Source organism: Dendropsophus ebraccatus, chromosome 3 (assembly GCF_027789765.1).
Source record: "Dendropsophus ebraccatus isolate aDenEbr1 chromosome 3, aDenEbr1.pat, whole genome shotgun sequence".
In the NCBI taxonomy this organism is placed as follows: Eukaryota; Metazoa; Chordata; class Amphibia; order Anura; family Hylidae; genus Dendropsophus; species Dendropsophus ebraccatus.
In genome coordinates, this window is record NC_091456.1 from 196,673,092 (window position 1) to 196,954,067 (window position 280,976).

The 280,976-nt window shown below is 45.0% G+C and overlaps 7 protein-coding genes and 3 long non-coding RNA genes across 12 annotated transcripts; 6 read left to right on the plus strand and 4 right to left on the minus strand.

Moving 5' to 3' along the window:
- The first annotated feature begins 14,569 nt into the window (after positions 1–14,569).
- LOC138786669 (oocyte zinc finger protein XlCOF22-like) lies at positions 14,570–17,431 on the plus strand. The gene is made up of 2 exons (XM_069963646.1): positions 14,570–14,684; positions 16,362–17,431. The coding sequence occupies exons 1-2, from the start codon at positions 14,570–14,572 to the stop codon at positions 17,357–17,359; spliced, it is 1,113 nt and encodes a 370-aa protein (XP_069819747.1). The 3' UTR covers positions 17,360–17,431.
- Positions 17,432–18,404: 973 nt separating this feature from the next.
- On the minus strand, positions 18,405–21,074 carry LOC138786893 (uncharacterized). The gene is made up of 3 exons (XR_011362247.1): positions 20,670–21,074; positions 19,510–19,638; positions 18,405–18,596 (listed from the first exon to the last, which is right to left on the minus strand). It is a non-coding gene; the product is annotated as an uncharacterized lncRNA (long non-coding RNA).
- Positions 21,075–22,430: 1,356 nt separating this feature from the next.
- Positions 22,431–52,412, plus strand: LOC138786670 (uncharacterized). The gene is given in 12 exon segments (XM_069963647.1): positions 22,431–22,551; positions 23,022–23,981; positions 27,417–27,631; positions 27,730–27,782; positions 28,428–28,497; positions 36,319–36,382; positions 37,692–37,870; positions 40,019–40,810; positions 41,220–42,490; positions 42,803–43,223; positions 44,602–45,334; positions 49,590–52,412. Coding segments are annotated over 12 exon segments (6,654 nt in total). The 5' UTR covers positions 22,431–22,445; the 3' UTR covers positions 51,380–52,412.
- Positions 52,413–63,974: 11,562 nt separating this feature from the next.
- Positions 63,975–65,239, plus strand: LOC138786891 (uncharacterized). Its single transcript, XR_011362245.1, has 3 exons — positions 63,975–64,009; positions 64,245–64,367; positions 64,947–65,239. It is a non-coding gene; the product is annotated as an uncharacterized lncRNA (long non-coding RNA).
- A 339-nt stretch (positions 65,240–65,578) lies between these two features.
- Positions 65,579–104,415, plus strand: LOC138786671 (uncharacterized). Its single transcript, XM_069963649.1, has 14 exons — positions 65,579–65,993; positions 68,384–70,840; positions 73,308–73,693; positions 73,772–73,847; positions 73,912–74,166; positions 74,224–74,403; positions 74,579–74,642; positions 85,045–85,199; positions 85,978–85,988; positions 86,786–86,848; positions 87,447–87,508; positions 88,081–88,096; positions 98,265–98,766; positions 102,673–104,415. The coding sequence occupies exons 1-14, from the start codon at positions 65,579–65,581 to the stop codon at positions 104,223–104,225; spliced, it is 6,195 nt and encodes a 2,064-aa protein (XP_069819750.1). The 3' UTR covers positions 104,226–104,415.
- A 1,660-nt stretch (positions 104,416–106,075) lies between these two features.
- On the plus strand, positions 106,076–195,222 carry LOC138786672 (uncharacterized). The gene is made up of 20 exons (XM_069963650.1): positions 106,076–106,177; positions 109,780–111,636; positions 119,923–120,601; positions 132,220–132,918; positions 134,034–134,151; positions 137,867–137,935; positions 138,294–138,369; positions 147,112–147,694; positions 150,500–151,867; positions 160,655–160,733; positions 164,743–164,811; positions 165,014–165,115; positions 165,198–165,315; positions 174,676–175,288; positions 180,254–181,789; positions 186,392–186,479; positions 187,822–187,902; positions 188,101–188,284; positions 191,232–191,400; positions 193,469–195,222. Exons 1-20 carry the CDS (start codon positions 106,076–106,078, stop codon positions 194,341–194,343), a joined length of 9,465 nt encoding a protein of 3,154 aa, XP_069819751.1. The 3' UTR covers positions 194,344–195,222.
- A 5,598-nt stretch (positions 195,223–200,820) lies between these two features.
- LOC138786673 (zinc finger protein 850-like) lies at positions 200,821–236,010 on the minus strand. The gene is made up of 17 exons (XM_069963651.1): positions 235,740–236,010; positions 235,143–235,310; positions 234,926–235,049; positions 234,772–234,839; positions 234,264–234,675; positions 231,676–232,956; positions 226,379–226,636; positions 225,768–226,241; positions 224,571–224,925; positions 224,394–224,512; positions 219,394–219,488; positions 218,647–218,814; positions 218,430–218,553; positions 218,276–218,343; positions 217,801–218,179; positions 206,020–207,042; positions 200,821–201,646 (listed from the first exon to the last, which is right to left on the minus strand). Exons 1-17 carry the CDS (start codon positions 235,815–235,817, stop codon positions 200,904–200,906), a joined length of 5,937 nt encoding a protein of 1,978 aa, XP_069819752.1. The 5' UTR covers positions 235,818–236,010; the 3' UTR covers positions 200,821–200,903.
- A 1,967-nt stretch (positions 236,011–237,977) lies between these two features.
- LOC138786883 (uncharacterized) lies at positions 237,978–239,515 on the minus strand. The gene is made up of 3 exons (XR_011362238.1): positions 239,386–239,515; positions 238,554–238,715; positions 237,978–238,468 (listed from the first exon to the last, which is right to left on the minus strand). It is a non-coding gene; the product is annotated as an uncharacterized lncRNA (long non-coding RNA).
- Positions 239,516–246,553: 7,038 nt separating this feature from the next.
- Positions 246,554–254,347, minus strand: LOC138786748 (oocyte zinc finger protein XlCOF22-like). Of its 2 annotated transcripts, none has more exons than XM_069963770.1 (5): positions 254,152–254,347; positions 253,935–254,058; positions 253,781–253,848; positions 253,390–253,684; positions 246,554–247,715 (listed from the first exon to the last, which is right to left on the minus strand). In XM_069963770.1, the coding sequence occupies exons 1-5, from the start codon at positions 254,209–254,211 to the stop codon at positions 246,673–246,675; spliced, it is 1,590 nt and encodes a 529-aa protein (XP_069819871.1). In that variant the 5' UTR covers positions 254,212–254,347; the 3' UTR covers positions 246,554–246,672. The 2 variants fall into 2 exon arrangements, with proteins under 2 accessions (XP_069819871.1, XP_069819870.1); XM_069963769.1 differs by having other exon boundaries at positions 253,378–253,684.
- Positions 254,348–265,239: 10,892 nt separating this feature from the next.
- Positions 265,240–269,098, plus strand: LOC138786750 (oocyte zinc finger protein XlCOF6-like). 2 transcript variants are annotated; one of them, XM_069963773.1, is made up of 3 exons: positions 265,240–265,403; positions 265,871–266,093; positions 267,640–269,098. In XM_069963773.1, exons 1-3 carry the CDS (start codon positions 265,344–265,346, stop codon positions 268,953–268,955), a joined length of 1,599 nt encoding a protein of 532 aa, XP_069819874.1. In that variant the 5' UTR covers positions 265,240–265,343; the 3' UTR covers positions 268,956–269,098. The 2 variants fall into 2 exon arrangements, with proteins under 2 accessions (XP_069819874.1, XP_069819875.1); XM_069963774.1 differs by having other exon boundaries at positions 265,871–266,081.
- Positions 269,099–280,976: the final 11,878 nt, after the last annotated feature.

Here is a 280,976-nt window from a genome sequence, read left to right on the forward strand (position 1 = left end):
CATAAACCTCAAACCACTAAACCGGGTAATTGTGTAAAAAAGATTCAAAATGGAGACACTCAAATCAGCCATCCCTCTCATTTCCAGAGATGCCTGGTTAGCCACAATAGACCTCAAGGACGCTTATTTTCATATACCCATATACAGGGCCGGCTCCAGCTTTTTGTGGGCCCTTGGGCGACAGAGCCTCGGCGGGCCCCTTTGAGGAGCAAATCATGGAGAGACAGGCGAGGAAAGATTTGCAGCAGAAGAAACATGCGGCTGCTGCATATCTTTCTCCTCCTGTATCTCCTGATCTCTGCAGTAGTCAGGACTCTGGAGGAGTCAGACCCAGTCACAGGATTATATATATATATATATATATATATATATATATATATATATATATATATATATAATGCTGGTGCTGCTAGTTTTCTAGTATACAGCTCCTTCTGTGTGTGTGTGTGTGTATATACATACACACACACAGAGCAGGAGCTGTATACTAGAGAACTAGCAGCACCAGCATTATATATATATATATATATTTATAATAGGAGATAGGGAAATAGATAGATAGATAGGAGATAGATAGATAGGAGATAGATAGATAGATAGATAGATAGATACAGATATCTAGTTGTTTTGTGTATAGAGGTCCTGCTGTAATATATACAAATATATATATATCTATATCCTGCTGTAATAGATATATATATATTACAGCAGGACCTCTATACACAAAACAAGTAGAAGAACCAGCACATACAGGACACTTAGTTTGCAGAGCCTACCTGCTGCCCTCTATCAGGTCATGTGTCCGATCACATGACCCGTGACATCATCAAAGGTCCTTCAGACTCAAAGGTCCTCTTTCCTACTCGGCTGTAGGGAAGATTTGTGATGGAAGACAGGTGCTCGGGGGCCCCAGTATGGATCGGCGTGGCCCCTAACTGTCACATGCGGCCTCTAGGGGCCCAGTCCCCTTTGTTACTACACTTTTTTTTCTTTTTTACTAACAAAAAAAATGTAGTAACAAACGGGAGTGGGCCCCTAGAGGAGCTGGGGGCCCCGGCATTTGCCCTACTTAGCCGGGTGCTGACGCCGGCCCTGCCCATATACGAAAAAAGTACCTGAGATTTGCAATAGTTCACCACAACTTCACTCACCATTTCCAATTCAAAGCCCTTCCATTCGGAATAGCCTCGGCACCGCGCACATTCACGAAGGTTATGGTGGAAGTAGTGGCCTATCTCAGACTACAAAACGTAACTATTATTCCATATCTAGACGACCTATTACTGGTAGCCCAGTCAAAAAAAACTTCTAGAGACAAACATTGCAGTAACCATCTCTTGCCTCCAAAAATTAGGATGGATGGTGAACCTGCAAAAATCAGACTTACATCCTTCCAGGAACTAATTTCTTGGTATGTTTCTGGATACAGAACTCCAGACAACATTCCTTCCTCAAGAAAAGGTCAACACTCTTCTAGGAAAATTCAGGAAGTCCACTAAGAAAAAAACCACAACCATACGAGAGGCAATGTCTGTCCTGGGATCAAGGACATTATGTATCCCGGCAGTACCCTGGTGCCGAAGTCACTCTCAAACATTGCAGTCCCAAATCCTAAAATCATGGAATTGGCTTCAGTCCTCCCTGGATACGAAGATGATCTTATCCAGTCAAGTAAAGGCATCACTAAAATGGTGGGTAAACTGAAAAAAATTAACCAAGGGCCTTCTCTGGTCCCCCCCCCCCACTCCGGTGACAGTGTTAACCACGGATGCCAGTCAACAGGGCTGGGGCGCCCATGTAGGAGGGTTATACCTTCAGGGGCGATGGTCAGAGAGGATAAGTCTCCGTTCCTCCAATTTTCGAGAACTAAGAGCAGTATATGAAGCTTTAGGTCAAGCAGAACATTTACTTTGTCGACAACATGTTAAAGTGTGTTTGGACAATGCGACGACGGTGGCCTTTTTTAAATCATCAGGGAGAAACACGCCACTCCCTTCTACAAAGATTATCAGAAAGGATCTTCATCTAGGCAGGATTGCAGCTATAATCTCTGACAGCAGTCCACCTAAAAGGGTCAAGCAACACTGTGGCGGATTACCTCAGTCGCCAAAATCTACTTCCAGGGGAACGGAGCCCCAGTCAAGCAATATTCCTCAGTCTCACAGGGAAATGTGTCCCAGATATAGATCTATTTGCAACAAAGAAAAACAGAAAGGTAAAACGATTTTTTTCCTTGAATCCACAGGACAAGCCCGACGGAGTAGATGCCCTAGTTCAAGTATGGGGTTTTCACTAGCCTACGCATTTCCCCCTTTTCCTCTGCTGGGGAAAGCTATAACCAAAATTTTAACAAGCCGGACTCATCTTCATAGCCCCAGTATGGCCAAAAAGGAGCTGGTTTTGCCTCCTAAGGCGTCTAGCGGTAGAGGATCCCATCATTATTCCCCAGACACATGACCTTCTGACCCAAGGTCCATCCACCTCAGCCCAGGCTCCCAGCGCCGATCACATTCCTGCTATCTGCATACTGTGGCAATGAGCAGCATACTTTCCTGGGCTCCTGATCGGCTGTCAGCTGAGCGGCACGGGAGGGGGCGGACTAGGCAGCAGGGGAGGGGGTTGCTTTGGGCGGGCTGAGGGGTTGCTCTGTGCTTAGGGTGATGCCCCAAATGCTCCTAAACCCCTCATTAGCATAGGGGCAATTAGGAGCTATCATTCATATGTGGGCCAAAAGAAAAGATTTAGTACCAGCCCTGCTCTTATCAGGTAATGATCTATTGCAATCTACATACGGCTGAACCTGCTGATGGTGACGCTTTAAGTAATGTATAACAGATGTGAGCAGACCAAAATACAGTCATGGCCAAAAGTTTTGAGCATGACACAATTATTCTATTTTCCCATGATCCCCTGCCCTCTAGCTTTTCTGTGTGTTTGTCAGATGTTTTTATCACATACAGAAATATAATTGCAATCATATTATGAGTAACAGAAGCTTCTACTGACAGGTAGACTGAGTTACTGCAGCAAGTCAATATTTGCAGTGTTGCGCCTTCTTCTTCAGAACCTCTGCAATTCTCCCCGGCTGCTCTCAATCAACTTCTGGACCAAATCCTGACTGATAGCCGTCCGTCTTGCACAATCAATGCTTGCATTTTGTCAGAATTTGTTGGTTTTTGTTTGTCCACCCGTCTCTTGATGATTGACCACAAGTTCTCAATGGGATTAAAATCTGGGGAGTTTCCAGGCCATGGACCCAAAATCTCTGTTTTTTTTTCCCTGAGTCATTTACTTATCACCTTTGCTTTATGGCCAGGGGCTCCATCATGCTGGAAAAGGCATTGTTGGTGGCCAAACTGCTCTTGGACGGTTGGGAGAAGTTGCTCTTGGAGGACATTCTGGTTCCATTCTTTATTCATGACTGTGTTTTTAGGTAAGACTGTGAGAGAGCCGATTCCCTTGGCTGAGAAGCAACCCCACACATGAATGGTTTCAGGATGCCGGTTACAGTTGGCATGAGACAAGAGTGGTGGTAGCGCTCACCTCGTCTTCTCCCAATAAGCTGTTTTCCAGATGTCCCAAACAATCGGAAAGGGGATTCATCAGAGACAATGACTTTCCCCGAGTCCTCAGCAGTCCACTCCCTGCACCTTTCCCCAAGTCCTCAGCAGTCCACTCCCTGTACCTTTCCCCCAGTCCTCAGCAGTCCTCTCCCTGGACCTTTCCCCCAGTCCTCAGCAGTCCGCTCCCTGGACCTTTCCCCCAGTCCTCAGCAGTCCACTCCCTGGACCTTTCCCCCAGTCCTCAGCAGTCCTCTCCCTGGACCTTTCCCCCAGTCCTCAGCAGTCCGCTCCCTGGACCTTTCCCCCAGTCCTCAGCAGTCCGCTCCCTGGACCTTTCCCCCAGTCCTCAGCAGTCCGCTCCCTGGACCTTTCCCCCAGTCCTCAGCAGTCCACTCCCTGTACCTTTCCCCCAGTCCTCAGCAGTCCACTCCCTGGACCTTTCCCCCAGTCCTCAGCAGTCCGCTCCCTGTACCTTTCCCCCAGTCCTCAGCAGTCCTCTCCCTGGACCTTTCCCCCAGTCCTCAGCAGTCCGCTCCCTAGACCTTTCCCCCAGTCCTCAGCAGTCCTCTCCCTGGACCTTTCCCCCAGTCCTCAGCAGTCCACTCCCTGTGCCTTCTGCAGAATATCAGTCTGTCCCTGATATTTTTTCTGGAGAGAAGTGGCTTCTTTGCTCCCCTCCTTGAGACCAGGCCTTGGTCCAAGAGTCTCCGCAGTCTCACAGTGCAGATGCCCTCACACAGGGGGTGGGTCGGCCCGCCTCCAGTGCTTCAGCCCGAGCCTGATGGTACATTCCCTTTAACCCTTAAGGACAGAGCCAATTTCGATTTTTGTGTTTTCAGTTTTTACTCCTTGTGCTTAAAAGGCCATAGCACTTGCATTTTTCCACCTAGAGACCCACATGAGCCCTTATCCTTATTTTTTGCGCCACTAATTGTACTTTGCAATGACGGCTGAATTTTTGCATAAAGTACACTGTGAATCCAGAAAAAAATTCAAAGTGTGGTGAAATTGAAAAAAAAAACGCATTTTGCTTATTTGGGGGAAATGTGTTTTTACGCCATTCGCCCTGGGGTAAAACTGACTTGTTATATATGTTCCTCAAGTCGTTACGATTACAGCGATATGTAACATGTATAACTTATATTGTATCTGATGGCCTGTAAAAAATTTAAACCATTGTCAACAAATATACGTCACTTAAAATCCCTCCATTCCCAGGCTTATAGCGCTTTTATCCTTTGGTCTATGGGGCTGTGTGAGGTGTCAGTTTTTGCGCCATGATATGTTCTTTCTATCGGTACCTTGATTGCGCATATACGACTTTTTGATCGCTTTTTATTACAATTTTTCTGGATTTGATGCGACCAAAAATGCGCAATTTTGCACTTTGGGATTTTTTTGCGCTGACGTCGTTTACCGTGCGAGATCAGGAATGTGATTAATTAATAGTTCGGGCGATTACGCACGCGGCGATACCAAACATGTTTATTTATTTATTTACTTTTATTTATACCATGGGAAAAGGGGGGTGATTCAGACTTTTATTAGGGGAGGGGGCTTTTACTAATAATGACACTTTTTTTTTTTACTTTTACACTTATACTAGAAGCCCCCCTGGGGTTAGGGTTATTCCCCCCTGGGGTTAGGGTTATTCTCCCCTGGGGTTAGGGTTATTCCCCCCCGGGGTTAGGGTTATTCCCCCCCGGGGTTAGGGTTATTCCCCCTGGGGTTAGGGTTATTCCCCCTAGGGGACTTCTAGTATAAGTGCTTTGATCTCTCATTGAGATCTCTGCAGCATAGATATGCTGCAGAGATCCATGAGATCGGCACTCGTTTGCTTTCGGCTGCTGCAGCCGGAAACAAACGAGTGCCGAGCCGGGGACGGCGCCATCTTGGAGCGGTCCCCGGCTGGCCGATCTCCCCACTAGACACCAGGGATGACGCTGCGTCCGGTAATCGGATGCAGCTGTCATGTTTGACAGCTGCATCTGATTATTGTATTAGCGGGCACGGTGATCCGACCGTGCCCGCTAATACCAGCGGTCCCGGGCTACAAGTGGCACCCGGGACCGCCGCGGTTCAGAGCGCGGCCCTGCTCTGAACTCCCTTACTGGCATCAGAGCGTAAATTTACACCCGATGTCGTTAAGGGGTTAATCGTGACAGATTGATCTCCAGCCCTGTCCTCATCAGCACCCACACCTGTGTTAATGGAGAAATCACTGAAACAATGTTAGCTGGTCCTTGTAATGGTGCGTTTACACAGACAGATTTATCTGACAGATCTTTGAAGCCAAAACAAGGAGCAGACTATAAACAGGGATCAGGTAATAAAGGAAAGACTGGGATCTATCCCCTTTTTGAATCCATTCCTGGCTTTGGCTTCCAAAATCTGTCTGATAAATCTTTCTGTGTAAACGCACCCTTAAGGCAGGGCTGCAATAATGTTGAAATGTGTTTTGGGGATAAAGTTTATTTTCTAGGCAAATATTGACTTTGCAAGTAATTGCTGTTAAGCTGATCACTCTTTATAACATTCTGGAGTATATGCAAATTGCCATTTTAAAAACTGAAGCAGTAGACTTTGTAAAAATTAATATTTGTATAATTCTCAAAACTTTTGCCCATGACTGTACATTACACACATACAGCTCAACTACATGTACATTACACATATACAGCTCAGCTACATGTACATTACACACATATACAGCTCAGCTACATGTACATTACACACACATACAGCTCAGCTACATGTACATTACACATATATACAGCTCAGCTACATGTACATTACACATATATACAGCTCAGCTACATGTACATTACACACATATACAGCTCAGCTACATGTACATTACACACATACAGCTCAGCTACATGTACATTACACACACATACAGCTCAGCTACATGTACATTACACACATACAGCTCAGCTACATGTACATTACACACATATACAGCTCAGCTACATGTACATTACACATATACAGCTCAGCTACATGTACATTACACACATACAGCTCAGCTACATGTACATTACACACATATACAGCTCAGCTACATGTACATTACATATATACAGCTCAGCTACATGTACATTACATATATACAGCTCAGCTACATGTACATTACACACATACAGCTCAGCTACATGTACATTACACACACATACAGCTCAGCTACATGTACATTACACATATACAGCTCAGCTACATGTACATTACACATATATACAGCTCAGCTACATGTACATTACACACATACAGCTCAGCTACATGTACATTACACACATACAGCTCAGCTACATGTACATTACACACATATATACAGCTCAGCTACATGTACATTACACACATATACAGCTCAGCTACATGTACATTACACATATACAGCTCAGCTACATGTACATTACACACATACAGCTCAGCTACATGTACATTACACATATACAGCTCAGCTACATGTACATTACACACATACAGCTCAGCTACATGTACATTACACACACATACAGCTCAGCTACATGTACATTACACACATACAGCTCAGCTACATGTACATTACACACATACAGCTCAGCTACATGTACATTACACATATATACAGCTCAGCTACATGTACATTACACATATATACAGCTCAGCTACATGTACATTACACATATACAGCTCAGCTACATGTACATTACACATATACAGCTCAGCTACATGTACATTACATATATACAGCTCAACTACATGTACATTACACACATACAGCTCAGCTACATGTACATTACACAGATACAGCTCAGCTACATGTACATTACACATATACAGCTCAGCTACATGTACATTACACACATATACAGCTCAGCTACATGTACATTACACACATATACAGCTCAGCTACATGTACATTACACACATACAGCTCAGCTACATGTACATTACACATATACAGCTCAGCTACATGTACATTACACACATATACAGCTCAGCTACATGTACATTACACACATATACAGCTCAGCTACATGTACATTACACACATACAGCTCAGCTACATGTACATTACACATATACAGCTCAGCTACATGTACATTACACACATACAGCTCAGCTACATGTACATTACACACATACAGCTCAGCTACATGTACATTACACACATACAGCTCAGCTACATGTACATTACACACATACAGCTCAGCTACATGTACATTACACACATATACAGCTCAGCTACATGTACATTACACATATACAGCTCAGCTACATGTACATTACATATATACAGCTCAGCTACATGTACATTACACATATACAGCTCAGCTACATGTACATTACACACATATACAGCTCAGCTACATGTACATTACATATATACAGCTCAGCTACATGTACATTACACATATACAGCTCAGCTACATGTACATTACACACATATACAGCTCAGCTACATGTACATTACACATATACAGCTCAGCTACATGTACATTACACATATACAGCTCAGCTACATGTACATTACACACATACAGCTCAGCTACATGTACATTACACATATACAGCTCAGCTACATGTACATTACACACATACAGCTCAGCTACATGTACATTACACATATACAGCTCAGCTACATGTACATTACACACATACAGCTCAGCTACATGTACATTACACACATACAGCTCAGCTACATGTACATTACACATATACAGCTCAGCTACATGTACATTACACACATACAGCTCAGCTACATGTACATTACACATATACAGCTCAGCTACATGTACATTACACACACATACAGCTCAGCTACATTACACATATACAGCTCAGCTACATGTACATTACACACACATACAGCTCAGCTACATGTACATTACATATATACAGCTCAACTACATGTACATTACACACATACAGCTCAGCTACATGTACATTACACACATATACAGCTCAGCTACATGTACATTACACATATACAGCTCAGCTACATGTACATTACATACATACAGCTCAGCTACATGTACATTACACATATACAGCTCAGCTACATGTACATTACACACATACAGCTCAGCTACATGTACATTACACATATACAGCTCAGCTACATTACACATATACAGCTCAGCTACATGTACATTACACACATACAGCTCAGCTACATGTACATTACACACATACAGCTCAGCTACATGTACATTACATACACATATACAGCTCATCTACATGTACATTACACATATATACAGCTCAGCTACATGTACATTACACACATACAGCTCAGCTACATGTACATTACACACATATACAGCTCAGCTACATGTACATTACACACATACAGCTCAGCTACATGTACATTACACACATATACAGCTCAGCTACATGTACATTACACATATACAGCTCAGCTACATGTACATTACACACATACAGCACAGCTACATGTACATTACACACATACAGCTCAGCTACATGTACATTACACACATACAGCACAGCTACATGTACATTACACACATACAGCTCAGCTACATGTACATTACACACATATACAGCTCAGCTACATGTACATTACACATATACAGCTCAGCTACATGTACATTACACACATACAGCACAGCTACATGTACATTACACATATACAGCTCAGCTACATGTACATTACACACATACAGCTCAGCTACATGTACATTACACATATACAGCTCAGCTACATGTACATTACACACATATACAGCTCAGCTACATGTACATTACACATATACAGCTCAGCTACATGTACATTACACACATACAGCTCAGCTACATGTACATTACACACATATACAGCTCAGCTACATGTACATAACACACATACAGCTCAGCTACATGTACATTACACACATATACAGCTACATGTACATTACACACATACAGCTCAGCTACATGTACATTACACACATACAGCTCAGCTACATGTACATTACACATATACAGCTCAGCTACATGCACATTACACACATACAGCTCAGCTACATGTACATTACACATATACAGCTCAGCTACATGTACATTACACATATACAGCTGAGCTACATGTACATTACACACACATACAGCTCAGCTACATGTACATTACACACATACAGCTCAGCTACATGTACATTACACACATATACAGCTCAGCTACATGTACATTACACATATACAGCTCAGCTACATGTACATTACACATATATACAGCTCAGCTACATGTACATTACACATATACAGCTCAGCTACATGTACATTACACACATACAGCTCAGCTACATGTACATTACATATATATACAGCTCAGCTACATGTACATTACACACATACAGCTCAGCTACATGTACATTACACACATATACAGCTCAGCTACATGTACATTACATATATACAGCTCAGCTACATGTACATTACACACATATACAGCTCAGCTACATGTACATTACACACATATACAGCTCAGCTACATGTACATTACACACATACAGCTCAGCTACATGTACATTACACATATACAGCTCAGCTACATGTACATTACACACATAGAGCTCAGCTACATGTACATTACACACACATACAGCTCAGCTACATGTACATTACACACATACAGCTCAGCTACATGTACATTACACACATATACATCTCAGCTACATGTACATTACACATATACAGCTCAGCTACATGTACATTACACACATACAGCTCAGCTACATGTACATTACACACATATACAGCTCAGCTACATGTACATTACACATATACAGCTCAGCTACATGTACATTACACACATACAGCTCAGCTACATGTACATTACACATATATACAGCTCAGCTACATGTACATTACACACATACAGCTCAGCTACATGTACATTACACATATATACAGCTCAGCTACATGTACATTACATATATACAGCTCAGCTACATGTACATTACACATATATACAGCTCAGCTACATGTACATTACACACACATATACAGCTCAGCTACATGTACATTACACACATACAGCTCAGCTACATGTACATTACACACACATACAGCTCAGCTACATGTACATTACATATATACAGCTCAGCTACATGTACATTACACATATATACAGCTCAGCTACATGTACATTACACACATATACAGCTCAGCTACATGTACATTACACACATATATACAGCTCAGCTACATGTACATTACACACATATACAGCTCAGCTACATGTACATTACACATATACAGCTCAGCTACATGTACATTACACACATACAGCTCAGCTACATGTACATTACACATATATACAGCTCAGCTACATGTACATTACACACATACAGCTCAGCTACATGTACATTACACATATATACAGCTCAGCTACATGTACATTACATATATACAGCTCAGCTACATGTACATTACACATATACAGCTCAGCTACATGTACATTACACATATATACAGCTCAGCTACATGTACATTACACATATACAGCTCAGCTACATGTACATTACACACATATACAGCTCAGCTACATGTACATTACACATATACAGCTCAGCTACATGTACATTACACATATACAGCTCAGCTACATGTACATTACACATATATACAGCTCAGCTACATGTACATTACACACATATACAGCTCAGCTACATGTACATTACACATATATACAGCTCAGCTACATGTACATTACACATATACAGCTCAGCTACATGTACATTACACACACATACAGCTCAGCTACATGTACATTACACACATACAGCTCAGCTACATGTACATTACATATATACAGCTCAGCTACATGTACATTACACACACATATACAGCTCAGCTACATGTACATTACACATATACAGCTCAGCTACATGTACATTACACACATATACAGCTCAGCTACATGTACATTACACATATACAGCTCAGCTACATGTACATTACACACATACAGCTCAGCTACATGTACATTACACACAGGGCTCTGCTGCAGGCATATATAACACACACATACACAGCTCTGCTCCACACACATCACACACACACAGCTCTGCTCCACACACATCACACACACACAGCTCTGCTGCATACACATCACTTCAGCTCATCCAGCACAGCAGAGTCCTGCATACACTGAGCAGCAGCCCCTGATCATGTGACTCCTCCTCCTCCATGTGACTGATCACATGACTGTGACAACATGGCAGGTCCTGGAAGCACACGGCTCCTGTAGAGCAGGTGGAGGTAAGTATCAGTAGAGCTGTGCTTCTTGTGGTTCTGTTCCTGGGTGTTGAGGTAATTCTTAAGCTATAGATCCATCTTGTTCCATTAAATCAGTGAGGCCGGTAAATGTTCTGATCTCTCTTTCCTCTCATTGTAAATAACTCAAGTGAATGATAAAAAACTTTCTTCTACTTTTTGGATGAGCCAAGATGCTGTTGTCATACAGTTATACAGTGTAAGCTCTGTGTGAGTGTGTATATATATATATATATATATAATATATATATATATATATATATATATATATATCCTATAGCCAAAATCTCCTCCTAGTATTTTTACACTGGGGCAGCACTATAGTGATAGTTTATTTCTGGAGAAAAAAACAAAAAAACTCCCATTGATTGAATCCAGGTGGATAAGAAGTGAAGCCGCCTCGGCCGCTCATTGTGTTTCTAATTTCAGCCCTTTACAGTGATAAAATCCACATGGAACCTGTCACCAATGTCATCTAATCTACCCCCATCATGTTATAGAGCGGGAAGTGCTGAGCCGACTGATGTGTAACTTTATGGGAAAACATTCAGTCTGACACAGTGCTCTCTGGTGCCACCTCTGTCCATGTCAGGAACTGTCCAGAGCAGCAGCAAATCACCACAGAAAACCTCTCCTGCTCTGGACAGTTCCCGACATGGACAGAGGTGGCAGCAGAGAGCACTGTGTCAGACTGGAAAGAATACACCACTTCCTGCAGAACATACAGCAGCTGACAAGTACTGGAAGACTGGAGAGCTTTATATAGAAGTAATTTACAAATCTATATAATTTTCTGACAACAGTTGATGTGAAAGGAAAACATTTTCGCCAGAATACCCCTTTTAATATCCCTGCTCGTTGTGTGTTAAGGAGTCCAGTGGGCGGAGTCACTCAATGGACTGGACTCTTTATCATGGAGATTTTGATGAACAATTTAAAAGTTATACTGAATGTTTTCCTATAAAGTTACATATCATTCTGCTCAGCTCTTCCCGCTCTATAAAATGATGTTAGATAGTATTGGTGATGGTGACAGGATCCCTGTGTTATTTCTGCATATTTGTGACTTATCTCCCTATGTGTGGAATCATCCGGATAGGAAGTATAAGGTCAGAGAGCCCTGAGTATTTGATTATTATACAGGGATCATATGCTGGTTGTTCTCTACTATGTGCAGCGCCACCCCTGTCCTCAGGTCATGTGATGTATTACAGCTATATTACCGCACTCTATAGATTTCTCTCTTACTCCTTTCCCAACACACAACGTATATGGAATAAAAGTCCAATCGAGTCCTCACAGCACTCTGTAATATAAGAGCTAAAGGGTGCGACTACAGAATACTGATACCGTACAGCACTGGGACCAACATACTACTGACAGCCGTGTAATGTCTCCTCCCATGTTCCCCCATATCCCCTCCTGTCCATGTATATTTCTATCTCCAGGAATCTAGAGCCGCATTACATTGTCTCCTCCTCTTCCCTCCAGGATCCTCTGCTGATATCTTCTATATAAGAGACCGACCCATCAACCATGGAGAGAGACAGAGACAAGATGGCCGACAGGATAATAACCCTCACCCTACACATACTCTTCCTGCTTACTGGGGAGGTGAGGGATTCTGGGAGTGATGTCATCATGACATCATTCTTATCTATGGAATAACAGATGGGTAGGACTGGGGAGGTGAGGGATTCTGGGAGTGATGTCATCATGACATCATTCTTATCTATGGAATAACAGATGGATAGGACTGGAGAGGTGAGGGATTCTGGGAGTGATGTCATCATGACATCATTCTTATCTATGGAATAACAGATGGATAGGACTGGAGAGGTGAGGGATTCTGGGAGTGATGTCATCATGACATCATTCTTATCTATGGAATAACAGATGGATAGGACTGGAGAGGTGAGGGATTCTGGGAGTGATGTCATCATGACATCATTCTTATCTATGGAATAACAGATGGATAGGACTGGAGAAGTGAGGGATTCTGGGAGTGATGTCATCATGACATCATTCTTATCTATGGAATAACAGATGGATAGGACTGGGGAGGTGAGGGATTCTGGGAATGGATGGAGTGATAGTAATGTGTCTCTCCATACACAGGATTACACAGTAGTGAAGAAGTCCTCTAGTGGGCGCTGTGGGGCCCCTGGGTGTGAAGGATGGGGAAGAACCCTGAGCCCAATCCCGGGGCCCCAGATACATGAGGAAATGGAGGAAGAGAAGATCCTAGAAGTCACCAACAAGATGGTGGAGCTGCTGAGTGGAGAGGTGAGACTGTGGCTGCTGAGAATGCTGGGACATTATACAGTAACACCACTGGAGGGGTGGGGGGGATGACTGTGTGATCATTGTGTGTGTCAGGTTCCTATAAGGTGTCAGGACGTGGCGGTCTATTTCTCCATGGAGGAGTGGGAGTATGTAGAAGGACACAAGGATCAGTACAAGGATGTGATGCTGGAGGATCAGCAGCCCCTCCCATCAGCAGGTAATAGACAGGACTATATACACACCTCCTCTCTGTATTATCTGGATGGAAAGAATGAATTCAGTCTCTGTATGTGTTCCCTCCAGTCAGATCCAGTAAGAGAACAGCACCAGAGAGATGTCCCCGTCCTCTTCTCCCACAGGATCAGGATCAGGTAGATGGAGATGTTCCCTATGATCTGTACATCCCACCTGACTTCTCCTCCTGTCTGATGACTTTTACAATATTTCTCCCACATCTTATGAATCAGGGAGAAGATCTGGACTATATTGTTGCTAAAGACATAATAGTTAAAGAGGAAAAAGAAGAGACAGATGTGAGCAGTGATCAGCAGTATAAGGAGGACATCACTACAGGTAACCGTCCGGATGGAATATTATATACGGGTCCTAAGTGCCCACAAGATAGCTGAACACCTCTTAATATCTGTAAAAAAAAATAAAAATCTATGAGATACTTCCTTGGGCTCTGCTGATCTATCACTTGGGTGATGGCAGCTTTTCTGTTCGAATACATCACTATATACCAGCAGTGACTATATTATATACATAACTATATACCAGCAGTGACTATATTATATACATAACTATATACCAGCAGTGACTATTGTATACATAACTATATACCAGCAGTGACTATATTATATACATAACTATATACCAGCAGTGACTATATTATATACATAACTACATACCAGCAGTGACTATATTATATACAGAACTATATACCAGCAGTGACTATATTGTATACAGAACTATATACCAGCAGTGACTATATTGTATACAGAACAATATACTACAAGTGTATACACTACTTACATATAAGTGCCTACCTTAGCGTCCTATTAGGCCCGATCAATAATGTAAATGTAATACGTTACCTCTCCACACTCCCATTGTTCTCCTGCCATCTGCTCGGTTCCCGGCAGTCCCGGTCACTGAAGCGAGCAGAGGGCAGGAGAAGACCGGGAGTGCGGAGAGGTAATTACACAAAGCAATAATCGGTCTGATTCGGCTGATCAGGGCGATAGGGCCCTCAGACTCGGTGGTATAGAGAGACCTCCTAATACTGCCACCCTCAGTGACCCTCTAATAGTGCCAGCGTCAGAGTCACAGACCAGAGACCGACCAGTCGCACTGCTGCTTCCTGTGTCACTCTTCGCCTGGCTGACTATGTACAGTGTTGGATGGAGGAGCCAGAGAGCCCGGCAGAGTTCAGCAGCCGCTGTGGCCTTCAGTTTGATTTAGGACCTGTGTGTGTGACACTTTCATCGCTGTGATGGCGGCATCCAGGAAAGAGCTACGGCTGGTGCAGCAATGGCGTCTACACACTGGCCAGAGATAGGTGTCCCTGCTCCTTGTAATGCATGCTACACTGATAGTGTAAGGGGGATAAGGAGACTGGGAAGTTGCCTCTATACACAGCGAGGGAAAAGATGGTGGATTCCTGGAGACGCTGCACATTACTTGTAACAGAGAGCGGAATGGATTAGTTGTATAGTGTTGGGAATATACTGGTATCACCATAAGTGTTGTTGGTAGTGATGTAGTATGATGGGAGGGTTCCATGATGGAGGGGGACGGGGGGTTCCAGGATGGAGGAGGACGGGAGGGCTCCACGATGGAGGAGGACGGGAGGGCTCCACGATGCAGGACGACGGGAGGGTTCCAGGATGGAGGAGGACGGGAGGGCTCCGCGATGGAGGAGGACGGGAGGGTTCCAGGATGGAGGAGGACAGGAGGGTTCCAGGATGGAGGAGGAAGGGAGGGTTCCACGATGGAGGAGGACGGGAGGGCTCCACGATGGAGGAGGACGGGAGGGTTCCAGGATGGAAGAGGACGGGAGGGTTCCAGGATGGAGGACGGGGGGGGGTTCCAGGATGGAGGAGGACGGGAGGGTTCCAGGATGGAGGAGGACGGGAGGGTTCCATGATCTCACATTCTGAACAAGATGTTGCACTAAAAACCCAAAGTATAAATCTATTAAACATCTCTAAGGTTATTACTCAGAAATCCTCTCTTCTCTATTGTCAGGTGGCTGTACCCGGAGATCAGAGGGAAATCTGATATATTCAGGTTATAAAGCAGAGAATCCTATCACACAAGATACATATGAAGAATATTCTATTACCCCAGATCTACCCTCAGCCCCTCACAGCAACGATCTGTCATCTGATCCTTATATACCAGTCCCCTCTACTGCTTCATCACAGCTTACAAAGCAAAATAATGAGAAGCCATTTTCATGTTCAGAATGTGGGAAATGTTTTACTCGGAAATCAGATTTCATTATACATGAAAGAACTCACACAGGAGAAAGACCATTTTCATGTTCAGAATGTGGAAAATGTTTCACTGTGAATTCAAAGCTCCTTAGACATAAGAGAACGCATACAGGAGAGAAGCCATTTTCGTGCTCAGAATGTGAGAAATGTTTTGCTGTAAAAGCTCACCTCACTATACATAAAAGGACTCACACAGGGGAGAAGCCATTTTCCTGTATACAATGTGAAAAACGTTTCAGTCAAAAATCACAGCTCACCTTACATAAAAGAACTCATACTGGAGAGAAGCCATTTTCATGTTCAGAATGTGGAAAATGTTTTTCTCGGAAAGCAGATTTACTGATACACCAAAGATTTCACACAGGAGAGAAGCCATTTTCATGTTCAGAATGTGGGAAATGTTTTACTGTGAAATCTCAGCTCACTATACATAAGAGAACTCATACGGGAGAGAAGCCGTTTTCATGTTCAGAATGTAAAAAATGTTTTACTTATCCATCAGATCTTGTTAGGCATCAAAGAAGTCACACAGGGGAAAGGCCATTTTCTTGTTTAGAATGTGACAAATGTTTTATTGTGAAATCAAAGCTCATTAGACATAATAGAACTCATACAGGAGAGAAGCCATTTGCATGTTTTGAATGTGACAAATGTTTTACACGAAAATCACATCTAGCTATGCATGAAAGAACTCACAGAGGAGAGAAGCTGTTTCCATACCAAGAATGTGAAAGATGTTATATATAAAATTTCAACTCACTGCTCATCCAAAAATACCGCAGCTCCAAACTTCTCACCAATTGTTAATAAAATGTTTCTTCTAAATCTTAGTCTCCTCTCCCTCCATCTCATGTGGATATATATATATATATATGTTATAATGATGTGACAGATGACACAGGTCCTGAGTGGGCGGCAGCGGCTTCCTCTGCATAGTTAGTGGCCATGCATACACAGTACAGGAGCAGGGAGGCCAGGGAGGATCTGGAGTCCTTGCCTATTTGGCCAATTATAGTGGGCTGCAAATGGAAGAGAAATGGGGGGTAACAACAGGGTAAGCTCTCTGTTAACAATAATAACCTGAGTGTTGCCAGAGTTAGGGTCCCATTAGACGGCCCGATCAATAATGTAAACGAGCGCCTATATATGTATATCGTTAGCGATGTCCATGCAGCCATTGCCTTAAACTTTATCCATACCTCTCCACGTTTCCAATGTTCCTCCGCCCTCAGAGCTGAGCAGCCTGTCAGTTCATAGGGCACTCTAAAGCTACAGCGGCAGCTCCGGGAAGAGAGGAGAGGAGCAGGGACTGCGGAGAGGTAATGTATATGTTTTTTTTACACAATCGTTGGCCGTGCATCACTATTACAAATAGCCATGCACGGTCGGTGATCAGCTGATGATCGTTGTCTCTATTAGGGTCCATTTACACAGAAAGATTATCTGCCAAAGATTTGAAGCCAAAGCCAGAAACAGACTATAAACAGAGATCAGGTCATAATGGAAAGCCTGAGATTTCTCCTCTTTTCAAATCCATTCCTGGCTTTGGCTTCAAATCTTTGGCAGATAATCTTTCTGTGTAAATGGACCCTTACTCAGAGCGATTATTGGCCTGATTCAACTGATTATCACTCCGTCTAATAACGGCCTTACCCACACACAGGGCTCTCACCAAGTGGTGACCCTCCTCCTCCGCTGGTGAACCAAAAATAAATGTTTACACAAAAATAAAAGAATTTTAAATTAAATTTGAAAATTTATTTTTTTAATTGAAATTAAAACCTGTTGGGGTTAAGCAGGCCATAAAGGCGGGACGCAAGAAATTTTAAGTGACAAATCTCAACGTAGTCCTTGGTAGGCTTAGTCTCCAGGCCTTCAGGGGCCCAGAAAGGGAGAGGGGCCCGGTGTTCTGATGTTTAGCCCGCCTACTGTAATGCAGGGTGAGCGCTGGACATCAGAAGACACAGCAGGAACTGGGAGCCTCCTGCAGAGAGAGAGAGATGTAGGACCTGATCACATGACATGCTGGTCCTCAATACAAATGTGGAGAGCAGCCCGACAGAGAGGGAGAAGACTGAGCTGTATGTGTGTGTGTCAGTCAGTAATCTCTGTCAGTCAGTTATGTGTGTGTATGTAAGTGGTGTCTCAAGTGATTATGCATAGTGGATGGATAAGGGGCGTGCTGAGGCTCTGTTGCCCAAGAGCCCACAAAAACCTGGAGGCGGCCCTGATGAGGGGTGCGTCCAGTGGCTGATTATAATAGGTCCATTTAGAGCAGCAGCCCGGGGCCCTGAGCTCTTGGGGGGCCTGTGGCCACCCAAAAAGACATACTTTGAGTGGTGTATTGTCTCCTGGCTACAGTTCTGCCATGATTTGCAGAAAAAAATGCTGCTTTTTTACCGCAATTTGCACAAATCAGGGCATCATAACATTATCTTTCCTGTACTATGAACACCAGGGGCGTAACTAGAAATGGCTGGGCCCCATAGCAAACTGACCAAATCCAGTATATAAGATCAAGAGACAAATAATACCCTCATATACTGACTAATGTCACCACTGCTACTGAATAAAATCCATTGTACAAATATAAATATCATCTCATCTCTATATAACAGGCTCTGTGCACCATAAGGCCATATTCCACGAACGTGGAATACTTGTAACGAAGCTTCCCCCCGCAGGAGCATCTTGATAAGATGCTGGGAGTAGGGGAACTGTATGAATATGCACCCTGCTGTAATGACACAGCCGCATGGCTCCCAGCATCATATCAGGATGCTGCCCATACGAGGGGGAGGCTCCGTTACAGGCATTCCACGTCCGTGTTCCCCAGGAACACAGAACATGGGAATAAGGCCTGGGTGACTACACTGCAGTTACAGCCAATGACTCACAGGAGATGTCTTCTCTGAGGGAATCACAGGGGGCTTCTTCTTCAATTGCAGTTGCTCACTTTTTTTCTTCTCCATCCAGCTTGGGCCATCATGAGGATTTCTCTCAGCCACAAGTCATCCCCATAGAATCTGCCAGAAAAACATTTTAGGCTCCTCATTCATTCACCATCGTCCTCCGCCATCTCTATATTGCCCCCTCTGTGCCCTCATATAGTGGTTAGTCCTCTCTGTATCCATATAGTAGTTAGACCCTTTTGTGCCCCAATATAGTAGTCAGGCCCTTCTGGTCACTTCGCAGTGCAGGTGTTGTGAGCGGGCAGGAACCAGGGCAGCTGCAGGCTATAGGATTGGCACAGTATAGGGCCTGAGGATGGCACAGCTGAGGGACCGGTCTGCAGATACTGCGGTATAATTGCTACTGGGCATGCGATTCTTCGCTGTACCTAGTCAGGGCACCAGTAAACGGACACCAATGCCAGGGTTCAGTAACAGCGGTGGTTACACTTTTATTGTAACTGAGGTAACTGGAAGCAACCGGGTATATAGCAGACTTATATAGACAGAGCTAAGGTGGTGCTGCATAGGCTGAGGTGAAGCGTGCCGGATGATGGGGGTAGTAGTGATAGAGGAATAGTGAGGCTGGGTGGATTAGAGTACTTGCGGTATGAATCTTGACTTGATGAGGAGATGAATAACAGGAACGTCACCCATATGAGAGGGTACTCCAGGCACTTGGGCAGACGGACAGCCAGGATCTGTTACAGCAGAGCACCAGCCTCTCCTCTGAAGGTGAAGAGAGACACAAACACACGACCTCCTTGCTTGGGAGCAGGGGCCAGAACTAACTAGCAAGGGGAAGTCACATGGTACTCCTGACCAAAGCTCGACAGCCATTGGAGGAACCATGGTTACAGGGCTTGGTCACGTGATCCTCAGCCTTTGCATACCACTGCACAGATAATAGCCCTAACTATACTAACTACAGGCCCGATGTTCATCCTAGTTTGGTGTGCAGGCTTATATGAGATGGTGAAACAACCAGAGAGATGTAACTGTATATAATAATATGTATGACATTCTGTATTTAGCCACAAGATGTCGCTGTTTTGCAGCAGACGGCCTGTGTTGCTAAGGCTGTGCTGTTGCCAAGGGAGACGAACCTGACAGTTGGAGGATGTGACCTGAGGGAAGCAGCAGATGAGGGAAGTCTGAGCGGCCATTTTGATGAGACAGCTGGCTATAGCAGACTGAGAGACCTGATGCCGTCCACATGAAGTATCCTTCTTCTAGGACCCCATAACTGCTGTGGAGAGCAGCTATACTGGTCTGTGACTGAGGCCCATCGAGAGATTTGCTGAGACAGCATAGGAGCTGTGTAACATCCAGTTGTGGAGAGAAACGACCGCCATCTTTGTTACAAGACTTTGGCAAGAGGGACTCCCTCATACAGTAACCGCCATCAGCTACACGCCAGCGCCTAGTTGAACTGCTGCTTTCAGCTCATCCAGCACAGCAGAGTCCTGCACACACTGAGCAGCAGCCCCTGATCATGTGACTCCTCCTCCTCCTCCTCCATATGACTGATCACATGACTGTGACATCATGGCAGGTCCTGGAAGCACACGGCTCCTGTATCTGCAGGTGGAGGGATATATTTATATATCAGGCATTGTATATGAGGTGTTGTTGTTCCTTGTGCCCTTCCTGATCCCAGGAGGCCGATCTCTGCTGTTTCCTCTTCTCTCCTCTCATCTGGATGACGTCATGTTGGGGGAGATGAGAATCTTTCCTCACATTTTCTTCTCTCTTTCCTGGGACATCATGTGACTGTTCACTGTGCCTGATCAATAAAGTTATATTATACTGGAGACCCCGATATATTACATTGTCTCCTCCTCTTCCCTCCAGGATCCTCTGCTGATATCTTCTATATAAGAGACCAACCCATCAACCATGGAGAGAGACAGAGACAAGATGGCCGAGAGGATAATAACCCTCACCCTACACATACTCTTCCTGCTTACTGGGGAGGTGAGGGATTCTGGGAGTGATGTCATCATGACATCATTCTTATCTATGGAATAACAGATGGATAGGACTGGAGAGGTGAGGGATTCTGGGAGTGATGTCATCATGACATCATTCTTATCTATGGAATAACAGATGGATAGGACTGGAGAGGTGAGGGATTCTGGGAGTGATGTCATCATGACATCATTCTTATCTATGGAATAACAGATGGATAGGACTGGAGAGGTGAGGGATTCTGGGAATGGATGGAGTGATAGTAATGTGTCTCTCCATACACAGGATTACACAGTAGTGAAGAAGTCCTCTAGTGGGCGCTGTGGGGCCCCTGGGTGTGAAGGATGGGGAAGAACCCTGAGCGCAATCCCGGGGCCCCTGATACATGAGGAAATGGAGGAAGAGAAGATCCTAGAAGTCACCAACAAGATGGTGGAGCTGCTGAGTGGAGAGGTGAGACTGTGGCTGCTGGGAATGCTGGGACATTATACAGTAACACCACTGGAGGGGTGGGGGGGATGACTGTGTGATCATTGTGTGTGTCAGGTTCCTATAAGGTGTCAGGACGTGGCGGTCTATTTCTCCATGGAGGAGTGGGAGTATGTAGAAGGACACAAGGATCAGTACAAGGATGTGATGCTGGAGGATCAGCAGCCCCTCCCATCAGCAGGTAATAGACAGGACTATATACACACCTCCTCTCTGTATTATCTGGATGGAAAGAATGAATTCAGTCTCTGTATGTGTTCCCTCCAGTCAGATCCAGTAAGAGAACAGCACCAGAGAGATGTCCCCGTCCTCTTCTCCCACAGGATCAGGATCAGGTAGATGGAGATGTTCCCTATGATCTGTACATCCCACCTGACTTCTCCTCCTGTCTGATGACTATTACAATATTTCTCTCACATCTTATGGATCAGGGGGAAGATCTGGACTATATTGATGCTACAGACATAATAGTAAAAGAAGAGACAGATGACAGCAGTGATGAGCAGTATAAGGAGGAGGTCACTATAGGTAAGCATCCAGGTAGAATATTATAAGCTCTGTGTCCTGTCAGTCTTCTGTAGTAGAGAAGAGGCCATTGACTACACACCAGCTAGAGGTATAACCAGTAGGAAGAAGAAGATTGTGATCCCGCTGTATAAAGCTTTAGTGACATCACATGTGAAATACTGGGGGAGATTTATCAAACATGGTGTAAAGTGAAACTGTCTCAGTTGCCCCTAGCAACCAATCAGATTCCACCTTTCATTTTCCAAAGAGTCTGTGAGAAATGAAAGGTGGAATCTGATTGGTTGCTAGGGGTGACTGAGCCATCTTCTGTTGTATTAATTTGGTATCATTGTAATTGTACTGATGTAAGAAACATTGATAACATGTCAGTTTTACAAGATAGTGAACGGCATAACAATGCCCCCCCAAGTATAAATATATTGAATATTTTAAATACTATTACTAAAAATCAATCTCTTCTATATTGTCAGGTGACTGTACCCGGAGATCAGAGGGAAATCTGATATATTCAGGTTATAAAGCAGAGAATCCTATCACACAGGATACGTATGAAGAACCTTCCATTACCCCAGATCTACCCTCAGCCCCTCACAGCGAAGATCTGTCATCTGATCCTTATATACCAGTCCCCTCTACTGATTCATCACAGATTACTAAGCAACATAAGAAGCCATTTTCATGTTTAGAATGTGGGAAATGTTTTACTCGCAAATCAGCTGTTGGTAGACATCAAATAATTCACACAGGGCAAAAGCCATTTTCATGTTCAGAATGTGGAAAGTGTTTTACTGAGAAATCAAAGCTTATTACACATCTCAGAATCCACACTGGTGAGAAGCCATTTTCATGCTTAGAATGTGGAAAATCTTTTACCCAGAAATCAAAGCTCATTATACATGAAAGGACTCATACAGGGGAGAAGCCATTTTCATGTTTAGAATGTGGAAAATGCTTTACTCAGAAATCAAAGCTCACTTTACATGAAAGACTTCATACAGGAGAGAAGCTGTTTTCGTGTTCAGAATGTGGGAAATGTTTTACTCAGAAATCAGATCTTGTTAACCATCAAAGAACTCATACTGGGGAGAAGCCATTTTTATGTTCAGAATGCGGGAAATGTTTTACCTTGAAATCCGATTTTGTAAAACATCAAAGAATTCACACAGGGGAGAAGCCATTTTCATGTTTAGAATGTGGAAAATGTTTTACTCTGAAAAAACAGCTCGCTGCACATGAAAGAACTCATATAATAGTGGGACAGTTTTCATGTTCCGAATGTGGGAAGTGTTTTACTTTGAAATCACAGCTCACTACACATAAAAGAACTCACACAGGAGAGAAACCATTTTGATGTTCAAAATGTGGAAAATGTTATACGCGGAAATATAAATTTATAAAACATCTAATCAGTCACTCAGGGGAGAAGCCAAGTCTGATCGCTCAGTGATCAGTCAGACGTCTGTTCTTCAGAAAGCAGATAGAAGCCGGATACCACAGCTATGTATTCCCCATGTACAGAGGAGATTTGGCGGTAATACAGATATCATATACCGCAGCTCCAAACTTCTCACCAATTGGTAATAAAATGTTTCTTCTAAACCTTAGTCTTCTCTCCCTCCATCTCATGTGGATCTATATATATATGTATACAAAGGGATACACCAGCAGCACTCGGTTCAATGAAGTTCAAAGACGTGAATTTATTCCATAACAAAAGGGTGCGACGTTTCAACCGCCTCTCGCGGTCTTTTTCAAGCATAAAACATGTGACACATGACGCAAATATATACACACTTTCACAGGTGCTCACAAAATTAAGGGGTGTAACCACCCAACACACGTGATCAAAATAGATTTGAAGTATAAACAAATTCTTAGTGATGGTGGTAGCATTAACTCAGATACATTTCATTCATTGCAAAAAAATAGGGTCCGTTATTTCTCCAAAGAGATTGCGTGTTAGTGCTCAGTATAAAATAAAGTTCAAAAAAAGTCCATTACAAAACAAATGTCCACTTTGAAAAAAACTTTAGCGGGTAGGCATATTAGTACAAAAGAATTTTTTTCATGTAAGTAGATGACTGGATCCTTTCACCATGATCCGCGGTACACCTTCCACGGACCAAAGGAGCAACCATTGTATACAGTCGTATCCTGGGGAGTAAGGGCACATATAGGAGGAAATCACATACAGAGCGCCGACTTCTCCTTTTTGGTTCGTCAGCTTGAATAATCCGTCCCACCATCAGACGTCTCGGTGTGAATACTGCCCAAGTTCTGGGACCCACTCCAAACAGGAGTCGACTATGCAGACCCGGTGAGTGATCATGCAACTCCGCTCCTTCCGTCCCGGTGGCGAGTCCATTCTGGTACTCTTAATCGCGCTCTGCTGACATACCTGGAGAGTCTTTCTGTAGTGGCCTCCATGATAGAAAATCGGATGTTAGAGAAAAAATTATTTAAAAAAAACCTCCCATAACGACAGTAGTAAATCCTCAGGTGACTTGCGGATCATGGTTAGAATCCCGGCATCCGTCTGCATGAGATCTACAAGAATATAAAATGAAAAATTAATTTATATACAGTATTATTGTTATTTTAGCATCATGATCACAACATATGTTCCGGATACTGTTTTGAGAGCACTCAGTTTTGCATTACAGCAAGTCACCTCCTATACATTCCACTAGTTACCTGGTATTCCACATTTAAACCATAGGGCCCCAATGCATCTAAATTATAGATCCACTCTAATTCTTTTCTTTTGAGGAGAGTGAGTCTGTCCCCTCCCCTCTTTGGCTGTTGTATTTGGTCCACTACCATGAATTTAAGATCCTTTTCTGTATGTTTGGCATCCATAAAATGTTTCGGTACAGGTAAATCAATTTTTCTTTTTCGAATAGAGTACCTGTGTTGAGTGAATCTAGTCTTTAAATCATGGGTCGTCTCACCCACATAGATCTTGTTACATGTGCACCACAATACATAGATAATCCAACTAGAATTACAAGTCAGGTAATATTTAATTGGATATTCCTTCAGTGTATGTGGATGAATGAATTTCTCGCCTTTTTTCATATACTTACAATTTACACAAGATAAGCAAGGATATGAGCCCTTTTTACGTGGGGCTAAGTACCTTTGTGTATCCTCCTTGGGTACCGTGATATCAGTTTTCACAAGTCTGTCTCGTAAATTATTTGTTCTGCGGTAAGATAGTAATGGTGGAGTTTGGAAGTCCTGTATATTTTTGGAACTTTCCTTGATTATATGCCAATGTTTTTGAATGATTCGGCCTATTTGGGGGGATAAGTGTGTATACGTAGTGACAAAGGGTATCCTGTTCAGATCTTTTCTGTCTGTAAGTAGTGTTTGTCTGTCAAGTTGTTTAACCCTGTCCTTACTCTGTTCCACAAGTGCTGTCGGATAACCCCTCTCTCTAAAGTCACTGGACATTCTTTCTAAAGCACTATTAACATCCATTTCAGGATCCGTGATCCTTTTGGCCCTGATCATCTGACTGTAGGGCAAAGATCTAATCATCCGTCGAGGATGACAGCTGTCAAACCTCAACATATTATTACAGTCTGTGTCTTTGTGATAGATTTTACTAATTAGTCTGTCCCCAATCAAGGTCACTTCTACGTCCAGATAATGAATTTTAAAAAAATGAGTGGGAAGCTGTAAATTTAATGGTTTCATCCACACTGTTAAGGTATGTTAGGAATTCCTGAAATTGTGTGACGTCCCCAGTCCATAGGAGGAACACGTCGTCGATGAAACGCCACCACCCCATGACATGCTGGAAGTGGTGGGTCCCATAGACGACGCGCTCCTCCAACTCTGCCACAACTGTGTTGGCATAGGTGGGTGCCACGTTAGCACCCATCGCCACGCCCCTGCATTGCATGAATAACTTTCCTTCAAAGGAAAAATAGTTGTTACTCAATACCAAGTCCAAAAGTTGCAATAAGAATTCATTTTCCTGTGGAAGCAACTGTAATTGTGATAACATGTTCATCATAGCTTGCATACCTCTACTATTTTCAATGGACGTATACAAACTTCATATGTCCAACGTGACTAGCAAGGTATTATGTGGAATAGTGAGTGTCTTAATGATGTTGAGGAAATGTGTTGAATCCCTTAAAAAGATATATATATGTATAGGGTTATGATGATGTGACAGATGACACAGGTCCTGAGTGGGAGGCAGCGGCTTCCTCTGCATAGTTAGTGGCCATGCATACACAGTACAGGAGCAGGGAGGCCGGGGAGGATCTGGAGTCCCTGCTGCTCTATGTACAGTGTATTAGTGCAGCCGCCACAGGATGGACGGACAGGAGAAGAGAATCCTGTCTATCACCAGACTCTCACTGGGGGGAGGACGGGACGCAGCCATGCTGAGTGGGATCAGTTCTGCATCTCTTTGTTTCCCACTGAGATCACAGGGACAATCCACAGCCACGTGAGAGGAAGACATAGAAGGGATAGAAATATACTTACCGGCCCCCGAGGACATCAGCAGCCCGGCCACCGCTCACAGGACAGAGGGTGGTGGTCGGTAAATGTTCCCATAATGTAATCACACGTTGGCAGACTTGTTTCTTTTTGCATTACCTGACGAAAAAAAGTTTATGAGATGAGAGTCCCCCTTTACTGCAGGATTGGGGGGAGAATAAGGTCTCATAATATTGGAAGAAATGAAGGGGGGAGGATTATTACACCACTCAACAAAAGAAAAAAAAGCTTTCTTCTGCTACTGGTCAAAAACTATCCATCCTATACTAAATGGAGTGTGCGGATTTCCAATCCGGAGTCAGAATTGTTGTAAAACATCAGGAAATGTTGCTATGTGTCAGTAGGCCTAAGTGAACGAAGCACTAAGGAAGCATTGGGTAATTGTGAACTGAACGAGTTTTACTCCAACAATTACCTGATCAACATTAAAGTTCTCGCAGTAATGAAAGTAGGAAAATGTGATGGAATAACAGCGTCTCATAAAGTCTTGTTTTTAGTTTATAAGTCTTACTGGAGCGAGGCCGAGTACTGGTTAAAGTGCTCCACCATCTGCTTTTGTGTTTGTGAACGGTCATATTTTCCCAATGCAAAAAACAGCAGTAGTTTCTCCCGTCATGTTGGGATTCCAGCGGCCTTAATATCTGTTCTCCATCGTAGAAACATCTACGATGTTTCTACAAGCTCCTGGGACGAAGGAATATATTAGAAAAGTAATTAACAAAGAGTTTAATCCCCTCCTACAGGAAGTATATATGGAGCCCGCCTCCCAACCTCCACAGTCTAATACACAAGAAAAACACAGAACTCAAGGAGGGAGACCTATGATGCCAATGGAAAACAAATTAACTTAATTTTAGCTTTCCTTACGTCCATTGGCATTACAACATATGGGGAATTAGCAAGTATTGTCTCCATTGGGAGGGCTATTCTGCACAGCAACATTTAGAAGGGACCTAGCAACAGCCGTCCTAGCACACTGTAATGTCAGGAGGGGTAGAGGGTGAGTGCAGCCCTGGAAATAACCCCCGAAATAACCAGGAGAACACGCCAGGAACAAAATCACAAAACACAAAATCGACACAAAGTCAGATATCAAGCCAAGGTCAGAAAGTCCAGGAGAAGAACGTCAAAAATCAAATCACAGAGACACAGGAAAATCCAAGGTACAGGCAGAGGTCAGTAGAACAACAGGTATCAGCAGGTAGATAAATGCTAGTGAGGCTTTGAAACCAATTCACAGGCAACTCCCATAAGCAGCTGAAGCCTTATATAGAGCTTCTCAGGGAGACCAGATCAAGGAGATCTGGAAGACGGGGACCGGATTTGACTAACCCGGCGCCTCAATCTCCTGACAGCATGTGGATAAATGGACCGGCGTCCCCCTATGCCGGCTACCCTCGCAACCTGGTGAAGCCACGGGCGAAGGCAAGTTTGTTACACAGACAGAATGGAGTCCAGTCTATAATGTTTAACAAACGTAGACAGGGACGACCAGGTAGCGGACTGACAAATCCTCTCCGAAGTACGTTCAGTCCAACTAGTAGCAGTGGTCCTTGTAGAATGTGCCCATGTAAATTCAGAAGAATATAAGTATAATGGAGAATGGGAGGTTGAGTGGGGTGGTCGGGTGGCTGCGTCCCTACTGTGCTCGGGGGCCGGGGGGGGTTCCCAGAACTGCTTAATGTGATGATAAGTGGAGCGCCATGAGGACGGCAGTGAGAGGGCCGTATATCAAGGCACTCGATTGGTAATTAAAAGAGAAGTTATTGTACGGATGGGATGTTGGAAGTGGGAGGAGACCGACCGTCTGGAAGTGGCTGCTGTCCATTATATATGGGCAATGGGGGCTTTTGGACTGGTGGGGCCAGTTGCTCATGGGACTGGGTCCGTGGGCGGCTGGGATGACTGAAATATGGCTTGATCTTCCTGGTGAAGCCCTTGATAGGGGTAGAACTGGTGGAAGAAGAAAGCTAGAAGTGTGGATGAGGTCAACTTGTTGAAATGGTAACTGTGCAAAGATGAACTTTTCTTTATTTATGTATTTATTTATGTAAAACTGTTGCATTGGGTGGGTATGGGTATGGGTCCGGGCCCTGGCCCCAGCCGTCCCGGCTCTCCGCTGCTCGGCGCTGGGGGGGGGGCGCGGTCGATCGGCTACCTGGAGGTATGAATGAAATATAAGTATTAGTGTAGAATATAGAGGGTGGAGGGTAGGATATAGACGAAAGGAGGAGGAGATAAAGTAAAAGAGCGGCGCCCTGCAGGTTTAACCTAACAGGAAAAAAGTGATATTTTGAGTGAAAATCAGAAGGCGAAAGTTCAGCAGAAGTGTAACAGAGACCTATAGCATCGGAGATCCATCTAAAAATTGATGGTTTGGAGGCCTTCTTCCCTTTGTTCTTCCCACAAAAAAAAACAAAACAGAAGATTCTCTTCTTTACGAAAGGCTCTCACTCTGTCCAAATATATTCTAATAGTTCTGGAAAATCCAATAAGGAAAGATTTACTTAATCTTGACCTGGATCTGAAGGAGCAAAAACTAGAAGCACCACAGGCTAATTTATGTTTTTGAATGAAGCTACTATGGGAAGAAATCCAGGAAGAAACCTGGGGATGACTTTATCTTCAGAAAATACAACATAAGGGGGGCTGACCCAAGAGCTTGATGCTCCCCCACCCTCATGGCAGAGCTAATGGCCAACAGTAGCGCAGATTTAGACGTTAAAAACGTAAAGTTCGTCTCTTCTAAGGGTTCGGAGGGAGGAAGACAAACGCTTAAGGACAAAAGACAGGTCCCAGGTGTCTAAAGGCTTGATGAGTCTTGGTCTTAATCGTGTTACAGCTTTGACAAGATTCTTAACCTCTACTATCTGTAGAATTGAATTAAGACAAGCCAAGATAGCCACAATCTGGACTTTAATTGAATTAGGCGCAAGACCCTTATCAAAGCCTTCTTGGAGGAACACCAGAAGCTGAGGAGTTGAAGCTTTCATAAAGTCAATTTGTTTAGCGACACACCAATTCCAAGATCTATTAGTTGCATCACTTAAGGCATGAGAAAGCGTGTGGGCACCCCTTCAGAGAACTCTTCTGAGTTTAATGAGACCCCCTCAGCCTCCAAGCCGTCCGATTAAGGCTGGATAGATCCTGAGACAGATGGCTTCCCTGCGATATCAGATACGGGCATACTAGAAGCTTCCAGAATTCCCCCTTGCTCATATTCATGAGAAGGGTGAACCAGGATCTCTTGGGTCAAAATGGAGTTATGATTATCATAGATGTTCAGTCCTGCCTGATCTTCATGACCCTTGGATTTATCGATATAGGGGGAAATATGTATGCCAGATAGAACGTCCATGGAATAGTCATCGCATCTACCACTTTCGAGTTGTCAGATGTGTAGAAAAAAAAAAAATTCTCAGTTTGCCATTGCTTGCTGTAGCCTTGAAGTCTATCCGAGGAAGGCGCCATCTGCGAGTTAGCTGAATTAATATTCTCTCTGAAAGAGACCATTCCCCCGAAACCGTCAAACCTTGACTCAAACGATCTGCAAGCGTGTTGTGGATGCCTCTGATGTGAATGGCAGATAGTCTGGTTATACTGGGTTCTGCCCATCTGAAGATGCTCTATACTTCCCTGAGAAGTAAAGGTGATCTGGTACCTCCTTGCTTGTTGACATAAGCCACACAAGCCATATTGTCTGTCCTGATTCTTGCTCTCAGCTCTCTTACATTGGAGGGAAGAGCTGTTTCCTGACTGGTCCATGTCTCCGATTTTGTCCTATACTCTAGATGAGCACCCCAACCTATTCCCAAAGCAACTGTGGTGATGGTGACCCATTAAAGTTCGGCTGTAGATACTCCGTGCTTTACTTGTCTCCACCAGGTTAGGGACCATCTTGTTTGTGTGGACAGGACATGAAGTGTTTTCATGTCTTCTACTCTGCGACTCCACACTGTTAAGACTTCTCTCTGGAGGTACCGCATGTGCTATAGTGCCCATGGAATGGCGTCTTCAGAAGAAAGGAGCCCCAGGAATCTCAACAGAACTCGAACAGACACCTGCCGAGGAGAAATGAGAAACTTGGCCCCTATCTGAATTTGAGTCAGCCTGGGTGGCGAGAGAAACTGTTTCATCTGGACAGAGTCTGTGATGAAATCCAAATATGTCTTCATTGTAGCAGGAGCTAGATCTGACTTTTCTTGGTTAACTAGCCACCCTCATTGCTGCAGGATGTCCAGGACATAATTTATCTGAGTGATCAGAGTCTGAGCTATAATCAACCAGTCGTCTTCGTAAGGGATGATCTTTATCCGCTGTAACCTGAAGAGAACCATCACCATTTGTGAACTGGCTCTACATAAATCTCCACAGCGCCGGAGATTTGGGGACATTTATAAGTCCGACGTAAAAAACATCCGACTTAATAAATGTCCCCCATAGGGTGCTGAGGTTATACCAAAGGGAAGGACCTTGAACTAAAGGTGTCCCACTCTTCCCTGGATCTGGATGGCGATTCTCAGGTATTCTCTGTGTGATGGCATAATAGGAATGTGGAGGTACGCATCCTGTAGATCCAGAGATGCCATAAAATCTCCTTCCCGGAGGATAGCTTTTACGGACCTTATGTTCTCCATATGAAATTTTTTTTTCATCATGAATCTGTTGAGATGTCGCAGATCTATAATAAGCCTCCACTTTCCTGACGGCTTCGGCATGAGAAAAACAGGAGAGTAAACCCCCTGACCCTGAGTTCTGCTTTAGGAACGTCTTCCATAGCTTCTATTGATAGAAGATGGAGGATCTCTTCTTCTAAGACTGGATGTTTTTCTGGACCTAGACTGTGAGATTTGAAAAATCTTGGGGGAGGAAGAGGCCACAAAGAAAGAGCGTAGCCATTGCCGATAATGCTTAAAGTGACACTGTCACCTCCTTTATGCATTCTGACATCTCTACACAGGTGCAATGGGTAAATTTAGCAGTTTTCATACCTTATTTTATATCATACGTCATGGTGCTTGTTCAAGTAAAAAGTGATCTTTTATCAACTGCAGATTGCGTTAAGATGCTGGGGCCTCGCGGCATTAGCGCTACTTAGCCCTGCCCACAACAGCACTGTTGGCCCCGCCCCCTCACTGTCTACTGGAACAGGCTGGCCGAAAGGTCTAGGCACCACCCCCTCTAGGTCGGCCCTCCAATGGGCGTCAAGGGGGCAAGGCCAACGGAGGCGTTGTGGGTGGGGCTAATGCCGCAGGGCCAGCCCCCTTATCACAATCTGCAGTTGATAAAAGATCACTTTTTACTTGAACAAGTAGCATGATGTATGATATAAAATAAGGTATGAAAACCCCTAAATTTACCCTTTACACCTGTGTAGAAATGTCAGAATGCACAAAGGGGGCGACAGTGTCACTTTAATTATTATTCTTTCCCAAGCTAGAAGAAACAACATAAGACACGCCCACTGGAATACTTCTGGAGTCAGAAATCTGGCTGTTTGGTGGAGTCCTTGGACTGCTGTTTTCCAGCTAGTCTTCTGTTAAAGTTTCTTCCTCTGGTCTGGTAACGTCTTTTTCCTCTTTGAGGCGATCTACCTCTACGAAGGGAGCCACGAAATCTAGATGCTAAAGGCAACGACTTTCCATTCTTATCAGACAGGTCCTCCATTAATGTATCTAGTTCTGTGCCAAACAGTCTGCTAGGCTGAAATTCCAAATTACATTATTGGAACTTTGAGGTGGCATCACTATCCCAAGGTGTTAGCCATAGGGCACAACGCTCAGCAGGTGACAAGGCTATAGTTTTAGCCGCCAGCCTAGATTCCTGTGAGGCAGCATCACAAAGGAAATCTATTGCCATGTTTACTTTTTTCAATGAACGAAGGATCTTGTCCCTGTTCACCCCTGATTCAAGGTCCTCCTGGACCCTATCCAGCCATCTCCTGAGGCTCCTAGCGACCGCTCCTTGGGTAGACGCTGCGGTGTAAGATCTTTTAAAGGCCACCTTTAATTCTCCTATCCATAGGTTCTTTAAGGTTTTCGGCTTGGACAGCCTTACAAAGTTTGTTTATGATGTTCATGGGAAAGTACCATTTCTTTTTCATCCTCGGAAGAAGAGGAAGATCCCACCTAATCGATAACTTTAAATTCTGACCCCTAGGGTAGAAGAAAATTAAATAACTAGCTAAGGAAAGAAACTCCCAACTGAACAAAAGGAGAAACTATACTCACAGGCTGAGAAAGAGAAGGAGAAAGACCGCGTTTAGTCGCCTTCTTCTGGCAGCAATGACGACACTCCCTATTAGCAAGAGATTTTCTAACAAAATCTTTCACCCAAATAATGACGTCATTGACATCAGGTTCTTCATTACTTTTAGGGCGACAAAGTACACCGAACTGCAATACACATAGTATACACATAGTATACAAACATATGGCATTATTTTGATGAAAGTGCTGAAGACAGTTTGTCTTTTGCAAACTGTGCTGTGTGAAGATCAGCAGGGAAGCTACCACTAACAGGCTGACCACCACCAGCACGCACAGGCACATGTCAGCGAAGCACCCAAATAGGTGGGATGAAGGCTGTGCTTCTCAGTGAGTGATAATTATAAGGTCGGTCACCACTAGGATCTTACCCACAATTATAAGAAGCACAGAGGGAGGGGGTGTCTTCTGCCGAAGAAATTGCCGAAGACAAACAATTTTTCTTCTGCAAACTGTGCCCTGCAAAGATCAGCAGGGAAGCCACCACTATCAGGCTGATCATGACCAGCATACAGATGTCAGGTAACTGGTGTGTAGTCACCGGCTTCTTCTCTACTACAGATGTCAGGTAACTGGTCTGTAGTCACTGGCCTCTTCTCTACTACAGATGTCAGGTAACTGGTGTGTAGTCACCGGCCTCTTCTCTACTACAGATGTCAGGTAACTGGTCTGCAGTCACCGGCTTCTTCTCTACTACAGATGTCAGGTTACTAGTCTGTAGTCACCGGCCTCTCCTCTACTACAGATGTCAGGTAACTGGTCTGTACTCACCGGCCTCTTCTCTACTACAGATGTCAGGTAACTGGTCTGTAGTCACCGGCCTCTTCTCTACTACAGATGTCAGGTAACTGGTGTGGTGACACCGGCATCTTTTCTACTACAGATGTCAGGTAACTGGTCTGTAGTCACCAGCCTCTTCTTACTACAGATGTCAGGTAACTGGTCTGTAGTCACCGGCATCTTTTCTACTACAGATGTCAGGTAACTGGTCTGTAGTCACCAGCCTCTTCTTACTACAGATGTCAGGTAACTGGTCTGTAGTCACCGGACTCTTCTGTACTACAGATGTCAGGTAACTGGTCTGTAGTCACCGGCCTCTTCGCTACTACATATGTCAGGTAACTGGTGTGTAGTCACCGGCCTCTTCTCTACTATAGATGTCAGGTAGGTGTGTAGTCACCGGCCTCTTCTCTACTACACATCAGGTAACTGGTCTGTAGTCACCGGCCTCTTCTCTACTATAGATGTCAGGTAGGTGTGTAGTCACCGGCCTCTTCTCTACTACACATCAGGTAACTGGTCTGTAGTCACCGGCCTCTTCTCCACTACAGATGTCAGGTAACTGGTCTGTAGTCACCGGACTCTTCTCTACTACAGATGTCAGGTAACTGGTCTGTAGTCACCGGCCTCTTCGCTACTACATATGTCAGGTAACTGGTGTGTAGTCACTGGCCTCTTCTCTACTATAGATGTCAGGTAGGTGTGTAGTCACCGGCCTCTTCTCTACTATACATCAGGTAACTGGTCTGTAGTCACCGGCCTCTTTTCTACTACCTCTAGACTCACTGTAAACTGGTTATCTGTTGGGGTGGTCTTAAAGAGAGTAGTCTTTATGATTAATGTGTGGGGGGGCTGAAAATCTGTTACACTGCGGCATCTACCAACCTACTGGGAGAACAAACACAAACACAGCCCTGCTATTTAGTCCTGCACACAATAAGCAGCAGCCCTTGATCATTTGACTCCTCCTCCTCCTCCTCCATGTGACTGATCACATGACTGTGACATCATGGCAGGTCCTGGAAGCACAGGGGAAGCACACGGCTGCTGTACAGATCTGCAGCTCGAGGTACAGTATATATATATATGTGTGTAGGGGCAGCAGGACCATTAACCCCTTCAGGACTGGGCGGTATTAGGTATGAGGTGTTGTTGTTCCTTGTGTCATTGCTGATCCCAGGAGGCCGATCTGTGCTGTTTCCTCTTCTCTCCTCTCATCTGGATGACGTCATGTTGGGGGAGATGAGAATCTTTCCTCACATTTTCTTCTCTCTTTCATGGGACATCATGTGACTGTTCACTGTGCCTGATCAATAAAGGTATATTATACTGGAGACCCCGATATATTACATTGTCTCCTCCTCTTCCCTCCAGGATCCTCTGCTGATATCTTCTATATAAGAGACCGACCCATCAACCATGGAGAGAGACAGAGACAAGATGGCCGACAGGATAATAACCCTCACCCTACACGTACTCTTCCTGCTTACTGGGGAGGTGAGGGATTCTGGGAGTGATGTCATCATGACATCATTCTTATCTATGGAATAACAGATGGATAGGACTGGGGAGGTGAGGGATTCTGGGAGTGATGTCATCATGACATCATTCTTATCTATGGAATAACAGATGGATAGGACTGGAGAGGTGAGGGATTCTGGGAGTGATGTCATCATGACATCATTCTTATCTATGGAATAACAGATGGATAGGACTGGAGAGGTGAGGGATTCTGGGAGTGATGTCATCATGACATCATTCTTATCTATGGAATAACAGATGGATAGGACTGGAGAGGTGAGGGATTCTGGGAGTGATGTCATCATGACATCATTCTTATCTATGGAATAACAGATGGATAGGACTGGAGAGGTGAGGGATTCTGGGAGTGATGTCATCATGACATCATTCTTATCTATGGAATAACAGATGGATAGGACTGGAGAGGTGAGGGATTCTGGGAGTGATGTCATCATGACATCATTCTTATCCATGGAATAACAGATGGATAGGACTGGAGAGGTGAGGGATTCTGGGAGTGATCCAATATATACAATGAATGTGAAGGAAAAAGTGATTGGCTCACCACGCAGCTGCAAACTTCGGGTAATGAAACCCACTGCACTACAATTATATGGAGCAATATACTCACAGAGTCGATATGACTTCAGAATTCTTTAAAATTTTCTTCTATGAATAGATGCAGCATACACAAAAGAGTTACATGCTCACAGCTGATGTGACTCTCAAACCCGGACGCCCAAGTACGTCCTCCTCGTGGACGTTTCGGAGGATGCAGACTCCTCCTTCCTCATGCGCGAGGACGTAAGGAAGAGGGCGGGATTATAACGAATCAACATTTAACCCTGTAAGTATCACTAGTCAGTAGTATAACATATAATATCACACAATGCTACAAATTCATTATAATACGCATGATAATTGGGTGAAACTGAGGGTAATAACTATACGTGCTAGATGTTTACAGAAATGCACTAAAACTGCACACTTCATTGAGTCCGTTAGGACTCAATGTTTCTAATTTGGAAATCCAATACGTCTCACAATGGAGTAACCGCTTGCGGTTCTCCTCTCTGTCTGCACACAGCTCAACCTGCTCCACAATTTGCCATCGTAAATCACAGATAATATGTCGATTTTCAGAAAAGTGTCTCGCAACGGTCGTCTCACCGAACGTTCTCTGCTCCTCCTTTACTTCACTATCATGTTTAATGCCAAATCTACGTATAGCTGTCTTATGTTCGTTGAGACAAATTTTTATCGGGCGACTCGTCTGCCCGACGTACCCTAGTCCACAAGGACACTTAAGAAGATACACCACGTTCTTGTCATTACAAGTAAAAAAGCCCTTCACTGGATATTTGGTCCCTTTCCTAGGATGGCTAATATACTCTCCTTTTATGATAGCGCTACAATGTTGGCAAGATAGGCAACTGAATGTGCCTTTACGTCTGCTGGCTAAAAATGTCTGTTTAGAAATCTTTTTCTTGGCTATATGCCCTCTGATCAATTTGTTACCCACTGATTTATTTTTTCTATAGCAGAAGATCGGGTTCTCTCTAAAGATATTACTATACTTCGGGTCACTTTTTAATAAGCCCCAATGCTTCGAAACACATTTCCTGATAATATCAGCATGTCGATCGTAAGTGGTACAAAATACCAATTTTTCTTTTTTATCTGTTCTAACACGTTTTTTTCTTAAATCGTCTCTCTGTAACCTTCCCACCTCTTTTTCTGTTCTTTCCACCTCCTTCTTATTATAACCCCTCTCTTCAAACTTCGCCGTAATCTTCTCAGCATTTTTCTTATACTCCTTCTCAGTACTGGCTATACGCCTCGCTCTTATAAACTGCGATTTCGGTAAGCTTTTGAAGACATGGGGGGCATGTTGACTCTCTCGATGTAACAAATTATTACGATCGGTGGGTTTAGAGAACATCGTTGTCTCAAACCCCGTCTCCTGTTTTATGATCTCTACATCCAAGAAATGGATATTATTCCTGCTATATTCCAATGTGAATTTTATGGATTCGTGACATTTATTCAAAGTCTCTACGAATGCCAACAAGGAAGTCTCGTCCGACGTCCAGAGCAGGCACACGTCATCCACGTACCTCAGCCACGTGGACGACGTGGGCATGACCGGGACGACAAACCTCTCCTCAAAGGCATGCATAAAGATATTCGCCAAGCTTGGGGCTACCGACGACCCCATAGAAACGCCATGGGTCTGTAGAAAAAAGTCATCATCAAATCTAAAATAATTTCTACTTAGGACGAGTTCTAACAATCCCATAAGAAAGTTAATCATGTTATTACTCAATTTGGTATTTTTATTTAATTGTTCTCTGACACATGCCATACCCTCATCTTGCGGGATGTTGGTATATAAACTCTGCACATCAAGTGTGCAGAGATAAGTAACATCTTTACTATTTGTTTGCTCCATCACATTGAGAAAATGGCATGTATCCAGAAGACACCGGTCTAATTTCTTCACAATTTCCTGCAAAAAGGAATCCACATATACTGACAAGGACTGCAGCAGCGACCCGGAGCCAGAAACAATAGGCCGCCCGGGTGGGCTGCTGCAGTCCTTGTGTATTTTAGGCAGGAGATACAGAATAGGGACACGGGGGGTCTCAACATATAAAGCATCAGCTGTTTTTTTGCTGAATGACGCCGCTTATCACACCTTCATTAATGAAGGAATCTACCTCTATCTTAAACCGCATCGTGGGATCACCAGGTAATCTCCGATACGTTTTTTCATCAGCCAACTGCCGTAAGGCTTCAGTGACATAGGAGGTGCGATTCTGGACCACAATCGCACCCCCCTTGTCCGCCTTCTTGATAACTATAGAGGCGTCATTCTGCAAAATGTTCAAAGCATCAACTTCATTTTTGGTCAAATTAGCATATTTGGTAATCGCATGATCCCATAAAACATGGGCATCCTGGGCATCCTGCGTAGTTGTCTACAAAATTTGTAAAAATCGACCTGAAAGTCAAATTCAGTAATGTCCTTTGTGGGGACAAACCCCAAACCCTTATTTAACACCTTGATCTCACAATCACTCAGTGTCCGATCTGATAAGTTCACAACCAGATTTTTTTCTTTAGAAAAACACATAGTGTTTATTTTTTCTTTTTTTCTTTTACACTGCGTTTTTCTTTTCCTTTTCCTGTAGTACTCTTTAGAACTATTGTCCCTTCTGATGGTGTTACTCCCTCTGAATCCTCTGTCGTCTCCTCCCCTGAGGTTGTCTTCTCTAAAAAACGAATCGCTCTTTTCTTTGGTTTATATCTACTCCTAGATTCAGCAGATGTCTCTGATGAGTAGTCGGTAGACTCTCCCGATTTATCGCCTCTCAGTTGTCTGTCCCGTCTTATTTGTCTACGTTCATCAGCCCACGTATACACGCGATTAAGTAAATAATCGCGTGTATCGCGCTCAAATTTGGATACTTTTCCTTGTAAGATCACACTGCGCAATTTGTCAATGGACACATTCAAATCGTCATGTATTTTCTCACGTTCTTCTACAGTTTTGGACTGTTTAATTTTTTCTTCAACGTCTCTAATTTCCTCTTTAGATTTTTTAATAGCAACTTGCAACCGCTGTACGGTGAGGAACATTAAGTCCAGTGAGTGATGGTTGTTAAGAGCATACCATTTCTGATGATACTCTACGTCATCATGCAATAGAATAGGAAATAATTTACAACGCAACCCCCTTGGGATTCGTTGAACTTTAAGGTATTCAGTAAGTGTGGAGGCGTGCAACACAGGACTTAATTCTTTTTTCTTTAGGTTTTCCAATGATTTCACAAAATCAGTTTTGCATTTATCCTTAGGCTAGGTTCACACTGCGTTTTCAGCATCCGTTTAACGGATCCGTTTTTTTTTAACGTCCAGAAAAATAGGGTCAGCAACGTTTTTTGGTCCATTTTGGTCCGCCAAAAAAAACGGATCCGTTTTTTTTATAATGGAAGTCAATGGAAAAACGGATGCACACAAATGAATCCGTTTTTTGCAATCCGTTTTTCATGCGTTTTTTTCAAAAAACGGATGCGTTAAACGGATGCTGAAAACGCAGTGTGAACCTAGCCTTAGCTGAAGCTAGTGTTAATCCTGCAGATGTTGCCTGGCTGAGGATGTTAGCACGATCACTCTCCGAGAATGAGAACACATCAGCTTTGCTATCTGTGAGCTATCTGCTTGTCCGGACTGGTGGAGTTCGGAAGTGTGGAGGGTGCTCATGAGCATTGTAGTGCGTGCTATTTTTGTTGAATTGTCTGATTTCCACCTGCTCTTTAAAAACGCACTGGGACTATTGTTCAATGTGAACTATGTCTTTTGATGAAATCTCTAAGCTCACAGATAGCAAAGCTGATGTGTTCTCATTCTCGGAGAGTGATCGTGCTAACATCCTCAGCCAGGCAACATCTGCAGGATTAACACTAGCTTCAGCTAAGGATAAATGCAAAACTGATTTTGTGAAATCATTGGAAAACCTAAAGAAAAAAGAATTAAGTCCTGTGTTGCACGCCTCCACACTTACTGAATACCTTAAAGTTCAACGAATCCCAAGGGGGTTGCGTTGTAAATTATTTCCTATTCTATTGCATGATGACGTAGAGTATCATCAGAAATGGTATGCTCTTAACAACCAACACTCACTGGACTTAATGTTCCTCACCGTACAGCGGTTGCAAGTTGCTATTGAAAAATCTAAAGAGGAAATTAGAGACGTTGAAGAAAAAATTAAACATTCCAAAACTGTAGAAGAACGTGAGAAAATACATGACGATTTGAATGTGTCCATTGACAAATTGCGCAGTGTGATCTTACAAGGAAAAGTATCCAAATTTGAGCGCGATACACGCGATTATTTACTTAATTGCGTGTATACGTGGGCTGATGAACGTAGACAAATAAGACGGGACAGACAACTGAGAGGCGATAAATCGGGAGAGTCTACCGACTACTCATCAGAGACATCTGCTGAATCTAGGAGTAGATATAAACCAAAGAAAAGAGCTATTCGTTTTTTAGAGAAGACAACCTCAGGGGAGGAGACGACAGAGGATTCAGAGGGAGTAACACCATCAGAAGGGACAATAGTTCTAAAGAGTACTACAGGAAAAGGAAAAGAAAAACGCAGTGTAAAAGAAAAAAAGAAAAAATAAACACTATGGGGGAGATTTATCAAAGGGTGTAAATTTTAGACTGGTGCAAACTACCCACAGCAACCAATCACAGCTCAGCTTTAGGCAGTGCTGAAAGGAAAGCTGAGCTGTGATTGGTTGCAGTGGGCAGTTTGCACCAGTCTAAATTTTACACCCCTTGATAAATCTCCCCCTATGTGTTTTTCTAAAGAAAAAAATCTGGTTGTGAACTTATCAGATCGGACACTGAGTGATTGTGAGATCAAGGTGTTAAATAAGGGTTTGACAACTACGCTTGAAAATTCATTTTTTTGATGTAAAGAGGTCTGAGAAAGGTTACACTTCTCCCTTAGATATAATACCTAATGCCTTGTATCAAAGAAGTTCTTTTGATCCTAATGTACAGAACGATTCTCTAAAGATGTTTGAACGTATGGTATTGCAGGATGCCCATGTTTTATGGGATCATGCGATTACCAAATATGCTAATTTGACCAAAAATGAAGTTGATGCTTTGAACATTTTGCAGAATGACGCCTCTATAGTTATCAAGAAGGCGGACAAGGGGGGTGCGATTGTGGTCCAGAATCGCACCTCCTATGTCACTGAAGCCCTACGCCAGTTGGCTGATGAAAAAACGTATCGGAGATTACCTGGTGATCCCACGATGCGGTTTAAGATAGAGGTAGATTCCTTCATTAATGAAGGTGTGATAAGCGGCGTCATTCAGCAAAAAACAGCTGATGCTTTATATGTTGAGACCCCCCGTGTCCCTATTCTGTATCTCCTGCCTAAAATATACAAGGACTGCAGCAGCCCACCCGGGCGGCCTATTGTTTCTGGCTCCGGGTCGCAGTCCTTGTCAGTATATGTGGATCCCTTTTTGCAGGAAATTGTGAAGAAATTAGACCGGTGTCTTCTGGATACATGCCATTTTCTCAATGTGATGGAGCAAACAAATAGTAAAGATGTTACTTATCTCTGCACACTTGATGTGCAGAGTTTATATACCAACATTCCGCAAGATGAGGGTATGGCATGTGTCAGAGAACAATTAAATAAAAATACCAAATTGAGTAATAACATGATTAACTTTCTTATGGGATTGTTAGAACTCGTCCTAAGTAGGAATTATTTTAGATTTGATGATGACTTTTTTCTACAGACCCATGGCGTTTCTATGGGGTCGTCGGTAGCCCCAAGCTTGGCGAATATCTTTATGTATGCCTTTGAGGAGAGGTTTGTCGTCCCGGTCATGCCCACGTCGTCCACGTGGCTGAGGTACGTGGATGACGTGTGCCTGCTCTGGACGTCGGACGAGACTTCCTTGTTGGCATTCGTAGAGACTTTGAATAAATGTCACGAATCCATAAAATTCACATTGGAATATAGCAGGAATAATATCCATTTCTTGGATGTAGAGATCATAAAACAGGAGACGGGGTTTGAGACAACGATGTTCTCTAAACCCACCGATCGTAATAATTTGTTACATCGAGAGAGTCAACATGCCCCCCATGTCTTCAAAAGCTTACCGAAATCGCAGTTTATAAGAGCGAGGCGTATAGCCAGTACTGAGAAGGAGTATAAGAAAAATGCTGAGAAGATTAAGGCGAAGTTTGAAGAGAGGGGTTATAATAAGAAGGAGGTGGAAAGAACAGAAAAAGAGGTGGGAAGGTTACAGAGAGACGATTTAAGAAAAAAACGTGTTAGAACAGATAAAAAAGAAAAATTGGTATTTTGTACCACTTACGATCGACATGCTGATATTATCAGGAAATGTGTTTCGAAGCATTGGGGCTTATTAAAAAGTGACCCGAAGTATAGTAATATCTTTAGAGAGAACCCGATCTTCTGCTATAGAAAAAATAAATCAGTGGGTAACAAATTGATCAGAGGGCATATAGCCAAGAAAAAGATTTCTAAACAGACATTTTTAGCCAACAGACGTAAAGGCACATTCAGTTGCCTATCTTGCCAACATTGTAGCGCTATCATAAAAGGAGAGTATATTAGCCATCCTAGGAAAGGGACCAAATATCCAGTGAAGGGCTTTTTTACTTGTAATGACAAGAACGTGGTGTATCTTCTTAAGTGTCCTTGTGGACTTGGGTACGTCGGGCAGACGAGTCGCCCGATAAAAATTCGTCTCAACGAACATAAGACAGCTATACGTAGATTTGGCATTAAACATGATAGTGGAGTAAAGGAGGAGCAGAGAACGTTCGGTGAGACGACCGTTGCGAGACACTTTTCTGAAAATCAACATAATATCTGTGATTTACGAAGGCAAATTGTGGAGCAGGTTGAGCTGTGTGCAGACAGAGAGGAGAACCGCAAGCGGTTACTCCAGTGTGAGACGTATTGGATTTCCAAATTAGAAACATTGAGTCCTAACGGACTCAATGAAGTGTGCAGTTTTAGTGCATTTCTGTAAACATCTAGCACGTATAGTTATTACCTTCAGTTTCACCCAATTATCATGCGTATTATAATGAATTTGTAGCATTGTGTGATATTATATGTTATACTACTGACTAGTGATACTTACAGGGTTAAATGTTGATTCGTTATAATCCCGCCCTCTTCCTTATGTCCTCGCGCATGAGGAAGGAGGAGTCTGCATCCTCCGAAACGTCCACGAGGAGGACGTACTTGGGCGTCCGGGTTTCAGAGTCACATCAGCTGTGAGCATGTAACTCTTTTGTGTATGCTGCATCTATTCATAGAAGAAAATTAAAAAGAATTCTGAAGTCATATCGACTCTGTGAGTTTATTGCTCCATATAATTGGAGTGCAGTGGGTTTCATTACCCGAAGTTTGCAGCTGCAGGGTGAGCCAATCACTTTTTCCTTCACATTCATTGTATATATTGGACTGCTTGTCCGGACTGGTGGAGTTCGGAAGTGTGGAGGGTGCTCATGAGCATTGTAGTGCGTGCTATTTTTGTTGAATTATTCTGGGAGTGATGTCATCATGACATCATTCTTATCTATGGAATAACAGATGGATAGGACTGGAGAGGTGAGGGATTCTGGGAGTGATGTCATCATGACATCATTCTTATCTATGGAATAACAGATGGATAGGACTGGAGAGGTGAGGGATTCTGGGAATGGATGGAGTGATAGTAATGTGTCTCTCCATACACAGGATTACACAGTAGTGAAGAAGTCCTCTAGTGGGCGCTGTGGGGCCCCTGGGGGTGAAGGATGGGGAAGAACCCTGAGCCCAATCCCGGGGCCCCTGATACATGAGGAAATGGAGGAAGAGAAGATCCTAGAAGTCACCAACAAGATGGTGGAGCTGCTGAGTGGAGAGGTGAGACTGTGGCTGCTGGGAATGCTGGGACATTATACAGTAACACCACTGGAGGGGTGGGGGGGATGACTGTGTGACCATTGTGTGTGTCAGGTTCCTATAAGGTGTCAGGACGTGGCGGTCTATTTCTCCATGGAGGAGTGGGAGTATGTAGAAGGACACAAGGATCAGTACAAGGATGTGATGCTGGAGGATCAGCAGCCCCTCCCATCAGCAGGTAATAGACAGGACTATATACACACCTCCTCTCTGTATTATCTGGATGGAAAGAATGAATTCAGTCTCTGTATGTGTTCCCTCCAGTCAGATCCAGTAAGAGAACAGCACCAGAGAGATGTCCCCGTCCTCTTCTCCCACAGGATCAGGATCAGGTAGATGGAGATGTTCCCTATGATCTGTACATCCCACCTGACTTCTCCTCCTGTCTGATGACTTTTACAATATTTCTCTCACATCTTATGAAACAGGGGGAAGATCTGGACTATACTGGTGCTACAGACATAATAGTTAAAGAAGAGACAGATGAAGGCAGTGATGAGCAGTATAAGGAGAACATCACTACAGGGAACGAGCTGAACTCAATTAATGCTATAGACATAAGGATAAAAGAAGAAGAGACAGATGTGAGCGGTGATGAGCAGTATATGGAGGACATTCTTATGGAGGAGAATCTGAACTATTCTTATGCTACAAACAAGGTAAAACAAGAGGAGGAAGAGACAGATGACAACAGTGATAAGCAGTATAAGGAGGACATCACTACAGGGAAAGATCTGAATCCAATTAATGCTACAGACATAAGAATAAAAGAAGAAGAAGAGACAGATGACAGAAGTGATGAGCAGTGTAAGGAGGACATCACTACAGGGAAAGATCTGAACCCAATTAATGCTGCGGACATAAGAATAAAAGAAGAGGAGGAGGAAGAAGAGACAGATGACAGCAGTGATGAGCAGTATAAGGAGGACATCACTACAGAGAGAGATCTGAACCCAATTAATGCTACAGACATAAGAATAAAAGAAGAGGAGGAAGAAGAAGAGACAGATGACAGCAGTGATGAGCAGTATAAGGAGGACATCACTACAGAGAGAGATCTGAACCCAATTAATGCTACAGACATAAGAATAAAAGAACAGGAGGAAGAAGAAGAGACAGATGACAGCAGTGATGAGCAGTATAAGGAGGACATCAGTACAGGTAAGTGTCCTGGTGGAATATTATAAGCTCTGTGTCCTGTCAGTCTTCTCTGCTGTATATCCCCCATACAGTGACACCATTATAGGAGATAACACACACTGTGCATCTATAATATGGACATGAAATACATCTATGTGGACGAGGCCGATATCTGCATCATCTCCTGTTACTACTGATGGGGGGGGAGGAGTATTTGCCCTATTTTGCGGCTATGATACTAATAACTCCTATTAGACTCCTATCCAGTTACCGTGTGACCCCCACAATGCTGGCATGTCCACCCATTAACCCCTTCATGTCACGGCTAATTTTAATTTTTGCACTTTCATTTTTTTCCCTCTTTTTTAAAGGGGGGGGGGGGGTACAGATTTGCTTTAAAAGGCCAAAGCGCCTTCTGACCCCTGTGAGGTCTTAACATCCGTTTCCTGTAAGTTTGGGCGCTATTTCTAAGCCAATAAACATGCAGGAGCCTCTTTGGTACATCCTGCGAACACGTGGGACCCATACATGTCGATAGCAGCGATTGGTTGGCCAGATCAGATGACCCTGCCATATAAAACGGGCAGCTGGCAGTGCTCACTTCAGGCGTGCTCTGTGACAGAGCTGCTGCTTCTCAGGGAGAGCGTCAGTGTAGGATTTAGCGTTCCAGTAGGCAGGAAATACTAGCAATACAAACATACAGCCTTTTTCAGGGCTTCAAAGCGTTTTTTAATAGTATTACTACAGACTGCTGGCTGGGACTTGCAGTGCTGCTACTACGATTTCACCAGCACACTGTGGTGACAAGCTGCTGGCAGAAAGTGGACATTAGGTGTTGCACACAGACCCCTAAGAAGTGCTCAGTGTACTCTTTTTTTGATTTTGGGGCTGGTGGTGCTGCTGTACTACATTGTATTGCTGGGATTTGTAGTACATCCTGCATAGACCTTCACTGCTCATTGGACGGGGGTGTCAGAGAGTGTGTATAGGTCCAGCCACTACCAGATTGTACCGCACAGCCCCCCAAATCTAGTGGGTACTTACTACTTTGTATTGCTGGGATTTGTAGTACACTAACCCTCAAGTGATGATCCCTTTGCATGAGACAATTGCCAGATCCTCAAGGATCAAAGTCAAATTCAAAATCAAAACAGTGGTGGGGGGAGAGGTGGTGAGTCACATTATGCAGGGAATGTTACCCCAACTGCTGCAGTCAAATTGAAAATCGAAAGGGTGGTGTGGGTAGAAGTGAGTAGTTACATTATGCAGGAAATGTTACCCCAACTGCTACAGTCAAATTGAAAATCGAAAGGGTGCTGGGGGTAGAAGGCTACTGGTTGGCTACTGCTGAGCCTTAACTGGCATCCATGTTGACTACTGGTGTGCCTGCCCTTGCCTCCTTGTTGCTGGGCCTTAACTGGCATCCATGTTGACTACTAGTGTGGCTGCCCTTGCCGCCTTGTTGGCTGTCCTCCCGGGGAAAGCAGCTCAACATGAAGATTCTTGTTATCTTTTCTCCTTCTCCTCCTCCTCCTCTTCCTTCAATTCTCAGTCAACAGCCAAGTCTTCTTCTGCCATGCAGTGTCTGGCCTAATTATTGGGAGGCTCAATTGCTTCCTCAATCACTTCCAATGGTTCTCTGTGTCCTCACTGCCATGCTCTGACGTCACACTACGTCTGCAGAGGAGCGGGACTGGTTGCCGGGGGCCCGCTGATCACGCCTCCGCCAACCAGCCAGCGGTTTTAATTTTTTTTGGTCTAGCCGTGGCCGGGGCCTCACCACCCGGGTGTACCCTTGATGGTGACTGACAGCTGGCCTAGCCAGTTAGCTGTCAGCACCCGGGTTCGTGTCCACTAAAGATCACAGCCCCTGGACTCACTCCAATTTTTGGGTGGGCTCACTTGCTTCCTCACTCACTTTTAATGGTTCTCTGTGTGCTCAATGCCATGCTGTGAATGGCCTAATTTTTGGGACGCTCACTTGCTTCCTCACTCACTTTTAATGGTTCTCTGTGTGCTCACTGCCATGCTAGGTCTGCTATAATTTTTTAAGGCTCACTGGCTACCGCTTCTACCTTGTTCACTCTGTCCTCACCGCCATGCTGTGTCAGGCTGAATTTTTGGGTGGTTCATGATATGCTACCTCTGTTTTAATGGTTCCCTGTGTTCTCACTGCCATGTTGTGTCAGGCTGAGTTTTTGGGTGGTCCATATGCCTACCTCTGTTTTAACCAGGCTGTTGCACAGAATTAGGCATAATGGTGCAATTAGGCAGCCTCAGAGGCATGCATACATGCTGCCCCAGCGGTTTCCTGTCCATTTCCGTCGTGTTTCCATCAATTTCTGAGGTTGACAGGTTCCCTTTAATGGGGTTCGTTACTTGAAACAAGCACTCGAGTATCAGGAGATATTCGTTTCGAGTAACGAGCACCAGAGCATTTTAGTACTCACTCATCACTAATGTTTGTGCATTTCCCCATGTGGTAAAACTGACGTTTTATCTATGTTCCCCAAGTCAGTACAATTCCATCGATTCCCAATTTGTATCATTTTTATTTAATTTTACTACTTTTAAAAAATGGAAACATTTGTAAAAAATTCCCATATATAAATTGCTGGATTCTGACCCCTATAAAGTTTTATTTTTCGGTCTATAGAGCCGTGTACGGGATTTTTTCACTCCATGATCTGTTGTTTTATCTGTATCACACTTTACTTTTTCATGACTTTTTATTCCGTCTTTCCTGGGATGTGATCAGTAATCAGCAGCTTTGCGCAGATCACCATGTGAGGAATGTGATCATTAATGATTCCTTGTGCCGCGATAACAAATATGGAATATTTGGAAGGGGGGGGGGGGATTATTGTGGAATGGATTTATTTATATTTAAAAAAACATTATTTTCTTCCTAAAAGTGCAAAAACGATAATTGTCTGTGACATAAAGGGGTAAATAGAGGAATATACAACTGTCCTTCCAAAAATTCCTCGAGAAAGTTATACTTTCTCTTTACAGTGTCAGTCTCCCTGTCTGACGGATCTACCACACACTGGGCTCCCTCTGATTGTTCCCCAATCTGGTCACCCCTCCGGCTGTGCCCTCCTCTCCCGTCACCCCTCAAGCTGTGCCCTCCTCTACCGTCACCCCTCCGGCTGTGCCCTCCCCTCCCGTCAGTTCTCCGGCTCTGCCCCCCTCTCTCATCATCCCTCCGGCTGTACCTCCCTTTCCTGTCACCCCTCCGGCTGTGCCTCCCTCTCTCATCACCCCTTCAAATGTGTCCCCCTCTTCCATCAGCCCTCTGGCTGTGCCCTCCTCTCCCGTCACCTCTCTGGCTGTGCCCTCCTCTCCCGTCACCTCTCTGGCTGTGCCCTCCTCTCCCTCCTCCTCTCCAGCTGTGCCTTCCTCTCCCGTCACCTCTACGGCTGTGCCCTCCTCTCCCTCCTCCTCTCCAGCTGTGCCCTCCTCTCCCATCACCTCTTCAGCTGTGCCCCCTCTTCTTTCTCCTCTCCGGCTATGCCCCCCTCTCCCGTCACCCCTCCGGCTGTGCCCCCCTCTCCTGTCACCTCTCCGGCTGTATCCTCCTCTCCCGTCACCTCTCCGGCTGTGCCCCCATATGATACTCTTCTTCTCACAGCTCACATCATACTCATGGGTTTCCTGTCACACCTGAGATTTCATATGGAGTACACTAACTTAGCTTTACCCTTCTCCTCTGTGAGACTGCTGGTGGTGCTGCTGCCTGACATCTAGGTGTGTGTGACAGTGTGTAACCCATCCTCTCTCTGCCAGTTACACTGATATCACATAAAACATCACAATAAACATATATTACATTATACAGCACTAATCCAATAATCAGGTTCCATCCTAGGCCCGGAATACAGGAATACTCTGCTATACTGCAATATCAACATAAGTGTTGTTGGTAGCGACAACGGGAGGGTTGTACCATGGAGGGGGACGGGAGGGTTGTACCATGGAGGGGGACGGGAGGGTTCCACGATGGAGGATGACGGGAGGGTTCCACGATGGAGGAGGACGGGAGGGTTCCACGATGGAGGAGGACGGGAGGGTTCCACGATGGAGGAGGACGGGAGGGTTCCACGATGGAGGAGGACGGGAGGGTTGTACCATGGAGGATGACGGGAGGGCTCCACGATGGAGGATGACAGGACAGTTCCATAATGTCATATTCTGGACAAGATGCTGCACTAGAGAACATTAATATATGAAACATTTCTAAGGTTATTACTATTATTCTCTTCTCTATTGTCAGGTGACTGTACCCGGAGATCAGAGGGAAATCTGATATATTCAGGTTATAAAGTACATGATCATACATATGGAAAATGTTCTGTTACCCCAGATTTACCCTCAGCCGTTCCCAGCAACGATCTGTCATCTGATCTGTATTCTGATTCATCGCAGATTATTAATCAAAATAAGGAGAAGCCATTTTCGTGTTCAAAATGTGGGAAAGGTTTTACTCGCAAATCAGATCTTGTTAGACATCAAACAATTCACACAGGTGAGAAGCCATTTTCATGTTCAGAATGTGGGAAAGGCTTTACTCGCAAATCAGATCTTTTTACACATAACAGAACTCACACAGGAGAAAAGCCATTTTCATGTTCAGAATGTGGAAAGTGTTTTGCTTACAAATCAGATTTCACTATACATGAAAGAACTCATGGAGAGAAGCCATTTTCTTGTTCAGAATGTGGAAAATGTTTTACTCAGAAAAAAGTTTTTGTTATACATCAAAGATATCACACAGGGGAGAGACCGTTTTCATGTTCAGAATGTAAGAAATGTTTTATTCAGAAATCAAATCTTTTAAAACATCAAAGAATTCACAAAAAGGAGAGGCCTTTTTCATGTCCAGAATGTGGAAAATGTTTTATTCAGAAATCAGATCTTGTTAAACATCAAACAACTCATACAGGAGAGAAGAAATTTTTGTGTTCAGAATGTGGAAAATGTTATGCTCGTAAATCAGGTCTTGCTAAACATCGAAAAACTCACACAGGAGATAAGGAATTTTCCTGTCTAGAATGTGGGAAATGTTTTACACATGAGTCAGGTTTTTTTAAACATTTAAGAATTCACACAGGGTTGAAGCCTTTTTCATGTTCAGAATGTGGGAAATGTTTTACTTATAAGTCAGATCTTGTTAACCATCAAAGAATTCATACAGGGGTAAAGCCTTTTTCATGTTCAGAATGTGGAAAATGTTATACTCATAGATCACAGGTTATTAAACATGAAAAAATTCACACAGGGGAGAAGCCGTTTTCATGTTCAGAATGTGATAAATGTTTTATTCTGAAATCATCTCTTGTTAACCATCAAAGAATTCACACAGGGGTAAAGCCTTTTTCATGTTCAGAATGTGGAAAATGTTTTACTGAGAGATCACAGCTTATTAAACATAAAAAAATTCACACAGGGGAGAAGCCGTTCTCATGTTTAGAATGTGGGAAATGTTTTACTTATAAGTCAGATCTTGTTAAACATCTAAGAATTCATACAGGGGAGAAACCATTTCCTTGTTCAGAATGTGGGAGATGTTTTACTGTCAAATCACAGCGCGATTCACATCAAAGAACTCACACAGGAGAGAAACCATATTCATGTGATAAATGTGGGAAATGTTTCACTGTCAAGGGACTTCTCACTGCACATCAAAGAACTCACACAGGAGAGAAACCATATTCATGTGATAAATGTGGGAAATGTTTCATGCGGAAAAATAAACTTATTGAACATCAAAACATTCACTCAGAGGAGAAACCACTTTTATGTTCAGAACGTGGGCAATGTTTTACTAAAAAATCATCTCATGATAAACATCAGAGAATTCACACAGAGAAAAAACCATTTTCATGTTCAGAATGTGGAAAATGTTTTACTCAGAAATCACATCTCCATAGACATCAAAGAACTCACACAGGAGAGAAGCCATTTTCTTGTGATAAATGTGGGAAATGTTTTGCACGTAACGATAAACTTCTAAAACATCAAAAGACTCACTCACGGGAGAAGCCAAGTCAGATCGCTGAATGATCAGTCACCCGTCTGTTCTCCAGAAAGCAGATAGAAGCCGGATACCACAGCTATGTATTCCCCATGTACAGAGGAGATTTGGCGGTAACACAGATATCATATACCGCAGCTCCAAACTTCTCACCAATTGGTAATAAAATGTTTCTTCTAAACCTTAGGCTCCTCTCCCTCCGGTGATAATATTCAGTCGCTGTGGCGGTGATAATATTTAGTCGCTGCGGCGGTGATAATATTTAGTCGCTGTGGCGGTAATAATATTTAGTGGCTGTGGCTGTGATAATATTTAGTCGCTGTGGCGGTGATAATATTTAGTCGCTGTGGCGGTGATAATATTTAGTGTCTGTGGCGGTGATAATATTTAGTCGCTGTGGCGGTGATAAGATTTAGTCGCTCTGGCGGTGATGATATTTAGTGGCAGTGGCGGTGATAATATTTAGTCGCTGTGATATCGGTCTCTTGCATGGTGTTAATTAGAGATGAGCGAATTTACAGTATAATAAGGGAACAATGTGATTAATTTTCTCTAGAATTCGCTCCTCCCCAGCTGCCTTATACAGTGTTACCTTGGTTTAAGGGCGCTTTGGTATAAGAGCTCACAGTTTCTCAAAATTGTGACTTGGTGTAAAAGCATTGCTTTGGTATAAGAGCTCCCTGTACTGGGTAGGAGGGGGAGTGGGGGTGGGGCATGGTCTGCATAGCGGGGTCTACAGCTCTGTACTCTGACCCAGGAAGTTTCCCTCACCTTCCATATCATAGCAGATCCACTTCAGGCTGGGGCTTACATCAGGGGACAGGACTGTGGAGGTAATCTCTCCATAGCTGTAACCCCTCTCTCCCCGGACAGAGAGTGCTGCATGTATGTGCCCACATCTGTCCTGCTCATTCCTTCCTGCTCCCTGCAGTCTCTGTCCGCCCTTGTGTTTCCCATCCTCTCCATTACTGTATAGTAACTTATAATATCACAGATTCTGCTGTTTCTGAATGTTTGTTTCATCTGTTTTACATGTTATTGAGGATAATAAATCCTTATTTTGGGGTGTGGAACCAATTGTCTGCATTTCTATGATTTCTTATGGGAAAATTTGTTTTGGTGTAAGAGTGGATTTGGATTACAAGCGCCGTCCTGGAACGAATTATGCTCCTAATCCAAGGCACCTCTGTAACTACATGCTGCTCCTCCTCGGCTGCCTTATAACTGACTGCCGCTCTGTGCCGCTCCTATATATATATATATATATATATATATATACACTCACCGGCCACTTTATTAGGTACACCATGCTAGTAACGGGTTGGACCCCCTTTTACCTTCAGAACTGCCTCAATTCTTGGTGACATAGATACAACAAGGTGCTGGAAGCTTCCTCAGAGATTTTGGTCCATATTGACATGATGACATCACACAGTTGCCGCAGATTTGGCGGCTGCACATCCATGATGCCAATCTCCCGTTCCACCACATCCCAAAGATGCTCTATTGGATTGAGATCTGGTGACTGTGGAGGCCATTGGAGTACAGTGACCTCATTGTCATGTTCAAGAAACCAGTCTGAGATGATTCTAGCTTTATGACATGGCGCATTATCCTGCTGAAAGTAGCCATCAGATGTTGGGTCCATTGTGGTCATAAAGGGATGGACATGGTCAGCAACAATACTCAGGTAGGCTGTGGCGTTGCAACCATGCTCAATTGGTACCAAGGGGCCCAAAGAGTGCCAAGAAAATATTCCCCCCACCATGACACCACCACCACCAGCCTGAACCGTTGATACAAGGCAGGATGGATCCATGCTTTCATGTTGTTGACGCCAAATTCTGACCCTACCATCAGAATGTCGCAGCAGAAATCGAGACTCATCAGACCAGGCAACGTTTTTCCAATCTTCTACTGTCCAATTTCGATGAGCTTGTGCAAATTGTAGCCTCAGTTTCCTGTTCTTAGCTTAGCGGAGTGGCACCCGGTGTGGTCTTCTGCTGCTGTAGCCCATCTGCCTCAAAGTTCGACATACTGTGCGTTCAGAGATGCTCTTCTGCCTACCTTGGTTGTAACGGTTGGCTATTTGAGTCACTGTTGCCTTTCTATCAGCTGGAACCAGTCTGCCCCCACACACTCCATGGTTGTGTTTTAGATAGAGAAGTGCAGGAGGTGTGGATTAAACCATTGTGGAGTCCGGGGAGAAAAGGACACAGCAGGGAGGATCTTATGGGCAGGATGCCAAGCTCTTACTCTGACTGGGCTATCTGGGGGCCACCAGAGGAAATGATCCTGGTGGCCACCAATGAAGAACCAGTGTGAAAAGACATGTTGGTCAGTGTTAGTGCAGGTTCTAAAGCTGGTGGCCCAATAGAGGATTCTCCGCTAGTCTAATGGGCCAGTCCGACGCTCTTACTACAGTCTGAAGAGGAGTAAGAACCCGGGAGGAAGGCGGATACCCATATATAAGATTATTGAGACTTTCATAGGAACGGAGAATATCTCCTGCCATAGCTGTGGCTGCATCACTGCTATCAATGTCTACCAGCAGGTATAAACCAATGTTGAGGCTGGATGATGGTAGAGATGGGGGCAGCCATTCCTCCATCGCTCTAAGGCGGCGCATTCTAGGGGGGGTTTCCTGCCAGTAAAACGAGCGCAGCCGACTATACGAGTGGCTAAAGAGCTTCTTTGGGATAAGAACAGTGAAAAACATATTGATAAGTCTAAATTTAGATGTTGATCTGACTCTATGGAGCCAGATCCTCCCAGGATAAAGGATGGTTCCCAATTGATAGCTAGAGCTGTAACCTGCAGTATTACCAACTCGTCACTTATAAATCACGGACACAGATAAGACAATGTATCAGGATTATAAGCCTGGATAATAATGGCCCAAGTTTTATTATGGTAATCACATTTTATAGTCAGAATATGGGGCGGTACTACACATGCGTAGTGTATTCACATAAAGTATGTAGAAATTCAATACAGGCGGGGTCCCAAGTCACACGACACATACATGTCACACTCTGATAGGCCAAATTCATAGATGGTCAGTAGCTTCCTGTTCGGCGCAGTCAAGGTGGTATAACGTGTGAGAAGGTTAGAACAATACATTCTGTGCACTGATAATGAAGGATGATTCCCAGGGCCCAAATGTAACAAACAGTCTGGTTTCTTCTGAAAATGTCCTTGAAACTGATAAGGACTTGTGAGACATAGTTCATCATTAGAAAATTCCTTATTGTCTCCATGTATCAGAAGTCTCAAGGATAGAGGAATATCCCAGACATTAGAATCATAAAATTAACCCTATCAGGAACTCTGTACTTTTATGTGCTGATGCTTCTAATTCAAAGGCCTATATATATATATATATATAGTCATACAGGTACAGTATAAAAAGGTAAAATCACACCCCCTAGCCTTATCAATCCCCCATTTGATATCCGTGGAGCATGGACGTGGGTCATCACTGGTGGTTGGGTCGTAGCCGGAGGTTTTAAGGACTCCACCCTCAGCTGCAGGTTGATCAAGAGACCACAGGTGAACTCATCCTCCGAGTACTTGTCCAGTATCCAACCTCCAGAAATGTCCAGGCGGCACAGATTCAAGAGAACCGATAAGAGAAAGAAAACATAGTAACGTTAGTCACTTATATGAGGGTGAAGTTTCTTCCTGTTTGTCGAGGTTTTATACGAGAGAGAATACACATAAACACTTTTACTGACTAACAGATCAGTATTATACATAAGACCACTTGGAAGAGACCCTGAAGGACTCCCATTAGTTTATGGGCATCACCATAGGATAGACAAAAATAGTACTAAATGTTTTATTGAAAGTTATAGATGGCGGAACAAACTTACAGCAGATGTGATAGGTAGATCTGCAATAACCGAAAGAAAATACTAAACAATGGGTGAGTCTGTACAGTATACATCAATATACAGCTTAGTTACAGCAAAACAAATAAAAGGGTATTGTCAATACCCAAACTAATATATGTATATATTGAACCTCTCCGGATTTTATCAAAATAACCAAACCTTATTGTCTTATCACTCCTGTCCCTAAGATTTGTCCCTAATCCTGACTACAGATGTAGCCCCCTTCTCTAGGTCCCTTTACCGTAGGACTGGCCTTAAAGGTGAGCCAATCCTCCGTCTCGAACCTAACCTAGTCTCCTGTCACTCCTACGTCTCCCTGTGACATTGAGTGATCAGACAATAAGCTATCCACTTCATATAACAGACCTGACTCTACCATTTCGGCATCATGTGGGTATTGGAAAGTCACAAAAACTAACTTTAAAAAGTTCCTGAAAAGGAAAAGTTTAGATGTGAGCAAATCTTATCTCATGGCAAAAGCAAAATAAAAAGTTCATTGATACATAAACCAAAAACAGCATAACAGGTAAATGCAATAAAATCTCCACAATGTGACCTACTATGTAACCACTAGATTCACTTATAATAACCAATTAGTGAATTCACACTCGTCAGTACCGGATTCTCAGAATTTCCACCTCTTTTTACCTCATTTTGTACCTAGAAAACGTCTTTATGATTAGATCACACAGGTCTAATGACCGGTCACATCTCTTCCTGTACATAATCATATAGTATAATACATAGACCAATAATATGAAGTAACTGGGCGCTTATTACCGATATAATATTTGGATCCTACTGAATTGTCTCTTGTTTCACTGAGATCATTACATATTACACATAAAATAACCACCATAGAAATAACAGCAAAGTATATACTATACATCATGTAAGGTTTCAAACTTTTTTCTTTTTTTTTTTTATATATATATCATATGATCCTTTTTGTAATGGTTAGTAGCATTGGTATGGATCCTTAAACCTTAAACCCATCTTTTGACTGACAGGCCTCTTCACAGACGCTTGGACTCTTGGCCTCAGTTATAAAGCTTCTTTTAAGGCCACTCGTATCACCTCAGACATTGGCTTTGTCGTCTCCCATAGCTTTGGCTGACCTGTAAAGAAGACACCAGTACAGACAAGGACATACCTATATAGGCCACCTGTGGCAGCAGGATGACGTCCACTTACATTCCCTGAAACAGGCAGGAAGATGACAGACTATGCAGACAGGCACTTTACGGTGTTACTTACAGTAGGTTATGGCAGGTGTAGATAATACAGCCGTACACAACCCTCCCTGCTATATTTGTTGACCCCTGGGCCGCCCAATGTGAGGATACTACATCACATTACACATGGCTTCCTTCTGCTGGTTTTGTCAGATAACTTACAGTGGGATACAAGGCAGGTGGCAAATACAGTTACTTACTGTCTGACGCCATCTTTACCCTGTACCTCCTCTCCATCCGCTGGTCTCACAGCTTGTTGCTGATTGTCTCTGGAAAAGACTTAAAAACAAACAGATCCACATCTCCCCATTCACCTGTACACTATGTACGGTTACCTCAGGAAGAGACTGGAAACATCTCCCCATCCCCCGTATACTATGTACGGTTACCTCAGGAAGAGACCGGAAACATCTCCCCATTCACCTGTACACTATGTACGGTTACCTCAGGAAGAGACTGGAAACATCTCCCCATCCCCCGTATACTATGTACGGTTACCTCAGGAAGAGACCGGAAGCATCTCCCCCTCCACCTGTACACTATGTACGGTTACCTCAGGAAGAGACTGGAAACATCTCCCCATCCCCCGTATACTATGTACGGTTACCTCAGGAAGAGACCGGAAACATCTCCCCATTCACCTGTACACTATGTACGGTTACCTCAGGAAGAGACTGGAAACATCTCCCCATCCCCCTGTACACTATGTACGGTTACCTCAGGAAGAGACTGGAAACATCTCCCCATCCCCCTGTACACTATGTACGGTTACCTCAGGAAGAGACCGGAAGCATCTCCCCCTCCACCTCTACACTATGTACGGTTACCTCAGGAAGAGACCGGAAGTATCTCCCCATCCCCCTGTACACTATGTATGGTTACCTCAGGAAGAGACCGGAAACATCTCCCCCTCCACCTGTACACTATGTACGGTTACCTCAGGAAAAGACCGGAAACATCTCCCCATCCACCTGTACACTATGTACGGTTACCTCAGGAAGAGACCGGAAACATCTCCCCATCCACCTGTACACTATGTACGGTTACCTCAGGAAGAGACCGGAAACATCTCCCCATCCCCCTGTACACTATGTACGGTTACCTCAGGAAGAGACCGGAAACATCTCCCCATCCACCTGTACACTATGTACGGTTACCTCAGGAAGAGACCGGAAGCATCTCCCCCTCCACCTGTACACTATGTACGGTTACCTCAGGAAGAGACCGGAAACATCTCCCCATCCACCTGTACACTATGTACGGTTACCTCAGGAAGAGACCGGAAGCATCTCCCCATCCACCTGTACACTATGTACGGTTACCTCAGGAAGAGACCAGAAACATCTCCCCATCCCCCTGTACACTATGTACGGTTACCTCAGGAAGAGACCGGAAGCATCTCCCCCTCCACCTGTATACTATGTACGGTTACCTCAGGAAGAGACCGGAAACATCTCCCCATCCCCCTGTACACTATGTACGGTTACCTCAGGAAGAGACCGGACACATCTACCCATCCACCTGTACACTATGTACGGTTACCTCAGGAAGAGATTGGAAGCATCTCCCCCTCCACCTGTACACTATGTACGGTTACCTCAGGAAGAGGCCGGAAACATCTCCCCATCCCCCTGTACACTATGTACGGTTACCTCAGGAAGAGACCGGAAACATCTCCCCATCCCCCTGTATACTATGTACGGTTACCTTAGAAGGAGACCGGAAACATCTCCCCATCCACCTGTACACTATGTACGGTTACCTCAGGAAGAGACCGGAAACATCTCCCCATCCACCTGTACACTATGTACGGTTACCTCAGGAAGAGACCAGAAACATCTCCCCATCCCCCTGTACACTATGTACGGTTACCTCAGGAAGAGACCGGAAGCATCTCCCCCTCCACCTGTATACTATGTACGGTTACCTCAGGAAGAGACCGGAAACATCTCCCCATCCCCCTGTACACTATGTACGGTTACCTCAGGAAGAGACCGGACACATCTACCCATCCACCTGTACACTATGTACGGTTACCTCAGGAAGAGACCGGAAACATCTCTCCCTCCACCTGTACACTATGTACGGTTACCTCAGGAAGAGATTGGAAGCATCTCCACCTGTACACTATGTACGGTTACCTCAGGAAGAGACCGGAAGCATCTCCCCCTCCACCTGTACACTATGTACGGTTACCTCAGGAAGAGACCGGAAACATCTCCCCATCCCCCTGTACACTATGTACGGTTACCTCAGGAAGAGACCGGAAACATCTCCCCATCCCCCTGTATACTATGTACGGTTACCTTAGGAAGAGACCGGAAACATCTCCCCCTCCACCTGTACACTATGTACGGTTACCTCAGGAACAGACTGGAAACATCTCCCCATCCACCTGTACACTATGTACGGTTACCTCAGGAAGAGACCGGAAGCATCTCCCCCTCCACCTGTACACTATGTACGGTTACCTCAGGAAGAGACCGGAAGCATCTCCCCATTCCCTTGTACGCTTTGTACGGTTACCTCAGGAAGAGCACAGAAACCACAGCATCGGCAGCTTCATCCATGATCCATCATCCTTTTTGGCATCAGGGTTTGTCTGTGTGAACGTTGCGTCAGCCGCTCTATAGCAGCTTTTCTTCTTCTTTGAACAGTTTTTGTTTTTTTGTTTTCTTGTTTTTGGTAAGCCCAGGGACCAAACAAATCTCTCACTTGCCAATAACCCATAATGGTGGGCTTCATATAGACATCTGCACAGTTACCTCCAACCATCTTACATGTCTCAGTGATTGTCCTCATCTCCAGCTTATGGCAGGAGTGGTTTCTGCAGTAGAACGTCACGCTGCATGGCGGTCACATATATCCTTGCGTCTTGTGTCATCCATCTTTGAAAAAGTCTGGGATAATCTACAATGAAAACTTTTAAACTTTCATTAATATTTGGGCTTTCAATTACATTTTCATCTTTCACAATTTAAAATATCAAACACAATAAGTAACAAAAACATCCTTATTCAAAAATAAAAAATTTGTACGGTGTTTAAAAATTTTTTTAAAACATCAAAATTGGCTACTCCCATTTCCATTCACCTCTATCCCCTCCCCCATTTGAATCTACATCAAGGCAACAGAGATGCTGGATTCAATGCACTTAGCAAAAAATATTTACATATTGGGGGCATAAGGAGTGCAGACTGGAGCCATGGATATGGGTTTGGCTTTACTAGCTAGCTTTGCTAACTTCTGCGTTTGATCTTTACCAATTATCACTTTTCTCTTGACATTCCTAATAAACGCGCTTTTTCCCTCTGACTCCTCCTGACACTTACGTATAACAATCTTATACAATAATAGACTCCTTCAAACAGTCTCATTGCTTTTCCTTTGAACAAACCTTTGTCTAACTTTCCTAACCATCAGGTAATAACATTCATTAATATATGTACAAAACAGTTGTTAGACTCTATCGGAGAGTCCTGTGCCCGCCCCCTCAGTAACACTAAGCAGTATGGGCGGAGGACAGAAATGCCAGAAGTTAAGATGGCCACCGGACTAGATAACCGGATATAGGGGTGTTGGCTTAGGGCGTGGTTTTGAGACGTCACAATTATAATACAGACGTGGATGATATGAGGGAGAGGTTGGCTTTCAGTCGCCATCTTTGAGGGCTGATTACAGAAAAGTGGCGTACATAAATAAATACATGTTTTATGATCGGGACAACAGAAAATTATCAACATTTTGTAACATGTAACATACTACTTCTAAAGGGAACACCAGCTTAGTAAGACTGGCTGCAATATAACAGTATATAATGTAGGAGAGTACATTACACTAACAGCTCTGATTCTTTTGTTTCTAATGCTGCTTGCATGTGATCTGCAGCCCTCAGAGCTGGTTGATGACCTTGTACAAAACACAACAAATAACACACACACAAAAAAAAAACTCTTGTGAGGCTGATTATGTGCCAAATAATTGTATGCTGCTTAAACTCCTCCAGCATATTCATTAACCCCTTTTCAGCTCTCTCAGTACTGTATCTAGCAATGAGCTGGACTGTTCTCCTTGTCTGAGTATGTGGCATTGTACTTAGACACTATTTGAGGTTAGGCTGCCCACCTCCACAAAGGCATTTTTTCTTACTATCAGGTCAGGGGCACTTTAAATCAAATTAACTACTTTAACAGCCGACCAAGGGGAAGATTCCTGCAGAACAAAGGGTCTATACGCCACCATTGGAGGTAGGTTGGCTTTTTGCAGGATCTGGGGTTTGTATACAGATATAAACTGGGTACAATGGTGTAACATAATGATGTGGCTTGGGTCTGCCACACACACTACAATATTCTGTCTTATCTAGATATTGTTGGTCACCGGCACATGTCCACCCAGCTGGACCTGTGCTTCCCACCCATTATCCTGAATGTTTTCCTTCTGTCTGACCCTCTGGCTCTCATCTATCTACTCCACACCCTCCCCTCTTAGAACTCTAATCCTCGATTCCCCCTTAGGGATAGTACTTACATTAACCCCTAAGGTTCCTGGAAATTCCAAGGACCCATTTGCCCTGCATGTTACATGTAGGCCTAGTCACCTACCCACAAGGCAAAAATAAGTGTGCACAGGAGTGTGAGGGGTTTCCCAGGTGTTGGTCAGAGAGCCAGAGGTTGGTGGGGCTAAGGCATGCATCTGCCTTCATATCAAACCTCCTAAAGATCTGTTCTAGATCTTACACTGCATCTTCTCATGCCCGTCACTGACTATCTTCCTTAGCTTCACATCAGCTTCACATAAACTTCTTGTGGAGACTGGGGATCCCTTCTTTTAGAGAATAACTGTCTCATCCTTGCTCAGCTATTCCCTAGGTAGCGTATTGGGGACTAAAACCTAAACCTTAGGTCTTGACAAGCACAGCCGCTATAGGCCCAGCCGTCACAGTGACACGCTATAGCGACGCTCTACAGCAACCTACTGTCCCTCGTTGCTAATTCCTCCTAGGGGGCAAGGGGGTAAGTCACAGATCTTCTGACCTGCTCTCTACCACAGTAAAAGCACAAATAATGGGATCAATACAAGTATTGTTTCCGCTGCTCGAGACAGATATCACTTATCAGGAACCCGTTCACTCCAATAGTTATGCGCCTGCTGTCTGTGACCTTGCAGCTGTTCTCGATGTCATGCTGTATTACAAGGGTTAAGTATTAATCACAGCCTCCCCGTAAGGACGCAGAAGTGATCATGTTCGGCAATCCCTTTCCTTAATTCAGCATAAATACAGCAACAGCTTATCTCAATCACACCACAGTCTGCGACGGCAATGCAGCACTTTAACCTTGTCCTCTCCTGGGTTACAGAGTTCTTTGTCTAACAAATAGACTCAGCTTTACAGACATATAGAGAACGCAGCTGTGACGGGAATCTGATTAGATCCGCTCCCCTGAGGCACAGATAGTACGTAAGAAAGGAAAGTCTTTCTTACCTGGCCAGTTATATCTGCACGTCCGATGACTGATAAATCACCACATCCCGTCACACCTGCATTCTGGTTTGCAAGAGGCTGAGTCCCTGCCATCGAGCGCCAAATTGATAAGTCTAAATTTAGATGTTGACCCGTCTCTATGGAGAAAAGTCAAATACCCAGGATGGATGGTTTTTAAATATATCTAGAGCTGTAACCTGCAGTATTACCAACTCGTCACTTATAAATCACGGACACAGATAAGACAATGTATCATGATTATAAGCCGGGATAAATGGCCCAAGTTTTATTATGGTAATCACATTTTATAGTCAGAATATGGGGCGGTACTACACATGCGTAGTGTATTCACATAACGTATGTAGAAATTCAACACAGGCGGGGTCCTAAGTCACAAAACACATACATGTCACACTCTGATAGGCCAAATTCATAGATGGTCAACTGCTTCCTGTACTGCGCAGTCAGGTGGTATAACGTGTGAAAAAATTAGAACAATACATTCTGTGCACTGATAATAAAGGATGATTCCCAGGGCCCAAATGTAACAAACAGTCCGGTTCGCTCAGACAATGTCCTTGAAACTGATAAGGACTTGTGAGACATAGTTCATCATTAGAAAATTCCTTATTGTCTCCATGTATCAGAAGTCTCAAGGTAAAGGAATTTCCCAGACATTAAAACTCATAAAAGTAACCCTATCAAGAAGTCTATACTTTTATGTGCTGATGCTTCTAATTCAAAGGCCTGTGTATATATATATATATATATATATATATATATATATATATATATATATATAGTCATACAGGTACAGTATAAAAAGGTAAAATCACACCCCCACCGGCCTCTTCTCTACTACAGATGTCAGCTAACTGGTGTGTAGTCACCGGCCTCTTCTCTACTACAGATGTCAGGTAACTTGTGTGTAGTCACCGGCCTCTACTCTACTACAGATGTCAGGTAACTGGTGTGTAGTCACCGGCCTCTTCTCTGCTACAGATGTCAGGTAATTGGTGTGTAGTCACCGACCTCTTCTCTACTACAGATGTCAGATAATTGGTCTGTAGTCACCGACCTCTTCTCTACTACAGATGTCAGGTAACTGGTCTGTAGTCACCGGCCTCATCTCTACTACAGATGTCAGGTAACTGATGTGTAGTCACCGGCCTCTTCCCTACTACAGATGTCAGGTAACTGGTCTGTAGTCACCGGCCTCTTCTTTACTACAGATGTCAGGTAACTGGTCTGTAGCCACCAGCCTCTTCTTTACTACAGATGTCAGGTAACTGGTCTGTAGTCACCACCCTCTTTTCTACTACAGATGTCAGGTAACTGGTGTGTAGTCACCGGGCTCTTCTCTACTACAGATGTCAGGTAACTGCTCTGTAGTCACCGGGCTCTTCTCTACTACACATCAGGTAACTGGTCTCTAGTCACCGGCCTCTTCTCTACTACAGATGTCAGGTAACTGGTCTGTAGTCACCACCCTCTTTTCTACTACAGATGTCAGGTAACTGGTCTCTAGTCACCGGCCTCTTCTCTACTACAGATGTCAGGTAACTGCTCTGTAGTCACCGGGCTCTTCTCTACTACACATCAGGTAACTGGTCTCTAGTCACCGGCCTCTTCTCTACTACAGATGTCAGGTTACTGGTCTCTAGTCACCGGCCTCTTCTCTACTACCTCTAGACTCACTGTAAACTGGTTATCTGATGGGATGGTCTTCTTAAAGAGAGTAGTCTCTATGTTTAATGTATGGGGGGCTGAAAATCTGTTACACTGCGGCATCTACCAACCTACTGGGAGACCGAACACAAACACAGCCCTGCTATTTAGTCCTGCACACAATAAGCAGCAGCCCTTGATCATGTGACTCCTCCTCCCTGTGACTGATCACATGACTGTGACATCATGGCAGGTCCTGGAAGCACAGGGGAAGCACACGGCTCCTGTACAGCTCTGCAGGTGGAGGTACAGTATATATATATGTGTGTAGGGGGCAGCAGGACCATTAACCCCTTCAGCACTGGGCGGTATTAGGTATGAGGTGTTGTTGTTCCTTGTGTCATTGCTGATCCCAGGAGGCCGATCTGTGCTGTTTCCTCTTCTCTCCTCTCATCTGGATGATATCATGTTGGGGGAGATGAGAATCTTTCCTCACATTTTCTTCTCTCTTTCCTGGGACATCATGTGACTGTTCACTGTGCCCGATCAATAAAGTTATATTATACTGGAGACCCCGATATATTACATTGTCTCCTCCTCTTCCCTCCAGGATCCTCTGCTGATATCTTCTATATAAGAGACCGACCCATCAACCATGGAGAGAGACAGAGACAAGATGGCCGACAGGATAATAACCCTCACCCTACACATACTCTTCCTGCTTACTGGAGAGGTGAGGGATTCTGGGAGTGATGTCATCATGGCATCATTCTTATCTATGGAATAACAGATGGATAGGACTGGGGAGGTGAGGGATTCTGGGAGTGATGTCATCATGACATCATTCTTATCTATGGAATAACAGATGGATAGGACTGGAGAGGTGAGGGATTCTGGGAGTGATGTCATCATGACATCATTCTTATCTATGGAATAACAGATGGATAGGACTGGGGAGGTGAGGGATTCTGGGAGTGATGTCATGATGACATCATTCTTATCTATGGAATAACAGATGGATAGGACTGGAGAGGTGAGGGATTCTGGGAGTGATGTCATCTTGACATCATTCTTATCTATGGAATAACAGATGGATAGGACTGGAGAGGTGAGGGATTCTGGGAGTGATGTCATCTTGACATCATTCTTATCTATGGAATAACAGATGGATAGGACTGGAGAGGTGAGGGATTCTGGGAGTGATGTCATCATGACATCATTCTTATCTATGGAATAACAGATGGATAGGACTGGAGAGGTGAGGGATTCTGGGAATGGATGGAGTGATAGTAATGTGTCTCTCCATACACAGGATTACATAGTAGTGAAGAAGTCCTCTAGTGGGCGCTGTGGGGCCCCTGGGTGTGAAGGATGGGGAAGAACCCTGAGCCCAATCCCGGGGCCCCTGATACATGAGGAAATGGAGGAAGAGAAGATCCTAGAAGTCACCAACAAGATGGTGGAGCTGCTGAGTGGAGAGGTGAGACTGTGGCTGCAGGGAATGCTGGGACATTATACAGTAACACCACTGGAGGGGTGGGGGGGATGACTGTGTGACCATTGTGTGTGTCAGGTTCCTATAAGGTGTCAGGACGTGGCGGTCTATTTCTCCATGGAGGAGTGGGAGTATGTAGAAGGACACAAGGATCAGTACAAGGATGTGATGCTGGAGGATCAGCAGCCCCTCCCATCAGCAGGTAATAGACAGGACTATATACACACCTCCTCTCTGTATTATCTGGATGGAAAGAATGAATTCAGTCTCTGTATGTGTTCCCTCCAGTCAGATCCAGTAAGAGAACAGCACCAGAGAGATGTCCCCGTCCTCTTCTCCCACAGGATCAGGATCAGGATCAGGTAGATGGAGATGTTCCCTATGATCTGTACATCCCACCTGACTTCTCCTCCTGTCTGATGACTTTTACAATATTTCTCTCACGTCTTATGAATCAGGGGGAAGATCTGGACCATATTGATGCTACAGACATAATAGTTAGAGAGGAGACAGGTGACAGCAGTGATGAGCAGTATAAGGAGGACATCACTACAGGGAACGAGCTGAACTCAATTAATGCTAAAGACATAACGGTAAAAGAAGAAGAAGAAGAAGCAGATGTGAGCGGTGATGAGCAGTGTGTGGAGAACATTCTTACAGAGGAGAATCTGAACTATTCTTATGCTATAGACATAAGGGTAAAACAAGAGGAGGAAGAGACAGATGACAGCAGTGATGAGCAGTATAAGGAGGACATCACCACAGTGAAGGATCTGAACCCAATTAATGCTACAGACATAAGAATAAAAGAAGAAGAGACAGATGACAGCAGTGATGAGCAGTATAAGGAGGACATCACTACAGGTAAGCGCCCAGGTGGAATATTATAAGCTCTGTGTCCTGTCAGTCTTCTCTGTTGTATACTCCCCCCATACAGTGACACCATTATAGGAGATAACACACACTTTTCATTTTTTTTTTCCTTCATATTTCAGGCGTTTTTAATGTTTGTGCATTTCCCCATGCGGTTAAACTGACGTCTTATCTATGTTCCCCACGTCAGTACGAGTCAGCAATTCCCAATTTATATGATTTTTATTTTATTTTACTACTTTTTAAAACATGAAAACATTTGTAAGAAATTCCCGTGTAGAAAATTCTGGATTTTGACCCCTATAATGTTTTATTTTTCGGTCTATAGAGCCGTGTACTGGAATTTTTAACTCCACGATCTGTATCACACTTTACTTTTTCAGCATTTTTTATACAGTCTTTTCTGGGATATGATCAGTAATCAGCAGCTTTGCAGGTTTTTGCGCAGATGAGGAATGTCATAATTTAATAATTCCACGTATATTTTGTTATTTTTTTATTCAGATTTTTTTATTTGGAGGGGGGGGATTAATATGGAATGGATTTATTTATATTTAAATAAAACAAACATATTTTTTTTCCTTCCAAAAGTGCAAAAACAATAATTGTCTGTGACATTAAGGGGTAAATAGAAGTATATCCAACTGTCCTTCCAAAAATTCCTTGAGAAAGTTATACTTTGTCTTTACAGTGTCAGTCTCCCTGTCTGACGGATCTACCACACACTGGGCTCCCTCTGATTGTTCCCCTCACCCCTCTGGCTGTGCCCCCCTTTTTCGTCACCTCTTCGGCTGTGCCCCCCTTTCCCGTCACCTTTCCGGCTGTGCCCTCCTCTCCTGTCAGCCCTCCGGCTGTGTCCCCCTCCTGTCACCTCTCCGGCTGTGCCCTCCTCTCCCTTCACCTCTCCGGCTGTGTCCCCCTCCTGTCACTTCTCCGGCTGTGCCCCCCCTCCTGTCACCTCTACGGCTGTGCCCCCCTCTCCTGTCACCTCTACGACTGTGCTCTCCTCTCCCTTCACCTCTACGGCTGTGCCCCCCTCTCCTGTCACCTCTACGGCTGTGTCCCCCCTCTCCTGTCACCTCTACGGCTGTGCTCTCCTCTCCTGTCACCTCTCCGGCTGTACCCCCCTCTCCTGTCACCTCTCCGGCTGTGCCCCCTCTCCGGCTGTGCCTCCCTCTCCCGTCACCTCTCCGGCTGTGCCCTCCTCTCAAGTCACCTCTCCGGCTGTGCCCCCCTCTCCCATCACCTCTCCCGCTGTGCCCTGCTCTCCCGTCACCTCTCCGGCTGTGCCCCCCTCTCCTGTCACCTCTCCGGCTGTGCCCCCCTCTCCTGTCACCTCTCCAGCTGTGCCCCCCTCTCCTGTCACCTCTCTGGCTGTGCCCTGCTCTCCCGTCACCTCTCCAGCTTTGCCCCCTCTCCCGTCACCTCTCCGGCTGTGCCCCCCCCCCTCCTGTCACCACTCCGGCTGTGCCCCCCTCTCCTGTCACCTCTCCGGCTGTGCCCCCTCTCCCTGTCACCACTCCAGCTGTGCCCCCCTCTCCTGTCACCTCTCCTGCTGTGCCCCCTCTCCTGTCACCTCTCCGGCTGTTCCCCCCTCTCCTGTCACCTCTCCGGCTGTGCCCCCATATGATACTCTTCTTCTCACAGCTCACATCATTCTGAGCTTTCATATACCATTATTTACCCTTCCCCACTAACTAATGTAGTTTTCATGTGAGACTGCTGGTGGTGCTGCTGCCTGACATCTAGTTGTGTGACAGTGTGTAACCCATCCTCTCTCTGCCAGTTACACTGATATCACATAAACCATCACAATAAACATATATTACATTATACAGCACTAATCCAATAATCAGGTTCCATCCTAGGCCCGGAATACAGGCTGACCTCTGCTATACTGCAATACCTTAAAGAAGCAGTTCACAAAAAATAATTTTTGCCCCCCCCGGTAGCCGCTGGCATGTATACTCACGTAAGCTGATCGATGTCCCGCTGCGCGGCTCCGTTCCCGTCCCGCGGAGCCGTTCAAATCCGGTGCGCGCTCACATCTGCCAGCGCTGTGACTCCTCTTCTCTGCCTTGTAAATTGAACGCCGGAAGTCACTCGCTTCCATGCATTCTCTATGGAAGTGCGTGACTTCCGGCGTTTAATTTACAAGGCAGAGAAGAGGAGTCACAGCGCCGGCAGATGTGAGCGCGCACCGGATTTGAACGGCTCCGTGGGACGGGAACGGAGCTGCGCCGCGGGACATCGATCAGCGTACGTGAGTTTACATGCCAGCGGCTACCGGGGGGCCCAAAAACTTTTTTGTGAACTGCTTCTTTAATATATGAAACATTTTTAAGGTTATTACTCAAAAACTCTCTCTTCTCTATTGTCAGGTGACTGTACCCGGAGATCAGAGGGAAATCCGATATATTTAGGTTATAAAGTACATGATCATACAAATGGAAAATGTTCTATTACCCCAGATCTACCCTCAGCCGTTCCCAGCAACGATCTGTCATCTGATCTGTATTCTGATTCATCACAGACTATTAATCAAAATAAGGAGAAGCCATTTTCATGTTTAGAATGTGGGAAAGGTTTTACTTGCAAATCAGATCTTGTTAGACATCAAACAGTTCACACAGGGGAAAAGCCATTTTCATGTTCAAAATGTGGAAAATGTTTTACTTGCAAATCAGCTCTTGTTAGACATCAAATAAGTCACACAGGAGAAAGGCCATTTTCGTGTTCAAAATGTGGGAAAGGTTTTACTTCCAAATCAGATCTTGTCAGACATCAAACAATTCACACAGGGGAGAAGTCATTTTCATGTTCAGAATGTGGGAAAAGTTTTACTCGCAAATCAGATCTTTTTACACATAACAGAATTCACACAGGAGAAAAGCCATTTTCTTGTTCAGAATGTGGAAAATGTTTTACTCAGAAAAAAGTTTTTGTTATACATCAAAGAATTCACACAGGGGAAAGACCGTTTTCATGTTCAGAATGTGAGAAAAGTTTTATTCAGAAATCAGATCTTGTTAAACATCAAAGAACTCACACAGGAGAGAGGCCTTTTTCATGTCCAGAATGTGGAAAATGTTTTATTCAGAAATCAGATCTTGTTAAACATCAAAGAACTCACACAGGAGAGAGGCCTTTTTCATGTCCAGAATGTGGAAAAGGTTTTATTCAGAAATCAGGTCTTGATAATCATCAAAAAATTCACACAGGAGATAAGCAATTTTCCTGTCTAGAATGTGGGAAATGTTTTACAAATGAGTCAGATTTTGTTAAACATCTAAGAATTCACACAGGGGAGAAGCCTTTTTCATGTTTAGAATGTGAGAAATGTTTTACTTGCAAATCAGCTCTTGTTAGACATCAAATAAGTCACACAGGAGAGAAGCCATTTTCATGTTCAGAATGTGGGAAAGGTTTTACTTCCAAATCAGCTCTTGTTGCACATATCAGAATTCACACAGGAGAAAAGCCATTTTCATGTTCAGAATGTGGAAAGTGTTTTGCTTATAAATCACAGTTCACTATACATGAAAGAGCTCATAGAGAGAAGCCATTTTCTTGTTCAGAATGTGGAAAATGTTTTACTCAGAAAAAAGTTTTTGTTACACATCAAAAAATTCACACAGGGGAGCGGCCGTTTTCATGTTCAGAATGTGAGAAATGTTTTATTCAGAAATCAGATCTTGTTAAACATCAAAGAACTCACACAGGAGAGAAGCCGTTTTCTTGTCCAGAATGTGGAAAAGGTTTTATTCAGAAATCAGATCTTGTTAAACATCAAACAACTCATACAGGAGAGAAATTTTTGTGTTCAGAATGTGGAAAATGTTATGCCCGTAAATCAGTTCTTGTTAAACATCAAAAAACTCACACAGGAGAGAAGCAATTTTCCTGTCTAGAATGTGGAAAATGTTTTACATATGAGTCAGTTTTTGTTAAACATCTAAAAATTCACACAGGGGAGAAGCGATTTTTTTGTCTAGAATGTGGGAAATGTTTTACATATGAGTCAGATCTTTGTAAACATCTAAGAGTTCACACAGAAAAGAAACCATTTTCATGTTCAGAATGTGAGAAATGTTTTACTCTGAAATCAGGTCTTGTTAACCATCAAAGAATTCACACAGGGGAAAAGCCTTTTTCATGTTCAGAATGTGGGAAATGTTTTACTGAAAGATCACAGGTTATTAAACATAAAAAAATTCACACAGGGGAGAAGCCTTATTCATGTTTAGAATGTGGGAAATGTTTTACGTATAAGTCAGATCTTGTTAAACATTTAAGAATTCATACAGGGGAGAAACCATTTCCTTGTTCAGAATGTGGAAAATGTTTTACTGTCAAATCACAACGCGATACACATCAAAGAACTCACACAGGAGAGAAACCATATTCATGTGATAAATGTGGGAAATGTTTCACTGTCAAGGGACTTCTCACTGCACATCAAAGAACCCACACAGGAGAGAAACCATATTCATGTGATAAATGTGGGAAATGTTTCATGCGGAAAAATAAACTTATTGAACATCAAAACATTCACTCAGAGGAGAAGCCACTTTCATGTTTAGAACGTGGGCAATGTTTTACTAAGAAATCATCTCATGATAAACATCAGAGAATTCACACAGAGAAAAAAACATTTTTATGTTCAGAATGTGGAAAATGTTTTACTCAGAAATCACATCTCCATAGACATCAAAGAATCCACACAGGAGAGAAGCCATTTTCTTGTGATAAATGTGGGAAATGTTTTGCACGTAACGATAAACTTCTAAAACATCAAAAGACTCACTCACGGGAGAAGCCAAGTCAAATCGCTGAATGATCAGTCACCCGTCTGTTCTCCAGAAAGCAGATAGAAGCCGGATACCACAGCTATGTATTCCCCATGTACAGAGGAGATTTGGCGGTAATACAGATATCATATACCGCAGCTCCAAACTTCTCACCAATTGGTAATAAAATGTTTCTTCTAAACCTTAGTCTCCTCTCCCTCCATCTCATGTGGATATAAGGTTATCGTGGCGGTCCGAGTCAGAGTGTGGCGATATCATGCGGCATTGTATACTGTTGTTGGTAAGATTGGTCTTGTTATATTGGGTTTTATACAGTAAGGCCTTATTCACACGTCCCGTAATTTACGGATTCTGTATTTCCGTATCTGAGTTAGTGCACATTGATGTCTATTGGGCTATCAGCTATCAGTAGATGAAACGGATGAAAATCAATGCCGAAAAAAAAGGACATATCCTAGTGCGGACCCAGATTTATTTACGGATCCTCTCATTGAAATCAGTTGTTTACGGGTTGTAAACTACTCAACTTTAATAACTTGTATAAAGCAGTCAGTAGTAAAAACAGATTTACGGAAATACAGATGTAATACGGATGTCCAATCCGTAATTTTTAGCGGGTTGTTTCAGGACTAGAAAATACTACTGAACGTGTGAATAAGGCCTAAAAGTGCAGTGATAATATTTAGTGGCTGTGGTGGCGGTGATAACATTTAGTCGCTGTGGCGGTGATAATATTTAGTCGCTGTGGCGGTGATATCGGTCTCTTGCATGGTGTTAATTAGAGATTAGCAAATTTACAGTAATAAGGAAACAAAGTGATTCATTTTATTTGCAATTCACTCCTCCCCGGCTGCCTTATAACTGACTGCCACTCCTCCCAGGCTGCCTTATAACTCTATGCTTCTCCTCCCCGGCTGCCTTATAACTGACTGCAACTCCTCCCCAGCTGCTTTATAACTGACTGCCGCTCCTCCTCGACTGCCTCATAACTCCATGCTGCTCCTTCTCTGCTACCTTATAACTGACTGCCACTCCTCCCCAGCTGCCTTATAACTGACTGCCGCTCCTCCCGGCCGCCTTATAACTGAATGCTGCTCCTCCCCGACTGCCTTATAATCGACTACTGCTCCTCCCCGACCGCCTTATAACTGGCTGCTGCTTCTCTGTGCCCCCCCCCCATTCCGTCACCCCTCCAGCTGTGCTCCCCTCTCCCGTCACCCCTCCAGCTGTGTTCCCCTCTCCCGTCACCCCTCCGGCTGTGCCTCCCTCTCTTGTCACCCCTTCGACTGTGTCCCCCTCTACTGTCACCCCTCCAACTATGCCCCCCTCTCTCATCATCCCTCCGGCTGTGTCCCCCTCTCCCATCACTTCTCCGGCTGTGCCCCCCTCTCCCGTCACCTCTCCGGCTGTGCTCTCCTCTCCCGTCACCTCTCCGGCTGTGCCCTCCTCTCCCGTCACCCCTTCGGCTGTGCCCCCCTCTCCTGTCACCTCTCCGGCTGTGTCCTCCTCTCCCGTCACCCCTCCGGCTGTGCCCCCCTCTCCTGTCACCTCTCCGGCTGTGCCCCCTCTCCTGTCACCTCTCCGGCTGTGCCCTCCTCTCCCTTCACCTCTCCGGCTGTGCCCCCCTCTCCTGTCACCTCTCCGGCTGTGCCCTCCTCTCCCTTCACCTCTCCGGCTGTGCCCCCCTCTGCTGTCACCTCTCCGGCTGTGCCCTCCTCTCCCTTCACCCCTCCGGCTGTGCCCTCCTCTCCCTTTACCTCTCCGGCTGTGCCCTCCTCTCCTGTCACCTCTCTGGCTGTGCCCCCATATGATACTCTTCTTCTCACAGCTCACATCATACTCATGGGTTTCCTGTCACACCTGAGATTTCATATGGAGTACACTAACTTAGCTTTACCCTTCTCCTCTGTGAGACTGCTGGTGGTGCTGCTGCCTGACATCTAGGTGTGTGACAGTGTGTAACCCATCCTCTCTCTGCCAGTTACACTGATATCACATAAACCATCACAATAAACATATATTACATTATACAGCACTAATCCAATAATCAGGTTCCACCCTAGGCCAGGAATACAGGCTGACCTCTGCTATACTGCAATAGCACTATGTGTTGGTTACGATGACAGGAGGGTTCCACGATGGAAGAGGACGGGAAAGTTCCACGATGGAGGAGGACGGGAGGGTTCCACGATGGAGGAGGACGGGAGGGTTCCACGATGGAGGAGGACGGGAGGGTTCCACGATGGAGGAGGACGGGAGGGCTCCACGATGGGGGAGGATGGGAGGGCTCCACGATGGGGGAGGATGGGAGGGCTCCACGATGGAGGAGGACGGGAGGGTTCCACGATGGAGGAGGACGGGAGGGTTCCACGATGGAGGAGGACCGGAGGGTTCAACGATGTCACATTCTGGACAAGATGCTGCACTAGAGAACATTAATATATGAAACATCTGTAAGGTTATTACTCAGAAATCTTCTCTTCTATATTGTCAGGTGACTGTACCCGGAGATCAGAGGGAAATCAGATATATTTAGGTTATAAAGTACATGATCATACATATGGAAAATGTTCTATTAACCCAGTTTTACCCTCAGCTGTTCCCAGCAACGATCTGTCATCTGATCTGTATTCTGATTCATCACAGATTATTCATCAAAATAAGGAGAAGCCATTTTCATGTTCAGAATGTGGGAAATATTTTACTCGCAAATCAGGTCTTTTTACACACAACAGAATTCACACAGGCGAAAAGACATTTTCATGTTCAGAATGTGGAAAATGTTTTGCTTACAAATCACAGTTCACTATACATGAAAGAGCTCATAGAGAGAAGCCATTTTCTTGTTCAGAATATGGAAAATGTTTTACTCAGAAAAAAGTAGTTGTTATACATCAAAGAATTCACACAGGGGAGAGACCGTTTTCATGTTCAGAATGGGAGAAATGTTTTATATAGAAATCATATCTTGTTAAACATCAAAGAACTCATACAGGAGAGAAGAAATTTTCAGAATGTGGAAAATGTTATGCTCGTAAATCAGGTCTTGATAATCATCAAAAAACTCATACAGGAGATAAGCAAATTTTCCTATTTAGAATGTGGGAAATGTTTTACATACGAGTCAGATTTTGTTAAACATCTAAGAATTCACACAGGGGAAAATCCTTTTTTATGTTCAGAATGTGAGAAATGTTTTATTTTGAAATCAAGTCTTGTTAACCATCAAAGAATTCACACAGGGATAAAGCCTTTTTCATGTTCAGAATGTGGAAAATGTTTTACTGAAAGATCACAGGTTATTAAACAGAAAAAAATTCACACAGGGGAGAAGCCGTTTTCATGTTTAGAATGTGGGAAATGTTTAACTTATAAGTCAGATCTTGTTTAACATCTAAGAATTCATACAGGGGAGAAACCATTTCCACGTTCAGAATGTGGGAAATGTTTTACTGTCAAATCACAGCGTGATTCACATCAAAGAACTCACACAGGAGAAAAAACATATGCATGTGATAAATGTGGGAAATGTTTCATGCGGAAAAAAAAACTTATTGAACATCAAAACAGTCACTCAGGGGAGAAGCCAAGTCAGATCGCTCAGTGATCAGTCAGGTGTCTTTTACCCAGAAAGCAGATGGAAGCCAGATACCACAGCTATGTATTCCCCATGTATAGAGGAGATTTGGCGGTAATACAGATATCATATATCGCAGCTCCAAACTTCTCACCAATTGTTAATAAAATGTTTCTTCTAAAACTTAGTCTCCTCTCCCTCCATCTCATCTGGATATAAGGTCATCATGGCGGTCCGAGCCGAGAGGAGAAGGTAAGGGAAAGTAAACAGTTTTCATCAGAAGAGACGTCACTGGATGTAACTGCACTGTAATCACCACCAGACTCTGGTATCTGTGGGGGTAATGCTGCTTGGTTTTATACAGTAAAAGTGCGGTGATAATATTTAGTCGCTGTGGGGGTGATAATACTTAGTGTGGCGGTGATAATATTTAGTCGCTGTGGGGGTGATATCGGTCTCTTGCATGGTGTTGAGATGAGCGAATTTACAGTAATAAGGGAACAAAGTCATTCATTTTCTCTGCCTTATAACTGGCTGCTGCTTCTCCCCGGCTGCCTTATAGCTGACTGCCACTCCTCCCCCACTAATTTATAACTCCATGCTGCTCCTCCCCAGTTGCCTCATAACTGACTGCCGCTCCAGGCCGCTCTTCCCTCAGATGCCTTGAAACTGACTGCCACTCCATGCTGCTCCTCCCCAGCCGCCGTATAACTGACTGCCGCACTGTGCTACTCCTCCCTGGGTTCCTTATAACTCCATTTTGCTCCTCCCCGACTGCCTTATAACTGACTGTTGCTCCTTCCAGAAATATGCCAAATATGCCATTATCTGCATTCAAAAAGACTTTCCCCAGGTCCCCCCTCCCCCATCCACTGCTCATTATCAGGAAATCACATTTTGTTTACATAAGTCGGGCCCTGTCTGTTCTATGGAGAGGTGAAGGGGAGGAGGGAGGAGATTAGTCGGCAGCAGAGAACAAAGGATTACACAGTGGAACCTGTGTGAAAGCTGGTACTCAGAGGTCAGTGCTGACTGTCAGAGGAGAGAGCCTGGTGATGTAGCTGTAAATTAACTCTTTGTTGTCCTGTTTTGGTGCCTCATCTCCCTCCACCCCTCCCCTATCCATAAAAAACCATGAAGAAAGGGGGGAGAGCGTCAAACTGCTTTTTCATGATGAAAATGCTTTTTTCGGCGAATAAACCCAATTACAAAGTTTCTTAAAATCGCCTGTACTATTGATTTCTGCAAAAAAATACGGATTTGGCCCAATTCACCCGCAGTCCTGAAAATGAGGGACAGGAGAGCGGATAGTGATTCAGTGGTATCTGCCAGATAAATAAGCGTGTCATCTACATAGAGATTTTCCACCATTAGGGTATGTTCACACTACGTATATTTCCGGCCGTAGTGCAAACCGCGAATATACGCCCGTAGTTTTGAGTTTGATGCGTATACGGCCGCACAATGCACACTACATATGAGACTACGGACGGATCGTTTACGGCGCCGTGAAAAAGACCATTGTTTGTGGCCGGAACTGTTCCAACTCACGGCTGTGGATTTCAATGCGGAATACTTTTTTTCAGCCAAATCGAACTTGATTTTTATATTATAAGGTTCTGTGTGGTTTACTGGGCTGGGCGAAGATTTCCAAGTAAATGACCTGCTTCAGATCGCTTCGAAACAAGCTAGGTAGCATAGCTATACTACGGGCGTATGTTCGCGGTTCGCCAGTATGTTCGCAATTCGCCCGCATGTCTATTTTTCACACGGCCGTAGTTTCGGCCGCGTACGAACTACGGCCGGACATATACGTAGTGTGAACATAGCCTTAAACCTCCGCTACGACCTTTAATGAGGGGAGACCGGCGGAAGGTTCAATAGCAAGTGCAAAAAGGAGCGGCGAACGTGGACACCCCTGCCTGGTTCCTCTCCCAGAAGGAAATGTATCTGAGATGTCTACATTGCTGCCGATGCCCCTAGGAGACTGATCTAGGAGCTGAACCCGGGATCTAAATTTGGGACCAAAGTTCATCCTGGCAAAGAGCTCCCGAAGGTCATCCCATTCGACAGAGTCAGTGTAACGGTCTAGTCGTCTAGTCTGGGTTGGAGCCCAATAGCAATAACAACACTGGATGTAGACAAAAGTACAAGAGACTAACCTTGGTTAGTTGGAGGTCGCTACACAGGTTGCAGTGAAGTGGTGGAGACAAGCGTGGTCAGCAGTCAGCCAGAAGTCCATACACAGGTAGCAGCAATGTGTTTGGAGGTTTATACAAAGCGTAGTCAGATACTTAGCCAGAGTCCGGTGCACAGAGAGCAGCAATATAGTTGGAGGATAAGGCAGAATCGGAGTCAGATAACTAGCCAGAGTTCGGTACACAGGTAAGTAACAAGAGCAGAGCAGAGTAAGGAGTAGCTTGATTAAGGGCAAAAGCACAATAATCTCACAAGGAGGAACTGGAAAGGCTGGGTTTATATAGGAAGTCCAGGGGTGGAGCCAATTAAGGATTCAAGACTGGGAACTAAAGAAACATGATCTTGACCAATATATTCAGAACTGGAGCTGTCCAGCAAGGTTCAGTGGCTCAGTGAGTAGAGCTGCAGCCTGGAGTGCAGGAGTCACTAGGTTCAAATCCTGACAGTCAGACATTTTATATGTATCAAGGGAAAGCACAAAACTAGAAGAGATCTGTTTGAGCTTCTGCAATATTAACCTCTTCACGTCAGCCATACTGCTCTATATGTTCCTGAAGCCGATGCCCCGTGCAGCAGGACTGGACTAGACTGCTCAAATATATAAAGGGAAACACTTAAACTCCAAGTAACGGAAGGATTACACCGGCCAACAGTGAACATGTTTCTGAAATGAAAATAGCTGGTTTGTAATAATTTTAGCATCCTAAAAACGAATATGTTACTTAAAAGTCATTTTTAGCTCTTGTTTCTGAGATACAGGTCATTTATGATTATGCAGGAATTATCAGGGAAATTTTTAATTTTCACCAAATGTGTATTGGTAAACCTGATTACAGACCTGTTGAACCGATGTCAGCCATTTTATTCATTGTGTCTGCATAGTTTGTACTATAAACAATAAACAATATAAACAATCAACAAGCAAAAAGAAAGCGTTCTCGTGAATAGGTCTTGTCTGAACTGTTACATAGTTACATAGTTAATACGGTTGAAAAAAGACACATGTCCATCAAGTTCAACCAAGGAGGGGATGGTTACAGGGAAGGGGGAGGGGTGATAGGCTCTATACATACAGGGAAGGGGGAGGGGTGATAGGCTCTATACATATGCATTTATATTATTTTGGTCTAAGAACTTGTCTAGGCCGGTTTTGAAGCTTCTACTGTTTTTTCTGTGACCAGATCCTGTGGTAGACTGTTCCACAGATTCACAGTTCTCATGGTAAAGAAGACTTGTCGCCTCCGGAGGTTGAACCTTTTTTTCTCCAGGCGGAGGCAGCGCCCCCTTGTCTCTCCAGGCGGAGGCAGCGCCCTCTTGTCTCTCCAGGCGGAGCCAGCGCCCCCTTGTCTCTCTGGGTGGAGGCAGCGCCCCCTTGTCTCGCCAGGCGGAGGCAGCGCCCCCTTGTCTCTCCAGGCGGAGGCAGCGCCCCCTTGTCTCTCCAGGCGGAGGCTTTCTACGGATTTCTTGTAGGGGCCATTTATATATATAAATAAGTTAATCATATCTCCCCTTAAACGTCTCTTCTCCAGACTAAACAAATGTAATTCTTTTAATCTCTCCTCATAACTAAGATGCTCCATTCCCCTTATTAGTTTAGTTGCCGTCTTTGTACCCTCTCCAGCTCTAGAACATCCTTTTTATGAATCGGGTTCCAAAACTGGACAGCATACTCCAGATGAGGCCGCACCAAAGCTTTATAAAGCGGTAATATTATATCCCTGTCCCGTGAGTCCAGGCCTGTTTTAATGCATGACAATATCCTGCTGGCCTTAGAAGCCGCTGACTGACATTGTGTGCTGTTCTGTAGTCTATTATCTACAAGTACACCCAGATCCTTCTCTATCAGCGACTCTCCCAGAGTAACTCCCCCCAGGACATATGATGCTGCAGGTTATTACTCCCCCCAGGACATATGATGCATGCGGGTTATTAGTACCCAGGTGCATAACTTTACATTTATCCACATTGAACCTCATTTGCCAAGTGGATGCCCAAACACTCAGTGTGTCTAAGTCATCCTGTAACATCTGCACATCCTCCATAGACTGTACTGTACTACAAAGCCTGTAACATCTGCACATCCTCCACTGTACTGTACTACAAAGCCTGTAACATCTGCACATCATCTATAGACTGTACTGTACTACAAAGCCTGTAACATCTGCACATCCTCCATAGACTGTACTGTACTACAAAGCCTGTAACATCTGCACATCCTCCATAGACTGTACTGTACTACAAAGCCTGTAACATCTGCACATCCTCCATAGACTGTACTGTACTACAAAGCCTGTAACATCTGCACATCCTCCATAGACTGTACTGTACTACACATCCTGTAACATCTGCACATCCTCCATAGACTGTACTGTACTACAAATCCTCCATAGACTGTACTGTACTACAAAGCCTGTAACATCTGCACATCCTCCATAGACTGTACTGTACTACAAAGCCTGTAACATCTGCACATCCTCCATAGACTGTACTGTACTACACAGCCTGTAACATCTGCACATCCTCCATAGACTGTACTGTACTACAAAGCCTGTAACATCTGCACATCCTCCATAGACTGTACTGTACTACACAGCCTGTAATATCTGCACATCCTTCATAGACTGTACTGTACTACAAAGCCTGTAACATCTGCACATCCTCCATAGACTGTACTACAAAGCCTGTAACATCTGCACATCCTCCATAGACTGTACTGTACTACAAAGCCTGTAACATCTGCACATCCTCCATAGACTGTACTGTACTACAAAGCCTGTAACATCTGCACACCCTCCATAGACTGTACTGTATTACAAAGCCTGTAACATCTGCACATCCTCCATAGACTGTACTGTATTACAAAGCCTGTAACATCTGCACATCCTCCATAGACTGTACTGTACTACAAAGCTTGGTGTCATCTGCAAAGATAGAAACATTGCTGTTAATTCCATTCTCAATATCATTAATAAACAAGTTAAACAGAAGAGGGCCCAGTACTGACCCTTGGGGTACACCACTTATTACCGGGGACCATCGAAGTAGGAATCATTGACCACCACTCTCTGGGTACGATTTTTAAGCCAGTTTTCAATCCAGTTACACATTAAATTTTCCAAACCGATAGACTTTAACTTACCCATCAGACGTCCATGAGGAACTGTGTCAAACGCTTTTGCAAAATCCAGATACACTATATCCACAGCCGCCTCTATCCAGATACACGATATCCACAGCCGCCCCTCATCCATATATACGATATCCACAGCCGCGCTGCCATCCAGGCTTCTACTTACCTCTTCATAGAAACATATTAGGTTGGTTTGACAGCTTCTGTCCTTAGTAAAACCATGCTGGTTATCACTTATAATACTATTAGCCACTACATATTCCTGGATGTAGTCCCTTATAAGCCCCTGTAGTCCCTTATAAGCCCCAATTGTTGTGTGCAATTAATGTATTGTGTTCTTGCTATTTTGTGCTATTTTAAACATTCTCCGTGAAATATTTCAAGTTTGAACATGACATTTGTGTGCAATTTATACTCTTGTAATGAATGCTTCTCGCTACCTACAGCACATACTTCCATGGCGTGTATCTAAAAAACTAGAGCTAATTAAACAATTCTGTGGGTATATTTGAGTTTCTCGACCCAAAATTAGTAATATTTGCATATTTTCATCAAAGAAACATAAAAAAGTTGTTTTTTGTTGGCCTGTGTTATCGTTCGAATTTTCACGATTAGGATCGCCTTTGAGCAATAATCGGCTCGTGTAAACACAGGGAACGATTAAGCGACTACCGATAAATCATTCATCATAATCTTTCAAATTAAACTTGATTAAAAGTTCTCAAACCGTCGCTGGTCGTTCACTGAAAATTCCCAGATCGCTTTGTGTAAACAGTCTTTCACCGATTCACCCTATGTGTGAGATGGGCTTAAGTGATCTTAAAATGATCGCAATAAAGATTTTTCCAAATGATATATCGTTCCGTCTAAACGCTGATTGTTATTAAAAACACAGCTACTTCGAAATCGTTTGATTGGGCGAATTATCGCTCTGTGTAAACAGACCATAAATCAAACTTCTGTGAAATCATACTGTCCACTGAGGAAGCAGGACTGACTGACAATCACTGTCACCTGCAATTGGCAAGACACACTCAATAAAGGAGGGTCCTGCAGGTGGGGAGCACAGACCACTTCTCACTACCTAGGCTTTCTGGCTGATGTTTTGGTCACTTTTGAATGTTGTTGATGCTGTCACACTAGTGGTAGCATAAGACGGACTCTACAACCCACACAAGTGGCTCAGGTAGTGCAGCTCATCCAGGATGGCACATTAATGCGAGCTGTGGCAAGGAAGTTTGCTGTGTCTGTCAGCGTAGTGTCCAGAGGCTGGAGGCTCTACCAGAAGACAGGCAGGTACACCAGGAGACATGGAGAAGGCCGTAGGAGGCAACAACCCAGCAGCAGGACCGCTACCTCCACCTTTGTGCAAGGAGGAACAGGAGGAGCACTGCCAGAGCCCTGCACAATGACCTCCAGCAGCCACAAATGTGCATGTGTCTGTACAAACGGTTAGAAACCGACTCCATGTGGATGGTATGAGGGCCCGACGTCCACAGATGGGGGTTATGCTCACAGCCCAAAACCGTGCAGGATGCTTGGCATTTACCAGAGATCACCAGGAATGGCAGATTCACCACTGGCATCCCCTGTGCTCCTCACAGATGAGAGCAGGTTCACATTGAGCACATGTGACAGACGTGACCGATTCTGGAGACGCCGTGGAGAGCGATCTGCTGCCTGCAACGTCTTTCAGCATGAGCGGACTCGCAGTGGGTCAGTAATGGTGTGGGGGGGCATTTCTTTGGGGGGGACATCGGGGACATCATGTCTCCTCCATCCACCAACGTCACGTTACAGCACAGACTGTCCAGGAGTTGGCAGCTGCTTTAGTCCAGGTCTGGGAGGAGATCCCTCAGGAGATCATCAGGAGCATGCCCGGGCCTTGTAGGGAGGTCATACACCTCATCAGGAGCATGCCCGGGCCTTGTAGGGAGGTCACACACCTCATCAGGAGCATGCCCGGGCCTTGTAGGGAGGTCATACAGACACCTCATCAGGAGCATGCCCGGGCCTTGTAGGGAAGTCATACAGCCACCTCATCAGGAGCATGCCCGGGCCTTGTAGGGAGGTCATACAGACACCTCATCAGGAGCATGCCCGGGCCTTGTAGGGAGATCATACACCTCATCAGGAGCATGCCCGGGCCTTGTAGGGAGGTCATACAGACACCTCATCAGAAGCATGCCCGGGCCTTGTAGGGAGGTCATACAGACACCTCATCAGGAGCATGCCCGGGCCTTGTAGGGAGGTCATACAGACACCTCATCAGGAGCATGCCCGGGCCTTGTAGGGAGGTCATACAGTTACCTCATCCGGAGCATGCCCGGGCCTTGTAGGGAGGTCATACAGACACCTTATCAGGAGCATGCAGGGAGGTCATAGAGACACATCATCAGGAGCATGCCCGGGCCTTGTAGGGAGGTCATACAGCCACCTCATCAGGAGCATGCCCGGGCCTTGTAGGGAGGTCATACAGCAACCTTATCAGGAGCATGCCCGGGCCTTGTAGGGAGGTCATACAGCCGCCTCATCAGGAGCATGCCCAGGTCTTGTAGGGAGGTCATACAGCCACCTCATCAGGAGTATGCCCAGGCAATATAACTATATGGGGGACATTGCAGGGGGACAATATAACTATATGGGGGACATTGCAGGGGGACAATATAACTATATGGGGACATTGCAGGGGGACAATATAACTATATGGGGGACATTGCAGGGGAACATTACTATATGGGGGAGCATTATTACTATATGAGGGCCAATGCAGGGACACATTATTATTATATGGAGGACAATGCAGGGGACATTATTACTATATGGGGGCACAGCAGGGGATCCTACATACAGGGGGTAACCCACATACCTGCTTGATTGCTGCTTGAGGGGGTGAAGGTGAAGTGGGGGGAGTTGGAAGTGGGGTGAGGGGGCTGGTTGAGGGTGTGAAGGGGGAGTTAGGGGGGGCTGGTTGAGGGGAGAGTGAGGGGTTGAGTGCGGGCTGGGTGAGGGGTGGAAAGAAAGAGGGATGCTTCTACTTGGGGGGGGGGGGGGGGGTTGTGGCATTTTGCACTGGGATTTTATTATAGTTTGTTTTTTTATAGTCCGGCCCTCCGATGGTCTTAGGGACAGTGAACTGGCCCCCTGTGTAAAAAGTTTGGGGACCCCTGATCTAGAGTATCAACTGTCCATTTAGTGGCATTGTAATGTAACATCATGTCTGGCTTTCTGTTGTCTCGGTTACTGCTTGACCAAAATGAGATTATAACTCCTTTATTTTTTTCAAAAAATATCTGGAGATAAGTATAGTACTGCTGTTTTGACCGAACAGTACAAGAGTAAAAAAAAGACGTGGAGCAAAAAGTAAACAAAAAATAAATAAATAAATAAAGTCTGCTATTAGTAAGAACCCCTCAAATGAGGAAAAGTCAATGAACCACAAGTTTTAGAACCGCATAATGAATATTTTAAAAAATATAAAATTTCAAATTCGGTCATTTTTGACCAAACAGAACAGCAGGGTTAATAAAAAAAATCCCTTCCCACAATGAAAATTCAACTTACTCCCCTTTTCCTATTTTATAAATAAAAATAAATAAACATATCTGGTATCACCGCATGCGGACTCACCCGAACTATTATAATGATAACGTTCCTGATCTCTTACAATAAACAGCGTAAGCGCAAAAAATAAAAAAGGATTAGTCCTTACCGGTAAGCCGGTTTCTTCGAACCTTCACGACGGCACCATAGGAGGATGGGTTGTACCCTAAGGACAGGAAAAAGCACAAAAGGTAAAAAGCCCCTCCCCTTCCTCCCAACACCAGTGCCTTTATAACAGTCAATTAGCACCACGTGAGTATCATATTCTCATAGAATACTAGGGAGGGATATTGGTGCCGTCGTGAAGGTTCGAAGAAGCCAGCTTACCGGTAAGGACTAATCCTATTTTCTCTCCTCACCTTCACGACGGCACCATAGGAGTAATACCAACCATTAACCTTAGGGCCGTATTCCATCGGACGATTATCGTTCGCATAATCGTTAACGATTAACAATCTCAAACGACCGCTATTGCGAAAGACCTGAAAACGTTCACTCATTTCCATGGAACGATAATCGTTACTTATGATCGTATTTGCGATCGTTTTTTCTTCGCTATTTATTCGCTATTGCGTTCGTATCTACTGTGAACGACTGGACGGCGTCTTATTCAATGCGAACGATTTGTGAACGAGCAACGATAAAAATAGGTCCAGGTCTTATAAAGCGATCAACGATTTCTCGTTCGGTCGTTAATCGTTAACTGCATTTCAACCGAACGATTATCGAACGGTGGAATAGGGCTCTTAGGGAGGGACCACAGCTGAAGAACCTTTCTGCCGAAGGTCAGGTCTTCGCTTGACTGCAGTAGTAGTCTATAATGTCTGTTCCAGGGAGGTAGAGGCCCTTTCTGCCCATGAGGTGGAGACTGCTCTCATAGAGTGGGCCCTGATGTTGATTGGAGAAGAAAGGTCTTGAGCTCTGTACGCCTCCGTTATAGCATTCCTTATCCATCTAGCGATGGTACTTTTTTAAAACTTTTTTGCCCTTATTTTTGCCTTGAAACTGTATGAATAAACTTCGATCTATTCTCCAAGGAGCAGTAGTCTCGATGTACTGAAGTACTGCTCTCCTTACATCCAGAGTATGGAATTTATTTTCCAGATTGTTTTTAGGGTCTGGACAGAAAGAAGGCAGGACGATGTCCTGGGACTTGTGGAATTCTGTGACCACTTTAGGTAGGAATGAGGGGTCTGTTTTTAAGATTATGCGATCCTCTGAAATTGTGCAGTAGGGTTTACGGATAGTAAGGGCCTGGATCTCACTCACCCTTCTTGCGGAACAGATAGCAACTAGAAACACTGTTTTATAAGAGAGAAGTCTAGTATTTAGTTTAGAAATAGGCTCAAAGTTAGTGCTAGTTAGGCCCTCTAGGACCACATTTAAATCCATGCTGGATGAATAATCTGAAGTTCGGGATTAATTCTGGAGGCCGCCCTGATGAACCTCTTTATCCATCGGTGATCTGCTAGATTTCTGCCGTATATAGCTGATAGAGCTGAAACCTGTACTTTTAAGGTAGCCGGTCTGAGGCCTTTAGATAGTCCAGCCTGCAAAAAATCTAATATTTGGGCTATATTAGGTTCAGCAGGAAAAAGTGGTGGAGTTTCACACCAAGAGGAAAAGACTTTTCAAACTTTTAAATAGATGGAAGTTGTTACCTTTTTTTCTGCTTTTCATTAGTGTTTATATTACACTTTCTGAGAGGCCCTGTCTTCCTAGCATTGACCGCTCAGGATCCACGCTGAGAGATGTAGTTTCGCAGGATCTGGGTGGAAAATCGGGCCCTGAAATAGAAGATCCGTTAGATGGGGAAGGAGAACTGGGTCTTCTAAGGCCAATGTTTTTAGGAGTCCGAACCAGCTTTTTTTTGGCCAGTACGGGACTATGAGGATGACTTTTGTCCTCTGATCTCTGACCTTTTGGAGTACTTTGGGTATCAGTGGTATTGGAGGGAATGCGTATGCTAGTTTTACCTCCCATCTTTGCGTTAGGGCCTATTGCCGTAGGATGATCTGCTGGATTCAGGGAGTAAAAGTTTTTTACTTTCCTGTTCCTTTTTGTGGCAAATAAATCTATTTCCGGGAGTCCCAAACGATCCTCTAGTTGATGGAATACTTGCTCTTTTAGACACCATTCTCATGGATGGATCTGTTTGCGGCTGAGAAAATCCACTTCTGTATTCTCTGTCCCTTTTAAATGTGTGGCAGATATTGCAGATAGGGATAGAAGATGAGATTCTGCCCAGGAGAGAATCTGTTGGGAGACGGACCACAAACAGTTGTGTTTTGCGCTCCCTTGGTGTCTTAGGTGAGCAACTGTCGTTATATTGTCCGACAGTATGTGAACATGTACCCCGTCTAAGATGTTCTGAGCTGCCAATAAGGAATTTTGAACCGCTCTCAGCTCCCTGAGGTTTGAGGAGTCTCTTATATCGTCTGGACTCCAGACTCCCTGAAAGTAGTGAGTCACTGTCTGGGCTCCCCAACCTATCTGACTTGCGTCTGTTTTTAGTATCACCTTGGGGTGAGGATTCCACTGAACTCCTTTCTCGAGATTTTCTCGATTCAGCCACCAGCACAGAGATCTTTTCACCTGTGAAATGATGGATATCTTTTTGTCCAGCCCTGATGGTCTTTTGTTCCATATTTTTAGGATCTGAGCCTGTAGGACTCATGAATGAGCCTGACTCCATGGGACCGCCGCAATACAAGATGTCATTGACCCCAGCACTGACATGGCTTCTCTTACAGACGACCAAGGACTGTTCTTAAACTTTCTGACTTTTTTGAGGACTTTTAAGATCTTTTCCTCCGGGAGAAAAGACATCTGGAGATTGGAGTCCAGGAGGATTCCTAAGAAAACCTTCCTGGGAAATAGAACTAAGTATGATTTGGTTTCGTTGATGATCCAACCCAGCGTAGACAGTAGGTTGCGGGTTGTTTGAAGGTCCTGATTTAGCTTCGAATGGGAATCTGCCACTATCAGAAGGTCGTCCAGGTAAGCCACTATATTTATCCCCCGTAGGTGTAGAAGTGAGACACAACCTCTGACATCACGTTGGTAAAGATCCGTGGGGCAGATGAAATCCCGAACGGGAGGGCGCTGAATTGGTAGTGACAAATCTTTTTGTTTATTTGTATCGCGAATCTCAGAAATTTCTGAGACTGTAGATGTATTGGGACATGATAATACGCGTCTTGGAGGTCTATGGAGGCCATCCACGCATTTGTCGCTATTAGGGGAGTCGTGGATTTTATCGACTCCATCTTGAACTTTGCATATTTTACAAACCGATTTAGAGGTTTTAAGTTTATGATTAGGCGAAAAGTGCCATTTGTTTTTTTTTTTTTACAAGAAATAGGTTTGAGTAATGACCCGATCCCCTTTCTTTTAATGGTACTGTAGAGATGACTTTCATGTGATGTAACTTCCGTACACTCTCTACCAGTTCTGTTTGTAGGGGACTCGAAGACTGCTTGGAGATGGTGAACCTTCGTGGGGAGAAATGAGTGAATTCTATTTGGTATCCCTTTTTGATGATATCTATTACCCAGGTGTTCTTGGTAATAGAACCCCACGCTTCTGAAAAATATTTTTCACCTTGCCTCCTTTCGAATAACTCCAACGGCCTGTTTTCCCCTTGCCTCGATAGCTTTCCTGGAATTTAGGTCGTTTGTATTGTTGTTTCTTAGTAGTGCTCTTTTCTTCTAGTAGAGCCTTCTTTTTATCTGCTGTCTTCTCGATAATTTTATCAAGAGGTGCCCCGAAGACATATTCTCCTTCGAATGGTATACCGCATGAATTGGATTTTGCGGTGTTGTCGGCTGTCCAGAGACTGTCTCCCAGGAGCATCTAAGGAGACTCTCTGCTTTACGATCCATCGGCTCTTTTAGTTGGAACGAGTCCTCAAAGGGCAAAATTGATTTTTTTGTAGTTTTTGCCACCTGCACATCGATCTTAGGGATCTCTCCCCATTTACTTATGTCTTCTTCCCCAAAGGAAAGACGCCTTTTAATTTCACCGGGAACCTATAGTTTTCTTTCCGGCTCCACCCACTCGTCAGTTATTAGAGATTGTAAAGTCTCTTGAACTGGGAATATTAATTTTTTCTTGGTCTTTAGACCCCTAAACATTACATCTTTAGGTGCTATTTCCTCCTGCACTTTGTTAGGGTGGTCTTCAGGTAAGACCTTCAGGTATATTGGATGGTAGCCAGATTGAAGGGGCATCTTGGCCAAGAAGGATGCAGACAACTCGAGATGGTTCTGAGTAGCAGCATGTTTATTGCAACAAATATGAACCAATGTAGAGGGCTCTCTAGAAGCGGGTGGTATGTTGCAAGTACTGTGGAGACATATGACTTATGCACCTATATAGATTGTACATCAACATTTATTACTTAAATTCATATATCATGTTTGGTCTGAATCTCAACAGTCGATCATCGCTGTAAAAAACCTTGTATAGGTCAAACTTGTAATAGAAAACAATCTAAATACATAGAAAATACATAAAAATCCTAACTAGTATAAAGATAAAAAAAAGGTAGAACAATGGAAGAGTAAAAATCTGTATGATAAAATCTATGTGTATGGGGAGCCTAGTGAAGTTACCTGCGCCGGGCCCAGCGCAGGCAGCTCACCTGAATGAATTTAGCAGTAGTCCCGAATCTCGAGGTCTGGCATGAGCTCGTATCGCTGTATAGCCGTTAAAATAATTATATTAATGTCTTGGTTAGATGGTTTTGCTTTTCAGGTTATACACATTGAAGGTAAGATAAAGTGATACTTGAATGACAAATGGTGGGATGTCCACCTCTCACCCTGTTGGTGGTAGCTCTCACGGTCCGATATGGTATTGTAGCGGTAGTCCGTGTCTCAGTCAGTTCGGCTTCTTTGAGATCCGTGCAGTTGAGATCTGATTCAGCACAGTGAGCTATCTCGTGCTGTTTGCGGCGTCCGCATGCATGTGAGCGCGCGCTCTTACTAACTGCCGCTTGGTTTGAATGTCCAGGCAGATATGGCTTAAGTTCGGGATCTATACTCCAAAATCAGTAAATTTTAAAAGGCTCTGTTATCCTTGATTCTTGAACGCGTTTCAGGAGGTCTACTTGCTCCTTTCCTCAGCAAAGAACTTTGGATAACCCTGACTTTGGATAACATTGGTTCATATTCATTCATTCATTTATATCCTGTGAGTGCTGGGATAGTGGTGCACTCGAAGAGGGTGGATTCCATCCGTAGGGGTTAGGTGAAGCAGACCTCCACTATTTTTTGTTTTATTGCAACAAAGTCATCTTCTTTTATACCCCTTGCGGGGTGTACACTTCATTAAACATTAACACAGAATCTTTAGGTATTTTCCATAGATGAAGTCATGTGATTATATCCGGTCATGCGCAGTGTGATCAATATGAGTAAATATCTTATTTGCAGAGTAAGGGAAATTAATAAGAATAACATCCAATCATGGTTGGTTAAAGGTTGGTATCGATCGATTCCCCGCTAATCAGTTTGTTACTGTTTATTCAATCAAGTTATCTTCAATTATGATGTCTCTGTAGCTCCCTATCTGTGCTCTGTAAACCAGAACACAGATAAGTGTCCTGAGGATGGGTCAGAGTGACCCAACCTGATAAGCAACATCAGCATTTTGTAAATCATGTGTTATTGAGAATCATATTAACACTATCCTCTCTGTGTCCTAAAATTATACTAAAGCCCCTCATCCCTGACAACTTCTTCCATGCCCAAAACGTCTCTGACTGCTTTGAGAAGGGCGGAAGTGTGGTTTGAAGAGAAATTTTTTTTTTTTATTTCTTCTTTATGCTCAGTTTCAATATCATCAGTGTCTAATTCCTCTGAGATCTGTCCTGATTCACAGGAAGACGCAGAAGAATGTCTTACGCTTCTTAGATATGGATGCAATTGATCCCTCAGAGGTGGCCACAGAAGCTGGATAGTTGGTGACCGACTCTGCTGTAGGTACCTCGTCGGCTATAACCGGATGGACTGGAGGAGCAGGTATCGGGCCCTGAGATATAGGAGGAGGGGGTGGTAGTGTTATGAGAGGTGGAGGAAGAGGAGGAGGGAGTCTGGCCATTGATGTGGCAATCTCATCTTTCATCATCTTCCTAATGTCCTCCAGGAAGGATGATGAAATCCCCGATACATGATGGGCAAATGTTTTTCTTGCATGGTTTTTCTAGATGGTAATTTACTGTTGCAAGATAAACATCTTCTATCTGGTATCCTTGGCTTTTCCTTCTTAGAAGTAGGAGCAGATTCTTTAGTCTCCTAAGGATAATGAAATTTCAGACCATGGATACCAGACCTATACCTATACACATAATCTGATGTCTATTGGTAAGTGAGGAAGTTAACCCCGGTGATAGTAGTATAATATATACACACGGACACCGTACTGTGTGGAAAAAAGAAATCACTCCCAGTGGAAAATAATACAGCTCAGCACACACACATACAGCTCAGCTACATGTACATTACACACATACAGCTCAGCTACATGTACATTACACATACAGCTCAGCTACATGTACATTACACACATACAGCTCAGCTACATGTACATTACACACATACAGCTCAGCTACATGTACATTACACACATACAGCTCAGCTACATGTACATTAAACACATACAGCTCAGCTACATGTACATTACACATATATACAGCTCAGCTACATGTACATTACACACATATACAGCTCAGCTACATGTACATTACACATATACAGCTCAGCTACATGTACATTACACATATACAGCTCAGCTACATGTACATTACACACATACAGTGTCGGACTGGAGTGCTTGGGCCCACCAGGGGAAATCATTCATGGGGCCCACCCTTCAGCCAATATACTTATCTATGGTAACATTAATAAGGGTCCAGTAACACGGTGTGATATGGGGCAGCATAGGGCTGCAAACGATTGCTAATCAGCAGGGCAGGAATACACCGAGATGTGCGGCCAACAACAATGATTTATACAGCTGCACAAAAGATCAAATCAGCCGACTAGCGAGCATTTGCGCGTCAGCTGATCTCTGACACTTTTACATGGGGCTTCCTAGGAGCTTTTGTTACCTATAATTGCCCTGTGCAATTGGCTATAAGACAGGTTTCTTTGCATGATAACACTTTATACAGATACAAAAGTCATACAGCTACCAATAACACCAGTATATAAAGAGCAAATATCCCCACACATATTACCGCCATACTGTTACTGACCAGATCCTGTATACCAAGACTGATATACCAGTATATAGGAGGGAAATAGTATCACCATACATATTACCGCTATACTGGTGCTGACCAAATCCTGTATACTATGACCAATATTACCAGTATACAAGGGGGAAATATTACCGCCGCTACTACTGACTAGTACCACCACATACTGACTTACACCGTCACCACTGCTACTGAATAAAATCCTCTGTACACAGACCACTATCACCTCATACAGTCATATAGAGGCAGACCCAGCTCTACACAGGCTCTATACACCATATACATTACACTGCAGTTACATCAGGTGACTCACAGGAGACGTCTTCTCTGATCGGAGTTCTTCGCTTTTCATTTTCTTCTCCATCTGCTCTGGGCCATTAGAACTTCTCCGAGCCACGAATCCACAGAATCTGCCAGACAGACATATTAGGCTTCACACTCTGGCACCATCCTCATCTCTCTATACTGCACATCTGTATTGGCCCCTTTACTGGTCCCTTGTTCAGTCTTCCATACAGATGGCCCCATGTGCATCTACTATAGTAGAAATCCCCCTATGCGCAGTACCCCTATAGTAGATGACAACCTCTGTGCATCCCCTATACAAGGGGTAGGGAACCTTGGCCCTCCAGCTGTTGCAAAACTACAACTCCCATCATGCCTGGACAGCCACAGCTAAAGCTTTAGTTTTGCATTAGCTGGAGAGCCAAGGTTCCCTATCACTGCCCAATAGTATATGACCCCCTCTGTGCATGCCCTATTATATACATCCCCCCTGTGTTGTCTCACCTATAAATGGCTCCCCTATGTTGTCCCCCTTATAAATGGCTCCCCTGTGTTATCCATCCCCCATATACTGTAGATAGCCCCCTTTTGTTGTCCATCCCCCTATACAGCCCCCTTATGTTGTCCATCCCCCTATATAGCCCCCTTCTGTTGTCAATCCCCCTATACAGCCCCTTATGTTGTCCATCCTCCTATATGGCCCCCTTATGTTGTCCATCGCCCCAAAACAGCCCCTTTTTGTTGTCCATCCCCCTATACAGCCCCCTTTTGTTGTTCACCCCCCCTATATAGCCCCCTTCTGTTGTTCACCTCCCTATATAGCCCCCTTCTGTTATTCACACCCCTATTTAGCCCCCTTCTGTTGTCCATCCCCCTATATAGCCCCCTTCTGTTATTCACCCCCCTATATAGCCCCTTCTGTTGTCCATCCCCCTATATAGCCCCCTTCTGTTGTCCATCCCCCTATATAGCCCCCTTCTGTTGTCCATCCCCCTATATAGCCCCCTTCTGTTGTCCATCCCCCTATATAGCCCCCTTCTGTTGTTCACCCCCCTATTTAGCCCCCTTCTGTTGCCCCCCCATTTAGCCCCCTTCTGTTGTTCACCCCCTATATAGCCCACTTCTGTTCACCCCCCTAAATAGCCCCCTTCTGTTTTTAATCCCTCTATATAGCCCCCTTCTGTTGTTCACCCCCTATACAGCCCCCTTCTGTTGTTCACCCCCTATATAGCCCCCTTCTGTTGTTCACCCCCCTATATAGCCCCCTTCTGTTGTTCACCCCCCTATATAGCCCCCTTCTGTTCACCCCCCTAAATAGCCCCCTTGTTTTTAATCCCTCTATATAGCCCCCTTCTGTTGTTAATCCCTCTATATAGCCCCCCTTCTGTTGTTAATCCCCCATATAGTCCCCTTCTGTTGTTAATCCCTCTATATAGCCCCCCTCCTGTTGTTAATCCCCCATATAGCCCCCTTCTGTTGTTAATCCCTCTATATAGCCCCCCTTCTGTTGTTAATCCCCCATATAGCCCCCTTCTGTTGTTAATCCCTCTATATAGCCCCCCTCCTGTTGTTAATCCCCCATATAGCCCCCTTCTGTTGTTCACCTCCTATATAGCCCCCTTGTTTTTCACCCCCCTATATAGCCCCCTTCTGTTGTCCACCCCCTATATAGCCCCCTTCTGTTGTCCACCCCCTATATAGCCCCCTTCTGTTGTCCATCCCCCATATAGCCCCCCTTCTGTTGTTAATCCCCCATATAGCCCCCTTCTGCTGTTCACCCCCTATATAGCCCCCTTCTGTTGTTCACCCCCCTATATAGCCCCCTTCTGTTGTCCATCCCCCTATACAGCCCCCTTTCGTTGTCTATCCCCCATATAGCCCCCCTTCTGTTGTCCACCCCCTATATAGCCCCCCTTCTGTTGTCCACCCCCTATATAGCCCCCTCCTGTTGTCCATCCCCCATATAGCCCCCTCCTGTTGTCCATCCCCCATATAGCCCCCTCCTGTTGTCCATCCCCCATATAGCCCCCTCCTGTTGTCCAACCCCCATATAGCCCCCCTTCTGTTGTCCAACCCCCATATAGCCCCCTCCTGTTGTCCATCCCCCATATAGCCCCCTCCTGTTGTCCATCCCCCATATAGCCCCCCTTCTGTTGTTCATCCCCCATATAGCCCCCCTTCTGTTGTTCATCCCCCATATAGCCCCCCTTCTGTTGTCCATCCCCCATATAGCCCCCCTTCTGTTGTCCATCCCCCATATAGCCCCCCTTCTGTTGTCCATCCCCCATATAGCCCTCTCCTGATGTCCCCCTAAAAATAAACAAACAACTCACCTTACAACACGCTCCCCCGTCGGTCGCGGGTGTCTTCTTCTCTCTTCACGACAGATCAGCTGCATCCTGTTGAAGTCGCGAGCAGCACGTCGCCTCTGAGCTCTGTGTGCGCCGCGGCGGCTGAGACTTCCGGTACACGCTCCCAGCCGGAAGTCCCAGCCGCCGCAGCGCACACTGAACTCAGAAGCGACATGCTGCCCGGGACTTCCCCAGGATGCTGCGGATCTGTCGGGGGCGGGAGCGGAGGTGACACTGACACTCTTGTGATCGCAAGCAAACGCTGCTTGCGGTCACAAGAGTGATTGACAGGGCGGGAAGCCTATGGCTTCTCGCGCTGTCAATCAGCACACTACATTTAACTGGAAGCGATTGTTGCGATCGCTTCCAGTTAAAAAGATAGGTGCCGCACGCGAGTGGGCCCCCCGGGAGCACGGGGCCCCGGCTGGGCTTGCTGGCTGGAGACCACATGGCTGCAGTCTCCAGCCCTGTGTCCCCTGACAGGGTCGGGGCCCACTCCAGCTCGAGCCCACCGGGGGTTTCCTTGGCCCCCCGGTGGCCCAGTCCGAGCCTGCACACATATACAGCTCAGCTACATGTACATTACACACATACAGCTCAGCTACATGTACATTACACACATACAGCTCAGCTACATGTACATTACACACATACAGCTCAGCTACATGTACATTACACATATATACAGCTCAGCTACATGTACATTACACACATACAGCTCAGCTACATGTACATTACACACATATACAGCTCAGCTACATGTACATTACACACATACAGCTCAGCTACATGTACATTACACATATATACAGCTCAGCTACATGTACATTACACACATACAGCTCAGCTACATGTACATTACACACATATACAGCTCAGCTACATGTACATTACACACACATATACAGCTCAGCTACATGTACATTACACACATACAGCTCAGCTACATGTACATTACACACATACAGCTCAGCTACATGTACATTACACACATATACAGCTCAGCTACATGTACATTACACACATACAGCTCAGCTACATGTACATTATACACATATACAGCTCAGCTACATGTACATTACACACATATACAGCTCAGCTACATGTACATTACACATATACAGCTCAGCTACATGTACATTACACATATACAGCTCAGCTACATGTACATTACACATATATACAGCTCAGCTACATGTACATTACACATATATACAGCTCAGCTACATGTACATTACACATATATACAGCTCAGCTACATGTACATTACACACATATACAGCTCAGCTACATGTACATTACACATATACAGCTCAGCTACATGTACATTACACATATATACAGCTCAGCTACATGTACATTACACACATACAGCTCAGCTACATGTACATTACACACATACAGCTCAGCTACATGTACATTACACACATATACAGCTCAGCTACATGTACATTACACATATATACAGCTCAGCTACATGTACATTACACATATACAGCTCTGCTACATGTACATTACACATATACAGCTCAGCTACATGTACATTACACACATATACAGCTCAGCTACATGTACATTACACATATACAGCTCAGCTACATGTACATTACACACATACAGCTCAGCTACATGTACATTACACACATATACAGCTCAGCTACATGTACATTACACATATACAGCTCAGCTACATGTACATTACACACATACAGCTCAGCTACATGTACATTACACACATATACAGCTCGGCTACATGTACATTACACATATACAGCTCGGCTACATGTACATTACACATATACAGCTCAGCTACATGTACATTACACACATACAGCTCAGCTACATGTACATTACACACATACAGCTCAGCTACATGTACATTACACACATACAACTCAGCTACATGTACATTACACACATATACAGCTCAGCTACATGTACATTACACATATACAGCTCAGCTACATGTACATTACACATATACAGCTCAGCTACATGTACATTACACACATACAGCTCAGCTACATGTATATTACACATATACAGCTCAGCTACATGTACATTACACACATACAGCTCAGCTACATGTACATTACACACACATATATATACAGCTCAGCTACATGTACATTACACATATACAGCTCAGCTACATGTACATTACACATATACAGCTCAGCTACATGTACATTACACATATACAGCTCAGCTACATGTACATTACACATATACAGCTCAGCTACATGTACATTACACATATACAGCTCAGCTACATGTACATTACACACATACAGCTCAGCTACATGTACATTACACACATACAGCTCAGCTACATGTACATTACACACACATACAGCTCAGCTACATGTACATTACACATATACAGCTCAGCTACATGTACATTACACACATACAGCTCAGCTACATGTACATTACACACATACAGCTCAGCTACATGTACATTACACACATACAGCTCAGCTACATGTACATTACACACATACAGCTCAGCTACATGTACATTACACATATACAGCTCAGCTACATGTACATTACACATATACAGCTCAGCTACATGTACATTACACATATACAGCTCAGCTACATGTACATTACACATATATACAGCTCAGCTACATGTACATTACACACATATACAGCTCAGCTACATGTACATTACACACATACAGCTCAGCTACATGTACATTACACATATACAGCTCAGCTACATGTACATTACACATATACAGCTCAGCTACATGTACATTACACACATATACAGCTCAGCTACATGTACATTACACATATACAGCTCAGCTACATGTACATTACACACATATATACAGCTCAGCTACATGTACATTACACACATATATACAGCTCAGCTACATGTACATTACACACATACAGCTCAGCTACATGTACATTACACACATACAGCTCAGCTACATGTACATTACACATATACAGCTCAGCTACATGTACATTACACACATACAGCCCAGCTACATGTACATTACATATATACAGCTCAGCTACATGTACATTACACACATACACAGCTCAGCTACATGTACATTACACATATACAGCTCAGCTACATGTACATTACACACATACAGCTCAGCTACATGTACATTACACACATACAGCTCAGCTACATGTACATTACACACATATACAGCTCAGCTACATGTACATTACACATATATATACATCTCAGCTACATGTACATTACACATAGGGCTCTGCTGCAGGCATATATAACACACACACACACAGCTCTGCTCCACACACATCACACACACACACAGCTCTGCTGCATACACATCACTTCAGCTCATCCAGCACAGCAGAGTACTGCATACACTGAGCAGCAGCCCCTGATCATGTGACTCCTCCTCCTCCATGTGACTGATCACATGACTGTGACATCATGGCAGGTCCTGGAAGCACACTTCCTGGAGTCCTGGAATTAGCTGCCTCATAGAAATCCCAGGGAAAGGAAGGCGGCTCCTTTGGTGGCAACTACATTGTAGCCTCAATCAGCAGAGAGGTATGAGGTGTTGTTGTTCCTTGTGTCATTGCTGATCCCAGGAGGCCGATCTGTGCTGTTTCCTCTTCTCTCCTCTCATCTGGATGACGTCATGTTGGGGGAGATGAGAATCTTTCCTCACATTTTCTTCTCTCTTTCCTGGGACATCATGTGACTGTTCACTGTGCCCGATCAATAAAGTTATAATATACTGGAGACCCCGATATATTACATTGTCTCCTCCTCTTCCCCTCCAGGATCCTCTGCTGATATCTTCTATATAAGAGACCGACCCATCAACCATGGAGAGAGACAGAGACAAGATGGCCGACAGGATAATAACCCTCACCCTACACATACTCTTCCTGCTTACTGGGGAGGTGAGGGATTCTGGGAGTGATGTCATCATGACATCATTCTTATCTATGGAATAACAGATGGATAGGACTGGGGAGGTGAGGGATTCTGGGAGTGATGTCATCATGACATCATTCTTATCTATGGAATAACAGATGGATAGGACTGGAGAGGTGAGGGATTCTGGGAGTGATGTCATCATGACATCATTCTTATCTATGGAATAACAGATGGATAGGACTGGAGAGGTGAGGGATTCTGGGAGTGATGTCATCATGACATCATTCTTATCTATGGAATAACAGATGGATAGGACTGGGGAGGTGAGGGATTCTGGGAGTGATGTCATCATGACATCATTCTTATCTATGGAATAACAGATGGATAGGACTGGAGAGGTGAGGGATTCTGGGAGTGATGTCATCATGACATCATTCTTATCTATGGAATAACAGATGGATAGGACTGGGGAGGTGAGGGATTCTGGGAATGGATGGAGTGATAGTAATGTGTCTCTTCATACACAGGATTACACAGTAGTAAAGAAGTCCTCTAGTGGGCGCTGTGGGGCCCCTGGGTGTGAAGGATGGGGAAGAACCCCGGGGCCCCTGATACATGAGGAAATGGAGGAAGAGAAGATCCTAGAAGTCACCAACAAGATGGTGGAGCTGCTGAGTGGAGAGGTGAGACTGTGGCTGCTGGGAATGCTGGGACATTATACAGTAACACCACTGGAGGGGTGGGGGGGATGACTGTGTGACCATTGTGTGTGTCAGGTTCCTATAAGGTGTCAGGACGTGGCGGTCTATTTCTCCATGGAGGAGTGGGAGTATGTAGAAGGACACAAGGATCAGTACAAGGATGTGATGCTGGAGGATCAGCAGCCCCTCCCATCAGCAGGTAATAGACAGGACTATATACACACCTCCTCTCTGTATTATCTGGATGGAAAGAATGAATTCAGTCTCTGTATGTGTTCCCTCCAGTCAGATCCAGTAAGAGAACAGCACCAGAGAGATGTCCCCGTCCTCTTCTCCCACAGGATCAGGATCAGGTAGATGGAGATGTTCCCTATGATCTGTACATCCCACCTGACTTCTCCTCCTGTCTGATGACTTTTACAATATTTCTCTCACATCTTATGGATCAGGGGGAAGATCTGGACTATATTGGTGCTACAGACATAATAATTAAAGAGGAGCAGACAGATGACAGCAGTGATGAGCAGTATAAGGAGGACATCACTACAGGGAAAAATCTGAACTCTATTAATGCTACAGACATAACAGTAGAAGAAGAGACGTATGTGAGCGGTGATGAGCAGTATATGGAATACATTCCTATGAGGGAGAATCTGAACTGTTCTAATGCTATAGAGATAAGTATAAAAGAGGAGAAGGAAGAGACAAATGTGAACGGTGATGAGCAGTATAAGGAGAACATTAATACAGGGAATGATCAGAGATCTATTAATGCTACAGACATAAGGGTAAAAGAAGATACAGATGTGAGCAGTGATGAGCAGTATATGAAAGACATTCCTATGAGGGAGAATCTTAACTGTTCTAATGCTATAGACATAAATGTTAAAGAAGAGGAGGAAAAAACAAATGTGAGCGGTGATCAGCAGTATAAGGAGAATATCACTACAGGTAAGCGCCCAGGTCAAATATTATAAGCTCTGTGTCCTGTCAGTCTTCTCTGCTGTATATTCCCCCATACAGTGACACCATTATAGGAGATAACACACTGTACATTTATAATTTTGAAAATATACTCACTGGTAATTCTCATTTCCTGGAGTCCGTAGGCAGCACACAATGGGTTAATATGACATCATCTACTCAGATAGAAGTAAAAAGTTAACCTAGCATTAAACACAGTTAATTAATAAATAAGACAACCACTCCCGTGGTGGGGCTATCTAGCTGCTGGGAAGAGACACACAGGTAAAGTATGAAGCAGGAATCTTAGGGAGGGGTCTTTCTGCTGCCTACGGACTCCAGGAAATGAAAATCACTGATTAGTGAAATTTTAACTTCCTGATCATCCTATGACAGCATACCATGGGACATGCTATAGCAATATTTTACACCAGGGTGAGATTATTTTGTAGTTCTGTTGATCACCGCTTTGCCAAAGACTGAGCCCTCGGAAGACACAATGTCGAGCCTGTAGTGTTTGATGGAAGTGAAGGCTGATGAGCAGGTGGCTGCTTTACAGATCTCCTCCAAGGGTACATTGGTCTTTCGGCCCAGGATCTAGTTAAATGGGCCCTAAAAGAGAGAGAAGTCTCTAGACCTGCTGAGTAACAGAATTCTATCACGTCCTTGATCCATCTGGATAATGAGGCTTTACTGGCCTTGGAGCCTTGACTGGGACCAGAGTTAGAAGAAGGCCTCTGAAGACTCTCCTTCCACCGTTCTGTCCAAGTAGCAGCATATTGCCCTTCTGACATCCAGGAGGTGGATATCCGAATCTGGCGCTTCCTCAAGGACTGGAATAATTATCTCTTGGTTCAAGTTTGTAGCTGAGGCTACCTGAGGCAAGAAAAACCTGAACCTTCTTATATGTTATAGCCACCAAGAATAGTGTTTTCTTTTGCAGCATCTTGATATCAGCCTACTCCAATGGTTCAACTGGGCTTTTGCACAGTTGTCTGAGAACAATTGTGAGATCCCAGGAGGGAATCAGGTTCCGATAAACCGATCTGACCTTAGCTATGGCTCGAAAAACCTTGATACCAGAGACACCCAGAAAAACGACCTTTCGTATGTGCTTCGATGGACCTTCAAAGTATTCAGGTTGAGGCCTAAGGCTGCATTCACATGGAACACGGACGTGGAAGGCTTGTAACGGAGTACCCCCCCACACAGGCAGCATCTCTGATATATAATGCTGGGAGCAGGGGAACTGTATGAATATATGAATATGCGCCACACTGTAATGAAGCAGCTTCGCGGCTCTGCCATTACATTATGACTTGAGGGATCATTGAAAAAGTAGGAAAAAAGGTATCATCCCTTCCCAACTGATCAACAGGCTGTCTATGGCTTCTGGCTTCCCCTGTCTGGATAGGGAACAGAATCTGAAAATCTCTGTAATCTCAATGTTGCCGCTAGAACCACCGCCACCTTTGTGAAAACCCTGGGTGCAGAACTTTTGCCAAATGGAAGACGGACTTCCAGGTGAAGATACTGTCTGCGGGCCTTCGAGACTGGACTGTGAAGATATGCGTCTTGTAGATCTATCTTGACTAGCAGACTATATGGACTCCATTTTGAAATGTTTCTTAAGGAGAAACTTGTTCAGGTAGGTAAGGTCCATGCCAAGTCGCCAGTTGTCTCCAGATTTTGGAACAGCAAAAATTGGGGAGTAAACTTCCCTGTTGATGAGATGGAACAGATTCCAGAGCTGCTTTTGAATGAATTTGTGAAGAAGGTAAAAATTGAAAGGTTTTACATTTTTGTTTACCATGAACCTGTCGGCAGCTCCCAGCGACCGCCCCGCCAACCCCCCCACTCTTAACCGCTCACTGTCAGCATGCGCAATAGGTCTGCGCTTAGGCCAAAGTGACCAAAAACTCTGGACCCCATGGACAGGCATGATAGCAGGGTCCAGAGACCATACTACCAGCCCAGCATTGATACTAATAACATAGAAGCAAGCCTGAAAGGACAAGAATCAGAAACAAGAACTAGTCACAGCGAGCAACCCTGCGACTACGAAAAAACTTCTATCCACTAAGAAAAATAAATGAATGCGTGTGTCTCTTCCTAGCATCTGGATATAGCCCCCTCCAGGGGGGAGGGGGGGGGGGTCTAAGGTAGATGGTGTCATATTAACCCATTGTGTGCTGCGGTGCTGTCGTAGGACGATCAGGAAATGAACATGAAATACATCTATGTGGACGAGGCCGATATCTACATCATCTGCTATCACTACTGATGGGGGGGGGGAGGATTCGCTCTATTTTGGGGCTATGATACTAATGACTCCTATTAGACTCCTGTCAGGTTACTGTGTGGCCCCCACAATGTTAGCATGTCCACCCATTAACCCCTTCATGTCACAGCTAATTTAAATTTTTGCTCAATAGTTTTTTCCTTCTCTTATTTAAAGGACAAATCCCACGAAAAATTTTTTAAGCTTATTTAACACACATTACAAAGTTATATAATTTTGTAATGTGGTTAAATACCCGGTCTGGCCCCCCTTCCCCCACTTTCGGACCCCTGACCCCCCCGGAAGTTAAAGAATGTATACATTACCTATTACGATCGTTACGGTCCTCTTCTTCCGGGCGGCATCTGGTGACGACGTCAGAGCCGGGGGGCGGTCCGGGTTTTCTTCCTCCTCGGCGTCTTCATAGAGAGTGAATGGGACGGAAAAGGCTGCTGGTGCACATGCCCACCAGCAGCCTTTTCATTGGCTGGAGCGCATCACATGGCTTCCAGCTTGCTCAGCCCTGATTGGCTGAGGTTGCTGGAAGCCATGTGATGCGCTCCAGCCAATGAAAAGGCTGCCTTTTCCATCCCCAGGACCCGGAAGTCAGAGACATCGCTGAACGGCAGTGATGGTGAGGCGTACGGCGGTATGGTTGGTGCCTGTGTTGTTTTTTTTTGGTGGGGGGGTCCCGCCGGAGTTGTCCTTTAAAGTGCCTGGTCGGGGGGGGGGGGGGTAGTTGTGTCAGTCAGTTCCCCTAGTCAGTACGATTCCCAACTTATCTAATTTTTTTTTTTTTTTTTACTACCTCCCGTGTATAAGATTGCTGGATTCTGACCCCTATAACGTTTTTATTTTTTGGTCTATAGAGCTGTGTACAGGTTTTTTAGGGCCACGATCTGTAGTCTTATCTGTATCACACTTGTGTATATCGGAGTTTTTCATCACTTTTTATAAAAAAAATTTCTGGGATGTGATAAAAAAAACTCAGTCGTGTTGTTTTTGCATCTAGGCTGATTGCTGTGCGAGATCGGGAACATGAATAGTTCAGTTTAATCCATATGCGACAAAAAATGTTTGTTTTTTGTTTAGATTTTTTTTATTTGGAATGGGGGGGGGGGCTAAAACTTCTATGGGCAGTACATTGCATCTGCACTTGATTACTTCTATCGGAGCAGTCGTCAGTTTTAATTCCCATTAAGGAGATAGTCTCCATAGCCCTCTCCATCAGTGAGATATAAGCAAGTTTGTTACTAATGAGGTATAAAAAAAGACCCTCATAAATTAAAAGTTCAAAAAGAACAATTGGCTGTGACATAAAAGGGTTAATAAAAGTGAATCCAAGGGTCCTTCCTGAATTCTTACAGGCTGAACTCTGCTATACTGCAATATCACTATAAGTGTTGGTAGTGATGTAGGATGACAGAAGGGTTCCACGATGGAGGATGACAGGAGGGTTCCACGATGTAAGATGACGGGAGGGTTCCACGATGCAGGAGGACGGGGGGTTCCATGATGTCACATTCTGGATAAGATGTTGCTCTTAAAACCCTAAGTATAAATATATGAAACATCTCTAAGGTTATTACTATTATTCTCTTCTTTATTGTCAGGTGACTGTACCCGGAGATCAGAGGGAAATCTGATATATTCAGGTTATAAAGTTCATGATCATACAGATGAAAAATGTTCCATTATACTATTACCCTCAGCCGTTCCCAGCAACGATCTGTCATCTGATCCTTGTAGTACCATCCTATATTCTGAATCATCACAGTTTATCAATCAAAATAAGGAGAAACCATTTTCCTGTCCAGAATGTGGGAAATGTTTTACTCGTAAATCAGATCTTGTTAAACATCAAATAATTCACACAGGGCAGAAGCCATTTTCATGTTCAGAATGCGGGAAATGTTTTACCCGGAAATCAGATGTTGCTAAACATCAAATAATTCACACAGGGGAGAAACCATTTTCATGTTCAGAATGTGGTAAATGTTTTACTTGCAAATCAGCTCTTGTTAAACATCAAATAATTCACACAGGGGAGAAACCATTTTCATGTTCAGAATGTGGGAAATGTTTTAGTCGCAAAGCAGATCTTTTTACACATAAAAGAACACACACAGGAGAGAAGCCATTTTCATGTTTAGAATGTGGAAAATGTTTTGGTCACAAATCACAGTTAGCTATACATAAAAGAGCTCACACAGGGGAGAAGCCATTTTCCTGTCTAGAATGTGGGAAATGTTTTACTCAGAAAAAACTTTTTGTTAGACATCAAAGAATGCACACAGGGGAGAGGCCATTTTCATGTTCAGAATGTGGAAAAGGTTTTACTTGTAACTCATTTCTTCTTAGACATCAAATAATTCACACACGGGAGAAACTATTTTCATGTTCAGAATGTGGAAAATGTTTTGCACACCAATCACAGTTCACTAAACATGTAAGAGCTCACACAGGGGAGACACAATTTTCCTGTCTAGAATGTGGGAAATGTTTTACTCAGAAAAAGGTTTTTGTTAGACATCAAAGAATTCACTCAGGGGATAAACCTTTTTCATGTTCAGAATGTGAGAAATGTTTTGCACATAAATCATGGCTTCTTAAACATCAAAGAATTCACACAGGAGAGAAGCCATTTTCATGTTCAGAATGTGGAAAATGTTTTTCAGAGAAATCATGTCTTGTTAAACATCAAAGAATTCACACAGGGGAGAAGCCATTTTCATGTTCAGAATGTGGGAGAAGTTTTACTGATAAATCACATCTTATTAAACATCAAAAAATTCACACAGGGGAGAAGCCATTTTCATGTTCAGAATGTGGGAGATGTTTTACTTGTAAGTCAAGTCTTGTTGACCATCTGAGAACTCATACAGGGGAGAAGCCATTTCCCTGTTCAGAATGTGGGCGATGTTTTACTTATAAGTCAAGTCTTGTTGACCATCTAAGAATTCATACAGGGGAGAAGCCATTTTCATGTTCAGAATGTGGGAGATTCTTTTCTTGTAAGTCAGATCTTGTTAAACATGAAAGAACTCACACGGGGGAGAAGCCATATTCATGTTATAAATGTGGGAAATGTTTTATGCGGAAAAATAAACTTATTGAACATGAAAACCTTCACTCAGAGGAGAAACCAAGTCAGATCGCTGAATGATCAGTCAGACGTCTGTTCTCCAGAAAGCAGATAGAAGCCAGATACCACAGCTATGTATTCCCCATGTACAGAGGAGATTTGGCGGTAATACAGATATCATATACCGCAGCTCCAAACTTCTCACCAATTGGTAATAAAATGTTTCTTCTAAACCTTAGTCTCCTCTCCCTCCATCTCATGTGGATATATATATATATAGGGTTATGATGATGTCGCCGCAGGAGTAATTACATTTGCAGGTTATACAGGGCAGGGAGGCAGGGGAGGGATATATGTATGGGAAGTGTGTATGGGGCTGTATAGCAGAGCTGGTTAGCTTAAAGGGGAACTCCGGATAAGAAAAACTTGTTTTCTATTAAAAGTACATTAAAAGTTATATAGATGTGTCTATACAATGTATTACTGTATCTGTGTGGTTCTGCCACACTGGTAGCTGATAGAAATCCAGGAAGTGAAAAAATATGGCCTCTGTGCCAATCCACATTGTCTCCTGCTCCTTCTGCTCTCCCACCTTAGGAGACAAATATTCCATGCCTCTGTCTCACATTGTGTGTGTTTGCTGAGGACAGGCTGATGGTGCAGAGAGGGGGCAGGGCGTGATTCACCATCTCAGACTGGCCAGAAGCAGGTTTTTCAGCTTCTCTGATTGTGAAAAAGTCTACAGAGAAATTACGGCGATGTTCACACATGTTGGAGTGTCATTGCAGTACTACATGTGAGGTCGGTTAGCAGCAGCAAAGGAGGCCCGAGGTTAATAAACCATATGGTGAGGGTATGTCTACACTGCAGAATTCTTACGGATAACTTGCAGCGGATTCCGTCACTCGCCCCCACCCTCACGCCCCCATTTGAAGTTGCTCACGTCCCATAGACTCCATTCTAGGGTCAGGTGGATTTTGCCGTCTACCCGAAGAATCAACCCAGTCATTCTTTGGGTGGACGGCGGAATCTGCCTGACCATAGAATGGAGTCTATGGGACAAATGGAGAGGGAAGGGGGGGCTTGCGACTGGACGGACTTCAACGCGATACTCCAATCACCCCATTTGCTGTATTTGAAGCTTTGTATATGTGTATATGTATATACCCTCGGGGGAGGTTTTACTTTTTATTTTCTGTTATTTGTGAAATTGTGTAAGAATTTATCCCTTTGTCTTTATTACCCATGTGACACCGGTGTCAGGTGTGGGGTTGTAATCCGTTGTCTGTATAAGGAGGTGGACCGAGAGAGGACGTAGGGCCGGGAGGAAACCTGCCTCGCCCTGGTCCATGTCCTAAAGCCGTATATATGTGGTGAAATAAAGGAGCATCGTTTTATTGAAGATGAAGGGCCGTGATTGTTCTTTGGATATAGTGTCGCTACTAGAGATGAGCGAACCTCGAGCATGCTCGAGTCCATCTGAACCCGATCGTTCGCCATTTGATTAGCGGTAGCTGCTGAAGTTGGATAAAGCCCTAAGCAGGGGCGTAGCAAGGATTCATGGGCCCCATAGCAAAAAGTTTTAAGGGGCTCCCCTACGCACAACACAAAGCATTCTGCTTGTTAACCCTTTTTTGTGTTGCAGCATGTAAGTAAACATTGGGTCACTTACACACTGCATTACATAAGGGGGTTAAGCAGAAGGACACATGCTCTTACCTTCTTCCCCGGGCCCCCTTCCTGCACGGGCCCCATAGCAACTGCCTACCCTGCCTCTATGGTAGCTACGCCACTGGCCCTAAGGCTGTCTGAAAAACATTAATATAGTAATTGGCTGTATCCATGCTTTCCAGACAACCTTAGAGCTTTATCCAACTTCAGCAGCCACCGCTAATCAAATGCCGAACGATCGGGTTCGGATGGACTCGAGCATGCTCGAGGTTCGCTCATCTCTAGTCGCTACTAGTCGACCATCGAGCACCATCATAAGAGGATCAGCAAGGGTTAAGGAGGGACTCTTTAAGACATTCTGTGTGAGTAGTGCCGGTTTTTGTTCCGGTCGACCCTGATCCTTCCTGCAGAGACTTTATGGCTTGAGAAAGGTTCAGGAGGACTGAAACGTTGCCAATTATAGGATTTTGTCTCATACCGCTTCTTTTACTCAATCTCGTTGGAACAAAGGAATAATTCACTTAGCCTCTGTTTACAAAACTGGCAGAGTTCCGAATCCCGCCATCCTCCGTGTCATGATGGGAGTCTATGTGAGGCTTGCGCACCTCCTCTCTCTGTGCTGAAGAATGAACATGTGCGTGAGACTCCCATCATGTCATGGAGGCTGGGGGATTCGGAATTCCGCCAGTTTGTCTCCGTGTGAATGGAGCCTTAGCAATAAAAGAATCTTTTCACTTGACTTATCCAATTTATTGAGATAGTGATGTGTTTTTTTTAAAAAAATTTACATTTATTTTTATTTCCAGAAATATAAAATGACAGTTTTACAAAAAAAAGAACAAGGAATAGATAAGAAATCGCTGCTCCACCTCCTTCCCATTGTCGAGTGAATCGGTTTAAATATCACTGTACTGAATACTATTTTTTATCCATTGAATACCCTTACTAAACATCTCCTGCCTCTCTCTAGGGAACACCCTGTAAAGAAGGGGAATCCCCTGCACTTCTGGCCCCGCACTACTCAGCTATCAGCCGCAATCATTACGTATCTCCCACTCCTCCCCGCCACCAGCGACCGCTGTCCCTGCTGTAGGGATCCCACTCAGAGAGCACCCGGAGCACCTCTCGCACCCTGCCACAGCCAGACGGCACCTGTTGTGTTGCTCTTGTGGCCCCCTCTCACCTACTCAGCTGCCTGCTGCCTCGGCAGACTCTCCATCACCCATCACAGTTTAACAAAAAAAAAGAGCAAAGAATAAATAAATATATATATATATATATATATATATATATATATAAAAGAAATGATATACAAGGAATATATATATCGCTCTTCCTTTCTCTAAGCCCTTCCCTCTCGAGTCTATCCTGAACACAGCAGCCAGGCTCATCTTCCTCTCCAGCCGTTACACTGACTTCTCTCCCCTGTGCCAGTCACCCTCACCCATAAAGCTCTCCACAACTCTTCTCCTCCATACATCTCTTCCCTCATCTCGACCTTACACTCCGGCCTCCAGGACTTCTCTCGTGCTGCACCAGTTCTCTGGAATGCTTTATCAAAAGACCACAGACTCATTCCCAACACTCACAGCTTCAAGTGTGTCCTAAAGACTCATCTCTTCAGGCTTATAATATTCCCAAAACTCATCTCCCTCTCTGCTATCCCTTCTCCATCCTCTCTATATCCTCCTCGGTGGTGAAATGTACTTTCTACCTGAACCCAGACAATGGCGTTATACTGGCTCGCCCAACGACCTATTAGCACTTTGTGACTATGTACAATGACTGGAACATTGGCAAATAAAGCACTTGCTGCCTCTCGTGTCGCCCCCAGTCCTCCTAGTCTGTAAGCTCTCGCGAGCAGGTCTCTGTTTCTATCTTTTATTTTTATTAATCTATCATATAATGTAATATAAATGTAACCTCTGTTCTGTAAAAAAAAAAAAAGCGCTGCGGAATCTGATGTTGCTATACAAATAAATATTATTATTTGTAGAAATCGCCAGAAATAGCCCTAAACGCCTCCATGTCCTCATCCAACATCCTACAATCCCTACTGCCTATTGAAAATATCTCCTTGCCCTCTACCCAAAATCTCTTATTCCTATAAAACTGCATTGCCTCCTGCTCCACCACAGATTTCCAATACCCCAGCAGCCATATGTGGGTGGCTTAATGAAGTCTCAAAGTTTAAACATGCTTCTTCATGGTACTTTCCTCAATACAGTATTTGCCATTAAACAGCCCTGCTGCCTGGTCCTTTTCATACCGGGAGTGGTCCCCACATATATCATAATTATACTACTAATTCCACCTGGATAGCAAGGAAAATACCAAATTATTCCTGTCTTAAACACAGGTTAAATCCAGTACACCTTTTTAACATCAACACCTCTCAAACATTTTTTATACAAAAAAGAACCATATTGAGGCTAGTTTACATATTAAAAACAGATACTTTATTGTAAAATAGCAACATACAAAAATACTTGCAATAATAGAATCGACCAGCAGATGGCAGTATATAAACAAACGAGTAAATTGGTAAACACTCTTATTATTATAACATCTGGGGTGGTGTTAACTATATTCAAAACTCTTTATATAAAGGATAGTATGTATAATATCGCCGTCGTCCACATTGGGACTAGTAATACCGGCTTACTAACCCCAAAATACATTAACATCAAGTAGTCCTAAACACTCACCCATCTCTTGTTTGTTGTGTATCTGCCACCAAACACCCCTCAACGACGTTTCGCGTTGGTTTCGCTTCCTCATATACCCTCCTGAGGAAGCGAAACCAACGCGAAACGTCGTTGAGGGGTGTTTGGTGGCAGATACACAACAAACAAGAGATGGGTGAGTGTTTAGGACTACTTGATGTTAATGTATTTTGGGGTTAGTAAGCCGATATTACTAGTCCCAATGTGGACGACGGCGATATTATACATACTATCCTTTATATAAAGAGTTTTGAATATAGTTAACACCACCCCAGATGTTATAATAATAAGAGTGTTTACCAATTTACTCGTTTGTTTATATACTGCCATCTGCTGGTCGATTCTATTATTGCAAGTATTTTTGTATGTTGCTACCCCACATATATCATGTACAGATTCTCCCTCTTTACTAGGAAAATCTCCATTGAGTCCTGCCACTGTCAAATATGATAGAAGCTTATCGGTCTTATCGGGGGTTACTTCCTCCTCTTCCATTTGTAAGTCAGTTTCCCTTGGTTTTAACCCACAGTATATAAATGTTTTCTTACTAGCATAAAGACCCAGATGGACCCCAAGAGGCGGATGACCCAGCAAGACATCCCATATCAAAGGGGTTATCCAGAGCTACAACAACATGGCAACTTTTCCCCTCTCTTGTCTCCACGTTGGGTGGGGTTTGGAACTCAGTTCCATTGAAGTAAATGGATCTTAATTGCAAACCGCACCTGAACTGGAGACGAGAGGGGGAAAAGTGGCCATGTTTTTGTAGGGCCTTCAAGGAGCACCAGTGCTACCTCTTCATATCTTTCCATGAAATCTTCAGCTTTTTTCCAGGTTTCTATTCTGGGGATAGAGGAGATATCCTATAATTATTTTTTGCATTCTGCCCATAGAAGGGGCTATCAAAGGCACGGCCTCTCAAGACATTTCTTTTAGAAGCACAGTTGTGACTACAAAGTTCTTAGTCTATCCGATTGATCACATACCTCACACAGCTAATAGTAGGTACAGTAATCTAGTAAGAAAGGAAATGTATTGGATACACTGCAACCTAACAGCTTGTGTAAAGCAACGGAAATGATGAATTAGCTGACGCCCCCTTTATAGCTATTATCAATGGATTACAAACCTATTCTTTCACTCCTAAATAATTTGATCTCTATCTAATAGTTTCTGGATTTCCTCAAGATAACTGAGCACCATATGATGTAAGTAAACCACTTGACAACCCGGCCCAGCAATATGTGCATGCCCTCGCCGGTCTGACGGGTCTGGTGGCTGTGTCTGTGCCCATAGACACTCTTTGTCCGGTGGCTGTGTCTGTGCCCATAGACGCTCTTGGTCTGGTGGCTGTGTCTGTGCCCATAGACGCTCTTGGTCTGGTGACTGTGTCTGTGCCCATAGACGCTCTTGGTCGGGTGACTGTGTCTGTGCCCATAGACGTTCTTGGTCTGGTGGCTGTGTCTGTGCAAATAGACGCTCTTGGTCTGGTGGCTGTGTCTGTGCCCATAGGCGCTCTTGGTCTGGTGGCTTTGGCAGTGCACATAGACGCTCTTGATCTGGTGGCTGTATCTGTGCCCATAGACGCTCTCGGTCCGGTGGCTGTGTCTGTGCCCATAGACACCCTCGGTCCGGTGGCTGTGTCTGTGCCCATAGACGCTCTCGGTCTGGTGGCTGTGTCTGTGCCCATAGACGCTCTTGGTCTGGTGGCTGTGTCTGTGTCCATAGAAGCTCTTGGTCTGGTGGCTGTGTCTGTGCCCATAGACGCTCTTGGTCTGGTGGCTGTGTCTGTGCCCATAGGCACTCTTGGTCTGGTGGCTGTGCACATAGACGCTCTTGGTCTGGTGACTGTGTCTGTGCCCATAGAAGCTCTTGGTCTGGTGGCTGTGTCTGTGCCTATAGGCGCTCTTGGTCTGGTGGCTGTGGCTGTGTACATAGACGCTCTGGGTCTGGTGACTGTGCCCATAGACGCTCTTGGTCTGGTGGCTGTGTCAGTGCCCATAGACGCTCTTGGTCTGGTGGCTGTGTCTGTGCCCATAGATGCTCTAGGTCTGGTGGCTGTGTCTGTGCACATAGATGCTCTTGGTCTGGTGGCTGTTTCTGTGCCCATAGACGCTCTTGGTCTGGTGGCTGTGGCTGTGCACATAGACGCTCTTGGTCTGGTGACTGTGTCTGTGCCCATAGAAGCTCTTGGTCCGGTGACTGTGTCAGTGCCCATAGACGCTCTTGGTCTGGTGGCTGTGCCCATAGACGCTCTCGGTCTGGTGGCTGTGTCTGTGCCCATAGACGCTCTCGGTCTGGTGGCTGTGTCTGTGCCCATAGGCGCTCTTGGTCTGGTGGCTGTGGCTGTGCACATAGACGCTCTGGGTCTGGTGACTGTGTCTGTGCCCATAGACACTCTTGGTCTGGTGGCTGTGTCAGTGCCCATAGACGCTCTTGGTCTGGAGGCTGTGTCTGTGCCCATAGACGCTCTAGGTCTGGTGGCTGTGTCTGTGCACATAGACGCTCTTGGTCTGGTGGCTGTGTCTGTGCCCATAGACGCTCTTGGTCTGGTGACTGTGTCTGTGACCATAGGCGCTCTTGGTCTGGTGGCTGTGCACATAGACGCTCTGGGTCTGGTGACTGTGTCTGTGCCCATAGACGCTCTTGGTCTGGTGGCTGTGTCAGTGCCCATGGACGCTCTTGGTCTGGTGGCTATGTCTGTGCCCATAGACGCTCTTGGTCTGGTGGCTGTGTCTGTGCACATAGATGCTCTTGGTCCGGTGGCTGTGTCTGTGCCCATAGACGCTCTTGGTCTGGTGGCTGTGTCTGTGTCCATAGAAGCTCTTGGTCCGTTGGCTGTGTCTGTGCCCATAGACGCTCTTGGTCTGGTGGCTGTGTCTGTGCCCATAGAAGCTCTTCGTCCGGTGGCTGTGTTAGTGCCCATAGACGCTCCTGGTCTGGTGGCTGTGTCTGTGCACATAGACGCTCTTGGTCTGGTGGCTGTGTCTGTGCCTATAGAAGCTCTTGGTCCAGTGGCTGTGTCTGTGCCCATAGACGCTCTTGGTTCAGGTTTTCGAGCCCTTCTTGGGAGATCTGTGTGCAGCAGCTTGGAGGCAACCACTATTCAGCTAGTCTGACTTTTGCGCTTATTAGTTCATTACCGAATATCTTCAATACACTATATCCTTGTTCAAATTCAGCCATCCGAACCGTAAGAACTACTTATAACTAGAGATGAGCGAACCTCGAGCATGCTGGAGTCCATCCGAACCCGATCGTTCTGCATTTGATTAGCGGGGGCTGCTGAAGTTGGATAAAGCTCTAAGGTTGTCTGGAAACATGGATACAGCCAATGACTATATCCATGTTTTCCAAATAGCCTTAGGGCTTTATCCAAGTTCAGCAGCCACCGCTAATCAAATGCCGAACGATCGGGTTCGGATGGACTCCAGCATGCTCCAGGTTCGCTCATCTCTACTTATAACCATTCTAGATGCAAAGAAGAAGTCTAAGCGCCATCCTAAGGCTTTAGAAATTAACACAACTAAGTACAAAAATGTCCTCACCAAACTATGGATGTCAGGAGGGAGATCTGTCCCCGCGCCACCGCTGCTAGTCAGGTTTTTAGCTGTTTCAAATCACCTAAGACACATGGGGGAGATTTATCAAACATGGTGTTAAGTGAAAATGGCTCAGTTGCCCCTAGCAACCAATCAGATTCCACCTTTCATTTTCCAAAGAGTCTGTGAGGAATGAAAGGTGGAATCTGATTGGTTGCTAGGGGCAACTAAGCCAGGCCTACTTTACACCATGTTTGATAAATTCCCCCCATGTTTCAAAGAGTAAAGGATTTACCAATGAGATCTCCTTATTCATGATGAAAAACATTTGTGTGTTATGCAGCTCTTGAACTTGGGTCTGATGTCTCAGGGAGGACACTTACCTTTAGACCAAAGTTTAGCTCCGCTACATGTACATTACACACATACTGTACAGCTCAGCTACATGTACATTACACACATATACAGCTCAGCTACATGTACATTACACACATATACAGCTCAGCTACATCTACATTACACATATACAGCTCAGCTACATGTACATTACACACATACAGCTCAGCTACATGTACATTACACATATATACAGCTCAGCTACATGTACATTACACACATATACAGCTCAGCTACATGTACATTACACACATATACAGCTCAGCTACATGTACATTACACACATATACAGCTCAGCTACATGTACATTACACACATATACAGCTCAGCTACATGTACATTACACATATACAGCTCAGCTACATGTACATTACACATATACAGCTCAGCTACATGTACATTACACATATACAGCTCAGCTACATGTACATTACACACATATACAGCTCAGCTACATGTACATTACACACATATACAGCTCAGCTACATGTACATTACACATATACAGCTCAGCTACATGTACATTACACATATACAGCTCAGCTACATGTACATTACACACATACAGCTCAGCTACATGTACATTACACACATACAGCTCAGCTACATGTACATTACACATATACAGCTCAGCTACATGTACATTACACACACACATACAGCTCAGCTACATGTACATTACACACATACAGCTCAGCTACATGTACATTACACACATACAGCTCAGCTACATGTACATTACACATATACAGCTCAGCTACATGTACATTACACACATATATACAGCTCAGCTACATGTACATTACACATATATACAGCTCAGCTACATGTACATTACACATATACAGCTCAGCTACATGTACATTACACACATATACAGCTCAGCTACATGCACATTACACATATATACAGCTCAGCTACATGTACAGTACACACATATACAGCTCAGCTACATCTACATTACACATATACAGCTCAGCTACATCTACATTACACATATACAGCTCAGCTACATGTACATTACACATATACAGCTCAGCTACATGTACATTACACATATACAGCTCAGCTACATGTACATTACACACATATACAGCTCAGCTACATGTACATTACACACATATACAGCTCAGCTACATGTACATTATACACATATACAGCTCAGCTACATGTACATTACACATATACATCTCAGCTACATGTACATTACACATATACAGCTCAGCTACATGTACATTACACACATACAGCTCAGCTACATGTACATTACACATATACAGCTCAGCTACATGTACATTACACACATATACAGCTCAGCTACATGTACATTACACATATACAGCTCAGCTACATGTACATTACACATATACAGCTCAGCTACATGTACATTACACACATACAGCTCAGCTACATGTACATTACACACATACAGCTCAGCTACATGTACATTACACATATACAGCTCAGCTACATGTACATTACACACACACATACAGCTCAGCTACATGTACATTACACACATACAGCTCAGCTACATGTACATTACACACATACAGCTCAGCTACATGTACATTACACATATACAGCTCAGCTACATGTACATTACACACATATATACAGCTCAGCTACATGTACATTACACATATATACAGCTCAGCTACATGTACATTACACATATACAGCTCAGCTACATGTACATTACACACATATACAGCTCAGCTACATGCACATTACACATATATACAGCTCAGCTACATGCACATTACACATATATACAGCTCAGCTACATGTACATTACACATATACAGCTCAGCTACATGTACATTACACACATATACAGCTCAGCTACATGTACATTACACATATATACAGCTCAGCTACATGTACAGTACACACACACAGCTCTGCTCCACATAGAAAAATTGCTGCCCTTTTATTTCCCTTCTTATTATCTTAGGGGTGTATATATATATATATATATATATATATATATATATATATATACACACACACACACCAGGCAGGTTATGTGCTGTTCTTCCCTTACATATACAGTTTTTTAGCTGTTCATATTATTGTATAGCTCTACATTCATTTTTATCGTCTATTCTATGCCTTGTTTCCTTTGTTGGACAGAATTTGTATCTTTTCACTCTTGCTCTTTTTAACCCTTAGGGGACACAGCCAGTTTTCATTTTTGCGCTTTCGTTTTTTCCTCCTCGTGTATATAAGGCCATAGCGCCTGCATTTTATTTGGGGGGGGGGGGGTTTGTTTATACTCCGTTTGCCCTGGGGTAAAACTGACTCGTTATTTATGTTCCTTAAGTTGTTACGATTACAGCGATATGTAACATGTATAACTTTTATTTGTTTTGATGGCTTGTAAAAAATTAAAACCTTTTAAAGAAAATATATGTCCCTTAAAATCGCTCCATTCCCGGCTTATAGCGCTTTTATCCTTTGGTCTATGGGGCTGTGTGAGGTGTCATTTTTTGCGCCATGATGTGATCTTTCTATCGGTACCTTGACTGCGCATATGCGACTTTTTGATCGCTTTTTATTACAATATTTCTGGATTTGATGCGACCAAAAATGCGCAATTTTGCACTTTTTTTGCGCTTACGCCATTTACCGTGCGAGATCAGGAATGTGATTAATAGTTCGGGCGATTACGGACGCGGCGATAGCAAACATGTTATTTATTTATTTTTATAAAATGGTAAAAGGGGGGTGATTCAGATTTTTATTAGGGGATTTTGTGTTATTAAAAATACATTTTTCTTTTACTTAACACTTATACTAGGGGTTAGGGTTATTCCCCCTGGGGTTAGGGTTATTCCCCCCTGGGGTTAGGGTTATTCCCCCCTGGGGTTAGGGTTATTCCCCCCCTGGGGTTAGGGTTATTCCCCCTGGGGTTAGGGTTATTCCCCCTGGGGTTAGGGTTATTCCCCCTGGGGTTAGGGTTATTCCCCCCTGGGGTTAGGGTTATTCCCCCTGTGGTTAGCGTTATTCCCCCTGGGGTTAGGGTTATTCCCCCCCTGGGATTAGGGTTATTCCCCCTGGGGTTAGGGTTATTCCCCCCCCTGGGGTTAGGGTTATTCCCCCTGGGATTAGGGTTATTCCCCCCTGAGGTTAGGGTTATTCCCCCCTGAGGTTAGGGTTATTCCCCCCTGAGGTTAGGGTTATTCCCCCTGTGGTTAGCGTTATTCCCCCTGGGGTTAGGGTTATTCCCCCCCTGGGATTAGGGTTATTCCCCCTGGGGTTAGGGTTATTCCCCCTGGGATTAGGGTTATTCCCCCCTGAGGTTAGGGTTATTCCCCCCCTGAGGTTAGGGTTATTCCCCCCCTGGGGTTAGGGTTATTCCTCCCCTGGGGTTAGGGTTATTCCCCCCCTGGGGTTAGGGTTATTCCCCCTGGGGTTAGGGTTATTCCCCCCTGGGGTTAGGGATATTCCCCCCCTGGGGTAAGGGTTATTCCCCCCCTGGGGTTAGGGTTATTCCCCCCTGAGGTTAGGGTTATTCCCCCCCTAGGGTTAGGGTTATTCCCCCCCCTGGGGTTAGGGTTATTCCCCCCCTGGGGTTAGGGTTATTCCCCCCTGGGGTTAGGGTTATTCCCCCCCTGGGGTTAGGGTTATTCCCCCCTGGGGTTAGGGTTATCCCCCCCTGTGGTTAGGGTTATTCCCCCTGGGGGACTTCTAGTATATGCACTCTGATCTCTCATAGAGATAGTTATACTGCATGAATCCATGAGATCGGTGTTTTATTGCTTTTGGCTGCTGCAGCCTAAAGCAATAGAATGCCGAGCCGGGATCAGCGCCATTACGGCGCAGACCCCGGCCCGGGATGGATGCGGGGATCGCCCCCCCGCGGTGCGATCCCCCCACTAGACCACCAGGGATGGAGATGAGCAAGTATTTAGAAGCAGCTGTCAACTTTGACAGCTGCTTCTAAGTACTTAATTAGCGGGCACGGCGATCGGACTGTGCCCGCTAATAGTCGCGATCCTGGGCTACATGCGACCCCCCTCTGAACTCCCATAGCGGCACGAGGACGTTCAATAACATCCTGGTGCAGCTATGGGTTAATTAAGTTTTTTCAAACTGTGTGTTTTCCCAGCTCTGTCTCCTGGCGACCGTCTCTGAGGTAACATTCTGGTCCTCACTGTGAGGCAGGCTTGTGAAGGCCTCACTTTCTGACCAGCAATGTTTCATCCACATCAGCATCAGTAACTACAGTGTTTTATCATCCATTATTGCTGTATCCAGGTGAATAAACCGTCGGGATTCATATCACTGTGTACGATAGGAGTCTGAGGCTGAGCTGGTGCTGGTCCCGTCTGCTCCACATTCTGGATACAGAGGTAGGAAAGTCTCACAGTCACTACCAGCCACTTACACCTTCATTCACCTCATGTGGAGACATGACAGGTTACATTCAGTTACTGTACATTTACCAACCACCTCTGCTGAAAGTCTCCTCCAAGCATCTACTACTCTTTCAGTGAAATAATATTTTCTCACATTGCTTCTGATCTTTCCCCCAATAACCCCTCACTGTGTCCTCGTCTTCTTCATTTTTTTTTGTTTTTTAAATAAAAACACTTCCCTTCTGACCCTATTTAGTCCTATAGCCGTCTGGACCAAATTATTTTATCAATATCTTTTTTCAGATGAGACACAGTATTCTGCTACATGTCTATTTCATAGACACACATACACAGCTCTGCTCCACACACATACACAGCTCTGCTCCACACACATACACAGCTCTGCTCCACACACATACACAGCTCTGCTCCACACACATCACACAGCTCTGCTCCACACACATCACACAGCTCTGCTCCACACACATACACAGCTCTGCTCCACACACATACACAGCTCTGCTCCACACACATACACAGCTCTGCTCCACACACATACACAGCTCTGCTCCACACACATACACAGCTCTGCTCCACACACATCACACAGCTCTGCTCCACACACATACACAGCTCTGCTCCACACACATACACAGCTCTGCTCCACACACATACACAGCTCTACTCCACACACATCACACAGCTCTGCTCCACACACATACACAGCTCTGCTCCACACACATACACAGCTCTGCTCCACACACATCACACACATACACAGCTCTGCTCCACACATCACACATACACAGCTCTGCTCCACACATCACACATACACAGCTCTGCTCCACACACATACACAGCTCTGCTCCACACACATCACACACACAGCTCTGCTCCACACACATCACACATATACACAGCTCTGCTCCACACACATCACACACACACACAGCTCTGCTGCATACACATCCCTTCAGCTCATCCAGCACAGCAGAGTCCTGCATACACTGAGCAGCAGCCCCTGATCATGTGACTCCTCCTCCTCCATGTGATTGATCACATGACTGTGACATCATGGCAGGTCCTGGAAGCACAGGGGAAGCACACGGCTCCTGTATCTGCAGCTGGAGGTACAGTATATATATATGTATCAGGGATTGTATCCCGGCCGCTCTCTCCTATATACAGCAGCGCCACCATTTCCCTCAGGTTATGTGATGTATTACACCGCAGCTTATTGCAGAGAATATAACAGAGCTGCATTATCAGGAGCCGCGGAGGGAACAGGAGAGCGAGATATAAGTGACGTCTATGAGAAGCTTCATCCCCCGATATATTACATTGTCTCCTCCCATGTTCCCCCATATCCCCTCCTGTCCATGTATATTTCTATCTCCAGGAATCTAGAGCCGCATTACATTGTCTCCTCCTCTTCCCTCCAGGATCCTCTGCTGATATCTTCTATATAAGAGACCGACCCATCAACCATGGAGAGAGACAGAGACAAGATGGCCGACAGGATAATAACCCTCACCCTACACATACTCTTCCTGCTTACTGGGGAGGTGAGGGATTCTGGGAGTGATGTCATCATGACATCATTCTTATCTATGGAATAACAGATGGATAGGACTGGGGAGGTGAGGGATTCTGGGAGTGATGTCATCATGACATCATTCTTATCTATGGAATAACAGATGGATAGGACTGGAGAGGTGAGGGATTCTGGGAGTGATGTCATCATGACATCATTCTTATCTATGGAATAACAGATGGATAGGACTGGAGAGGTGAGGGATTCTGGGAGTGATGTCATCATGACATCATTCTTATCTATGGAATAACAGATGGATAGGACTGGAGAGGTGAGGGATTCTGGGAGTGATGTCATCATGACATCATTCTTATCTATGGAATAACAGATGGATAGGACTGGAGAGGTGAGGGATTCTGGGAGTGATGTCATCATGACATCATTCTTATCTATGGAATAACAGATGGATAGGACTGGAGAGGTGAGGGATTCTGGGAGTGATGTCATCATGACATCATTCTTATCTATGGAATAACAGATGGATAGGACTGGAGAGGTGAGGGATTCTGGGAGTGATGTCATCATGACATCATTCTTATCTATGGAATAACAGATGGATAGGACTGGAGAGGTGAGGGATTCTGGGAGTGATGTCATCATGACATCATTCTTATCTATGGAATAACAGATGGATAGGACTGGAGAGGTGAGGGATTCTGGGAGTGATGTCATCATGACATCATTCTTATCTATGGAATAACAGATGGATAGGACTGGAGAGGTGAGGGATTCTGGGAGTGATGTCATCATGACATCATTCTTATCTATGGAATAACAGATGGATAGGACTGGGGAGGTGAGGGATTCTGGGAATGGATGGAGTGATAGTAATGTGTCTCTCCATACACAGGATTACACAGTAGTGAAGAAGTCCTCTAGTGGGCGCTGTGGGGCCCCTGGGTGTGAAGGATGGGGAAGAACCCTGAGCCCAATCCCGGGGCCCCTGATACATGAGGAAATGGAGGAAGAGAAGATCCTAGAAGTCACCAACAAGATGGTGGAGCTGCTGAGTGGAGAGGTGAGACTGTGGCTGCTGGGAATGCTGGGACATTATGCAGTAACACCACTGGAGGGGTGGGGGGGATGACTGTGTGACCATTGTGTGTGTCAGGTTCCTATAAGGTGTCAGGACGTGGCGGTCTATTTCTCCATGGAGGAGTGGGAGTATGTAGAAGGACACAAGGATCAGTACAAGGATGTGATGCTGGAGGATCAGCAGCCCCTCCCATCAGCAGGTAATAGACAGGACTATATACACACCTCCTCTCTCTATTATCTGGATGGAAAGAATGAATTCAGTCTCTGTATGTGTTCCCTCCAGTCAGATCCAGTAAGAGAACAGCACCAGAGAGATGTCCCCGTCCTCTTCTCCCACAGGATCAGGATCAGGTAGATGGAGATGTTCCCTATGATCTGTACATCCCACCTGACTTCTCCTTCTGTCTGATGACTTTTACAATATTTCTCTCACATCTTATGAATCAGGGGGAAGATAAGAACAATACTGATGCTACAGAGACAGATGACGGCAGTGATGAGCAGTATAAGGAGGACATCACTACAGGGAAGAATGTGAACCTTTTTAATGCTACAGATGTAAGGGTAAAAGAAAAGACAGAAGTGAGCTATAATAAGCAGTATAAGGAGGACATCACTACAGAGAGAGATGAGAACTTTATTAATGTTATAGACATAAGGATAAAAGAAGAAGCTACAGATGTTAGCGGGTATGAGCAGTATATGAAAGACATTCCTATGGGGGAAAATCTGAACTCTTCTAGTGCTATAGACATAAGGGTAAAACAAGAGAATGAAGAGACAGATGTGAGCAGTGATAAGCAGTATAAGGAGGACATCACTACAGGGAAGAATGTGAACTTTTTTAATGCTACAGATGTAAGGGTAAAAGAAGAGACAGAAGTGAGCTGTAATAAGCAGTATAAGGAGGACATCACTACAGAGAGAGATGTGAACTCTATCAATGTTATAGACAGTAGAATAAAAGAAGAAGATACAGATGGGAGCAGTTATGAGCAATATATGGAGGACATTTCTACCGGGAAGTATCTGAACTGTTCTAATGCTATAGACATAAAGGTAAAAGAAGAGGAGGAAGAGACAGATGTGAGCAGTGATGAGCAGTATAAGGAGGACTTCACTACAGGTATGCGCCTAGGTGGAATATTATAAGCTCTGTGTCCTGTCAGTCTCTGCTGTATATTGCCCCATACAGTGACCCCATTATAGGAGATAACACACACTGTGCATCTGTAAAGTTGAAACTTAAAAAGTATTGTATTGCCCAACAAAAGTTGTACAAATCACCAATATACACTTATTACAGGAAATGCACATAAAGTATTTTTTCCCTGCACTTACTACTGCATCAAGGCTTCACTTCCTGGATAACATGGTGATGTCACTTCCTGGATAACATGGTGATGTCACTTCCTGGATAACATGGTGATGTCACTTCCTGGATAAAATGGTGATGTCACTTCCTGGATAAGGCCCCAATCACACGTCCGTGTCAGTTTTTACTGTCAGGAGGCCTCAAAAGACATCAGGAAAGTATCAGGATTTCCTGACAGTAATCCGTTTTTACCTTCTGAAAACCATAAGGAAAAGCCTTCAGGATTTCCTGATGAGAAAAAAAAAGTGATTTCAATATGGTCTAGTATGCCAACTGTACCACACATCACAAGCACCCACATTGCCCCTTGTGTACCCTGCCACTGCGCCCCCCTTGCGTACCCTACCACTGTCGTCCTTCGTCTACCCTACCACCATCACCCCTCGTGTACTGTACCCCTTCCCCCCTCGTTTACCCTACCACCGTCACCCCTCGTGTACCCTACCACTGTCACCCTCTCATGTACTGTAACACTGTCTCCCCCTCTTGCCATGTGTCATCCTCTAATCAGTTGCAGAACTACAACTCCCATTATGTGATGTAGTCCTGCATATTACCACACACACCATGCTGGGAGATGTAGTTCTACTGTGCCACTGCTTTCCCTCTCCTATACTGTGTCATCCTCTAATCTGTTGCAGAACTACAACTCCCATTATTATCTGCCAATAGGACATGATGGGGGTTGTAGTTCTGCCACAAAACTACAACTCCCATCATAAAAATGTCAGGACATGATGGGAGTAGTAGTTTTGCAACCTAAATGGCCACATGTTGCAAAACTACAACTCCCATCATGAACTGTCAGCAAGGCATGATGGGAGTAGTAGTTCTGTTACCTGGATGGCCGCAGGTGTCAAAACTACAATTCCCATCATGGACTGTCAGCGGGGCATGATGGGAGTAGTAGTTCTGTGACCTGGATGGCCATAGGTAGTAGAATGACTACTCCCATCATGACCTATTAGCAGGACATGGTTGGAGTTTTAGCTCTTGGGGGGGGTTGGGGGCTGGGAGGTGTGATCTCACCTGTCCCGGTGTCCGGTGCTGGTCCATTCCGGAGGCGTCAGTGTAGCGGCAGCAGCAGCAAATGGTGAGTCCCAGGGGAGGGGGGGGCTTGCGGGGGGAACCTGCTGCGGTCGCGGTTGGCTGGTCGGGTTCGAGCGGCATCACGGGGGGGTGATGTGCGGGCGGGGAGTCCTGGCATCACGGGGGGGGGGGGGGCGAGGAGTCCCGGCAGGCTTCGGGGGGGCGAATGCGAGCGAGGAGTCCTGGAATGCTTCGGGGGAGGTCTTGGTGGTGTCGGGAGGTAGGCGGTGCTGCCAGGGACCGGGGAGGGCACTGCCAGGGTCCGGGGGACATCTTGGAGGTGTGGCGCTGCCAGGGTCCGGGGGGTGGTGCTTGGAGGTGTCGGGCAGCGGGCCAGTAGCGCTGCCAGGATCCAGGGGGGCTCGGGGTGTTGGGCGGCGTATGGGCAGTGCTGCCAGGGGGTGGGAGGGCGCATTGGCGAACGGGCAGCCAGCGACGCGGGCTTGCTTGGGGTGTCGGGCAGGCAGAGCGCAGTGGTGAAGTGCGGGTGCGGCTCTCAACCAATCCGGAATCCCGGGCATTTTCCTGATGTACATCAGGAAAGTGCCCGTGATTCCGCGCGCTCCCATAGACTTCTATGGGGGCATCTGGGACGGAATTCCGGTCAAAAATAGGACATGTCCTATTTTTTCCGGATCTATTTTCCGGAACGGACACCTTTCCGAAAAAATCCGGAAGTGTCCATGACTAATTAGAATCTATGGGTTCGGAAATCCGGATGGTTTTTCCGGATGTGTGAAGGGGGCCTAACATGGTGATGTCACTTACTGGATAACATGGTGATGTCACTTACTGGATAACATGGTGATGTCTTTTACTGGATAACATGGTGATGTCACTTACTGGATAACATGGTGTTGTCACTTACTGGATAACATGGTGATGTCACTTACTGGATAACATGGTGATGTCACTTACTGGATAACATGGTGATGTCTTTTACTGGATAACATGGTGATGTCACTTCCTGGATAACATGGTGATGTCACGACCCGACTCCCAGAGCTGTGCGGGCTGTGGCTGCTGGAGAGGATGATGGCAGAGGGACACAGGGCGCTGGAGGGACACTGAGCATCCCCATCATCCTCTCCAGCAGCCACAGCCCACACAGCTCTGGGAGTCGGGTCGTGACATCACCATGTTATCCAGGAAGTGACATCACCACGTTATCCAGGAAGTGAAGCCTTGATGCAGGAGTAAGTGCAGGGAAAAAAACTCTTTATGTGCATTTCCCATAATAAGTGTATATTGGTGATTTGTATAACTTTTGGGGGGCAATATAATACTTTCATAAAAGATTTCGCCGGACTTCTCCTTTAACCTAGCAATAAACACAGTTAGATCCCACTCCCCTGGTGGGGGCTATCTAGCTGCTGGGAAGAGATATACAGGTAAAGTATGAAGCAATAATCTATGGGAGGGGTCTTTGTGTTTTCTATTTTCTGATCATCCTACGGCAGTATACAATGGGACAAGCTAAAGCAACACCTTATACCAGGGCGGGATTATTTTGTAGGATCAACTATTTGCCAAGGACTGAACCCTCAGAAGACACAATGTCGAGCCTGTAGTGTTTGATGAAAGTCGAGGCTGATGAGCAGGTGGCTGCCTTACAGATCTCCTCCAAGGGTACATTGGTCTTTCGGCCCAGGATGCTGCCATAGATCTAGTTGAATTGGCCCTGAAAGAGAGAGAAGACTCTAGACTGTCTGCTGAGTAACAGAATTTTATTACATCCTTGATCCATCTGGATAATGAGGCTTTACTGGTCTTGGAGCCTTGACTGGGACCAGAATAAGAAGAAGGCCTCTGAAGACTCTCCTTCGAGTGGTGGCAAGTGGAGACCAAGCTCTCTGTGGCCAATGGGGGAGGATCACAGTGGCTTCCACCTTCTCTTGATGTATTTTCCTGAGGACTTGAGGGATCATTGGAAAAGGAGGAAAAATTTAACTTTCCCTCCCAACTGATTGACAGGCCATCTATGGCCACTGGGTTCCCCTGTCTGGATAGGAAACAGAACTTCCTGATCTTTGTGTGTGACTGAGGTGCCATATTGTCTATAACAGGACATCCCCACCTCTCCACTTCTTGAAGATGTTTATGTTCGATTCCTGTTCTCCGGCTATCAGGAAATCCTGGCTTAGTCAGTCTGCCTGTATTTTCGGAGTACCTTTGATGTGGATGTCTAAGATGGATGTTACTTGCCTCTATGCCCACTGCATTATCTGGAAGCATTCATTTTCCAGCTGAGGGCTTCTTTTCTGTCCTTGCTTGTTGATGTAATATACAGAGAGATTGTCCGATTGTATCTGTATGGAGTAGTGATGTAGAATCTCTTGGAAGTGATACAGTGCTAGTGTGACCACTCTTAGCGCTCAGGTTGGAGGAAAGAATCCTTTCTTCCGGGATCCACTTTTCCTGCACGTAATACTTGTCCACATGGGCACCCGAACCCAAGCCTGACGCATCCGTAGTGATGATGGTAGGAAGTGTATGGACCAGTGATCTCCCCTGTGTCAGATGAGTAATAGTCAGCCATCAGCCGAGGTCTTTCTTGAGAGATCGAAACAATGGGATTTGAGTCTCCAACCCCTGCTGTGATCTGTCCCAGAAATATAGAATATGTTTTTGTAGCAGGCGGAAGTGTGTCCTCACCCAAGTTACCAGCTCTATGGAAGATGTTAACAAGCCCGAACATTCATAGCTCATTTGGTATAGCGCAAATTGGAAGCTGTGAGGTAGTTGACTGAATCCCCGATCTTATGGATTCTGTGTCTGGACAACTGCAGTGTCATCCTTTGGGTCTTAATAATGTAGCATAGGAACTGCATCCCTGGGGAGGGACCAAATGAGACTACTTGATTTAACAGAAACCTGGGGGTGGACGAGTCTGTGCAGTGCACCATGAACTTGTCTGGAGGAAAGTTTTGTAATTATATGAAGCATCCCCTAGTGACGGTTGATGTTACCCACCAATCTGTGAAATGACATAATCTCACTCCCACTGGTTGCATGGTAGACCTGACCTGACGTCATTCCTTCAGAGAACTCTGCTCCTGTTTTGGCTTGAAATCTCCTCGGCTGCCTCAGGGATGAAAATTGCGCTGCTGCTTAGGAGAGTCCTTGGATCTCTGCTTAAATTCTTTGGTTTCTCTTTTCTGCTGCTTGGGGAAACTTCTCGCCTTTTCCATTTGGTTCTTTTTAACATAGGGTCCGCCTTTCCATCGGGTCTGGGAGCAGAGAAGAATCGTCTGATTTCCTCGAAAGGCGTGCAACTGGTAGACCAATCTTTGTAGATGGGGGGGCATGGCCTGGCTATGGCGGGGTGAACACGCGCTTTCCATGAGCTCCGGGGGCGGGACACCAAACCTCCTGGAATACCACCCCATATTACCCTGCTTACCTCCCCAATGGTTGGTGGACGCAAGAGGAGCACCCCGAGATCCAGCACACCTTGCGGTCCGTGGCAGCCTGGATCGCTTTTTAGTGCCGGGCGCGCTCGGAGGCCTAGCAGCAGACGTGCCTCCCCGCAGCCGCGGCACTCGAGTGAGGAGAGCCGCACATCTGGAAGCAGCGGTGACGAGGTCTGCGGCGCAGCTATCAGCGCGATCACAGCCTGTCTCCCCTCTGTCAGGTACCCAGATCTCACAGGGGGACTCTGCCCCGGAATGCTCGGGCGCGGCCCACGTGCCACAGCACCCACCTCAGCAGGTATCCCAGGTCTCCACACTCTGCCTGGCAAATATAGCATCCCCTGCTCAGCCCTCCTCAGGGACTCTGGCCAAGCAAAATGGCACTGTAGTGCCACAGCATGCCCTATCTGCTTCTCCTGACTCCCACATGCCCTCTCGGGCTCCTCTATCCCAGGCTGCCTCAGCGTCTCCTCTGTCCCCAGCTGCACTTTCATTTTCTCCCAGCAGGGGGAGCAGCTCTACACAGCTCAGCTCTGCTACATCTAACACTACACCCAGCACTGCTATTAGTGAATGGGACTGGAAAGAGTATATAAAAATGCTTCCCACTAAGTCTGACATGGAAAAATTTGTGGAGAGGCTGGAAACAACATATAAACAAGAACTGAGTTCCCTAGAAGCAGAGGTTCAGACCTTGGATGCTAAAGTTGTGGATATTGCTGCTGATCATCAGTCGCTGGTTGCCACAGTGGAAGACGTGCAGGCTACAATTGCTACGCAAGAATGTCAGATACGCTATTTATACAGTGCTCAGGATGATACAGAGAACAGCAGCAGGCGGAACAATATAAGGATAAGGGGCCTGCCTGAGGCAACCAGGGCTGCTGATTTGATCCCTGTCTTGCGTGATCTTTTTGCATCCATCCTCAAACGCTCCCCTAATGAGGACTTTGAAATTGACCGTGCGCACTGGACATTGGGCCCAGCTTCCTCAGATCCTGACCGCCCAAGAGACGTCATATGCCGCCTTCATCACTATTGTATCAACGAAGACATCATGAGAGCCACTAGAAACATGGAATATGTGTAATTTGATGGAACACACCTGATCTTTTTGCAAGACCTATCCAGAACGACCTTTACGCAACGCCGAGCGCTCCGGCCCCTATTGGAAGTCCTTAGAGAGTGTGAAATTCCCTACACCTGGGGATTCCGCTTTCAACTGGTGGTCTATCGTAATGGCAGACGGTATGAGCTTCGCACCCTGGACGACCTTCCTGGGTTCCTCACAGCTCTGCGGCTGCCCGACATGTCCCTCCCAGATTGGGATCCAACCCTAGCTGCCATGGGGGGCCCTCCATCTGGACGCTTTCCTGCTACCTCTGTGACTGGTGACTGAACCCCCTGCGATCAGGTTTATTACACTCTAAGGGGGCCTGTTCTTTGTTATGTCTTATAGTTTTTTGCTCTGCCCCCTTTTGTCGTTACCTGTCTAATGGTCTTTCCTCAGGGTTTACATTCCTTATTACGACTCGGTTTGACTGTTCTTACTATGGCGGCCTCATTCCGCTGTGAATGCTTAGCATTGTTACTGTTTAGACATATCTATGGTTTCTTTCTCATAGCTGTTATGCTTTCCTCTGAGCCTTGTTGGCGGGGGGGGGTTGACAATTATAAACATATGTGGTATGTTTACTCGCATTTTCTTTTGCATGCTGTGGTGTCCCGCCCGGACTCTCTGGAGTATTTTCTGGTCAGTCCGTCTCCAATAGGAATAACGCTTACTGCGTTTCTTAACCCAGTTGGGTTTTTCCTCACGGAGTAGCTTCCGGGTCTCCTCCCTGTTTAGGCCTATTTTCAGTTCTTTTCCACTCCTGTTTCCCCTACATCCCCCTTTTCTGTTTACACCTGTTTCTTCTTCCTTTTGTCTTCTTCTCTTCCCCTCCCTCCTTTTTTTTTCTTTTTTCTTCTTCTCCTGTTTTTTCTATCTCTCTCTACTCTCTTTCTGTTTCTGAGGGAGGGATGACGGGAGCAGCCGTTAAAGTAGCCTCACTCAACGTGAGGGGTTTCAATGTCCCACAGAAGCGGACCTAAATAATTTACTCTATGCATAGACAGAGAGTGATGATATTGCTCCTACAAGAAACTCACTTCCGTTCAGGCCATGTGCCTTCCATGAGACTAAACTATTATAACGTGTGGGTGCACAGCACTAATCCAAGGGTCAAGGGGGGCTTCCATTGCCATACATAAGTCCCTACCTCATAAGGTCTTGGATTCTTTGATATGCCCTCAGGGTCGCTATGTCTTTCTGAAACTTGAGATTCAAGGTCGCACATATACTATAGGTAATGTGTATTTACCCAACACTAGACAAGGTACATCCCTCCGTTCTATCCTCCGTGCGGCTTCCTCTTTCATTGAGGGTGTTGTCCTCCTAGGGGGGACTTCAACATGACCGTGGATACCTCGTCCGGCAGATCATCTGTTCCCCGCATTGAGGTGGGACTTGCCCAGACTGCCTTGGGGTTGTACAGATTAGTGGATGTATGGGGGATATTACATCCGACTGATAAAGACTATACTCATTACTCCGATGTCCACGGATCCTATGGCAGGCTGGACATGTTTTTTTATCTCCCAGTATGCATTAACTCTCAACCCCACTATGACTATAGGTACTGCCTTATGGTCGGATCATTCGCCGATCTTGCCGGGCCTGGTGCCCAGGGAGTGGACCTGGAGACTGAATGAGAGTCTGCTCCGTGATCTGGTCTGCAGGACAGCAGTGACGCAATGTATACAAGACTTCCTGGCCACGCACACCACCGACTCCACAGCCCTCCCTATACAATGGGAGGCCCTCAAATGTGTGGTTCAGGGTACTCTCATCCAGCAGGGAGCCAGGCTCAAGAAGGAAAGGGGAGCTAAAATAGCTCGCCTCCTCTCTGACATTGACTCGCTGGCCTCGGCTCACAAACAAAATCCAACAGCGGAGGGCCTGACAGCACTGACTTTGGTCAGGGAGCAACTTAAACAGGTTATCCTCCTCTCAACAGGAACGCTACCGCGGTTTCCTCATGCTAATAAAAGCGGCAGGGCATTAGCTAGACTCATACACCCTCACTCTACCACTACTTACATAGCTCAATTACAGGACCACAGGGGTGGAGCGGTATTTGACCCGAGGGACATTACCTCTCTCTTTAAAGATTACTATGCCTCTTTGTATAACATTAAAGGCCGTTATGCAGATGCTCCCCCTCTGGAACTGGAGGCTAAAATTAACCAATATTTAGATGACACTGCTCTCCCAATACTCTCTGCTGAGAAATCGGAAGACTTGGATGCTTCCTTCTCGGAACCGGAGCTCGCAGCCGCGATCTCTGAGCTGAAGGGGGGTAAAGGCCCTGGCCCGGATGGCTTTACAGCCTCTTTCTACAAAACCTTTAAGGAGCTGCTACTCCCTTTCATGACTAGATGCTTCAATAGCATCTCTCCAACCTGCCCTTTTCCAAAACAATCTCTGCAGGCTCATGTGGTGGTCCTGCCCAAACCCGGGAAAGACCCGGCGCTTTGCAAGAATTATCGGCCGATCTCTTTGATCAATTGCGATGTTAAACTCTTTGCTAAGACATTGGCCTCTCGTCTGAATTTCCATATTCCCAAAATCATCCATAACGATCAGGTGGGTTTCTTACCTGGCAGGGAGGCAAGGGACAACACCCTTAAAACCCTGAATCTGGTGTCTTGGGCGGGCCGTACGGGATCCCCACTGTGTCTCTTTTCCATGGATGCCGAAAAGGCCTTTGATAGGGTGCATTGGGGGTTCCTGCGATTGGCCCTGGGACAGTTGGGCATTGGCCCTGCCTTTATAGGTAGGACTATGGCACTATACCACTCTCCATCTGCAAGGGTATGGGCAAATGGGCTGTTGTCAGACCCCTTTGATATACATAACGGTACCCGCCAAGGTTGTCCCTTGTCTCCCCTCCTATATGTCATCATCATGGAACACTTAGCGGTGGCCCTCCGCTCGAACCCCACTATTCAAGGAGCAAAGATTGGACAGGACCACCACAAGGTTGCATTGTACGCAGATGATCTCCTCCTTTATTTATCCACGCTGGCCATTTCCCTCCCTTCAGTACTCAAAGAATTTGACAGATTTGGGTATTTGAGCAACTTTAAAGTTAATCTCACTAAAACTGAAGGTCTTAATCTTACCATACCCCAGACTGAATTTAGTGCTGTCCGGTCCTCCTTTTCCTTCCAATGGCAGAAGGAATATATCCTCTACCTGGGTATTAAAATCCCATCTAAGCTCCAATCCCTGTTCACACTGAATTATTCTCCTTTGCTGTCCAAAGTATTGTCTGATCTGAACACGTACTTCCTTAAACCCACTTCGTGGTTCGGTAGGTTGGCCGTTGTCAAAATGGACATATTGCCTAGGTTCTTGTATATTTTCCAGACTGTCCCGATTTCTGTCCCGACTACCTTCTTCAGGGCCCTGCGCAGAGCTATTCAAAAATTTGTGTGGGGGGCATTTAGGCCTCGTATCAAGCATTCCACTCTGATCAAATGTAAACTCTCAGGAGGGGTAGGCTTGCCTGACATGCGCCTGTATCACGAGGCGGCTGTTCTCTGCAGGGTCTTGGACTGGGCTCACCATGCGGGTGGGAAGAGGTGGGTTGACTTGGAATTGTCCCTGGCCCCTGTGCATCTCTCTGTGTTGTCTTGGATACTCCCTCAGGACCGACGGTCTCTTCCTGACCTTCCCTTCCTAGTCACACAAACTCTTCAGTGGGTCTCTAAACATTCTTTGTCCTCGAGGCCTGGCCCCATGACTCCTATTCTCCAGAACCCTTCCTTCTGGTCTGGATGGCAGGTTTCTCGTTTTCTCCTCTGGAATAGAATGACCTGTCCCCGCCTACATGATTGCCTGACTGATCGTGCACTGTTGCCTCTCTCTGTCTTGCAGGCCAGAGCTGGAGAACAAGTGTTATCTTGGCTCGAGTATGACCAATTAGCCTCATTTGTGAACTCCTTGTTCTCCTCGGTCCCATGCTCACCTAAGCTGACAGATTTTGACTTGCTAGTCACTTCTCCCTCTGCCATCCCCCACTGTCTGTCTCAAGTTTATCAGATCTTGCTTAGTGCTTTAGATCCCACCCGTGCCTCGTTCTTTGATAGGTGGGAGTCTGATCTACGGGTGTCCTTTGATGCGCGGTCTGTCCAGAAGATGAGTGAACTCTCTCATGGATTATCCATGGCTTCTAAAGCCAAAGAGAAAAATTACAAGATTTTGTCTCGATGGTACTACTGCCCTTCCACTTTACACCAAATATTCCCCGAAACCTCTGATGTGTGCTGGCACTGCCTCTCAGAGAAGGGAGATATGCTACACATTTGGTGGGGATGCCCGGGTATCTGAGCATTCTGGGATAAAATACTTGCAATCTATAGTGTCTATTCTGGACGCAGCGTGTCGAATACACCTCAATTGACCCTACTCTCACTTATCCCTGGTACGATAGCAACCATTAAGAAGGGGATGTTGCGCCACTTTCTGACTGCGGGCAGGATGATTATCCCCCGCCATTGGAAATCGCAGACAGTCCCGTCTTTCACGGAGTGGATCAGTGAACTTAGAGACATTGGGCGGATGGAGGAGATAGTCGCTGAAGGACAGGACCGATCCGATAAGTTTGAAAAGATCTGGTTCCCATGGCGACTCTTCATGGATTCTGCAGAGTTTCTTGCCCTCACTCGTTGAGATGCACGTCTCCGGTGGCTTCCGTATCCGCCATTTCCCCCCTCCTCTCCTCTCTTCCTTACACCCTGACAGTGCTTGTATGCTCCTTGAGGAGCTTGTCTTTACACAGATGTTATTTGCAACGTTCCTGGTATCTCTTTAGCTTTATTGTGTAGAACTTTAAATGTTTACTTATAGCATTTTGTTGCACATGTATACGACTATATCGTATCTGTTTGGGTATGCTTCTCAATTATGCCTCTATTTGTTTGTAAAATACGACACCCCCTCTTTTTTGTATACTGCTGCTTTGTTTCACAGCACCATTACTGTATTCTTTGTTGCGAAGGTACTTTTGTAAAGCTTCTTTGGTGTCAATAAAAAACAAATTATACATAAGTTTGTAGATGGATTTAAACTTGGCCTCTTGGTCACAGTGTATTTCTGGCCCGGCCCAATCCTTCTACAGTCTTTAATAATTGGATAATTAGGAATGACTCTCTTCTTGAAAGTAGGAAAAAGGAATGGCTGCTGCTTTTTTACAGTCTGGGTAACATCCACCTGCAAGTCTAATGTCTCTGTAACAGCAGAAATAAGTTTAGGCCTACGATCTTTACAGAATTAATCTCATTCTTTTCTTCTGCCCCCAACACCTCATCCGCAGTGTCAGCCTCAGAGCGTTCCGTGTCTGGAGATGCCGATGGAGATGCCGGCTGAGACTGAGCAGGCTGGGACTGTATCTTCTATCCATCTTTTCTTCCTAGCAGCTGGATATATCTTCCGCCGGGAGGGGGGGGGGTCTAATTTACTAATTAACTGTGTTTATTGCTAGGTTAACCCTCTTCTATCTGGGTAGATGATGTCATATTAACCCATTGTGTGCTGCCATAGGACGATCAGGAAATGGACATGAAATACATCTATGTGGACGGGCCGATATCAACATCACTACTGATGGGGGGAGGGGAGTATTTGCTCTGTTTTGGGGCTATGGTACTAATACCTTCTATTAGACTCCTATAAGGTTCCAGTGCACTAAAAACTGAAGTATAACTATATGAAACATTGCTAAGGTTATTATTAACAAATCCTTTCCTCTCTATTGGCAGGTGACTGTAGCCAGAGATCAGAGGGACATCAGATATATTCAGGTTTTAAAGATCGTGATCATACATATGGAAAACTCAATCTGCCCTCAGGCGTACACAGCAAAGAGCCATTTTCATGTTCAGAATGTGGGAAATGTTTTACTTACAACTCAGCTTTTGTTAGGCATCAAATAATTCACACAGGGGAAAAGCCATTTTCATGTTCAGAATGTGAGAAATGTTTTAATTGTAAATCAGCTCTTGTGAGACATCAAATAATTCACACAGGTGAAAAGCCATTTTCATGCTCAGAATGTGGGAAATGTTTTACTTATAAGTCAGCTCTTGTTAAACATCTAAGAATTCACACTGGGGAGAAGCCATTTCTTTGTTCAGAATGTGGGAAATGTTTTACTTCGAATTCACAGCGTAATACTCATCAAAGAACTCACACAGGACAGAAGCCATTTTCATGTTTAGAATGTGAGAAATGTTTTACTCTTAAGTCAGATCTTTTTAAACATCTAAGAGTTCACACAGGGGAGAAGCCATTTCCATGTTCAGAATGTGGGAAATGTTTTACTTCGAAATCACAGCGTTATGCACATCAAAGAATTCACACAGGGGAGAAGCCATATTCATGTGATAAATGTGGGAAATGTTTCACGCAGAAATCTAACCTTATGAAACATTTTAACAGTCACTCAGGGGAGAAGCGAAGTGAGATCGCTGAATGATCAGTCAGACGTCTGTTCTCCAGAAAGCAGATAGAAGCCGGATACCACAGCTATGTATTCCCCATGTACAGAGGAGATTTGGCGGTAATACAGATATCCTAAACCGCAGCTCCAAACTTCTCACCAATTGTTAATAAAATGTTTCTTCTAAACCTTAGTCTCCTCTCCCTCCGTCTCATGTGGATATATATATATATATATAGGGTTATGATGATGTGACAGATGACACAGGTCCTGAGTGGGAGGCAGCGGCTTCCTCTGCATAGTTAGTGGCCATGCATACACAGTACAGGAGCAGGGAGGCCGGGGAGGATCTGGAGTCCCTGCTGCTCTATGTACAGTCATGGCCAAAAGTTTTGAGAATAATACAAATATTAATTTTTACAAAGTCTACTACTTCAGTTTTTAAAATGGCAATTTGCATATACTCCAAAATGTTATAAAGAGTGATCAGCTTAACAGAAATTACTTTCAATATTTATATATATATATATATGTCAATATTTTCAACATCATTGCAGCCCTTCCTTAAAAGGACCAGCTAACATTGTTTCAGTGATTACTCCATTAACACAGGTGTGGGTATTGATGAGAACAGGGCTGGAGATCAATCTGTCATGATTAAGTAAGGGCCCTATTCCACCTGACGATTATCGTTTGCATAACTGTTAACGATTAACAATCTCAAACGACCGCTATTGCAAAAGACCTACAAACGTTCAGTCATTTCCATGGAACGATAATCGTTACTTATGATCGTAATTGCGATCGTTTCTCTCCGCTATTTATTCGCTATTGCGTTCGTATCTACTGCGAACGACCGAACAATGTCTTATTCAATGCGAACGATTTGCGAACGTTTTGCGAACGAGCAACGATAAAAATAGGTCCAGGTCTTATAAAGCGATCAACGATTTCTCGTTCGGTCGTTAATCGTTAACTGCATTTCAACCGAACGATTATCGTTTAGATTCGAAAGATTTAATGATAATCGTCCGGTGGAATAGGGCCCTAAGAATGACACCACTAGACACTTTAAAAGGAGGCTGGTGCTCGGCATCATTGTTTCTCTTCTGTTAACCATGGTTATCTCCAAAGAAACACGTTCAGTCAGCATTGCACTGCACAAAAACGGCCTAACAGGGAAGAGTATCGCAGCTAGAAAGATTGCACCTAAGTCAACAATATCGCATCATCAAGAACTTCAAGGAGAGAGGTTCCATTGTTGCCAAAAAGGCTCCAGGGCGCCCAAGAAAGACCAGCAAGCGCCAGGACCATCTCTTAAAAGTGTTTCAGCTGCGGGATGGGGCTACCAGCAGTGCAGAGCTTACTCAGGAATGGCAGCAGGCAGGTGTGAGGGCATCTGCACTGTGAGACTGCGGAGACTCTTGGAGCAAGGCCTGGTCTCACGGTGGGCAGCAAAGAAGCCACTTCTCTCCAGAAAAAAACATCAGGGACAGACTGATATTCTGCAAAAGGTCCAGGGAGTGGACTGCTGAGGACTGGGGGAAAGTCATTTTCTCTGATGAATCCCCTTTCCGATTGTTAGGGACATCTAGAAAACAGCTTATTCGGAGAAGATGAGGTGAGCGCTACCACCAGTCTTGTCTCATGCCAACTGTAACCGGCATCCTGAAACCATTCATGTTTAGGGTTGCTTCTCAGCCAAGGGAATCGGCTTTCTCACAGTCTTGCCTATAAACACAGCCATGAATAAAGAATTGGACCAGAATGTCCTCCAAGAGCAACTTCTCCCAACCGTCCAAGAGCAGTTTGGCCATCAACAATGCCTTTTCCAGCAAGATGGAGCACCTTGCCATAAAACAAAGGTGACTAACTGGTTAAGGGAGCAAAACATAGAGATTTTGGGTCCAAGGCCTGGAAACTCCCCAGATCTTAATCCCATTGAGAACTTGTGGTCAATCATCAAGAGACGGGTGGACAAACAAAAACCAGAAAATTCTGACAAAATGCAAGCATTGATTGTGCAAGAATGGACGACTATCAGTCAGGATTTGGTCCAGAAGTTGATGAGAGCAGCCGAAGAGAATTGCAGAGGTCCTAAAGAAGAAGGCGCAACACTGCAAATATTGACTTGCTGCAGTAACTCATTCTAACTGTCAGTATAAACTTTTGTTACCCATAATATGATTGCAATTACATTTCTGTATGTGATAAAAAGATCTGACAAACACACATAAAAACCAGAGGGCAGAGGATCATGGGAAAATATAAGATTTGTGTCATTCTCAAAACTTTTGACCATGACTGTAGAGTGATACTGTATATAACTAGATTTGCATTTCCAGGGAAATACATAGTGCTTGAAAAGAGCGCCCCTTTACCAGTGACTTTCAGAGCGCCCCTTTACCAGTGACTTCCTTTTAAGAGAAATTTTAATCCTGAGTGCCGTCCCTTTAAGAGCGACATGGGTCCCTTTAGGAGCGCACTTAAAGGGACCAATGTCGCTCTTAAAAGGGCCCATTTTGCTCTTAAAGGAACATATTTAGCTCTTAAAGGGCCCCAGGTCGCTCTTAAAGGGACCCAGGTCGCTCTTAAAGGGACCCAGGTCGCTCGTAAAGGGACCCAGGTCGCTCTTAAAGGGACCCAGTTTGCTCGTAAAGGGACCCAGGTCGCTCGTAAAGGGACCCATTTCGCTCTTAAAGGGACCCAGGTCGCTCTTAAAAGGGACATATTTTGCTCTTTAAGGGACCCAGGTCGCTCTTAAAAGGGACATATTTTGCTCTTTAAGGGACCCAGGTCGCTCTTAAAGGGACACATTTTGCTCTTAAAGGGACCCATTTCGCTCTTAAAGGGACATATTTCGCTCTTAAAAGGACATATTTTGCTCCTAAAGGGACCCAGGTCGCTCTTAAAGGGACTGGGTCCCTCTTAAAGGGACCCGGGTCGCTCTTAAAGGGACCCAGGTCGCTGTTAATGGGACCTGGGTCGCTCTTAAAGGGACCCGGGTCGCTCTTAAAGGGACCCGGGTCGCTCTTAAAGGGACCCGGGTCGCTCTTAAAGGGACCCGGGTCTCTCTTAAAGGGACCCGGATCACTCTTAAAGGGACCCAATTAGAGCGACTTGGTCCCTGTAAGAGCGACTTGGGTACCGTCCCTTTAAGATCGACTTAGTTACCGTCCCTTTAAGAGCGCCTTGGGTACTGTCCCTGTAAGAGCGACTTATGTAATTCCACAGCGGCTTGGGTACCGTCCCTTTAAGAGCAGCTTGGGTACCGTCCCTTTAAGAGCGGCTTGGGTACTGTCCCTTTAAGAGCGGCTTGGGTACCGTCCCTTTAAGAGCGGCTTGGGTACCGTCCCTGCTACATTGCTGCCTCAGCTCTGCTATTTTACTGACTAAACTCTGCTACTTATAATGGTCAAGATCATTGCTCGGTTACCATGACAATCTTACTCAGGTCAGGGAGACAAAATCGTTAAGGACATGTGACTGTGGATGTTGTGATACATGCCTGACAAGACCTTAGAATTCCTATTGGCTGCTATATTTTAGCTATTTGCATATGTGCTGTGATTGGCTGTTAGAGGTTAGAGTGTGGCCACTATTTTCAATGGGCCATTATTTTCTATGGGAAATTCGGGGTCTTTAAACGTCAATTTCTTAAAAACGACAAATCCGATCGAAACGAAAAATAGCACACCACACACCGCCGAGGGCTTCGAAACGCAGTTTGAACGGAGTCTGTGCGCAAAGCAGTTCGGGCTGTATTACGCGCAGAAAAATGGCTGGAAGAAGAAGAAGAAGAATACGGATTACAATATAGGGATTTTCAGGCTCTAGAATAACAGTGCGGTGATGATACGTAGTCACTGTGTGCTGGTTTTACACTACTCACAAGAAGGTAACAACAACCCCGTTTTAACTTCATCATATCCCGGTATGCAGGAGTTCCTGATTTTCCACGTGTCAATTAAGCCGATTCGCTACACATTTTGGCCAGTGGTTTCCGCCCACCTCTGATACTCATCGTTCTGTTACGATCCCATCCTGACACTCGTCCATAATAGCGTTGACATCTCCCATGTTGTTCATGATGTTGCAAGTTTGACCTGTTGCGGATGTTGTTACTGGTTCCATCCCCTTTTGTGGCTCAGGACCACAACACAGTTTTTTTTCTTGTTTTTTTTTCACGTGTATCGGTCATTGCAGAGGTAAGAATGTTTTTAAAACTTAGGAGCGTACAAACGTCTTCAGTTTAATAGCAAACGTCTGCATGTAAGATTTTATTGGTAAAATATCAAACAATGTCTGACTTTTCATACCCAGGGGTAGCTTCATTCCATATTATAGATCTCATAAACTGTGCTCCACCTCACAAGGTTATCCTGTAAATCTTGTTTATGTAGACCTCCACCTTACAGCACTGATTAATGCTGAGCGTGGGCTGGGCAGAAGTCTTAGGGCCCTATTACACAGAGCACTCTGTAACATAGACAACGATCATTGGCTGATCGTTGGTTTAGGTTTGGACCTAAAATCGTCAGACGCTGACCGTGCATCGCTACGTGTAATAGCAATGGGCGGCCGATTGTTCAAATACCTGATACCTTACTTACTGATACCTGATACTCCCTGCTCCCGGTCTTTTCTCCTGTGCTCTGCAGCTTCTCGGTCCCAGCGGCTGCAGTGGCTGAGCGGCCTGTCAGCTGACAGGCTTCTCAAGTGCTGCTGCCGCCGCCGGGACCGTGAAGCTGCGGAGCACAGGAGAGAAGAACGGGGAGAAGTAAGGTATTAGGGGTTTTGGCAAGGGCTGCATGGACATCGCTAACAATGTCCATGCAACCCATACTGCCCGATTGTCAGGCCGTCTAATAGGTCTAGCAGATCGGTGCTCGTTTACTAAAATGATCTGGCCAGAGTCGGCCCTTGTAATAGGACCCTTAGCTTGTCCATGTGTTTATCCTGCTCAGGTGTCGCACACTTGGCCCTCTAGCTGTTGTTAGAAAAGTCCCATCAGGCCTGGGCAGCCAGAGGCAAAGGTTAGGATGGCAAAGCAGGACTCCCTTATAAATGTGGTAACAGGTGCCGGGCTGTGTGTTTGTCAACTCTCTCCTAGAGTTTTAGAGCAGATTTTTGGTGACGGTCTGTAATTGTAGTTACCTTTGTCTTATCTGTGAAATTTTTTTAAATTCACACGCATGTCCATTGGTGATTTTGACAACTTGCTGGACATCTTGAGACCTTCTGTGACCTTTCAAAATACACACATGAGAAAGGTCATAACTCCTGAGAAGTGTCTTCTGAGCACATTGAGGTAAAGCTTTTGGTTGTATTTGTGTCAATGTATATTTATTACAAAAGACTTTTATGTTTTTTTCCCCTTTTCTTGTTTTTCAGATTCCCTGCAACTGGAGAGTCTTTTTTGTCCCTGCACTTCCAGTTCTTAATGGGTATCTCAGCCATCTCAGGGATAGTGAAACACACCTATAGCGTCATTTGGGAAAAGTTGTGTCCAACATGGATGCCTATTCCTGCTGGTAACACCTAGCTACAGGTGGCGGAAGGCTCTCTGGAGCAATGTCATTTTCCTGTATAGGTGCAGTAGATGGTAAACATATCCGTGTTCAGAAGCTAAAATTATTATGTTAATTTGTTTTCCCTAAGACCCATTGGCATCACAACATATGGGGTAAATTCGCCCCTGCGAGCCCCTGGGACGAAGGAATATTTAATGAAAAAATAACAATTAAATTTTAATCCCCTCCTCCATGAGGTATAAATAGGCTCCACCTCCCCCTAGACCTCAGTCTAATTATAAAGAAACATAAAACACAGGGAGGGAGTCTTGTGATGCCAATGGGTCTTAGGGAAAACAAATTAACATAATAATTTTAGCTTCCCTTACGTCCCATTGGCATCACAACATATGGGGAATTAGCAAGCATTATCCCCAATGGGCGGGTTATTTATTACGTCCGCATGAAGAACAGATCTTGCAAAGGTTGTTCTTGACAAGAAAGAAGTATCCAGCCTGAAATATCTCACAAAGGTAGTCAAAGACGACCAGGTAGCTGCCTGGCATATGTCCTCAAGTGGCACAGCGGCACGCTCTGCCCAAGTGGAGGCCACAGCTCTAGTAGAGTGAGCCCTGGTAAATTCTGGTGGATCCAGGTCAGCAGAGGAGTAACATAAGGCAATGGAGTCACAGATCCATCTGGATATTGAAGGTTTTGAAGCCTTTCTCCCCTTGTTCTTTCCTGCGAAAGGGATAAAGAAATTCTTGTCTTTACGAAAATCACCTACTCTATGTAGATAGATCTTGATAGCTCTGGATATGTCTAATAAAGAAAGATCCAAGTCTTCTTTAGATGATCCAGTAGGAGAAAATACAGGCAATACTATTGGCTGGTTGATGTTGGCAAATGAAGCCACCATAGGCAGGAATCCTGGAAGAAACCTAAGGATAACCTTGTCTTGGGAAAAAAATCACGTATGGAGGTGCGGAGCCAAGGGCTTGAAGTTCTCCAACTCTCTTAGCAGAGGTAATGGCTAGTAAAAGAGAAACTTTCAATGTTAACTTGAAGTCTACTTCCTCCCAAGGCTTAAAGGGAGGAAGACACAGGCGTCTCAACACAAAGGATAAGTCCCATGGGTCTACCTGCTTTACCAGGTTAGGCCTAGTCTAGCCTTAACAAAATTCTTTACCTCCAAGATCTGAAAGAAACGTGAGTTTAGGTGTGCAGAGAGGGCTGCTATCTGCACCTTGATGGAACTAGGTTTTAATCCTTTATAGAAGCCTTCCTGTAAAAACTCCAATGACTGTGGAGTAGAAGGTTTAAGTCCATCAATACTCCTGCTTGCACACCAATCTTGAAAATCTTCCAAATACGTGCATAAGATTTATTTGTAGTGCTACTACGAGCGTGAGAAAGAGTATACTATACCTTCTCATAAAAACTAGAGTCCAATACGGTCCTCTCAGTCTCCAAGCTGTCAAGCTGAGGCTGGAAAGATTCCTGCACAGATGTTGACCCTGGAATATTAGATCCGGATGCAGAGGTAATCTCCAAAATTCCCCTCTGCTCATATTCATGGGCAGGGTGAACCATGACCCCTTCGGCCAGAAGGGAGTTATTATTATTACTGACAACTGATCTAGACTGATCTTCGTCAAACTCTGGGAATCATGGCTATGGGAGGAAAGATATACGCCAGCTGGTATGTCCATGGTATTGTCATTGAGTCCAATACCGTGGGATTGTCTGCCCTGTAAAGGGAACAGAAATTCCTCAGTTTGGCATTGCTTGCTGATGCCATGAGGTCTCTCTGAGGAAGCCCCCACCTCTGGGTTAACTGAATGAACACTCTCCTTGAGAGAGACCATTCCCCCGGTAATGTCAGGCCTCGACTCAATCCGCCAATATATTGTCGACACCCCTGATATGAATCGCAGAGAGTCTGGTTATTCTGGTTTCTGCCCAACAGAAAAATCTTCTCTACTTCCCTGAGGAGAGAAGGGGATCTGGTACCTCCCTGTTTAGGTACGCCACACAGGTCATGTCGTTCATCCGGATTCTGACTGCTCTCTGTAAAATAGGAGGAGTAAAATGAAGAAGAGCTAGGTAAATCGCTCTGAGCTCCCTCATGTTGGAGGGCAGAGCGGATTCCTGTTGACTCCAAGATCCTGCAGTCGTGATGACTGTCATATGAACTCCCCAACCTGTTCCTGAAGCATCTGTCGTGATGGTTATCCAGTGTGGTTCTGAAAATAAAACTCCATGTTTGACTTGTCTCCACCACATTAGAGAATGTCTTGTTTGAGTCGATAGAACATCATCGCATCCAAGTCCTTCAGTCCTCGGTTCCATATTGTTAGTGCTTCTCTCTGAAGAAATCTCATGTGCCATAACGCCCATGGCACCGCGTCCGCAGCTGAGGCAAGGAGCCCTAGAAAGCGCATTAATGTTCTTATGGATACCTGACGAGGAGGAATTAGGAATTAAGTCTGATTTCTCTATGTTGATAAGCCAACCTAATTGTTGAAGTATGTCCTGGACATAGTTCAACTGAACTCTCAGAAGATCCTGAGTCTGAGTCATAATCAACCAATCTTCCAGGTAAGGGATAACTTTATCCCCTGTAAACGGAAGCGAACCATCATGGTGACACTACCTTTGTGAAAACAAAGGGTGCGGAGGTATTCCGGATGGAAGGACTTTGAATTGTAAGTGTCTTACCTTCCCCTGTATTTGGATGGCGAAGGCTCTCCTGTGAGCCTTCAGAATCGGTACATGAAGATATGCATCCTGTAGATCTATGGTGACCATAAAATCTCCCTCCTGGAGGATAGATTTTACCGATCTTATGTTCTCCATGTGGAACGTCTTCTTTACGATGCACCTGTTGAGATATCGCAAATCTATAATAAGCCTCCACTTTCCGGATGGCTTCAGCACTAGTAACACTGGGGAGTAAACTCCCTGACCGATCTCAGATAGAGGAACATCCTCTAGAGCCTCAATGGAAAGGAGGTAAAGAATTTCTGTCTCTAGGACTAAGTGTCTTTCTGGCTTAAGATTTCTTGACAGAAGAAATCTTGGAGGAGGAAGAGATGATAAATGAAGGACATAACCATTTTGAATAATATTTAACACCCAGTGATCTTTTCTTAATTCTTCCCAGGCAGGGAGAAACAAACTCAGACGTGTTCCCACTGGACAGCTTCTGCGTCAGAAGTCTGATTTCTTGTTGGTGTCCTTATTCTGCTGCTTCCCGGAACCTCTTCTGGAATAGTTTCTTCCTCAATCTCTGTACTAGTATCTCCCTTTGCCTCGCTGAGGAGATTTTGCTCTGCGAAAGGAATCACCGCTCTTATAGGACAATGGTAGGGACTTCCCCTCTTTGTCAGACAATTCCTCCATTAATTTATCCAGCTCAGAGCCAAACAGCCTACCTGGCTGGAACTCCCTACTACAGAGCTGAATTTTGGAGTTAGCATCTCCAACCCAGGGTTTTAACCATAGCGCCCTTCGGCAGCGGTTGAGAGCGTACTAGTTTTTTAACGCTAACCTGGTTCCCTGAGATGCATCATCGCAGAGGAAGTCAATGGCCATAATGACCTTTTTTAAGGAGCGAAGGACCTTGTCCCTGCTAGCTCTACCTTCCAAATTTTCCTGGACCTTGGTCAGCCATCTTCTTAGGCTTCTAGAAACCTCAAAGAAGAAATGGAGACTGCCCCTTGGGCTGCCGCTGCCATATATGATCTCTTGAGGGCTACCTCCACCCTTCTATCCATCGGATCCTTAAGATTGGATCCGTCCTCCGCAGGCAGCACAGTACATTTTGACAGTTTGGCTATGGCCGGGTCCACCTTTGGAGGCTCAATCCAGTCCTTACATTGTTCTTCCTTGAGAACATATAAGGTCTTAAACCTCTTGCTCAAACCCGGAGCCTTTTCCGGTTCCTTCCATTCCGCCTGTAACATAGACAATGAAGTCTTACCCACAGATAAAGCCCTAGGCTTTTTTGAGGAGGACCAATCCTATCCTCTTCTATTTCCTCAGGGTGTATTTCAGCTTGCACAGCTTAGCAGAGCTTGTGAATTCTATCAGCTGTGAAATACCCCCTGAATAATTCTTTCTCATCTTCAGAAGTAGAAGAGGTTTCAGAAGAAGATGATGACTTAACTTCATCAATCACAGTAAAACTGAAAATGACCATAATCCTACAGCCATAAAGTAATATACTCAAAGGCTGGGAGTAGAGAGAGAAATACTCCATTTGGTCTTTAACTTAGGACACGGGCGGCGAATCTCATTAGCCGCTAAGTATTTTGCACATAGTCCTTGACCCATACAACTACATCCTGAACATCAGGCTCCTCATAGGTTTAGGTCTGCATGAAGGACAGCGTACTTAGGCATTATAAATATTTTTAGGCATTCATAAATATTTTTATGAAAGAAAGGATGAATCTTATCTGGAAAAAATGATCCTCCTACGGTATCCATAGCCGTCAGGTAGAGGAGTCTCACACTCGGCACATGAAGTGCTTCCTTAGAAGGTCTTTTGCCAGCAGCAGGACTGGTCTCCATTTCAGACATCTGCAAATAATCAATGTATTACAATACATATAAACCACTAGCCTGGCTAGAGTGATATCGGAAAGAGACACTAGGTGGCAGCAACACTTACTTTTAAGTATATAGAAGAGAGATCACAGCACTTTGCACTCAGATGTTTTCTATTAGATCCAAATGAGCCACAGAAAATCCTTCCAGAGGAAGACAGCCAGACCTAGAGGTAGCAACAGCTTACCTTCTGCCTTGAACACACAGCTAATCCGGCATGCAGAGAGGGCGCGCCACTGCCGGCCCCTGGAAGTGACATGACGCTGATGCCGCAGTGCTGAGACGCACGCAGCGCCGATGCGTTCCACAGTCGAATGCGACTGGAAGAAAAGCCAGCCGCTCGGGTGACACGCAGAGTGCGTTCCAAGACGCACTAGGTAAGAAAAACTTAAAAGCTAAGACCTGCAGAAGCAAATATCAGGATACTACCTGGACACCGGCTCCAGCGGCATCCCAGCAATCATTACCTGGAGAGAAAACCTGAATGCAACAGGTTAACAAAGCATAAAAACAGAGGAAGGACAAAGTCCCCTAGGGCTAACAGCAACGAAGTAAAAAAAGACTGAGGTCTAGGGGGAGGTGGAGCCTATTTATACCTCATGGAGGAGGGGATTAAAATTTAATTGTTATTTTTTCATTAAAAATATTCCTTCGTCCCAGGGGCTCGCAGGGGCGAATTTACCCCATATGTTGTGATGCCAATGGGACGTAAGGGAAGCCGCCACATTCTGGCTCTTTGTTTTTCAGTTATAAGAGATATTGGCTAATAATGGCTGTAGCAGATGGCAACAGTTTGTGGCGGTTGATGTTGGCGGATATGGCAGCTCATCCGATTTAAGGGTGCTGAAGGCCTCCAAGATTGGACGACAACTTCTCCTGAATCAGGTATCTTCGCCAGCTCCCAGACCTCCTCCGGGTACCACTGATCCAGTCCCATTTGTTTCAGTGTTGGATGAAGCATTTCCTCTGTCAAGAAACCTCTTGAGTCCTTTTCCAAAGTGAGGATTAGATACCTGTAAGAGAATTAACACAACCAAGGAAAAACCTCATTGCTGTGATGCGATTTGGGGCAGATATGGTTCGCAGAGCATCAGCTATTGTTTTGCCAAAAAAAATCATAGCCTTTGTAGTTGGGCAAGATGCTCATGTACATCCGCTTCATGTTGTCGCCAGTAGACCCTGATACTCGACTATTCGATGGAATATCGAATCCCATTAAAGTCTTTAGAAGAAAAATGCTCGACACTTGGAAATCAAAATTCGACCACTTGGAGGTCACCAAGTCCACGATGACACCTCAGGAAATGATGCCAACACCTCTGGAATGCAACTGGGACAGGAGAGGAAGCATGCCTGGGTGCACCTAACACGCCAAAGGCGCAGTATTACGCCACTATCACAGGCTCTCAACAATACACTCCAAACACAGTATTACCTCTATGTAAAGTTGAAAAAACACCAGGAAACCTTCTTTCCTCTACCTTAGCATGGACAGAAAGCCAAATTTTAAGTAAAAGAAACATTTTCATGCACCCCTTTAAATCACATTTTAAAGATGTTTTTTTTTTCTAAAAACTTTTCCCTCCTGACCCTTATTTAGTCCTTTACCATATATGGGTACGTGCACACTACGGAATCCCGACGGAAAACCTGTTGCAGAGTCCGCAGCTCGCACCCGCCTGGTCATTCTATGGATGGACGGCGGAATCTGCCCGTGCATACAATGGAATCTATGGCACGGGCGGAAATGCAGGTGGCCGCCAGGGTCCGCGAGCAGGTGCGAGCTGTGGAATCCGCACCGGGTTTTCTGTCTGGATTCCGTAGTGTGCACGTACCCTATAAAGGTTTCCATCATGTCCTCCCCCCTTTCCTCCAGACTCTACAGATTCAAATCCTTAAGTCTTTCCTGATCTGTTTTATAACTCACACCCTCCACCATTTTTGTAGCCGTCTTTGGACCCAATTATTTTATCAATATCTTTTTTTAGGTGAGGTCTCCAGAACTGGACACAGTATTCTGTTACATATCTATTACATAGAAGCACATCACACATACACAGCTCTGCTCCACACACATACACAGCTCTGCTCCACACACATCACACACACAGCTCTGCTCCACACACATCACTTCAGCTCATCCAGCACAGCAGAGTCCTGCATACACTGAGCAGCAGCCCCTGATCATGTGACTCCTCCTCCTCCATGTAACTGATCACATGACTGTGACATCATCGCAGGTCCTGTAAGCACACTTCCTGGAGTCACCACAGCGAAGGAGCAGAGAGGTATGAGGTTTTGTTGTTCCTTGTGTCATTGCTGATCCCAGGAGGCCGATCTGTTCTGTTTCCTCTTCTCTCCTCTCATCTGGATGATATCATGTTGGGGGAGATGAGAATCTTTCCTCACATTTTCTTCTCTCTTTCCTGGGACATCATGTGACTGTTCACTGTGCCTGATCAATAAAGTTATATTATACTGGAGACCCCGATATATTACATTGTCTCCTCCTCTTCCCTCCAGGATCCTCTGCTGATATCTTCTATATAAGAGACCGACCCATCAACCATGGAGAGAGACAGAGACAAGATGGCCGACAGGATAATAACCCTCACCCTACACATACTCTTCCTGCTTACTGGGGAGGTGAGGGATTCTGGGAGTGATGTCATCATGACATCATTCTTATCTATGGAATAACAGATGGATAGGACTGGGGAGGTGAGGGATTCTGGGAGTGATGTCATCATGACATCATTCTTATCTATGGAATAACAGATGGATAGGACTGGGGAGGTGAAGGATTCTGGGAGTGATGTCATCATGACATCATTCTTATCTATGGAATAACAGATGGATAGGACTGGAGAGGTGAGGGATTCTGGGAGTGATGTCATCATGACATCATTCTTATCTATGGAATAAGAGATGGATAGGACTGGGGAGGTGAGGGATTCTGGGAGTGATGTCATCATGACATCATTCTTATCTATGGAATAACAGATGGATAGGACTGGGGAGGTGAGGGATTCTGGGAGTGATGTCATCATGACATCATTCTTATCTATGGAATAAGAGATGGATAGGACTGGAGAGGTGAAAGATTCTGGGAGTGATGTCATCATGACATCATTCTTATCTATGGAATAACAGATGGATAGGACTGGGGAGGTGAGGGATTCTGGGAGTGATGTCATCATGACATCATTCTTATCTATGGAATAACAGATGGATAGGACTGGAGAGGTGAGGGATTCTGGGAGTGATGTCATCATGACATCATTCTTATCTATGGAATAACAGATGGATAGGACTGGAGAGGTGAGGGATTCTGGGAGTGATGTCATCATGACATCATTCTTATCTATGGAATAACAGATGGATAGGACTGGAGAGGTGAGGGATTCTGGGAATGGATGGAGTGATAGTAATGTGTCTCTCCATACACAGGATTACACAGTAGTGAAGAAGTCCTCTAGTGGGCGCTGTGGGGCCCCTGGGTGTGAAGAATGGGGAAGAACCCTGAGCCCAATCCCGGGGCCCCTGATACATGAGGAAATGGAGGAAGAGAAGATCCTAGAAGTCACCAACAAGATGGTGGAGCTGCTGAGTGGAGAGGTGAGACTGTGGCTGCTGGGAATGCTGGGACATTATACAGTAACACCACTGGAGGGGTGGGGGGGATGACTGTGTGACCATTGTGTGTGTCAGGTTCCTATAAGGTGTCAGGACGTGGCGGTCTATTTCTCCATGGAGGAGTGGGAGTATGTAGAAGGACACAAGGATCAGTACAAGGATGTGATGCTGGAGGATCAGCAGCCCCTCCCATCAGCAGGTAATAGACAGGACTATATACACACCTCCTCTCTGTATTATCTGGATGGAAAGAATGAATTCAGTCTCTGTATGTGTTCCCTCCAGTCAGATCCAGTAAGAGAACAGCACCAGAGAGATGTCCCCGTCCTCTTCTCCCACAGGATCAGGATCAGGTAGATGGAGATGTTCCCTATGATCTGTACATCCCACCTGACTTCTCCTCCTGTCTGATGACTTTTACAATATTTCTCTAACATCTTATGAATCAGGGGGAAGATGGGAACAATACTAATGCTACAGAGACAGATGACGGCAGTGATGAGCAGTTTAAGGAGGACATCACTACAGGGGAGAATCTGAACTTTTTTAATGCTACAGATATTAGGGTAAAAAAAGAAGAGACAGAAGTGAGCTGTAATGAGCAGTATAATGAGGACATCACTACAGAGAGATATGTGAACTTTATTAATGTTATCGACATAAGGATGAAAGAAGAAGATACAGATGTGAGCGGGGATGAGCAGTATATGGAAGACATTCCTACAGAGGAGAATCTGAACATTTCTAATGCTATAGACATTAGGGTAAAACAAGAGAAGGAAGAGACAGATGTGAGCAGTGATGAGCAGGAAATAGAGAACAGCACTACAGGGAGAGATCTGAACTCTATCAATGTTATAGACATAAGAGTAAAAGAAGAAGATTTAGATGGGAGCAGTTATGAGCAATTTATGGAGGACATTCCTACAAGGAAATATCTAAACTGTACAAATTCTATAGACATAAGGGTAAAAGAAGAGGAGAAGACAGATGACAGGAGTAATGAGCAGTATGAGGAGGATATCACTACAGGTAAGTGTCCTGGTGGAATATTATAAGCTCTGTGTCCTGTCAGTCTTCTCTGCTGTATATCCCCCATACAGTGACACCATTATAGGAGATAACACACTCTGTGCATCTATAAAGTTGAAAATTTACTCACTGGTAATTTTTTATTTCCTGGAGTCCTTAGGCAGCATACAATGGGTTAATATGACATCATGTACTCAGAAGAAGAAGGTTAACTTAGCAATAAACACAGTTAATTAGTAAAGGAGGAAAAATGTAACTTTCCCTCCCAGCTGATTGACAGACCATCTATGGCCACTGGGTTTCCCTTTTTGGATTGGGAACAGAACCTCCTGAACTTTGTGTGTGACTGAGATGCCAAAACATCCGTAACAGGACATCTCCACCTCTCCACTTCTTGAAGATGTTTATGTTCAATTCCTATTCTTCGGGAAGCAGGAAATTCTGGCTCAGTCAGTCTGCCTGTATTTTCGGGGTACCTTAGATGTTGATGGCTAAGATGCATTATCTAGAAGCATTCCTTTCCAACTAAGGGCTTCTTGTCCCTCTTTGCTTGTTGATGTAATATACCGAGAGATTGTCCGATAGTATCTGTATGGAGTAGTGGTGTAGAAGCTCTAGGAAATGATACAGTGCTAGCTTGACCTTAGGTTGGAGGAAAGAATCCTTTCTTCCAGGGTCCTTTTTTTCTGCGTCCGATACTTGTCGACATGGAAACCTGAACCCAAGCCTGACGCATCTGTAGTGATGATGGCGGGAAGTGTATGGACCAGTGATCTCCCCTGTGTCAGATGAGGAGTAGTGAGCCCTTCATTCGAGTGTTTCTTGAGAGATCGAAACAAGGGGGTTTGAGTCTCCAACCCTTGCTGTGATCTGTCCCAGAAATGAAGAATATGGTTTTGTAGCAGAAGGAAGTGTGTCCTCACCCAAGTTCACCCTCACCACCGTTATGGAAGATGTTAAGAAGCCCAGAACCTTCATAGCTCATCTGGTATAGCGCAAATTGCAAGCTGTGAGGTAGTTGACTGAATCCCCGATTTTATGGATTCTGTCTCCAGACAACTGGAGTGTCATCTTCTGGGTGTTGATAATGAAGCCTAGGAACTAGATCACTGGACCAAATGTGACTACTTGTGATTTACCAGAAACCTGGGGGTGGATGAGAGATGTTGAACCAGAGTCTGTGCAGAGGACGCTCTCAGAAGCTAATCGTCCAGATATGGAACGATGAAAACTCCCTGTAACCTCAGGGCTGCCGCCAGGACCACCGCCACCTTTGTGAAGACCCTGGGTGCTGAACTCATGTCAAATGGAAGACAGGTAAACTGGAGATTAATGACTGATTGAGAGGTACGAACTGCCAGGCAAAGATACTGTCTGCGGCCTTCAAGACTTTAATGTGCAGATGTGTGTCCTGTAGGTCCATCTTGACTAGCAGATCATCCTGCTCTATATTCATAATGGACCATATGGACTTCAGTTTGAAATGTTTCTTAAGGAGAAACTTGTTCAGGTAGGTAAGGTTGATCACTAGTCGCCTCCGGATTTGGGAACAGTGAAAATTGGGGAGTGAACTGCCCTTCCCTGTTGGTGAGTTGGAATGGATTCCGGGGCTGCTTTTGAATTAATTGGTGAAGAAGGTGAAAAATTACAGGTTTTACAGTTTTGTTTACCATGAACCTGTCTGGAGGAAAGTTTTGTAATTATAGGAAGTATCACCTGGTGACGGTTGATGTTACCCACCGATCTGTAAAATGACATAATCTCACTCCCACTGGTTGCATGGTAGACCTGACCTGACTTCATTCCTTCAGAGAACTCTGCTCCCGTTTTGGCTTGACACCTCCTCGGCTGCCTCAGGGCCGAAAATTTAGCTGCCGCTTGGAAGAGTCCTTGGATCTCCCCTTAAATTTTTTGGTTCCTCTATTTGGATGCTTGGGGAAACTTCTCGCCTTTTCCATCTGGTTGTTGTTAACATAGCGTCCGTCTTTCTCGCCATCGGGTCTTGGAGCAGAGTAGAATCGTCTGATTTCCTCAATAGGCGTGCAACTGGTAGATGAATGTTAGGAGGGTTTTCCCACTCAGTAATAAACTCCGGTTCAAGTTTGTAGATGGATTTAAACTTGGCCTCTTGGTCACAGTGTATTTCTGGCCCGGCCCAATCCTCCTACAGTATTTAATAATTGGAAGATTAGGAATGACTCTTTTCTCGAAAGTAGGAAAATGGAATGGCTGCTGCTTTCTTACAGTCTGGGTAACATCCACCTGCGAGTCCAATGTCTCCCTAACAGCAGAAATAAGTTTAGGCCTACGATCTTTACAGAATTAATCTCATTCTTTTCTTCTGCCCCCAACACCTCATCCGCAGTGTCAGCCTCAGAGCGTTCCGTGTCTGGAGATGCCGATGGAGAGGTGGGCTGGGACTGTATCTTCTATCCATCTTCTCTTCCTAGCAGCTGGATATAGCCTACTCCAGGGTCTAATTTACTAATTAACTGTGTTTATTGCGCAGTTAACCCTCTTCTATCCAGGTAGATGATGTCATATTAATGCATTGTGTGCTGCCGTAGGATGATCAGGAAATGGACATGAAACACATCTACAGTATGTGTACGAGGCCGATATCTACATTATCTCCTGTCACTACTGATGGGGGGGGGGGGGGGGAGTATTCGCTCTATTTTGGGGCTATGATACTAACACCTCCTATTAGACTCCTATTAGGTTCCTGTGTACTAAAAACCTAAGTATAAATATATGGAAATTTCTAAGGTTATTAGTAACAGATCCTCTCTTCTCTATTGTCAGGTGACTGCACCCGGATATCAGAGGGACATCAGATATATTCAGGTTATAAAGATCATGATCATACATATGGAAAATGTTCTATTAGCCTCGATCTGCCCTCAGGTGTTCACAGCAACGATCTATTATCTGATCCCTTTAATACCATCCTGTATTCTGATTCATCACAGTTTGTCAATCAAAATAAGGAGAAGCCATTTTCATGTTCACAATGTGGGAAATGTTTTACTTGCAACTCAGCTCTTGTTAGGCATCAAACAAGTCACACAGGGGAAAAGCCATTTTCATGTTTAGAATGTGGGAAATGTTTTACTTCTAAATCAGCTCTTGTGAGACATCAAACAATTCACACAGGGGAAAAGCCATTTCCATGTTCAGAATGTGGGAAAGGTTTTACTTGCAAATCAGCTCTTCTTAAACATGAAAGAATTCACACAGGAGAGAAGCCATTTTCATGTTTAGAATGTGGAAAGTGTTTTTCTAACAAATCTGATCTTGTTAAACATAAAAGAATTCACGCTGGAGAGAAGCCATTTTTGTGTTTAGAATGTGGAAAATATTTTGCGCACAAATCAGATCTTGGTAAACATCAAAAAACTCACACAGGAGAGAAGCAAATTTCATGTTTAGATCGTGAAAAATGTTCACTACAGTTCACTATACATGTAGGAGCTCACACAGGGGAGAAGCTATTTTCCTGTCTAGAATGTGGTAGATGTCTTACTTATAAGTCAGATCTTGATAAACATCTAAGAACTCACACAGGGGAGAGACCTTTTCAATGTTCAAAATGTGATAAATGTTTTATTCAGAGGTCAGGTCTTGTTAATCATCAAAGAATTCACACAGGAGAGAAACCATTTTCATGTTCAGAATGTGGAAAATGTTTTACTGAGAAATCATGTGTGATTAAACATCAGAAAATTCACACAGGTGAAAAGCCATTTTCATGTTTAGAATGTGGGAAATGTTTTACTTATAAGTCAGATCTTGTTAAACATCAAAGAATTCACACAGGGGAGAAGCCATTTCTATGTTCAGAATGTGGGAAATGTTTTACTGTGAAATCACAGCGTGATACTCATCAAAGAACTCACACGGGACAGAAGCCATTTTCATGTTTAGAATGTGGGAAATGTTTTAGTCTTAAGTCAGATCTTGTTAAACATCAAAGAATTCACACAGGGGAGAAGCCATTTCCATGTTCAGAATGTGGAAAATGTTTTACTTTGAAATCACAGTGTGATACACATCAAAGAACTCACACAGGGGAGAAGCCATTTTCATGTGATAAATGTGGGAAATGTTTCACGCAGAAATATAACCTTATGAAACACCAAAAGAGTCACTCGGGAGAAGCCAAGTCAGATCGCTGAATGATCAGTCAGACGTCTGTTCTCCAGAAAGCAGATAGAATCCGGATACCACAGCTATGTATTCCCCATGTACAGAGGAGATTTGGCGGTAATACAGGTATCATATACCGCAGCTCCAAACTTCTCACCAATTGGTAATAAAATGTTTCTTCTAAACCTTAGTCTCCTCTCCCTCCATCTCATGTGGATATATATATATATATATATATATATATATATTTATACTAGAAAATCTACCCGGCGCTGCCCGGGTATAAAGTGGCAGTGTGATATTTAGATTTGTTCCAAGGTCGCCCAGGAGGCCGATCTATACCCTTGTTTTTTTTTTTGTTTAAGGGGAAATCACCAGGAGCCCTATGCCCTATATATCCCTTTATACGCTATATACCCTGACAGTTCTACACTTTTTTAATATAAATTGTAGGTTAGAAATAAACTAAAAACTTTAAACATCCTAAATACCTAATAGCCAAACTGAGATGTCATTATGTGATCAGACTGTATACAGAGCCTGGTTATATACAACATTGTCAGTGTTATATATAGCCTGGTTATATGCAACATTGGCAGTGTTATACAGTATACAGCCTGGTATACAACATTAACAGTGTTATACTGAGCCTGGTTATATACAACATTGGCAGAGTTATATACAGCCTGGTTATATACAACATTGACAGTGTTATACATGTAGTGTATAGTTCCAGGGTGCCAACTGTAGACCATAAGTAAGGTGTGTGCAGAAAACCTGCAGCTTATAAAAATAAGTGCATACACAATCCTGCATCATCATAACCTGGCCCTCTTAGGCACTACCTTTCATCCTTGGTGAGGACAACACAGAAGAGGTTTCAAAGTTTCTAATACTGTATACACTCCCCCCATGCAGTTAGCCCCCGTACTGTATACACCCCCCCCCCTTCCAGGTACTTCTATACTGTATACACTCCCTCCCTGCAGGTAGCCCCCATACTTTATACACCCCCAACCCTGCGGTTAGCCCCCATACCCTTTACACTCCCTCTCACTTGCAGTTAGCCCCCATACTCTATACACTCCCCCCCTTGCTGGTAATTACTATACTGTATACACTCCACCCCGGCAGATAGCCCCCATACTGTATACACTCCCTCCTCCTTGCCGGTAGCCCCCATACTGTATACACTCCCCCCTCCTTGCAGATGGCCCCCATACTGTATACACTCCCCCCTTCAGGTAGCCCCCATGCTGTACCAACTCCCCTCTGCATGTAGCCCCCATGCTGTATACACTCCCCCCTGCAGGTAGCTCCCATGCTGTATACACTCCCGGTTGCAGGGACCCCATGCTGTATACACTGCCCCCTTCAGGTAGCCCCCCATGCTGTATACACTGCCCCCTTCAGGTAGCCCCCATGCTGTATACACTCCCCCCTTCAAGTAACCCCCATGCTGTTTACACCCCCCCAGGTAGTCCCCATGCTGTATTCATTCCCTAACACCCCCACCCGGCAGGTAAGCCCCTTACTGTATACACTGTATATACACTGTACACTGTTAGGGTGCCTTCACACCTACTGGATCCCCAGCGGATTTCACGCTGCGAAATCCGCTGCAGATCCAGTACCATTCAACCCTATGACACTACATACTTGCAGCGGGATTGACATCCCCCTGCGAGTATGTAAATTAACCCCCTTGGCGGCCGAAGCGTAACTTACACTGACAGAGGCGCCCATCATCCCGCCTGCACAGACTGCTGTTAGAATGTGCAGGCTCCCCTACAGTGTGTTCAGTGATGTGCTGCCGGGCACAGCTCTCTCCTCACGGCTCTCGACTGCGAGTATGTATTGTCACAGGGTTGAATGACACTGGATCCGCAGCGGATTTCGCTGCGAATTTGCAGCGTGAAATCCGCTGCGAATCTGGTAGGTTTAAAGCTACCCTTACTGTATTTATTTCTGTGGATCTGTTGTGAGGCAGCTGCCCTAGCAACCAATCAGATTCCAGCTCCCTGTGAAAATGAAAGTAGTAATCCTATTGGTTGCTAAGGCCTCCAACTGCCGTCTTTGCTGGACACAGCTGCAGCACTAATTATATCACCTGTGTGTGCAGTGTGGAGATTTTCCCATTCATTTCTATGGAGCGCTCTTCCCCCTCCCCTCCTCTACATCTGGTGGGGACGGGACCTTCGCTCTAACCTCCCCGGGCACCCAATGTATCTGTGTGCCAAATTTGGGGTCACGGTTCAGACGTTTGGAAGTCTATAGAGGACAGACGGACAGACAGACTTTCATTTTTATGGAACATGTGAGGTCGGTCAGTGACAGCGAAGGATGTCCGAGGTTAATGAACCGTATGGCTACTCTACATAATGGGAAAACTGGCCGCATGCGGTTCTTGGGCTTAGTGCATATCCCTCCCCTCCTGTACATCTGGATTACTCCTGCGGAGAGAGATGGAGGTGAGAATAGAATCGGAGGCACTAGGACTAGTGAAGAGCGAAAATGCTCGTCCGAGCTTGGTACTCGGTTGAGTATAAGGGTACTCGTTACTCGGACGAGCGACTCGCGATACTCGAGAAAATCTTATCATCCATTTCCTTTAAGTTAAGTTGGCCAGATCAGATGACCCTGCCATATAAAAATCGTGGCTGCCAGTGCTCGCTTCAGACGTGTGCTGGAAGAGATTAGGGACAGAACTGCTGCTTGTTAGGGAGAGCGTTAGGGAGGGAATTAGCGTTCCAGTAGGCAGGGAATACTAGCGAGACTCGTTCAAATCGTTTTGGGTTTTTTTTATTACTCCAAATTGCTGGCTGGGACTTGTAGTGCAGCTACCATGATTTTAGCAGCACACTGTGGTGACCGGCTGCTGGCAGAAAGGAGACATTAGGTGTTGCATACAGACCCCTAAGAGGTGCTCAGTGTACTCTTTTATTATTTTGTGGCTGATGGTGCTGCTGTCGTAGATTGTATTGCTGTGATTTGTAGTACAGCTGCATAGAACTTCACTGCTCATTTTCCTGTGTAACAGGTGCCATAGACCATAGACCACCACTTACACACAGACTCTATAGACAGCCTCCAAATACTAGTGTGACACCACCAGTATATTTGCTGATAGAAACATAGAAGATTGTCGGCAGAAAAAGACCACTGGGTCCATCTAGTCTGCCCTTTTAGTATTTTCTTTCTTATTATCTTAGGATAGATATATGTCTATCCCAGGCGTGTTTAAATTCTGTTATTGTAGATTTACCAACCACCTCTGCTGGAAGTTTGTTCCAGGTATCTACTACTCTTTCAGTAAAATAATATTTTCTTACATTGCTTCTGATCTTTCCCCCAACTAACCTCTCACTGTGTCCTCTTGTTCTTGAGCTCAGTTTTTTTTACTAAAAACACTTCCCTCTTGAACCTTATTTAGTCCCTTAACATACTTAAAGGTTTCATTCATGTCCCCCCTTTCCCGTCTTTCCTCCAGACTATACAGATTCAAATCTTTAAGTCTTTCCTGATATGGTTTATGCCTCACACCCTCCACCATTTTTGTAGCCGTCTTTGGACCCGTTCTATTTTATCAATGTCCTTTTTTAGATAAGGTCTCCAGAACTGGACACAGTATTCCAGATGTGGCCTCACCAGAGCTCTATACAGCGGGATCACAATCTTCCTCTTCCTACTGGTTATACCTCTAGCTATACACCCCAGCATACCATTATATATATATATATATATATATATATATATATATATATATATATATATATATACACCCCAGCATACCATTTTATTTATATATATACACCCCAGCATACCAATATATATATATATATACACACACACACCCCAGCATACCATTATATATATATATATATACACCCCAGCATACGATTTGCTTTCCCCACCGCCTGGTTGCACTGGTGACTCATTTTAAGGCTGTCAGAAATCATTACCCCTAAATCCTTCTCTTCTGAAATCTTTTCCAACACAGAACTGCCGATGTGATACTCGGATAGAGGATTCCTCCTCCCCAAGTGCATTATTTTACATTTGGAAACGTTGAACTTCAATTTCCAATGTTTGGACACTTATCTAGCTAAGCTAAATCATTTCCCATATTACTGACACCTCCAGGAATATCCACCCTATTGCACACTTTTGTGTCGTCAGCAAACAGACAAACTTTACCTACCAAACCTTCTCCTATATCACTATCCTTACCAACCAACCCTTCTCCTATGTCACTATCCTTACCCACCAACCCTTCTCCTATGTCACTATCCTTACCCACCAACCCTTCTCCTATGTCACTATCCTTACCTACCAACCCTTTTACTATGTCACTATCCTTACCCACCAACCCTTCTCCTATGTCACTATCCTTACCTACCAACCCTTCTTCTATGTCACTATCCTTACCTACTAACCCTTCTCCTATGTCACTATCCTTACCTACCAACCCTTCTCCTATGTCACTATCCTTACCTACCAACCCTTCTCCTATGTCACTATCCTTACCCACCAACCCTTCTCCTATGTCACTATCCTTACCTACCAACCCTTCTCTTATGTCACTATGCTTACCTACCAACCCTTCTCCTGTCACTATCCTTACCTACCAACCCTTCTCCTGTCACTATCCTTACCTACCAACCCTTCTCCTATGTCACTATCCTTACCTACCAAACCTTCTCTTATGTCACTATCCTTACCTACCAACCCTTCTCCTATGTCACTATCCTTACCTACCAAACCTTCTCCTATGTCACTATCCTTACCTACCAACCCTTCTACTATGTCACTATCCTTACCTACCAAACCTTCTCCTATGTCACTATCCTTACCTACCAACCCTTCTCCTATGTCACTATCCTTACCTACCAACCCTTCTCCTATGTCACTATCCTTACCCACCAACCCTTCTCCTATGTCACTATCCTTACCAACCAACCCTTCTCCTATGTCACTATCCTTACCCACCAACCCTTCTCCTATATCACTATCCTTACCTACCAAACCTTCTCATATGTCACTATCCTTACCCACCAAACCTTCTCCTATGTGTCACTTACAAACATATTAAAAAGAATAGGACCCAGAACAGACCCTTGTGGCCGCCAATTGTAACCAGTCTCTGCTCAGAATATACACCATTAACAACCCTCTGATATCTATCCTTCAGCCAACCACAAATCCACTGAACTATCCAGGGATTTAGTCCAATCTTCTCCAACTTCTCTATCAGCTCTTTATGGGGAACTGTATCAAAAGCTTTGCTGAAGTCCAGATAGGCGATATCCACAGCACCTTCATCCAGCACTTTTGATGTCAGGCTCACTGGCCTGTAGTTACTGGGCTCTTCTCTATTCCCCTTCTTGTGGATTGGTATAACATTGGCAGCTGTTCTCCAATCATCGGGGACATCTCCTGTTAGCAGGGATTGGTTATACAGATCTGTCAGGGGGGCAGCAATCACAGATCTGAGTTCTTTAAGAACCCTGGGATGGATCCCATCTGGACCCATCGCCTTATTCTGCTTTAAACGGGCAAGTTCCTCTGCAACTTCAGCCTCTGAAAATACTGGAGCCGAACCCATATAGCTGGAGGCAGTGCTGTGTCCAACCATCCTGTGATTGTGAAGGCCGCCTGCTGAAAACACTGAGCAGAAGTAACTATTCAAATAGTCAGCGACCGCCTTATCTCCATCAATAAACGTATTCTCCCCATTACTTATTTTAGTAATGCTGCAGCCATTCTTCTTCTTCTTCCTGTCACTTATATATCTGAAGAAGGTTTTATTCCCCGCAGTAACAGATTTTGCCATTTCTTCTTCTTTTGAGGCTTTAGCAGCATTTATAATCTGCTTTGCCTCCTTCTGTATACTTTTGTACGTCTCTCTGTCAGCTTCATTCCCAGTCTCCTTATACTTCCTATAGGATGATATGTCTCCTTCTGTATACTTTTGTACGTCTCTCTGTCAGCTTCATTCCCAGTCTCCTTATACTTCCTATAGGATGATATGTCTCCTTCTGTATACTTTTATACGTCTCTCTGTCAGCTTCATTCCCAGTCTCCTTATACTTCCTATACGCTGCCTTTTTTCCTTTTACAATGGCCTTAACCTCTCTAGTAAACCATAATGGATTCTTCTTCCTTTTACTTTTGCTAACTTCTCGTACATATAGTCTAGTTGCCTTTAATATGGCATTTTTTAATTCTGCCCACTGAGTGCTCGCTCCCGATGTTTTATCCCACCCTCCTTATTCTTTATCTAAATACTCCCCCATTTTATTAAAATCTGTCTTCCTAAAATCCAATCCTCTTGTTGTAGTATGGGATTGGACGTAGTCAGTTTGTATGTCAAACCATAAACACTGGTGGTCACTGGAACCTAGATTTTCTTCCACTCTAACTTCAGACACCCGATCCCCATTAGTAAATACTAAATCTACAATGTTCTCTCCTCTGGTTGGTGACTTCACTAGCTGTTTTAGAGATGCCCCAGTAAGGGCCTCCATTACATTTTTGCCTTTACATGTAAGTGCAGAAGGGATATTCCAATCCACATCCGGCATGTTGAAGTCACCCATAACTACAATGTCCCCCTTAAATGACATTTTAGTAATTTCATCTATCAGCATATTATCATAGTCCTCACTTTGCCCTGGAGGCCTATAGACAACACCTATCCTAATAACAGATCCCTATAGATTACACCTATCCTAATAACAGATCCCTATAGATAACACCTATCCTAATAACAGATCCCTATAGATAACACCTATCCTAATAACAGATCCCTATAGATAACACCTATCCTAATAACAGATCCCTATAGATAACACCTATCCTAATAACAGATCTCTATAGATAACACCTATCCTAATACCAGATCCCTATAGATAACACCTATCCTAATAACAGATCCCTATAGATAACACCTATCCTAATAACAGATCCCTATAGATAACACCTATCCTAATAACAGATCTCTCTTTGGACTGCATACAAACCCAGAGAGTCTCCAACTCTTTATATGTATTTTGGATGACTGTCGATTTAAGACTATCCCTGACATAAATGGCTCCCCCGCCTCCCCTTCTCTCTGCTCTGTCTTTCCTGTACAGAATATATCCCGGTATAACTATGTCCCAATCATTAGACTCTTTGAACCAGGTCTCTGTTACAGCAACAAGGTCCAAATCATCTCTAGACATAATGGCCGTCAGCTCACAGATCTTGTTTCCTAAGCTGCGAGCATTCGTACACATTGCCCGAAGATTACTAAGCTTCATAATACCTTTATTCCCAACTTCATCTACCGCACCAACAGCACCTTCCTTACCACCAATAACCGCCCCAACAACTGCGTCAACAGCACCAACCACTGTGTCTACAGCACCAACCACTGTGTCTACAGCACCAACCACTGTGTCTACAGCACCAACCACTGCGCTTTCACCAATCCGGATACACTTATTTGTCTTTACTGGTCGGGGACAGAAATCCTCCTCCTCTATTATACTTCTGTCCCCTTCATCTAGTTTAAATGTCTGTCCAAAAACAATCTGAATTCATCACCAAGTACCTGTGTACCTATGTGTGATGGGTGCAAACCATCCCTCTTGAACATGTCCTTTTTGCACCACTTGCAAAAGCTATGACTAACAAACCCAAACCCTTCAGCCTTACACCACTGCCGTAACCATGCATTATACTCTGAGATACGACATGCCTTGTTGTTCTGATTACAGACCGGCAAAACCTCTGAAAATGTCACAGAATCTGTTATCTTGCCCAGCTCCAGACTAAAAGTTTGAAATTCCTTTTTAACCAAATCCACATCTCCTTGGGACAAGTCATTGGTTCCAAGATGAACCACCAGATCAACCTTGCTATCTATACTAGCAGCCTTCACAATGTTCACAATCCGTCTCCTATCCCTCCTGACAGTAGCACCTGGGAGACATCTCACCTCTCTAAACACATCCTCCTCCTGTCCTACCACAACACCTCTAACAATCGAGTCACCAACTAGAAGATGCCTTCTCTTCTTACTAACCTTTACTTCTGCCCTCAGTGGCCCATCCAAAACAACATCCCCATTGGAAATCACCTGAGCAGCCATGTCTCCAACAGCAACAGCATCTCTATCAATATCAGCAAGAACACTAAAACTATTCTGCACAGAGAGGCCAAATGTGCTCTGCTTCTGCCCCACAGCTCGCAACCTACCTGAACCAACTGTTTTCCAAACCGCCCTTTTCCTCGGAGGTCTTTGAGGAAGAGGTGGCTGGTAACAGGGCTGCACAGGGCTGATTTCTGTATTTCCTTCTGAAGCCATAACCAAGCTCACTACTGATTGCCCTGTGTAAGGGGGTGTTACACAGTGTATAGGTGCAGCCACCAACAGTGTGTATACCACAGCCTCCAAAAACTAGTGTGACCACCAGTATATTTTCTGATTTCTGTATTTCTTACTCAAGGCATCTCCAAGCTCACTAGTGATTGCCCTGTGTAAGGGGGTGTCACACAGTAGTGTATAGGTGTAGCCACCAACCACCAAGCGCAGAGTTAAACTGTCCCTGCAGCAGACCTTTGAACGGAAGCGCAAATACACTGCAGCTCACCCACGTGCACGAGCCCTAAATGTGCACATAGGCAAACTGTTGAGCCTGGAGCTGCTGCCCTATCGGCTGGTAGAGACAGAGGCTTTTAGTCAGCTTGTCAGGCACTGGCACAGTTCAAAGGAACAGAGAGTGAATATGGTGGATCCTAATTTGGCATCCTTGTCTTGTCCAGTTTTTGACAACACTGATTACTGGGTGTTCACCCTCCTTACTTACGATCTGACACCACTAGCGCCAGAGGACGTAGTTCTGTGGGCGAGAAAGCGGTGGAGCAGGCAGCTTGTCAATAGGCAGGGGAACACTCTCCAAGGCCTTTGACAGTTGACAGTTGCAAGACTATGTCACCGGTCCCCAGTCTAGACAGACTAGGGGGGAAGCCTTCGGAAACATAGTGAGGGAGTTTCTGGAGGTTGTCGTATACAATCTGTGGGTAACTGAAGCTATATAGTATATGCCACCATCTTTCACAGGGCAATTAGCAGTGAGCTTGGATGTGACTCAGCACTTCTCCCCACTGCTAATTCGATTTTGAGTTTGACTTGGAGGTGCTGGGCTGCCCCTAGCGTGTTGTCAGAGCGGGTCTTCAGTGCAGCTGGTGGCATCATAACTGCACCCCCCTGTCAGCTGACAGGCTGACGTTTATTAATTTTATTATTTCTGTATTGCTTATTGCAGCTATATCCAAGTTCACTGCTAATTACCCTGTGTAATTAGCAGTGAGCTTGGTTGCACGTGACAACGGACGGAACCTGGTGGCAGCTCTGCAACTCGGCAGCCTAACACATGTACCATGCCTGGCCTATGTCTTCAACCTAGTGTTGCTGTGGTTCCTTAAAACCTACCCCAATTTGGCTGACTTGCTCACCAAGGTGCACCACATCTGTGCGCATTTCCGCAAGTCAACCAGGGAAAGTTACCCCAACTGCTACAGTCCAATTCAAAGCCAAATTAAAACTCAAAACAGCGGTGGGGAGAAGTGGTGAGTCACATGATGCAGAGAATATTACCCCAACTGCTACAGTCAAATTCAAACTCAAAACAGCGCATCCTTGTCTTATCCATTTCGAACCATATAATGTGTGGATGTCATCTTACGTGTGTCCTCTGCCGTCCTTTCACCAGTACCTTCTACCTTCTTTGAATGTTGTAGCCGTTTTGAAGGGAGGATTGACCAGGTCTTTTTAATAAAATTCTGGGGCCTCTGGGGAGGTATTGTTATTCTTGTCCCTACCTCCAATGATATGCCTCTCACACACAACTGCATGAGGGTGTGAAGCAAAATCTAGCCATTATCCGGCTATTTTAATTGGATGATTGTATTGTCCATCTTGGTCTGGGTCCGTGGTGTCAGGCTAAATTTTTGGGTGGTCCATATGCTACCTGTGTTTGAATGGTTTCCTGTGTTCTCACCGCTATGCTGTATCAGGCTAAATTTTGGGGTGGTTCATATGCTACCTCTGTTTTAATGGTTCTTTGTGTCCTCACCGCCATGCTGTGTCAGGCCTAATTTTTGGGAGGCTCACTTGATACCTCACCTCACTTTTAAAGGGGTTGTCCGGCGAAAAAAATTATTCACAGAATAACACACATTACAAAGTTATACAACTTTGTAATGTATGTTATGTCTGTGAATGGCCCCCTTCCCCGTGTCCCACCACCCCCACCCGTGTACCCGGAAGTGTGGTGCGCTATACATTACCTGTCACGTGCCGACCACGGTCTCCGATCCTCAGCAGTGACGTCTTCTTCGGGAGGCCAGCGGATCTTCCCGAGTGCTGGCCGCCCTCTGCAGCGTCATCCGAAGCTCAGCCGCGATTGGCTGAGCATAACTGTGCTCAGCCAATCGCGGCTGAGCAGCTGATGACGTGGCCGCGTCATCAGCCGCTCAGCCGCGATTGGCTGAGCACAGTTATGCTCAGCCAATCGCGGCTGAGCTTCGGATGACGCTGCAGAGGGCGGCCAGCACTCGGGAAGATCCGCCGGACTCACGAAGAAGACGTCACTGCTGACGATCGGAGACCGTGGACGACACGACATGCGGTGAGTATAATGCACCACACTTCCGGGTCTAGCGTGGGTGGGGGGAAACACGGGAAGGGGGCCATTCACAGACATAACATGCATTACAAAGTTGTATAACTTTGTAATGTGTGTTATTCTGTGAATAATTTTTTATCGCCGGACAACCCCTTTAATGGTTATCTGTGTCCTCACCGCCATGCTGTGTCAGGCAAAGTGTTTGGGTGGTTCATATGCTACCTGTGTTTGAATGGTTCCCTGTGTTCTCATCGCCATGCTGTGTCAGGCAAAATTTTGGTGTGGTTCATATGCTACCTTTGTTTTAATCCTTCACTTTGTGGTCACTGCCATACTATTGCCCAGAATTTGGTGTAATAGTACGATTAGGCAGCCTCAGAGGCATCCATACATGCTGCCCCTGCTGTTTCCTGTCCATTTCCGTTGTGTTTCCATCATTTTCTGAGGTTGACAGGTTCTCACACGACCTTCCCTGTGCCGAGCTTTGGTCCCCTGCAAAAATGCTCGAGTTTCCCAATGACTTCAATGGGGTTCGTTACTCGAAACGAGCACCCGAGCATTTTAGTACTCGCTCATCGCTAACTAGGACCCATGGGAATGGATGGACTTCTATAATACTCCAGTGAACCCATTAGCTGTATTTGAGTCTTTGTATACTTGTATGTACCCTCAGAGAGATTCGGAGGGGGAGGGGGTGGGGGGTCTAGTTTTTCTATGTTTTTTGCCAAATTTTGTAAGATTGTATCCCTTTGTCTATTGTAATGAGTTGTCTGTATAAGGAAGCGGATTGAGGGATAACGTAGGGCCGGAAGGAAACCTGGCTCACCCTGGTCTGTATTCTAAAGCCGTATATATGTGGTGGAATAAAGGAGCATTGTTTTATTGTAGATGAAGTACCGTGATTGTTCTTTCTACTTGTTGTTCTACATGTTGGATATAGTGTTTCTATTAGTCATCCATTGAGCACCATCGAAGTAGGATCAGCAAGGGTTAAGGAGGGAATCTTTAAGACATTCCATGTGAGCAGTGCCGGGGTTTGTTCCTTCTACTATAGTGATACTGTATATATACTGTGTGCTGGTAATACACTACTCACAAGAAGGTAGAGATCTCTGGGGTGAAATTGCAGCATGAACCCAAAATGCCCCCCCCCCATGCCATCTCCTAATGCACTGCACCACTGCCTCCCCCTTTTTTACTGCCCCACTGTCACCTATAATGAATGGACTGTACTGTTTCATTATCTAATCATTGTTTCCCAATCTTTGACAGCCAAAAAACAATTCCCATCATAACAGGGCAGGGCATGATGGGTGGTGTAGTTCTGCAACTTGGAAAGCCGCATGCTGCAAACCTACAACTCCTATCATGACTGTTAGCACATCTAAATGCTAATCGTTATAAAAACCAAATCGTTGCTTCAAAATTGTTAAACGATCAATTGGGCGAATAATCTCTCCGTGTAAACGCAGCATTATGGCCCTATTATGGTGCGTTTACACAGAGAGATTTATCGGACAATATTTGGAAGCCAAAGCCAGGAATGGATTTGAAAAGAGGAGAAATCTGAGTCTTTCCTTTATGACCTGTTTATAGTCTGTTCCTGGCTTTGGCTTCAAAAATCTGTCAGATAAATCTCTCTGTGTAAACGCACCATTACACAGAGCGATAATCGGCCAAATGGGGCCGATTTGGCTGATTATCCCTCTGTGTAATAGAGACAATGATCAACCAATGAAATGATCATTGGCTAATCGTTGGATTAAATTTGGCCATGCATCGCTACGCGTAATAGCAATGGGCGGCCGACGGCTGACGATTGCTCAAACACCTGATACCTTACTTACTGATGCCTGATACCTTACCTGATACTCCCTGCTCCCGGTCTTTTCTCCGGTGCTCTGCAGCTTTCCAGTCCCAGCGGCTGCAGGGGGTGAGCGGCCTGTCAGCTGACAGGCTTCTCAGGTGTTGCTGCCACTGGGACCGGGAAGCTGCGGTGCCCAGGAGAGAACAGGGAGTGGTGAGGTATTAGTTGTTTGGGCAAGGGCTGCATGGACATCGCTAACAATGTCCATGCAGCCCTTACTGCCCGATTGTCAGGCCGTCTAATAGGTCCAGTAAACGAGTGCCGATCTAGCAGATCGGCGCTTGTTTACTAAAATGATCTGGCCAGAGTCGGCCCTTGTAATAGTACCCTTAGCTTGTCCTGCTTATCCTGCTCAGGTGTCGCACACTTGGCCCTCTAGCTGTTAAAGAGAAAGTCCCATCAGGCCTGGGCAGCCAGCGGCAAAGGTTAGGATGGCAAAGCAGGACTCCCTTATAAGGGTGGTAACAGATGGCGGGCTGTTACCATTGTCAAATCTGTCCTAGAGTTTTAGACCAGATATTTGGTGACGGTCTGTAATTGTAGTTACCTTTGCCTTATCCGTCATCTTCTTTTCCATGTAGGTTTCCTGTGAAATTTTTTTGAATTCACTCGGATGTCCATTGCTAGTTTTGACAACTTTCTAGACATCTTGAGACCTTCTCTGACCTTTCAAAATGCACACATGAGAAAGGTCATAACCCCTGAGGATCATTTTCTGATGATATTGAGGTAATGTATTTGGTTGTACTTGTGTGAATGTATTTATTACAAAAGACTTTTATGTTTTTTTCCCCCTTTTTTCGTTTTTCAGATTCCTTGCAACTGGAGAGTCTTTTTTGCCCCTTCATTTCCAGTTCTTAATGGGTATCTCAGCCATCTGTGGCATCATTTGGGAAAGTTGTGTCCAACCTGGATGCCTGTTCCTGCTGGTAACACCTGGCTACAGGTGGCGGAAGGTTTCTGGAGCAATGTCATTTTCCTGTATAGGTGCAGTAGATGGTAAACATATCCGTGTTCAGAAGCCGCCACATTCTGGCTCTTTTTGTTTTTCAGTTATAAGAGATATTTTTCTATTATTCTAATGGCTGTAGCAGATGGCAACAGTGGGTGGCGGTTGATGTTGGCGGATATTGCAGCTCATTCGATTGAAGGGTGCCTGAATCAGATATCTTTGCCACCTCCCAGACCTCCTTCGGGTACCACTGATCCAGTCCCATTTATTTTAGTGTCGGATGAAGCATTTCCTCTGTCAAGAAACCTTTTGAGGCCTTTTCCAAAGTGAGGATTAGATACCTGTAGGAGAATCTTTCATTTCTGTCTGAGCCGTGCGCGGGATGTTATAGAGCGTGCCTTTGGGCTCATGGATAATAAGTGGAGAGTTCTACACATGGTCATCAACTTAAAGGAGCAGACAGTGGATTTAGTTGTCATAGCTTGTTGTGTTCTTCACAACTACATTATGTTCAAGACTAGGATGGCTTTGATGTGGAAGTGAACATGTCAACCTCCTGGTATACAGCTAGGTCAAATTTAAGTGGATTGCATGTGTGAGATCGCTTTGCTAATTGTTTCATTAGCCCTGATGGGTCTGTTCCATGGCAGTTGGCGTATATTTCTGGGAGTTCACAATACCCTTCCTTGTGTGTGTTTTTGTTTGTTAAAAAAAAGAAAAAATTTTGCCAAAAAAAATCCAACTTCTATTCGAAGCATCCAGTACACACAGTATCGAGCAATGTGCTCAAAATAAACATTCGAACCCTGCCACTACCATCATGGCATACAAAATGTAGCCAAACTATATTTACCTTGACATCCATGTATGCTCGATGCGTCAAAGAAAGTAAGAACAAAATGAAAAGGCATCACTGATGAGGTGACCATAAGGATGCTGTAAAGTTGTGTAAGCATTATCACTTTAAGACTGATGATTATGATATGTGTTCCAAGGCGGTATTGTGTAATCACTTACATCACACGCACAAGATCTGCAGCAGATGAGAGGATGTTTTCAGTTTAGTTACATTGGTATCAAATCTGATGCAGATCCTGTATGTGTAAACACACCCTAAATAAGCAGCATCACTTTAAGTCTGCTGATGATGAGGAGGATATGTGTTCCAAGGTGGCACCAGGGCCGGATTAAAGGGAGGGCACAAGGGGCACGTGCCAAGGGGCCTCCACCACTAGGGGGCCTCCACCAGCCCAAACCCGGAAGTGGTGTCTGGGAGCCAGTCCCACACGCAAAAAGTATGTGGAAACCCTACCTGGACACAGCACTGGCCACACTGCATGCGGTCCAGGGAGGGAGGGAGGTGTAGGGTTAATCCTGTGTAAGCATCTCCCTCTTGGCAGGCTCAGACTCCCCCCTGGTGGGTCTTTGAATGGAATCTTCCTGTCAAGCTTCCGGGTGCCTGTCTCCTGCAGAGGTCCTCACTCCCCCTTGCCCCTCCCCCTCACTGAGGAGAGGACTGCGTGGGACTTTAGCAAGGAAACCTGATCTTTCCAGCAGGGATGTGACATCATGGAGCATGCTGGAGGATCTGTCACAGTGGCTGACAGGCTGAAGGAACAGAGAAGAGCCAGAAGAGAGAAGACCTGTCATCTGCCCAGATGAGGTGAGTATGAGGTTTTGTTTTGTATAGGCACATCAGAGCAGGAGTATATACTATAGAGGCATATAATAGAGGCATATATCAGAGCAGGGATATATACTATAGGGGCATATATCAGAGCAGAGTATATACTATAGGGGCATATATCAGAGCAGGGGGCATATACTATGGGGGCATATATCAGAACTGAGGGCATATACTATGGGGACATATATCAGAGCAGGGGTATATACTATAGGGGCATATATCAGAGCAGAGGTGTATATATATATATATATATATATAGCCTGTGTGCAGCATATGACATGTAGCCTGTGTGCAGTGTACGATATATAGCCTGTGTGCAGACTATGATATATAGCCTGTGTTCAGTGTATGGTATATAGTCTGTGTGCAGTGTATGATACATAGCCTGTATGCAGTGTATGGTATATAGCCTGTGCTTAGCCTATAATATATAGCCTGTGTGCAGTGTATGATATATAGCCTGTGTACAGCATATGACATATAGCCTGTGTGCAGTGTATGGTATATAGCCTGTTTGCAGTGGATGATATATAGCCTGTGTGCAGCATATCGTATATATAGCCTGTGTGCAGCATATGGTTTATATATAGCCTGTGTGCAGTGGATGATATATAGCCTGTGTGCAGCATATGGTATATATAGCCGGTGTGCAGCATATGGTGTATATATAGCCTGTGTGCAGCATATGGTATATATAGCCTGTGTGCAGCATATGACATGTAGCCTGTGTGCAGCTATATATGCCATGATCCTTAGGGTATATTCACATGCAGCATATCCGCTATAGATTATACACAGTCTTTAAGTACTTTCTGCTCTTTACTGCTTCAGGTAGTTAATATGGTTGGGAACTGAAGATGGGACCTAGACTTGCAAGTCCTGGTTCTGCCTGCGATTCACAACTGCATATGCTGCTGTGGGGGCTAACACAGTCGGCAAGAGAGCACAGAAAGTACTGAAGTGCTGTGTTCTTGCATTGAATTAAGCTGGAACACACCGCAATGCTCACCCCTCCCCCATCCTGTCTCTAGGGCCTGGCATCTTCCTCTGGACTGCAGCCTCTAGTGCCCATCACATGCAAAACAGAGAAAGATGCTGAGCCATACAGCCAGGAGTGAGGAGAGGTAGGTGCTAAGTCCCCTACAGTAATCAGCCACCTGTATAGATTGCTGTATGGTTTATTTGTGGGGGAAGAAAATGGGGGGGCCCAGGGCCTCCACCAACCTTAATCCGGCCCTGGGTGGCACTGTATTATCCGCACTTACATCATGCTGTGGGTAGTTGCCAGACCACATATGGTTGTAAGTTGGGTCACGCAAGGAATATTGGCTACCCTCATAGACATTACATTGTGATGTCCTTGTTGTTACATTATGAGGTAGAAATACATCAGTTTGGGCATCTTGCAAATCTCTACTAACATTAGCCACACTGGGGGAGGGAGCCCTGGCCGCAAACACCTCATCAATCACAGTTCGCATGTTCTGGGACTCTCTACATAAACTCAACTAAGGTAAAACCACATTGCTGTGATGCGATTTGGGGCGGATATGGTTTGCAGAGCATCAGCTATTGTTCTGCCAAAGGAATCACAGCCTTTGGAGTAGGGCAAGATGCTCATTATTTACCTCCACTTCATGCTGTTGTCGCCAGTGGAAGGCTGCTCTAGGCCGAGGACCAAGAGTGCCTGTGAGTAGAGATGAGCGAGTAGCAAATAATTCGAAATTTCAAATATTGAGTAGAGTAGACCCCGATACTTGACTATTCGATCGAATATCATTAAAGTCTATAGGAGAAAAATGCTCGACAGCAGGGGAAGCATGCCTGGGTGCACCTAACAAGCCAAAATCACAGTATTGCATCACTATTACAGCCTCTAAACACTAAACTCCAAACACAATATAACCTCTATGTAAAGTTGAAAAAACACCAGGAAACTTTCTTTCCTCTACCTTAGCATGGACATAAAGCCAAATTTTATGACAACCACATATGGTATAGGCAAGGAGGAAATCAAACAGCACTCACCCGTCATTGTGTGTGTGTGTGTTATCTGGTCAGACACGTCCTCTTTGAGTGACCTGACTTGGCCTGGTGTCATGTCTAGCGCTTAAAGGTGTGAGGATGTTGAGGCATACGTAACAACGCTAAAGGCAGGAGGAGGAAGTGGGGTGACCAGAGACAGAGGACAGTCCATGGGGAAAGGGCAGGCTAAGGCCAGCAGAGCCGCAGCTCTTCCCTGTAGTAGGCCCCCGCGCAAAGCTCCCCCATCGATGGATCGTTCTTCCTTGGTCTGGAGATATTTTAACATGTGCGCAAACGACAAATTGAGAGTGGTTTGCACACTGTGCAATTCCAAATTGAGTAGGGGCTCTGAAAACAGTCAAGCATGAGTGAGCTGAAAAAGACATAAAGAGAACTAATTAGCAACAGGGGCGGATTAAAGGTACCATGGGCCCCAGGTTGTTCGGAAATTGTGGGCCCCCTGCTAACCATGCCCCTTCTAGCCCTGCCCCCATGCAAAGATGGAGGATACATACAAAGTCTGCACATTTTGTCATGGAGGCGGAGCGATTAAGGGTACCATGGGCCCCGGGCTCTTTTTGCACTCATCCAGCGTCCCTGGCTTTATCGTACAGTAAAGCAGGGGGTACACCGGTATTGTGGCCCAAGCAGCGGGAGCAAGAGGTAAAATGGATAGATGATGACACTTCCAGTCACTTGTCCACCACCCAGGTCATCCACACAGTCTAGTCTCCTCACTAGCCAAGAGTCTGGACTGCAGGAACTTCACTCTGACCCTCCTTTCTCCCAACCACAAATGACCTGAAAAGGAAACAATTAGCAAGATGAAAAACAATGGCAATGGCCTGAGGGCAGCCACAGCAACTTGCTATTCCGTCCCTAGCCGTGTGCTGTAACATCAGGTGGGCCCTGAGTTATGTGGTTAGCACTAAGGTCCACTTGACCACTAAAACATGGACAAGCGCTTGTGGCCAGGAATGCTACATCTCTGACAGCACACTGGGTCAACGTTGTGGAGGTGGGGGCCGAGTGGCACCCAGGGATGGGCTATTTGCTACCCCCACCCAAGATTGCTAGCCATGATTCTGTCAGGATTTCTGCAACCCTTACAGACAGTTCGGAGAACCGCTCCTCCTTGTGGTGTTGTGGTCTTCTGAAATCTTCTGGCAAGATGCAAAATTTCGAATTCAGTCCAAGCAGGAATGACCTAAAAAAGACAAACAGAAATAATTAGCAAGTTGGAAAACAATGAATTTAAGCACATCGCCTTTTAGATGCTGCACGCTATGCAGCAGACCTGTTAGCGCCCTTGGTGCTTGCGAACTTACATACGTACTGTAGCCGCTGCTAGCCTGTAGAAAGCTTACATTGGACAGGGTTTGCGAGCAGTAGAGAGCGTTAATGGAGTATTGGCTCCGAAACACCTGCGTGCCTCCCGCTCAGCTTCCACACTTCGCTACGCATGAGTAGCCATGCATGGCTGACATATAATAATAATAATAATTTTTAGTTAGCGCCAACAGATTTCGCAGCACTTTACAATTCTGGGGGTACATACATAGACAAAAATCAGACATTACAGAGATATACATATAGTTATCCATACATGAGGAGTGAGGTCCCTGCTCGCATGCATGAGCTTACACACTATCGGGAGGGGGTGCGAGACAAAATGGCAGAGGGGCAAAGTGCTTCATTGTTCTTATGGTCCGGCCATCTATATAAATAAGGCAGTGCAGGTAAAGGTGGGTGAACCTGTCACCAGCCAATGCCTGCATGCAGAGGTCTAAGTGCTTAAATGCTTGGTATGGGTGAGAGGGGTGGTGGTGGTGGGGGTTAGGGTAGCAGTCAAAATTAGGGAACCTGGTAAGCCTGCTTGAACAGATGAGTTTTGAGGGAACGTTTGAAGCTTTGGGTATTGGAGGTGAGCCTGACAGTCTTTGGTAATGCATTCAATAGAACTGGTGCAGCTCGGGTGACGTCCTGGAGACAGGAGTGAGAGGTGCGGATTAAGGTGGATGTTAGTCTTAAGTCATTAGAGGAGCGTAAGGCACGGGTAGGGCGGTAGACAGAGATGAGGGAGGAGATATGTGTTACACATATTTGAGTCCACCAAAACGGTCAGCTGTGATAAAGCTATTGTGATCTGGTTAACTACCAGGGCTGGAAACAAGCAAAATTTTGAAGGGAGTCCAAGCACAAATGACCTGAAAAAGAAATAGACAGAAACAATTAACAATGGACTGAACTTCAAAAATAGCATTATATAATCTAAAACTATTGAGGATAGCACTCAAGTTGGGTCCATTGAATTGGTTCAGTCCGGATAGAGCGAAGAGGAGCAGGAGGATGTGGAGAGTCATCCTTCTGGTAGGGGACACGTGGCTGGAACTGTACGAGGCGCTGGCCTGCCCTGCCGCCAGTGTTCTCTGAGAGGGTATTCAGCACAGCCGGGGGCATTATCACAGATAAACTCAGCCGCCTGTCAACTGACAGTACAGACATTTATCAAAATGAACAGCCACTGGATTAACCCAGACTTTGTATCTGTAAGGGTGGAAAGAACCAATATGTGTTCTCAAGCTCTGACAGACAATTCCAGTGTACCCCTATATACCCAACAAAGTGTATGAAGTGCATGGTTCAGCTCATTTCCTCCTCAACCACCAGATTAATGGGCCATTAAAATAAATAAAAAAAGCTGGGTGAACGCTGATAAATGCTGTCAGCGGCTGGCGGGGTCACAGAGCTGAACAATAACTGTTCTTGTGGATTTTAAGATATCACAAGGGTACTTAGACCTTCCACAATGGATCCTGATAGGGTAGTTGGTGTGTGAAGTTTTAATGTCTCTTGTGGTTTTAAGCTATAGGAAGGGTTCCTGATGGGGTATATATCACAGAGGATGGTGCGATAGAAGAAACCTCTGCAGCTACTACCAGCAGCTATCTGTTGCTGAGTGGCAGGTTACCTTGCCTCAGGGCCGGCTTCAGCACCCAGCTTACTGGACAAGTGCCCGGGCCCACCCTGCCACCGGGTGCTGCGTCTGCCCATAAGGAGCGCTCACAGTAATATAATGCAGCATTGGGAAAGGCGGTGACAGCAGCAGCCCATTCACTTTAGAAGTCCCGCTATAGTCTGCCACAGATTCCGCAGCTCGCACCCACCTGTTCATTCTTTAGATGGATGGCGAAATCCGCCCATGCATAGAATGGAGTCTTTGGCATGAGCTGAAATGCATGTGGCTGCCTGGGTCCGCGAGCGGGTGCGAGCTGCAGAATCCACGACAGGTTTTCTGTCGGGATTCCAGGGTGTGCACGTACCCTATAAAGGTTTCCATCATGTCCTCCACCCTTTCCCTTCTTTCCTCCAGACTATACAGATTTAAATCCTTAAGTCTTTCCTGATATGGTTTACGCCTCACACCCTCCACCAGTTTTGTAGCCGTCTTTGGACCCAATTATTTTATCATTGTCTTTTTTAGGTGAGGTCTCCAGAACTGGACATAGTATTCTGTTACATATCTATTACATAGACGCACATCACACATACACAGCTCTGCTCCACACACATCACACATACACAGCTCTGCTCCACACACATCACACACACACAGCTCTGCTGCATACACATCACTTCAGCTCATCCAGCACAGCAGAGTCCTGCATACACTGAGCAGCAGCCCCTGATCATGTGACTCCTCCTCCTCCATGTGACTGATCACATGACTGTGACATCATGGCAGGTCCTGGAAGCACACTGCAGGGAAGGAGCTGGGAACCATTAACTCCTTCAGCACTGGGCGGTATTAGGTATGAGGTGTTGTTGTTCCTTGTGTCATTGCTGATCCCAGGAGGCCGATCTGTGCTGTTTCCTCTTCTCTCCTCTCATCTGGATGATATCATGTTGGGGGAGATGAGAATCTTTCTTCACATTTTCTTCTCTTTCCTGGGACATCATGTGACTGTTCACTGTGCCAGATCAATAAAGTTATATTATACTGGAGACCCCGATATATTACATTGTCTCCTCCTCTTCCCTCCAGGATCCTCTGCTGATATCTTCTATATAAGAGACCGACCCATCAACCATGGAGAGAGACAGAGACAAGATGGCCGACAGGATAATAACCCTCACCCTACACATACTCTTCCTGCTTACTGGGGAGGTGAGGGATTCTGGGAGTGATGTCATCATGACATCATTCTTATCTATGGAATAACAGATGGATAGGACTGGGGAGGTGAGGGATTCTGGGAGTGATGTCATCATGACATCATTCTTATCTATGGAATAACAGATGGATAGGACTGGGGAGGTGAGGGATTCTGGGAGTGATGTCATCATGACATCATTCTTATCTATGGAATAACAGATGGATAGGACTGGGGAGGTGAGGGATTCTGGGAGTGATGTCATCATGACATCATTCTTATCTATGGAATAACAGATGGATAGGACTGGGGAGGTGAGGGATTCTGGGAGTGATGTCATCATGACATCATTCTTATCTATGGAATAACAGATGGATAGGACTGGAGAGGTGAGGGATTCTGGGAGTGATGTCATCATGACATCATTCTTATCTATGGAATAACAGATGGATAGGACTGGAGAGGTGAGGGATTCTGGGAGTGATGTCATCATGACCTCATTCTTATCTATGGAATAACAGATGGATAGGACTGGAGAGGTGAGGGATTCTGGGAGTGATGTCATCATGACATCATTCTTATCTATGGAATAACAGATGGATAGGACTGGAGAGGTGAGGGATTCTGGGAGTGATGTCATCATGACATCATTCTTATCTATGGAATAACAGATGGATAGGACTGGAGAGGTGAGGGATTCTGGGAGTGATGTCATCATGACATCATTCTTATCTATGGAATAACAGATGGATAGGACTGGAGAGGTGAGGGATTCTGGGAGTGATGTCATCATGACATCATTCTTATCTATGGAATAACAGATGGATAGGACTGGAGAGGGGAGGGATTCTGGGAGTGATGTCATCATGACATCATTCTTATCTATGGAATAACAGATGGATAGGACTGGAGAGGTGAGGGATTCTGGGAATGGATGGAGTGATAGTAATGTGTCTCTCCATACACAGGATTACACAGTAGTGAAGAAGTCCTCTAGTGGGCGCTGTGGGGCCCCTGGGTGTGAAGGATGGGGAAGAACCCTGAGCCCAATCCCGGGGCCCCTGATACATGAGGAAATGGAGCAAGAGAAGATCCTAGAAGTCACCAACAAGATGGTGGAGCTGCTGAGTGGAGAGGTGAGACTGTGGCTGCTGGGAATGCTGGGACATTATACAGTAACACCACTGGAGGGGTGGGGGGGATGACTGTGTGACCATTGTGTGTGTCAGGTTCCTATAAGGTGTCAGGACGTGGCGGTCTATTTCTCCATGGAGGAGTGGGAGTATGTAGAAGGACACAAGGATCAGTACAAGGATGTGATGCTGGAGGATCAACAGCCCCTCCCATCAGCAGGTAATAGACAGGACTATATACACACCTCCTCTCTGTATTATCTGGATGGAAAGAATGAATTCAGTCTCTGTATGTGTTCCCTCCAGTCAGATCCAGTAAGAGAACAGCACCAGAGAGATGTCCCCGTCCTCTTCTCCCACAGGATCAGGATCAGGTAGATGGAGATCTTCCCTATGATCTGTACATCCCACCTGACTTCTCCTCCTGTCTGATGACTTTTACAATATTTCTCTCACATCTTATGAATCAGGGGGAAGATAAGAACAATACTAATGCTACAGAGACAGATGACGGCGGTGATGAGCAGTATAAGGAGGACATCACTACAGGGAAGAATTTAAACTTTTTTAATGCTACAGATGTACGGGTAAAAGAAGAAGAGACAGAAATGAGCATTAATGAGTATTATAAGGAGGACATCACTACAGAGAGAGATGAGAACTTTATTAATGTTATAGACATAAGGATAAAAGAAGAAGATACAGATGTGAGCGGGGATGAGCAGTATAAGGAGGACATCACTACAGAGAGAGATCTGAACTCTATCAACATTATAGACATAAGAATAAAAGAAGAAGATACAGATGGGAGCAGTTATGAGCAGTATAAGGAGGACATTTTTACCAGGAAGTATCTGAACTGTTCTAATGCTATAGACATAAGAGTAAAAGAAGAGGAGGAAGAGACAAATGTGAGCAGTGATGAGCAGTATGAGGAGAACATCACTACAGGTAAGCACCGGGGGGAATATTATAAGCTGCGTGTCCTGTCAGTCTTCTCTGCTGTATATCCCCCATACAGTGAAACCATTATAGGAGATAACACACACTGTGCATCTATAAGGCTGAAACTTTGCTCACTGGTAATTTTCATTTCCTGGCGTCCATAGGCAGCACACAATGGGTTAATATGACATCACATACTCAGAAGAAGAACGTTAACCTAGCAATAAACACAGTAAATTAGTAAATTAGACACCACTCCCGTGGTGGGGCTATCTAGCTGCTGGGGAGAGGCACACAGGTAAAGTAAGAAGCAGTAATCTATGGGAGGGGTCTTTCTGCTGCTTACGGACTCCAGAACATGAAAATTGGAGTATAGTTTTTACTTTCTGATCATCCTACGGCAGCATACAATGGGACATGTTAAAGCAACACCTTATACCAGGGCGGGATTATTTTGTAGGATCAGCTATTTGCCAAGGACTGAACCCTCAGAAGACACAATGTCGAGCCTGTAGTGTTTGATGAAAGTGGAGGCTGATGAGCAGGTGGCTGCCTTACAGATCTCCTCCCAGGGTACATTGGTCTTTCGGCCCAGGATGCTGCCATAGATCTAGTTGAATGGGCCCTGAAAGAGAGAGAAGACTCTAGACTGTCTGCTGAGTAACAGAATTTTGTTACGTCCTTGATCCATCTGGATAATAAGGCTTTACTGGTCTTGGAGCTTTGACTGGGACCGGAATAAGAAGAAGGCCTCTGAAGACTTTCTTTCTGCCGTTCTGTCAAAGTAGCAGCATGTTGCTATTCTGATATCTGAATCTGGCGCTTCCTCAAGGACTGGAAGAGTTATCTCTAGAGGAGGCGACCATAAGCAAGAATTTCAGCATGGTCCTAAGAATGATTGCTTGAGGTAAGATACCTAGGTAAGGGTCTTTACATGACACAGCTTGAAGCTGATCCTTCTTGCTGATGTTATAGCCACCAAGAATATGGTTTTCTATGACAGCATCTTGATATCAGCCTACTCCAGTTGTTCAAATTGGATTTTTCACAGTTGTCTGAGAACAATTGATAGATTCCAGGAGGGAATCAGGTCACAATAAACCGGTCTGACCTTAACTATGACTCAAAAAAGCCTTAATACCAGAGGCTAGAATAGTATGCACCACCCTAGCTGAGAGACCTCTTCTCCTTAGTGCTGACCACTCATACTCCTCAAGTGTAAATGGTTCACCTGGGAGTATTTCAAACCAGCTTGTAATAGGAGATATTTTTGCTGAGGAAGTTACCAGTATTCTCTTTCTGATAATTTTAATGCTGGGAATACGAAGCTCTCCGTGGCCAATGGGGGAGGATCGCAGTGGCTTCCACCTTCTCTTGATGTATTTTCCTGAGGACTTGAGGAATCATCGGAAAAGGAGAAAAAACTTTCCCTCCCAACTTATCGACAGGCCATCTATGGCCACTGGGTTCCCCTGTCTGGATAGGAAACAGAACCTCCTGATCTTTGTGTTCGACTGAGATGCCATAACATCCGTAATAGGACATCCCAACCTGTCCACTTCTTGAAGATGTTGATGTTCAGTTCCTATTCTTCAGGAAGCAGGAAATTCCGTCTCAGTCAGTCTACCTGTAGACCTCTACCTGTCTAAGATGGATGTTACATACCTCTCTACCCACTATATTATCTGGAAGCATTCATTTTACAACTAAGGGCTTCTTGTCCCTCTTTGCTTGTTGACGTAATATACCGAGAGATTGTCCGATTGTATCTGTATGGAGTAGTGGTGTAGAAGCTCTTGAAAGTGATACAGTGCTAGTGTGACCACTCTTAGCGCTCAGGTTGGAGGAAAGAATCCTTTCTTCCGGGATCCACTTTTCCTGCACGCAATACTTGTCCACATGGGCACCCGAACCATCTGTAGTGATAATGGTAGGAAGTGTATGGACCAGTGATCTCCCCTGCGTCAGATGAGTAGTAGTCAGCCACCAGCCGAGGTCTTTCTTGAGAGATCAAAACAAAGGAATTTGAGTCTCCAACCCCTGCTGAGATCTGTCCCAGAAATATAGAATATGTTTTTGTAGCAGACGGAAGTGTGCCCTCACCCAAGGTACCAGCTCTATGGAAGATGTTAACAAGCCCAGAACCGTCATAGCTCATCTGTTGTTGCATGAATTGCAAGCTGTGAGGTAGTTGACTGAATCCCAAATCGTATGGATTCTGTCTTCGGACAACTGGAGTGTCATCCTCTGGGTGTTGATAATGAAACCTAGGAACTGGATCCCTGGACCAAATGTGACAACTTGTGATTTACCAGAAACCGGGGGGGGGGGGGTGGACGAGAGATGTTACACCAGAGTCTGTGCAGAGGACGCTCTCAGAAGCCAATCGTCCAGATATGGAACGATGAAAACTCCTTGTAATGGCAGTGCTGCCTCCAGGACCACCGCCACCTACGTAATGACCCTGGGTGCTGAACTCATGTCAAATGGAAGACAGGTAAACTGGAGATGAATGACTGATTGAGAGGTACGAACTGCCAGGCAAAGATACTGTCTGCGGCCTTCAAGACTTTAATGTGCAGACGTGTGTCCTGTAGGTCCATCTTGACTAGCAGATCATCCTGCTCTATATTCATAATGGACCATATGGACTTCAGTTTGAAATGTTTCTTGAGGAGAAACTTGTTCAGGTAGGTAAGGTCGATGACCATTCACCTCCGGATTTGGGAACAGTGAAAATTGGGGAGTGAACTGCCCTTCCCTGTTGATGAGTTGGAATGGATTCCGGGGCTGCTTTTGACTGAATTGGTGAAGAAGGTGAAAAATTACAAGTTTTACATTTTTGTTCACCATGAACCTGTCTGGAGGAAAGTTTTGTAATTATATGAAGTATCCCCTGGTAAAGGTTGATGTTAACCACCTATCTGCAAAATGACATAATCTCATTCCCACTGGTTGCATGGTAGACCTGACCTGACGTAATTCCTTCAGAGAACTCTGCTCCTGTTTTGGCTTGAAATCTCCTCGGCTTCCTTGGAACCTGCCGCTTGGAAGAGTCCTTGGATCTCCCCTTAAATTCTTTTTGTCCTCTTTTTGGCTGGTCGGGTAAACTTTTCACATTTTCCATATGGTTCTTGTTAACATAGTGTCCGCCTTTCTCTCCATTGGGTCTGGGAGCAGAGAAGAATCATCTGCCGGGATGACATATTTCCTCAATAGGCGTGCAACTGGTAGATGAATCTTTGGAGTGTTTTCCCACTCGGTAATAAAGTCAGATTCAAGTTTGTAGATGGATTTAAACTTGGCTTCTTGGTCACAGTGTATTTCTGGCCCGGCCCAATCCTTCTACAGTCTTTAATAATTGGATGATTAGGAATGACTCTTTTCTCGAAAGAAGAATAATGGAATGGCTGCTGCTTTTCCGTGCTCTAGGTAACATCCACTTGAGTTTAATGTCTCCGTAACACCAGAGATAAGTTTAGGCCTACGATCTTTACGGAATAAATCTCATCCTTTTCTTCTGCCCCGACTCCTCATCCGCAGTGTCAGCCTCAGAGCCTTCTGTGTCTGGAGATGCCGATGGAGATGCGGGCTGAGACTGAGCAGGCTGGGACTGTATCTTCTATCCATCCAGGGCCGTTTCTGCCATGAGGCGGAATGAGTATTCCGCCTCAGGTGGCAGATTCTGCGCCCCTGCAGGGGGCGGCAGACAGCAGCCCTGCAGCCGCTCACCTGTCCTGCCGCAGCCGTCCCGTCCCGCCGCCAACGCTTACCGTTGTCCCGCGCCGTCAGTCAGCAGCTGTCATCGCCCTCCAGCGAGTCGTGAGTGCCCGGGGTCAGCGGGGGCCGCGATGCCCCCGCTGACCCCAGGCACTCACGACTCTCTGGAGGGCGATGACAGCTGCTGACTGACGGCACTGGAGCACGGAAAGGAACAGCGGTGAGCGTTGGCAGTGGGACGGGACGGCTGCGGCAGGACAGGTGAGCGGCTGCAGAGTCGGGAGACAGCGGTGAGCGTTGGCGGCGATGACAGCTGCTGACTGTCGGCGAGGGACAGCGGTAAGCGGGACGGGACGGCTGCTGCAGGACAGGTGAGTGGCTGCAGGGCCGACCCAGGGGGGGGGGGTTCAGGCGCGGGTGATTCGGTTGCGGCGGGGGGGGTGGGGTGCAGGCGCGGGTGATTCGGTTACGGCGGCGGGGGGGGGGGTTGTGAGGGGGCGGCCCCCTGAGGTTTGCCTCAGGCGGCAGAAACCCCAGAATCGGCCCTGTATCCATCTTCTCTTCCTAGCGGCTGGATATAGCCTCCTCCAGGGGGAGTGGGGGTCTAATTTACTAATTAAAGGTAGCTTCACTTATACCGGATCGCAGCGGATTATCTGCTGCGAATCCGCAGCAGATTCGACTAAATGAATGAAGACACCATTAAATCCGCACTGTCAAATCTGCTGCAGATCCGCAGCAGATTTGATGGTGTAGATTTGATGCTGTGTTCAATCATTTAGTCAAATCTGCTGCGGATCTGCAGCAAAAAATCCGCTGCGATACGGTACGTGTTAAGCTAAGGGTGCATTCACACGTACAGTATCTGCAGCAGATTTGATGCTGTGTTCAGTTATTTAGATCAAATCCGCTGCGATGTGTGTGAAGCTACCCTAACTGTGTTTAGTGCTCGGTTAACCCTGTTCTATCTGGATAGGTGATGTCATATTAACCCATTGTGTGCTGCCGTAGGACAATCAGGAAATGGACACATGAAATACACCTATGTGGATGAGGCAGATATTTACACCATCTCCTGTCACTACTGATGGGGGGGGGGGAGTATTCGCACTATTTGGGGACCATGATACTAACACCTCCTATTAATGTCCTATCAGGTAACTGTGCACTAAAAAAATATATAAAAAAGTATAAATATATGAAAATTTTCTTAGGTTATTATAAAAAAAACACCCTCTTCTCTTTTGGCAGGTGTCTGTACCCGGAGATCAGAGGGACATCAGATATATTCAGGTTTTAAAGTTTATGATCATGATCATACATATGGAAAATGTTCTACTATCCTAGATCTACCCTCAGTTCTTCACAACACAGATCTGTTATCTGATCCTTTTAATATTGTCCTATATTCTCATTCATCACAGTTTAGCAATCAAAATAAGGAGAAGTCATTTTCATGTTCAGAATGTGGGAAATGTTTTACTTGCAACTCTGCTCTTGTGAGGCATCAAACAATTCACACAGGGGAAAAGCCATTTTCATGTTCAGAATGTGGGAAATGTTTTACCTGTAAATCAGCTGTTGTGAGACATCAAATAATTCACACAGGAGAAAAGCCATTTCCATGTTCAGAATGTGGAAAAGGTTTTACTTGTAAATCAGCTCTTGTTAGACATCAAATAATTCACACAGGGGAGAAACCATTTCCATGTTTAGAATGTGGTAAATGTTTTAGTCGCAAATCAGATCTTTTTACACATAAAAGAATTCACACAGGGGAGAAGCCATTTTCATGTTCAGAATGTGGAAAATGTTTTGCTCACAAATCACAGTTCAATATACATAAAAGAGCTCACACAGGGGAAACACCATTTTCCTGTTTAGAATGTGGAAAATGTTTTACTCAGAAAAAAGTTTTTGTTAGACATCAAAGAATTCACACAGGGGAAAGACCGTTTTCATGTTCAGAGTGTGAGAAACGTTTTACACATAAATCCTGTCTTCTTAAACATCAAAGGATTCATACAGGAGAGAAGCCATTTGCATGTTCAGAATGTGGAAAGTGTTTTTCTAACAAATCTGATCTTGTTAAGCATAAAAGAATTCACACCGGAGAGAAGCCATTTTTGTGCTCAGAATGTGGAAAATGTTTTGCTCACAAATCAGACCTGGTTAAACATCAAAAAACTCACACAGGAGAGAAGCAAATTTCATGTTCAGATCGTGAAAAATGTTCACTACAGTTCACTATAAATGAAAGAGCTGACACAGGGGAGAAGCTATTTTCCTGTCTGGAATGTGGTAGATGTTTCACTTATAAGTCTGATCTTGTTAAACATCTAAGAATTCATACAGGGGAGAGACCTTTTCGATGTTCTGAATGTGATAAATGTTTTATTCAGAGGTCAGGTCTTGTTAATCATCAAAGAATTCACACAGGAGTGAAACCATTTGCATGTTCAGAATGTGGAAAATGTTTTACTGAGAAATCACATGTTATTAAACATCAAAAAATTCACACAGGTGAAAAGCCATTTTCATGTTTAGAATGTGGGAAATGTTTTACTTATAAGTCAGATCTTGTCAAACATCTAAGAATTCACACAGGGGAGAAGCCATTTCCATGTTCAGAATGTGGGAGATGTTTTACTGTGAAATCACAGCGTGATACACATCAAAGAACTCACACAGGGGAGAAGCCATTTTCATGTGATAAATGTGGGAAATGTTTTATGCGGAAAAACAAACTTATTGAACATCAAAACAGTCATTTTGAGGAGAATCCAAGTTAGATCAGTCACATGTCTGTTCTTTAGAAAGCAGATAGAAGCCGGATACCACAGCTATGTATTCCCCATGTACAGGGGAGATTTGGCGGTAATACAGATATCATATACATATCCATATACATATGTGGATATATATATATATGTGTGTGTGTGTATATATATATATATATATATATATATATATATATATATATATCCACATGAGATGGAGGGAGAGGAGACTAAGGTTTAGAAAAAAAAACATTTTATTAACAATTGGTGAGAAGTTTGGAGCTGCGGTGTATATATATATATATATATAGGGTTATGATGATGTGACAGATGACACAGGTCCTGAGTGGGCGGCAGCGGCTTCCTCTGCATAGTTAGTGGCCATGCATACACAGTACAGGGGCAGGGAGGCCGGGGAGGATCTGGAGCACCTGCTGCTCTATGTACAGTGTATTAGTGCAGCCGCCATGTGATGTCTTGTATAATGTGTAGGACCAAGTATGTGGTATATGTTATGCGGCTGTGGCTTATATTACATAGGAAAGACTATACGGCCTCTATATAAACGTTTTATGGAACATGTGAGGTCGGTCAGCAGCAGCAAATGAGGTCCGAGGTTATTTAACCATATGGTTACTGGACATAACGGGAGAGCTGACCGCATATCTCTCATCTGACCACAGATCATGGATCACTCCTGCGTAGAGAGATGGAGTTGATAATAAAATGTTCTTTTGAGGCGCTAGGACCCATGGGTCTGAATGATTGGACGGACTTCAGTGCATTACTACAATGGTCCCATTTGCTATATTTGGCTTTGTATATACCCTCAGAGAGATTGGGGGGGGGTCTGTTTTCTCTGTTATTTGTGAAATTTTGTAAGATTGTATCCTTTTGTCTGTATTACCCATGCGACACCGGTGTCAGGTTGTAATGCGTTGTCTGTATAAGGAGGCGGATATATGTGGTGAAATAAAGGAGTATTGTTTTATTGGAGATGATGTGCTGTCATTGTTCTTTCTACTTGTTGTTCTACACGTTGGATATAGTGTTGTTACTAGTCGACCATTGAGCACCATCGAAGGAGGATCAGCGAGGGATAAGGAGAGTTGATCGAACCTCGGGAAATCCTAGGATCGAACTCGAACATTCACAAACCTTCCGCATTTGATTCCCGATGCCTTCCCGGTCCGTGGGGAAGGAGGAGACAGCCAGTGTACCGCCTGGAATTCCAGGATTCGGCCTATTACCTAGGCTGAACTGGCACACGTACCATGCCTGGCACACATGTTTAATTTGGTGGTATAACGGTTTCTAAAATCTTACACCAATTAGTGATAATCAAACAGTAAAATGTTCGAGTTTGAGTCGAACCTCGAACAGTAGTGAAGTTCAAATCGAACTCGAACCCCTTAACAACACGGGGCATACCTTTACCCCCCGCAGCCTGGGCCTTGGCGCAAATGTACGCCCCGCCAGGGTACTGGACTATGTAGCGGGCTCACGAGCTGAGCTCGCCCCAGAAAGTGAGGATCGGCTGCTATCTGTAACCAGGCCCTCACCCTTAATGGCGGGCTGGCGCGGCCGCCCGCCATTAACCCCTGAAACGCCGCGATTGCACTGCGGCGTTTAAGTGTAAGTGACCGGAACATCTCCGGTGACTTACCGATAAGGACCCCCGCAGCCACGCTGCAGGGGTCCCGATCGCATGGCCTGGCATAGCAGGGATCAGTGCATGTAATGTAATGCATGAATGTGAAAGTCCCCTAAGGGGACTAAAAATGTGTAAAAAAAATAAATAAGAAGTTTTAAAAAAAAAATCCCTCAAAGTCTAAATCACCCTCCTTCCCATTTATACATAAAAATAATAAAGTTGAATAACATATAATATACCGTAGTGTGCGTAATCGTCCGATCTATTAAAATAAAACAATATTATTCCTGCACGGTTAACGGCGTGAACAAAACGGGAATACCCACAAAATTTGCGGAATTGCATTTTTTTAACCAAATTCACCCCATAAATGATATTTTGGGGGTTCCATCATTCATTTTATGGCCGATTGAAAAGTCAATGAGAGAATAAAAGGGGGGGGGGGGGGGGGGGGGGGAATAAAATACTGGATTTCTTTCAAGGGATAAGTGAAAAAAGGACAGTGGCATAGCTATAGGGGATGCAGACGTACGGGGCCCTGGGGGGTATTTCACCTCTAAAACTAACAAAAGGGGGCTTTTACCCACTCAAGATAACTTAAACCACCAACTCCTCTGTACGAAACATCAATACATCTAACAGATGAAGAGATTATTTTAAAAATATTTCTTCTGCAATGTAGACTGTCAAAAATGGGCTCTGTACCCACTCAGGATAAATTTTACCACCAACTCCTCTGTACGAAACATCAATACATCTAACAGATGAAGAGATCAATTTTTTTTTTAATTATTCAGCAATGTAAATTGAAAAAAATTGTCTCTTTATCCACTCAGGAAAAATTTAACCACCAACTCTTCTGTGTCAAAGATTGATTCATCTAACAGATGTTAAGATTGATTTGAATAAAAGTTATTCTGCAATGCAGACTGACAAAAGTGGGCTATTTGCCCACTCAGGAAAAAATTAACCACCAACTCCTCTGTGCCAAAGATTGATTAGTCTAACAAATGTTCAGATTAATTAAAAAAAATATATATATTCTACAATGCAGACTGACAAAAATGGGCTTTTTACCCACTCATGAAAAATTTGTACCATTGGTGGCAGCGAGAAGAGTCCAGTGGGGAACACAGAGGTTGTGGTTCAACTAAATTAGGTAGCAGAACACGGCCGGAGAGATGGAGGCATTTAAAAAATAACCATTTGGAGGCCTACAAAGAGGATGAGGAGTAAGAGGTGTATGCAGTGCACATTAAGCTCATACAGGTGTATTTTTCAAAAATACATTCAGCTGTAACACTTGACATTAGCTGTAGGCAGCAGTAGAATCCAATTTTTAGAAGCAGCAGGCATAGGAACTACAGACGTGAGATTCAATGTAGTGGAAATATGTATTTCACATTTCCAAGACATGCTACAGTTTACTAGTCAGTGACATCAGCAACCGGGGCAACAAAATGGTCAGAGATCCAAGCTTGATTCATTTTTATAAATATCAAATGATCCACATTGTCAGTGGATAGATGGATATGTTTGTCAGTTATCACCCCGGCAGCTGTGCTGAATGTGCGTTCCGAGATAACACTGGCTGCTGGGCAAGATTACACTTCTATGGCGTGTCGAGCAAGCTCAGGCCATTCATCCAGTTTGGACACCCAGAAGTTGAATGGGTCAAGACCAAGTACAAAAACATCGATGTTCAGGCGCAAATAGTCATGGACCATGGTCTTAAGGCGGTCTCTGTTTGTCATAATGTTGCCCTGCCTTGCCGGCGTGGTGAGGTGGTAAAAATTGATTGCCAAATGTCACCCAGTAGGGTTCTGCCACACTGCCTGCTGCTGCGGCTACTTGTGATTCTACTGCTGCCGCGTTGCTGATGCTGTTCCACTGTGACATTAGAAGGTGAAGACCCAAAAGATGTCTCGAGTTGGTCAATGAGCACTGTCTCAAAATCCTGCATTCTACTATCAATTTCTGTGGGTGGAAGGAAATTGCCCACTTTGGTAATGTGGATCAAGGAGGGCTACCACCCATCGCTGTTCATTTTTATTGCCTTGATGCGTGGATCATGTTGGAAGTAATGTATGAGATCATGTAAGATCATGTGTGAGATGCTACCTGGATCTCCCAAGCCTCGGGCTCGAGGGGCACTAACAGGATCTTCATCCTCTTCCTCCTCCTCGCCCTGTAATCTGTGCCAACATCTTACCAGTGAAGGGGAATCAGTATTGGTGGTGTCCACCCCTGCCTCCTCCACTTCCTCCTGACCATCACCAGAGGCCTAACTAGCCTCATGCTCTCTACCGTGGGAGCTGTACTGGTGTCCTGCACTCGCCCTAGAACCACTGCCTAAAGGAGACCTATACAACTGTGAACAGTTGGGTCCTCTACATCCTCCAGTGAGTAAGGTTCCGTGTCTGCCTCCTCCTCTTCCTCCCCCATCACTTCTGAGACCTGCTGCGGCAGAGTGCCTAACTCTTGTTCCAGTAAAAATATCACCAGAACGGTGATGCTGACAAGGGCATCGTCTTGACTGACCGTTTTGGTGGCCTCTTCAAAGAATGGTGCACATATCTTTCACCTCTCTATGAGTGAACACCCCGAGGTCCGCACCACTGCTAGTCAGGCCATGCGACATTTCGTACTGCATAATGGCGTTATGTCAGAAGTGGGAGCTAAGACCTCGAGCCTTCTTTGAGAAACCGTGAACACCAGGGTAGCACTAAAGAAATTTGTGCACAACCAGGTTCATGACGTGTGCTAGACAAGGCTCGCGTGTAAGTCTGCCTATCTTAAGAGCAGCAAGGTGATTGCTCCCATTGTCACACACCACTTTACCTGGTGCCAGGTTCTTAGCACCCAGCCAGTGGTTGGTGTGAGTGCGCAGAGCCCTCCACAGTTCTTGACGGTCTCCAAGACAAATTAATTTAAGAACAGTCTGGTTTCTCTTAGCATGTGATGCTACCTGTCGAGGTTGGGGATCCTGGCTGTGCACCATTCCAGCAGTTTTGGAGACTGTCGACGGAGACCCAGAGGCAGTGTAAGCCACCAAAGTCACCCAGTGAGGCAAAGTCAGCCGCGCGAAAGTGCTCGTACGCCCACTTTCATTAGTCAACTGTAGCCAGTGCAAGCCTCCGTAAACTGCAGCAGCACTTACATTTACCATCTCACTGGCTGCTGTGTGACATCAGCACACAATGGAATTAAACGTTCTATATATTGTCCTGGGTGTGTGAGCAGCAGAGAGCGTTGATGGAATACCAGCTCCAAAACCCAGGTGTGATTCCAACTCAGCTCCCTCAATTCACCAACCATGGGTGGCAGACATAGACGAGGTATTAAGCATATTTGAGGAGTCCACCAAGAGGATCAGCTGTGACAACGTCATAGTCAGCATAGCCATCCCACTTCTAGCGTCCTGAAAGAATCCCTCATCACCATAAGGGAGAATGCGTTGCGCACAGAGGAGGCTCAGATAGGAGGAGACGTAGACACTCAGACCACATTCGTGTCTGCTTCTCAGCAGCAGTTGCAGGCAGGGCCGGGACAAGGAGTTTTGGTGCCCTAGGCAAAGAAGGCAAATGCCCCCCCCCCCCCCCCCCCCGTGTGCTCCCCAGGTGTATATATGTCCCGTGTGCTCCCCCAGGAGTATATATGTCCCGTGTGCTCCCCCAGGAGTATATATGTCCCGTGTGCTCCCCCAGGAGTATATATGTCCCGTGTGCTCCCCCAGGAGTATATATGTCCCGTGTGCTCCCCCAGGAGTATATATGTCCCGTGTGCTCCCCCAGTTGTATATATGTCCCGTGTGCTCCCCCAGTTGTATATATGTCCTATGTGCTCCCCCAGTTGTATATATGTCCCCTGTGTGCTGCCCCTAGTTGTATATAAGTCCCGTGTGCTACCCCAGTTGTATATATTTTTATGTATATACACACACATACACACATTTATGTATACACACTTCTGTATATGCACACATTTATGCATATATATATATATACATATACACACACACAGGCACACACTTATGTATACAGATACACATATTTCTGTACAGTATATACACACACGGGCATCACTTGTGTATATACACACAAATTTATGTACAGTATATACACACACAGACACACACATGTATACACACACAGACACATTTATGTACAGTATACACACACAGGCACACACACACATTTATGTACAGTATACACACAGGCACACACTTATGTATACACACACAGACACAAAACACCTACCTCTCAGCTAGGTGTGTGGAGCTTGCCATGGAGGGGTCTAATGAAGATGATGATGATGCAGGGCTGACAGGAGAGACCCAGGACACAAGGCGCAGACACTTAGGTTACCATGTGTGGTCTCTATAGGCTGCCGTTCCTCGCCTCCTTCTCTTCTCTGGCCCTACAGCTGAGCAGCTCCCAGAGGCTGGAGGATGTGCAGCAGGGGATGTGAGTAACGCTGCACATTGCCCCATGCTGGCGTCCTGCACCAGGTCAGAGCCTCCTGGCCGTGAGAGCTCAGCCAGAGCAGTGTCCCGGCAGGGAGCCGCCCCTCCCCCTCTTATGTACAGCAGCATGAGGACTCACAGGGGCTGTGCATCTCCCGGCAGGGGGCTGATGTAATCACCTCCTGTATGCTTTTTCCAGGTTCGGCCTGGTGGCGCCCCCTGTCATTTGGCAGCCTAGGCCATCGCCTACCCCTGCCTACTCCTTGTCACGGCCCTGGCTGCAGGAGAAAGAGGACGATGAGGACATGGAGGAGGCTGTTGAAGAGAAGGAGGCTGGTGGCTATACTTGCGAGGGTAGCATTGAAGTTAAATGCGTCCCATTGGTTCAGTGCAGATGGGGCGAAGAGGAGTTGGAGGAGGAAGAGGAGAGTGATCCTTCCGGTGGTGACAACAAATTCATTACACACATACAGCTCTACCGTGTACACATACAGCTCAGCTACATGTACATTACACACAGGGCTCTGCTGCATGTACATTACACACATATACAGCTCAGCTACATGTACATTACACACATATACAGCTCAGCTACATGTACATTACACATATACAGCTCAGCTACATGTACATTACACACATACAGCTCAGCTACATGTACAGTACACACATACAGCTCAGCTACATGTACATTACACACATATACAGCTCAGCTACATGTACATTACACATATACAGCTCAGCTACATGTACATTACACATATACAGCTCAGCTACATGTACATTACACACATACAGCTCAGCTACATGTACATTACACACATACAGCTCAGCTACATGTACAGTACACACATACAGCTCAGCTACATGTACATTACACACATATACAGCTCAGCTACATGTACATTACACACATACAGCTCAGCTACATGTACATTACACACATACAGCTCAGCTTCATGTACATTACACACATATACAGCTCAGCTACATGTACATTACACATATACAGCTCAGCTACATGTACATTACACACATACAGCTCAGCTACATGTACATTACACACAGGGCTCTGCTGCAGGCATATATAACACACACACACAGCTCTGCTCCACACACATCACACACACACACACAGCTCTGCTGCATACACTGAGCAGCAGCCCCTGATCATGTGACTCCTCCTCCTCCATGTGACTGATCACATGACTGTGACATCATGGCAGGTCCTGGAGGCACAGGGGAAGCACACGGCTCCTGTCCACCATAGATACTATGTAAGGGAGCAGGGACTGCGGCCATAGACGTCCTTCCTCCTCTGCACTTTCCTGTCTCCTCCCATGTTCCCCCATATCCCCTCCTGTCCATGTATATTTCTATCTACAGGAATCTAGAGCCGCATTACATTGTCTCCTCCTCTTCCCCTCCAGGATCCTCTGCTGATATCTTCTATATAAGAGACCGACCCATCAACCATGGAGAGAGACAGAGACAAGATGGCCGACAGGATAATAACCCTCACCCTACACATACTCTTCCTGCTTACTGGGGAGGTGAGGGATTCTGGGAGTGATGTCATCATGACATCATTCTTATCTATGGAATAACAGATGGATAGGACTGGGGAGGTGAGGGATTCTGGGAGTGATGTCATCATGACATCATTCTTATGTATGGAATAACAGATGGATAGGACTGGAGAGGTGAGGGATTCTGGGAGTGATGTCATCATGATATTCTTATCTATGGAATAACAGATGGATAGGACTGGAGAGGTGAGGGATTCTGGGAGTGATGTCATCATGACATCATTCTTATCTATGGAATAACAGATGGATAGGACTGGGGAGGTGAGGGATTCTGGGAGTGATGTCATCATGACATCATTCTTATGTATGGAATAACAGATGGATAGGACTGGAGAGGTGAGGGATTCTGGGAGTGATGTCATCATGACATCATTCTTATCTATGGAATAACAGATGGATAGGACTGGAGAGGTGAGGGATTCTGGGAATGGATGGAGTGATAGTAATGTGTCTCTCCATACACAGGATTACACAGTAGTGAAGAAGTCCTCTAGTGGGCGCTGTGGGGCCCCTGGGGGTGAAGGATGGGGAAGAACCCTGAGCCCAATCCCGGGGCCCCTGATACATGAGGAAATGGAGGAAGAGAAGATCCTAGAAGTCACCAACAAGATGGTGGAGCTGCTGAGTGGAGAGGTGAGACTGTGGCTGCTGGGAATGCTGGGACATTATAGAGTAACACCACTGGAGGGGTGGGGGGGATGACTGTGTGATCATTGTGTGTGTCAGGTTCCTATAAGGTGTCAGGACGTGGCGGTCTATTTCTCCATGGAGGAGTGGGAGTATGTAGAAGGACACAAGGATCAGTACAAGGATGTGATGCTGGAGGATCAGCAGCCCCTCCCATCAGCAGGTAATAGACAGGACTATATACACACCTCCTCTCTGTATTATCTGGATGGAAAGAATGAATTCAGTCTCTGTATGTGTTCCCTCCAGTCAGATCCAGTAAGAGAACAGCACCAGAGAGATGTCCCCGTCCTCTTCTCCCACAGGATCAGGATCAGGTAGATGGAGATCTTCCCTATGATATCTAGAATGGAGGTAAATGTCCTTTCCCGTGATTGTTGGCCACGCCCCTTTACATAGCACAACAGATCGAGTGGCTGGGCTGCATGAATGATCCATATATTGTTCGTGCAGCCATGGAAACGGACAGCACAGATATGTGTGCTGTCAGTTGCCAGATCACACAGCTGCTGTGGTCCGGCATCCTGTTTGTATTGCTTCCTGTCCAGCCTCTGTGTCTTCAGGTCCCTCCTCCTCCAGCTGTCAATCAGTCAGGGAGATGTGCAGCTGATAATGATAAATTTTGGAGCGTGTTCTAGAGACAGGATCAGTAGAGGATTTGGCAGTTTCTGGCTCCTCAGCTGATCCACTTTAACATTATCAGCAACAGAAGAATTTACTCCATCTTTCCTGGCTGATAATCCGCCTGTGTAAAAGGCCCTTAAGGGTTAATACCATACACTGTCATTCATCTGTTCTCCTCCCCTCTAGCTTCTCACCTCTAAGGTTGGGTTCAGTCTACGGAATCAGCGCGGATAAGTTCCGTCCGATTCCGTTGCCTGTTACCGCCCGCAGCAGGCGTGCATCTCTGCCGTACCATAGATTCAATTCTTTGGGCAGGTGAATTCTGCCGAAACCATAGAATGGTGTCTATGGAGCCGGCGGATATACGCACCGCCGTAAACGGGTACGATCGCCGGAACTTATCTACGCGGATTCTGTAGTCTAAACTCAGCCTTACTGTGTTCTCGTCTTCACCTTTTTTATTTGCTCACAGATCACGAATCGGGGGGAAGAATTGAACTATAATGATGGTATAAACATTATAGTAAAAAAAGAAGAAGAGACAGATGACAGCAGTGATGAGCAGTATAAGGAGGACATCACTACAGGTAACCGCCCAGGTGAGTAGTGACCAGTAAATGCAGAGAACAGTCACACATTCTCCTCAGTCACCGGCTGTAACTATTCTGTGTGATATTATAAGCTCTGTGTCCTGTCAGTCTTCTGTTATATATTCCTCCTGTTACTGATGACACAATAGACAATAGGGCTGATATTCCTGGAGGTGTCAGTAATATGGAGGAGGATTTAGTGTTAGATAAGTGGTCAAAACTATAGAAACTGCAGATCAATGTTTCCAAATGTAAAATAATGCACTTGGGGAGAAGGAATCCTCTATCCAGTATCATATTGGCAGTTCTGTGTTAGGGTCCTATGACACCAACAGATGGGAATATAAACAGGTAATAGAACAGGTAATAAATGAAAAACCGAGATTTCTCCTCTTTCCAAATCCATTACTGGCTTTGGCTTAAAAAATCTGTCAAATAATCTGTTGGTGTAATAGGACCCTTAGTGACTTCAGAAGAGAAGGATTTAGGGGCAGTGATTTCTGACACCTCACAATGATTCACCAGTGCAGCCAGGAGGTGGGGAAATCTAATGGTATACTGGACTGTATATAATGATATGCTGGGGTGTATATATAATGGTATGCTGGGCTGCATATATATATATATATATATATATATATAAAAAATGGTATGCTGGGCTGTATATATACACTCACCGGCCACTTTATTAGGTACACCTGTCCAAGTGCACGTTACCACTTAATTTCTAATCAGCCAATCACATGGCGGCAACTCAGTGCATTTAGGCATGTAGACATGGTCAAGACAATCTCCTGCAGTTCAAACCGAGCATCAGTATGGGGAAGAAAGGTGATTTGAGGCCTTTGAACGTGGCATGGTTGTTGGTGCCAGAAGGGCTGGTCTGAGTATTTCAGAAACTGCTGATCTACTGGGATTTTCACGCACAACCATCTCTAGGGTTTACAGAGAATGGTCCGAAAAAGAAAAACCATCCAGTGAGCGGCAGTTCTGTGGGCGGAAATGCCTTGTTGATGCCAGAGGTCAGAGGAGAATGGGCAGACTGGTTCCAGCTGATAGAAAGGCAACAGTGACTCAAATAGCCAACCGTTACAACCAAGGTAGGCAGAAGAGCATCTCTGACCGCACAGTACAGCCAACTTTGAGGCAGATGGGCTACAGCAGCAGAAGACCACACCGGGTGCCACTCCGCTAAGCTAAGAACAGGAAACTGAGGCTACAATTTGCACAAGCTCATCGAAATTGGACAGTAGAAGATTGGAAAAACGTTGCCTGGTCTGATGAGTCCCGATTTCTGCTGCGGCATTCGGATGGTAGGGTCAGAATTTGGCGTCAACAACATGAAAGCATGGATCCATCCTGCCTGGTATCAACGGTTCAGGCTGGAGGTGGTGGTGTCATGGTGTGGGGAATATTTTCTTGGCACTCTTTGGGCCCCTTGGTACTAATTGAGCATGGTCGCAACGCCACAGCCTACCTGAGTATTGTTGCTGACCATGTCCATCCCTTTATGACCACAATGGACCCAACATCTGATGGCTACTTTCAGCAGGATAATGCGCCATGTCATAAAGCTAGAATCATCTCAGACTGGTTTCTTGAACATGACAATGAGGTCCCTGTACTCCAATGGCCTCCACAGTCACCAGATCTCAATCCAATAGAGCATCTTTGGGATGTGGTGGAACGGGAGATTGGCATCATGGATGTGCGGCCGACAAATCTGCGGCAACTGTGTGATGTCATCATGTCACTATGGACCCAAATCTCTGAGGAAGCTTCCAGCACCTTGTTGTATCTATGCCACCAAGAATTGGGGCAGTTCTGAAGGCAAAAGGGGGTCCAACCCGTTACTAGCATGGTGTACCTAATAAAGTGGCCGGTGAGTGTGTATATATATATATATATATATATATATATATATATATATATATATATATAATGGTATGCTGGGCTGTATAGCTAGAGGTTTCTGCCAATAATCTTCTAAGTTGCTATGAGAGTTTTCAATCTAAGTATAAATATATGAAACATCTGTAAGCTTATTACTCAGAAATCCTCTCTTCTCTATTGTCAGGTGACTGTACCCGGAGATCAGAGGGAAATCTGATATATTCAGGTTATAAAGCAGAGAATCCTATCACACAGGATACATATGAAGAACATTCTATTACCCCAGATCTACCTCCAGCCCCTCACAGCAAAGATCTGGCATCTGATCCCTATATACCAGTCCCATCTACTGATTCATCACAGATTACTAAGCAAAATAAGAAGCTATTTTTTTGTTCAGAATGTGGAAAACCTCTCTTTATACATGACAGATCTCACATAGGGGAAATGCCAATTTCCTGTCTAGAATGTAGGAAACAAATTACTGTGAAATCAGAGCTTGTTACACATGAAAGAACTCACATGGGAGAGAAGCTGTTTACATGTTCAGAATGTGGTAAATGTTTTATGTATGAATCACATCTTCTTACACACGAAAGAATTCACAGAGGGGAGAAGCCATTTCCATGTTCAGAATGTGGAAACTGTTTTACTCATAAATCAAATCGTGTTAAAGGCCAAAGAATTTACAGATGGGAGAAGCCATTTATATGTTCAGAATGTGGGAAAACTTTTACTCGTAAATCAGATTTTGACAAACATCGACGAATTCACACAGGAGAGAGACCATTTTCATGTGCAGAGTGTGGAAAATCTTTCACTCAGAAACCACATCTCACTATACATGAAAGAACTCACACAGGAGAGAAGCCATTTTCATGTTCAGATTGTGGGAAATGTTTCACTGTGAAGTCACAGCTCACTATGCATCAAAGAACTCACACAGGAGAGAAGCCATATTCATGTGATAAATGTGGAAAATGTTTTGCGCGGAAAGATAAACTTATAAAACATCTAAACAGTCACTCAGAGGAGAAGCCAAGTGAGATCGCTGAATGATCAGATAGAATCCAGATACCACAGCTATGTATTCCCCATGTACAGAGGAGATTTGGCGGTAATACAGATATCATATACCGCAGCTCCAAACTTCTCACCAATTGGTAATAAAATGTTTCTTCTAAACCTTAGTCTCCTCTCCCTCCATCTCATGTGGATATATATATATAGGGTTATGATGATGTGAGAGATGACACAGGTCCTGAGTGGGCGGCAGCGGCTTCCTCTGCATAGTTAGTGGCCATGCATACACAGTACAGGAGCAGGGAGGCCGGGGAGGATCTGGAGTCCCTGCTGCTCTATGTACAGTGTATTAGTGCAGCCGCCACAGGATGGACGGACAGGAGAAGAGAATCCTGTCTATCACCAGACTCTCGCTGGGGGGAGGACGGGACGCAGCCATGCTGAGTGGGATCAGTTCTGCATCTCTTTGTTTCCCACTGAGATCACAGGGACAATCCACAGCCCCGTGAGAGGAAGACATAGAAGGGATAGAAATATACTTACCGGCCCCCGAGGACATCAGCAGCCCGGCCACCGCTCACAGGAGAGAGGGTGGTGGTTGGTAAACTAGACAATGAGCTGTGTACTATAGAGGAAAATGATCAGGCACAAATATAGAAGGAAGAAATTTTCCTAATGAAAAGCGGTTAGTAAATGTTTCATCCCCTCCATCTATGTGGCGTCAGGTCCTCCAGATTCTAGGATCTTGGAGCTTATTATGGATTTAGTCTTTTTTTATATATATCCCCTGATGATGCCGTGTTCTATGTACTATGGGGTGAAACATGTTGGGACCTGTTTAGCATATTAATGAGTTAGACCATCTTTAACGTGACAAATCAGAATAAGGATTGTCAATAAAGTCATATAAACTAATCAGAGTGACGTGTATTAATGAACAGAACACTAAGCAGCATATCTAGATGCCGCTCCAACTACATGAAGCATGTAGTTTCTTTGGAGAGGGGAGGAAGCGGATGTGCGCACGCCCTCTTATTCACTCACTGCAGGACACTGAGCACAGCGGGGCTCCGCCACAGAATTCCAACCTTTTTGCTCAGTGTAAACTGGGCCCAAGTGATGGCGGACAACTCGGTGCCCTTCCCTGTGCTGGAATAAGGTGGCACGTAAGACGGGACAAAGACGGATAAAACACAATGGCTGATGGCGGCAACAAACAGGTCAGGACCAGGAGAGGAAAATGAGACACAGAACGTTAAGTCAGAAGCAGAAGTATCCAAATACAGACCAGATGGCGGAGCCAAAGAGTAGTGAGAAACAAGTCAAGATATTACAGGAGGTCAGAAAAAACAGGAATAAGGCTCAACAAGTGTAACCCTACAGCAGGCGTCAGGCATAGGAAGTGACCGAGCCACCTGCCCCCCGAGTCTGTTTCATGGCGGCTTCTAACTAGCCATGTTGTGGGGGGGGGGCGGTGCACAGAGGTCAGCCATGTTGTGGAAGGCATTGAGGTTAGCCATGTTGTGGGGGGCATTGAGGTTAGCCACGTTGAGGGGGGCATTGAGGTTAGCCATGTTGTGGGGGGCACAGAGGTTAGTTATGTTGTGGGGGGCACAGAGGTTAGTTATGTTGTGGGGGGGCACAGAGGTAAGCCATGCTTTGGGGGGCACAGAGGTAAGCCATGTTGTGGGGGGCACAGAGGTTAGCCATGTTGCTTTGTAGTGGGCAGAGCTAGATTCGGAGAGGAGGGTCTGAGCCACAGACTTGCAGAGTTGTGCTGTCACTGATGACCCCTGTGACCTGGAAGTTCTTTATGTAACCAAACACAAATCCAAAAAAGCAGCAACAGAGAAGGCGGCTTAGGGATACACAGGGGACACAGAGGAGGAGGAGGCCCCAGGACACAGAGGATAAATATCCAAGGACGAAGAGGAGGAGGCCCGGGGGACACAAAGGAGGAGGCCCAGGGACACAGAGGAGGAGGAGGCCTGGGGACACAAAAAAGGAGGAGGTGGCTCGGGGGACACAGAGGATAAATATCCGAGGATGAAGATGAGTAGGCCCGGGGACACATAGAAGGAGGAGGAGACCTGGGGGACACAGAGGAGGATGGATGCCTGGGGACACAGAGGAGGAGGAGGCCCGGGGAACACAGAGGAGGAGGGGGCCCAGGGGACACAGAGGAGGAGGGGGCCCAGGGGACACAGAGGAGGAGGATGGATGCCCCGGGACACAGAGGAGGAGGCCCGGGGGACACAGAGGATAAATATCCGAGGATGAAGAGGAGTAGGCCCGGGGACACATAGAAGGAGGAGGAGGCCTGGGGGACACAGAGGAGGAGGAGGCCCGGGGACACAGAGGAGGATGGATGCCTGGGGACACAGAGGAGGAAGAGGCCCAGGGAACACAGAGGAGGAGGAGGCCCGGGGAACACAAAGGAGGAGGGGGCCCAGGGAACACAGAGGAGGAGGGGGCCCAGGGGACACAAAGGAGGAGGCCCGGGGAACACAGAGGAGGAGGAGGCCCAGGGTACACAGAGGAGGATGGATGCCCGAGGACACAGAGGAGGAGGCCCGGGACACAGAGGAGGATGCCCAGGACAGAGGAGGATGGATGCCTGGGGACACAGAGGATAAATATCTGGGGACAAAGAGGAAGAGGAGGCCTGGGGGACACAGAGGAGGAGGAGGCCCGGGGACACAGAGGAGGAGGAGGCCCGGGGACACAGAGGAGCATGGATGCCCGAGGACACAGAGGAGGATAGATGCCCGGGGACACAGAGGATAAATATCTGGGGACAAAAAAGGAGGAAGAGGCCTGGGGATACAGAGGATAAATATCTGGGGACGATAAGGCGGAGGCCCGAGGAAACAGAGGAGGAGGCCCGGGGACACGGAGAAGGATGGATGCCCGGGCACACAGAGGATAAATATCTGGGGACGAAGAGGAGGAGGAGGCTTGGGGATACAGAGGATAAATATCTGGGGACGATAAGGAGGAGGCTGGGGGACACACAGGAGGAGGCCTGGGGACACAAAGGAAGATGTCCAGGGACACAGAGGAGGAGGCCTGGGGACACAAAGGAGGATGCCCAGGGACACAGAGGAGGTTGAGGCCCGGGGACACAGAGGAGAAAAAGGTTAGAGAAAATAACTAAGGGAAAGGGACAGATTACAAATTATTCACTTTTCCAATAAGAAAAAAAAAAATTGGACAACCTCTTTAACATGGGTAGATGTTTCATAATGATACGAGGGGGGCGAGTACTTCGCCCTCATGGACATCCCACAAGTCTGCAGACAGAACGACCCTTGGCACATGAAGAAATTGTGTGTCATCAGATACCAAGTGACCATTAGTGTTGAGCTCATCTGTCAAAGTGTTCGAGTTTGGCAACTGGAACGCTCGGCATTTGATTACCGGTGGCTGCAGAAACTGCATGCCGCCCTAGGGCTGCCAGAAAAACTAGGACATTACCATAGGTTGTATCCATGTATTCCTGGCAGCCCTAGGGCGGCATGCAGTGTCTGCAGCCACCGGTAATCAAATGCCGAGCGTTCCAGTTGCCAAACTCGAACACTTTGACAGATGAGCTCAACACTAGTGACCATCTTAACAAAGTTTTTCAAATCCTCATAGAAGGTTGGTGGGGTACTCACGTGTAGAGAGATGCTACTTCAAGCACAATCCATTGGAAATCATCTTTCCATATTATTTGCTCAAGGGATCTCAGAACATCACTTGTGTCCCTCAGGTAGCCCGAGACCCTCTGTACCATGGGTTGGAGCAGACCATCTAGCCACGAGCAGAGTCTCTCACAAGGAGGTCCCTCTGCCTGAGACTTCTGGTCTCATTGGAGGTGGCACCTGTCCCTGTGGGAGGCTCCCACATTTTTCTGATAACTTTTTTAGATCTCTGAGCGCACGTTCCTGAAACCTGGTGGGGGGGTAATAACATGGATTGGACGTTTTATATCCCTCTGCTCTGAAGATGGTATTAACGGGATTCGCTTGAGCTGCTTGCAATTCCATGAGGCATTTAAAGGCTGCTCGCTCTTGAAAAATCAATGTTTTCCTATGATGAATTTTCATCTATATCCACAACTTAATTATCTTTCATAAAATCTCTCCTAAGAACAAGATCACGCGTGAACTTGTTGATATCTGTAATAGTTGAAAACTAATTTTGAGACCAAGTGCAGGAACTTTTTACCGGATCTTCTGACAAACTTCATTATGACAGATTTAAGACCCTCCAGTGCGACTTTTGGGGCGATTCCTGAGATTCTGACTCCAGGCTTCTTGAACGTCTATGCTTGCCCCCCCCCCCCCCCCCCCCCTTTGGCTTCCACTGAGTTTTAGGTTTCTTATATTAGGATAGCTCTGTCATGGCTTTACCTGATAAACCCATGGTTGCGAGCTCTTGCCGCCAGATATGGACGTTGCGGCAAAGGTTACGTTCTTGCTAGTTGTTTTTATGTTTGCATTTTACTGGTGTGAACATGGTTGGATTCTGTCTCGGTGTAATTGATCACATTCTGGTTAACATCCTGCATTTTCTGGAGTGAATTCTACCAGCACCTTAACAGTTAACTCCTTGCCTGGCCAGTGATTGACAGCCCTATCCTCTTTTCTTAGTTCCTGTTTTCCCCAATCACCTCTGAGACTGGGACCTGGCCTCCCTTAAAACTCAGTCATTTCACTTTGTGAACCGTACAGAAGGAGTGTAAGCCCCCGCACCACTGGATATTGCTCCCTCGACTGTAATGCTGGACACCACTCACTCGATCCTGCTGATTGAAGGTGCTCTAGGTATTAGCACAAGCCAAGATGTATCCAAATGAGTATTTACTGGAGAGACAGAAAGCCGCAGCACTCATTCGCCTTCAGCATGGAAAGTTTATTCAGCCAGCCAACAGATGGTTACACGTGGATACTGAACAGGCTACAGCTGTTTCGCATGTCACAGCATGCTTCATCACAGGCTGTGACGAAGCACGCTGTGACGTGCGAAACAGCTGTAGCCTGTTCAGTATCCACGTGTAACCATCTGTTGGCTGGCTGAATAAACTTTCCATGCTGAAGGCGAATGAGTGCTGCGGCTTTCTGTCTCTCCAGTGAATACTCATTTCACTTTGTGTGCCTATACTTCCTTCGTACCCTATGCTAGCTATCCTGACTTATTGGTTTCCTGACTTTGGCTTGTGTCCCTGACTATGTGTTTGCCTTCTGATTTGGTCTATATTTTGCCTCATTGACTCTGTTATTGCCCAGCGACTTTGTACTAGTTTCTGTCTCTCCTGGTTGGACCCTAGCTTGCTTACCACCCGCCATTGTGTATTTTTGTTATTCTCTCATGTCCTATTACACCTATTTTAGTGCAGGGAACGTCTTCTAGCTTTCCAGTGTCACGTAGGATATGTTTAGGCAGGTAGGCAGGGACAGTGAGTGCTGGATTGTGGGATGCTTGTCTCTGTATCTTCTGTGTGTACCCAGACCAGTCCTGACAAGCTCATTTGTAACCTGGCTCTCATTCACATTACTGTCCGACTCTGCTCATCCGTGGACTTCAAGTCTGTTGAGCTAAACATAACATGGCCCTTGCTGGGGCTTCTGTTTCACCCTCCTTTGTCTTGTTTCTTTTTGAGAAGGGATTTTAATGTGGAGGTGTCTCTCTCCCACCTTCCCCACTCATAGACTTGGTTCTGCCTGTAATCCAAGAGATCTCTTTGAAAATTAGATTTTTGAGATGAAATCCTCCAATCCATTGATCCACTTGTTGGTATTTATTAAAAACTCATCATACTCAGTGCCATGTGTCCCTCAGTGTTCCCCTCCCATCATCCTCTCCAGCAGCCACAGCCCGCACAGCTCTGGGAGTTGGATCGTGACACCACCATGTTATCCAGGAAGTGACATCACCATGTTATCCAGGAAGTGACATCACCATGTATTCCAGGAAGTGACATCACCATGTTATCCAGGAAGTGAAGCCTTGATGCAGTAGTAAGTGGAGGGAAAAAAGCACTTTATAAGCATTTCCCATAATAAGTGTATATTGGTGATTTGTATAACTTTTGGAGGGCAATACAATATTTAAATAAAAAAAATTTGCTGGACTTCTCCTTTAATGCAACTTTAAAGTCCAATATTTTTGTGTTAGTCCAATCATCTGCGGCAAACGTTTTGGCCACCGTATCACCTCTGTGATACTGAGTGCTGAGGGACAGAATTGCTGGGTTCTCTGTTATATATGAATGAATCTCAGGACGTGTTGTGCACCTGTCAGAGAAGGTTATGACATGTACAAAATAAATTGTTAGGGTCCTATTAGACGAAGCAATTTTTACCAATGGCAAAGGAGACCATTTATCATTAACCTGACATTGTTCACAATATTGCACAGAACGATGGGCGTTAGTTACGATTGTTACTACCAGCGTTATATTCACATGAGACGGAGGGAGAGGAGACTAAGGTTTTGAAGAAACATTTTATTACCAATTGGTGAGAAGTTTGGAGCTGCGGTATATGATATCTGTATTACCGCCAAATCTCCTCTGTACATGGGGAATACATAGCTGTGGTATCCGGCTTCTATCTGCTTTCTGGAGAACAGACGGGTGACTGATCATTCAGCGATCTGACTTGGCTTCTCCCCTGATGTTCAATAACGTTCAATTTATTTTTCTGTGTAGAACATTTCCCACATTTATCACATGAAAAATGTTTCTCTCCTATGTGAGTTCTTTCATGTGTATAGAGCTGCGATTTCAAAGTAAAAGATTTCCCACATTCCAAACATGAATATGGCTTCTCCCCTGTGTGAATTCTTAAATGTTTAACATGATCTGACTTATAAGTAAAACATTTCCCACATTCTGAACACGAGTATGGTTTCTCCCCTGTGTGAATTCTTAGATGTTTAACAAGATCGGGCTTGTAAGTAAAACATCTCCCACATTCTGAACATGAAAATGGCTTCTCACCTGTGTGAATTCTTTGATGTTTAACAAGATCTGACTTATATGTAAAACATCTTCCACATTCTAAACATGAAAATGGTCTTTTCCCTGTGTGAATGATTTGATGTCTAACAAGAGCTGATTTGCAAGAAAAACATTTCCCACATTCTGAACATGAAAACGGCTTCTCCCTATTATGATTAATAAACTGTGATGAATCAGAATTCAGGATGGTATTACAAGGATCAGATGACAGATCTGTGCTGTGAGGGGCTGAAGGTGTATCTAGGATAATGGAACATTTCTCATCTGTTTGATCATGTACTTTATAGCCTGAATATATCAGATTTCCCTCTGATCTCCGGGTACAGTCACCTGCCAATAGAAAAGAGATAGTTTTTGAATAATATCCTTAGAAATGTTTCATTTCTGCAGCATCTTGTTAAGAATGTGCCATCATGGAACCCTCCCGTCCTCCTCCATCGTGGAACCCTACCGTCCTCCTCCATCACTACCAACAACCCTTCTGGTGATATTGCAGTATAGCAGAGGTCAGCCTGTATTCCGGGCCTAGGATGGACCCTGATTATTGGATTAGTGCTGTATAATGTAATGTATGTTTATTGTGATGGTTTATGTGATATCAGTGTAACTGGCAGAGAGAGGATGGGTTACACACTGTCACACACACAACTAGATATTAGGCAGCAGCGCCACCTGCAGTCTCCCAACAAAACTACTTTAGTTAGCAGTGAAGTTTCTAGCAAGTAGGCGGAGCTATGTTAATATAATCAATATAAAAACTCAAGTGTGACAGGAAACCCATGAGTATGATGTGAGCTGTGAGAAGAGTATCATATGGGGGCAAAGTCGGAGGGGTGACGGGAGAGGAGGGCACAGCCGGAGGGGTGAAAAAAAAGAGGAGGGCACAGCCGGAGGGGTGAAAGAAGAGGAGCGCACAGCCAGAGGGGTGAAAGAAGAGGAGGGCACAGCCGGAGGGGTGATGGGAGAGGAGGGCACAGCCGGAGGGGTGAAAGAAGAGGAGGGCACAGCCGGAGGGGAGCACAGCCAAAGAGGTGAGGGGAGAGGAGGGCACAGCTGGAGGGGTGAGGGAAGAGGAGGGCACAGCCAGAGGGGAGCACAGCCAAAAGGGTGAGGGGAGAGGAGGGCACAGCCAGAGGGCAGCACAGCAAAAGGGGTGAGGGCAGAGGAGGGCACAGCCAGAGGGGTGAAAGAAGAGGAAGGCTCTGCCAGAGGGGAGCACAGCCAAAGAGGTGAGGGGGACACAGCCGAAGGGGTAAGGAGGGCATAGCCAGAGGGGTGAAAGAAGAGGAGGGCACTGCCAGAGGGGAGAGGGGGGCACAGCCGGAGGGGTGAGGGGAGAGGAGGGCACAGCTAAAGTGGTAATAGAAGAGGAGGGCACAGCCTGAGGGGAGAGGGGGGCACAGCCTGTGATAGATCAGACAGGGAGAAATTAGGACTTTCTCGAAGGACTCTTGGATATACTTCTATTTACCCCTTTATGTCACAGCCAATTATTGTTTTTGCACTTTCATATTTTAGGGTTATAGTTTTTTTTATACCTCTTTAACCCTTAGATCAGTGATTTTCAACCTTTTTTGAGCCGCGGCACACTTTTTATACTTAAAAAATCCCGGGGCACACCACCAACCAAAATGGCACAAAATGACACTAGAACAGTACATATTATACATATAGTTAATAATATAGATTCTAAATGTATTTATACTCACTCAGTGTGAAACCTGGGCCTGTTTTCTTCTCCCCCCCTGTGCTTCTCTCCTGTGCTTCTCTCCCCCATACTTCTCCCCCCTGCTTCTCTCCTGTGCTTCTCTCCACCATACTTCTCTCCCCCCTGCTTCTCTCCTGTGCTTCTCTCCACCAAACTTCTCTCCCCCCTGCTGTTTCTCTCCCCCATCCCCATGTTTCTCTCCCCCCTGCTTCTCTCCCCTGTTTCTCCCCCCCCCCCCCATCCCCAGGTTTCTCTCCCCCATTGTTTTCTCCTGTTTCACAGGGGCACCATACATTGAAGAACTTTCCCCGCGGCACATCCGACCATGTGTCGCGGCACACTAGTTGAAAATCACTGCCTTAGACGACCCAGGGCGTATAGTTACGCCATGGAAGTCTGTCCCCAGACGACCTAGGGCGTAACTATACGTCCTGGGTGTTTCTCCGGCTATGAAGCGCGCTCCAGAGCGGAGCGCACTTCATAGCAGGTGGGGGCCGGCTGCAATCAGTAGTCGGGACCTCACCGGTAATGACAAGCTGCAGCGATCGCGCTGCCGTGTGTCATTAACTCCTTAAATGCCGCAATCGCGCCGCGACCGCAGCGTTTAAGTGTAAGTGACAGGGGGAGTGTGACTGCGGGGGTCCCGATCGTTAAAACGGACTGCCGGAGGTCTCTCACCTGCCTCTGCGCGGTCCGATCGGCAATCTGCTGCACTAAGACTGCACAGGGAGGCTCAATGAGCAGATCGCTGATAACACTGATCAATGCTAGGCCTATGGCATAGCAATCATCAGTGTAGAAATCCAAGTTGTGAATGTAAAAGTCCCCCAAAGAGACTTCAAATGTGTAAAAAAAAAAAAAGTTAAAAACACTAATACACTGCCCCAAAGCCCCTCCCCCAGTAAAAGATGAAATCACCCCCCCCCCCATCCCATTATATAAATAAAACATATAAAAATAAATAAACAAATAAACATATAATATACCGTAGCGTGCGTAATTGTCTGATCTATTAAACTATAATAAGCTTCATTGCAAAAGGCGTACACGAACAGCGTACACGAAAAGAGGGAAAAAAGTGTGCGGGTTACCGATGTTACATTATATATAAAAAAGAATGAATAAAAAGTGATCAAAACGTCCGATATTCACAAATATGGTATTAATAAAAATTTGAGATCATGGCGGAAAAAATGACACCCCATCCAGCCCCGTAGGTGAAAAACTAAAACCGTTATAAGCGTCACAATAGGCCCATTTTATTTATAATTAATTGACAAAAAAAAGCATTTCATAAAAAAAATACATATATAACATTAGAGAATCTGTGTAACCTGCATATGGTTGTGTTCGGACTGACCTATAGAATAATTGTATCATGTTGCTGTTACCATATAGTGCATTACGTAGACACAGGAACCCCCAAACGTTACCATATTGCATTCTTTTTTACAATTTCACCTATTTATATCTTCATAAATAATATATTTGGGATTCCATCATACATGTTATGGTAAAATGAAAGACGCCATTACAAAGTACAACTATTCCTGGAACAAACAACAAGCCCCCACATGGCCTGTAGATAGAAAACTGAGAGTGCTGGAGCTCTTAGAAGGGGAGGAGGGAAAACGGAAGCGCAAAGATCTAAATTTGCGCGGTCCACTGGGTCATTTTGGGCCTGGTCCTCAAAGAATTAAAGTTAGGGATGGTCCGAACCCACCGAGGTTCGGGTTTGGCTGAACCCGAACGCTCGGCATCGGATTACCGTTGTCTGCCCGCTCCATGCAGCGGGTGGATACAGTGGGAGGACCGCCTGGAAAACTGGGATACAGCCATAGGCTGTATCCCAGTTTTCCAGGCATTCCTCCCGCTGGATCCGCCCGCTGCACGGAGCGGGCAGACAGAGGTAATCATTGCGGATAGTTCGGGTTCGTACGAACTCGGTTCGGACCATCCCTAGTGAAAGTGTCACTGTCGTTAAAATTTTTATTGCAGAAATCAATAGTCCAGGCGATTTTAAGAAACTTTGTAATTGGTTTTATTAGCCGAAAAATGAATTTTTATCATGAAAAAGCAGTTGGAAGCCTCCCCCCCGTCTTCATGGTTTTCCTATGGAGAGAGAAAGTAAAAGCAGCTAAACAGGACAACAAAGAGTTAATTTACATTCACATGGGGCTCTCTCCTGTGACAGTCAGCCCCCACCTCTCTGACCTCTAATTATAGCTCTGAATAGCTCCCCTGCTGAGCAATCCTTTGTTCTTGTCTCTCAGCTGCTAATCTCCCCCCTCCCCTCTTCATAGACCAGACAGATCCGACTGATGAAAAAAAGAGATTTCCTGATTCTGAGGAGTGGATGACAGAAAAGAGAGGAGGAGGGGGGGGGGCCTGGGAAAAGGCTTTTTACATGCAGATAATGGCAGATTTGGCTAATAAACCCAATTACAAAGTTTCTTAAAATCGCCTGGACTATTGATTTCTGCAAAAAAATGTTAACGACAGCGACTCTTTAATAATAAATAGGCTTATATCTCACTGGTGGAGAGGGCTATGGAGACTCAATTCATCCCAGTTGCCTTACGCATCTGCACAAAGCAGTTTCCTCTATTCTCTTATTTTATGTCACAATGTCAGAGATGCCGGAAGATAGAACCGGATTTTATGCATCTGTTCTGGTGATGTCCCGGAATCTCTATCTGATGGACTGAAATAATTGTCATCTCCAGCAGCAGTTACCCCTGGGGTGTCAGGTCTCTCTGATGAGGAGCAGTGACATCATAACCCTATATATATATATCCACATGAGATGGAGGGAGAGGAGACTAAGGTTTAGAAGAAACAGTTTATTACCAATTGGTGAGAAGTTTGGAGCTGCGGTATATGATATCTGTATTACCGCCAAATCTCCTCTGTACATGGGGAATACATAGCTGTGGTATCCAGCTTCCATCTGCTTTCTGGGGAACAGACGTCTGACTGATCATTCAGCGATCTCACGAGTGACTGTTTTGATGATCAATAAGTTTATCTTTCCGCGTAAAACATTTCCCACATTTATCACATGAAAATGGCTTCTCTCCTGTGTGAGTTCGTTCATGTGTATCGCGCTGTGATTTCACAGTAAAACATTTCCCACATACTGAACATGAAAATGGCTTCTCCCCTGTGTGAATTCTTAGATGTTTAACAAGATCTGACTTATAAGTAAAACATCTCCCACATTCTAAACATGAAAATGGCTTCTCCCCTGTGTGAATTTGTTGATGTTTAACAAGTTGTGATTTCTCAGTAAAACATTTTCCACATTCTGAACATGAAAATGGTTTCACACCTGTGTGAATTCTTTGATGGTTATCAAGACCTGATTTCTGAATAAAACATTTCTCACATTCTGAACATGAATATGGCTTCTCCCCTGTGTGAATTCTTAGATGTTTAGCAAGATCTGACTTATAAGTAAAACGTTTTCCACATTCTAGACAGGAAAATAGCTTCTCCCCTGTGTGAGCTCTTTCATGTAGAGTAAACTGTGATTTCTCAGTAAAACATTTCCCACATTCTGAACATGAAAACGGCTTCTCTCCTGTGTGAGTTTTTACATGTTTAACAAGAACTGATTTGTAAGCAAAAGATTTCCCACATTCTAAACATGAAAATGGCTTCTCCCCTGTGTGAATTCTTAGATGTTTAACAAGATCTGACTTATATGTAAAACATTTCCCACATTCCGCACATGAAAATTGTTTTTCCCCTGTGTGAATTAGTTGATGTCTAACAAGAGCTGATTTGCAAGTAAAACATTTCCCACACTCTGAACATGAAAATAGCTTCTCCTTATTTTGATTAATAAACTGTGATGAATCAGAATACAGGAAGGTATTACAAGGATCAGATGACAGATCTGTGCTGTAAAGGCCAGGGGGTAGATCTAGGATAATGGAACATTTTCCATATGTATGATCATGTACTTTTAAACCTGTATATATCAGATTTCCCTCTGATCTCCGGGTACAGTCACCTGCCAATAGAGAAGAGATTAGAGGTTTTTGTGAGCAGCATCTTGTCAAGAATTTCACATAATGGAAAACTCATCATCCCATATCACTACCAACAACTCTTATGGTGATATTGCGGTATAACAGAGTTCAGCCTATAGTGCTGTATAATGGAAAAGTGTGTTTATTGTGATGTTTTATGTGATATCAGTATAACTGGCAGAAAGAGGATGGGTTACACATACACATAGATGGCTGTGAAGAGAAGAGTATCAGAGGAGGGCACAGCCGGGGGAGGGGGGGGGGGTGACGGGAGAGAGAGGCACAGCCAGAGAGGTGACGGGAAATGAGGGCACAGCCGGAGGGGAGAGGGGGGCACAGCCAGAGGGGTGACAGGAGAGGCACAGCCGGAGGGGAGACAGGAGAGGGGAGCACAGCCGGAGGGGTGACGGGAGAGGAGGGCACAGCGGGAGGGGTGACGGGAGAGAGAGGCACAACCGGAGGGGTGACGGGAAATGAGGGCACTGCCGGAGGGTTAATGGGAGAGGGGGGCACAGCCAGAGAGGAGAGGGGGGCACAGCCGGAAGGGTGACAGGAGAGGAGGGCACAGCCAGAGAGGAGACGGGAGAGGAGGGCACAGCCAGAGGGGTGTCAGGAGAGGAGGGCACAGCCAGAGGGGAGAGGAGGGCACAGCCGTAAGGGTGATGGGAAAGGGGGGCACAGCCGGAGGGGTGACGCGAGAGAAGGGCACAGCCGGAGGGGTGATGGGAGAGACGGGCACAGTTGCAAGGGTAACCGGAGAGGGGGGCAAAGCCGGAGGGGTGACGGGAGAGGAGGGCACAGACGGAGGGGTGACGGGAGAGGGGAGCACAGCTGGAGGGGTGACGAGAGGGGGGGGCACAGACAGAGGGGTGACGGGAGAGGGGAGCACAGCCGGAGGGATGACGAGAGAGGGGGGCAAGGCCGGAGGGGTGACGGGAGAGGGGAGCACAGCCGGAGGGATGACGAGAGAGGGGGGCAAGGCCGGAGGGGTGACGGGAGAGGGGGGCAAGGCCGGAGGGGTGACGGGAGAGGGGAGCACAGCCGGAGGGGTGACGGGAGAGGGGGGCAAGGCCGGAGGGGTGACGGGAGAGGGGAGCACAGCCGGAGGAGTGACGAGAGAGGGGTACACAGCTGGAAGAGAGTGAGGGGTAAAAATCAGAGGGAGCCCGGTGTGTGGCAGCTCAGTCAGACAATGCTCTGACATAAGGACTGACACTGTAAGGGGAAAGTACTTTCTCAAGGAATTTCTGGAAGGACCCTTAGATATACTACCATTTACCCCTTTATGCCGCAGCCAATTGTTTTTGTACTTTTTTTTAAAGAGTTTAAAGAGCTTTAACCCTTTCACGTGAGCAATACGTAGATATATGTTTCTATTGCATATACCCCGTGCAGTAGGAATGTATATATACGTTCCTGAGGTGAAAGGGGTTTGATGTAAGTGGGACCGCTGCAATGAGAATGGCCCTGCACACATCAGTGTCCCGGGAGCCCAGCATAATGACAGGCAGCTGCTTATCATTAACCTGTTAAACGCTGCGATCTATAGCGATCACAGTGTTTTAGGTACTCAGTGATCAGGACCCCCACAGCATGGCTTGTACTGACAGGCGGGGGTAATCCACTTACCTCCATCCTGTCAGATCGGCCATCCATGCATAGAGTCTGCTCTCAGGCAGGCTCTATGCACAGATCACCGATAACACTGATCTATGCTATACTATGGCATAGTATAGATCAGTTTTTGGAATCTAATGATTGCATAATTTACAGTGAAAACAAGTGTTAAAAAAGCCCTTATAATCCCCCCCCAATAAAAGTTTAGTATATCTCCTTGCCCATTATAAAAATAAAAATATGGAAAATAAATAAACAAATTATATATCGTAGTGTGCGGAATTGTCTGATCTATTAAAATATTACATATATATTTTTCCCGCACGGTGAACCGCGTAAACGAAAGGGAAAAAAACACACCAAGATTGCTGATTTTTTCAAATTATATATCAGTAAAAAAAATTATTAAAAAGCGATCAAAATTTTTCTCATACATCAATATTACATGATATTAATTAAAACTAAAGATCATGGTGCAAAAAAATGACCCCAACCAGCCCTGTAGGCGGAGAAATGAAAGGGCTATGGCTCTTAGAAGGCGAGGAGGAACATTGTACTAATTTGACCCAGACATCCGTGCATTAATAGGCTCGGTCTTCAAGGGGTTAATAATAAACAGGCTTATATCTCACTGATAGAGAGTATGTGGCTCCCGATTGGGGCATGGGAATTAAAACTGACGAATGCTCCGATAGATGATGCGATCAAGTGCAGATTCAATGTACTGCTCATAGAAATGCCCTGGGGTCAACGAAAGTGTGTAAAAAATAAAAAAATAAAAAATACATAATAAAAGGTTAAATTCCCCCCCTTTTCTAAATAAAAAATTTGAATATGAAATACATAATTTATTCTCTACAAAGAAAAATAAAGAGATTTGCATCTAGCGCACCTAAATAAAACTCATCAGAAGGTCATTACTCACGATATCTTTTTCATCTGCTTTTACTCTTGGTGATGAGGTGTTTGTAATCCTTCCGATTTGGAGTTCCAACAGGGTGAGTATAGTCCACGCTGGGAGTACGCCCCGGCCGGTGGCGTGTTCTCAACCAGCTAGCTAGTGTTCCGGTAAGGGTTTACTGTGACGTCACAGAGTTTGTTAAGGAGCAAGGTGAGGACCAAACTTTCTCCTACTAGTTTCAGCGTTACCAACGCCTTCCTCGCTGGGGACAGAAATGCAATAGTTTTTGTCTTCTGCCTCCGCAATAATCTCAACTGGTTGGATCCTTCCCTCTCCTGCCAACTAGCCCTATACCTCCGGCTATGCCTGCACCCTATCGTGACTTTGTGTATGTCTTGTGCAAGAAACAGGCAGACACTCTTCCACCACACTGGAAAATGACTGCCCAATTGACTTGGAAGCCTGGAACTGCCCCTCTTTGTGACAGGGTGTCTCCTCTGTCACGGCCCGAGATGGCTGCTATTTCAGCCTAAATTAAGGAATACCTAGAGAGGGGTTTTATTCACAAGTCATCATCTCCCACTGGGGCAAACTTTCTCCTACTAGTTTCAGCGTTACCAACGCCTTCCTCAGGGATAGTGAATAGCTCTTCTCCTACTCCTTTTATGTACTCGGAACAGCCTAATTATCCTCCTATTGGTTCCAGGTTGGATTTCTGTTTGTCTTTCTCTTTTCAAGGTTTCAGGTTTTCAATGGCAATGAGTTACCCTAGTATAGATAACTTGGATCTCACCACCTTATGCCCTACAGTGTCGAGATACCCATCCTGCCAGGGTAGTACGAGGTCCCAAGTCCCTGTGCTGGGTTGAGCAGAAGAGAAGTGTAGAAGAGAGAAGAAAGAGGATAGGTAGAAAAGTGAGGAAAACAGGGCCAGCACCCTTGTATCTTGTGCTTAGTCCACAAACAGAGGACTAAGCACAAGATACAAGGGTGCTGGCCCTGTTTTCCTCACTTTTCTACCTATCCTCTTTCTTCTCTCTTCTACACTTCTCTTCTGCTCAACCCAGCGCAGGGACTTGGGACCTCGTACTACCCTGGCAGGATGGTTATCTCGACACTGTAGGGCATAAGGTGGTGATATCCAAGTTATCTATACTAGGGTAACTCATTGCCATTGAAAACCTGAAACCTTGAAAAGAGAAAGACAAACAGAAATCCAACCTGGAACCAATAGGAGGATAATTAGGCTGTTCCGAGTACATAAAAGGAGTAGGAGAAGAGCTATTCACTATCCCTGAGGAAGGCGTTGGTAACGCTGAAACTAGTAGGAGAAAGTTTGGCCCTCACCTTGCTCCTTAACAAACTCTGTGACGTCACAGTAAACCCTTACCGGAACACTAGCTAGCTGGTTGAGAACACGCCACCGGCCGGGGCGTACTCCCAGCGTGGACTATACTCACCCTGTTGGAACTCCAAATCGGAAGGATTACAAACACCTCATCACCAAGAGTAAAAGCAGATGAAAAAGATATCGTGAGTAATGACCTTCTGATGAGTTTTATTTAGGTGCGCTAGATGCAAATCTCTTTATTTTTCTTTGTATTAATTATCACACGGGAAACTACGGGTATCCCCACTGTGCATCAAAAGCAGCACACTAATTGCCTATGTAGTACAGCGCCGTGTAAGATATACACACAGTATATACATTATATTATAATTTATTCTCTGTTTTTCCTAGATATATACCCCACAAGGGAGTCGTGTTGTCCTGCCGTAACACGTGAAAAATCTAATATTTACTTGCCCAAATTTTTATTTCTTGGAGTCTGTAGGCAGCACAAGCTTCCCACCCTTGATTACTTGTTATTATTATATAAATAATAAACTGGTTCGAGGTCTGGTGATCGGCTTTATAGTGTGGATACTGGTAACGGCACATGGTCGTTTCCATCATCCACTACCTGCTGCAGGGCGCACCGTGCTTCGGTCAGTTCACTCTTCTGTTCTTTCTTACTAAAGTGGTAGGTAGCCATCCTGGCTCCCTCTATTGTCAGGCATACGCCTGTTCACCTGTATTTATAGACTCAGCACACAAGTTCTAGTGAATTCTAGGCCGATTACCTGAGGGTATTTATAGCCATCACCTCCAGACCTCTGTGCTCAGTTGTTGGTGTGTTTCAGTCAGCAAACCACATCTGTGCTCCCTGGCTACTTTCCACTTCTTTGCTTCCTAGTGATGTTCCAGCATTTGAATCTCATTCCATTCCTAGTTCTCTGCTCAGCTCCAGTATGTACAACGTCTTCATATTGCACTTTGAACTTCAACCGCAGAAGAAGAGCATCTGGTTCCAGGCTCCAGTACTCCTTCATTTCTTCAGTTGGTGGTCACCAGTAGGGATGATCAAACATCGGGAAATCTTAGGTTCGAACTCGAACCTTGTCGAACCATCCGCATTTGATTCCTGATGCCTTCCCATACCGTGGGGAAGGAGGAGACAGCCCGAGTACCGCCTGGAATTCGGGGATACAGCCTATTACCTAAGCTGTATTCCGGAATTCCAGGCGGTACTTGGGCTTTCTCCTCTATTCCCATGGAACAGGAAGGCATCGGGAATCAAATGCGGATAGTTCGACAAAGTTCAAGTTCTTGGAGAAGGTATGTCAACACTCCTCAGTGATCCAGGAGATACACCTCTTCATGCCTGACCCATCTGTTACAGTACAACTAATACAGCTGATGCTTCTCTTCCTGAGTCACCAAACCTATCCAAAGAAGTAGCCCATCAAGGTGCTTACCAGGAACAATTGTTTTAGATGCTTCAAATCATTGCGCCATGCCTTCCACCAACTGCTCCAGTTGCCGCTGTTCTTGGCAGTAAGTCCAGCTGCCTCTGCCTCCCCGCTTTAACGGAGACCCTAAGTCCTTCTGGGAATTTCTGAATCAGTGCACGATTCACTTTCAGGACTTGGCTTATCATTTCATCTCAGATCATGCTAAGGTAACGTTTATCGTTTCCTTGCTTTCCAGAGAGTTTTTAGCTTGGGTTATTCTTCTGTGGGTGTGAGGAGATCCTCTAACAACCAGCCTACCAGACTTTTTGGCTGCATTCTGCATGGTCTTTGAGGAACCTGGACACAGATCCTCAGCTGCCTCATGGGTTCCATTAGGGTGATTCCACCGTAGGCCAGTATGCAGTGCAGTTCTGGACCCTGGCCTCTGAGGTAGCCTGGAACAATGAAGTGCTAATGGATGCATTCTGGGAGGGGCTAGCCAGTCACATTAAAGACGAACTTGACGGTCATGACTTGACCACCAGTTTGGATGCTCATTACGCTGCCCACTCGTATTGACATCCACTTTGCAGAAAGGCAGCAGGAAATAAGCAGCAAGAACCTTCCCATGTCCATTGGCTCCAGCCTTCCAAAACTCAGTCCTGCCTGCATCCATGAGACCATGGGAAGAGCCCATGCAAGAACTTATTTATCTCAAGAGGAGAAGACTTATTGTCGGAACCTGGGTCTGTGTACCTACTGCAGAGCCAACGGGCACCAGTTGAGGCACTGTCCTATCCATAGGAGAGGTGACTCTGGATAGCAATACCTCCTCTCCACCCTGACCCTTCCCACTGGTACCTGTCTGCAAACAGCAGCCTTTGTGGACTCTGGCTGCAACTTTATCCATTCTTCCCTTGTTACAAACTGCCTGTTACTCCACTGGCCAAGCCCCTCTCCATCTCTTTGTGAATGGTCAGGTTCTCTCCTAAGTCATCCGGTACCGCCCACAGCTTATTGACATGGAGGTGGGGGTGTTGCATCAAGAGAATATTTTTTCCATGTAGTCCCAAGCTCCATTAACTCTGTAGTCCTGGGTCTGCCTTGGTTGCGGAAACATCATTCTACTATTGACTGAAAGACCGGAGAAGTGACACGCTGGGGACAGAAATGCAATAGTTTTTGTCTTCTGCCTCCGCAATAATCTCAACTGGTTGGATCCTTCCCTCTCCTGCCAACTAGCCCTATACCTCCGGCTATGCCTGCACCCTATCGTGACTTTGTGTATGTCTTGTGCAAGAAACAGGCAGACACTCTTCCACCACACCGGAAAATGACTGCCCAATTGACTTGGAAGCCTGGAACTGCCCCTCTTTGTGACAGGGTGTCTCCTCTGTCACGGCCCGAGATGGCGGCTATTTCAGCCTAAATTAAGGAAAACCTAGAGAGGGGTTTTATTCACAAGTCATCATCTCCCACTGGGGCAGGCTTCTTTTTTGTGGAGAAAAAGGATGGGTCTTTTCTGCCTTGTATTGACTCCTCTTTCAGGCCTTCCTTCAGCAACCAAACTGGCATCCCTATTCATTCAACACATCTTGCGTCTACATGGTATGCCAATAGTCTCTGACAGGGGAGTTTAATTCTCCTCCAAGTTCTAGCTTGCTCTCTGCGCCAAATTCCAAATCCAGCTGGACCTATGTTCGGCCTACCAGCCCCAATTCAACGGCCAGGTGGAATAGGTGAATCAGATCTGGGAAACTATCTTTGCCACTTTATTTCAACCCATCAAGACAACTTGGTTTCACTGCTGCCATGGACAGAGTTTGCTTGTAATATCAACTCTAGCAGCTCTTTTGGGGACACTCCCTTCCACACAGTCTATGGCCAACATCCTCCACTTCCTTTGCAGCTTCCTACGACTTCTCAAGTTTCAGACATTGAGAGCCAACTTTGTGATTTTAATTAGATTTGGCATCAAGCTTGCCAAAGCCTTCTCCGAGCCTCTACAAATATAAAAAAACAAGCTGACAAACACAGGGTTTACTATCTAGTAGACTGGAAAGGCTTTGGCCCAGAAGAGAGGTCCTGGGAACCTCAAGAGAACATAAATGACCCAAAGATGATCCAAGTTTTTTACTAACTCTGGTCCAAGAAGAGGAGGGAACCTAGGGGGGTAATGAAACGGCACAAGGTCGTGTCCATTATCCCCTACCTTCTGGAGGGCGCACTGTGCATCAGTCTGTTCACTCTCCTGCTCTTTCTTAGTATGCTTGCTTTCCAGAATCTTCTCACCTGTGCTGGGCACGCTACCTGTGGAATTGGGCTCCCTCTAGTGACAGGTGTACGCCTGATGACCTGTATTTATAGACTCGGTTCTAGTGAATTCTAGGCCGATTACCCAAGGATATTTATAGCCATCACCTCCAGACCTCTGTGCTCAATTGTTGGTGTGTTTCAGTCAGCAAACCACATCTGTGTTCCCTGGCTATTCACTACTTCCTTGCCTCCTAGTGACCTTTTGGAATTTAGATCTCATTCCATTCCTAGTTCTCTGCTCAGCTTCAATCTGAACAATGTCTTCACATTGCATTTTGGACTTCAACCGCAGAAGAGGAGCATGTGGTCCATAGGCTCCAGTAATCATTAATTTCTCCAGTCAGCGGTCACCATGGAGTTTCTCTGAAGGTAGCGACCTGGAAGTTTCCCACTCCTTAAAGAAGGTACATCAGCACTCCTTGTTATCAAGGGGAACCACCTCCTCGTGTCTGGTCCATCTGTTACAATACTTAAAGGAAACGTCTGGTAAAAAAATATTTATTAAAGTATTGTATTGCCCCCCAAAAGTTTATGTTATCCAGGAAGTGACATCACCATGTTATCCGGGAAGTGACATCACCATGTTATCCAGGAAGTGACATCACCATGTTATCCGGGAAGTGACATCACCATGTTATCCAGGAAGTGACACCACCATGTTATCCAGGAAGTGACATCACCAGGTTATCCAGGAAGTGACACCACCATGTTATCCAGGAAGTGACATCACCAGGTTATCCAGGAAGTGACATCACCATGTTATCCAGGAAGTGACATCATCATCATCATGTTATCCAGGAAGTGAAGCATTGATGCAGTAGTAAGTGCAGGTAAAAAAACACTTTATAATCATTTCCCCTATTTGTAATTTGTATAATTTTCGGGGGCAATACATTACTTTAATAAAAAATTTCTCTGGACTTCTCCTTTAAGGGTCCATTTACACAGAAAGATTATCTGCCAAAGATTTCAAGCCAAAGCCAGGAATGGATTTGAAAAGAGGAGAAATCTCAGTCTTTTCTTTATGACCTTTTATGTTTCTGGCTTTGGCTTCAAATCTTTGGCAGATAATCTGTTTGATAATCTTTCTGTATAAATGGACCCTAAAAGCTTAAAGGGAACCTGTCACCCCCCGTTTCGGGGTGACAGGCTCCCGACCCACCGCTACAGCCCCCTATACTCACCTGATCCCGCCGGGTCCCGCTTCTGGATCCGGTCGGGTCACTGAGATATCAGCTGCTGCAGCCCGGCGCGGGCGCTGAGAGATGAGTTCAACGCTCATAGAGAATGACGGAGCGCTGGACTCTCCTGTCATTCTCTATGAGCGTTGGACTCATCTCTCAGCACGCGCCGGGCTGCAGCGGCTGAGATTTCCGTTACTCGACCGGATCCAGAAGCGGGACCGGGCGGGATCAGGTGAGTATAGGGGGCTGTAGTGGGGGGTCGGGAGCCTGTCACCCCGGCACGGGGGGTGACAGGTTCCCTTTAAGTGATTTATTGCTAATTATCCTTTCTCTGTATGATTGTACCTAGGGGGACTTTAACCATAGGTTGTGCCGCCTATGGACTCCAATAAATGTAAATATCGGTAAGTAAATTTCGGTACAATAGCAGTAAGAATACAGCAATTTTAAACATGTCTTAAAAAAATGTTTTTTGGTTTTTTTTAGTAAGTAGTAAAATAAAAAATAAATAAATAAATTGTTGTAATTGTACTGACTTGAGGAATATAGATAACATGAACGTTTTATCACATGCAAATTTGAAAAATACATTTTGCTTTTCGAAAATCAGCTGTGACATGAAAGGGTTAATGGGTGGACACGCTGTGGGGGTCACACAGTAACCGGATAGGAGTCTAATAGGGGTTATTAGTATGTATACAATAGCTCCAATGGACACTCAAACAATATTGGTCTCACCACCACGGAGTCAATTGACCCTACCATAATTGGTCCAACATAATTGATTAGCTTTTTAGAAAATAACAATTATACCACACAAAGCCAATTTTAAAATATATTAATTTTTATTAATCATAATTAAAAAATCAGTAAAACCAGTGCAAAAGGGAATCCAGCAGTAATTAGTTACCAGACCACCATACCTCTAATGATGACTCTAACATATATCGCTATAGCATGTAAACGTCACAATCAGTATTCATATAGCCCTGCAGTGTATCTACACAGCCTCGGATCGATGAAAACAATGTCAGCCTATATCCGCAATATAAATAATCATATAATGAGACGCTTACCCATCGTGGTGTCTGGTAGCCACAACCCCGACGCACGTTTCGCCTTTAAATCGCTTTATCAAGGGGCGTATATAACTCGTGTCTAGCGCACTATATATACTAAAATTGAGGATTCCTTCCGGGGGACGACGCGGGTCAAAGGAGTGGCCAGGGATCACGCAGCTTCCTTCCGGCCTACGTCACTGGAACGCACGTCCGCCGGTGGAACGCAGGCGGACATGCGCACAGCGACTCAAGAGACCAAGTTGGAAGAGCGCCTGCGCCAGAATCTCCCCAGACTCGCGTACACGGATGGTAATCATTATTCCTTATCGGGAGGCTATGTATATACATCTGGTCATAAGAAATACATAATTTTAAGTGATTATATATAAGAAAAGTGCATAGATATACATCAGTATAATAATACCACCTTAATACATGTGACAACAAATCAAAAAAGTGCAAAAAAAATTTTTGTACAAGACCTCACAATACCACTGTTTATACCACGTTTACATGCTATAGCGATATATGTTAGAGTCATCATTAGAGGTATGGTGGTCTGGTAACTAATTACTGCTGGATTCCCTTTTGCACTGGTTTTACTGATTTTTTAATTATGATTAATAAAAATTAATATATTTTAAAATTGGCTTTGTGGGTTATTAGTATGATAGCCCCAAAATAGGGCAAATCCCCCCCCCCCCCTTATCGGTAGTGACAGCAGATGATGTAGATATCGGCCTCGTCCACACAGATGTATTTCATGTCCATATTATAGATGCACAGTGTGTGTTATCTCCTATAATGGTGTCACTGTATGGGGGAGTATACAGCAGAGAAGACTGACAGGACACAGAGCTTATAATATTCCACCTGGGCGCTTACCTGTAGTGATGTCCTCCTTATACTGCTCATCACTGATCATATCCATCTCCTCTTCCTCTTCTTTTACCCTTATGTCTGTATCATTAAAACATTTAAGATTCTTCCCGGTAAAAATGTCCTCCATATACTGCTCATCACCGCTCCCATCTGTCTCTTCTTCTTTTACCCTTATATCTAAAGTATTAATACAGTTCAGCTCGTTCCCTGTAGTGATGTCCTCCTTATACTGCTCATCACTGCTCACATCTGTCTCTTCTTCTTTTATCCTTATGTCAGTAGAATAAATAGATTTTATATCCTTTTCTGCAGTGATGTCCTTTATATACATCTCCTCCTTTACTGTTACGTCCGGAGAATTAATATTGTTCTCATCTTCCCCCTGATTCATAAGATGTGAGAGAAATATTGTAAAAGTCATCAGACAGGAGGAGAAGTCAGGTGGGATGTACAGATCATAGGGAAGATCTCCATCTACCTGATCCTGATCCTGTGGGAGAAGAGGACGGGGACATCTCTCTGGTGCTGTTCTCTTACTGGATCTGACTGAAGGGAACACATACAGAGACTGAATTCATTCTTTCCATCCAGATAATACAGAGAGGAGGTGTGTATATAGTCCTGTCTATTACCTGCTGATGGGAGGGGCTGCTGATCCTCCAGCATCACATCCTTGTACTGATCCTTGTGTCCTTCTACATACTCCCACTCCTCCATGGAGAAATAGACCGCCACGTCCTGACACCTTATAGGAACCTGACACACACAATGGTCACACAGTCATCCCCCCCACCCCTCCAGTGGTGTTACTGTATAATGTCCCAGCATTCCCAGCAGCCACAGTCTCACCTCTCCACTCAGCAGCTCCACCATCTTGTTGGTGACTTCTAGGATCTTCTCTTCCTCCATTTCCTCATGTATCAGGGGCCCCGGGATTGGGCTCAGGGTTCTTCCCCATCCTTCACACCCAGGGGCCCCACAGCGCCCACTAGAGGACTTCTTCACTACTGTGTAATCCTGTGTATGGAGAGACACATTACTATCACTCCATCCATTCCCAGAATCCCTCACCTCTCCAGTCCTATCCATCTGTTATTCCATAGATAAGAATGATGTCATGATGACATCACTCCCAGAATCCCTCACCTCTCCAGTCCTATCCATCTGTTATTCCATAGATAAGAATGATGTCATGATGACATCACTCCCAGAATCCCTCACCTCCCCAGTCCTATCCATCTGTTATTCCATAGATAAGAATGATGTCATGATGACATCACTCCCAGAATCCCTCACCTCTCCAGTCCTATCCATCTGTTATTCCATAGATAAGAATGATGTCATGATGACATCACTCCCAGAATCCCTCACCTCTCCAGTCCTATCCATCTGTTATTCCATAGATAAGAATGATGTCATGATGACATCACTCCCAGAATCCCTCACCTCCCCAGTCCTATCCATCTGTTATTCCATAGATAAGAATGATGTCATGATGACATCACTCCCAGAATCCCTCACCTCTCCAGTCCTATCCATCTGTTATGCCATAGATAAGAATGATGTCATGATGACATCACTCCCAGAATCCCTCACCTCCCCAGTAAGCAGGAAGAGTATGTGTAGGGTGAGGGTTATTATCCTGTCGGCCATCTTGTCTCTGTCTCTCTCCATGGTTGATGGGTCGGTCTCTTATATAGAAGATATCAGCAGAGGATTCTGGAGGAAAGAGGAGGAGACAATGTAATATATCGGGGTCTCCAGTATAATATAACTTTATTGATCGGGCACAGTGAACAGTCACATGATGTCCCAGGAAAGAGAAGAAAATGTGAGGAAAGATTCTCATCTCCCCCAACATGATATCATCCAGATGAGAGGAGAGAAGAGGAAACAGCACAGATCGGCCTCCTGGGATCAGCAATGACACAAGGAACAACAACACCTCATACCTAATACCGCCCAGTCCTGAAGGGGTTAATGGTCCTGCTGCCCCCTACACACATATATATATATATATATATATATACTGTACCTCCAGCTGCAGATACAGGAGCCGTGTGCTAGGTAGATGCTATTTCCAAGAGAATGTATGTACCTTTGATGACATCATACCCATGTGACTTGTGTGGGAGGAGCTTATGCTTCAGCCTTTGTTATCAGTAGAGAGAAGCTAGCTGGACCTGCCATGATGTCACAGTCATGTGATCAGTCACATGGAGGAGGAGGAGTCACCTGATCAGGGGCTGCTGCTCAGTGTATGCAGGACTCTGCTGTGCTGGATGAGCTGAAGGGATGTGTGTGGAGCAGAGCTGTGTGTGTGTGATGTGTGTGGAGCAGAGCTGTGTATGTGTGTGTTATATATGCCTGCAGCAGAGCCCTGTGTGTAATGTACATGTAGCTGAGCTGTATGTGTGTGTAATGTACATGTAGCTGAGCTGTATATGTGTAATGTACATGTAGCTGAGCTGTATATGTGTAATGTACATGTAGCTGAGCTGTATGTGTGTAATGTACATGTAGCTGAGCTGTATATATGTAATGTACATGTAGCTGAGCTGTATATATGTGTGTAATGTACATGTAGCTGAGCTGTATATGTGTAATGTACATGTAGCTGAGCTGTATGTGTGTAATGTACATGTAGCTGAGCTGTATATGTGTGTAATGTACATGTAGCTGAGCTGTATATGTGTAATGTATATGTAGCTGAGCTGTATGTGTGTAATGTATATGTAGCTGAGCTGTATATGTGTGTAATGTACATGTAGCTGAGCTGTATATGTGTAATGTATATGTAGCTGAGCTGTATGTGTGTAATGTACATGTAGCTGAGCTGTATATGTGTGTAATGTACATGTAGCTGAGCTGTATGTGTGTAATGTATATGTAGCTGAGCTGTATATGTGTAATGTACATGTAGCTGAGCTGTATATATGTGTAATGTACATGTAGCTGAGCTGTATATGTGTAATGTACATGTAGCTGAGCTGTATGTGTGTAATGTACATGTAGCTGAGCTGTATATGTGTGTAATGTACATGTAGCTGAGCTGTATGTGTGTAATGTACATGTAGCTGAGCTGTATATATGTGTAATGTACATGTAGCTGAGCTGTATATGTGTAATGTACATGTAGCTGAGCTGTATGTGTGTAATGTACATGTAGCTGAGCTGTATGTGTGTAATGTACATGTAGCTGAGCTGTATATGTGTGTAATGTACATGTAGCTGAGCTGTATATGTGTAATGTACATGTAGCTGAGCTGTATATGTGTAATGTACATGTAGCTGAGCTGTATGTGTGTAATGTACATGTAGCTGAGCTGTATATGTGTAATGTACATGTAGCTGAGCTGTATATATGTGTAATGTACATGTAGCTGAGCTGTATGTGTGTAATGTACATGTAGCTGAGCTGTATATATGTGTGTAATGTACATGTAGCTGAGCTGTATATGTGTAATTTACATGTAGCTGAGCTGTATATGTGTGTAATGTACATGTAGCTGAGCTGTATATGTGTGTAATGTACATGTAGCTGAGCTGTATATGTGTGTAATGTACATGTAGCTGAGCTGTATATGTGTAATGTACATGTAGCTGAGCTGTATATGTGTGTAATGTACATGTAGCTGAGCTGTATATGTGTGTAATGTACATGTAGCTGAGCTGTATGTGTGTAATGTGCATGTAGCTGAGCTGTATGTGTGTAATGTACATGTAGCTGAGCTGTATATGTGTAATGTACATGTAGCTGAGCTGTGTGTGTAATGTACATGTAGCTGAGCTGTATATGTGTAATGTACATGTAGCTGTGCTGTATGTGTGTGTAATGTACATGTAGCTGAGCTGTATATGTGTAATGTACATGTAGCTGAGCTGTATATGTAATGTACATGTAGCTGAGCTGTATATGTGTGTAATGTACATGTAGCTGAGCTGTATATATATGTAATGTACATGTAGCTGAGCTGTATATATGTGTAATGTAAATGTAGCTGAGCTGTATGTGTGTAATGTACATGTAGCTGAGCTGTATGTGTGTAATGTACATGTAGCTGAGCTGTATGTGTGTAATGTACATGTAGCTGAGCTGTATATGTGTGTAATGTACATGTAGCTGAGCTGTATATGTGTAATGTACATGTAGCTGAGCTGTATGTGTGTAATGTACATGTAGCTGAGCTGTATATGTGTAATGTACATGTAGCTGAGCTGTATGTGTGTAATGTACATGTAGCTGAGCTGTATATGTGTGTAATGTACATGTAGCTGAGCTGTATATGTGTGTAATGTACATGTAGCTGAGCTGTATATGTGTAATGTACATGTAGCTGAGCTGTATATGTGTGTAATGTACATGTAGCTGAGCTGTATATGTGTAATGTACATGTAGCTGAGCTGTATATATGTGTAATGTACATGTAGCTGAGCTGTATATGTGTAATGTACATGTAGCTGAGCTGTATATGTGTAATGTACATGTAGCTGAGCTGTATATGTGTAATGTACATGTAGCTGAGCTGTATATGTGTGTAATGTACATGTAGCTGAGCTGTATGTGTGTAATGTACATGTAGCTGAGCTGTATATGTGTGTAATGTACATGTAGCTGAGCTGTATATGTGTGTAATGTACATGTAGCTGAGCTGTATATGTGTAATGTACATATAGCTGAGCTGTATATGTGTAATGTACATGTAGCTGAGCTGTATATGTGTAATGTACATGTAGCTGAGCTGTATGTGTGTAATATACATGTAGCTGAGCTGTATATATGTGTAATGTACATGTAGCTGAGCTGTATGTGTAATGTACATGTAGCTGAGCTGTATGTGTGTAATGTACATGTAGCTGAGCTGTATGTGTGTAATGTACATGTAGCTGAGCTGTATGTGTGTAATGTACATGTAGCTGAGCCGTATGTGTGTAATGTACATGTAGCTGAGCCGTATATGTGTAATGTACATGTAGCTGAGCCGTATGTGTGTAATGTACATGTAGCTGTGCTGTATGTGTGTAATGTACATGTAGCTGAGCTGTATATGTGTAATGTTCCATGAAGGAAATCATTATTTGATCCCTTGCTGACTATATTGTCAGGACAGTGGAGGTAGGGACGAGATACGACAGTGAGCCCTGATACTAAACCCACCCACTGTCACTACCTACTTGGCTCAAACGGCCCTAGGCGGCCGTGGACAACCACGAAGACGTTCCCTGTACTAGATACATGCACATAGAACAAGAAAGACAAAACAACACAATAGCGGATAGTCAAACAAGCAAGGTCAAATAGTCGAACAGTCGAATAGTCAAAAAGTCAAGCCAGAGGTCAGGTAAGAGAGTCGATCAAGCAGGGGAAGTTAGGACAGGGAGTGCAGGAATAGACGGGAGCTGGGACCAGGGTATGAAACCTAAATAGCCAGTGCTGAGAAACTGCCTCAGCTTTGTTTTCTACTGACGAAGAGCCCAGTCCGGATCCTCATTGGATCGGCGCTCTAATCCTCCAGGCTCCATACAGGCAGAGAAACCAGTCAGTAACACAGACTACTTTGCTGCAATACTAAAGTCTCTCAGTGATCGGTTAAACTCCCGCATTGCCAGGAAGCTTAGAAGCAAGCGGGTGTGGCACATAGAAGTAAAGCAGGCCCAGTTCACACCAGGTTACTGCACAATCCTGACAGTATACCCCCAGCATGTTTCTGAAAAAGCTAGACCCAAACTGTGCACAGTTTCGAAAAAACTGCTTCTGCTGAGGGGGTAACTGAGTCGGTGGTATGAATAGACGAGTACCTCAGGTTAAAACCATAGTTTCAGAAGAACGATGACATCTTTATTGAGCTGTGCTCATGATTGTTTAAGGCAAACTCTGCTAAGGGTATAAAGTCTCTCCATTTATCTTGGGGATCAGCCACAAAACACCTCAGAAATTGTTCCAGAAATTGGTTAATCCTTTCTGTCTGTCCGTTCGTCTGCGGATGGAAGACAGACAAGAAGCACAAGGAGACACCCAATCGACCACAGAATTATCTCCAGAATTTAGCAACAAACTGAACACCTCGATCAGACACAATGTTCTCAGGAATATCATGCAGGCGCAGAATGTGATTAATGAACATTGTGGCCAGGGTGCGAGCATAAGGGAATTTGCACAAAGGGATAAGATGGCACATCTTAGAAAACCTATCCATAACCACCCAAATTACATTTTTTTCCTTGGACAGAGGCAAATCAGTAATAAAATCCATTGAGATATGTGTCCATGGTCTCGTAGGCACAGGTAGCGGGTGTAATAACCCTTCAGGTGGTCTACGAGGAACCTTGGACCTAGCACAGGTCTCACACGCGTCAACAAAGGCCCTCACATCTCGGGCCCAGGAAGGCCACCAGTAGTGGCGTGAGAGCAAGTATTTTGTTCCTGCCACCCCTGGGTGCTCCCGTTAACACAGAGCTGTGAACCTCCTCCAAGACTCAGAGACTGAGGTTAGGGGGCATAAACAGCAGGGACTGTGAAGTGTTCTGGGGTGCCAAGGACTGAGACTCCGCGATTTAAGGCACCAGATCCGGCTGCAAAATGGCCACTACCACACCAGGGGACAAGATGGTATCAGGTTGGATCCTAGGAGTGGTCTCAACGTCAAAGCTGAGGGACAAAGCGTCAGTCTTGACATTCTTGGAACCAGGCCGGTAGGTTATTTCACAATTAAACCTAGTAAAGAACAAGGCCCATCTGGCGTGGTGTGAGACATTTGGCTTGATCCAAATACATGAGGTTTTTGTGATCAGTGATAACCACCACCTTATGCTTAGCTCCCTCGAGGAAGTGTCTCCATTCGTCAAAGGCCATCTTTATAGCCAACAACTCCCTATTGCCTATGTCTACCTTGGAGAACTTCCTCGTGAAGAATGCAACGGGTTGGAGGTTGGTAAGAGCTGCAGACCCCTGAGATAGAACAGCTCCTATCCTCACCTCAGATGCGTCCACCTCTACTATAAAAGGATGCTCAAAGTCTGGCAGAATCAGCACCGGAAGCTTAGTGAAACACTGCTTGAGCAAATAAGCGTCAGGGGTCCAATTTACCAGATCCGCCCCCTTCTTGGTTAGATCGGTAAGAGGTTTGGCTATGAGCAAGAAGTTTTTGATAAATTTCTGGTAATAATTAGCAAAACCCAAGAACCTCTGTAGAGCCTTAAGGTTATTGCGTCACTGCCAGTTCTCAATGGCTTGGACCTTAAGAGGGTCCATACTAAACGAGTTAGAGGTGATGTTATACCCCAAAAATGAGACCTCCTGAATACCAAATTGGCACTTAGACAGCTTGGCACATAACTGATTAGCCCTCAAAAGGTCCATGACAGTGCGGACATGCAAAATTTAAGAAGACCAGTCGGGGGAAAACTATCATCAAGATACACAACCAGAAAACGACCAAGGTACTCACGGAATACGTTATTCACAAAATGTTGGAAGACTGCCGGAGCATTGCTTAACCCAAAGGGCATAACGAGGTATTTGAAATGCCTTCAGGGGTATTGAAAGAAGTCTTCCATTCATCACCTTCTTTGCTCCCCGCAAATCAATTTTTGAACACCATTTAGCACCCACAATCTGGTTAAACAAGTCCGGGATAAGGGGTAGCGGGTGCTGGTTCTTAACTGTGATCTTGTTTAACGCTCTATCGTCAATACAGGGCCGAAGCCCACCGTCTTCTTTGCCCACAAAAAAGAATCCCGCCCCCAAAGCAAAGGAGGAGGGGCGAATGTGTTCTCATCAAACACATCTGTGTAGTCAGCTAGAAATCCTGGAATCTCCCCCTCCCCAGTGGAACATTTCGCAAGTGTCACCGCAATACAATGAGGACCACACTTAGGCCCCCACCGAGTAAGTTCACTGCTGGCCCAATCGAACACTGGATTATGAGCTTCCAGCAAGGGTAACCCCAAGATCACATCAGAAGACTAACCCTGCAAAAGAAGAAAATCGAGGGTCTCGACATGAACAGACACCACCTTAACTTCAAGGTGGGGGGTAATATACCGTACACCTCCTTGGGCAAAGGGAGCCGAGTCAGCTCCAGTGATGTTCACTGGACACTTGAACTGAAGGGGAAATGCTTCCAACCCAGACCAAAACACGGGGTTAATGAAATTAGCAGAAGACCCAGAATCGACCTGAGCATACCCAAAAATGCAACTATTCCCCAACACCAGTGAGATAGGTAACAATAGCTTGTTCCTTCTCATGAAGGTTTCCTGTGCGCCTGAGAGACCCCCTCGATAGTTGCTCAGGCGCCTGGAGCTTTCTGGCAATGGTTCAGGCCTGGAGGGACATCGCCGTACTCTATGTCTCGCTTTTCCACAGTACAGGCAAAGGTTGTTCTGTAGACGGTGTGCCTGTCTGGCCTTGGCATCTGTGTCATCGTCTTGCATCAGCTCCTCTCGAGGGGGTGCAACAGGTGGGGCAGGTTTATAGGGAAGGAGGTTGGAAACAAATAGGTTCTAGTCAGGTCTGGGGAACCCCTCTCCCTCTGTCAGTCCCTCAACCACCGATGTTCCCGAATGGCCAAGGTCATACTCTCTTCGAGGGTGTCAGGAGTCAAGTAGGCCACTAGCATGTCTTTTAGTCGGTCACTCAGCCCGGCCCGGAATTGGAACCGGAGAGCAGAGTCGTTCCAAGTGGAAGGGCCGCTCCACTGCCGAAACACTGAATAGTCCTCTACTGGACGTTCACCTTGCCGTAGCCTGGTTAGTTGTTGCAGAAACCAGCCGAAACGTTGCGGGAATAGGATGTGAATAAAGAAATCACGTTTGCTGTGAGCAGTGCTGTCTCCTTCTGAATTTGTTAGGCAGAGAAACCAGTCAATCACACAGACTACTCAGCTGCAATAATCAAGTCTCCCAGTGATCAGTTTAACTCCCGCATTGCCATGAAGCTGAGAAGCAAGCTGGTGTAGCACATAGAAGTTAAAACAGGCCCAGTTCACACCAGGTTACTGCACAATCCTGACAAATAGTCTATAATTTTAAGATTAATTTTAACAGTGAGAGAATATCAAAAATAAAATCCACAAAAATCACACTGTATAAATTATATAAATTTATTAGCATTTTTCAGACAGAAATAAGTATTTGATCCCCTAAAAATAATTAGGAGTTCTGGCTCCTACAGACCAGTCATACGCTCCTAATTCACCAGGTTACCTCCATTATAGATGGCCGTCCAGGTTACCTGCATTATAGATGGCCGTCTTACATTGTCACCTGTAGAAAAGACTCCCATCCCCAATCAGTCAGACTCTAACCTCTACAACATGGGCAAGTCTCCAATGAACACCTGGATGATTCTGAGAGTGATCAGAGAAGGTGCAGGGGTCAGATGAAACAAACATTCAGCTCTTTGGCATTAACTCTATTTGCCGTGTTTGGAGGACGAGAAATGCCGCCTATGACCCAAAGAACTCCGACCCCACTGTCAGGCATGGAGGGGAAACATGTTTTGGGGGTGTTTCTCTGCCAACCGCATCAGTGGGACAATGGATAGAGCCGTGTACTTTAAAATCCGGAGTAACAACCTCCTTCCCTCCACTAGGACATTAATATTGAGTCCTGGCCGGGTCTCCCAGCATGACCCAAAACGTACAGCCCAGGCAACAAAGGAGCCGCTTGAAAAGCCGAGAAAGACGGAATAGTGCTTACTCGTCTCTCTCTGGCTGCTCTGTAGGGGTGAATAGAGCCGCGGGTCACGTACTGCGGCTCTATTCATAACACAGAACTCAGATACGGAGATGGGGGGGGGGGGGGTCTGGTCAGGTCTTGTGGTGTTATCCAGTCACAGTATGGTGGTAGTGGTCAGGTGTAGTATTGTGGTGTTATCCAGTCACAGTATGGTGGTATCAGGTGGCGTCACACACAGAATTACCCTGGTAACCCCCTCCACGCTGATCCAACTTTGCTGTAATGTCCTTATATATATTATACATGTAATGTGTGTGGCCTCCATGTGCCTGTATGACCTCCCTACAAGCCTGCTCCTGATGAGGTGTATGACCTCCCTACAAGCCTGCTCCTGATGAGGTGGCTGTATGACCTCCCTACAAGGCCTGGGCATGCTCCTGATGATGTGTCTGTATGACCTCCCTACAAGGCCTGGGCATGCTTCTGATGAGGTGTCTGTATGACCTCCCTACAAGCCTGCTCCTGATGAGGTGGCTGTATGACCTCCCTACAAGCATGCTCCTGATGACGTGGCTGTATGACCTCCCTACAAGGCCCTGGCATGCTCCTGATGAGGTGTCTGTATGACCTCCCTACAAGGCCCGGGCATACTCCTGATGAGGTGTCTGTATGACCTCCCTACAAGGCCTGGGCATGCTCCTGATAAGGCTGTATGACCTCCCTACAAGGCCGGGGCATGCTCCTGATGAGGTGTCTGTATGACCTCCCTACAAGGCCCGGGCATGCTCCTGATGAGGTGTCTGTATGACCTCCCTACAAGGCCCGGGCATGCTCCTGATGAGGTGTCTGTATGACCTCCCTACAAGGCCCGGGCATGCTCCTGATGAGGTGTCTGTATGACCTCCCTACAAGGCCCGGGCATACTCCTGATGAGGTGTCTGTATGACCTCCCTACAAGGCCCGGGCATGCTCCTGATGAGGTGGCTATATGACCTCCCTACAAGGTCCGGGCATGCTCCTGATGAGGTGGCTGTATAACCTCCCTACAAGGCCCGGGCATGCTCCTGATGAGGTGTCTGTATGACCTCCCTACAAGACCCGGGCATGCTCCTGATGAGGTGGCTGTATGACCTCCCTACAAGGCCCGGGCATGCTCCTGATGAGGTGGCTGTATGACCTCCCTACAAGGCCCGGGCATGCTCCGGATGAGGTAACTGTATGACCTCCCTACAAGGCCCGGGCATGCTCCTGATGAGGTGTCTGTATGACCTCCCTACAAGGCCCGGGCATGCTCCTGATAAGGTGTCTGTATGATCTCCCTACAAGGCCCGGGCATGCTCCTGATGAGGTGTCTGTATGACCTCCCTACAAGGCCCGGGCATGCTCCCGATGAGGTGTCTGTATGACCTCCCTACAAGGCCCGGGCATGCTCCCGATGAGGTGTCTGTATGACCTCCCTACAAGGCCCGGGCATACTCCTGATGAGGTGGCTGTATAACCTCCCTACAAGGCCCGGGCATGCTCCTGATGTGGTGTCTGTATGACCTCCCTACAAGGCCCGGGCATGCTCCTGATAAGGTGTCTGTATGACCTCCCTACAAGGCCCGGGCATGCTACTGATGAGGTGTCTGTATGACCTCCCTACAAGACCCGGGCATGCTCCTGATGAGGTGGCTGTATGATCTCCCTACAAGGCCCGGGCATGCTCCTGATAAGGTGGCTGTATGACCTCCCTACAAGGCCCGGGCATGCTCCTGATGAGGTGTCTGTATGACCTCCCTACAAGGCCCGGGCATGCTACTGATGAGGTGTCTGTATGACCTCCCTACAAGGCCCGAGCATGCTTCTGATGAGGTGGCCGATGGTCTCCTGAGGGATCTCCTCCTAGACCTGGACTATAGCCGCTGCCTACTCCTGGACAGCCTGTGCTGCAACGTGATGTTGGTTGATGGAGCCAGTTTCTAACGGTTTTTGCAGACACTCCTCCAGCCTCTGGACACTACGCTGACAGACACAGCAAACTTTCTTGCCACAGCTGACATTGATGTGCCATCCTGGATGAGCTGCACTACCTGAGCCACCTGTGTGGGTTGTAGAGTCCGTCTCATGCTACCATGAATATGAAAGCACCACCAACATTCAAAAGTCACCAAAACAGTCAGAAAGCCTAGGTAGTGAGAAGTGGTCTGTGGTCCCCACCTGCAGAACGCTGCTAATTGGCCGTCACCTCGGTCAGAGAGATATGGTAGTTGCTCGGTGTTGGCAACAATGGATCACGGAAGGGAGAGTCTACCATCACAGGGGATAAGAGCGGCCATGTCTGCACCTGCTAGGTCACCAGGCACAGATATATATATATACCTTTTTTCTTGCACTTTCCTGCTTGGTTATGTCACCGGATTTTTGCACGGCCACTTTTATCGTCTCGTGAATTGTTGTATTGTGTGATTTCATTCTATTTTGTATCTTTTATTTGCTGCTGTGTTCATCTACGTTGAGTCTTACTGGGACCAGTGTATGAATGTCTTAGTTTTTAGGTGTTTTTCACTTGTTCCGTGGTCGTTTTCTGTATGTCATTAAAGGATTAAGGGTACAAACACACACGACGAAACTCGCTGCGGATCCCGTCCCTGTTTACTCAATGAGAGACAAACTCGCAGCAGCGATGTACATCCCTTCTGCGAGTTTGTCTGCAGCCTGCCCCGTTAACCCCCCGGCCGCCGGACACTATACATTGCCGGGTCCCACCACTCGTCTCTGTAGAACTCGACATTGAAATACAACAAAGAAGAGGGAGCTCACCTCACAATTTAATATCAATGGGGGTGCAGCTTGGCGTCCAAATAAGTCAAACCAAACCAAAGAAGAAACAAGCTAAACACCATAATAGCGCACACCTAGCGCAGTATATAATCAAATTTTATTTATACATGATTCCAAAGAAAAACAAGACAAAAAAGAAGCATCATAACAAACATGATCAAAAACAATTAAAAAACCATATAGGTATATAAGCAATCCAAAGAGTGAGAGGTTATGATAGTCCTCTCACTACATCAGGACATCACCAACGCGTGTCGTCACCGCAGTGACTTCATCAGGGGTGATTAGACCCCTGATGAAGTCACTGCGGTGACGACACGCGTTGGGTCTCAGTCAGGACACCGGATCTCATGGTCGTAGGGTGATCAGATGACCTTTCTTGTTATTTGTGCTTACCTACTGGCGTTTTATTATATTTGTACATTTACACCATGTCATAGTTTGTAGCACTCAAGCACTTTATATTTCAGCACTTTTTACACCAAGTTGTTCTTAGGCATTTGTGATAATCAGTGACACATTAGTAGAGGATATTTAGAGAATCACCTGTGACGTTTGGGTTTAATTATATATTTATAACGCCAGTCTGTGTATTTTACTATACTGCACAATAAGATAGCGTCTTTGTATAATATATATATATATATATATATATATATATATATATATATATATATATATATATATATGTTTTGACCATGAGGAAGGATTGTTTTTTCTGGTGATGTCCTGATGTAGTGAGAGGACTATCATATCCTCTCCCTCTTTGGATTGCTTATATACCTATATGGTTTTTTTAAATTGTTTTTAATCATGTTTTTTATGGTGCTTCTTTTTTGTCTTGTTTTTCTTTGGAATCATGTATAAATAAAATTTGATTATATACTCTATTTTGGAGTTGTGCGCTATTTTGGTGTTTAGCTTGTTTCTTCTTTGGTTTGGTCTGTAGAACTCGACAGACATCTTCAGCTCCACTGTTTTCCAGCACCTTCTTACCTCTTACTTCCCGTCCATAGGGCCTCATTTATGGCCTATACAGTAAGTACCAACCTTTTTGCCCCCCCATACCTTAAAGAGAACCAATCACCAGGAAAACCTTTGTTACAGGGAATCTGTCACTAGGTATATTCCACTATATATATATATATATATATATATATATATCCACATGAGATGGAGGGAGAGGAGACTAAGGTTTAGAAGAAACATTTTATTACCAATTGATGAGAAGTTTGGAGCTGCGGTATATGATATCTGTATTACCGCCACATCTCCTCTGTACATGGGGAATACATAGCTGTGGTATCTGGCTTCTATCTGCTTTCTGGAGAACAGACGTCTGACTGATCACTGAGAGATCTGACTTGGATTATCCGAAGTGAATGTTCTGATGTTCAATAAGTCCATCTTTCCGCATATAACATTTCCCACAAATATCACATGAAAATGGCTTCAATCCTGTGTGAGTTCTTTGATGTGAATCAAGCTGGGATTTCACAGGAAAACCTCTCCCACATTCTGAACATGAAAATGGCTTCTCCCCTGTGTGAATTCTTAGATGTTTAACAAAATCTGACTTGTAGGTAAAACATTTCCCACATTCTAAACATGCAAATGGCTTCTCCCCTGTGTGAATTTTTTGATGTTTAACAAGATGTGATTTCTCAGTAAAACATTTTCCACATTCTGAACATATAAAAGGCTTCTCTCCTGTGTGAATTCTTTGATGGTTAACAAGACCTGATTTGTTACTAAAACATTTTTCACATTCAGAACATTGATATGGCTTCTCCCCTCTGTGAATCCTTTGATGTATAAGAAAATCAGAATTTTGCCTAAAACGCTTCCCACATTCTAGACAGGAAATTAGCTTCTCAACTATAAGAGCTCTTTCATTTGTAGTGATCTGTGATTGTTTGAAAAAACTTTTTTCACTATCTGAACATGAAGATGGTTTCTCTCCTGTGTGAGTTTTTTGATGTTTAACAAGACTTGATTTATAATTGAAACATTTCTCACATTCTGAACATGGAAATGGCTTCTCTATTGTGTGAGTTTTTTGATGTTTAGCAAGACTTGATTTACTATTAAAACGTTTTACACATTCTGAACATGAAAATGGCAAATCTCCAGTGTGAATTCTTGTATGTGTAACAAGAGCTGATTTGCAAGTAAAAGATTTCCCACATCGTGAACATGAAAACGGCTTCTCCCCTGTGTGAGTCTTTTCATGTCTAAGAAGAGCTGATTTGCAAGGAAAAGCTTTCCCACAGGCTGAACATGAAAATGGCTTTTCCCCTGTGTGAATTATTCTATGTCTTACAAGAGCTGATTTGCCAGTAAAACATTTCCCACATTCTGAACATGAAAATGGCTTTTCCCCTGTGTGAATTATTCTATGTCTTACAAGAGCTGATTTGCCAGTAAAACATTTCCCACATATTGAACATAAGAATGGCTTTTCCTTGTTTTGATTAATAAACTGTGATAAATCAGAATACAGGACGGTATTAAAAGGATCAGATGACAGATCTGTGCTGTGAAGGACTGAGGGTAGATCTGGGGTAAAAGAACATTTTCCATATGTATGATCATGATCATGTGCTTTATAACCTGAATATATCAGATTTCCCTCTGATCTCCGGGTACAGTCACCTGACAATAGAGAAGAGAGGATTTATGAGTAATAACCTTAGAGATGTTTCAGTTTAATCACTGTGCTTGCACATATGAAATATATAAGTTTCTTCTCTTTTTATACTAGCTATATACCCCACATGGGGGTAACAGGGAAAAAAACAACTCCCAGGCAGGAGTATCAGGGACATAATAGAGAATATTAAAAACGTTACTCGCTTTCTGCCCTCTAGTCATCCCTGCACATAAAGACTTGCTCTCCTGCCTCCTCCTATGCTAGGTTGGTTTATGTTCTATTAGATGAAATCTTAAGCCATTTACTCTTATATCTGTCAGACATTACAAGCTAGACAACATACGGCCTCTAGTTGGCTTCATCTTTCCCTCCCATTTAGAGGACTGCTTTGAAGTCCTTTGTGTTGTGCTGCTGCGGAATGATCAGGAAAACCAAAATTCACTTACAGAAATTTTGATTTCCTTGAGTCCGTAGGCAGCACAAGCTTCTCACCCTGGATTACTTGTTATTGCTATATAAAAAAATACACTGGTTCCCGGTCTGGTGATTGGCTTTATAGAGCGGATACTTAGAAGCTTAATCGATTTATTACTAATTATCCTGTCCCTGTGTGATTGTATCGTGGGGGATTTATCCTATGTGTTGTGCCGCCTACAGACTACAGGAAATAACAATTTTGGTATTAAAGGAGTCAGAATATATATTTTTTTTAAGTAGTAAAATAAAAATTATATACATTGGGCATCACTGTAATCGTACAGACATGAGGAATATAGATAACATGCCAGTTTTAGCTGAAATTTTAAAAATATAATTTTTTTTTTCAATCTCACCTTTTTTGGCTTTGCAGCACATTTTATGGAACAATGTAGCGTGTCATTACAAAGTAAAATTGGTGTCACAAAGAATAAGAGCTCATGTGGGTCTGTAGGTGAAAAAATTAAAGCGCTATGGCCTTTTATACAGGAGAAGGAAAAAACGAAAGTACAAAAAAGAAACTTAGCTGTGACATGAAGGGGTTAATGGGTGGACATTCTCACATTGTGTGTGTGTGGGGGGGGGGGGTGTCACACAGTAACTTGATGGGAGTCTAATAGGAGATAATATCATGTGCCTCAAAATAGGGTAAATACTCCCCCCTCATCAGTAGTGACAGCAGATGAGATCGGCCTCATCCACTTAGATGTATTTTATGTTCATATTATAGATGCACAGTGTGTGTTATCTCCTATAATGTGTCCCTGTATGGGGGATATACCGCAGAGACTGACAGGACACAGAGCTTATAATATTCCTCCTGGGCGCTTACCTGTAGTGATGTCCTCCTTATACTGCTCATCACTGCTGTCATCTGTCTCTTCTTCTTTTATCCTTATGTCTATAGCATTAATAGAGTTCACATCTTCCCCTGTACTGACGTCCTCCTTATACTGCTCATCACCGCTCACATCCATCTCTTCTTTAACTATTAAGTCCGAAGCATCAATATTTTTCAGATCTTCACCCTGAATCATAAGCACGTTCCTCGTAGTAATATCCTCCTTATACTGCTCATCACAACTCACATCTGTCTCTTCTTCTTTTATCCTTATGTCTATAACATTGATAGAGTTCACATCTTTTGCCATAGTGATGTCCTCCTTATACTGCTCATTACTGCCGTCATCTGTCTCTTCTTTAACTTTTATGTCTGGAGCATCAATATAGTCCAGATCTTCCCCCTGATTCATAAGATGTGAGAGAAATATTGTAAAAGTCATCAGACAGGAGGAGAAGTCAGGTGGGATGTACAGATCATAGGGAAGATCTCCATCTACCTGATCCTGATCCTGTGGGAGAAGAGGACGGGGACATCTCTCTGGTGCTGTTCTCTTACTGGATCTGACTGGAGGGAACACATACAGAGACTGAATTCATTCTTTCCATCCAGATAATAAAGAGAGGAGGTGTGTATATAGTCCTGTCTATTACCTGCTGATGGGAGGGGCTGCTGATCCTCCAGCATCACATCCTTGTACTGATCCTTGTGTCCTTCTACATACTCCCACTCCTCCATGGAGAAATAGACCGCCACGTCCTGACACCTTATAGGAACCTGACACACACAATGATCACACAGTCATCCCCCCCACCCCTCCAGTGGTGTTACTGTATAATGTCCCAGCATTCCCAGCAGCCACAGTCTCACCTCTCCACTCAGCAGCTCCACCATCTTGTTGGTGACTTCTAGGATCTTCTCTTCCTCCATTTCCTCATGTATCAGGGGCCCCGGGATTGGGCTCAGGGTTCTTCCCCATCCTTCACACCCAGGGGCCCCACAGCGCCCACTAGAGGACTTCTTCACTACTGTGTAATCCTGTGTATGGAGAGACACATTACTATCACTCCATCCATTCCCAGAATCCCTCACCTCTCCAGTCCTATCCATCTGTTATTCCATAGATAAGAATGATGTCATGATGACATCACTCCCAGAATCCCTCACCTCCCCAGTCCTATCCATCTGTTATTCCATAGATAAGAATGATGTCATGATGACATCACTCCCAGAATCCCTCACCTCTCCAGTCCTATCCATCTGTTATTCCATAGATAAGAATGATGTCATGATGACATCACTCCCAGAATCCCTCACCTCCCCAGTCCTATCCATCTGTTATTCCATAGATAAGAATGATGTCATGATGACATCACTCCCAGAATCCCTCACCTCCCCAGTCCTATCCATCTGTTATTCCATAGATAAGAATGATGTCATGATGACATCACTCCCAGAATCCCTCACCTCCCCAGTAAGCAGGAAGAGTATGTGTAGGGTGAGGGTTATTATCCTCTCGGCCATCTTGTCTCTGTCTCTCTCCATGGTTGATGGGTCGGTCTCTTATATAGAAGATATCAGCAGAGGATCCTGGAGGGAAGAGGAGGAGACAATGTAATGCGGCTCTAGATTCCTGGAGATAGAAATATACATGGACAGGAGGGGATATGGGGGAACATGGGAGGAGACAGGAAAGTGCAGAGGAGGAAGGACGTCTATGGCCGCAGTCCCTGCTCCCTCACATAGTGTCTATGGTGGACAGGAGCCGTGTGCTTCCCCTGTGCTTCCAGGACCTGCCATGATGTCACAGTCATGTGATCAGTCACATGGAGGAGGAGAAGGAGGAGTCACATGACCAGGGGCTGCTGCTCAGTGTATGCAGGACTCTGCTGTGCTGGATGAGCTGAAGTGATGAAACATTTCTAAATAGCACCAGCAGCATGTACTTCTGGTAAGGAATATTTGGGATCGTTAGACATTACACACATATACAGCTCAGCTACATGTACATTACACACATACAGCTCAGCTACATGTACATTACACATATATACAGCTCAGCTACATGTACATTACACACATACAGCTCAGCTACATGTACATTACACACATACAGCTCAGCTACATGCACATTACACATATATACAGCTCAGCTACATGTACATTACACACATACAGCTCAGCTACATGTACATTACACACATACAGCTCAGCTACATGTACATTACACACATACAGCTCAGCTACATGTACATTACACACATATACAGCTCAGCTACATGTACATTACACATACAGCTCAGCTACATGTACATTACACATACAGCTCAGCTACATGTACATTACACATATACAGCTCAGCTACATGTACATTACACACATATACAGCTCAGCTACATGTACATTACACACATATACAGTTCAGCTACATGTACATTACACATATATACAGCTCAGCTACATGTACATTACACACATACAGCTCAGCTACATGTACATTACACACATACAGCTCAGCTACATGTACATTACACATACAGCTCAGCTACATGTACATTACACATATACAGCTCAGCTACATGTACATTACACATATACAGCTCAGCTACATGTACATTACACACATACAGCTCAGCTACATGTACATTACACACATATACAGCTCAGCTACATGTACATTACACACATACAGCTCAGCTACATGTACATTACACATATACAGCTCAGCTACATGTACATTACACATATATACAGCTCAGCTACATGTACATTACATATATATACAGCTCAGCTACATGTACATTACACATATATACAGCTCAGCTACATGTACATTACACACATACAGCACAGCTACATGTACATTACACATATACAGCTCAGCTACATGTACATTACACACATATACAGCTCAGCTACATGTACATTACACATATACAGCTCAGCTACATGTACATTACACATATACAGCTCAGCTACATGTACATTACACACATGAGGAGAGAATGTACAGCCAGCTCTCTCTTGCTTTTGTTCCCCAATGAGACGAAACCCCCCTCCCCTCTGTGATGTGATTAGAATCAATAGAGCCCCATCACAGAGGTCAGGGGCCCACCCCTGGGGACCCACCTCCAATACTTTATGCCTGGACGTTACTAAGGAATAGACCGGCAATGTGCACAGGAATTGTTTTTGGACGGCTCGCCTCCTTGTGTTTTTTCCACTTTACATAGAGGTTATACTGTGGAGTGTATTGTTCAGAGGCTGTGATAGCACGACTTGGGCGTGTTAGGTGCACCCAGGCATGCTTCCCCTGCTGCCCCCATTGCAGGTGTTTACATCATTTTCTAAGCTGTCATTGTGGACTTGGAAACCTAAATTCGACCACTTGGAGGTCACCAAGAAACAAGCATTTTTCTCCTGTTGACTTAAATGGGGTTCGATATTTGATAGAATAGTCAAACATCACAGTCTATTCAAAGCAAATTTTGAATATTTTACTATTCGCTTATCTCTAACCTGGTCATGTCCGGAACTTGTATCTTCTGGACTGAAATAAATGTCACCTCCGGCAGTGGTTCCCCCTGGGGTGTTGGGTTCTCTTGATGAGGAGCAGTGACATCATAATGGTGTATATATATATAGGAAAAACACTCAATCAAAGGCTCATAAGTGGTAGACTATACACTAGATTATATAGTGCAATACAAATTTTATTGGATAGTCAAAAAATAATAATAAACAGTGCTTCATATGTACAGTGACTAATCTTCTTTAGAAGGCAAGATAGCATCCATATTGGATAGTCAATGAACAGTATATGGATTAGTAGGTAGGTGTCTGTCCACGGTGGGGGTGGCTACTGCACCCTACCTCACTCTAGGAGACCGCTGGGACTTAAGCAATCTCAGTACCCAACGGAAAATGTCCCTATTCTTTTGGTAGGTGCAAAAAAGTTCGTCTAGGAGTGGTATTGTCGTCACCTCCTATCAGTTAGTAACGGTCATACGTCCGTACAGTGTGTGTAAATACAGGGCTGTACAGTGTCAGTTCAGCATAGATTATGGTAGATACTGAGATCTAAGGCAGCAGTTTAAATTATTCCACAGGTCATCCGACGCGTTTCCCCCCTTTGGTAGGGATAGTTGGGTTCATCAGGGATGTTTCGTTTGTGGATGGTCAGCCGTGTAGCAGATCTAGTGAAGGTAAGTATATACAGTGTATCAGTACCCTGTTGTGTTGCCATAAATAGATGCTTAGAGAAATATTAAAAGGTGCTACCTCTCACATATGTCAGCTCCATGTAGTAGTTGTTGCACAGAGATCCAATAACATTAGTATAGATGATGGGAAAAGATGATTGATGGCGTCATCAAGCCACTAGAAATAGATGCCGGTATGGGGTAGCAAGATATTCCCCCAAATAAGTATAGATGAGGGTGCCTATGAAAAACAGATACCATCCTATTGGTCATTAAATGGGCACTGTCGTTTTTTTTTGTTTTTTTTTTAATGAATAGTAAATACAATTTGGAAACACTTTCTAATTTACTCCTATTAAAAATTTTGTTATTATCACAATTAAAATAAAAGATATAAATTCTGCCAGCAGGGGGCACTGTTTCTGTTTTTTCATGTCTCTCCTCTTATGACGAAAATCATGACTGATGAAAAAAAAAAAAAGAGTCATGAATGCTCGCTCCCGCACAGGCCAGTAACTTGATTGGCAGATCTACAGAGCGCGCTGCGCGTTCACAGTGAAGATACAGGACAGTGCAGTTCTGTGGTTCTGTGGAGCTCTGACACACAGGAAAGTTATCGCCTGCTGCTGAAAACAACCTCCGGTCCCTGGAAGTGAATACCCTGCCGGCTCATACAGGACAAGGATTACTCATTTCACTCAGGTAATATAATTTGTGGTAAAATCGGGACCTGAGGGTGGTCTCTTCTTATGGCCCCAGTGACCACCCTGCTCCCTGGGGAGATAAGAATAGGCCATCTGAAGGCCCCGATTTTATAATGTTTATTACAATGCCTCTGTGTCATCACTACTCTGCTTGTTATGTGCCCCGGTTAGTGACCTTCGCTTTCAGCTTCACACCGCTCCACTTACTTGCTCTGTGCTGGTGTTTCTTTGCTGATGATGTCTGTGTCAGTGACTGCTCAGGGGCCTTGATTAGAGCTGCTCCTGCCCGATCTTCCTAAGCTGCTGCTGTGTATGTAAGTGACTCCTCAGAGCTTCTCCTGCCCGATCTTCCTAAGCTTCCACAGCAGCAGCTTAGGAAGATCGTGCAGGGGCAGCTCTAATCAGTCACTTATATACATACACAGCAGCAGCTTAGGAAGATCGTGCAGGGGCAGCTCTAATCAGTCACTTATATACATACACAGCAGCAGCTTAGGAAGATCGGGCAGGGGCAGCTCTAATCAGTCACTTATATACATACACAGCAGCAGCTTAGGAAGATCGTGCAGGGGCAGCTCTAATCAGTCACTTATATACATACACAGCAGCAGCTTAGGAAGATCGGGCAGGGGCAGCTCTAATCAGTCACTTATATACATACACAGCAGCAGCTTAGGAAGATCGTGCAGGGGCAGCTCTAATCAGTCACTTATATACATACACAGCAGCAGCTTAGGAAGATCGTGCAGGGGCAGCTCTAATCAGTCACTTATATACATACACAGCAGCAGCTTAGGAAGATCGGGCAGGGGCAGCTCTAATCAGTCACTTATATACATACACAGCAGCAGCTTAGGAAGATCGTGCAGGGGCAGCTCTAATCAGTCACTTATATACATACACAGCAGCAGCTTAGGAAGATCGGGCAGGGGCAGCTCTAATCAGTCACTTATATACATACACAGCAGCAGCTTAGGAAGATCGTGCAGGGGCAGCTCTAATCAGTCACTTATATACATACACAGCAGCAGCTTAGGAAGATCGTGCAGGGGCAGCTCTAATCAGTCACTTATATACATACACAGCAGCAGCTTAGGAAGATCGGGCAGGGGCAGCTCTAATCAGTCACTTATATACATACACAGCAGCAGCTTAGGAATATCGGGCAGGAGCAGCTCTAATCAGTCACTTATATACACAGTGGGCTGATGCTGGTTGGATTCCGGCATGTGGAGGGCGGGGCTTCAGGCAGGGAGCAGTTCATTTGAGGTTGTTAGCAGGGGGGGTGGGTTATACCATGATCTCAGCTGTCTCGGAGCATTTATAAAGCTGTGGATAACAGAAAGGACCACAGTACAGGGTGGGAGAATGTTTTATTATCACAATGAGAGAATCCCACCCTGTATTGTCCTCCTCTCTGCTAATAAACAGCTATAGAAAACATAGAGGAGAGTAATACAAGGTGGGATGAAGCTGATTGGCTGCTGTCACATGGGGGGCGGGGCTTCACGCCAGAGCTGTGCGCGTTCATGTGAGACAGACAAGCTACTTCACTTCAGGAAAGTACACGCCCCCCAGTAATGACTGATGAAAAATCAGTGAGCAGCACATCCAGGGGAATATTGGGGCTCAGGAGCTGCGGATTTTTGCCAAAATTTGCACAGAGCCTAATCTAAGGTAGCACTATGTATTTATGAATTTTTATTTTTTTTCGCAAAACGACAGGTACACTTTAAAGGTGCGTATGTGTCTGTAAGTATAGAGATACTGTGGGTGCAATACGCATACCTGAGACGTGGGTATATCAAGAGTCCCTCCAAGATGATGTGTAAGATGAGCAGCCCAGCACGTGGAGACCCTCCTAGATGTGGACACATATGAACCACCAGACCTCATGTGGGAGAAATCCTGGGGCAATGTTGTAAGAGGGGAGATGTAACACTCACGTTTGGATGCAGAGGGGAGTGCCGATGTGGCGCTTCTGACAGCCGATGTGCGTCTGATGGGACCGTTGGCCAGCGCGTCCTTAAGAGCGCATGGCTGTGTGGGCGTGGAGGGGACGCTATGACGCGATGACGTCAGTGCGTCGTGTCTCCGCCGAATCCGCGCATGCGCGGTGCGGAGATTGAGGATACTTGCCCACACTCCTAGAGTGCCCTTAGTGTGCGATATAGATGTAAATACAGGGAAGTAGGAGTAAAGAGCAGGATAGGATCTGTCATTCTAGTATGGTATAGAGGATGGATGAAGTGGCTGGAGGATGTTGGGGCATGATTAATCATGGATCAAACGTGCTGATAGATGTTAGATATACTACAGGGTTTAAAATAAAAGGGGAGGTAGTAATGAAGCAGGGGGGGGGGAAGATGGATATGTAAGATGCACAACCAGTATGGATGAGACTAGTTGTGTTAAGCATGATGATGCTAATATAGGATAATGGGGATAATTATGGTCAGGCGAGTGTGAGATCATACATAGGTTAAGTGTAAAACAAAGTATTGTCGTAAGGTAGGGTGGAGAAGGTAGGGCATAGGAGGAGTGGAGGTACCCTGTCATGGAGGGTGTTGTATCGGGGCAGACGGTTAGGGAATGTGATCAGATTGATTTCCCAAGGGTATAGTGGGAAGGGATGAGTGTCCCTAGATAAAGTGTGTGAACAGGATCTGGTCATTTAGACCGCTTGGTTCCAAAGTCTTTAAGCGGTAAATCCACTCAGTTTCTTTTCTCAGGAGTTTATTATCATAGTCTCCTCTCCGAACATCTGGTTTTATTATTTCAATGGCCTTGAACGTGATGTTGAAGGGGGTTTTGGGGTGCACTGTCCGCATGTGGGTCGATACTGGTTTAGGTCGTGAGTGTTCGATATCACCAATGTGCTCCAGGATTCTACGTCTAAACTCCCTTTTAGTTTTTCCCACGTAGGACTTCGGGCATTCACATGTGGCCAGATAGATAGCGCATTGGGTTTTACAGTTCGCGAAGCACCTATTCTTGTAAATTGTGGGATTGGAGCCAGAGCAGAATGTCTTCGACACTGATATATAGCGACATGCTTTGCAGTCCCCACATCTATAGGTTGCGGTTATGCGAGTGTCCAGCCAGGTGGTAGGTTTGGAGACCGGAGGGACGTAGTGACTGTTGGTGATGAGGTCACCTAGATTTCGTCCTCTTCTATAGGTGACTTGGGGGTGGCTGGGGATTACCGAGGTGAGATGGGGGTCCGTTCTCAGGATCGGCCATGCTCTTTCTAGGATGGATCTCACCTGTGGTGCCGCATTGTCATATGTCCCTATGATTCTAAGGTCACTGGTTCCATCTTGTGTGTCCTTATTCCTGGGTACCAGAAGATCCTGACGGTCGCTTCGTTTCGCTGTCTGATACGCCTGTGAGAGAGTGCGGTTAGGATAGCCTCTCTCCTTGAACCTTCTTTGGAGTGCTTTGGCCTCTTTTTCAAAGGATTGTGTCGTACTGCAGTTGCGCCTAATACGGAGGTATTGCCCTTTCGGGATTCCGGTCTTAAGGTTGAGAGGATGGTGACTTTCCCACTTCAACAAGCTGTTTCCCGCTGTGGGCTTCCGGTAGGCTTCTGTGGAGATGATGGTGTCCTGTATTTTTATGGTGGTGTCCAGAAAGCAGATCTGTTCCTTGTTAATTTCAGATGTAAACCGGAGGCCATAGAGCTCCCTGTGGCCGTGACTTCCGGTACAGAGAGCGTCCCTGTGCCGGAAGTACCATCCCCGGCGTACAGGGAGCTCTATGATGCGTGTGCTGCCGGGGATAGGACTTGACACCCCCGGCAGCCGTACATCAGATGGGGACAGACGGAGGCTGGAGAAGAAGAGACGATCGGCGGGGAAGCGGGTTGTTAGGTACGTTTTTTTAAAAATTTTGATCTGCCTTTCCACGGGGGAGGATAAGAGCGAGTTGACTATCTATAAGGGAGGGGGTGGGGGAAAGAGGGAACCATCTATAAAGGGGGGGGGGAGAAAGGGGACTATCTATAAGGGAGGGGGGATAAGAGAGAGGGGGCATCTATAAGGGAGGGGGATAAGAGAGAGGGGGCCATCCATAAGGGAGGGGGATAAGGTAGAGAAGCCATCTATAAAGGGGGGGGAGAAGAGAGAAGCGGTCATCTATAAGGGAGGGGGGATAAGAGAGAGGGGGCCATCTATAACGGGGGGGGGAGAAGAGAGGGGGCCATCTATAGGGGGGGAGAAGAGAAGGGGCCATCTATAAGGGGGGAGAAGAGACGGGGCCATCTATAAGGGGGGGGGGAGAAGAGAGAAGGGGCCATCTATAGGGGGGGAGAGGAGAGAAGGGGCCATCTATAAGGGGGGGGGGGGAGAAGAGAGAAGGGGCCATCTATAGGGGGGGAGAGGAGAGAAGGGGCCATCTATAAGGGGGGGATAAGAGAGAGGGGGCCATCTATAAGGGAGGGGGGAGAGAGGACCATCTATAAGGGGGGGGAGAAGGGGCCATCTATAAGGAAGGGGGGGGGAGAAGGCGCCATCTATAAGGGAGGGGGGGAGCAGGGGCCATCTATAAGGGGGTGAGAGAAGGGGCCATCTATAAGGGGGCTACATAAAGGAAATCATATACTATAAGAGGGATCACATAGAGTCAGCCTACCTACGAGGGTGTAAAGGGGCCAATACAGATGTGCAGTTTGTAGAGAGATGAGGATGGTGTCAGAGTGAGGAGCCTAATATGTCTGTCTGGCAGATTCTGTGGCTCGGAGAAGTTCTCATGATGGTCCAGAGCAGATGAAGACGAAGATGAAAAGGGAAGAACTCCGATCAGAGTAAACGTCCCCTGTGAGTCACCTGATATAACAGCACTGTAATGTATATGGTGTACAGAACCTGTGTAGAGCTGGGTACCTCTATATGACTGTATGAGGTGATAGTGATCTGTGTACAATGGATGTTATTCAGTAGCAGCGGCGGTATTAGTCACTATTAGTGGTGACATTAGTCAGTATGTGGTGGTATTAGTCAGTATGCGGTGACATTAGTCAGTATGCGGCGACATTAGTCAGTATGTGGCGACATTAGTTAGTATGCAGTGACATCAGTCAGTATGCGGTGGTATTAGTCAGTATGCAGTGACATTAGTCAGTATGCAGTGGTGTTAGTATGCGGTGGTGTTAGTTAGTATGCGGTGGTATTAGTCAGTATGCGGTGGTATTAGTCAGTATGCAGTGACATTAGTCAGTATGCGGTGGTATTAGTCAGTAGGTGGTGGAATTAGTCAGTATGTAGTGACATTAGTCAGTATGTAGTGACATTAGTCAGTATGTGGTGGTATTAGTCAGTATGCAGTGACATTAGTCAGTATGCGGTGGTATTAGTCAGTATGCAGTGACATTAGTCAGTATGTGATGGTGGTGTTAAACTCAGCACGGTGACCGGGGCCAGAAGCAGTCTGCCTCTGTACACTGTGTAGTGGTGATGACCTGTAACTGCAGCTCAGCTGGGGGTGCTAGGACCGGAACATGGACCATTGGGGGCTGGGGGGAGGCTGCCTGGCAGTAGGACCGGACAATGAATATTGGGGCAGGCTGCATAGGGGGGCCAGATGGCCACATGTTAAGGGCAATAACAGAAAACCAGATGTCAAGATGTTTATTGGGGGGGGGGGGGGGGGGCAGAGCAAAGGACCAGATGAGGTGGCAAGATGTTTATGGGGGGGGGGGGCAGGGTACATTTAATCCGCCACTGATCATCCACCACTGTTGTCTTCCGTGGACGCCCAGGCCTTTTTGAGTTCCCAAGCTCACCAGTCAATTCGAGGGAGACGCCTTCAGAGTTAATTGCAGCCCTTAGAGTCCATTGTCCAATTACTTTTGGTGCCTTGAAAAAGAGGAGGCTATGCATTACAGAGCTATGATTCCTAAACCCTTTCTCCGATTTGGATGTGGAAACTCTCATATTGCAGCTGGGAGTGTGCACTTTCAGACCATATTATATATATAATTGTATTTCTGAACATGTTTTTGTAAACAGCTAAAATAACAAAACTTGTGTCACTGTCCAAATATTTTTGGCCCTAACTGTATATATATATATATATATATATATATACACTCACCGGCCACTTTATTAGGTACACCTGTCCAACTGCACGTTACCACTTAATTTCTAATTAGCCAATCACATGGCGGCAACTGAGTGCATTTAGGCATGTAGACATGGTCAAGACAATCTCCTGCAGTTCAAACCGAGCATCAGTATGGGGAAGAAAGGTGATCTGAGGGCCTTTGAACGTGGCATGGTTGTTGGTGCCAGAAGGGCTGGTCTGAGTATTTCAGAAACTGCTGATCTACTGGGATTTTCACGCACAACCATCTCTAGGGTTTACAGAGAATGGTCCGAAAAAGAAAAAACATCCAGTGAGCGGCAGTTCTGTGGGCGGAAATGCCTTGTTGATGCCAGAGGTCAGAGGAGAATGGGCAGACTGGTTCCAGCTGATAGAAAGGCAACAGTGACTCAAATAGCCAACCGTTACAACCAAGGTAGGCAGAAGAGCATCTCTGAACGCACAGTACGGCCAACTTTGAGTCGGATGGGCTACAGCAGCAGAAGACCACACCGGGTGCCACTCCGCTCAGCTAAGAACAGGAAACTGAGGCTACAATTTGCACAAGCTCATCGAAATTGGACAGTAGAAGATTGGAAAAACGTTGCCTGGTCTGATGAGTCTCGATTTCTGCTGCGACATTCGGATGGTAGGGTCAGAATTTGGCGTCAACAACATGAAAGCATGGATCCATCCTGCCTTGTATCAACGGTTCAGGCTGGTGGTGGTGGTGTCATGGTGTGGGGAATATTTTCTTGGCACTCTTTGGGCCCCTTGGTACCAATTGAGCATGGTCGCAACGCCACAGCCTACCTGAGTATTGTTGCTGACCATGTCCATCCCTTTATGACCACAATGGACCCAACATCTGATGGCTACTTTCAGCAGGATAATGCGCCATGTCATAAAGCTAGAATCATCTCAGACTGGTTTCTTGAACATGACAATGAGGTCACTGTACTCCAATGGCCTCCACAGTCACCAGATCTCAATCCAAAAGAGCATCTTTGGGATGTGGTGGAACAGGACATTGGCATCATGGATGTGCAGCCGACAAATCTGCGGCAACTGTGTGATGTCATCATGTCAATATGGACCAAAATCTCTGAGGAAGCTTCCAGCACCTTGTTGTATCTATGCCACCAAGAATTGAGGCAGTTCTGAAGGCAAAAGGGGGTCCAACCCGTTACTAGCATGGTGTACCTAATAAAGTGGCCGGTGAGTGTATATCCACATGAGATGGAGGGAGAGGAGACAAAGTTTAAGAAGAAAATCTTTATTTACAATTGGTGAGAAGTTTGGAGCTGCGGTATATGATATCTGTATTACCGCCAAATCTCCTCTGTACATGGGGAATACATAGCTGTGGTATCCGGCTTCTATCTGCTTTCTGGGTAACAGACGGGTGACTGATTATTCAGCAATCTCACTTGGCTTCTCCCCTGAGTGACTGTTTTGATGTTCAATAAGTTTATTTTTCCGAATAAAACATTTACCACATATATCACATGAATATGGCTTCTCTCCTGTGTGAGTTCTTTGATGTGAATCACGCTGTGATTTCACAGTAAAACATTTCCCACATTCTGAACATGAATATGGCTTCTCCCCTGTGTGAATTCTTAGATGTTTAACTAGATCTGACTTATGAGTAAAACATTTCCCACATTCTGAACATGAAAATGGTTTCTCCCCTGTGTGTATTTTTTGATGTTTAACAACATGTGATTTCTCAGTAAAACATTTTCCACATTCTGAACATGAAAATGGCTTCACCCCTGTGTGAATTCTTTGATGGTTAATAAGACCTGATTTCTGATTAAAACTTTTCCCACATTCTGAACATGAAAAAGGTCTCATCCCTGTGTGAGTTCTTTGATGTATAACAAAATCTGATTTCTGAGTAAAACATTTCCCACATTCTAGACAGCAAAATACCTTCTTCCCTGTGAGACCTCTTTCATGTATAGTTAACTGTGATTTTTTAGCAAAACATTTTGCACGCTCTGAATATGAATATGGCTTCTCTCCTATGTGAGTTTTTTGATGTTTTATAAAACTTGATTTAAAATTAAAACATTTCCCACATTCTGAACATGAAAATGGCTTCTCCCCTGTGTGAATTCTTGTATGTGTAACAAGATCTGATTTGCGAGTTAAACATTTCCCACATTCTGAACATGAAAATGGTTTCTCCCCTGTGTGAATTCTTGTATGTCTAACAAGAGTTGATTTACAAGAAAAACCTTTCCCACATTGTGAACATGAAAACGGCTTCTCCTTATTTTGATTAATAAACTGTGATGGATCAAAATATAACATGGTATTAAAAGGATCAGATGACCGATCGTTGCTGGGAACGGCTGAGGGTAGATCTGGGGTAATAGAACATTTTTCATATGTATGATCATGACCTGAATATATCAGATTTCCCTCTGATCTCCGGGTACAGTCACCTGACAATAGAGAAGAGAGAGTTTTTGAGTAATAACCTAAGAAATGTTACATATATTAATACCTTTTTAGTGCAGCATCTTGTCCAGAATGTGACATCATGGAAGGCCCCTGCCCCCAGTCCTCCTCCATCGTGGAACCCTCCCGTCCTGCAGGCCAAAGCAATCTATCACCGATCTAATGGATCTTTACTGTGTATATACAAGTCCCCCAGGGGGTTCAGTGCTGTTTATATACAAGTCCCCCAGGGGGTTCAGTGCTGTGTATATACAAGTCCCCCAGGGGGTTCAGTGCTGTGTATATACAAGTCCCCCAGGGGGTTCAGTGCTGTGTATATACAAGTCCCCCAGGGGGACTTCTAATTATTGTAAAATAAAAAGTAAAAATGTTTTTTTTTTTTTTATTATTAATAAAAAATCCCCTCCCCTAATAAAAGTCCAAATCACCCCCCTTTTCCCATTTTATAAATATAAATAAATAAATAACATGTTTGCTATCGCCGCGTGTGTAATCGCCCAAACTATTAAATTATGCCATTCCTGATCTCGCACGGTAAACAACGCAAGTGCAAAAAAAAATTCCAAAGTGCAAAATTGCGCATTTTTGGTCGCATCAAATCCAGAAAAAATGTAATAAAAAGCAATCAAAAAGTTGCATTGTGCAGTCAAGGTACCGATAGAAAGAACACATCATGGCGCAAAAAATTACACCTGACACAGCCCCATAGACCAAAGAATAAAAGCGCTATAAGCCTGAAGCGCGTGACTTCCGGTGTTCAATTAAAAAAAAAAAAGAGTGAACTGCTTCTTTAAGCTTCTAAGTATCCGCCCTAAAAAGTCGATCACTAGAGCAGAAACCAGTGTATCCTACAGCTGCTGTCACCACTGTTATACCGTCCTATGGCTGATGTAATGCTGCTGTCACCACTGTTATACCGTCCTATAGCTGCTGTCACCACTGTTATACCATCCTATAGCTGATGTCACCACTGTTATACCATCCTATAGCTGATGTCACCACTGTTATACCGTCCTATAGCTGCTGTCACCACTGTTATACCGTCCTATAGCTGATGTCACCACTGTTATACCATCCTATAGCTGCTGTCACCACTGTTATACCGTCCTATAGCTGCTGTCACCACTGTTATACCGTCCTATAGCTGCTGTCACCACTGTTATACCGTCCTCTAGCTGCTGTCACCACTGTTATACCGTCCTCTAGCTGCTGTCACCACTGTTATACCGTCCTCTAGCTGATGTCACCACTGTTATACCGTCCTCTAACTGATGTCACCACTGTTATACCGTCCTATAGCTGATGTCACCACTGTTATACCGTCCTATAGCTGATGTCCCCACTGTTATACCGTCCTATAGCTGCTGTCACCACTGTTATACCGTCCTATAGCTGATGTCACCACTGTTATACCGTCCTATAGCTGCTGTCACCACTGTTATACCGTCCTATAGCTGCTGTCACCACTGTTATACCGTCCTATAGCTGATGTCACCACTGTTATACCGTCCTATAGCTGCTGTCACCACTGTTATACCGTCCTATAGCTGATGTCACCACTGTTATACCGTCCTATAGCTGCTGTCACCACTGTTATACCGTCCTATAGCTGCTGTCACCACTGTTATACCGTCCTATAGCTGATGTCACCACTGTTATACCGTCCTATAGCTGCTGTCACCACTGTTATACCGTCCTATAGCTGCTGTCACCACTGTTATACCGTCCTATAGCTGCTGTCACCACTGTTATACCGTCCTATAGCTGATGTCACCACTGTTATACCGTCCTATAGCTGATGTCACCACTGTTATACCGTCCTCTAGCTGATGTCACCACTGTTATACCGTCCTCTAGCTGATGTCACCACTGTTATACCGTCCTCTAGCTGATGTCACCACTGTTATACCGTCCTCTAGCTGATGTCACCACTGTTATACCGTCCTCTAGCTGATGTCACCACTGTTATACCGTCCTCTAACTGATGTCACCACTGTTATACCGTCCTATAGCTGATGTCACCACTGTTATACCGTCCTATAGCTGATGTCCCCACTGTTATACCGTCCTATAGCTGATGTCCCCACTGTTATACCGTCCTATAGCTGCTGTCACCACTGTTATACCGTCCTATAGCTGATGTCACCACTGTTATACCGTCCTATAGCTGATGTCACCACTGTTATACCGTCCTATAGCTGCTGTCACCAATGTTATACCATCCTATGGCTGCTGTCACCACTGTTATACCGTCCTATGGTTGTTGTTATGCCACTGTGTCCATACTGGGTCTTGTAGTCCCTCCTACATGTGGTGATTATTCAGCTCTTACTATGGTTATGTCTGGGATAATCTTTCAGTTTAAGGGTATGTGCACACTAAGGTAATCGGGGTGGATCATCCACCACAGATTCCGCAGCTCGCCCCCGCTTGCATCTCTGCCCGTGCCATAGACTCAATTCTATGCACAGGTAGATTCCGCTGTCCGCCCAAAGAATGAACCTGTTCATTCTTAAGGCGGATGGTGGAATCTGCTTGACCATAGAATGAAGACTGTGGGACCGGCAGAGATGCGCGTGGCTGCGAGCTGCGGAATCTGTGGCAGGTGATCCACCCGGATTACTTTAGTGTGCACATACCCTAAAGGGGAACTATCAGCAAGTTAAACAAATCTAACCTGCTAATAGCCCCTTCTGCTGCCTGAGTTTTAAAGTTTCCAGTTCCAGCAGTGTGTAACCAATTCTTCAATCTTTATTCCTTCTGCAAGAATAAAAGCCCCTGACATATACAGGAGTCAGCGCATTGTGACTGCTCCTGGGGGTCTTATTCACGGTTATACTACCATTATACTACCATACTATCATTACACCTGACATATACAGGAGTCAGCGCATTGTGACTGCTCCTGGGGGTCTTATTCAGGGTCATACTACCATTATACTACCATACTATAATTACACCTGACATATACAGGAGTCAGCGCATTGTGACTGCTCCTGGGGGTCTTATTCACGGTCATACTACCATTATACTACCATACTATCATTACACCTGACATATACAGGAGTCAGCGCATTGCGACTGCTCCTGAGGGTCTTATTCACGGTCATACTACCATTATACTACCATACTATCATTACACCTGACATATACAGGAGTCAGCGCATTGTGACTGCTCCTGGGGGTCTTATTCACGGTCATACTACCATTATACTACCATACTATCATTACACCTGACATATACAGGAGTCAGCGCATTGTGACTGCTCCTGGGGGTCTTATTCACGGTCATACTACCATTATACTACCATACTATCATTACACCTGACATATACAGGAGTCAGCGCATTGTGACTGCTCCTGGGGGGTCTTATTCACGGTCATACTATCATTATACTACCATACTATCATTACACCTGACGCATAGAGGAGTCAGCGCATTGTGACTGCTCCTGGGGGTCTTATTCACGGTCATACTACCATACCATCATTACACCTGACATATACAGGAGTCAGCGCATTGTGACTGCTCCTGGGGGTCTTATTCACGGTCATACTACCATTATACTACCATACTATCATTACACCTGACATATACAGGAGTCAGCACATTGTGACTAGTCCTAGGGAGTCTTATTCAGTGTCGGACTGGGCCACCAGAGGACCAGAGGATGGGCCCCTCCCCCACTCCCAGTGACCGTCCAGCAGCTGGGGCCTCCAGACAGCCATAGAGTAATGCTGCCTGTCCTCAGTGGGCCCCAGTGTCGGACGCTGTGGTAGCTGCGACACATGAGAGGGGTACTACTTTGCTGATGGAAGGGCAGGAGGATGAAGGGGGTAGTAGTAGTATTATGATAAAGGGGGTGGTAGTATTATGATGAAGGGGTAGTAGTATGATCTTGGAGGGGGAGTAGTATGATGATGGCAGGGTAGGAGGATGAAGGGGGAAGTAGTATGATGATGAAGGGGTAGGAGGATGATGAAGGAGTAATAGTATGATGATGGAGGGGCAGAAGGATGATGAAGGGGTAGTAGTATGATGATGGAGGGCAGGAGGATGATGAAGGGGGGAGTAGTATGATGATGGAGGGGCAGGAGGATAAAGGGGTAGTAGTATAATGATGGAGGGCAGGAGGATGAAGGGGGGAGTAGTATAATGATGGAGGGGCAGGAGGATGAAGGGGGGAGTAGTATGATGATAGAGGGGCAGGAGGATGAAGGGGGAGTACTATGATGATGGAAGGGCAGGAGGATGAAGGGGGAGTAGTATGATGATGGAGGGCAGGAGGATGAAGGGGGAGTAGGAGGATGATGGAGGGGCAGGAGGATGAAGGGGGAGTAGTATGATGATGGAAGGGCAGGAGGATGAAGGGGGAGTAGTATAATGATGGAGGGGCAGGAGGATGAAGGGGGAGTAGTATGATGATGGAAGGGCAGGAGGATGAAGGGGGAGTAGTATAATGATGGAGGGGCAGGAGGATGAAGGGGGAGTAGTATGATGATGGAAGGGCAGGAGGATGAAGGGGGAGTAGTATAATGATGGAGGGGCAGGAGGATGAAGGGGGAGTAGTATGATGATGGAAGGGCAGGAGGATGAAGGGGGAGTACTATGATGATGGAAGGGCAGGAGGATGAAGGGGGAGTAGTATGATGATGGAAGGGCAGGAGGATGAAGGGGGAGTAGGAGGATGATGGAGGGGCAGGAGGATGAAGGGGGGAGTAGTATAATGATGGAGAGGCAGGAGGATGAAGGGGGGAGGAGGATGATGGAGGGGCAGGAGGATGAGGGGGGAGTAGTATGATGATGGAGGGGCAGGAGGATGAAGGGGGGAGTAGTATGATGATGGAGGGGCAGGAGGATGAAGGGGGAGTAGTATGATGATGGAGGGGCAGGAGGATGAAGGGGGTAATAAAATGACTATATGAGGTGCAGCTGCATCATATGGGCACAAACTACCAGTATATACAGTCAGTCATTGGAGCAATAAACTCATCTCGCCACATGGCAGAAATGGCCCTGATTATAGAGAACCCCTCAGATTTATCGGGTAAAAACAAAACTCACATGGAATTAGAAAAATACTGTTTTGTTTTGTTTTTTCTTTAAATCTCACCTCCCAAATAATTTTTTTTGTTTGTTTTGCAGCACATTTTATGGAAAAGGAAGTGTGCCACTACAAAGTCCAATTGGTGTCGCACAAAATGAGAGCTCATACAGGACTGTGGGTGAAAAGATACAAGAGGAGGAAACAACTAAAGTACAACAATCAAATTTAGCTGTGACATGAAGGGGTTAATGGGTGGACATGCTAACATTGTGGGGGTCACACTGTAACCGGATAGGAGTCTAATAGGAGATAACAATATCTTGTGCCTTAAAATAGGGAAAATACTCCCCCCCCCCCCCCCCATCAGTAGGGACAGCAGATGATGCAGATATCGGCCTCGTCCACATAGATGTATTTCATCTCCATATTATAGATGCACAGTATGTGTTATCTCCTATAATGGTGTCACTGTATGGGGGAGTATACAGCAGAGAAGACTGACAGGACACAGAGCGTATAATATTCCACACAGAATAGTTACAGCCGGTGACTGAGGAGAATGTGAGAGTGTTATCTGCATTTACTGGTCACTACTCACCTGGGCGGTTACCTGTAGTGATGTCCTCCTTATACTGCTCATCACTGCCGTCATCTGTCTCTTCTTCTTTTACCCTTATGTCTGTTGCATTAGAAAATATCAGATTCTTCCCCGTAGGAATGTCCTCCATACACTGCTCATCACCGCTCACATCTGTCTCTTCTTCTTTTATCCTTATGTCTATAGCATTAATAGAGTCCACCTCGTTCCCTGTACTGACGTCCTCCTTATACTGCTCATCACTGCCGTCATCTGTCTCTTCTTTAACTATTATGTCTGTAGCATCAATATAGTCCAGATCTTCTTCCTGATTCATAAGATGTGAGAGAAATATTGTAATAGTCATCAGACAGGAGGAGAAGTCAGGTGGGATGTACAGATCATAGGGAAGATCTCCATCTACCTGATCCTGATCCTGTGGGAGAAGAGGACGGGGACATCTCTCTGGTGCTGTTCTCTTACTGGATCTGACTGGAGGGAACACATACAGAGACTGAATTCATTCTTTCCATCCAGATAATACAGAGAGGAGGTGTGTATATAGTCCTGTCTATTACCTGCTGATGGGAGGGGCTGCTGATCCTCCAGCATCACATCCTTGTACTGATCCTTGTGTCCTTCTACATACTCCCACTCCTCCATGGAGAAATAGACCGCCACGTCCTGACACCTTATAGGAACCTGACACACACAATGATCACACAGTCATCCCCCCCACCCCTCCAGTGGTGTTACTGTATAATGTCCCAGCATTCCCAGCAGCCACAGTCTCACCTCTCCACTCAGCAGCTCCACCATCTTGTTGGTGACTTCTAGGATCTTCTCTTCCTCCATTTCCTCATGTATCAGGGGCCCCGGGATTGGGCTCAGGGTTCTTCCCCATCCTTCACCCCCAGGGGCCCCACAGCGCCCACTAGAGGACTTCTTCACTACTGTGTAATCCTGTGTATGGAGAGACACATCACTATCATTCCATCCATTCCCAGAATCCCTCACCTCTCCAGTCCTATCCATCTGTTATTCCATAGATAAGAATGATGTCATGATGACATCACTCCCAGAATCCCTCACCTCTCCAGTCCTATCCATCTGTTATTCCATAGATAAGAATGATGTCATGATGACATCACTCCCAGAATCCCTCACCTCCCCAGTCCTATCCATCTGTTATTCCATAGATAAGAATGATGTCATGATGACATCACTCCCAGAATCCCTCACCTCTCCAGTCCTATCCATCTGTTATTCCATAGATAAGAATGATGTCATGATGACATCACTCCCAGAATCCCTCACCTCCCCAGTCCTATCCATCTGTTATTCCATAGATAAGAATGATGTCATGATGACATCACTCCCAGAATCCCTCACCTCCCCAGTCCTATCCATCTGTTATTCCATAGATAAGAATGATGTCATGATGACATCACTCCCAGTATCCCTCACCTCCCCAGTAAGCAGGAAGAGTATGTGTAGGGTGAGGGTTATTATCCTGTCGGCCATCTTGTCTCTGTCTCTCTCCATGGTTGATGGGTCGGTCTCTTATATAGAAGATATCAGCAGAGGATCCTGGAGGGAAGAGGAGGAGACAATGTAATGCGGCTCTAGATTCCTGGAGATAGAAATATACATGGACAGGAGGGGATATGGGGGAACATGGGAGGAGACAGGAAAGTGCAGAGGAGGAAGGACGTCTATGGCCGCAGTCCCTGCTCCCTCACATAGTAATTTATGGTGGACAGGAGCCGTGTGCTTCCCCTGTGCTTCCAGGACCTGCCATGATGTCACAGTCATGTGATCAGTCACATGGAGGAGGAGGAGTCACATGATCAGGGGCTGCTGCTCAGTGTATGCAGGACTCTGCTGTGCTGGATGAGCTGAAGTGATGTGTATGCAGCAGAGCTGTGTGTGTGTGATGTGTATGCAGCAGAGCTGTGTGTGTGTGTTATATATGCCTGCAGCAGAGCCCTGTGTGTAATGTACATTTAGCTGAGCTGTATATATGTGTGTAATGTACATGTAGCTGAGCTGTTTATGTGTAATGTACATGTAGCTGAGCTGTATATGTGTGTAATGTACATGTAGCTGAGCTGTATATATGTGTAATGTACATGTAGCTGAGCTGTATATGTGTGTAATGTACATGTAGCTGAGCTGTATATATGTGTAATGTACATGTAGCTGAGCTGTATATATGTGTAATGTACATGTAGCTGAGCTGTATATGTGTGTAATGTACATGTAGCTGAGCTGTATATGTGTGTAATGTACATGTAGCTGATCTGTATATATATAATGTACATGTAGCTGAGCTGTATATGTGTGTAATGTACATGTAGCTGAGCTGTATATATGTGTAATGTACATGTAGCTGAGCTGTATGTGTGTAATGTACATGTACCTGAAGAGCAGTGCTGTCTCTAAAAGAAAGTGGCCATGTTTTTGTAGCGCTGGATAACCCCTTTAAATCTGTGCAAAAACGGGCAAGGAGAGCAGTGGAGAGACCAGGTCGATATTAATAACTAAATACTTGATCTCTTTGGTTGGCCGGGCAAATGGGAAGGAGGACGGTAGGGTATGGAGTAACGATTCAGGGAGAGAAACATTGAGCTCCTCATATTTGCTTAAGTTTATTTGTAAAGTACTTTTTTCTACCACTGGAGTTGGTTAGCTACTAGAGATGAGCCAACCGGGTTCAGGTTCGAGTCGATCCGAACGTTCGGTATTTGATTAGCGGCGGCTGCAGAACTTGGATAAAGCTCTAAGGTTGTCTGGAGAACATGGATACAGCCAATGACTATATCCATGATTTCCGCATAGCATTAGGGCTTTATCCAACTTCAGCAGCCACCGCTAATCAAATGCCGAACGTTTGGGGTCGGATCGACTTGAGCATGCTCCAGGATCGCTCATCTCTATTAGCTACTCAACATGTTTCCACTTTTTCTGATGCAAGTTACCAGATGAAGGTTGTTAAGGATGTCATATTTGTATATTTAGTGTAGCCATCACAATCTGGCGCTGACCTTCTATATAAGTAGAGAGATTTACATTTCTCAAAGCTTACGTAGGTAACACTAGTGCTACGTAACTAACTCCTCTTGTACCTCAACCAATGACGTACTAACAAGAGCCTTAGTAGAAGAACACACGCCCCAGGGTATATAAACTGGCTGCCATCTTTGAATAAAGGAGATCCACCTTAACCATCAGTGTGTCTGGGTGTTTGATTCTCAGTGCGCACTATAAACTTATAACTTGTAATTTGCTACAGTCAATATGACAGCACTCTTGAGGTGCATCCATAATAGTTGTCGCCCAATGGGGGCCGAGGAGCGAGATAGTCCGGATGTACAGCCGCAATGAAAGCAACATTGACGCCAAGCTGACACATATGAGGCGGGATACTGCAGCTCCAAGGAGGTAAGAAAAGTATTTATCTTTAGGTGGAGTAGGAACAAATTCAAGCTTCTTGCAATGGTGCGGATGAGTTTTTGCCATCTGGAGAAGCCTTCAAAGCGATGGCCGCCCAAGACAAATCTTTCCGAACTTGGTGATGAGGGTACTAGGTTGAGGGCAAATCTCTGAATTGTTCTCAGGGTCTTGGAGACTGAAGACATCTTGAGTAGAAGTTTCTTTACTCTCAATTAGCAAGAACTAAGATGAAACATTGTGCAGGGTTAGAGAACCATCATCTGACCTAATGTGGTCACTGACACAGAAATAGAAGCGTTTCAATTGGTTGTGTATATGGCCCAGAAAAACATTGCCGTCTGTGTAAAACTGAATGTCATCCACACCAATTTCTAGTTCACACTGCATAATGTGTGCAATCTTTACAGCTAGTACAGTTCCACAAAGTCCAAGCCTAAAGATGGTATGCTCAGGTTTAGGAGATAACTTAGTTATTATCTATTTATAAAGCCCCACCTTGATTCCAGAGCGCTATACTATGGATAAATGTAACAAACTGGAACATTACAAGATCAAAAACACATTACATGAAGGTAAGTGGCCGACTGGTACATCAGGAAAGAGGACCCTGCCCGCGAGGACTTACATTCTATGAAGTACAGGGAGAGTTTCAGAAGGTAAAGTGCAGCCAGTCACAGCGTGGTGCAGAATTATTGTAGGTTGTAGCCTGGTTTGAATAGATGGGTTTTCAGGTTATTTTTGAAGGTCTTGATGAGAGCCGGATGTGTTGGGGTAGTGAGTTCCTGAGTATGGGGGGACTATGGGGTAGAAATCCTGGAGGCAGTTGTGTGAGGTATGAACAAGGGGGGAGCGGAGAAGGAGGTCGTTGGTAGAGATGAGCGGGCATCGGCGTTCTCTCGGCATGCCTTTGATCCCGGCAGCACAGTTGTGCTCCCGCGAATATGCGGCCGGGATATTCCAGGGAATTCAACAGTGATTCCCTGAAATATCCTGGCCGCATATTCCCGGGAGCCCAACTGTGCGGCCGGGATCAAAGGCATGACGAGAGAGTGAACTGCTTTCAGACCAAAAGTCAGAGCAGTTCGCTCATCTCTAGTCGTTAGAGGATTGAAGGTTGCGTGAGGGACGGTAGCGAGATATCAGGTCAGAGATGTTTCAGATGGGGCAGGTTGTGGACGGACTTGTATGTCATGGTCAACTGGCGTTGAGTTTTAGAAAGTGGGAGAAGGAGGAGGATAGAGCCTGTGATGGTGTGTTGCGTGCAGGTGGTTCCATCATCCTATGTATTCCTGGTCCTAGAGCTCTGATAACATTACAGGTAATAATAAAGAATTGGCTTATTTACCATCTGCAGGGTAGAGGTGTCCATGCACCTTAATGAACCCCTGCTGGCATCTCCTCTCTGTCCATTCATGACCTCTCTGCTCTCCAAATGCTGGAGATCACCCCCTGTGATGCTCTGATTGCTGAGGCTCCACTTCCATAGACCAGGGAAGATGTCTGCCTACCCCTGGATACAAGGAGGGAAGTTGTCTGCCTACCCCTGGACATAAGGCCATACTGGAAACAGCACTGACCTCAGGGAGACCAGCCAAAAGTATCATTGTCAGCTGCTGGTTAAAGCGCTTAATGCAGTGAAATCCTAGGTGCGTTGCACGACTCCCACCTAGCCAAAATCATGCCCCTTGGCTCGGTCCTTCCCGGAGGGATATATGGCTAGTAGTGATGAGCGAATACTAAAATGCTCGGGTGCTCGTTACTCGAGCCGAGTATTTACTGATGCTCGGGTGCTCGTTTTGAGTAACAAACCCCATTGAAGTTAATGGGAACCTGTCAACCTCAGAAAATGATGGATACACCACGGAAATGGACAGGAAACAGCAGGGGCAGCATGGATGGATGCCTCTGAGGCTGCCTCATCGCACCATTACGCCAAATTCTAGGCAACAGCCTGGTGGTCAACCTCAAGATACGTTGATCCAGGGATTATTCTGATTGCCATTGGAGTCGGGGGGGAGTTTTCTCCCTGTGGTGGGGCAATTGTCGTCTGCCTCATAGGGGTTTTTGCCTTCCCTGGATCAACACAGTAGGGTTCCCCTAGGTTGAACCTGATGGACTCTAGTCTTCTTTCAACCTTATTTACTATGTTACTATGTTAAGACAATAGTGCTGACCCAGACCAAGATGGGAAAGGCACATGCGACCAAGGTCAAAAGCCTGAAGGTCACTTTGAAGGTCAAAGGCCTTGGAGAATGTTCCCCGGCCAGTGCCTGACAAACTGACTGCTCCCCTCCTCCCCCCTTAATAACTGACTTGTCTTTTTAAGTTACTAGACTGGCCAGGGCTTGGGCATGACACCCCCTGACTACTTTAGCAGTTGTGGACGACAAGAGGTAGATGACCTGACAGTCCTGCAAAATAGCACTTCAATTGAAGCTGATTTGATTTGAAATCGAAGATTAAAAAAAAAGCCGGTAAAGTGGCTTTTCCCAAGCTGCTGACTACCGTGACCGTGAGACCGCAACCAAGGTAGGCGCCAAAATCCTTGGTGTGGGCAGCACATGAGCGGAACCAGGGCCAGACTCTGTCGCAGCCTCCACAAAGTTAACCCAATATGCCGTCAGGGAGATATAGTGTCCCTGCCCGCCAGCACTTGTGCCTGGGGCCTGAGTGGGGGGACTGACAGAGCCAGCACGTGACACAGGGGAAGGAGCAGGGGTGCGACTTGCAGTAACTGAACGGCCTTGGTTACACTGAGTGGGGTGTTTAGCACTCATATGCCTGCGCATGCTGGTAGTGGTTAGGATGGTAGTGGTGGCTCCCCTGCTGATCCTGGCGTGGCACAGGTTGCACACTACAGTCCGTCGGTCATCCACAGTTTCTTTAAAGAACCTCCAGACTTGCGAACATCTAGGCCTGGCCACGGGAGTTTGACTCCGTGAAACAGTTGCTGAACTACTTGCTCTGGCCCTGCTTCTCCATCTGCCCATCCCTCTTCCAACGGGTCCTGCGGGTGAACTTGCCTCCCCCTCAGAAGCACTGTCTTCATTAGGCTTCACTGTCTTCACTTCCTCCAATTCCTCACTCTACTCCCCACTTTGACTTACAGCCATGACAACAACCTCACTGTCTGACAACCGGGTCTCATCGTCATCATCGGACACCTCTTCCAACCCCGCTTGCAAGTCCCCACTCTCATTACCCACTGACTGCGTGAGCTGCATAGTTTGGGCATCGGGACAGATTGACTGCTCCGGTTGCTCAGACTCAGGGTCCAGAAAAGAGTTCCTGGGAGCATGGTGGTGGATCTGAATCCCTTCTTTCCCTGGAGTGGCCCGGCTGTGGGGAAGGAGGCTGAGCTAATGGAGCAAGGGTTCCACTCCCTTGGGTAGCGTGGGTGGACTGCGTGGAAAACTGGGTGGTGGATAAGTTACTGGACACATTATCCGCTATCTACGTAATCACCTGTTCACACTGCTGCGGTTTCAATAGTGGTGTACCCCGAGACCCCGTAAGTTGCGAGAAGAAGCTAGGGAGTGAATGTCTGCGGTGTGCCACTGCTCCCACTCAATGGGTGTTGCTGTGTCACCCTACCCAGAACCACGGCCTCTGGCCACTGCATCGCTTGGAACCCCACGCCCTCGACCCTTACCCATGGGGTTCACCATTTTATAGACATTGCACAGTCAAGACTGATATAGCTGCACTACAGATCACAGAAAGCCAAGAAAATATATTACTCAGACTACTTTTGGAGGTTGTTGTATAGAGTCTGTGTGTAAGTGGTGCTTAATGGTGTATGGCACCTGTTACACAGGACAATGAGCAGTAAGGTTGGATATGGCTGCATTAACAAAAGAAAGCAACCCTGCAGACTGGCTGCAGATGACAACAGATAATGGTCAGACTAGTTTTTGGAGATTGTCGTATAGAGTCTGTATGTAAGTGGTGCTTTATGGTGTATGCCACCTCTTAAACAGGACAATGAGCAGTGAGGTTCTATGCAGCTGTACTACAAATCACAATACAATGTACAACAGCAGCAGCACCAGCCACAAAAAAAGAAAAAAAAAGTACTAAGGACTTCTTTGGGGTCTGTATGCACCACCTGCTGTCCCCTTTCTGCCAGCAGTCGATCACCACAGCGTGCAGCTAAGATCGTGGTAGCTGCACTGCAAGTCCCAGCCAGCAGTCTGGAGTACTCAAAAAATAAAAATAAAGATTTTAAGCCCTTACAAGGGCTGTTGGGTTCTTTGTCTAGTATGCCTGCCTACAGAAATGCTAATTCCCTCCTTAACGCTCTCCCTGACCAGCAGCTCTGTCCCTAATCTCTTTCAGCATACATGTGAGCCGAGCCTCGGCGGCCGAGATTTTTATATGGCAGGATCATCTGATCTGGCCAACCAATCGCTGCTATCGACATGTATGGTTCCCACGTGATCGCAGGATGTACCAAAGAGTCTCCTACATGTTTATTGGCTAAGAAATAGCGCCCAAACTTATAGGCAAAGGATGATGCCATTTCTTTAGTATCGCGAGAAGCTCGTCCAAGTAACGAGTACCATAGAGAACCCTAATACTCGAACGAGTACATAGCTCAGACGAGCATGCTCGCTCATCACTACTGGCTAGTCCTGTGTTTTAAGACTCTTAAATGAGGCTATAAGGGCTCTTCTTTTGGATATAAGGAGGAAAGATGAGTCAGACCAGGAGTAGATTCTTTGTGGGACGCTGATGCTCGGCTACATGTACATTACACACATACAGCTCAGCTACATGTACATTACACATATACAGCTCAGCTACATGTACATTACATATATACAGCTCAGCTACATGTACATTACACACATACAGCTCAGCTACATGTACATTACACATATACAGCTCAACTACATGTACATTACACACATATACAGCTCAGCTACATGTACATTACACACATATACAGCTTAGCTACATGTACATTACACACATACAGCTCAGCTACATGTACATTACACATATACAGCTCAGCTACATGTACATTACACACATATACAGCTCAGCTACATGTACATTACACACATATACAGCTCAGCTACATGTACATTACACATATATACAGCTCAGCTACATGTACATTACACACATACAGCTCAGCTGCATGTACATTACACACATACAGCTCAGCTACATGTACATTACACATATACAGTTAAGCTACATGTACATTACACATATACAGCTCAGCTACATGTACATTACACATATACAGCTCAGCTACATGTACATTACACACATATACAGCTCAGCTACATGTACATTACACATATACAGCTCAGCTACATGTACATTACACATATACAGCTCAGCTACATGTACATTACACATACAGCTCAGCTACATGTACATTACACATATACAGCTCAGCTACATGTACATTACACATATACAGCTCAGCTACATGTACATTACACACATACAGCTCAGCTACATGTACATTACACATATACAGCTCAGCTACATGTACATTACACACATACAGCTCAGCTACATGTACATTACACATATACAGCTCAGCTACATGTACATTACACATATACAGCTCAGCTACATATACATTACACATATACAGCTCAGCTACATATACATTACACATATACAGCTCAGCTACATGTACATTACACACATACAGCTCAGCTACATGTACATTACACACATATACAGCTCAGCTACATGTACATTACACACATACAGCCCAGCTACATGTACATTACACACATACAGCTCAGCTACATGTACATTACACACATACAGCTCAGCTACATGTACATTACACATATACAGCTCAGCTACATGTACATTACACATATACAGCTCAGCTACATGTACATTACACACAGGGCTCTGCTGCAGGCATATATAACACACACATACACAGCTCTGCTCCACACACATCACACACACACAGCTCTGCTGCACACACATCACTTCAGCTCATCCAGCACAGCAGAGTCCTGCATACACTGAGCAGCAGCCCCTGATCATGTGACTCCTCCTCCTCCATGTGACTGATCACATGACTGTGACATCATGGCAGGTCCTGGAAGCACACGGCTCCTGTATCTGCAGGTGGAGGTAGGTATATATATGTGGAGGGTAGTGACTAAGGGTACAAACACATGCAGCAGATTTGACGCTGTGTTCAGTTATTTAGATCTAATCTGCTGCGTATCGCAGCAGTAAATACGCATCGTATATGCCGTGTGTGTTTGTACCCTAAATCCCATACCACAAAGGGACCTCACTGGGTGCGCGCACACAGCTCCCAGGCAAGCCCCGCCCCGGGCGGATTTCATTGGCTGCTCCACTCTGGGCTTCCTATCTGTTAAAATCGGACCCCCGACCCTAATCCGAGCGTTTAGTATTAGGGTTGGGGGTCGGATTAGGGTTACTACAATCATCTAACTGTCCCCTTCCCACACAACATCCCTAACTCTAACCCTCGGGGTTGGTGCTAATCAGGAGGGTTAGGGTTGGGGCTGTGGGGAGGGTTAGACATGAGAAATCAGTGGGACGTAACCCTAATCCGACCCCCAACCCTAATACTAAACGCTCGGATTAGGGTCGGGGGTCCGATTTTAACTGATAGGAAGCCCGGAGTGGAGCAGCCTATGAAATCGGGGCGGGGCTTGCCTGGGAGCTGTGTGCGCGCACCCAGTGAGGTCCCTTTGCGGTATGGGATGTAGACACTACCGTATGTGGAGTCCCCGCTGGCAGCAGTCAGGATGCCCTCTGGCACACAATATGGAGGATATCGCTGATTATTTACCCCTTGTTACCACATTTTCCTATTAAAGGGAACGAATCACCCTCCTGAGAGAATGTATTGGCCCCCGGTACCTTATAGCTGCCGGTTACTGGCGGGCACGGTGTCGGAGAGCTGCGCCCGGCAGGTTTCGGGGCCGACACAGCAGGGAGGTGATTGGTTCCTTTAATCTGATGATAATTACTCAGTCCTGACCCCTATAAGGGTCTATTTACACAGAAAAAGTATCTGCCAAAGATTTGAAGCCAAAGCCAGAAACAGACTATAAACCGAGATCAAGTCATAAAGGAAAGCCTGAGATTTTTCCTCTTATTAAATCCATTCCTGGCTTTGGCTTAAAATCTTTGGCAGATAATCTTTCTGTGTAAATGGACCCTTACTCCTTTCCCCCCACCCCTATGTGGCTGTATCAGGGATTATTATTTGCGCCATTGTACATAGTTTTTATCTTCATCATTTTGTACTTTTTGTTTTCTTTTTATACATTTTTTTCTGTCACCAGTCTCCTTGTTTCTTTTTAGTGTGTTATTTCCCATGCAGGATTAATAACATAACATAACAAGAGAAGGGAGAATCCAACACACAGCGACACCACATAGTCCAGTCGGCTGCGCTATCTCCACTCCTGATCCTTCCCGGTCATGTTATTTCCACACTCTTGTGGAGTGATATCTCTATAGGAACTGCCCGCTCAGCCAATCAGAGGACAGCTCATCTCCATCATCTGCACTTTCCTGTCTCCTCCCATGTTCCCCCATATCCCCTCCTGTCCATGTATATTTCTATCTCCAGGAATCTAGAGCCGCATTACATTGTCTCCTCCTCTTCCCTCCAGGATCCTCTGCTGATATCTTCTATATAAGAGACCGACCCATCAACCATGGAGAGAGACAGAGACAAGATGGCCGACAGGATAATAACCCTCACCCTACACATACTCTTCCTGCTTACTGGGGAGGTGAGGGATTCTGGGAGTGATGTCATCATGACATCATTCTTATCTATGGAATAACAGATGGATAGGACTGGAGAGGTGAGGGATTCTGGGAGTGATGTCATCATGACATCATTCTTATCTATGGAATAACAGATGGATAGGACTGGGGAGTTGAGGGATTCTGGGAGTGATGTCATCATGACATCATTCTTATCTATGGAATAACAGATAGATAGGACTGGGGAGGTGAGGGATTCTGGGAGTGATGTCATCATTACATCATTCTTATCTATGGAATAACAGATGGATAGGACTGGGGAGGTGAGGGATTCTGGGAGTGATGTCATCATGACATCATTCTTATCTATGGAATAACAGATGGATAGGACTGGAGAGGTGAGGGATTCTGGGAGTGATGTCATCATGACATCATTCTTATCTATGGAATAACAGATGGATAGGACTGGAGAGGTGAGGGATTCTGGGAGTGATGTCATCATTACATCATTCTTATCTATGGAATAACAGATGGATAGGACTGGAGAGGTGAGGGATTCTGGGAGTGATGTCATCATGACATCATTCTTATCTATGGAATAACAGATGGATAGGACTGGGGAGGTGAGGGATTCTGGGAATGGATGGAGTGATAGTAATGTGTCTCTCCATACACAGGATTACACAGTAGTGAAGAAGTCCTCTAGTGGGCGCTGTGGGGCCCCTGGGTGTGAAGGATGGGGAAGAACCCTGAGCCCAATCCCGGGGCCCCTGATACAAGAGGAAATGGAGGAAGAGAAGATCCTAGAAGTCACCAACAAGATGGTGGAGCTGCTGAGTGGAGAGGTGAGACTGTGGCTGCTGGGAATGCTGGGACATTATACAGTAACACCACTGGAGGGGTGGGGGGGATGACTGTGTGATCATTGTGTGTGTCAGGTTCCTATAAGGTGTCAGGACGTGGCGGTCTATTTCTCCATGGAGGAGTGGGAGTATGTAGAAGGACACAAGGATCAGTACAAGGATGTGATGCTGGAGGATCAGCAGCCCCTCCCATCAGCAGGTAATAGACAGGACTATATACACACCTCCTCTCTGTATTATCTGGATGGAAAGAATGAATTCAGTCTCTGTATGTGTTCCCTCCAGTCAGATCCAGTAAGAGAACAGCACCAGAGAGATGTCCCCGTCCTCTTCTCCCACAGGATCAGGATCAGGTAGATGGAGATCTTCCCTATGATCTGTACATCTCACCTGACTTCTCCTCCTGTCTGATGACTTTTACAATATTTCTCTCACATCTTATGAATCAGGGGGAAGATCTGGACTATATTGATGCCACAGACATAATAATTAAAGAAGAGACAGATGACAGCAGTGATGAGCAGTATAAGGAGGACATCACTACATGGAAAGATCTCAACTTTATTAATGCTACAGATATTAATGCTACAGACATAATGGTAGAAGAAGAGGAGACAGATGTTGGCAGTGATGAGCAGTATAAGCAGGAAATCACTACAGGTAACTGCCCAGGTGAGTAGTGACCAATGTTATTCATTGGGCCCGTTCTGTATGGGGCCGTGATCTGTGCCGCAAAAAAACCTGCTGAAATGCGGACCGTAATTTCCACCATGGATCGCTATGCTAATGATGTGCCAATGTCGTGCATCGTGAAGCATGGAGCACTACAGATGCACGTTCATAGTGGGGTCCGCAGCTGCGGGTTGCACTACGGAGGTGTGACTGTAGCCTAACAATATTTTGGTTAAGAATTCAGTAGAGAAGGATTTAGGGGCAGTGATTTCTGATACCTCAAAGTCTCTATGTCTTCTTCACAGACAGATGGTAGGCAAAGCTGATTGTATACAGGGCTGTATGTGTATGTATATACACTCACCGGCCACTTTATTAGGTACACCTGTCCAACTGCACATTACCACTTAATTTCTAATCAGTCAATCACATGGCGGCAACTCAGTGCATTTAGGCATGTAGACATGGTCAAGACAATCTCCTGCAGTTCAAACCGAGCATCAGTATGGGGAAGAAAGGTGATGTGAGGCCTTTGAACGTGGCATGGTTGTTGGTGCCAGAAGGGCTGGTCTGAGTATTTCAGAAACTGCTGATCTACTGGGATTTTCACGCACAACCATCTCTAGGGTTTAGAGAGAATGGTTCGAAAAAGAAAAAACATCCAGTGAGCGGCAGTTCTGCGGGCGGAAATGCCTTGTTGATGCCAGAGGTCAGAGGAGAATGGGCAGACTGGTTCCAGCTGATAGAAAGGCAACAGTGACTCAAATAGCCAACCGTTACAACCAAGGTAGGCAGAAGAGCATCTCTGAACGCACAGTACGGCCAACTTTGAGGCAGATGGGCTACAGCAGCAGAAGACCACACCGGGTGCCACTCCGCTCAGCTAAGAACAGGAAACTGAGGCTACAATTTGCACAAGCTCATCGAAATTGAACAGTAGAAGATTGGAAAAACGTTGCCTGGTCTGATGAGTCTCGATTTCTGCTGTGACATTCGGATGGTAGGGTCAGAATTTGGCGTCAACAACATTAAAGCATGGATCCATCCTGCCTTGTATCAACGGTTCAGGCTGGTGGTGGTGGTGTCATGGTGTGACTCAAATAGCCAACCGTTACAACCAAGGTAGGCAGAAGAGCATCTCTGAACGCACAGTACCTCCAACTTTGAGGCAGATGGGCTACAGCAGCAGAAGACCACCCGTTACTAGCATGGTGTACCTAATAAAGTGGTACCTGATGTACCTAATAAAGCGGTGAGTGTATATATATATATATATATATATATATATAATGGTAGGCTGGGCTGTATATATATAAGGGTATGCTGGGCTTTATATATATATATATATTTATATATATATATTGATATGCTGGGCTGTATATATAGAGGTATAACCAGTAGGAAGAGAAGACTGTGACCCCTGTTGCTATGAGAGCGTTCCATGATGTCAGATTCTGGATAAGATGCTGCTCTAAAAACCCAAAGTATAAATATATGAAACATTTCTAAGGTTATTACTCAGAAATCCTCTCTTCTCTATTGTCAGGTGACTGTACCCGGAGATCAGAGGGAAATCTGATATATTCAGGTTATAATGCAGAGAATCTTATCACACAGGAAACATATGAAGAACATTCTATTACCCCAGATCTACCCTCAGCCCCTCACAGCAAAGATCTCTCATCTGATCTTTCCAAGACAGTCATATCACCTGATTCTTTACTGTTTATTAGGCAAAATAAGGAGAAGTCCTTTTCATGTTCAGAATGTGGGAAATGTTTTACTGTGAGATCACATCTCACTATACATGAAAGAACACACACAGGTGAGAAACCATTTTCATGTTCAGAATGTGGGAAATCTTTTACTGTGAGATCACATCTCACTAGACATAAAAGAACTCACACAGGGGAGAAGCCATTTTCCTGTCTAGAATGTAGGAAACGGTTTACTGTAAAATCACAGCTTGTTGTACATCGGAGAACTCACACAGGAGAAAAGCCATTTTCATGTTCAGAATGTGGGAAATCTTTTTCTCACAAATCAGCTTTAGTTAGACATCAAATAATTCACACTGGGCAGAAGCCCTTTTCGTGTTCAGAATGTGGGAAATGTTTTGCTCGCAAACCAGATCTTGTTAAACATAAAATAATTCACACAGGAAAGAAATCATTTTCATGTGCAGAGTGCGGGAAATGTTTTACTGAGAAATTACATCTCACTATACATGAAAGAACTCACAAGGGGGAGAAGCTGTTTACATGTTCAGAAAGTGAGAAATGTCTTATGTATAAATCACATCTTGTTACACATAAAAGAACTCACACAGGGGAGAAGCCATTTCCATGTGCAGAATGTGAGAAATGTTTTATGTATAAATCACATCTTGTTAAACATCAAAGAAGTCACACAGGAGAGAAGCCATTTTCATGTTTAGAATGTGGAAAGTCTTTTACTGAGAAATCACAACTTATTATCCATCAAAAAATTCACACAGGGGAGATTACATTTTCATGTTCAGAATGTGGTAAAGGTTTTACTTATAAAGCAGATTTATTTAAACATCAAAGAATTCACACAGGGGAGAAGCCATATACATGTTCAGAATGTGGAAAATGTTTTACTCAGAAAGCACATCTCACTATACATGAAAGAACTCACACAGGAGAGAAGCCATTTTCATGTTCAGAATGTGGGAAATGTTTCACTGGGAAATCACAGCTTAATTTGCATGAAAGAACTCACAAAGGAGAGAAGCCATATTCATGTGATAAATGTGGGAAATGTTATACACGGAAGGAGAAACTTATAAAACATCAAAACAGTCACTCAGGGGAGAAGCCAAGTCAGATCGCTGAATGATCAGTCAGACGTCTGTTCTCCAGAAAGCAGATAGAAGCCGGATACCACAGCTATGTATTCCCCATGTACAGAGGAGATTTGGCGGTAATACAGATATCATATACCGCAGCTCCAAACTTCTCACCAATTGTTAATAAAATGTTTCTTCTAAACCTTAGTCTCCTCTCCCTCCATCTCATGTGGATATATATATATATATATATATATATATATATATATATAGGGTTATGATGATGTGACAGATGACACAGGTCCTGAGTGGGAGGCAGCGGCTTCCTCTGCATAGTTAGTGGTAATGCATACACAGTACAGGGAGGCCGATGTAGCAGTCCAGATTAACCTCCACCCAGAATATACCCCGGGGTGCAACATAGTCTAGGCCAAAGTATACCCATCCAGGCCAGAATATATCCATCTATTGTTCAAGCAGGCCACAGTATACCACGGGGGATAAACACTATACCTAACGGGTGTAAAACAGCATAGGCCGTGCTGTATCCCTCCGCGCCTTAAAGGAGAAGTCCGTCCAAAATTATTTTTTGATATGTTATGTTGATATGTACATAAGTTATACAAATTTCTAATGTACATTAATTATGGGAAATGCACATATAGGGCTATTTCCCTTAATTTAGTAGATCAGGGAGTGTTAGAATTCTCTCAGATACAGTGACGTCACGACCCAGGGTGTAATTCCTATGGAGTGTCCAGCAGGGGGCGCTCTATATGTAGAAGTCTATGGGACTTTATTGTTTCTATGGATGTCTATGTAAACTAATGTAATGTAATGTACAGTGTGCTTTATTGAATGAATACATCCAAGGACATACAAGTGTCCTTGCTCCCCAAAGTATTCCATAAATGTATTCAATCAGTACATTTGGAGGGCACTGAGCAGGGAGGGAGAGAGGTGCCTGTGCATCTACTCTCCCCCCTCCCTCCCTAATCAGTGCTGCTGGTGCCATATATATACACAGTACTACTCCTCCCATTATCTGCTCATAGCATGAGCAGACGATGGGGGCGTAGTACCAGGGCCGATCTCCATTACCCGCCGCCGCACTGGACTATATACACTAAACTACTACTCCCATCACCTACTCATAGTATGAGCAGGTGATGGGGGTAGTAGCTTGGTTATTCCTATCACATGCCTGCTGCCGCTGATGCTGCCGGGCACAGGGGGGAGCCGCTGATCACAGTGCAGTGCAGCCATCATGCCCCCTCCGCTCCCCCCTCCTCCTTCTTCCGGGATCCGGCCAAACCTTCCCCTATCCCATGGCTGACTCCCCGCCTGGCCGCCGCTCCTCCACACATATACCGGCTCCCGGGGCTTCCCGGGAGCCAGTATGTGTGAGGGGAGAGCGGGGGTGGGGGGGGCGCCAGCTCCTGGGGATGCACAGGGAAGGTAAGAGCCTCCCGTGTCCTTCTGCTTAACCCCTTATGTACTGCAGTGTGTAAGGGATCCAGTGTTCTCTTACATGCTGCAACACAAAAAAGGGTTGATAACTTAAAGACAATTAGTTCTATGCTTCACTGCTCTGATAACCTCTGTGCTCCTGTAGAGGTCAGGGGTTATCAGTGCAGGAGTAGTGAAACAGAGAGCTAATTGTCTTCTGCCTATTAACCCTTGTTGTGTTGCAGCATGTATGAGAACACTGGGTCACTTACACACTGCAGTACCTAAGGGATTAAGCAGAAGGTAGTCTGCTCCTTCACCTATGTATATAACCATAATAGCTATAGTTATAGTTACATACAGTGGATGGACAGAACAAGCAGACATTGGCTTTCTTCTCTGCCAGTCACTGTTGTGGCTGCACCCAGGATTCTGCGTCTGGCCACATCACCGAGTATGTATATATATATTATAGTGTGAAGGGGAGGGGGCCCCATACAGTTTTTTGCTATGGGGCCCCAGGAATCCTAGCTACGGTGTAGGACATGTTGCGTGCTGATCAGGTGACCCATAAACATTCACCCGATAATCCCCGTCTTTATAAGATAATAAAGTTTCGGGACTTTACAACTTCCTTATATTATGAACATTCAAGTTTTTCTGGTCGAAGTAATAAAAGTCTATGGGGGAATTCATCATCCATGCAGTGTATGGAGCATGAGAAGCTTTTTATGGGCTGCAAAAAAGTTTACAGTTCTAGCAGAAAAATCCTTATTAGACACCGCGTGCCGCGATACATTTTAAACAATTTATGCCTAGAAAGAGCTGAGAGAAGAGCTGGACCTCTTGGCCCAAAATGGTGGTATCGCTGTGACTGAGGTGTCATGGAGCCTGGAGGAAAGATATACACCAGCTGGAATTTCCAGGGTATTGTGATGGCGTCCACTGTCACTGCTCTGTCGGACCTTTACAGAGAGAAAAACATTGTCATTGTCACATTGTTTTTCGAAGCCATGAGTTCTCTCGATGGTAGACCTCAATTGACAACTAACTGATCAAACACGTCCCCATTCAGGGACCAGTCTCCAGGAATGATCCGCCCATCAGCCAGGACGTTGCAGACCCCTTGGCCATGTACAGCTGGATATTGTGTGTTCTGCCTGCCAGAAGATCCCTAAGGAGACTGAGAGACCCGGTGCCTCCCTGCTTGTTTATATACGTAACACAGGCCACATTGTCTCTTCTCCTCGATTCTGATGCACAAAGCAGTGACGGTGAGAAGTGGTGTGAGAGCATACCGGATTGCTCCTTGGTGTTTGAAGTAAGATCTTTTTCTTCCTGATCCCATTCTCCTGACACCGTCCTATCCTGAAGGTGAGCACCCCAACCTGGGCCAGAGGCATCTCTGGTGACTATCAACCATTCTGGCTCTCCTGTGTCTGAGCCATGTTTGACTTCTCTCCACCAAGCTAGAGACCTTCTTGTTTCTGTAGAGATCCTGAGGATCTTGGTTCTAGGCTTGCAGAACCTCGTTCTGCCTCATGTGCCATAGTGCCCAGGGCACCGCTTCTGGGTATAGTAACCCTACGAACTTCATCAAAGTCCTGAAAGTGACCTGACGGGGGGTCATCTAGAATTGAGATCGCTCTTCTGTCTCTATGTTGATTAAAGGCCAGAAGTCCCGCTCTCCCATAGAGAATGCATTGGAAAGTTTGACTTCTGGCCTTTAATCAACATGGAGACGGAAGGGCTGTGACGTGAACGCGTGCAGGATTTGAACTGAAACAAAGACCACGCCACGCAACACCGATCATCGCTGGTGAGTATACGCGTCAGAGCGTAGTGGGGGGACAAATAAGAACATTTCCGGAGTGCTATAAGCTGTAAGGAGCAGGGTAGCTTGGTGCAGCATGGTAAACTGTGTCAGGCATATTTAAACATGGCTGAGTTTGGGGCCAAAAGACTCTGGTTTCTCAGGTTACTGACACTCACAGCCTGAGAGAAAACCGCAATATACTCCCATACCTGAGGAAGCACACAGGGAAGAGAGAGCTACATCCACCAAACGCCGCAAGACAGCAGGTTCCATGTCATACTCGTCACCTAAGTGACAGACTACAACAAAATGGCAGCGCCCATAGAAGACAAGTGTGATACCACGCGGAACCTGAATGGAATGAGTCCAGCTGCTTGTATCTGATGGGTATGAGCGATCCAGGTACATCAAGGAATGATCATCTGGCCTGGAAGGGACAGACCGGTATATATATCGCTACAGGTAATATACTGGGGACTTGACACTGGGGTGTGTAATATACTGGGGACCTTATACTGGGGTGTGTAATATACTGGGGACCTGATACTGGGGTGTGTAATATACTGGGGACCTAATACTGGGGTCTGTAATATACTGGGGACCTAATACTGGGGTCTGTAATATACTGGGGACATGTTGGCAACTATGATAGTGCCGCTAAGGGAATGATAGGGAACTAACCTTCTCTTGGCAGGAGAACGAAGACCTTTAGTGTTGCATATAACTATCTTCATAAAACCTTATATTGTGGAGATTCTAAGAACATAGGGTACGATGTGACCTAAAGAGTGAGAATACCAGTATATGGCCCGATGTTACTACAATAAAAGCGTAGACATTACACAAAAACATAACTGAAGTGACTAAAAGAAACTGTATAAACCAAACTAATGCCACATAGCAAAGCCAAATAGGGAAGGACTTCACTTTATTCCTCGCATGTCTCACAAGGTGGAACCTTCACTGAAACCCCATTGAGTGATGGAAGACAGATCCTCCATGGTGGTATCCGCAGGAAGAAGGACGATCCCTGAGATCTGCCACAGGACAGAGATAGATATAGGAGAAAGGAGAATATTCTGGTGATAGAAAACATAATTGACGGACTGACAGATTATCTTAATATTGTGAATGACGTCATGCCTAATGCTCAGGTATTAGATTAAACATACAGTATAGATGAGCAATAGATTATCACTACTTTTCTATATAAGAGAAAAAGAATTCATAACTAGAGATGAGCGAGTAGTATTGAATCGAGTAGCTATTGGATGGAATACTTCACTATTCGAAATACTTGTTTTCAATCGAGCATCTGACCAAAAACGCTGTAAAAATTAGTTTCTCCTCCCACCATGCCTGGCGCTTTTTTCTAGCCAATAACTATGTAGGGGGTGACAGATACTAGGAGCATGCTGGTATCGCAAGAACAGCGTCTACAATCATTGGCCGGCTTACTCATGTGACCTCCACAGTATAAGAACTTGGCTTTTCCTGCTCATCGTCAGTCGCCATCTTGAAGGTAGTGAGGGAGAGATCGTGGAGTAGGGACAGTGAGGATTTAGCTGATTGTAGGCAGGAAAGACCCCAAAAGCCCTTGTTAGGGCACTACAATACACAGCACAGCATACACATCTGCATATACAGTGAATAGGACGGCTACCTGTCCATCAGCAGACAGGCAGCTGCTGTTTATTATCTATTGGCTTCACTCCTCCATTCTAATTGTTGTAGGACAATTTCAGGGAGAGATCTTGGAGTAGGGACAGAAAGGATTTCAGAGATTGTAGGCAGGAAAGAGCCCAAAAGCCCTTCTTAGAGCTACTACACAGTGCATAGACTTCCAGGACATCAGCTACTTAGACAGGCAGGCCGTGTATAATTCTGCTGTATACACCTGCGATGGCTTATTTCGTGTTGCATTCAAATTGTCACAAAACAATATTTACTACTCGCTCATCTCTATTCATAACCAGTAATACTGAGGCAAGAAAAATCTCCCAGAAAGGATGGACGTTCTCAAACATGGCTGAAGAGCGGCTCAAGTCAGGTTAGTCACATATGGAGTCTATTCCACCGATTCTTCTGTCGATTTCAGATTTAAGCGTCTCCTCCTATTGTTTTCTTGGGATAAAGCTGCTGGCTCTTTAGGATTTTTGAGAAGAAACACTTCATCTTCTGGTGGACGGTACAATACAGCCGAGCCACCCTGATGAAATGGCCGGGAATAGTAATGGAAAGTAGAGCTCACCCCACACTTACAGGAGCTTTCTGATTCTATGTACAATGGCTGCACCATCTGCAAACACAGCACTTACTGCCTCTTGTGTCACCGCCCCCTCCCCCATACACATACAGCTCAGCTACATGTACATTACACACATACAGCTCAGCTACATGTACATTACACATATACAGTTCAGCTACATGTACATTACACATATATACAGCTCAGCTACATGTACATTACACACATACAGCTCAGCTACATGTACATTACACATATACAGCTCAGCTACATGTACATTACACATATACAGCTTAGCTACATGTACATTACACACATATACAGCTCAGCTACATGTACATTACACACATATACAGCTCAGCTACATGTACATTACACATACAGCTCAGCTACATGTACATTACACACATACAGCTCAGCTACATGTACATTACACACATACAGCTCAGCTACATGTACATTACACATATACAGCTCAGCTACATGTACATTACACATATACAGCTCAGCTACATGTACATTACACACATACAGCTCAGCTACATGTACATTACACACATACAGCTCAGCTACATGTACATTACACACATATACAGCTCAGCTACATGTACATTACACATATACAGCTCAGCTACATGTACATTATACATATACAGCTCAGCTACATGTACATTACACACACATACAGCTCAGCTACATGTACATTACACACATATACAGCTCAGCTACATGTACATTACACACATATACAGCTCAGCTACATGTACATTACACATATACAGCTCAGCTACATGTACATTACACACATACAGCCGAGCTACATATACATTACACATATACAGCTCAGCTACATGTACATTACACACATACAGCTCAGCTACATGTACATTACACATATACAGCTCAGCTACATGTACATTACACACATACAGCTCAGCTACATGTACATTACACATATACAGCTCAGCTACATGTACATTACACACATACAGCTCAGCTACATGTACATTACACACAGGGCTCTGCTGCAGGCATATATAACACACACATACACAGCTCTGCTCCACACACATCACACACACATCACTTCAGCTCATCCAGCACAGCAGAGTCCTGCATACACTGAGCAGCAGCCCCTGATCATGTGACTCCTCCTCCATGTGACTGATCACATGACTGTGACATCATGGCAGGTCCTGGAAGCACACGGCTCCTGTACGGCTCTGCAGGTGGGGGAGGGGTATATATATATATATATGAGGAGTCACCACACAGAAGGAGCTGGTAGAGCACACCTCACCAGCCTTAAAGGATTTGTCTTAGCAAAGTTGAAGGTTGCCGGGCAGCAGGGTAAGGTGTAACATAAAGAAGACGCCTCAGTAACAACGAGGCTGAAGTTGGTTTCTTATTCTGAGGATTTTTCTTTTTCCTGGTTTAGTTATTATTCTTACAGAAAATGTATAATATTCATAACCTGCCTGTAAGTGAGGAGCCCTGAGGGGACTGGTGATAAATAGAGATGAGCGAGTAGCGAAATATTCGACTTTCGAGAATTCGAATCGAATAGGCACCGAGATTTGACTATTCGAACGAGTATTCAATCCCATTATAGTCTATGGGAAAAAATTCTCGGCACTTGGAAATCCAAATTCGACCACTTGGAGGTCACCAAGTCCCCATGAAACCTCCCTAAATGTTGCCAACCCCTCCGGAATGACACTGGGACATTAGGGGGAGCTGCCTGGGTGCACCCAACACCCCAAAATCGCAGTATAATGCCGCTCTCCGCAGTTGTGAAGGAAAAATATTTGCGAATGCTTTACAAACGTTTATGGCAATGTTCACACATTTCGTTTGTATTTCTTGCGCAGTGTTACATACATGATTCCAATGTGCGTCCTTAGAGCGTCATGTTATTCCCGCGTATCACGTGTAATGCTGTACGAACGTTACTGGAACAGTATGTATGACGTGTCTTTTACTGGGCTACTGGAACTGTATATAACAGGTGCCCTTAGTGGGCTAAACCAGGGACACTATAAGTCACTATACACACAGGGTACTAGAATGAATACACCTGATGCTGCTGCTGTTATATCATTTATTTCTTAGCACTGAGAAGCTTTGGATGCAGAGATGACTTTTTCGCTGAATCTTCGCCCTGAAAAGGACTTTTGGGTTCTGTAGTAATCCTGCCTAACCAAAACGCTACTAAAACTTCTCTCTCCCTGCTCCAAGATCTTTCCCTGACTAGGTTGAAAGCGCATCTCCGGTCGAGAGGCGGGAGCCAAGTATTTAAGATTCGAGGTCATGTGGTTCAGCCATCCAATGAGGGTAGACGCCGTTTTGGCACTGCGTGCGTACTCCCAGGGTCCCTCACGGCCTCCCTGCATGGCGATTGGATTAAAAAAAGCGCCAACTGCAATGGGAGGGCTTTCGAATGTTTCCCGCGTATTCGCTTCACTATTCGATTGAATTTGAATCTTTCAAATACCGCAATATTCCATCGAATACCATCTCCATTGAATCGTATTCTCTTATCTCTACTGATAAACATGGCCAAAAAGGAGCCTACGGATGGCATGAAAATGGGCATCAAAGTACAAACACAAAATTATGATTCAAAAATAAAATGGACTTTGGACCACTGATACTACACAGAGAAGGGGGACCCCGCATCACACTGATACTACACAGAGAGGGGGGACCCCGCATCACACTGATACTACACAGAGTACTATCATGCTCTCAAACAAAGCTATACTATACAGAAATCCAGGTCCAGTCTCCTGAAGGCTGCTATATAACAGCTATACTTACTGTATCCAGGTCCAGTCTCCTGCTATATAACAGCTATACTTACTGTATCCAGGTCCAGTCTCCTGCAGGCAGCTATACTTACCGTATCCAGGTCCAGTCTCCTGAAGGCAGCTATATAACAGCTGTACTTACTGTATCCAGGTCCAGTCTCCTGAAGGCTGCTATATAACAGCTATACTTACCTTATCCAGGTCCAGTCTCCTGAAGGCAACTATATAACAGCTGTACTTACTGTATCCAGGTCCAGTCTCCTGAAGGCAGCTATATAACAGCTATACTTACTGTATGCAGGTCCAGTCTCCTGTAGGCAGCTATATAACAGCTGTACTTACTATATCCAGGTCCAGTCTCCTGAAGGCAGCTATATAACAGCTATACTTACTGTATCCAGGTCCAGTCTCCTGAAGGCAGATTTTCTGCCTTGTGCTGGTTGATAAAAACAGACTAAACACAGGAATTACCTCCAGTTCAGAGAGTCCCGGCTCAATGTGTTCTTCAATCACATGACTGTCTTCTCTCTGTGATCACTCAGTTGGCCTGGGATACAGAGGACTTCCTGTTTTCTGACTATTTGAGAAAAAAAGAACATATAACAGGAAGTGCCGTGTTTTCCATGATAACTAAAATAAATAAAAAAATAAATTTAAATTACAAACTTGCTTTATATCACAGGGACACTTCCAGGGTTAATACCGTACACTGTGTCCCTTCTGTTCTCCTCTCCTGTAGCTTCTCACCTCTTCTCTTTGCATTAAGATTCCTATTGTCTCGTCTTATCCTTTTATTTTCTCACAGATCATGAATCAGGGGGAAGAAATAAACTTTACTGATAGTCTAAACAATATAGTAAAAAAAGAAGAAGAAGAGACAGATGACAGCAGTGATGAGCAGTATAAGGAGGACATCACTACAGGAAAGAATCTGAATTATGTTAATGCTGCAGACATGAGGGTAAAAGAAGAAGAAGAAGAGACAGATAACAGCAGTGATAAGCAGTATAAGGAGGACATCACTACAGGAAAGAATCTGAATTATGTTAAGTCTGCAGACATGAGGGTAAAAGAAGAAGAAGAAGAGACAGATAACAGCAGTGATGAGCAGTATAAGGAGGACATCACTACAAGTAACCGCCCAGGTGAGTAGTGACCAGTAAATGCAGAGAACACTCACACATTCTCCTCAGTCACCGGCTGTAACTATTCTGTGTGGAATATTATACGCTCTGTGTCCTGTCAGGCTTCTCTGCTGGATATTCCTCCTGTTACTGATGACACAATAGACAATAGGGCTGATATTCCTGGAGGGGTCAGTAATATTATATATTATATATATATATATATATATATATATATATACACTCACCGGCCACTTTATTAGGTACACCATGCTAGTAACGGGTTGGACCCCCTTTTGCCTTCAGAACTGCCTCAATTCTTGGTGGAATAGATACAACAAGGTGCTGGAAGCATTCCTCAGAGATTTTGGTCCATAGTGACATGATGACATCACACAGTTGCCGCAGATTTGTCGGCTGCACATCCATGATGCCAATCTCCCATTCCACCACATCCCAAAGATGCTCTATTGGATTGAGATCTGGTGAATGTGGAGGCCATTGGAGTACAGTGACCTCATTGTCATGTTCAAGAAACCAGTCTGAGATGATTCTAGCTTTATGACATGGCGCATTATCCTGCTGAAAGTCGCCATCAGATGTTGGGTACATTGTGGTCATAAAGGGATGGACATGGTCAGCAACAATACTCAGGTAGGCTGTGGCGTTGTAACCATGCTCAACTGGTACCAAGGGGCCCAAAGAGTGCCAAGAAAATATTCCCCACACCATGACACCACCACCACCAGCCTGAACTGTTGATACAAGGCAGGATGGATCCATGCTTTCATGTTGTTGAGGCCAAATTCTGACCCTACCATCCGAATGTCGCAGCAGAAATCGAGACTCATCAGACCAGGCAACGTTTTTCCAATCTTCTACTGTCCAATTTCGTTGAGCTTGTGCAAATTGTAGCCTCAGTTTCCTGTTCTTAGCTGAGCGGAGTGGCACCCGGTGTGGTCTTCTGCTGCTGTAGCCCATCTGCCTCAGAGTTGGAGGTACTGTGCGTTCAGAGATGCTCTTCTGCCTACCTTGGTTGTAACGGTTGGCTATTTGAGTCACTGTTGTCTTTCTATCAGCTCGAACCAGTCTGCCCATTCTCCTCTGACCTCTGGCATCAACAAGGCATTTCCGCCCACAGAACTGCCGCTCACTGGATGTTTTTTCTATTTCGGACCATTCTCTGTAAACCCTAGAGATGGTTGTGCGTGAAAATCCCAGTAGATCAGCAGTTTCTGAAATACTCAGACCAGCCCTTCTGGCACCAACAACCATGCCACGTTCAAAGGCCCTCAAATCACCTTTCTTCCCCATACTGATGCTCGGTTTGAACTGCAGGAGATTGTCTTGACCATGTCTACATGCCTAAATGCACTGAGTTGCCGCCATTTGATTGGCTGATTAGAAATTAAGTGGTAACATGCAGTTGGACAGGTGTACCTAATAAAGTGGCCGGTGAGTGTGTGTATATATATATATATATATATATATTTATACAGTGGTGCCTTGGATTAGGAGCATAATTCGTTCCGGGACGGCGCTTGTAATCCAAATCCACTCTTAAACCAAAGCAAATTTTCCCATAAGAAATCTCTGAAATGCAGACAATTAGTTCCACACCCTACAAATAATGATTTATTATTCTGAATAACATGTAAAACAGATGAAACAAACATTCAGAAACAGCAGAATCTGTGATATATAAGTTACTAGGAATGGTACAAACCTGAACTCTCGGCAATGATTCTGCCCGCTCCGTGGAGAGGGTGGATACAGCGGGAGGACCGCCTGGAAAACTGGGATACAGCCATAGCCATAGGCTGTATCTAGTTTTCCAGACGGTCCTCCGGCTGTATCCACCCGCTGCAGGGAGCGGCCAGACAGCGGGAATCTGATGCCGGGCGTTCGGGTTCATACGAACCTGAACCTTGGCAGGTTTGGACCATCCTTATAAGTTACTGTACAGTAATAGAGAGGATGGGAAACACAAGGGCTGACAGAGACTGCAGGGAGCAGGAAGGAATGAGCAGGGCAGATGTGGGCACATACATGCAGCACTCTCTGTCCGGGGAGAGAGGGGTTACAGCTATGGAGAGATTACCTCCACAGTCCTGTCCCCTGATGTAAGCCCCAGCCTGAAGTGGATCTGCTATGATTTGGAAGGTGAGGAGACTTCCTGGGTCAGAGTATCTGCTGGGCTGTATATATGTATAATGGTATGCTGGGCTGTATATATATATATATATATATATATATATATATAATGGTATGCTGGGCTGTATATATATATATATATATAATGGTATGCTGGGCTGTGTATATATATATAATGGTATGCTGGGCTGTGTGTGTGTGTATATATATATATATATATATAATGGTATGCTGGGCTGTGTATGTATATATATATATATATATATATAATGGTATGCTGGGCTGTATATATATACATATATATATATATATATATATATATAATGGTATGCTGGGCTGTATATATATATATATATATATATATATAATGGTATGCTGGGCTGTGTATGTATATATATATATATATATATATATATATATATATAATGGTATGCTGGGCTGTGTATATATATATATAATGGTATGCTGGG

Excerpts from the sequence above, each read along its gene's own strand:
- LOC138786669 (XM_069963646.1), top strand. The coding sequence starts at position 14,570 with ATGAATCAGGGAGAAGATCTGGACTATATTGTTGCTAAAGACATAATA. Across the intron at positions 14,685-16,361 it reads TAAGGAGGACATCACTACAG|GTGGCTGTACCCGGAGATCA; the intron begins GTAACCGTCCGG and ends CTCTATTGTCAG.
- LOC138786671 (XM_069963649.1), top strand. The coding sequence starts at position 65,579 with ATGAATCAGGGGGAAGATCTGGACCATATTGATGCTACAGACATAATA. Across the intron at positions 74,167-74,223 it reads GCCGTTTTCATGTTTAGAAT|GGGAGAAACCATTTCCACGT; the intron begins GTGGGAAATGTT and ends GAATTCATACAG. Across the intron at positions 98,767-102,672 it reads TAAGGAGAATATCACTACAG|GTGACTGTACCCGGAGATCA; the intron begins GTAAGCGCCCAG and ends CTTTATTGTCAG.
- LOC138786672 (XM_069963650.1), top strand. The coding sequence starts at position 106,076 with ATGCTCGAGGTTCGCTCATCTCTAGTCGCTACTAGTCGACCATCGAGC. Across the intron at positions 164,812-165,013 it reads CTGGGCAGCCAGCGGCAAAG|TTTTGACAACTTTCTAGACA; the intron begins GTTAGGATGGCA and ends GTCCATTGCTAG. Across the intron at positions 165,316-174,675 it reads CTGGATGCCTGTTCCTGCTG|TGTCCCCGTCCTCTTCTCCC; the intron begins GTAACACCTGGC and ends GCACCAGAGAGA.
- LOC138786673 (XM_069963651.1), bottom strand. The coding sequence starts at position 235,817 with ATGGAGAGAGACAGAGACAAGATGGCCGAGAGGATAATAACCCTCACC. Across the intron at positions 226,637-231,675 it reads ACATCAGAACATTCACTTCG|AAGGAGACAGCACTGCTCAC; the intron begins GATAATCCAAGT and ends TAACAAATTCAG. Across the intron at positions 201,647-206,019 it reads TCATCAAAACAGTCACTCGT|GTGACTGTACCCGGAGATCA; the intron begins GAGATCGCTGAA and ends TTCTATTGGCAG.
- LOC138786748 (XM_069963769.1), bottom strand. The coding sequence starts at position 254,211 with ATGGAGGAAGAGAAGATCCTAGAAGTCACCAACAAGATGGTGGAGCTG. Across the intron at positions 253,685-253,780 it reads TCCCACAGGATCAGGATCAG|GAAGAAGATCTGGACTATAT; the intron begins GTAGATGGAGAT and ends CTTATGAATCAG. Across the intron at positions 247,716-253,377 it reads CACTACAGGTAACCGCCCAG|GTGACTGTACCCGGAGATCA; the intron begins GTGAGTAGTGAC and ends CTCTATTGTCAG.
- LOC138786750 (XM_069963773.1), top strand. The coding sequence starts at position 265,344 with ATGGAGGAAGAGAAGATCCTAGAAGTCACCAACAAGATGGTGGAGCTG. Across the intron at positions 265,404-265,870 it reads TGGAGCTGCTGAGTGGAGAG|GGGGAAGATCTGGACTATAT; the intron begins GTGAGACTGTGG and ends CTTATGAATCAG. Across the intron at positions 266,094-267,639 it reads CACTACAGGTAACTGCCCAG|GTGACTGTACCCGGAGATCA; the intron begins GTGAGTAGTGAC and ends CTCTATTGTCAG.